Below are 285,242 nucleotides of genomic sequence, written 5' to 3'. Positions count from 1 at the left end.
CTCTCAGTTCACCTTTCCCAGCTTCTTCTGGCGCCGTTCAGACTCAGAGATTTCTGGACTCAGTCTGGGTCTTCTGCCAAGCCAGAGTTCACGGGCCCCTGAATTTCTCTTCCTCCCAACGTGTTGTGGACCAGGAAGCTACAGACGGAGTTGTGATTAGGAAGAGAGTTGAAAGTTTTCACCCAAAAGGTGCCCTCCCCAGCCTCAGGCTTCCTCCCCTTCCCTCCCTTGTTTTGCTCCAGGGCAGCCTGCTGTCCTGCTTGGCATGGCCTCTAGCATCCCTGGCCCCTGCGCCCCAGCATCACCAGTGCCTCCATGCAGCACCATGTGACCCCATGCACAGAGCCTCTGGGGGTCACCGCACGTGCTCACTCCCTCTCTCTGGCCACGGTTTCCATTGGTCGTCCTCCTGTCTGCAGGTCGGTCCTCACCAGGGGCCTGTGTTTGCATGGCTTTGCACTAGAGGGTAAGCTGCCTGAGTGCTGGATCTTGGTCACTTTTGTTCCCTGATGCATCTCTGGGGCTTGAGCAGTGCCTGGCATCTAGTAGGTGCTTAATAGGTAGTTGGCTGATTGAATCGGATTGAACTAAGACCTGTACCTCCACAGAGCTGCTGTGTCTGGATTTCTGGCCCCTCCAGGGAGGAACACTTTCTCCCCCAAAAGTTGGAAGGGCTCTGAAGGGTCAGCCCTCCACCAGCCTGTGGCCTTCCCCAGATGCCTCCCGGGACATGGAGAGCTTTTGCATTCCTTATAGTCGGTCAGCTGGCCAGATTCTGAACTTCACCCGCAGCTCAGCCGAGGCTCTGGCTGCCTCCAAGCCTTATAGAAGGGCAGCGTGCGTAGATAATCAAAGGGCTGAGTGCCTGCCAGCTGCAGGTGTCTGTGCTAGTACCTTCCATGCATTAGCTTATTTAATCTCAGCAACTCTGAAAATGATGTCATTATTCTTCCCATTTCACAGATTTTAAAAAAAAATTGAGGTTCAAGACTATTAAATAATTTGCTTAAAGCTGTTAGCGCCGTGTGGAATTCTGAAACCTGGGTCCATCTGACTCCAAATCCGGCTCGTTGGACCCTTTCCTTTCTAAAGGGTCTGCTCCGTGTTTTAGTCAGGCAGTCTGAAACAGTAGTCCTCAAACTTCTTCATCTCACAATCCCTTTAGCCCCTTACAAGTCACTGAAGGGCCAGGTAAGTTCTTATGTAGGTTACGCATTTGAAATTAAAAGTGAGAAATTTTAACAATATTTATTAATTCATTTTGAAGTAACAATAATATACCCATTGCATGTTGACATAAATATTTTTATGAAAAATAATTTTACTTCCAAAACGAAATATCTAGTGAGAAGAAAGGCATTGTTTTACATTTTTGCAAATCTCTTTAATGTCCTTAACAGAAGACCGCTGAGCATTCCATCTGCTGCAATATGTTGTTTTGGTTGAAGGACTGGCAAAAATCTGGCTTCATATGGCTAAGTAGTTGGAGCGGTGTGCAGTATCTTAACATCCTTTTCAAATAACTGTGGGTCTTCCTCTTTGATAGTATGCCCAAACTCAACAAATGGTGGTTTCTTAAAGATTAATTGCAGCGTAGAATCTGAAACTGAATTTTTCGTCCTCTGTTACTTTAAAATGTGTTGGTCTGCCTGGCACTTGAAGTGGATCCTTTTGCCCTGGCATGATGTTGTTTCCTTATACAGCCGTCATTTGAAAAATGCTTCTTCACTGAGTCCTGCAGAGCTGCTCAGGAGACAGTGGGAAACTCCCAAGAGGATGAGAGTAGAAAAGGCAACTAATGTCGCGTTATTAAGCTGTGACCTTGCAAACTCCTTGCAGGGTCTCATGGACCCACCAGGGGTCCCCAGACCACGCTTTGAGAACTGATGGTCTGTAGTATGAATTGAATGGTCATTGACTGCAAAGCCCTGTGAGAAGATACCAAAAAAAAAAAAAAAATTAAGTCCAATGAACATAACATTTAAAAAGATAAGTACGATTATGTGTAATTTGATGTGGATACATTCTGAAAAATGAGATTCTGTCGTTGTGTGAACATCACAGAGTGCACTTACACAAACCTAGATGGTAGAGCCTCCTACACACCTAGGCTACATGGTGCTGATCTTATGGGACCACCATCGTATACTCAGGCCGTTGAGTGAAACGTCGTTATATGGCACATGACTGTATGTTCAATTCAGTGTGTGAAGCTGAGGAAGGGCCAGTGAAGAAGATACGAGGGGCCAGCCCGGTGGCGCAGCGGTTAAGCTCCCACGTTCCGCTTCAGCGGCCTGGGGTTCGCTGGTTTGGATCCCAGGTGCGGACATGGCACCGCTTGGCAAGCCATGCTGTGGTAGGCATCCCACATGTAAGGTAGAGGAAGATGGGCACGGATGTTAGCTCAGGGCCAGTCTTCCTCAGCAAAAAGAGGAGGACTGGCAGAAGATGTTAGCTCAGGGCTAATCTTCCTCAAAAAAAAAAAAAAAGAAGAAGAAGATACGAGTGCACATGACTTACAAAACAGACTGGGTCTTGTGTGTGTGTATGTGTGTGTGTGTGACTGACCTGGGCAGCTATTCATGATCCCAAGTCACATTCATGCCATGGCTCTGTAGACCAGCCGCCCATGAACTGACAGGTTGCTGGAGGATTTGAGATGATTAGAGGCTGTGGGGGCCAGTGGAAGGTGTGGCAGAGAAGAGGAGAGGCTTGGGGGAGGCTTGAAGGAAGGGCAGGACACAGTGTAGTGGGGATGTTTGTCCCGGTCCAGGTGGGACCACAAATCGTTCCCTCCAGTCCTGCTGAAGAACAGTGAGGACAGCTCATGGTGTGTGCAGGCAGTCAGAGCCAAGAGCAGGCTTCGGAGGAGGCCACGCCAGGCCTGAAATGACGCTTGACCAGGACAGCTTGTGTGTGCTCTGTCGGCCAGACTGAACTGTAAATGTGCTTCCACGGCCCCATGAGTTGCAAAGGTTCACACACTGTTCGGCTCTATCATTTCTATCCATTCATCTTTTCTCTTTTTGATAACAGACTTTATTGAAATTTTTCTTTTGGAAGATTGGCCCTAAGCTAACATCCGTCGCCAATCTTCCCTTTTCTTTTCTCCCCAAAGCCCTAGTATATAGTTGTATCTCCTAGTTGTAGGTTGTTCGCAAGTTCTTCTATATGGGATGCCACCACAGCATGGCTTGATGAGTGGTGTGTATGTTCGTGCCCAGGATCCGAACTGGCGAACCCTGGGCTACGGAAGCGGAGCGCGTGAACATAACTGCTACACCACCAGGCCAGCCTCCCGTTGAAATATTGATAACGTACTTTATGTGCAGTAAAACACACAGACTCTAAGTGTATATAGCTCTATAACTTTTTACGTAGGATTCTTGTGTACTCACCACCCAGATAAAGATAAGAACTTTTCCGTCACGCCAGTAAGTTTTCCCCTGCTGCTTCCCACTGAATACCTTTCCACCCTGTGCTCAGAGGAAACGACTATTCTATCTTCTGTCACCATCGATTAGTTGTATCTGCTCTTAAACGTCATCTAAGTGTAATCAGACATCCAGTATGTAGGAAAATAGTTTTTGAGAGTTATCCATATTGTTGCATTTATCAGTAATGCATTCTTTGTTTTTGTTGCTTTTGTTGAGTAGATTCCATCCTACGAATATGCCACAATTTGTTTATCCATTCTCCTGTTGATGGATTTTTTGGCTGTATCTGGTTTTGAGCTATGATCCTACGTGGATACTGTGTACATACGTCATGCAGTCTGTTCTCTGCAGTGTAGTCTTAGGGGAGGAATTGTTGAGTTGTATAGTAAGTGTGTGTTTTACTTTATTAGAAACTGTGAAATGATTTTCCAAGTGGGTGTATCATTTCACACTCTCACAAATAGTGCATGAAGAGTTCCAGGTGCTCCGTATCCTGGTGACACTTGGTGTCAGTCTTTTTAATTTTAGTTCTTCTTTCAGGTGTGTGTTATCTCACTGTGGTTTTTTTCTTTTTCTTTCTTTGGTCATAGATTGTGGCCTAATTCATTTCCCTATAGTTTATCATGTAAGATATTTTTTGACAGCCTATAATATTTTATCTATAGAAATAACGTTTTATTGATAAGTTCTCTTCCTGACTAGTCAAATGGGGAGCTTCCTTCTTTAAAGCAGCAGCTAAAGAAAACATGTAATGTGATGTGTAAAAATTTTAGAGAATTAAAAAGACACCTAGGAATCTGCAGCTTCCAGTTCCACATGTAAGAAACTTGAAAGTCACTGTTCCATCCTAACAACAAGGGGAAAGCTGAACAGACTGAAAAGTCAACAGCTCTTCTCAGGTCCATAAGAGAGGAGAGCACACAGGGTAAGCCACTGCCCCCAAGATTGGAGAGACAGGTGAATGCAGGGAATTGCAGTTTATGGGAGCAGAGACTCAGGAGTGAAAACTGCCATGGGAACCAGAGGCCAGGTAGGAAAACCTGAACCTTAATTGACAAATTGCTGGAGGCCCAAGGTGGACAACCCTGAGGGTTAAAGCTCCAGGGGGACCCGGTCAGAGCTGGGCCCTCACGGTATTGTGAGATTTACCTCTGGGAACTTGACCATGTTCTCACAGTAAATATACAGAAAAATCTCCTCCTGTTTCCAGCAGAGGGAGAGGAAAAGGAACCATTTTGGAATACACCAGAGTACTCTGTTCTTCTTAACAAGATCTGCCCTCAGGGGAGGGGACAAGTTAACCAGAACCTAACCTACTGGGGTATTATCAGAGCCTAACCATCCTGGGGGAAGGCAAATACCCAACTCCAGCCCACTCCAGCCGTCCTATCCCACCTAAGTGGGGGTGGGGGCAGGGGAGAAAAAGAAGAGTAAGTCAAATCTAAAGTAAGCAGAAGAAAAGAAATAGTAAGAATTAGAGCAGATATCAATGAAATTGAAAACAGGAAATCAGTAGAGAAAAATCAATGAAACCAAAAGCTGGTTCTTTGAAAAGATCAATAAAATTGATAAGTGTCTAGCCAGGCTAAGAAAAAAAGAAAGAGGGTACAAATTACCAATATCAGAAATGAAACAATGGACATCACTACAGATCCTATGGACATTAAAAGGATAACAGAGGAATACTGTGAACAACTCTGTGCCTGCAGATTTTATAACCTAGACGAAATGGACCAATTCCTTGAAAGACATAATTTGACAAAAGTCACTCAAGAAGAAATAGACGATTTGAATAGGCCTATATCTATTAAAGAAATTGAATCAATAATTAATAAACTTCCAAAACAGAAAGCACCAGACCCAGATGAGTTTACTGGTGAGTTCTACCATTTATGGAAGAATTATACCAATTTTCTACAATCTCTTTCAGAAGATAGAAGCAGAGGGAATACTTTGTAACTCATTCTGTGAGGCCACCGTTACCCTAATACTGAAACCAGACAAAGACATTACAAGAAAAGAAAACTACAGTCCAACATCTTTCTTGTAAATAGATGCAAAAGTCCTCAACAAAATATTGGCAAATTGAATCCAGCAATGTATAAAAAGAATTATTACACCATGACCAAGAGGGATTTATCTCAGGTACACAAGGCTGGTTCAACATATGAAAATAAATTAATGTAATTCATCACATAAACAGGCTAAAAAGAAAAATCACATGATCATATCAATAGATGCAGAAAAAACTATTTGACAAAATCCCACATCCATTCATAATAAAAATTCTCAGTAAACTAGGAATAGAGGGGAACTTCTTCAACTTGATAAAGAGTATCTACCAAAAAACTATAGCTAACATCATACTTAATGGGGAGAAACTCAGAGTTTCCCCACTAAGATCAGGTACAAGACAAGATGTTCCCTCTCACCACTCCTTTTTGGCATTGTACTAGACATTGTAGCTAATGCAATAAGTCAAGAAAAAGAAATAAAATCTATACAGATTGTAAAAGAGGTAAAACTGGTTTTGCTTGCAAACGACATGATCATCTATGTAGAAAATCTGAAAGAATCAACAAAAAATTCCTAGAACTAATAAGCAATTACAGCAAAATTGCAGGAAAAAAGTTAATATACAAAAATCAGTTGCTGTCCTATATACCAGCAGTGAACAAGTGGAATTTGAAATAAAAAACAATACCATTTAGTTAGTACCCCCAAAATATAGTTAGGTATAAATCCAACAAAACATGAACAATATCTGGATGAGGAAAACTACGAAACTCTCGTGAACAAAGAAAAACCAAATAAATGGAGAGAGAGTCTATGTTTATGAATAGAAAGACTCAACGATTGTCAAGATATCATTTCTTCCCAACTTGATCTATAGATTCGATGCAATCCTAATCAAAATCCCAGGCAGTTATTTTGTTGGATCTTGGCAAACCGACTCTAAAGTTTACATGGAGAGGCAAAAGACCCAGAATAGCCAAGACAATATTGAAGGAGAAGAACAAAGTCAGAGGAAGGACACTACCTGGCATCAAGACTTACTATAAATCTACAACAATCAAGACAGTGTGATATTGGCGAAAGAAAAGACAAGTAGGTCAAAGGAATAGAATAGATAGTTCAGTAATAGACCCACGTAAATATAGTTAACTGACCTTTGACAGTGGAGCAAAGGCATATAGTAGAGCAAAGATAGTCTTCTCAACAAATGATGCGTGAACGACTGGACATCCACAGGCGAAAAAGTGAATCTAGACCCAGACCTTACACCTTTGACAAAAATTAACTCAAAATCGACCACAGACATAAATGTAAAAGGCAAAACTATAAAACTCCTAGAAGATAACATAGGAGAAACCCTACATGACCTTGGGTATGGTGATGACATTTTAGATACAACACCAAAGGCACGATCAATGAAAGAAATAATTGTAAGCTGGATTTTATTAAAATTAAAAACTTCTGCTCTCCAAAAGACAATGTCAAGAGAGTGAAAAGACAAGCCACAGACTGGGAGAAAATATTTACAAAAGACACATCTGATAAAGGACTGTTACCTAAAACATACAAAGAATTCTTAAAACTCAACAATAAGAAAACAACCAATTGGCTCAATTAAAACATGAGCCAAGGGGCCAGCCCTGTGGTCTGCGTGCTCCACTTCGGCAGCCCAGGGTTTCACCAGTTCGAATCCTGGGCAGGGACATGGCACCGCTCCTCAAACCATGCTGGGGCAGTGTCCCACATGCCACAACTAGAAGGACCCACAACTGAGAATACACAACTATGTACCGGAGGGCTTTGGGGAGAAAAATGAAAAATTAAAAGAAAAAAGTGAGCCAGAGACCTTAACAAACACCTCACCAAAGAAGATATAAAGATGTCAAATGAGCATATGAAAAGATGCTCCACATCCTATGTCATCAGGGAAATGCAAATTAAAATAACAATAAGAGGGGCCAGCCTGGTGGCACAGCCATTAAGTTCACACGTTCTGCTTCAGCCGCCCAGGGTTCACCAGTTCGGATCCCAGGTGCACACATGGCACCACTTGGCAAGCCATGCTGTGGTAGCCATCCCACATATAAAGTAGAGGAAGATGGGCATGGATGTTAGCTCAGGGCCAGTCTTCCTCAGCAAAAAGAGGAGAATTGGCAGCAAATGTTAGCTCAGGGCTAATCTTCCTCAAAAAGAAATTTAAAATAACAATAAGATGCTAGTACACACCTTTTAGAATGGTTAAATTCAAGAACACTGATGACACCAAATGCTCGTGAGGATTTGGAGCAAGAAGAATTCTCATTGTTGGTGAGAATGCAAAATGGTACAGCCACTTTGGAAGAGGTTTGGTGGTTTCTTACAGAACTAAACATATTCTTACCATATGATCCAGTAATCACACCCTTTGGTAGTTACCCAAAGGAGCTGAAAACTTATGTGCACACTAAAACCTGCACACAGATGCTCATAGCAATTTTATTGATAATTGCCAAATCTGGGAAGCAACCAAGATGTCGTTCAGTGGATGAATAGATAAGGAAACTGGTACATCCAGACAATGGAATATTATTCAGCATGTAGAGAAGTGAGCTATCAAGTCACAAAAAGACACGGAGGAAAGTTAAATGCATATTGCTAAGTGAAAGAAGCCAGTCTGAAAAGGTCATATACTATGATTCCAGCTGTATGACATTCTAGGAAAGGCAAAACTATGGAGACAGTAAAAAGATCAGCAGTTGCCAGGGCCTGGGGGACGGGGAGATGACTTGGCAGAGCACAGAGGATTTTTAGGGCAGTGAAACTACTCTGTATGACACTATATGATGGAAACATGTCATTACACGTTTGTCCCAACCCACAGAATGTACAACACCGAGCGTGAACCCCACTGTAAACCATGGGCTTTGGGTGGTTATGATGAGTCAATGCAGGTTCATCAGTGGTAACAAATGTGCCACTCTGGTGGGGATGTGGATAGTGGGGGAGGCCGTGCATGTGTGGGGGCAGGGGATGTATGGGAAATCTCTGTACCTTCTGCTTAGCTTTGCTGTACACCTGAAATTGCTCTAAAAAAAATGTTAATTAAAAACAAAAGATGCGTAGCATGTATTTTGGTGCTAAGACATGAAGGTGTGGTTGCAATCATCGCTGTTCTGAATGTCCTCTGCTACTCTCGTTGTAAGAAGGAAATCAAGGCTAGCGAGGTTGCTCTTTCTTACCTTTGCTTAGCTGATTCCTTCCCTCTTTCCAGAGTCCTGTAAACCCTCCTGTTCGCCGGGCCCTGCATCTTGGGCAGCCTTCCACCCCTCACTCAGATGGCTAAACCAGACTCATAACTCACTTCCCCTTGCGGTCTGCTGCCCCTCCTGACTTGCTGTCTCTTTCAATGGAATCATTAGTTCACTCATTCCTTCATGTATTCGTGTGCTCGCCAGAGATCTGCTGAGCAGCCCGTCCATGTCAGGCTGTGTTCTAGGCAATGGGTCCCAGCAGTGCACACGATGAGGCCCTGCCTTGGTGGAGCCTCTGCTCTGCTGAAGGAGACGGACAGTCAACAGCATCCAGACCAAGGAAAAGAATTTGGATGCTGCTAAGTGCAGTGAAGAGGAGTAAGAAGGAGTGAGGGGTGGGCTCTGGGGGTGTCCAGGGAAGGCCTCTCTGAGGCGCCCCCTTTGTATGCAGACGTGAGCATCACGAAGGAGACGTCATAATCCTCAGCCACCGGTCACAAGGGTGGACCGAGTTCACCTTTCAGTCTGGGGGCCTTCTGATGTCTTCTTCCCCTTCTCTCTTTTATTTCCTGCTTGTTTTCCGTTACGGTTGACACCTCCCCGTTGAAAATGCATCATTCTTCATTTATTGTAATGTTCTTCTAACATCCCACCCCTTTCTGCTCCCCACTGCAGACTGAACTCCCCATCTCCCTGTGCTCCTGGGAATGGCCCCCTGCCTCTGGGGGCTGCACACCAGGAAACCACGTTTTACCCAAAGGCACTTGTCAATCCTCCTAATTAGAGCCGAGGGGTCTGACAGGAAACCCTCCACACAAAAAAACTGGGAGCCCAGCTCCGTCAGGGCAGGAACCAACCTCAAATGAACAGCTCCTGTTGGCCTATAGACTGCTGTGAATTGACTGTGTCATCCAGGGATTTTCAGGCCTCGAATTTATATTTTTTTAAAGATGGCCCCAGAGTGGTAATGACTCAGGCCCCTAGCAGAAGCAAACGCAAATCTTTTCTGGAGAAAATTACTTTCACTGGCTCCAAGACATTCTTTCATCTATTTTTTTCCAATACAATACCCCATGCACAGCCACTGGGCGAAAACCTCCCTGGGCTCGAACCACGAAAACAGCTTGCAAAGACCTTGGACAAATGAATCATCAGAGACACTCTTAACTCGCTTAGGCTGGTTACGATGAATGAAATCAAGGCGGCTTCCAGATACCTTGAGGAAAGTATAAAAAGTAATATGGCAGTTTTGAAAAAACCAAGTAGAATTTCTAAAAGTAAAAAAATATACAGTAACAACAACAACAAACCCAGTGAACAGGTTTAACGGCAGATTATATTGAGCTGAATATGTAATTAGTGAACTGGAGTGCGCAGTCGGAGAAAGCTCAACACAGTGCAGCAGCGAGAAACAAGTGGATGGAAAATGAAGAAGACCGGGTAAGTGACGTTGAAGAGACGCCGTGATAAGGTCTAACATCTGCAGAAGGAGAAGAAGGGAAGTTTGTTTCCAGAAATTTCTAAGCATCTCAACCCATGTAGTCTCCAGCTGTAGGATAAATAAGAAAAACAGAATTAGCTTAATTGTTAAGAAGCTAAGTCTAATTCTTTAAAAAAAAATTTAAAGTGGACTTAGCATTTTATGTACTATGGGTTTTTGAGATGGAGCATTACAAAGGAAGGCAGGTCATTCCGTGGATGCAAGTAGAACTGAGCGATTGTGACTATTCAAATACTGCCCTTAGGGGGCCCTGGAGTTGTCCTATTCTTGTGATTTAAGCAAGCAAAGAAACTCTGGAGAGAGTAAGTTTGGAGTCGTTTGGAACCCCTTAGAATCCTTGCTCTCTGATGGACTTTGTGACATTCGATGTTTCACTTTACCATCCTGAGAGTTAAGCCATTTGTAAAAAGCTTAAGATACTTCCCTTCAGGCTGCTGTGAGGGTTGGAGGTTTCTGACTACTGCCTCCCCACCAGAGCGTGTCCCCTGGTGGGAGCTCTGTGGCTGGAGGGGGCAGCGATCCTGAACAGTGACCGCTGAATCCAAAGTTCATGCAAAAAGTAAACGTGCAGGAATCTCTGGGAAGTCCCTGAGCCGGGGGAAATGAGGCCGAGGGAACAGAAGTCCAGACGCCGACACCAGCGCTTATGCAAACTTCCAATGACGAAGGGACGTTTCCACCAGTGGAGGAAAATGGTCATCCAACAAATCGTGAGCAACTGGCCAGCCAGCTGGAAGAAAATAAGGTCTGGCTCTCCACCCAAATTTAGCATAGAGGCATCAAATATTTTAGTTAAAAAATAAAAATAGGGGCCGGCTCCGTGGCCGAGTGGTTGGGTTCGCGCGCTCCGCTGCAGCGGCCCAGGGTTCGGATCCTGGGCGCGGACATGGCACCGCTCGTCAGGCCACGTTGAGGTGGCGTCCCACATCCCACAACTGGAAGGACCTGCAAGTAAGATATACAGCTGTGTACAGGGGGGGTTTGGGGAGACAAAGCAGAAAAAAAAAAAAAAAAAATATGTGAGGAAAGGGAGAAAGGCCTTTCTATGCAAGACAAAACTCAAAAGCTGTAAAAAAAAAAAAATCAGATATTTTTTTAAACTGCTCAGGGGAAAAATAAAAAAGCCACACTCAAAGTAAAAACAAATGAGGAAAATTTTTTTTATTAACCTGTGAGGAGGGACTAATTAATGTAGAATTGTAAAAACAATAATACACAATTTAGAATTATATCTTGATGTGTATAATAGGCGTCCATTACTGTAAAAGGGGGGCTTTAGACTCTATTTCCATATGGAACAGGGTCCCCTCCCTCCTCAGCTCCCGGGTATTGGGGTTGCTCTGCATTTGTGTGCATTTTAAGGGAGCCCCATTTAAATGGCAGTGCTTTCCTAAAGTCAGCAAGTAAAGTGGAGATCCGCAATAGTAAAAACTGTCCTTGAAAAGCCCTTAAAATGAAACAAGCATGCACGAACGTTGGCAGTGGGCGTGCCAATGAGTACAACATCCCCCGAGGTCCATTTGGCACATTCTACCAAAATCACAAATAATACAAGCCCAGCAGTGCCTCTTCTAGGAATTAATTATATTTATTCCTATATTTCACATAAGTGGAAGGGTCTAGGTGAGAGGTTTTCATTATAGAGTTAGTCCCGACAAAAGGGGGGAAAAGGATCAAATGTGGGTAGTAGGGAACCTGGTAGATAAACTATGGGCCATCCATGCGGTAGGATACTGTGCAGCTGTGGAAGGAACGAGAAAGAGCTCTGAATACACAAGGGACAGACTCTCCAAGATGTCTTCATAAGCAAGATGTGAGTCATGGGGAGGGTATGTGACAGTGTGTTAAAGTGTGTGCGTGTGCTGGAGATATATTCCTATTTGGTTGGATATGTTTAAAGACGTTCTGGAAGGACACCCCAAGAATTAGTAACTCTGGTTTCCTATTGGGTAAAGAGGATGCAGTGGTAAGGAGGTGGTTTGTCACTATACACCTTTTAATATGCTTTACAAAAATTAAGCTATGTAATGTATTATCTAGTCAACAAGTTATTTCTCAAAACTATTACAAATCAAAAAGAAAAAGACTAACAACTTAATAGAAAAATGGGCAATTATGTGACTGCATAGTTCCTGGACAAAGAAATACACACAAATCACAAATGGCTTTTACACCAATGAAAATATACCAAAGCAATCACTTTAATGAAAGAAGCAATTAGAACAATACCAAGATTTTTTTCCACCAACAGATTAGCATAGACCAAAGTTGGAGCATACAGTGTGTTGGGAAGGGTATGGACAAATAGGCATTCTCCTCTGCCGCTGGCAGTGTGTAAACCAGTGTGACTTCTCTGGAGGGAGGGCCGTGGGAAATAGCTGTTAAATTCAGAATTCGCATGCCCTTCCATTTAGTAATTCACTTCTAGGAATTTATTTTAAATTCACTCCAATATATGTGCCACTGTGGATGCATAAAGGTATTCATTGCAGCACTGTTAATAGGAGAAAAGACTAAAAAGAAACAAAAACGTCCTTCTATAACCTATTTAAAGAATGGGTCCATCAACAGTAAAAGATGTGGTTTAAAGATGTGGTTCACCCAACGGTGGACTAGGATACAGAAGTTGAGAAGATCAAGCTGGAGCTGGCCCCGTGGCCGAGAGCTTAAGTTCACGCACTCCGCTTCGGTGGCTCAGGGTTTCACTGGTTCAGATTCCGGGCGCGGACATGGCACCGCTCATTCAGGCCATGCTGGGTGGCGTCCCACATAGCACAACCAGAAGGACCTGCAACTGGAAGATACAGCTATGTACTGGAGGACTTTGGGGAGGAGGATGAGAAGAAGAAGAAGAAAAAGATTGGCAACAGATGTTAGCTCAGGTGCCAATCTTTAAAAAAGAAGAAAAGAGCAAGCAGTCTGTGTGTGCTTGCATACAATGCTCTCTAAGATATTATAATACCCAAGGGAAGCTGTGAAACACCGTGTGTAATATGACAGCTTTTGTGTAAAAAGGATGAGGGAAATATATGTGGGCTTGCATATGCAGAGACTGCTCTGAAGACCAGAGGAAATGCTAGTGACGGGGGCTGTCTCTGGGGCGGGGACTCTGGGCCTCGGGTGGGGCAAGGTGCCAGTTGAGAGGAATCCTAGGAAATAGACTTGATGAGGTGGAGGGGCTGCCAGAGAGAGAGAGGAGCTGTGAAGAGGAGCCAGTGGCCCAGCGACGCATGAAGGAATTGAGGGGGAACTTGGAAAAAGGTATATAATTTTTTAGTGCCCATTTATTTTTAAAATTTTAGAAGTAATGTGGTTTTATAGTATGCTCAGGGAAATGCAACAGCATTTGCATTTTTATGTGTTTCCTTCCAGCCTCTTTATAGGCATAAATATCCACTTTTGTTCCTGCTTTTTCACTTAACATGCATTTCATGTACACTTTCCATGTACATTACAGGTAATATATAATCTTGATACCAATCATTTTAAATTCCCGAGTAGACTTCCAAGCAATTAAACAGTAATTTACTTGAATAGTCATTCCATCTTCTATTGACTTCATAGGTTTATTTACATTTTTCACTGTTGAGTGTACATAGCATTTCCTCTTTAAAAAGAAAAAGGTTTCTTTAGCATAGATCCCCAGAAATGGAACTTATGTCATGTTTTTTAAAAATAATGGGAGATGGGGCTGGCCCCGTGGCTGAGTGGTTAAGTTTGCGCGCTCCCCTGCATGCGGCCCAGTGTTTTGTTGGTTCGAATCCTGGGCGTGGACATGGCACTGCTGATCAAACCACGCTGAGGCGGCGTCCCACATGCCACAACTAGAAGGACCCACAATGAAGAATATACAACTATGTAGGGGGCTTTGGGGAGAAAAAGGAAAAAATAAAATCTTTAAAAAAAATAAATAATGGGAGTTGCTAAGGAAAACTTGAGTAGAAGTATTTGTTATAGGCCTTGTGAGAATGGGGAATGGGGTCTGGACCCCGGGGATTAAAGCAAAATGAAAACAAACCCAACTTAAGCAAGGAAGTGAAAGGCTTGTACACCGAAAACTACAAAACACTGCTGAAAGATATTAAAGAAGACACAAGTAAACGAAGAGATAGCTGGTGTTCATAGACTGGAAAATTGAATATTGTTAAGCTGTCAGTACTACCCAAAACAACCCACAGATTTGGTGCAATCCCTATCAAAATAGCAATGATTTTTTTTTTTTTGCAGAAATAGAAAAAGCCATCCTAAAATTAATATGGAATCTGAAGGGACTCTGAACAGCCAAACAATCTTGAGAAAGGAGGACAAAGTTGGGGGCTCACACTTCCTGATTTTGAAAATTATAAGGCTGCAGGAATGAAAAAAGTGTGGTACTGGCTTAAAGACAGACAGATAGATAATTTAAGTGGAATAGACTAGAGAACCCGAAAAGAAACGCTTGCATAGATGGTCAAATGATCTCTGACAAGGGTGCCAAGAGCATTCAGTGGGGAAGGGACAGTCTCTTCAGGAAACGGAGCTGGGAAAACTGGATCTCCACATGCAAAAGAATCAAGTTGGACCCTAACGCCGTGGACCACAATTAACTCAAAATTGATTAAAGACCTACACTTAAGCCCTAAAACTATAGAGTCCAGAAGAAAACAGAGGAGAAAAGCTTCATGACGTTGGGTTTGGTAATGATTTCTTGGATATGACACCAAAAAACATAGGCAACAAAAGCAAAAATAGATAAATGGGACTATATCCAAGTTAAAAACTTCTGTGGATCAAAGGACACAATCGACGCAGTGAAAAGGCGACCTGCGGAAGTGGACAAAATATTTACAAACCATACATGTGATAAGGAGTTAATATCCAGAATATATAAAGAACTCCTACAACTCAGCAACAATAACAACAAAAAATTACCAAAGTGAAAAGGACTTGAATAGATATTTCTTCAAAGGTTGTATATGTATGGCAACAAGCGTATGAAAAGATACTCAACATCACTGATCGTTAGAGAAGTGCAAATCAAACCTCAGTGAGATGTCACCTCACATCTATTAAGATGGCTACTATTAAAAAACAAAACAAAACAAAATAACGTGTTGGTGAGGATGTGGGGAAATTGAAATACCTGTGCACTGTTATTAGGAATGTAAAATGATTCAGCCACTGTGGAAAATAGCATGGCCGTTCCTCAAAAAATTAAAAATAGAATTACCATATGATCCAGCAATCCCACTTCTGGGTATAGACCCCAAAGAATTGAAAACAGGGCCTCATAGCGATATACACCCATGTTCATAGCAGCATTATTCATACTAGTCAAGATGTGGAAGCAACCCCAGTGTCCATCGATAGATGAGTGCATAGACAAGATGTGGATATTCATATAATGGAATATTACTCAGCCTTGAAAAGGATGAAATCCTGTCACATGCTACAACATGGATGAACCTCGAGGACATCCAACCTTGGATGGCGCCACACAGGAGCTTCTCAGGAAGCAAAGCCCATGGAGGAGGGGGTGGTGGAGGCAGAGGCATGGCCAAACCCCCTGTGACACCCCAGAGGCGGATGGATGTCCTGAGCTAGGGGAGGGCACTTGGTGTTGTGTTGTTCAACCCTTTCAGCTTCCTGGGAGAGGAGAGATGGGAACAGAGCAGAACTGCCGGAGCCAGCCGGACTCTGGGGTGGAGCCTGGGTCTCTGCAGAGCCTCCTTCCTGGAACTCTCTTTTCCAGCAAAAGTGGCCAACTGTCCTTGTAGCCTTAACTTGGTCTTGGTATCCTGAGGCCATTGTGACTAACGTGGGTTCCAAAGGGTGCTAGAAACCTGGTCTAGTGAGGTGGGGAGAGAGCAGCTGGTCCTGCGTGGAGCCCTGTCTGGGATGTCTTCTGAGAAGCTTTCTTCAAACACCTGCCTGACGCCCCTCCGGCACCCCCGGCCTCCGTGTGGACAAGAGGACCTCAGACCTGTGACCCTGACCGTGGGGCCTGGGGCATCGTCCTGGCCCCGATTTTCTAATCTACCCCCAGAGTAAAGGAGGAAGCAACAGAGCGGTGCACGGTGCTGGGCTGTGCAAAAAGCAGTGGGCAGCCAGACCGTTCCGGAGAAAGCAAGGAGCCTCATAACCCGGCCCAGGGACGTGGACTGGGAACTCGGACCCTGCCGGGACTCAGCTTTGACCGTTAAAAGGCTCAGGCGTGCTGATCTTTGCAGCCGTTTTCCCTTGTGAGACATTAAATTGGGGCCTGGGGCGACCAGCCTTTATGAGACACAGTGTCCTCCCTTCAGAACAAGCCCTGCTCCTTCTCTCTGCTCCCCAGGCAGCTTGGCCTACAGTGCATCCCGCCTGGGCGCCGCCCCACCCTCAACCCTGCCCTGTGCCCCCACCTGCCGCCCGGCCCCCAACCTGCCCCGTGCCCGCACCTGCCCCGGCGCACCCCCGTCAACGTGCCCTGTGCCCGCACCTGCCCCGTGCCGGCACCTGCCCCGGCGCACCCCGGTCAACCTGCCCCGTGCCCGCACCTGCCCCGGCGCACCCCCGTCAACCTGCCCCGTGCCCGCAACTGCCTTGTGACCGCACCTGCCCCGGCGCACCCCCGTCAACCTGCCCTGTGCCCGCACCCGCCCTGCGCACCGGCCGGCCCCGCCCTGTGCCTGCCCCTGACCTGGCCTGAGGGCGTGTCTCGCGGACCATCCAGTCTGTGCGAGGCTCCCTCCAGTCACCACCCGGAGCTGCCACCAAGGGCCAGTAGGGCGGGGAGCAGCGCCTGGAAAATGCGCCCCGGGGCTGCTGGTGAGTGCGACCCCCAGCGCGGGAGGAGGGAAAGGCGGGCCCGGGCAGTGGAGAGTCGCCCCTCGCCCCTCCCAGGACCGCCGTGCTGAGAGGAGGGTGGGGCTGGCGCTGGGGCTGCGTCTTCCTTTAGACCCGGGATCGGGAAAGTGGGAAGCGAGTCCAGCAGAGGCGAATCACCTGAGGTGTCCCGAGCAGGTAGCCCTGCACCGTTTCCTCCGCCCCCCTCCTACCTGTCCCCACCGCCCTCGCTGGGGTACATGGCAAGGAGGGGGTCAGCTAGTGTGACGTTTTACCTGGAGAGTGGGTATTGGTGAGTGCGGGCGGAGCAGGACCCAAGGAGCTGCAAGAAGAGGTGTCTCCCTCCATCGGGGCGCGCGTGTGCCTGCAGGGGTGTCCCTGGACAGCGCCAGGAAGGGCTGTCAGCTGCTGGTTGGAAGCACCTGTGGGTTCTACCTGGGATCGTCCGGCTGGAGTCAGGAGTCATTAGCCACAGGTCCAGCTGACCAATCCAACAAATTAGGAAAAGGAAGGACACAGTGAGGCCGTTTTTAAGTGACTGGGGAATTTGAGTGGGTGAGAAGGGGAACTAATGAACACAGAATGCCCCATTGTCACTTATGATACCAGTTCCGGTGGCATCTTTTTATGCGAGTTTTTATTTTTTCCATTTATCAAACTACTTGAGACTGCAGAAGATTTGGAAAAAATAGGAAAGAGGAAAGAAAAACAAACCCCACTGTTTCACCAATCATTTTATCTCAAAGCCTGTCTTCCCGACCTCGGCCTCTGGCCTCTGTCGCTTGCCTGCCTCACTTTACAAGGGTCCCCAGTTAACTGCCCTGCTTCTGTCACACACCCTCTCTAATGGATTGTGATGTTTTTCTCCTATAATCCGAGGAATCTGGATTCCTCCTGGAATGGAAAGTTCTCTTTGCTTCTTTGAAGAGCCACTTCCCCATCTCTGGATGGTGGGTCGGCTGCAGTGAAGTGTTTCTTAGACTAAATGATCCTTTTTCCTTCCTGCCCTAGCATTCCGGTCATGTGGTCACACTCCAGAAAGTTCTAACACCGCATCTTCTGCTCCATCCCCAAAGTGTAGGAAAGCCGGGTTTTAAGATTTTTGCTTTATTATGTAACATATTCATGTTTTCTACAAAACCATTTATTTATGAAAAGCACTGTTTTTGGTAACTTGTGTGGACTGTAGATAAATGACTGGACATAAATAGCTCTTTTGGGGGGAGGAAAAAACCTCCCTTGGGGCACTGACTTTCATTATAACTATTTTGGAAGAATTGTTTTTTCATTATTTCTGTATTACGTGCTTATCGTTTTGCTGGTTACGTAGTGGACACTGCTGAGTATTGTCAGATTGCTTTCCCCTCCCTGCAGTTTTTTTCACACACAACCCTCATGATTCGTTCTTGAGCTTTCACTTAAAGCTTCAACATGACGGCAGGTGTGTACTGATCTCGGGGTGCGTGGTTATAAGAGAAGTCGCCCGCAGAAATGAGAAGCATTATCCCTTTTGAGTTTGTGAACGTTCTTGCAAGCAATACTTCCTTGGTTACTTCAGCCAAGCACTGGGGCCTCGCCAGGCAGACCGCTCTCAGGAAGGACGTTCAGAGTGGAAGAAATAAGCCACCACCGCCCTTCTCCTGGGGGGAGGGGGCAGCTGCCTGGCAGTGGTAATCCTGACGCTTCACATTAGGGCATTGGCATATGAACCTTTCCAGGTGGGTCACCTTGCACACCTGCTGTGGTGTTCAGGTGTGGCACCTCCAAGTCCTTCTGCCAAAAAGCCTCGGTCAACAAAACAGTGACAACGGAAGACACTGGAGCCACAAAGCAGCAGAGTCCTAAATGTGGCTCGTCCGCTGCTCAGCCCTCCCAGCCCTTCAAAGGCAAAGGGGACAGGGGTAGCGACCTCCAGGGCATGGGGTTTGGGTCCATGGGGCAAGACTGCCAGTGACAAACAGCTTCATTGTCCTGCCTCACGTTGAAGGCAATCCCACCAGTGGAAGCGTGTTCCTATGAGCTCAGACTTCCCTCTCCGGGGCCCCCGGATTGCAGGGTGAGGGGCATCCTGGGAGCCACTCCCTGTAGCCGGGTTTAGTGTAAATTGGCTTTAGGACTGCTTTCTTCTCCAGTGTAAGTGAAGTGTCCCAGGCCAGCCTGAGACCCCCAAGGATCTGAGGGTGGGGATGAGGGTAGGACACGCACACACAGGCACACACACACCCACGCGAAATGAGAGTCTCTGGGAGGGAGTTCACCGACTCCCTCCCTGGGCTCAGTATTGGCCTCTGCTCTGTTCCTCACTTGTCCCTGCTGGGCGGAGGCACAGAGGCGGACACGCCCGTGAGCCAGTGATGTCTTACGAGAAGAGGCTAGGTCACAGGTACAGAATCCCAGCAGTGTCCTGGACTCTGCTTACTTCCTCCTCCTCCGCCCCCGCCTCTGAAGCTGCTGGACCCCCTCCCACCAGGGTAGGCCCACCCTGGTCCCGGGGCCTGTCTCAGCTGAGTCCCTGAGCTTCCACCTTTCCTAAGATGAAGCTGCACCCCACCCACCCACCCCCAGCGCTGTTCTTCTCTGCTGCCCAGTGTCTGAGTCTGTCCTCACAAGCTGCCTCATGTCCCGCCCGCTCTGCGACCACCCCAGGCACCGAGCTCCGGATGCAGGTGTCCAGCCCCGCGTCTGGCTGTGCCACAGCTCGCCTGGTGCTGCCTGCCTGGACATTGTCCGTCACCTCCTGGCTTGTAAGCCTGCCCTCCCTCGGGCTGCTGGACTGCTTCTGTGACTGCGGGTTAGACCCATGCACTGGCTGCCAGTCCAGCTCACCACCAGCCTGGGCCTCCATCTTGGCTGTTGGATCTGCCCTCCCACCCTGAGGGAGTTCAGGCTCTAGGTCTTGGCTTCTCTCAACCACCACAGGAAACCGACTGGAGGTCGTCAGCTGCACCCCTCACCAGAAGCACAGATCCCTCAGAGCCTCCCTAGGAGCCCTGGGAAAGGTCCGGGGATGGAGCCTGTTGCCTCACCAGGCAGGCCAGCCCGGGGTTTGCCGTTCTGTTTGTGATGGCACTTGGGCTTTTTACTCATTGTTCATTTTCTTCCTTGTCCCTTCCATCCATTTGTCCTTGTTCAGCTGGGGACGAGTCCGGCCTCTCTTCCTCATAGCTGTTCTTTACACATTTGAAAGGTGGCATCTTGTCATTTCACTCTTCTCCAAGCTAAACAGCAGCTCTGTGCTCAAAGCTCCTACATGTGACGTGCTGACTAGAAGATCCTCTGAATAATCTTGGGTTTGCCAGTTTTCCATTCTAATATGACACTTGGGCAAAACAGTTCAGCTGTGACCCAACACAGAGGGCTGCTGTTGCCTTTGAACCTGACACTCGCTCAGTGCTGGCTCCATGTTTCCAGCAATCACATCACACCGCTCACTCCGTGTGCATCCAGCAGCATTTTCTGGGACGTCACGTGGCCCATGCACTGTTCCAGGTGTGCAGGCACGGTCGTGGAGGGAAGGGAGCCTTGGTGTGCAATGCCAACAAGGCGTGTGAAGGACTGATGTGAGGGTGCCCGTGCAGGCCACAGGTACATGGCAGGCTGCACCCCAGTGGGGCCAGGTAGTCGCTGTAGGGGAGCCGGGAAGCAGGAGAGGGAGATGGCCGTGGGTCTGTGCAGGAGAGCGCCCTGCAGGCAGAGGGACCGACTCATACCAAGGGGTACAGCGGGGGTGCAGCAGCTGCAGCAGGTCAGTGTGGCTGGAGCGCAGAGCAGACTCAGGAGTGGTAGAAAGGGAGCCTGCCGCACCCTTTGCTCTCATTTTGTTTTCTGTGGCTGGTTTTTCCAGCTTGGAGATATCCCTTCAGCCCTAGAAACTGCACTGGCCACACTGTCCCAGGTATTTCGCAACAGGAAGCCATCTCTGCGTAACGTTCTAACGATCTTAGGGACGGCACAGTTTGGAAGATAGAAAAAACATAATTGATGTTGAAACATGCACTTGAAAAAAACCCAACTTGTCAAGATGAAACAGAAGCGTCCCGTTCCATCAGCGTGGCTGCCTAAGCTAACGGGGCCCTCTGAGCACAAGCACATACAGCCTGGATGAAACACAGCAGTGGAGGGGTCCACAGGCAGCTGCTGTCACCAGAAAGAGAGGGAAAGCTCCAGCTGCTACCAATAAAGAGGGAGCTGAGATCCAGAGCTGAGTACGGCCGGACTGACAGACAGAGGTTTGCAGGAGGGCGAGGAAGCCTTGGGCTGTGTGCGGGTGAGTTGGGGTCCTGCCTCTGTGTCCAGGGCTGCAGACCTGGAGAGGGCTGGCCCAACGGCTCACTGACCCCTGCCCAGGGCTCTGGGGGCAGAGCCAGCCCTCTGACAGACCTGGGTGTCCCGCCAGCGAGTTCAGTTCTGATGCTGACCACCCGCAGGGAGCGTCAGACCCCACAGGCTAAGGGCAGAGTCCTGGAGAGCTGCCCTCTCTTCAGACACTAGTCACACGTCTCGGGAACCACGTGCACTTCCGACCGACCAGCTGTTAAGTTGAGAGTTCCCACGCTCCTGTGGGTTTGATAGTTGGCAAGAACGACTCTCAGAACTCACTGAAAGCACTGCTGTCGTTGTAATCACAGTTTTATTATCAAGAATACATGCCAGGAGGACCAGCTGGATGAAGAAACATATGGATCGAAGGCTTGGAGGGTCCCGGACTCCAAGTTCTGTGCCCTCAGCCCCCGGAGTCCTGGAACATCACTCTCCTATCATGGCAGTGTGTTCACCACCAAGGAGCTCCCCAAGCTTTGGGAGTCCAGAGTTTTATTGGTGTCTTAGTATGTCATGGTCACATGACTGAGCTCAGTCTCCATCCCTCTCCCCTCCTGGAGGCTAGGGGGTGGGCTGAAAGTGCCAGCCCTCGAATCACACATCTGACAAGGCCAGCCCCTCCCTTGAATCTATCTGAGGACCCAGCCCAGTCGCCTCATTAGCATAAACTCAGTGTGGTTGAAAGGAGCTCCCTACGGGTAACAGCAGACCCTCACATCACTCAGGAGATTCTAAGGGTTTTAGGAGCTGTGTGCCAGGAACTGGGACAAAGACCAGATACATTCTTTATTATACCACCCTGTGATAAATCAGCACGACACATGGCACGCACACATGGGCATGGGGTTTCATGACCAGTGGGAGAGGACAAGTGTTAGGGGAGGTGAGGACAAAAGGACATGGCCTGGTCAGGTGGAGGCAGTAAGATGAAGAGAAGTCTAGGGACGTGAGATTTATTTTGGAGGTAGAACCAATGAGACTGGCCAATGGATTCTCTCAGGGCTGGGATGGGAAGCGTGGAATCAAAGAAGAGTCCCAGGTGTCCGGCACTTGACCCTGTGCATCGGCTGAGGCGGGCTAGACGTGGGGCCGGAGCAGATTTGGGGAGCCAGGAGCATCAAGGGTTTCCTCTGGGACATGCTAAGTGGGAGGCCAGGCATGCCAGGGTGCTGACATCAGCTGGGCAATACGACATCCTTGGTGGGACCTCAGGATGGTCTGGCTGAGCTAATCTGGGACCCTGAAGAGGGGCCCAGGCTGCACCCGGAGAGGGAAAGCTGGCAGAGAGGCTGGGACCTGCCCACGAAATGGGAGTTCCCTCAAGAGTGTCGTCCAGGGAGGACATGCACAAGGCTGCCATCATCTGGGGGCCTGGGGCAGGTGGCACAGCTGCCCTGAGCCATGGGGTGGAAGGTGAGCCTGGAGGCTGCACAGAGGATGGTTATTTCCAGGTGCTTGGCCTGAAAGGGGCCAGAAATGAGGCGGCCGCAGAAGGGTGTAGGGTCAGGCGGGAGGTCCTCTCCCTTCCCTCCCCTGTTTTTCCTCCTTTTCTTTCTTCTTTCGCCTTCTCTCTTTCGCTCTCTTATTTCTTAGGACTGGGCCTATTAGCACATATTTGGATGCTGGTGGAGAAATTCCTGCTGTGCTTTTATGCTGCCATTCCTACATTGTGGCAGTCTTGGTGATCTTGAACACTCCTGATCTGTGAGATATTTAGGGGGTAAAATCAGAGGGACCTGGTAGTGGATTGCCTGGGAAGGGATAGGGAGCTGTCCCCTGGGTCCCCGGGAACCTAGGACTGGGTAATGCCTTTTCCTTAGGAATTGAGGGGAAGATTCCAGAGCCAGTCAACCAGAAAGATTATCTCTGGGAACTTTCTGCTGTCGGGAACCTCGGGCGTCCCCACAGGCTCGTCTGTGATGATAATGGCAGGTTTGGGGACTTTTTCCAGCATTACAGGGTCCCACTGAATGCTCACAGGCACCAGGTACTATTCTCAGCCCTGGTAATGCAGCAACTAACCAAACAACAGAAGCCCTGGCCCTCTGGAGCCTCTAGGCTGCTTCCAGGAGCACGCTCAGATCTGATTGTCTCGCAAAGGCAATGAGCTCCTTGGTCTTTTAGGCCCTTGTCAGGTGCGTTGGTTCCCAAGGCCACTTGATGAATAGTCACCATTAGCATTTGAGGAAGCTCTGAGACCCAAACCAACAGCAAACATAGAAAGCTGGCCTTGAAAATATTCCAATCTCGGTTGTATTATCTGCCACTGTCTAGCTTAAATGCCAGTCTTAGCAAAGCCAACCAAGTCCTCGTGGTTCGGTTAAAGCAGACCTGGCCCTCAGCTGCCCACAGCCTCCAGGGAGTAATTTCTCTCCAGAGCATCCTGCTGATGCTGGTGCACGAATGCCTGATGCAGTCGGCCGGGGCAGGCCCAGGAGTGGGTCCGGGGAGGCTGGGGGGGGGGGGGGCTGCCTGATAGCGCCTGACCTTGGGCGCCCATCGTCTGTCTTGTCTGTCCCCAGGCACTTTGAAGGCAGTCTTCCTCTTTTTCGCCTCCATGTGCGCCTGGTACTCCGGGTACCTGCTGGCAGAGCTCATTCCAGACGTATCCCTGTCCAGTGCTGTTTACAGCATCCGGAGCATTGGTGAGAGGCCTGTCCTCAGAGGTGAGCACGGGTTGTGTCAAACCAGCAATTCTGCAGCTCGGCTGCAGCGGGAGAAGTGAGCGCTGGCCTTGGCTCTGCCTGGACTGGCCGTTTTACGTTGAGGAGGAGGAGGAGGAGGAAGGGGGGAGGAGGGGGAGGAGGTTTATCAGTCCTTTAGTTCCCACACCATTCCAAGATAGGTACCCTTGCTCACCCTGGTGCGAGACCCCAAGGCAAATCATGATGTGAGGAAAACGAACAAAGAAACTTGACACAAGAGGTTGTGTTAAATAAAAATATGCTTTTGGAATACAACTCAAATTGGGAATGAAGTGAAATTACAAAATATCTGGTGTAAAAATTACATTGGAAAACATGTGGAATGCTAAAGTAATGATCTGTATCCCTTTTCAAAATCTCATGGTAAATAGATATGCTGGTATCTTTTTAATAAATTATACAAAGTTAATTTGCACAAATATAAAGAACTGGATATCCTTCCTTTTCAAATTTAATTACCTTTTATGGCCAAAAAAAAAAAGAGCTTTCTAGGAATTGACTATGACTGAGGTGTTTTTACTTTTCATAAGGTTTTCACAGTGGATCTTGCAATCAGATAGGCTTATTGCATACAGGCCGTGGATGGGACCCAGTGCTGCAGGGGTGTCCCCACATGTGGAGGGCGTGGGAGATGCCCTCAAAGGGCTTCCTCTCTCGTTTTCTGGATTTTTACACAAAATGTGAAGTCTGTCCCGGACACCAGCTTGCCTCTCCGAGCTGCGTCTGATGCCAGTCTTTTTACAAGGGCTCATAAATGTAATTTCCAGTTCCCACCAGCGCGGCCAGGGCTGAAGCTGTCAAGTTAATGGAGTCCTAACGTTGGTGGGAGAGGTGTGGCAAGGGTGGCTAGGCAGCCGCTGCATCCTGGCTCTTGCTGGCTTGGAACCTCCACTTTGGAGGGATGCATGGCTGCCTGGGGGTCTGGCAGGCTCTGAGTTGGGGGTTGAGCCCAGTGACTGGCAGGTTAGTGTTCCTGTGGCTGATAGGTTATAAAAGGGACTACATCATCCGTAGGGCCACACTGGCTTTGCGGCAAGACTTATTTCGCACTGTTATCAGCGGTGTGACTGGGGGGGCTCCCCAGGGAACGGCCTCCGTGTGGACACAGGTGGCCCTTGTCCAGGCACATGCACAGTCCCTTGGCGCCCCTCCTGGGCTCCTCCAGACCCCTGCAGCCCTCTTGGGCCTGCTGAACAGGCAGGAGGGGTTGGGATTGCCCCTGCTGGACGAGGTTCCAGGGCTGGATTCAGTCCTGCAGTCAGCAGGGGCCGTGGAATGTTCCAGTCCTCGGGGCTCTGCAGGGGCCCTCTGACGCTCCCCTAGAGTATGTTTGTTCTCAGTGTCCCCAGCCCCTGGTCCACATGAGGGCAGTGACTGGCACATCTTGGGGGGAAGCTGGAGCAAAGGAAGGAGCACGTTGAGATGTGAGGTCAGTGTCGGGCTGGCACTGAGAGAAGAGGAAACCGAGGCACAGAGTGCTCCACCCCGTGGCCGAGGCGGCCCACTGAGACCCCCAAGCTGGGACACCTACTGCAGTGCTGCATCCTGCCCCCTGGGGCTTTCACTCTTCTAATCCATGATTTGCTTTTCCCACTGCATTGTCTCTTCTTTCACAATGACCTATCTCCCAGCACAGCTGGAGGGCTTCCATCCAGCTCTGGATTTCCCGAGGCGGGTTCATGTCCCGCAAGTTCGGGCTCTCCTGGGTTCACGCCATCTATACCCTGGACGTTGCCTCCTGCCCCTCCTCCGAGGTTTTGAATCTGAGCTGGTCAGCAAGTGCCCTGGGTCACGCTGGTTTCTCGACAGGGCCTCTCCCTTCCTCCTCAGGATCTTCAGAGCAGCTCCCCGGGCTCTGTCCCCTCTCTGCCTTCCCTCTGCCTCGTATTTCGTGGGTGGCTCAAGTCCCATGCTCAGCCCATCTACTTTATGAAGACTGCTCTCCTGGAAAGGCCTGAAGCACAGCCTGGCTCCTCCTGCCCTCCAGGGCTCAGCCTCCTGGTGTGTCCGCTCCCCAGAGCCTTTCCTCCCCTCCCCGCCTCCTCCCCGCCTCTCCGCCCCTGTCTGTCTGTCCGTCTCCTGGTCCCTGCCCCATTCGAACCTCTGGTCGCATGATGGAGTTAACATGCCCTGTTATCCCTGCACTGGCCCAGGCCTCCCTTATTTTATTTATCTCTTCTGTTTCATTCCCACTTCCCACCCCAATTTCCCCCACCCCTCTGAGGTGTTCAGTGAGACCTCTCTGTTTGAATACCTCATTGCAGAATGGGCTGCTCCATTCCGGGTATGGCGTGTGTATTCTGGCTTAGGTGACAGACCGCATTCTGTTTCCTTGTTGTCACTTAGTGCCACGCCGAGGACCTGTCTGCTGTGGGCACCTCTCCTCCCAGGCTGCTCGCTGCTGTGTCGGGCCTAGGGTGTGACTCCTCCTAGTGTCCCTTCTGGATTGCCTCCAGCTGGTCACCGCACAGATGCTGTGGCAGGGAACGTCCCACACAGTCACCCTGGACCTGGGTGAAACTGTCTTTTGCATTTATAACCCAGGAGTGGAACTGTTAGACCATGGGGTCCACATCAGCATGATCTAAGTCATGCCCGACGCATTTCCAGAAGGGCCTGTCTACACTCCCACCAGCAGCACGTGGGGCTCCTGTCCCCGACACCCTCACCAACACTTGCATGATCCAGCTTTGTGATTTTGCCAGTCTGACGGGTATAAACTGCTGTGACGAGCATTTCTCAGGTTACTGATGAATTTGAGAACACCAAGTCACACTTGAGGCTCTTATTTCTCTGTGATGGGCAGGACAAGGAACAAGGAACAGCTTAGGGAAGGAACCCAGACTCATCGGAACTTCTATACGGCTTGATCCCCAGCAGCCCCCTCGGGCGGCCGGGGCGCCCTTGTGAAAAGGCTCTGAACTGGTGGGCGAGTGGCCTGTACCAGGCAGGCGGCGACCGAGAACACAGTGCTGTGTCACTGTTTTTAGGCCTTTGTCTCAGGCCCCCTCTTCTGTAAGCGGCTTGTTCGTACCTTGCCCATTTTCTGTCTGTGTTTCTCGCTTTCGTGTTGATTTCCAGCGAGTTTCTCATACATATTGAGCTATTAGTGCCTGTTTCCTTCATAGCACATATCATAGTCTGTAATGATCTTCTTTGACTTACTTCTGTCTCTCCTATTCGTATGCAAGCTGTTCGATTCACTGCTGTCCCTGTCGAGTGGAGGATAGTATCTGGCGTTTAATGCATATTTGTGTAGTAAGAATTTGTGAATGAGTAAAGAAAGGAATCTAGTTTGGAAGCAATATATACGGACCGCAGACACAGCTTACCACACTGGGCTATAAAGGAGAATAACTCGAAAGAGAGCCCTGTTGAATTCAGCTTCCATATACTTCCGATATAAAGTTGTTCAATCATTGTCTTAGAAAGTCTTGTCAGACGAAACTAAACCAAACCAATCAGCTGCATTAACCCACCTGCCTGGGCTCTCAGCCAAGATGAAATGAACTGACAGCCGTCCAGTGACTGCTGTTGAGGGAATACTGATGGGAGAGCCAGGAAAACGAATTTTTAATTCTAATCCTGCCATTACCTAACTGTTAAGGCCTGTGAGTTGTTCCTCATCTAAAAATGAAGGAACGGGGCTAGCCCGGTGGCGCAGCGGTTTAGTGCGCAAGTTCTGCTTCGGCGGCCCGGGGTTCACTGGTTCGGATCCCGGGTGCAGACATGGCACTGCTTGGCAAAAGCCATGCTGTGGCAGGCGTCCCACATATAAAGTAGAGGAAGATGGGCACGGGTGTTAGCTCAGGGCCAGGCTTCCTCAGCAAAAAGAGGAGGATTGGCAGCAGTTAGCTCAGGGCTAATCTTCCTCAAAAGAAAAATTAATTAATTTAAAAAATTTTAAAAAATAAAAATGAAGGAGCGTTGTAGATGACATCTCTATCTAAGGCTCTTTCCAATTCTGAAATAAATCCTACCTGCTACGTTGCCGTGTCCTCTGAAATTCAGCTCTACTCAGTAAAAATGCCGTATCACAGGTTTAAACACTTCACATGGTCCACATCTCAGTGTCCCCACGTGGAGGGCGTAGGAGCAACATGCTACTTGCATCTGGGGGGGCACAGGAACAAAGCCCCAGTGAAGGTGACCCAGCGCTGCATCCACATAGTCTGTCCCAAATGGCCACCCGCCCACTCCACGCTGTGCCAGGAGTTCAGCATCTTTTCACGTTGGCCTCGCTGGGCCCAGTGAACCAGCGCACTGACCATCTGTTGCCCTGGCCTCACCACACTCAGGCGCCCGGTAAATCACTGTCGCTGATTAGCAGAGAGACGAGCTTGCTGTCTGCCTTCCGCTCTTTATTTTTGTGGGCTAGACTTTAAGTGCATGCACAGCCGTAAAGTGACTTAACATAGATGAAAGGCCGTCAGCAAACAGGTAGCCATCCTTCTTGTTTGCCTGGTATACACTCCAAGATCATATTTCTGAAGTCATTGTCTTCATTTAAAGGGATGAATGAGATTATCATTCCCAAGTCAGGAGGTATTTAAGAAAGACAGATTCCTGGACCCAGCTCGGGGAAATTACAAAAATCTCTGGGTCCAGAGTGGAGTCTAAGAACCTGTATTTGTTTTAACTGATGTAAGGACCAGACAGGCCAACTTTGCTCAGTAGGGGAATAACATCTAAGACAGAAATTCCCAGCAGAGGCCCACTGTGTCGGGAGTGATGTTGCCAAGGAGGGCATTCCGTCTCTTAAGCTAACGGATTCTGCAGGAGACACACGAGCGGGACACTGACTGGCAGGGCCTCAGCGTCAGCGTATCCATGTGAACGTTACCTTTCGATTTTTTGGGAAGGAATTTCAGAAAAGAGCACTGAGGACCTAGATGTGGCCCTCTGTGACCGTGATGGGAGAAGAGGCAGGACTGGAAAAAACTCCCTCTTCTCAGGAGTCACATCTGCCTCTCCGTGTCCCCCCCGAATAAGGAAGACGATCTTCTGCCTTCGTTCACAGAGCGACATTTTGTGCTTCTAGGAAATGGATGGAAGGTTAAGAAAGCCTTAAAAAAAGGGCCATACAAGTTGCCCAACCTTTGCCGGGCACTGCAAGAAAGCATAAATATCCATTTCCATGCCACCCTTGGGCCCTAGAGTCACATTCTCCGTGGAGAATCTGATGAAAATCAAACGCCTCCCTTGTAGAAAACGTGCCTGCTCGTATCCACGTGAACAGTGCCCGCGCTTTGCAGGGACCTTGGGTTCAAAGCTCTGCCCTCGGCGGGCAGGGAGCCTCGCTCCAGGCAAAGCACAGGGTCCTGCGTCCAGCGCACCCCGGCACCCAGGGGAGCTGGCCGCCACGTGGGCAGCAAGGCCCTTGCCTGGCGACCTGCCCATTGTTCTGTTGACCCCACGGCAGGAGGAGGGCGGTGGGGAGGCATCCGTATGAGACCCCCAGAAATGGGACAGCCGTTCTGAGAGGCTCCGGTGTCAGGCCTTTGGGGTCAGAGGGCAGGAGAGAGAGGCAGGTGGAGTCTTTTCCTGGACGGTGCTTGCTCGGCTGGACTGGCCACCCTGTCCCTGTGCCAGAGTCCCAGCCCACTTTGTCCCATGTCGTCCCTCTATCTCTTCCAGCTCTGCTCTCATAGAGAACGCCCGGCCCCCTCTCCTGCCCGGAGTCCCAGCTCCCGCTTTCCCTTGTCTGCTCTCAGTTTGGGGTCTGCTGCCCCTGCCTCGGGCACTGTCATGGGAGGCGTGGTGGCGCCTGGGTGCTCTTTGGGGTCGTTACTTGGGCTCACAATGCCTATTGGAGCCGGTGCCAAAGAAAGAAGGGGAGGGAATGAGAATGGGGGGGCGGGGTGGAAGCCGGGGTTCCCACTCCCACAGGTGCAGCCTCACAGGGGCCTTTTTAAAAAAAAATTTTAGTAAATCTGGAAGTTCACCTAGAAACCATTCACTGCTATTTTTACAGTGAAAAACATATTTTAAGTCAGAACTGTGATTTGGTATGTTTGCAGGCACACCCTTAGCTGAATCGTGCAAACACTGATGACTTTATGAATCTTTCCAACATTTTTGCAAAGAAGTGCTCTAGCCTCAGGCCTGGTACCCTCTCCTCCATCACTCAGAGGTGTAATTTCTGACTTAGGGCGAGCTTTGCTCTGCTTTCTGAGCCGTCTGGGAGCTCACTGAGCAGACCCTGAGGTTGCACAGCAGGTGGTCGGCTTGCCAGTTGGTGGCAGGAAATGGGAGGGCGGGGTGTTTATACCGGGTCGGTCGGTCGTCGCTCCTCAGGGTTCAGCTTCAAGAGCAGCGTGGTGGATGCTCTGCGGTGGCTGGGAATCTTTCTCCGGCTCGTTTGCAGTGTCAACAGACCATGTTTGCCTGCTTCTGATTTTCCAGCTGGCTTTAAAACAGAGCAAAATACCTGTCCCGGTTTCCCTCCCTAGTCCTCTGTTGTTCTGTCTCCAAACTTCCGTGTCCCGTGGGGCTCGGAGATCCCTGGGGTCCTCGGGGTCCTCGTGGCCCTGTCTCTGAAGATCCGCTGGCGCCGGGGCTGTGTTAGACCGTCTAGCTCTGCAAACGTCGCGGCACGGCTGTCGGGCGCGGCACCCTCAGCGAGGGCCTAGGTCCTTCGCATCGTCTAGCTGAGAAGATCCCGGAGCCGGCACACTGCTGCCGGGGCGTGACGATGGCAAAGGGACCTGGAAACAGCATCCTCCTCGGAGAGCAGAGGGCCGGCTCAGTGAGTCTCAGGCCAGTTGTGCTGAGAACAGCAGGGTCCACAGGAAGTGAGCAACGCAACGCCGTGTGCTGGTTCAGGGAAAGGGGTCGCCCGCGTTAAGGGAAAGGCGGGCAAGAGGAAGGATGAGTGTGGACCCCACTCTAGAGCGTTCTCTCTAGATTGAGTATAGTCCGTTCAGGACGTCTGCAAAGCCGGGAAGCGGGGCACGCCTACTTTAAACAGGATGTAAGTTACATTTGCAAATACTATGCTCACTGTGGTTTTGGGTAAATGACCTCTAAATTTAAAGTAATGAGCACTATTGTTAAATTTTTTTAAATTAAAATTAATACACCGTAGTGTCCAAAAGTCTAGAAACACTGGAAAGATACTGTATTTATAACACTTTTCATGTCATTGGTTGGATCTCTTGCTTTAAATTTAGGTTTCTGGAAATGGAGAAAAAGCATATTGAGTATGTTATTTGAAAATGTAAGTAACGTAGCATACCATGTAAATGTGTTTAGTCTGTATTTTCCAGCTTTGCAGATGCTCTCTGTGTGCATAGAAAAGTCTAGAGGGAAATATGCTGAAAGCTGAAACAGTGAAGATTCTTCAGAGTGAAAACATGTGGGATTTTTTTTCCTTCTTTTTGCTTTTCTATTACTTTTGATTTTTTTCTGCAGAAATTAAATCAGGCAAGATAAAATCTCATGGTCCTTTCTTATTTAAAAGACGAGGGCTCAGTCTGCTGGAGTAGGTGCAGATTTCTGCCCGACCAGCCGGGGGGCCAGATGTCCGCGTGTTTGTTCCGCAAACATTGGTAGGGCAGCCGTGTGCGGGCACCTGGTGTGGTGCTGGAGGTGCAGTGAAAAGCAAACAGCCAGCAGCCTGGCCCTTGGGGAGAATTTTTTAAAGAAGGAAACATTAGGATATTAGAAAGTGATGAGAGCTAAGAAAAAGAGGATAAACCAGGGCAGGTGGGCAGCTCGGGTGGGCAGCGATGGGGATGGGGCCGGTGGGGAGGAGGAAGATGTGGAGGGGATGAGTAAGCGCGATGTCGGGGTGCACCCTCCCTGAGGAACTCTGCTTTCTCCTCCCGGGCACCGAGGGCAGGGCTCACGCCCACATCCCTGTGGTCACCAGGAAGTCTGCCCGTCCAGCTCATCTGCCTGTCCAGCTCAGCTCGCAGTGACCGTGCTTGTCTGCAACCTGACTCTCCCCAGCAGGGCCTTCCAGAGCGGGGCTGTTTGCCTTCCTCGTGGTATCTCATCTCACGCATGTTTTGCCACTTGACTGGCTATCCTCCGTAGCCCTGTGTCCCAAATCGGAGAAGCACGGTAATCCATAAATCGGAGCCACATCCCCAGTCAAACTGGAGGAGTGAGAGCACTTTCTAAATGTTTTTCTGGGGATCAGGATTTAAATGCGAACCGAGCACAGCATGATAGGTTCTGTGGGCTAGGACAGGCAGCCACACCTGTGATGTGAGCCGGGAGACGCACCCGGTAGTGAGGGCAGCACAGCATCCCTCAGTGGGAGTGCATGGTGGGCATCCAGGGCCGGCGGGCTCCTCAGGCAGGTCCCCAGTTCTCCCTGGTTGCTGACCCTTGTGAAATGGGGGTGCTGGGCAGACATCTCCAGGGCTGGCCAGTACTGACATCATAGCACCCCAGGCAGGAGATCTCAGTGCCTCAGGCTCAAGGGGAAGGAGAGGCGTCAGCCAAGGCCAGAGTGGGTGTCAGATGAATTTGTGTGTCAGGGTATGTAAATGCAGAAGCTGGGTAGATGCCCCGTAGATGGCTATTTCTTCATTCACCAGCACTCTCTCACCTAAGTAATCTTTCTTTGATTGTAATACAAAATACACATTGCCTGCCAAGAGTGGCAGGTAGACGGCCAGCCAAGGAGCAGGTTCCCAACCCTTTTGAAATTGTTATGCCTACTCAACATGTCCCCATCCCCCACCTCTGCCTTTTGCATATTTGTGATTTTAAGACAAAAGCAGATTACATTGACTTTGTGGCTTTAGAGGAATTTCCGATGCTCCTAATGAAAGTTGGCCACCCCTTCCCCACTCCAGTTTTTCCCCTGCTCCCCTGGGACTTGCCTGTGTGAAGTCCTGGGATAGAATGGCTGCCATTCATGGTCAAGGAGTGAATTTCTCTGATAAATACTTGCATAATGCTAACTCTCACATTCTTGTTCCTTACAGCCCCAGCCCCTAAAAGGCAAAAATGTGACATCTGGACCTCGTGCCCCCCGAACACCTATGCCTACCGGTTACTCAGTGGGGGTGGCAGGGACAAGTATGCCAAGATCTGCTTTGAGGATGAGCTGTAAGTACCAGTGTGGAAAAAGAAAACATAGCTGTCCCACCTGATTCTCCCCCTTCTCTGAGGCTGACCACGCAGCAAGGCTGCCCCCCACCCCCTGGGAGAGAAGGGTATGGCCTTGACCTCAGGCAAAAGCTGAGAGCATCCTTGTGGAACTGAGAATGCCATGCCGTGTTCGTTGAGGGGACGTGGGTTGTCTTCTATGGCTTTATGTGTCCCCGTGTTGAACTTTCATTGACAGCACGTGGAGCAAACTTTAGTTTATATTTGGTACTCTTTGGAATATGTGGCCTAGCCCTTCAAAGTCATGGAAACACCAAAATTCAGCAGACGGTTTTTCTTCCACTTTGCTTTATGGTCCTCACCCTCGTGGGTTAAAGCAGGTGTGGCTTCTCTTTGCAGCCCCGCCTCCATTTAGCTTGTCTCAGGTTCCCCTTTACTCCTTACCCCCGGTAGCCTACGTAAATCCTGGCGCTCGGAGCGGGTCCGAGTGTAGGGTGGTCCTTTGCTAGGGTGACCATACCAAACTAGTGTAGCCTTGGTGTCTTAGACGACAGAAATTTACTGTCTCGCAGTCTGGAGGCTGGAAGTCCAAGATCCAGGTGTGGGCAGGTGAGCGCTGGTTCCGTCTGAGGCTGTGGGGACAGTCTGTCCCATCCTCTCGTTGGCTTGTAGATGGCCGCCTTCTCCCTGTGTCTTCACATCGCCTTCCCTCCGTGTGGGTGTCTGTGTCCAGATTCCCCCTTTTAAAAAGGACACCAGGTATATTGGGTTAGGGGTCACTCCAAAGACCTCATTTGACTTATCACCTCTTTGGAGGTTCTATCGCCAAATGAGGTCGCATTTGGAGGTACTAGGGGTTAGGATTGCAACGTTTGAGTTTTGAGGGAACACAGTGCCATCCATGACACCCAGCTTAAGGAAGCTTAGGCGATTAAATAATGACTACAGATGAGGGAGAATGGGGCTCTTCCTACGCTGAGGAGGACGTCATTCCGGATTATCCCAGCCCTTTCTCCAAAGCTGGCACACCCTCCTTTTTGCTGTTGGTCCATCTGTTGCCCACAGCACTTGGCACTTGCTGCATTTCCCTCCCTCCGTCTTTCAGTTCATTTGTCTCTGTATGTACCATGTTCTCCCAAGGAGCGTGCAGCACACCTGGGGCGTGAGCTGTGTCGCGTTCAGCTTCACACACCTTACACGATCTCAGCGTATCCCCTGTTCAGTATTTGAGACTTGAGTAGGAATAAGGCCCTCTTCTCTCAGCCAGGAGGTTATTGATAAACGTCATTCACCGACGAACTCCCCAGTGTAGGACGCTCAATGGGGGACAATGACAGTGTACATGTGGCTCTTGCCCTTAAGGAGCTATGTCACCGCTCAGGGTTCTCTACCTCCACTCCATGGACATTTTGGACCAATGATTCTGTGCTGTGGGCACCGCCCTGTCCGTTGTAGGTTGAGCAGCATCTCTGGCCTCCACTCACTAGATGCCGTAGACATCCCCTCCTGTTGTGACAACACACATGTTCTCCCCAGACATTGCCACATGTCTCCTTGAAAACGGGGCAGGATCCCGTGGTAAAGTAGAGGAGGGAAGCCCTGGGAGGGAGTGGGGACAGTGGGATGGGGTCTCTCATCCAGAATCATATCGCTAGACGGAAGTGGTTCCAAGTCAGATCCCAGAGCCCAGGCTTTCCCCTCTGCACCGGGCCCGGAGCCTTCTGCCGACCACGGTGTAAGAGCAACAGCAGCATCCCTGCCTACTACAACCGACTCCCTCCTGTCTTCACTTCATGTGACTCCCTGTGAGGTAGGCACTGCTATTATCCCCACGATACAGACGAGGAAACTGAGGCACAGAGAGGTTCAATAACGTTCCCCTCATCACACAGCTGGTTAATGGCAGAGCCAGGAGTCCACCCTGGCGGACACAGAACATGCTGGGTTGACCGACTTGAATCCCGTGGTCTAGAGGAACTAACTGTATGGAGACGTTGTACCCAAATGTAGCTGGCCGGCTTTCACTCCGTCCTCTAGATGTTTTTGAGAATACAGGGCAGCATGAAGCAGGGTAATCTCAAATAAAACAAGTTAAAAGGAACAGCGGAATAAACACAGCCGGATGCCTGAGAAGAGACTCTGGTTTAGCATCCTGTTTTCTTGTCACCAACTCATGCAGCAAAACCAGCTGGGTTGCAGAGATCTCATTGTCTGATAAAATAGCCAGGTTTGTGTAGAAAGACAAGTGGTTTTCTTGTCTCATTCGTGGGTTTCCTGGGTGCCTGCGGACGTCACCACCCGGGACAGCCTCCTCCAGCTCTCGGGGGCTCCTTGCTTCCACGTCTCCAAATAGCAGGCTTCTGTCACCACGTCTTGGTTTCCCATTTAGGCATGAACTGCTGACTCGCCACTCAGTAGGTGAGGGGTCTTGCATCACCACCCAATTCCTGTCCTCTTTCCTTACTGTTGTCCTGATTGAGTCATTATACTGTCATTTTGGTTGGATCGAAATCTAGCATTTACATTACTGTGACTGTCAAAAGAAATTTCAGAGGGTTTTCCTGGATATGAATATTTTATTGAGTGAGAAACAAACAGCCTGACAACAAGGAGACTTTCAAACCAAAGGCAGTTAGGGAGCGGGGCTCCCAGTAGTTACAGCTCAGTTTACGAAGCAGGAATCAGTAAGGGATTTCTATCGTGATTTGTGACTAGAAACTTACGTTTCTTCCCATTTCATAAGCTTACTTGCCTTATGCTTCCTTGCATAAGCTTAGCTGCAAGGTCGCACTGACGTGAAGGGTGCTTCCTTTTTGTTTTTCCAGTTATTTTATTGAGGTCACAATGATTTATAACATTGTGTAATTTCAGGTGTACATTATTATTTATCAATTTCTGTACAGACTGCATCGTAGTCTAATTTTTACCTGTCACCAAACAAATGTGCCCCTTTACCCCTTCCCCACTATTAACCACCAATCTGTTCTCTTTATCCCTGTGTTTATCTTCCACATGTGAGTGAAATCATGTGGTGTTTGTCTTTCTCTGTCTGGCTTATTTCGCTTAGCACAATACCCTCAAGGTCCATCCATGTTGTTGCAAATGGGACGATTTTGTCTTTTTATGGCTGAGTAGTATTCCATTGTATATAGCTATATACCACATCTCCTTTATCCAGTCATCAGTCTATGAGCACTTGGGTTGCTTCCATGTCTTGGCTATTGTGAATAGTGCTGCAGTGAACATAGGGGTGCATGGGTCTCTTTGGACTGTTGATTTCAAGTTCTTTGGATAAATACCCAGTAGTGGGATGGCTGGGTTATATGGTACTCCTATTTTTAATTTTTTGAGAAATCTCCATACTGTTTTCTATAGTGCCTGCACCAGTTTGCATTCCCACCAGCAGTGCGTGAAGGTTCCCTTTTCTCCACATCCTCTCCAACGTTTGTTATTTTTTGTCTTGGTAACTATAGCCATTCTGACAGGTGTAAGGTGCTATCTCATTGTAGTTTTGATTTGCATTTCCCTAATAATTAGTAATTTTGAACATCTTTTCATGTGTCTATTGCCCACCAGCAGTGTTTAAGCGTGGTAACCATGAGAATGTGCTTCTCAGGTCTCCAGTTGCAGGGAGTTCATTGACCAAGGGTTCCAGATAGTAAGACCCTCGTCTCAGTTGGGCTGAGTCGGAAGGATGCTTATAGCAGTATCGGCCCCCGCTCAGGATCTCACTCCTCCAGGGAGGGCTGTGTACCTTAGGGTGGCTCCCGCCTGGCGGGCTGAGAAACTCTGCTGCTCCTGAAGTTGGCTTTTTTCCTCTCCAGAAGGACTTTCTGCCTCTTCCGCCTTAGTCAGGACTGTCCCTTGTTGTGGGGTTTTTTTTTTATCCAGTTTTCAGTTTTCTATCTAGGGTAGTTTTTCCAAAAATAGTTGTAACCTGGTTGTGTTCATGGGAGGAGATGAGTTCAGTCTGCCTACACTGCCATCTTGAAAAGATCCTCGGACCAAGAGTTCCAGCTGCTGCATTCTGAAGTCCATAGCCTGTTTGCCTGAGGCCATGCTTCCCATGGGCTGCTCCTAGCCAGGGACTGAGCACCGTTAAAGAAAAAAATATTCATGCCACTTGTTGAATATGCTAAGGCAGGCTTTATTCAAGGGGGGCCATGGCAATAGCTGTAGGCCCATTGTCGTGGGGTCTTGCAGTTGGGGAGAGAGATGGGGTTCAATACAGCATGAGCAAGTGGGAGTTTGTAGACGAGGAGCGGGGTGGGGCTCAGTGGATAGAAAATTACTAAGTGGAAACATCAGGGGTGAGGTGGAGGGATTCTGGCTAAACCAACCTAACAGGATTCTTGCTAACAGCAGAACAGAGTATCAGATGTCACCTGGAGGATGGTGGAGGATGAGGAACCTGATCAGATATGGAGGGTGATCAAATATCAAAGGGGAGGGCTCCTAGTTAAACTGACTTAGCAGAATTCTTGCCAAAATTAGACAATGCAGAGATAAACACAGAAGTCAAAAAGTCAGGCCTAGTTGAAAAAGAGGCTGAGTAGAGTTTAGTGAAGGAGACAATCCTCCTCAGCACAGAGGGACACCAGGCAGGGCCATTCTTGGGAGACACAGGCTCTGCTGATGGCTGCCTTGGGTTCCAGGTTGCCCCAGTGGCCTTGCTGTACCCTCCTGAGACTGAACGGCAGCCCAGGCACGTCCACCCAAGCTTCTCCCTCTCCTTCTCAGAGAGTCAGACTCGCATCATGGTCTGACAGCTCTCCTGGCTTAACCCAGCTCCCTCCCATCTTGTGTTGTAGGCGTTTCCCCTAATAAAATGTCTCATGCACTTAATCCTGTTCTGGTGGCTGCTTCTCAGAGGACTCAGGTTAACACGACAAGAATGACTGTTTCCCCACAGTCTGTCCAAAACAGCAGTTGACCTTTGCCATTCTGTTGATCTTTGCCATTTTGAGTGATGACAATTGGAGTCTCAGACCAGATTTTCACTTTTATTGCTCTTGCTATAAGTGAATTGAGGATCTTTTCATGGTAAGAGCCTTTGTATTTACTGTCTGTGAACTATCTGTTCTATCTCTTGCCCATTTTTATTTCTGTCATTGGCCTTTTTATTGATTTATAAGATTCCTTATATATTAAGGTAGTTAGCCCTTTTGCATTATAAAAATTTTCTCTGTATTTGGTCTTTTCATTTATTAAAATGGTATTTTTAAATATGCTTATGCCTTAGTTAATATATGACTTTTAACAAAGCAAAGAAAATGCACACCATAGAGCAAAAGGAAAAAATTTAAAAAGCAACAAAAACAGCCCAAGGATGACAGTGTCACAAAGAGCAAATATACGTCATGTAGTAGTCAGTGGCCTGAAAACTGCCAATTAAAGGAAAACAACTCTCAGATTGGATCACAGCACATAAATCCTAAATTATGCTGTATATAGAAAGCACATCCATACGAGAAGACTGAGGGCACACGGCAAACCATCCCTGAAAACTGGGGAGACGGGCAGATTGACAGAATCACAGCTTACCTGGAGCAGAAACGCCAGGCGGAGCCAGGACAGGTCGGAATCCTTCAAGGAGAATTGGCTCATTGCTGGAGACCGGGCTTGGGCTAGCTCGAGAGGTCTGAACTCCTGGAGCCTGAGCCTTGACAGAGCCCCTACACTTTCCTGATTTTTTTCCTTCAGGAGCCCCACCAGGCTCTCAGAGTGAAGATCAGAGAGAAATGCCTTGTGCTTCTGGCAGGGGGAAGGGAGAAGTAACCGTTCTGAAATATGACCACAGCGTTCTGTTCTTAACCAGGCCCTGCCTTCAAGGGAAAGTGTTCTGCCAGAGTCTAACCAATGTGGGTTTTACCAGAGACTTAACTGGGAGGGGAGAGACTCCCCAACTGCAGCCCCTTCTAGCCTTCCTGTCTTACGTAAGGGGTAAAAGAGAAAGCATGACCACTTGTGAAGGCCACAGGCCAGGGGCTCAGGCTCTCCACAGCCTGAGACCTAATCATAGGACTCAGTAGTAGTTGGAATAGGAATATATATATAGTATAATAGGAAGTAGCAGACTACTTCCCCTTCCCCCGTCCTACCACCACATAATTAAGGCTCCTGTGAAATAACGGGGTTACAGCTGACAAGAACTGCAAGGCTAAACCCAATTTTAAAGGGTCTCTCGGGATATCCAGGACCTAGGGGAGAAATTTTAGCCTTTAACACCTACAGCTACAGCAGATAGCAAATACAGCCTGACTCCCAGCCAGATGACCATGGAGCCTCACACTAAGATCTGTGTACCTCAGTTCCTTTTACCTGATGTCCCATGGCTGGCTTTCAACAAAACAACAAGGCACACCAGAGGTAAAAAACACAGTTTGAAGGCACGGGGCAAGCTTCAGAACTTGACTCAAATATGGCAGAGAGTTTGCAATTAGCAGACCAGGAATTTGAAACAGCTCTGATTCATATGCTAAGAGCTCTAGTCAAAAAAGTGGACCAAATACAAGAACAGATGAGTAACGTGAGCAGAGAGGTGGAAACTCTAAGAAAGAATCGAAAGGAAATGGTGGAGATTGAGAACACTGTAAGAGAAGTGGGAACACCTTCAATGGGCTCATCGATAGACTAGACATAAGCAGGGAAAGAACCAGCGGGCTTGGCTTAATTCTTTTCTCTTACACTGAAAATCTTGGTTCCTAGTACCATCATGTTCGCTTTCAAATTACAGCATCAACATAGCTACTGAGTGAACCTACAAATTTCCTTCCAGTTCTTTCTGTCTTTAAAAATATTCCATTATTAAACAATCCAAATACTGCGACCGAAGCCATGTGAAATCATTTCTTCTATAGTTGTGTTACATATTTGATGCGCAGTTGGATTTATTTCAGTTTGTTTTAAATTCTAGGGTTTGTTTTGTTTTTCTTTGGATTTTATTTAATTTTTTAATACATTTACATGGTTCAAAAATCAACATTATGTGTACAAAATAAAATCATACTCAAAGAAATCTCCCTGATACCCTCCGCTTTGTTCTCCTCACCCCCTTTTCCCATCTTCATTAATTTTTTATTAATTTCTGATTTATGCTTCCAGTGTTTATTTTTTGGTCAAAAATAAGCAAATTGGATGTGTGTGTATATATATTATATGTGTAATATATATATAATTAATACATCCTTGTCTAGGTGTTTTATATATACGTATATATATGTGAGTATATTTATGCATATGTGTGAGAGAGAAATATATATATATCTCCTTTCTTGTATAAAAGGCTGCAACCTTTATACACAGTTCTGCACTTTGCTATTTTCCCTTACCAGTATAATAGAGGTCACCACATATCAATACATAGAGATTGTCCTCATTCCTTTTTATGGGTGCATAGTATTCTATGGCTTGGATGTATCATAGTTTATTCCATCAGGTCTACACTGATAGATGTTTTTACTGTTTGAAATATTTTGGTCTTACAAATACTACTGCAATGAATAACCTTGTGAAGATGTTGTTTGTAATGAATTATAATAAGGCAAATACTTGTGAACCACCATCCAGGCTAAGAAATAGACTATCACTAACGCTCCACAGGCCTTCTGCGTCCCCCTTCCCAAATGCAGCCCCCCTTCCTTATTGTCCAAAGGTAACCTTTATTCTGTTTTTTATAGTGATCATTTCCATGCATTGCAAAACACTATTGTTTAACTTTGTCTATTTTGAAATTTATATAAATGGAATCTCAAACCATATGCTCTTTTGTGTCTGACTTCTTTTGCTCAAAATTATATTTGTGAGAATCATCTTTGGTCGTGGATGTAGCTGTCGTTCACTGACTTGCATTGCTGTGTAATACTGCATTGCATAAATATATACAACTTATTTATTCCTTCTGCTATTGAGTGACATTGAATCGTATCTAGTTTGGAGCCGATATGAATAACGGTGCTGTGAATAGTCCTGTTCATGTCTCTTGGAGCACAAGTGCATATATTTCAGGTGGGTAATGTGTTTGGAGGGGCCACCACCACAACCCTCAACTTCAATGATACTCTAGACAGACTCATAAGACTCAGTAACAACTAATACTTATGGATAAGCTTCATGACACCAAAAGATACGGAACAAAAGCTTCTCTACGGTGTGCTGGTGGTTAACTCCCTTAGTTTATCTTTCTCTGAAATATCTTTATGTCATCTTCATTGCTGAAAGATATTTTTCCAGGCTGTGCTGGCTCTTAATTTTCTTTCAACCCATTCAAGAGACCACTGCACTGTCTTCCGGCTTCCATTTCTCAGCTAACAATCTAAAAGCTGATTCTGTGAAAGTAACTGCCCTTTTTGTCCTTCTCTGATTCCTTTAAGCTTTCTTCCTTGTCTTTGGCTTTCAACACTTGTACCCTGCTGTGTCTGTTGTTGTAGCTCTATCTTATTTGGAGTCTGTTGGGCTTCTTAAATATGTGTGTATTGAAGTGCTTCATCACATTGAACAAATTCTCTGCTATTGTATCTTCTGCCCCATTTACTTGCTCCCGTTCTTCTGAGACTCCTAATGAAGCATATGTTAGACCTTATCACTATATTCTCTGTAGCCTACAGTCTGTTTTGTATTTTCCATCTTTGTATCTCACTGTCCTTCATTGTGGACAGAGCTGTTTTCCTCTGAATGTTTTCCTGTTCACTAATTCTCTCTTCTACTGTGCATATTCCACTGTTAAAACCGTCCATTAACTGCTGGTTTCAGATATTATATTATTTTAGTTTTAGAACTCTATTGTGGTTTTCTAATTTCCATATCATTTCTTGTGGTTTCCAGTTTTGAGACTTTCGGTTTTATTTCTCATCTTCTTGGACATATTAAATATAGTTACTCTAAACTCTGTTAGCTAGTTCTACTATTGGGAAGCCCTGTGAATCTCTCACTGTTACCAATGTTTTCTGCTGGTTCCAGGGGTTCTCATTTCTCTTGGCGTCTGTCCTCATGTACCAGGGTTCATTTGATAGCATACCAGACAGTGCATTTAAGAAATTATTATTTTAAAAATTGAGATGTTAGATGATATTATCTTCTTCTTCTGAGAATATTTGCTTTCTTCTGCCAGGGACCTGGAGCCATTAGCCATACAGAATGATCTGAATAAATGTTAAGGATTGAGTTTTTCTGGCCCACCCAGTTGTCTTAAAGCTGGGCTACAGTTATACAAGCTCTGATTTCTTTCTGCTTTGCTCTCACTTTTAGGATTCAACCCAAATAAAATTGGGGGATTTAACGTGACCCTCCCTTTAGTGGGCCCTGGCTTCCAACTTGTGTCCCACTCACCTCACATGGTTGTCAGAAGTGCTACTCACCTTATATGGTACTTTTCTAGAATTAACAAATGCTTCTAGGGTAAAGTAGCTTTATATGCTAGGCTTGCCACCTTGAAATTTAGTCTTCTCCCAAATCTTGGCCCGGGAATTCTTTACTGCCTTATTAGGTCTCTAATAGATTCAAGCAGATCTTTTTTTTAAAAAAAAAAGTTCATTTTTGTTTTGTTTTGTTTTTCTCTATGGGAGAGTAGGTTCAGATTACTCAATTTTCCATTATCATAAGTGGAAGTTTCTTTTTGCTTCTTTTCAAGTTTTTATGGAGTATTCTTTAAAATTCTTGAAAAGCTGCTCCTCCATAAAGGACTTAGCCTAGAAGGCTCACAGGGGAGTTAGGTAAACATGTCAAGAGCCGAATATGACAGCTCTGTATTCACTATTCCAAAGCATGGGAAACGGGGAAAGCTTCCAGATTCTTTTCATGAAGCTACCAGATCATTGATTCTAAAACTGGACAGAGGGTGCACGCACACAGACACGAGGGTCCCAAGACCTTCAGCAATAATTAACACCTCCAGGAAAGTCCGTCTTCTTCCTGCTTATAGAGCACAGGCCCCTTGAGGTTGATATGTCATATTTTCCTATTTAAAAGTAAAAATTAGGGGCCGACTCCGTGGCCGAGTGGTTAAGTTCGTGCGCTCCGCTGTGGCGGCCCGGGGTTCGGATCCTGGGCGCGGACATGGCACTGCTCTTCAGGCCACGCTGAGACGGTGTCCCACATCCCACAACTAGAAGGACCTGCAACTAAGATATACAGCTATGTACTGGGGGAGTTGGGGAGATAAAGCAGAAAAAAAAAAAAAAAGATTGGCAACAGTTGTTAGCTCAGGTGCCAATCTTTAAAAAAAAAAAGTAAAACTTAAACGAAGTAATATAAGAGATCCACTTAAGGAGATAAACTGGGTTGCATTTTGTGGCTGGACAAAAGGCTGGCCGGGAGTCAAGCAAAGCCGCCGTCAGTGCGCTGAGGGGGAGGACCTATGGACGTGGATCGCAGAGTTGGGTTACATCCTTCTCTTATTGATCCACCTCTTACTACTTCATATTTATAAAATGGAAAAATGAAGGCTTATGCTGGGACTGAGGTTTCAGTGGAAAGATGGAAAAAGACTGTGCTGAACAAATATTAGTTTTTCCTCTCCCTGGCTGTTTATCTATAGTATAAGATTAAATGCAGTTTCCAGGTTCCCCGCGGGACTGAGTCTATGGAAACTTGGGGATGGATGTGTGTGGAGCGAGTAGGGGTGACTTTGAAGGAAGCTGGGTCTGGGCCAGCGCGTACCTGCGAGGGAATGGTCAGCAGCGAGGGCCGGGCAGTGACTCTGCCAAGAAAAGATCTTACAGAGCGGGGAGGGCTCCTCACTGCCCACTAAGAAAGGAGTTCTTTGTCTAATGCATATTTGCATTTCAGGCTCATAGGAGAGAAGACTAGAAATGTTGCAAGAGGAATAAATATTGCCATCGTGAACTGTAAGTTGTTCAGTGTTTTCTTTAAAACTTCTCTAAAAGCTCTGCGATTGGATTTTCAAAGATACCTTGGGTTTTCGAGGATTTTTGCATGCAATCTAGTGTAGGTTTATATTTTAATGCATTTTGAAATTATATATTTAATTATTTTTACAGTGCCTCACTTTACAGGTTATTTGTGGTACGTACAAAAAAAAAAAAAAACCCTGGAACCAATTATAAGTAGACTTTTAAAAAAACAAAAAAGGCGCAGCAGGAGGCAGGGTTAAAACCAGATACGCAGAGGGGGACCTCAGGCCTTCCTGGAGTACAACCTCACATCCGCTCCTGGTGGCCCAGCAGAGGGTGACACCGCCAGCCAGTTGTCACCGCTGTGTGATAAAAGGCGACTCAGGCCTCAGGGGAAGCTCAGCTGGCCTCCTCTTAGGCCTGGGGCAACATTCTTTTGGGATTGCTGCTGGACCCCAGGCAATAGGAACAGTAGCAGGTTTGGGGAAACGGTGTCCCGTGGAGTACCTGAGCTGAGCGCATAGTCCAGTGACAGCAGGGCTGTAGAAACCTGAGACAAAACGTGCCCAGCCTCATAATCCTGCAGGAAAGCCTAATGGGGACCAGAAAGGGCTGAGTGGGGGCCCTGGTGGTTCTGCGGGCAGAGGCAGGTGTGACAGGAAAAAGCATAGGATCACATCTAACTGGAGGCAGACGGGAAGAAAGTTCTAGAAGAGCTGACAAGCCCTGTCTGTCCCCACATTGGTAACACCCCTCCAAGGAAGGCAGCCTTTTTTCCTCAAGCTGGGCCATCGCAGCAGTCATGCCTCCTGGAAAGAGACAGAAGGAACGTGCCATCTTGAGAACCGCGGTGCCACAAGGGTGCCCTGAGTCCCAACAAACTTTCTTTCAAAAGCCATTTCTTTTGTTTTCAGATGCGACTGGGAAAGTGATAGCAACACAGTATTTTGATATGTATGAAGGTGGTAAGAAAAATTTTTTCCTCTTAAAATGAATTGTAAACATAAGTTAAGATGAAAACACAAAAATGTCAAACATTCTTATTTTGTTTATTAAAAATATTGCCAGAAGCTCATGTGAGTATTCTAGAATGGTCTGACAGAAATCCTCTTAGTCCCTAATTGAGTTCGTATAACAGAGGTTGAAGGCATTAACTAGAAAATATCTTTCCTCTGATCACAGTTGTCCTGGCTCTTTTCCTTCTATTCCTTCATTGGATAATGGGAAAGAAAATACCTCTTTTTTCAAAATCAAATATATATAAAATAATGTGATCAGCATCCAGCCTTGAATATTGTCACAATCACTGTCAAGTTCATGCCTGCTGGGCTCGGAGCACGCATTCCTGGAACCAGTGGTGCCCCTTCACCTCCAATGGTCTCTCCATTCTGGGCACTAGATCTTGAATGCAGTTGTTGGTTGGGATATACCAGCCCTTTTTATTTTTGTTTAACACCAAGAATTGTTGAAAACAAGTCTTTATAAAGATACTGAAGAAGGGGGCCGGCCCCGTGGCCAAGTGGTTAAGTTTGCATGCTCCGCTTCAGCGGCCCAGGGTTTCGCAGGCTCAGATCCTGGGCGCGGACATGGCACCGCTCATCAGTCCATGCTGAGGCGGCGTCCCATAAAACAGAACTAGAAGGATCCACAAATAAAATATACAACTATGTACTGGGGGGATTTGGGGAGAAAAAGCAGAAAAAGAAGAAGATTGGCAACAGTTGTTAGCTCAGGTGCCAATCTTTAAAAAAAAGATCCTGAAGAAGAGCAATGACAAATGCCTGGATACACTCGATAGGAGCTATCCATTTTTACTTTGCAGTTAACTTAAGCATAAGTATAAAGAGCCAGCCCCAGCGGGAAACAATGAGGTTTGAGATTAAGCTTTATTTTCTTCCTGTAAGGCATAGATAGGTCTCTTAGCAAAGACTTACCCCCCTGTCCCATCTGGTCTGCGTGTCTCTGTGTTTCTCTTCTCCGTTCTGCACATCAGTGTCCTGGGGCCGCTCTGCTCTAGGGTGCTCACACTTGGGTCTGGGGTTTCGTGAGTAACTGCAGAGAAAACTCCACCTGTGCTGCCAAGGTTGTGGCTGGTTTTGAGCTTGATTAGTGGAATCTTCATGATCTGATCGTGCTGCTCACCTCCCGCGGTCCCACCATGGAGCCCCAGTGGCTGTCGACTGTAAGAGCCGGAGCACTGTTACGTGGTGGAGAGTCGGAGCGGACACAGAGGCTGCGAGCAGAGGACACACAGCATCGAGGGCAAGAGTCTGAGGTAACAGAGAAGAGCCTAAAACTGATTTGCATCGACCCGACAGATAACTCTGGACCGATGACCAATTTTATTCAGAGTGCTCCCCGGAATTCCCTGCTCCTTATGGTCACCCACGATGATGGCAGCAGCAGGTGAGTGGGGACAGGTTTGTCACAGTGGGGGTGGGGAAGAGAAGCCAGCTGGGTGGAGAACACCAGGCCCCAGCTGGCCCCTCAGTGCGTCCTCTAGGAAAGGACAAAACTCCAAGGAGCAAGATGCTTCTTCAAGGAAAAGGAATAGGGGACCAGAGCAAAACAGACTGTGCTTCTAAAGAGATGACTAGCCAGTGGAGGACGTAAGTACTAGAAGGTAAGGAATATTTCCAGGTAGCAAGACAGAGCCACTGCTGACTGTAATTAGGATGGAAAAGCAGTTAGCTTTTTACGGTTGTTGGCCAGAAAAGCTAAAACCCAGTGTGGCACTGACACACGTGCAACGCTTTCGCGAGGGAGCAGGTGATCTGGCTCAGTGTTTCTCCCCGTCTGCTCTTCCAAGTAAACATGTGTGCCTTCACTGCCAATCTTCCCAGAGCCTCGAAGTGCCTCTCTGCACTGTGAACCTCCAGGAAGCGGCTCCTGAACACAGCATTGCCCACATGTGTTTGACCTCAGATCCTGTTTTCACTAGAGCATCTTACCAGACTGAAGTGCCTTGATACAACTCTGAAACACTCAGATTTAACTCGTTTAGGAAAACCTGAACTTGTTATTTTTTCCTTTCCCTTTCTGCCCTCCATCCTTTGCTTCCTCTCAATTGTACCCCTTTTACAATGCAGTATTGTTTTAGGTTTTTCGTTTTTTCTTTTTTTGGTACTGACTTGTCTGAATATGAAAGGGACAGTTTTAACATTCGCTGTCATCTTTCGGTAACTTCTCCACCTCATTTCCTGGTTGGTAAACAGGGGGTGCAGCAAGGAGCAAAAATTATGTTGGCTGAGTATGAGGATGTGATTGAACCCCAAGAAGCAGGGGCTTTTCAGAATTGAGAATTAAAACTCTGTACCCAGAATCGAGTCTAAGGGAGTCCTGGATGTTGTCGCAGGTTTTACTAGAAATTTGACATCCTCAATCAGCACGTGCCCTCTTCCTCCTGCCGTTCGCCCGAGGAGGAGATGAGTCGCTTTAGAAACCTCTATTCTGGGACAGACACAGTGCAACACACTGGGGTCTCCACATGAGACGTTCAGACACTGTCCCCTCTGTCCCCAGACTGAAGGAGGACGCCAAGAAGGCCATAGAAGCTCTTGGAAGTAAAGAAGTCAGGAACATGCGATTCAGGTCGAGCTGGGTATTTCTCACAGCAAAAGGCTTTGAACTTCCTGCAGGAATTGAGAGAGAAAAGGTGAGTGGCTTTTAAAGGTCCCTTCCCACAAAGGGTTGGTCCTCCGCACGCTGTGATGTGAAGTGTTGCCGGTGGGTCAGAGCCGCTGTCTCCAGTACGGTGCCTGCCGCACAGGGCGAGGCGGGGCCCGCTCGCTTCTCCACTCAGGGTCTGTGCCTGAGACGCCGAGTTCCTAAATCTGGGGAAAATCACCTCCCATGCAGCCAGCGCTCGGTCCGTCATTACAAGTCAAAGAGTCCATCATAAGATGCTCATAAGCCTTTCCCACTATGTCAGGTGCTTAACCAAAGTTTCAAACTTCTCAAATCTGTTTATAAGTAGAAAATCCTGAGTGGGCTATTGGTATTGCTCTTCTGTCCTGCTGCAGCCAGCCCTTGTCCCAAGCCTCTCTTTCCTTTGCCTCTGTCCTGGGGATGGTAATAGTGCTTACTAGTTAAGGTGGTTAAGGAGATTAACCAAGCCTGTGACGGGAAGCACTTAAAACGGGGCAGACGCCAAACAAACTGGAGAAATGGAGCTCTCGTTGTTGCTGTTGCTGTAACTTGTTGCATGATTGATTATAAGTCCCTCCCACTATGTCCTTTATTTATCCAAGAAAAATAAAATCAAAAGAATGAAGTTCTAACGTATTAACTTAGTCTCCTGGGAAAGTTCCAACTAGGGTTGGCAAAGTGTTGTAGGAGTTGCAGGCTGAGGCCTCTGGGGATGAGCACGCAGCCTCTGTCACGGAGTACCGCTTTCCAGGAACCGGTGCTGAAACCCGACAGGCTCTGAAAGGGGGGGCGGTGGCTGCCTGCCAAGGAGTGAGACCTCCGACTGTTCCTTAGGAGAAGGGCCTCCTTTCTATGAGCTGGAAATTCAGAGGAGGCAGAGATTTCAATGTCTCCAAGGTGTGCAAGAGGTTGCCTCTGACTCCAGACCAGGACATTTGGTCCCGGTCCCCTCCTTGCACTGTCCACTGTGGCTTTGGGTCTGGGAAGGAAGGCAAACAGAAGCAGGTGGGCAGCTGGCGTCCCCTGGTTGGCAGGACCACCTGGGTGCAGGAGAAGGGGAGGCTGAGGTGTGACTTCATTGTGGCCACCACTCAGATGACTCGTGACCGGCTCGCAAGGGAGCCCTAGAGCTTCTCTGACACCCTCGTTGTAGCCCTCGGAGGCTCAGAAATCGCGGTTATTTTAGCATGCATCTGAAAAAGCAGGTTTTCTCCTTGCACCTCTCATTTCTTTCACAGCCAGGAAGCCAGCTCTGCAGAACTTGTCAGGAACATTTACCCGGGGCCGCAGTGTAGACCACTCGTTACTAATGATTGGGTCTGGACACCCAGGATACAGTTGAGACCTCACAGACTTGTCCTGACGTGTGAGGTGTTGCCTGGCTCTGCGTGGGGGGCTCCCTGGGCCACCACTACCTGGGCCCACATGGGGGTGAGGTGAGCCAGGTGCACCGTTGGGAGAGGGGCCTGATGTCCAGTGTCAGGTTTGCAGGGGGTCAGGTGTGATCTTGAACAGCCACCTCACCTCTCTGGGCCTCAGCTTGCTGCTCTGCGCAGTGAGATGAAAGCTAGGGAATTCTTCAGGGCCCAGCAGCTGCGAGGTGGGTATGCACCCACTGACCTGTGGCTTTCCTCGGGCTGACTCTTTAGTAATACAGGGTCACCTTCTCCTCTGCTCCTTGTATGATGAGCACTAGTCTAGTGTCTTACAGATCTCCAGATTTTATGCGCTTAGCTGTGTGGTTTTTGGGAAAATTAGTTAACCTCTCTGTGCCACAGAATCATCTCCTGTCAGAAAGGGATAATGACGGTGCCCATCCTACAGAGTCAGTGAGGACTAAGAGAGAGCAACACGTGGGGCTCAGCCAGGATGCAAGCATGGAGCCCTGTAATCCCCAGCATCTGGGCCTTTCCAGAGCTCCCCTTCTCCCTCCCCCCAGCCCAGCCCTGACCTTCATTCCCACGTGCACATCCAAACTTCCCCTTAACATCATCTTCCAACTTCGCTGCCCTTTCCCCCATGCCTTACCCCGTCCCCCCTGCCCTTCCCAGTCTCCCCAGGTCACTAACTCAGCAGGAGTGGTGGCGAGCAGCAGGACCACTGTGGGCACTCGTCGGGGGACAGAGAGGGTCAGGCCACATAGGGAAGTGCTCCGACGTGTCAGCGCCTGTCCTTATTATTGTAATTGGCACTGTTACCCCAGATGCACCAGAAAAGCCAGGAGCGAGGCTCGAGTCCCTTTAACTCAACTGTTCACATCTCAACGAAGCTTCCCTGTTAATGTTTAGCTAAGGTGCGTGAAACAAATTCACATTGGAATTGCCCTGTAGCAGTGGCCCTGCCTCTCCCATTTTCTTTATAAGTGTCCACGCAAAATTACCAATAACCATTCTGTAGACGAGAGACAGAGGTGAGTTTGACCTGAGCCAGAGTGAGGATTATAACCTGGGAAGGCCTTTTCCAGAAAGGAAGAAAACGTTCTGGAGAAGCATGGCTCTCAGTAGGGTCTTATATCTTTTTAGAACAAAGGACATGCGTTAAACACGCCCGGGATACATATACCTCAACGTCTCAAAGACGTAATCAGGGGCCAATTAGCAGGTCAACATGACCCCGATGTCATGTCAATGTCGGGAAAGGGACTAGCCGGGCAGTGTTATCAATAGGGCGTAGGAGGGGAAGTCTGCATGCTTATCTGAAGAGAGCTCATTCTTTAATGGTTAAGCAGATGCACAATGAATGTTTGATAGGCCATAGGCCAGTCTTGCTAGTTCAAGTCGAATTAGTTTTCAACCGGGAATAGTCACGCCATGTATCTCAATATGTGAGAATGTCTGGTGATAAGAAAGAGAGTTTCTGGAATGGGCGGAATCGAGGAAGAGTCTGGGTCTCCAAGCGCTGCACTGAGTTTAGAGAGCCGATGTGTCTTGAAACAGTGGCTTTAAGGGAACTGCAGGAAATGTCTGTCTTGCCTGCATGTGTTGGTTGAAAGTTATTGTCCCAGTTGCAGCGAGAGTTCAAGGACTGGACCTGAACACGGCGAGCAGTTTGTGTAGGACTCACAAGAGCTATTGTGGTTTAGGGCACTAAAGTATGTTTACTCAACCCTTGATGAGGCCTGAGCTGGTAGCCAGGGCCTCAACACAGTCCTTCTGAGAGCTTGAGTTAAGTCCTGTCAGAGGAAGCATTTGTCTTCACATTTGAGATATTCAGACTCACACCCCGTCGATTTCCCTAAGGGCGGTGTATGGCTGTGTTGGGAGGGCCCCCAAGTCCTCGGTGGTCTCTCCAGCCACCGTGCACATCCACGCGCCCTGCTATTCTCAGAGTCAGCTTCCCAGGCACAGCTCTGGGGTCATTTCCATGCTCAGAAGCCTCTCCTGGCCTCACTACTGAATTGAATTTTGAAATGTTCTAGTTTCATAAGGGAGGAGCGACCTGAGACCCACAAACTGAGAAATAAACAAGGTGGCAGTCTAAAGGGAGGGTAACCTGGATTTGGGCCTGGACTCAGTAATCGCCAGCACTCAGCACAGGTCATCATTGTCATCACCTCCAGTGTGGTCTTTGTCTTGGTCCCTGGCGAACCAGAGCTCAGACCCTTGCTGCCAGCCCAGCCAATCCCTTCCCACTCTTCTCTCCATGCTTGTATATGCTCAACACACCAGCAAAACCACCACAATCTTTGCCCTCTTCCACCCATCACAGAGCTTTCCCACGCTCGGACCTTTGCTTTTCCCTAAGTCTCCTTCAAGATCCGCCGTGTCAGGGAGGAAAAATTTCCCTTCCACCCTTCTAGGTTCTTTGTCTGGCCTAATAATTAAATTGACATAACACAGATCAACAGGAGAAAAACAAACAAAAGTTTACCATGTATACCTTCTGTCTACATGGGAGAGACTCAGAAAACTGAGTAACTCGCTGAAATGGCCGATGCCATCACCTTAAATACCTCCTTTAGCTAAAGATGAAAGAAGATGTTGGCGGGTGAGGAGTCAGTTATGGGAGGTGGCCAGGAAAAGCACAGTAAACAAGGGTAAGGTTGTTTTGCATATTTAAGTCCACGCCTTCTCCACTGATAGGAGTTTCAAGAGATTTACATGTTTTCCTCTTCCTGGTACAGCGAGGGAGACACCCTTACAAATAGGGATTTCCCTTACAAATGTAAATGTCTCTTACAAAGGGTAACTTCTCCTTGGTTTTCAGAGCTCCCCCCATATCTGCTGTTTCTAAAACAGTAACCAGCCTAAAATAATCCTTATGCCAAAGAGACATATTTTGGGGTGGCAAATCTGCTCACCTACAATAGATATATAGACCAATGGAGTAGAACTGAGAGTCCAGAAATAAAACCTCACATTTTGGGTCAATTGATTTTCGACAAGGGTGCCAAAAGCATTTAACGGGGAATCAATAGTGCTGAGACAACCACATATTCACTTGCAAAAGGATGAATTTGGATCCCTACCTCACACCATATACAGAAATTAAGTCAATATGGGCCAAATAATTAAATGTAAGAGCTAGAACTATTAAACTCTTAGAAGAAAACATAGGCATAAATCTTTGTCACCTTGGATTAGGCAGTGATTTCTTAGCTATGACACCAAAAGCATAAACAACAAAAGATGAAATTTGCATTTCATCAAAATTTAAAATGTTTGTGCTTCAAAGGACACCATCAAGAAAACACAAAGACAACCTACAGAATGGGAGAAAATATTTGCAAATAAAGGACTTGTATCCAGAATATATAAAGAGCTCTTACCACTCAATAATAAAAGGAGAACCCGATTTTAAAGTCAGCAAACGATCTGAATAGACATTTCTTCAAAGAAGTTGTACAGATGGCCAAAAACACGTGAAAATATTCTCATCATTAGCCATCAGGAAAATGCAAATAAAAGCCACAATGAGATACCACCTCACACTCACTAAGATGGCTATAATGAAAAAGACATAATGAGAAGTTGGACAAGGATGTGGAGGGTTGAGAACCCCCCTCCACTGCTCCAGGAAATGTAATAGTACAGCTGTTTTGGGAAACATCCTGGCAGTTCCTGAAAAGGTTAGGCACACAGTTACCATATGATCAAACAATTCCACTCATAAATGTATATCCAAGAGAATGAAAACATATGTTCACAGGAAAACTTGTACATGAATGTGCATAGCAGCATTATTCATAATAGGCAAAAAGTGGAAACAACTCAAATGTCTGATTAATGGATAAAAAATGTATATACAAAATATGGTATAGCCATACACTGGAATATTATTCAGCCATATAAATAAATAAACTACTGGGCCAACCCTGGTAGCCTAGTGGTTAAGTTCAGCCTTCTCTGCTTCAGCGGCCCAGGTTTGGTTCCCAGGCATGGACCCACACCGCTTGACTGTCAGTGGCCATGCTGTGGCGGTGGCTCACATAGAAGAAGAAGATAGGCAACAGATGTTAGCTCGGGGCGAATCTTCCTCAGCAAAAAGAAAAAGGAAAGAAAGTACTGATACATGTACAACATGGGTGAACCTTGAAAACAGACTCAGGGAAGAAAACCATACACAAAAGGCCACATATTGTATATTTCCATTTATATGAAATTTCTAGAATAGACAAAATCCATAGAGACAGAAAGTAGATTTGTGACTGCCCAGGACTGTGGGGGAAGGAGAATGACTGCTTGTGGGGCTGTGGTTTCTTGTTCCAGTGATGAAAATGTTCTAAAATTGATTGTGGTGAGGGTTGCATAGCTCTCTGAATATACTAAAAGCCATGGAATTGTACACTTTAAATGGGTGAGTTTTATAGTATGTGAATTATATCTCAAAGCTGTTATATAAAAAAAGAGAATTCCAAAGTTTAGGATGCATATTATCCTTTTTAAGCATTAGGTTAAGGGACTCCATTATCTGTAAAAAAAAAAAAAAAAAAAGTAGGAAAGCCTAAATCCCACATCAGTATGAACACACATCCTGAGCAAGGAATTTACAATTACCCTGAGAAACAGTACACTCCTCCTCTCTGAGAATTGAAAACTAAACAGTAGACCTGTGCTGTCCAGGACGGCAGCTACTAGCTAAATTTGCATTTCCATTTAAATTTATTAAAATTAAATAGAATTTAAGATTCAGTTCATCGGTCACACTTGCACATTTCAAGTACTCAACTGCTAAACGTGGCTAGTGGCGGCTCTATTGGACAGTGTCGATTCCAGAACATTTACATTATTGCAGAAAGTTCTAGAACTGCATTAACACCTGGGTCAAATATTAGTACGAAACACGTCGAGAGAAAGTAGGTTGGAGCAAATTCCATTCTAGGAAGTGATTCTCTTTATATGACTTTGCTCATAGCCGACGAATATTTGTTGATTAGATTAGTGAATAAATAAAATTGTTTTCTTTCCTTTATGCAGATCAACCACTCTGACGATTCGAGGAACAGATATTCTGGCTGGCCTGCAGAGATACAGATAGAAGGCTGCATCCCGAAAGAGCCAAGCTAACGTTGCACAGGTTTAATAAATGTGGTTTTTGCTAGACAAATGCATCATGGAATGGCGCAAGGATCTTATCCAAGAGTCTATATATGATGAGTGTTTTGGGTTTGTCATCAGCCAACCAATTTCTCCTCGTTGTATAAAATCTGGGCACACAGTATTGTTATGCCAGTATTTATATAGTGAAGAGAGAATGAGCAGGGAGACAGAGATGAGTGGGAATGACTAAAGGGAATAAAGGGATTTACCTGGAAAGGAGAGGGTTGGGGGAAGTAAGCGCTGCTTGCCCAGGGGCGGAGCTATTATTTGATCAGATCTAAGTGTGACCCCTGTGGTCCAGACGCTCTGCAGAGGGAAAACCTTCATTCCATTGTCACCAAGCACAGCCTTGTTTCAGACAGCCAGCTCCTAGGAGGGCTTGGCAGACTGCCTCGGTCAACTCCAGTTGACCCTTGAGCTCTTCCTGTGGGGCCATGAACTTATTCATCCCACAAATCTGGGCGCCTCCTACCTTCTGCCACTAGCAATGGGGTAATGAATGGGACCCAGTCTCTGCCCTCATGCAGGAGTGTCACTCCAATGACTGGCCTTTGTTTAATGGGGTGGGGACAAAGGAGGCTTGACAGACCCAGCAGAGTCTTCCCTCAGGAGGGCAACTGTATCCCTCCGACTCTCAGGAGACGCCTCATGGATCCAGGAATACCAGATCCCCACGCCCAGTGACGCGAGTCCAGGCATGCGTCTGATGGGGGTTAAGAAATGAAGTCATTGCCAAGCATCCGTTCTAACCTCCTTCTGGAGCCTGGCTAAGAGAAGAGCTAGGAGACTCCGATGCCAGGTTACCATTGCTTCTCGGGGCCTCCGGTTTCTCATCTGTAAGATGGAGGATTTGGGAAAGATGAAATGATTTCAAGCCCTTTGATCAGCAGGACCCCTTTTACAAACACGCTAGCACATGGCATCCTGAATTTCAACGTCCTCAAAGTAACAACTGCCCCAACTCTCAGTGGCTTACAACAGTGTTGATTTCTCCTTCGTGTTACATGTGGGCCACGGGGCCGCCTCAGCTCAGCCCAGGGCGCTGGGAGCCAGATCAGAGCGGGGTCCCTATCAGGCACGGAAGCCAAGAAGAGCAGAAATCCAGCTGCCCCCACAGCTGCTGCCAGGACACCATGTGAGCACCTGATCCTCGCATACCCGTGCCCTGCCCTGTGGATGTCAACCACGTGGCAGTGGGTGGGGGACTGTCCTCCCACAGGAAAGGGGTGAATCTTTGTGAGCAGGAAGACAACGACTGCTGAAAGCCAAGCAGTGCTCTGGCCCAGAGAGGACCATGGGGCCTGCTGGCCTCCTGCCTGGCCCTCGCCCGTCAGGGAGCAGGGCCTCTCTCTGCAGAGGAGTCTGCAAACCCAGGATGGGATCTTGGCTCGGGCCCTGATATGGGCTAAATTCTGTCCCCCCAAAATTCGTAAGTTGAGTCCTAACACCCAGTCCCTCAAAACATGACCTTATTTAGAAATACGGTCATTGCAGATGGAATAAGTTAGAGTAGGGAGGACCCTAAGCCAACATGACCGGTGTCCTTATAAAAAGGGGAAATTTGGAGACAGACACAGACACAGGGAGAGCACCATGTGAATGAAGACAGAGATCAAGGTGATGCTTCAAAAGCCACGGATCACCAAGGATTGCCAGCAGCCAGCAGGAGCTGGGAGAGAGGATGGAACAGATGCTCCCCCAGAGCCCTTGGAGGAAGCACGGCCCTGCTGACACCTTGATTTTGAACTTCTGGCCTCCAGAACCGTGAGAGAATAAATTTCTGTTGTTTTAAGCCCCTCAGGATTGTGGTGTTTTGTCACAGCAGCCCCAGGACACTAACGTAGGCCCTTTTAGGTTCTAAACTCTTTGATACACATAGGCATTTCTGTATTAAGAAGAGGTGGGAGCGTAGTTTTACTCTGGCCGAAATTACCACATTTTCACGGCATCATTGATCTTAACTCGCTGTAATAGGGCAGGCCTTGGGCACTCCTGAGCAGGCTCTCCAGGAATCCTGCCTGGGCGCTGAACACCACCAGCACCACCACCCCCGCCAGCATCCTGTGACAGCCCTGGGGCCCCTTCCCTCAGCTGGCCCTGCCGCTCTTACTGCTGCCCTCCCTAGGGCCCAGGACTCTGAGTTGTTTGTGTCCTATTCCCGCCTACAGGGCACTGGGGGTGGAGACCGGCATCCCTTCTACCTCGTGCCCCAGACTGGGGATGCCCTCCAACATCTGTTCTCAGGATGGCACCGGCTGCTGCTCCCCTGGAAAGCTTGGAACGCCTGTCCCAAAATATAGAACTGACTAAAAACATCTTAGTTGTGACCCAGCTGTATTTCTTTCTCCAGGTTTATGTTGTCTACCTAAATTTTCATTTTATTCCATTAAATGAAATGGCGATCGGTAGAACGGCTTCCACGATATTACTACTTGTGAGATTTCTCGCCTGGGTTATAGGGTCTGGTTTAGGCTCTGTCACAAGGTTTTCTTTTAGCGGGTCTTGTGAAACGCGTTCTAGCCCCTTTCTCAGTCTTCACAGGGGAGTTCACAGCCCGAGAAGGATCCCAGCAGTAGGATCTGTGGGAGCTGGCCATCCTGACATTGTCATCACTGCCTGCCTGCCCTCAGCCCCAAGGTGGCGACTGCTTCCTCTCTCCCAGTGCTCTGTGCCTCTGCCTTCCAGCCTGGAGGTGGCTCCTGGGGCAGGAAGGGGAGGTGTCCCCCACCAGCTCAGCTCCCTGGGTCCTCCACTTACTGGGAAACCCCTCTGGCTCTCTCTGCAGGAGTCTGGGGTGGTAACCAGTCCCCTTTCTGGGTTCTGACTGGGAGGAGTCTGGGAAAAGGCAGCAGGATGGAGACGGGTACAAAGAGCAGGGGCTGCCAGGCAGGTGGGGAGGGAGGGGTTACCAGGTGGAGCACCGGGACGTGCAGGGCAGTGACACTGCTCTGTCTGATACTGTAATGGCGGCTACGCGTCGTTATACATCTGTCCAAACCCGCAGAATGTGCAGCACCAAGAGGGAGCCCCACTGTTACCTGTGGACTCTGGGCGATGTGATGTGTCAGTGCAGCTCCATGAACTGTAACACACGTGACAGACAGCTGGGGGTTTTTGAAGTGGGGGAAGCTGTGTGTGCATGTGTAGGGACAGGGGTATGTGGGAAGGCTCTGTACCTTCACCTCAATTTTGCTGTGAACCTAAAACTGCTCTAAAAAGTAAAGTCTATTACAAACAAAAAAAAGCTGCTCAGGAGACTGCGACTTAGGTGGGCAACCACCCCGGGGCGTCCTAATTGCCCAGACCAGTCCTGAAAATGAGCGTAAGCCCCCCCACACCGCAGGCAGCCCAGGAGCCTTCCCCACTGAGTGCAGACCCCGCCCTCCCTGTGGCCGTCCGAGGTCACGGGCCGCGCGGTGGGGGGGGGAGGGGGTGGCCCGGAGCATCCTCCCCCGCCCAGCAGAGCGACCAGGGCCTTTAGGCTCCGCCCCCCGGGAGGCGGGGCATTTCCTGATCTCAGCATTTGTTACCGAGACGCCTGTGCTTTCGACACCACAAGATCCATAACAGAGCTTGTCTCTGACTGAGGAGAGGGGTGTCGCCAGCTGAGACGCTCCACCCCCTGCGTGCGCCTTTCTCTCGTTCTAACCCAAAGGTGTGGCCACTACCAGCCCCCAGGCCAGTCCCCGATCGGGCACCTGAGATGACGTTCTATGTGCCAGCCAGCCTGGGGTGTACCCTCCCCTACTCCTCGGGCCCGCCCCATGATGGGGTCACCATTGTCACCCCCCTTGGAGCAGGAGGGGCCCAGAGAGTGAGGGGTCAGCGGGCTTGGGACCCCATCGTGCTCTCTGCCACCGCGCCCTGCTGGAGCGAACGCCCCCGGCTAAGAACTCTTGCCCGTCCCCAGGAGTCCGCGGTCCCCACCTCTCTTCGATCCGGGAAAGGCCTGCGTGCTCTCATTTGTACCTCTGAGAGGTCGGCCCGAGGGTGGGTGCGCTGGCCCAGAGGGCTGGGGGCTTCGCGAGCTCGCAGCGGCGCCGGCCCTTTTGCTGGGTCGGCAGGATGGCCGAGACGCGGTGGGCGCGTGCAGGAGCCGAGCAGAGAGCAGCTGAGGACCCGCCCTGCCCTCTGAGGCTGCTCAGGGTGTTCCCTCCCCGGGCTTGTCACACCCACGGGCGGCAAGGACCCCGTCCTTAGAGTTCGAATCTGCAGGCGACCCGGGTCCCTCCTGGAGAGGCGGTTGGGATGAGGGGCGTGGAAGAGGGGATGCTGTTTTGACCCGGAGCGGTGGGGCTCCCAGCTGCCCTTGCTGCCTCCGCATAAGCTAGCATCACCCAGTCTGGCTTCCCAGGTGTCTCAGCTTGTGCCTTTCCTGGAGCAGTAGACGCACGGGGGCCTGTTATAAAGGACAGCAGTGCGGAAGCACAAAACCATCCCACTGCCAGGTCCGCTGCCCAGCCCCTCCCCTCCGTTCTCAGCCTCCGCCCGGGGACACTGGAGTGACACGGCTCAGTATTAGATGCTGCGGTGCGGACCTGGACCACTGCCTCCCTGTGACCTCTTCATTGTAAAAACATTTTTTAAGCCTCTAAATTCCTTCTTTAAAGAAAAGCTTGCCCACCAGAGCAGTAACTAATATGAAGGAGCAAAGAGGTGCTCAGGATTTTTTTTCTTAGTTTATAATGTTGATTTCTGTTTCGGTGATGATCGAGAGAGTGAAACCGAGACTGAGGGCTGCTTCCTAGCTCCTGAGTCACTCCCCCCGCCCCATCGTGAGGGCTTCTGGAGTTCCAGACAGTTGCCCTCTGATGATGGGAATGCTTAGCTCACCGCCTCCCTCCCCCCAACTTTTGTCACAGAGCAGAGGGTCTTTCGGAGCGCTCAGGTGCATGCCTGCATTTTTGCAGATGAAGTAATGGTGGGCTGGAAGATCCTGCTGGCCCAGGACTGAGTTCCTGGCTTGAAGCCAGCGTCTAGTGTGGACCCCACCCTCCTCCTGTCCCACCAGGGAGCGAGAACTTGCCAAGGGGGTGGGAACCACTGAGTGTGAGGGTATGCATTGCACAAATGGGTCATTTCGGCAAGCTGTGGACTTCCCTTCCTTGGATATTCAGGGTTGAACGTGGGGAGAGGGTGACATTTGCTGGAGTTCCTCAGGCTCAATGCCCACGGGACATCTCAGAACTTTCAGATCACACACCGGAGTGTGCCCTGCAGGGCCCAGAATGGGAGCCACATACACAGTGGCTACTAAGTTAGTTAGAACTGAAAAGAATGAAACATTCAGTTCCTCAGTCTCACTAACCACATCTCAAATGCTCAGTGGCCACCTGTGGCTCCCACACTGGGCAGAGAACAGAACGTTTCCATCGTTGCAGAAAGTCCTATGGGAAAGCACTGCCCTGTCACTGGATCTCCAAGTGTGGCTGGTCATCAGCCTCCCCTGCAAACTTGTTCGCAATACAGACTCTCTGCCTGCCCATGATGGGCTCCTTCAGATCCCCGGGATGGGCCCAGCCCCCAGCCCCCAGCCCCCAGCCCCCTTGTGTGTTCACATGCCCCAGGGAGCCTCGGCCGCAGGTCTAGCCTGAGGACCACTGCGTGAGTCACTGGGGCTCATGTTGCCTCTTCAGTTTCATTTCTGTGGTCTGGCCATTAGTTTCATTTCTCTGGCAGTTGGCAAGGGAGAACAGTGCATGAGGGGGTGGTTCATACACCACATAAAAGGAGGGCAGAGGAAGGGAGAGAGTGAGTTGCCTGGTCTCTGCTCTGGAGGTGCGCAGGTAAGAGCTGGGCTGGTGCGGGGATGTGTTCATGCAGTAGAAGTCCCTTTTAACAGGAGCCATAAAGACAAGGTTCTGCACCTGCCCCTCTGAGACTCAGAAATGCCTGTTGCTGCTGGCCCCCAGCCAGCCCTGCATGCAGAGGGTAGATTCTAGAAGATAAGTGGCTAGTCTGGGAGCACAGGGTGGCCCCCTCTTCCCAAATCTGGCCAAAAGCCTTGTAGCCACAAAGGGGGGTGGCTTTTGGGACACCTTTGCTCAGTGTCCATGGAATGCACACAGCTGGGGGTGGGGTGGGAGCTTTGTGCCCCTATGATATTGTGATAAGAAATATATTGGCTGCAGTCACCACACTGGACATTGCATCCCCAGAGTTAATGACTCTATTGCATATTTGAAAGTTGCTAAGAGAGTAGATCTTAAAAGTCCTCATCATAAGAAAAAAAATGTTGCAACTGTGTGTGGGGCCAGATGTTAACTAGACATATTGTGGTGATCATTTAGCCATATACACAATATTGAAAAAAAAAAAGAAAGATATTATTTGGTTTTCATCCTCTTTCCTGGCACAGAGCTCCTAAAACCCTTGGAAATTCCTAAGTGAAGAGAGCACTGTCTTTTGTTATGTTAATGAGGTGACTTTTGGAAAGCAGATAAACATAGGGTCTGATTGCCAGGAGAAACAACCCTGTGATTGGAGGGTTGGAACCTTCAGTCCCACCCCTGACTCTGGGGAGGGGAGAGGGGCTGGAGGTTGAATAAATCTCCAGTGGCCAATGATTTAATCAATCATGCCTATGTAATGAGCCGCCATAAAAACCCACAAGGACGGGCTTAGGAGAGATCCCAGGGTGGTGACCATGGGGAGGTGTGGGGAGAGCGGTGTGCCTGGAGAGGACGTGGAAGCCCCACGCTTTTCCCCACCCCTCGCCCTATGCATCTCTTCCATCTGGCTGTTCCTGAGCTATATTCTTTTATAATAAGCCCGAAATTTAGTAAGTAAAATGTTCTCTGAGTTCTGTGAGCTGCTTTAGCAAATTATTCAAACTCAAGGAGGGGGTTGTGGGGGCCTCCAATCTATAACCAGTTGGTCAAAAGCACAGGTGACAACCTGAACTTGCAATTGGCGTCCGAAGTGGGCAGGATAGGGAGTGGGGGGGGTGGAGCCGTCTTGTGGGACTGAGTCCTTCCCCTGTGGAATCTGATGCTATCTCTGGTAGATAGTGTCAGAATTGAGTTAATTGATTGGTGGTGTGGAACACACATACACACACACACACATACACACTGGAATTGGTGTCAGAATTGGAGCCCCAAAGCCTGGGCTCAGGGCTTCAGAAGCCCCCTTGCTTGTGCTATTGGTGGCACAGGCCACCCTCAGTGGTGCTAGAAAAGTGGCTCTGCTGAGCGAGAGGGCACCTGATTGCTAGCATTTGTTTCTTCCCTGGTGTAACATATAGAGTTAAATTATTATGCCTTCAGTTTTTTACTTAGAGAGAGTCATTGATGCCACGTCTTCCCAGCAAAGAGAGGCATTTAGGGGAACCAATTGGGTACAAACCACAGGGCATTAACTTGCTGGGGCTGCTGTAAGAACGCACAGCAAACTTGGTGCCTTAAACAGCAGAATTGGATTCTCTTGCGGCTCTGGAGGCTGGGAGTCGATCAAGCTGTCAGCAGGTTTCGGTTCCTCCTGAGACTCTGTAGAACCCTTCCTTGCCTCTTCCAGATTCTGGTTGTTGCCAGCAATCCTTGGCGTTATTGGGGGAAACTATCTCAGGATGCTGGGGTGGCCTCTCCAGGTCACACCGCCAGCAGGAAGAAGAAATCCAGGCCACACAGTCACCCATGACATGTGACCAATTCTGGCAGATTTTGCAAGATAATCAGACTTGTAGCTCTTCCGCTGTGGTTCACATAGAACCACACAGTCAAGCCGAGGCAAGAGTGAGGCTTTAGACGTGCATCCTTGAATAGTAACACCTTCTTCCTCTTTCCTGGATGAAATCTCAGTAAGCCAGATTTTTGTTGTTGTATTCTGCTTTTAGGAGAAAGTAGTTTCCTAATTAGTATGAAGGAAGACAAAATATGCCCACAGGGCTGTCTGAGAGGTCATCCAGATTCAGCACAAGGTGCCAGGTCAAAGGGAGAGAAGTTTCCTAGTTAACTGCAGTGTTCTCGGTTCTGCGGGCATGAGCCTGTGTGGCTGTGGAACTTGGCAGAAGCCTGGGCCACAGCAGGTCCAGGATGCCAGGCCCCGGGCCAGGCGATGGACCCAGGACACTGAAGTTCAGGCCACTCAGACCTACTGCGACTCCTCTGGGGCTTAATGAAGCATGTGGGAAGCGCAAAACACAAAAGAAGCAAAAACAGTCCAAAGGAAGAGACCCAGCATGGAGGGGCTGGTCTTCAAGACTGCCTGTCTGAAGTCTAGCCATCATTGATGGTGGCACTCCAAGGTGCAGTTTCCAGATCTGAATAGCTTTACTGTGTCCTCCTTATCAAGGTAATATCTTGTTCACTGGAATCCCCTGTCTGTTGCCTCCTAGCTATGGGATGGTATCCTAGTTACTTAACAGGTCTGAACTCCACTTCCCATGTTGTGTAACAATAGGGATAATGTAAATGAGATTCTAGAGCACATATCACTGTAGGGGGCACATGAAGAGCGTAAAGAGAGACGGGCGTGGCCACCAAGCCCCTGGGAGTTCCTCCTGACCCTCCTCCTGGCCTCTCTCCCCTGCCCAGTCCCTCTGTCCATCTGTCCATCTGTCTGTCCCATCACCCTACTCCCCTGCTCCTTCCTGGCCTCTTGGCACACACATGCCCTCACACCACTTCCCTCTGCGTTCACTCTCACAGCAGAGATTCCCAAACTTCCCCTGTTCAGGTGCCTTGAGCATCTCAGTAATTCGTTCATGGTGTCCCTGACCAAAAAGAATACCTAATAGCTCTATTGATTAATTAGTTAGTTCCAAACAACTTAATAATAGTAGATTGTGTGGTGTCCAACAGATGTCTCTGCATAACCCTGGGAAATCTGAAATACCCCATAGTACTCCCATGTGTCTGCTAAGGTTCCCCAGGGCACCTTGGCACCCAGTTTGGGAAACATAGCATTACCGTCTTGGTTAATTCCCTTTTTTCAACTGCACACCACTCAAGGGCTTATCTGGGACGTAGGTAATCTCATCACAATTTGGGGGTGCCTTCAACAGAGGGGGTGTTGTCCCTGTGGACCCGGCTGTAAGGCTGTCCATGTTGAGATGCAGTCGCTTTCTCATCTCCCACTCTCCCAGCTGCTCTAGAACTGGGCAGACCATGGACAGAAACATGGGGAGAGTCAAGTTTTAGGGGAGGCAGGGAGACTGAGCTCAGGCTGCACTCCCGAGCTTGTGGAGTCTGTGGCCAGGCAGGCAGAGAGCTCTAGGTTTCACGACTTATACTCGGTCCAACCACACCCCCAACTCTGTCCTCCTGCTGGACGGAGATCAGCACAGCGTCCAGGCAAAGACGTTTCCTTGTAGGTGATCAAAGACCCACGTGGGGATGCCCAGGGATGGTGCAAAACAGTTCTCTCCTGTTCCCTTCAGCTTTCCCTCGGTCCAGACTCGACTCCGCCTCATTCAGCATCAGGGAGCCCTCCTCCCTTATCTCTCTCCTCCTGTCCTCTGCCATGGTCCTTTCTGCTCTTCCATCCCTTTGCCCACCTTTGAGGCCACTTCTTCCTCTGGGTTGCTGGCTCGGGCTCCTGTAAGTGGATTCCAGCCCATTGCCCCTGCATGGATCTAGATTGGAAGTGGGGGCAGGCAGGGTCCCTCTCGGATGCTGTGGGTCCTGCCCAGTGAGAGGGAAGGTAGGAAAGAAACCCCCTCTCTGGGGCGGCCTCAGTGATCCTTGTGTCAGACCAGCCATCTCTCTCCTCCCTGCTATGCTGTGCTGCTGCGCTCTGAGTCTCTTCTCTTTCTCCATCTTGTCAAAGACAATTCCATGCTCCCAACTTGATAGGATCCTGCCGCCGCATCCTGCCACACAAGAAACCCAGATGTCAGTATTTCTCACACTGCCTCTCCCGGGCCTCTCTGTCTCTTCCTTCAGCTGCAACCTCTCCCCTGCCTTGGACCCCCCAGCTCCCCCCACCACCGCCAGCAAAGGCAGAGAATGTAGCGATTCCCAAAGACTGTCTTTTGCATGCCCTGCTCCATGTTGTTTTAAAAGTACCGCAATAAAACCATAAAACCAGGTAAGGCTTTGGGGACCGGAGCCGAGGATCACGACAGCAGCCTGCAAGAGCTGAGGGCAGTTTTGACAGCCGGAAATTTGTCTCTGAGCCTCCTCCCCATGAAGGCCAAGGTACGGGGGAGGGATTGTCTCCTCAGCTCTTTAACAAAAGAGATTAATTCCCCAGGAGAGCAAAGTCCTCATGCTGGGCCCTCTGTAAAGTAATTTGGTGTATGTTTGTATAAAGGAGGTTAATATAATCTTAATCTAATTTCCTTGTATTAAGGCAATAAGTCGACATGTTCTGGAGGCCAATTTTACTTAAATAAGCAGAGATCTTTTACGTGGGGTCACAGTCACTCTTGACAACTTGCTGAAGGGTGGGCGTGACGTGAAGCGGCTGTTTCGTCAAACGGATGATTCTGTGGGGGGCAGCATGCGGTGGTGACGTGGTGATGTACAAAACCATCCAGTGCTGGACATGGCAAAGGCTGAACTTCAGAGACTCCAGAGAAATGAAGAAAATCTGGGAAATGCAAACCGGCCCTGAATGACCATGATTTCTTTTGGGCCCCCATCAGAGGGAGGGGCTTTCTGAGAGCTTTCCATCCACCCCCACCCCCACCCCGCCCCCCAACCCAGGGATGAAAATGCTTAGGGCCCCGGGGCACTTCTGATGTGGGCCTGACAGTGCTTCCTGTGCGGGGAATGCCTGCTCCACCCGGGGAAGAAGAGCCGTTCCTGTACAACGTCAAACACCAGGACGGACGAGCAGGCTGCCTGTGAGATTGGACTTTGGTGTAATTCACTCTCGAGCTGCTGCTAAATAATCTTGAGGTTGCCTTTCATCTATAAATGGGAACTCAGGTGCTGGCTTAGGATCTGAGCAATGTGGAATCCAAAACAAACAGAAAAAGATCAGGTTAAAGGAGGAGATAGAGGAAGAATGGCCTAGAAGTAACTAGGATGGTGTAACGTGCAAGGAAACCAAGTCGTGGGAAAGCAGCTACTCTTGGGCGGGTAAACGATAGTTAAGTTAGCTGCTTCTGCCACGGCCTGTAAGCGGAAGGGGAGGGCCTAGCCCTGGATTAGGGGATAGCCTGAGAGGGGGACAGATTGCCCCGTGGACAGCTCTGGGAGTTGGCACGCCTAAGTCAGTGTGTTGCGTACACGCCCGGAGAAGGCTGGGCAGAGTGAAGGATGCCAGAGCAGAGCCTGGCTGGGAGGCCTGGAGGAGAAGGCGTCTCCACTTCGGCTCCCCACGAGCAGTGCCCTTTTGAAGAATGTGGGGTCAGTCATTGTTTCTGGTCCAAGTCGCCAGGCCGGGTGGCCAGGTCAGCATTCAGTTGAGAGACCACAGTGGTTTGGATCGAGGTGGCAGCAGTGGGAAACAGCTGGATTCTGAGTATTCGGACGGTCGAGTCGACAAATTGCTAAAGGCAGGCGGTGGGCTGAGCACAGAGAGGAGGCTGCGGGGGGGATGAGGAGGATGGGAAGACATTTTGGTGGAACCGCTAGAAGGCTGGAGCCGGCCTTCACTGAGATGGAAGGACTGGGCGGGGGTAGGGGAGCGCCATACTAATTCTGTTTCCAAGGAGGGACCCAGGGATACCTAAATCCTGCCCTAGAACAGCAGCCTCCCCGGTCACCACGGGAAATGAACCCATCCTTTGGTTCGGTTGCTCCTGCATCCGCTATGGAGTGAGTGCCTGCTGCGTGTCCCTGTCTGGGGCCATCAGGGAAGCTGGGACTCCACTGTGCAGAAGACACAGAGTGCCTGCTCTCGTCAGGTGACAGGTGATCGTCCACAGAGAGAGAGTGACTTTGCAGATGCACAGGCAGAGGTGAGGGGGCTCCTTCCCCACCGATGGCCTTTCGCAGGCCTTCCACCGGGGCTCCCCCTCCAAGTAAGGTCCCAGGTCGCAGGGCTGGCCGCTCGGAAGAGCGAAAGTAGAAGGCCTTCCCTGCCTCCGTATAGCCCGAACCCAAGTGTCGGGTCTGGCCCCAGCACTGCGGGAAGAGGCCAGGGCACACCCCCAGCAGGACGAGGCGGAGAGGGTCAGAGAGAGGTCAGGAGCTCCACCCCCAGAAGGGGGCTGCCTTTGGGCTTGGCTTTCTGAGCCCCCCAGGAGGAAGGGGACCTCAAGACAGACAAAAATCCTGGCACCAATTCTCCAGTCCTACCTGGCTTCTCTGGACTCTAAAATGAAAAAAGAAAAGAAAGCGAGAGGAACAGCCTCCTCCAGGCAGCCCTCGGGGAGTGCCTTGCAGAACCTCGCAAGAGAGAGCCGGGAGAGCCCCCTGTCCACCAGCCCCGAGCCCCCGGGCCTCCCCTCAGCTCTCCCTTCCCTGGGCTCTGGTGGTGGGAAAGGAGGTGGCATGGCGAGAAGCAGAGCGTGATGGTGCTGGCACCAGCTTCCACTCTTGCAGCCACGTGGTGCCTGGCACAGGGCTAAACCTTCAATAAACAAACGCCTTTAACCCACAACGTCCTCATGGGGTGTCAGGATCCCCATTCTCTAGATGTAGGAAATTACACCCAGGGAGATTCCAGCACATACCCGAGGTCACACACAGCTGGCCTGGCCTCAGACGCCCCCTTGCTGAAGATATCAGAACTAACCCTGGTTTCTATTTGCTTATCCTGAAATCAGATCACAGAGTTTATCTTAAAGAGATAGTGCAACCACTCATCTCTGATTCTCTTGGCCTTAGCTTAGTGGTACCCCCCATCAAAAATAGAGCCTGAGGGGCCGGCCCAGTGGTGTAGCTGTTAAGTTTGCGTGGGTTCGCATCCCCGGCAGCCCTTTTCACAGCTTATCAAGCCACGCTGTGGCAGCATCCCCACATAGAAAATAGAGGAAGGTGGGCACAGATGTTAGCTCAGCCAGTCTTCCTCAAAAAAAAAAAAAAAAAAATAGAGCCTAAGACAGGAGTATGTGCATAGACTTTTCGGGAAGGGATGCCAGGGGGGTGGAGTGGGGTCTGGACAGGTGACCCAGACAGAGATGGAAGGTGTGAGCCGCTGACCCCATGAGGGCAACTAGGTTCCATCCCGTGTGGGCCTTCTAAGGAGACGTGTAGGATCTTGCACATCTGAGAGGTGGGCGAAGAGAGCAGTGTCACGGCCTCCATGGGTCAGAGGTTGCCCCAGGGGGTTAACCTGCCTCTTTCCAGTTCAGGCACGCTTGGGAGCCAGGTGGGTGCAGGCAGGCCCCACCGCAGCTTCAGAGAAGCCCCAAGGTGAGCCCGAGGGGTGTGGGGCGGCCACGGGGGGCAGGTTGTGGGACACCCCCTCTCCTGTCTTCCCTGTCTGCTCCTTTCTCGCCTGGGGCTGGGCGCCATCCTCCAGCTCCCAGCCCTGCATGGCTTTGAACTCCACCACCCACACCAGGGACCCAGGCGAGCTCCTGACTTTCCTGAACTTCCACCTCTTTGGCTGGGGATACAAGGACCTAAGGAGCAGAGGGTGGTGGTGACAAATTCAGTGTGTTAGTGTGTCAAGTGTTCAGAACAGTGCTGGGCACAGAGGAGAACTCTGGTCTCGAGGGAGTGCTGAGTCCTGGGGCGTGGCTGTTGGTCCCAAACCTGCACGACTCTGGCTGTGTGTGACCTGGCCTCCCGCCCTCGCCCCTTATCCACAGCCGGCCAGGTCCTTTATTGCACCTGGTCTCCTTACCTGCATGGATGTCCATCGCGTCACTCCCCAGCTCACAGCCTTCCCACCAAAGAACCCACAACTCCGATCATTTCCCCTCACTCCCTGCCCACAGTCACACGGTCCTTCTTCCTGTTCCCTGAGCTCATTCTGACCTCAGGACCTTTGCACTTGCAGTTCCTCTGCCAGGAAGGCTCCTTCCTGGGTCCTCAGAGATTAGACCGTCTGCTCATTCCACTTCCTGTTCACAGATGTGCCCGCAAGCAGACTTTCCCTGACAGTCCTTCAGGGAAAATAACACCCAAACCGTGACCTCTAACCCACTGCCCGACTTTCTTCCAGATGCTCCAGCCTCACCTGGAGTTATGTTATTGTAGAGTTCTTTGTGGGTTGGCTTATTTGTTTGGGGGTCTCCCTGCTAAAATCTATGTGCCAGGAGCAGGGACTTTATCTGACTTGGTCACCATCTTACCCCCACAGCAGAAAGTGCCTGGCACATAGTAGGTCCTTGTACTAGTTTGCTAGGGCCGCCATAACAAAGTGCCCCAGGCTGGGTGGCTTAGGCCACGGAAGTTTATTTTCTCACCGTCCTGGAGGACAGAAGTCCAAGATCAAGGTCAGCAGGGTTGGTGCCTTCTGAGGCCTCTCTCCTTGGCTCACAGAAGGCTGTCTTCTTGCTGTCGCCCCTCTGTGTGTCTGTGTTCTAATCTCTTCTCATAAGGACCCCAGGCGTGTAGGATGAGGGCCCACGCATATGACCTCGTTTACCTTAATCCCCTCTAGAAAGGTCATATCTCCAAGCAAGGTCACATTCTGAGGTCCTGTGGTTAGGACGTCAACATATGAATTTGGAGTGGACACAATTCAGCCCGTAACATCCTCAACACATATTTGTTGAATGACTGAATGATGGAATGAATGAAACCTCATTTCTTTTTGAGTAGGCCATGGCACACACAAAGTTGTGAATGTGCGTGTCCAGTGTAAAGAAAGGCAAGATGTGTAGAGAGATGCTATAAACACTGAAAGGTAGGTTGGGACTACATTTTTTAGAGATTTTGTCCTGAAAAAAGTTCACAGTGGTTTTTAGAAAAGATAGTGACTCATGAGATCGGGGATAGGGGGGTGGTTAGAAAGAAAGCAGGCCCAGTAGAGAAGGGCACCCATGCACGACGTTGTGAGCAAAGCAGGAAGGGCTGGGCTGAGGGGTTTCGGCTGGACAATGAGCGAAAGTGGACTTCCCAAAGGCCAGCTGATGGGGAAGAGGCAGCCTTGAGACTGCGGTCCTTTCCCACGCTGTCTCCTGGGGCTGCCGTGACAAATTCCCCAAACTGCGGAGCTTAAAACAACAGACTCTTACACCCTCACCACTCCGGAGGCCAGAAGTTCCAGATCAAGGCACCAGCAGAACTGGTTCCTCCTGGAGCCTCTGAGGGAGAACGGGTTCCCGGCCTCTCTCCTCACTCCAGACGCTCCCAGCAGCCTTTGGTGCTCTTCAGCTCGGGGCAGCAGCCTTCCAGTCCTGGCCTCTGTTCCCACATGGCCCTCTCTCCTGTGAGTCTGAGCACCTCAAATCTCCCTCTGCTGTCTCTCATGCATTCAGGGCCCACTCTCATCTCCAGATCCTCACCTTAATGACATCTGCAAATGCCCTTTTTCCAAAGAAGGTCTCATTCACAATTCCAGGTGGACATGAATTTGAGGGGCGGGGTGGGGGGGAGGGGAAACCGTTCAACCTCCTGCATCCACTGTGTTCCTGGAGGGGAGGGGTCGTGTAAGTCAGAGTAGGCAGAGGTTCCTGCCCAGTGTCGCCTGGCTTGGGTCTCTGAGTGCTGACTGAGGCCGGTAACTGGACTTCCGGCACTTCAGCTTCCTGACCTGGAAGATGCAGATAAGGAGCTGACACGCAGGGCTGCTGTGAAGATACAGTGAGCCTCTGAGAGCAGTGCTGGGCGAGGCCAGTACTCCCCATGCCAGAGATTTCTGACAGTGCTGGCTTGATCCATAGAGCCATAGACACCCAAACACCCACTCCTCCTAGACTCCCAGCAGCCCAACCGGGTCTGGGTGAGGAACGGTGACAGCACGGGGTGGGGGCACCGGCTTCCAGAGGGCCTGAGAGATGCCGCTTCTCCTCTCTCCACGCCTAAGGGTCTCCTGTCCCGTCCTGAGCCACAGGTGACATGGAGCCCATCATAAGTGACAGAGGAACATTCACTCTCCTGTGGAAAGGTGGAATCCACTGCCCCTTGTCCCGAAGCCCTGGGGACCCATAGAGACCCCACTTGTTCTCTGCACCCCTTTGCGCCAACATCCCCTCCTCACACAGGGGGCCTGTGTCTGTGGGGGAGGCAGGGGTGGTACTGCGGTTGGGTGAGCCGAGGCTGGCAGATGTGCGGCCTAGGGGAGGACCATCTGGTGACGTTTGGGCCACTCTCCCACCTTGTGTCTTTGCAGGGCTTGTGAAGAAGATTGGAGGTCCTGAAGCACAGGAACTCGCCCACCAGCTCTGGCTGGGCGACAGCTAATACCCAAGGCCCACCGGTTTGGGCGGCACAAGAAGAAGAATTCATTGTCTTCCCAGCACCATCCAAAAAAAGAAATGAGTTTCTCCCAGCAACGGCCACCGCCCCCTGGTGGAGCAGCAGGAAAAATGACGATTCCCCCAAACGGGCAGGTGGGAGAGAAGTTCTCGATGCAGATCCCCAAGGATTTCAACTTTCTGGCATTGAACACTCCGCTGCCAGAAGAAGAAACGGGCCAACAGAGGACAAAGGAAAGTCAGGAGGGCCAACGTTCAGGACAGGCGCATTCCAGCCGCCAGCCAAATGAAGGACAGGTGAGTGGCTGTGGATGAGCCCACCCGCTCCAACAGCACAGCTGGTGGCCCCCAGCTCTCCTGGGCATGCCAACAAGCACCAGGGACATAGTCTCTGGGATAGCAATGCCCTTCCTCAGCATGAGTCTGGGGGCTTCTGTTCCATGTACCGGAGTCTCCTTCCCCGGAGATTTTCCTTGGGCTACTCCTACTGCTGTCACCACTGCCAACCCCCCCACCTCCCTCCTACCTCAGCTCAGCAGCCCCAGTGCCCAGCTCCTCCCTCCTTCCAGCTGGGAGCTCCCACCTCTTGGTACCTTCTCTCTGCTCAGCCAGGAATCTCCCCCAACCCAGCCCCAGATATCTGCCACGTCAGCAGAAGTTAAGCCTCAATAGGAACAGGTCACAGGGACCTCCCCGAGGCACAACTGAGTCCTCCTGCAACCCAGATCCTCCTCCCAGCCCTCCCATATGCAACCAACATCAGTAGATGCACAGATTCTGCCTCCCCACGGCCGTGGGAGCCCTATCAGTTGCCAAGGCTGTGAATTCTCTTCTGCCTCCTCCAGGGGCTCGAGAACAACCTGTACAACCAGTACGAGGAGAAGGTGCGCCCGTGCATCGACCTCATCGACTCCCTGCGGGCCCTGGGTGTGGAGCAGGACATAGCCCTGCCCGCTATCGCCGTCATCGGGGACCAGAGCTCGGGCAAGAGCTCTGTGCTGGAGGCTCTTTCCGGGGTCGCCCTTCCCAGAGGCAGCGGTAAGCACGGATGGACCAGCATTACCTGCAGGGAGTAGCCAGCCACCTGTGAGCCACAGAGCATCCCTGAGGTACCAGTGGTTTCAGAGACAGACTGCTGGAAGGTCCGCAGGAGGACAGCTCCTCCAGGCCCTGACGGCTAAGGTCTAGAGGGCACTTCCTGGGCTGGCCACCCTGGATGTGCTGTGCAGTCCCCTCTCACACGGCCGTAGCCACCGCTTGGCCTGTATCAGTCAAGATCTGGGGACCTTGTGGGTTCTTCTAGTGGTCTCTGTGAGAGTGCAGAAGCATTTCTTCTTTGATCGTGTTAAATTTATAAGTTTCAGGTGACATATGTAGTCTTTTCGAATAATTTTCTCAATGCTTTGAAAAGCTGTTAGCCAGGATCACGGCATGATAAGACACTTTTTCCTGTAATTGTGTGTGCAGAGTCAAGATGCTGTGGTACATGTATGACTTAATAAGATAATTATAGAGGAAGAAAAGAAGGAAAGAGGTGGTATCCCCAAAGTGGGTAGAGGGAGGCCCCGTCCTGATTCCCTCTCTTGCTCCCACCTCCTGCCAGCGCTGCCCACCAGCCAAACCCAACCAGAGCCTAAGGGCCAGGAGGCACAGACACTGTCCTGCCAGGGCTGCCTCTGGGGCAGAGAGGAGGGTGTGGGAAGCTGGAGCTCTGCCCAGATCCTCCAAGGCCCCCAACAAGAGCCGCCACACTAGGCGCCCAGCCCGTGTTCCCTCCCGGCCACAGGTAGCCCCATCCTCTGCTCCGGGCTGTCCTCTAAGATCCCATCAGCCTGGGCGCCTGATGCCTGAGAGGGTAAGAGTCTGGGGCAGGCGCTCCTCCTCACTGCTCTGGGTTCGGGATTTTGGGGAGAGGCACAACAGAGCGGAGAGTCTGGATGTGGGATGGCCAGGGGCAAGCATGGGACCCTGGGCAAGTCCTCAGGCTGGACCAGGAGATAACTGCTGGCTCATAGGCAGCGCTCCTTCACAGCCCTGCACAGCAGGAGCCCCAGCCCCAACAGCTCGGGGCTATTCTAGCCTTCTTAGCTCCAGCTGCACCGGGAGCTTCCTACCTTCCTGCTGGGCAGCAGACACCTTTAGGATTTCTGTGGACCCCCACCTTTGGAACGTCCAGCATCTCCCCCAGGCTCCTGCCACCTCCTCCCTGCACCCTCCACCCTCGAGTTCGGGGGGAGCCTTGGGAGGGGCTCATGGCCCTTGGGCAGACCTCACTGCTCCACATCTCTGTCTGCTCCCGTCCCCCGGCTGCCACCTGGACAAAGACAAGTCCCGCCCATGCCCAGGGTGCTGGCCCAGCTCTGAGGTGTGCGGGAGCCTCGACTTCTGCTTGCATGCCTTACCGGGCAGCGAGGCAGCGACTGTGGCCACAGTCAGCCTGGAGGTGCTCGATGACCCCCGAGCGGGGCGCTGGCACCAGCTGCAACTGCTTGCAGTCCCCGAGCCCACGCTACTTTGCACCTGCCCAGTCCAGGCCCCCTTCAGGTACCAGCGGGCCCTTGAGGGTCAGAAATTTCAGACGAGGCCTCTGGGGACCCTAGGGCAGCTCCTTGGCGGGTAAGAGTGAAGGACACCTGTGAATCTTCTTTTTAAAGCAAACTTAGGGTGTTTGGGAATCTCTCTCAGGAATCGTAACCAGGTGTCCGCTGGTGCTGAAACTGAAGAAGCAGCTGCAGGAGTGCACGTGGAGGGGCAGGATCAGTTACAGGAACATGGAGGTCCAGCTGCAGGAGCCCTCCCAGGTGGAGAAGGAGATCTGCAAAGGTAGGACCCACGCGGGCTCCACAGGTGCCTCTCCCTGGCTGCTCCCTCACCGTCCCGGCTCCGGCTGCTCCTCCTCCTGATCAGTGGGGATTCTTCAGCTCCCCCAGGGAGCACACTCTCTTCCTGCCAGGCTTTGCCACATGCTGGCCCCCCTGCCGCCCACACTGCCCCCTCCTTTCACCTGCCTAATTCCTACTCCGACTTCGGGTCTCAGTTTACCTGTCCCTCCTCAGGAAGTGTCCCCCGCAGGACCCCCCAGCCCTAGCCCCCAGCCCAGATCTCCTGGTCACCACTGTCCTGAGACACAATGATGGCTGGCCGCCTTGTGGCCCCGTTCCCATGCAGCATCCCCCAAACACCGACCCCACCCACCCATCATTCCTGGAAGCACAGCCAACACTCAGCCTTTGAAGAAAGTTTACCAATGCGTGAGATTAGCATCAGGTAAGGATAGAAGGATAAAGAGGCCGAATTCCTCCTGGAGTCCACTTCCGTAGCCCCTCAGAGGAGCTCCTGGAGGTCACCCCCTCTACAGCCCTGCACGCCCACATCCCTGAGCCTGCCCAGCCCTCCCTGTGCAGGTTCTCCCCTTTCCTGCTCCCCTGCTGGTCTCAGCCAGGCAGGCAAAAGATAGCCCTGACCCTAAGAGGAGTCTCTGCAGCGACAACCTCAGTTCCAGGGAGCCAGGCTTTGCACATCATTAAATAGCAAACTCCGCATCTGAAGGGGAGGCCTTTTCGGGACTTCCCGGGCTCAGCGCCCCAAGAACCCAGTGTCTCCAGGCCTCAGATAGCTCACTGAGGGGATCCCTTCCAGAATGGAGGAGTCCTGCCCCCAGTCTGGCATTTACCCCTGAATACAGAAGCTGCTCGAGGCCCCCAGTTGGCAAGTTTTAGCTTCAACGTACAAAAACTCTGCACCCCAGCTGTGCCCACCACGGCTGTCCCGGGGCTGCCATGGTGCCGAGCACACCCTGCAGCATTCATTGATGTCTGTCCTGACTCTCTGTGGGCAGGACCAGGAGGGCTGTGTGCTCTCGGAGCCTCTAGCAGAGCTCCAGCACACCGTGGGTGCATGCGTTGCAAATGTTCTGTGTAAGGATGGATGATGAGCAGGCCGTGGCTAAGGCGTCTTTAGAACAGCATCTCAGAACTTCCGTCCCCTGCTGGTAGGAGTGTAAATTGGTGCAACCACTTTGGAAAACTGGCGATATCCACTAAAGCTGGAGGTGGGCACACCCTATGATGCTCCAATGCTCCACTCCTGAGTATGCACCCAGCCACAATGTGCACCAAAAGACAGGTTCTAGAATGTTCCTTGCAACACTCTTGTGCTAGCAACACCCTGGGAACTACCCCAATGTCCGTCCACAGTAGACTGGATCAGGCAATGCCGCATGGCCACAGGGTAGAATAAGACACAGATATGAGGACGAACAGCCCTCAGCTACAAGCACCAACAAGGGTGACTCTTACAAACGTAAGGTTGAGTGAAAGGGGCTAGACATAAGGGAGTCCATGTTTTACAATTCCACTTGTAATTAGGTGGGACGACATGAAATTGCTGTTCTTATGGGTCAAAAGTGGTCACGCAGCAGCAAATTCATTTGTCTCGACCAAGTCTAAAGTATAAAGATGACAAAAGGAATGAATGCTATTGGCGGTCAGGATTGTGGTCACTCTTGATGAGGGCTAGTGACCGCAGGGAGTATCTGGGCCTCTAGGGGCCGGCTGTGTTCTGTTTCTTGATCCCCGTGTTGGTTACACCTGTGTGTGCAGCCTGTGAAACTCACCAAGCCACACACTTAGGACAGTGGGTACTTTTCTGTACATATGTTACGCTTCAACAAAAAACTACAAAAATCATGTCTTAAATAGTGATTATGAAACGATAATTAAAACAGGAAAAGCTCAGAAGGAGTAACCCTGGTTTTCAACATGCCCCTGTTCTAGCGCTAAAGGATTAGGCAATTAACTGGAAGTGTTGCTTAAGCTGCCTCCCTGTTTTCCGTTTCAGAGTTGTCCCCAAATGTAGGTGGAATGCGTAACTGCCCACAGATTTCATTGCTGGCGTCCCAGAATGACACCAGCATTTCTCTTCTCATCTGACCCAGGTCCAGCCATCCACTTGTGGGGAGCCCACTCAGTGCCCCTGGGGCAGGCACTTCGTAACTTACAATGTCGGTGTGTTACCAGCTACAGACATAGGTTCTCTACCCACCGCACAAGAGGGGCCAAATAAAAATTGGAATGCCAGGCTTATGGCAAGGAAAAGGTTTTTATTTTGGGAGACATCAGCCAGGAGACGAGAATGAGCCGTCAAATTTGTCTCATCTCTTCTCATCTCCCCAAAAGATCGGAGGCAAGGGGTTTTTTAAAGGTTGCAAGGAACGTGGCTGCATGTAGGGTGGTAGGGGGGCATCAGTGGCCTTGCTGGTTGGAGCTTTCCCACCAGCCTGCATTTGGCCTTGTAAGGCTGCTTACAGAGGAGGATGATAAGGGAATTTGCAGGTGGGTGACCTTTGCTGTCTGTCTCCATGGAGGATAGTGGATGCTGGAGCCAGGAAGCCAGGAAGTAAGCAGGGAATGAGTACTTTGGTTTTAACCCCATATATGCTGGGTTTAATGTAGGAGAACTGACATGACGGCCAATATCAAGTGCACTCCTGTAGGTCACAACCATGCGACCTTCCCAGGGGCCCTTTACCTAAGGCCTTGGAGTCTATCAGAATGGATCCTCTCCCCATCCCAAAGCCATTGTGCCACAGAATTGGTCACAAATAAGTTGTTCGGTCCAGTGAGTTTATTGTGTCCAAGTGTAGGCTTGATGACCCCCAGGCAAGGCTGCTGGAGAAAGAAGGGTCTTCTGGCCCTGATGTTCCAGGATTCACTTTCTGTTCCATGCAACATCCAAAGGCAAATTCTGAGAAGGGAAGGAAGGGGGGAGGTATTGACACAAAGCAAGTAACTGGGGTGGGCTTAGGGAGCGTCATCCTCATGTCTCCAGGCTTCCCTGGAGACATGTCCCCGTCCTCATCTTGTCCTTGGCATGGGTGTCCTACATATCTGATTTTTGCCGTTGGCACCTTCCCCTCACCTAGACACTCCTGGGCTTCAACTCATTTCAAGATGTTAACAGGGGCCCTAGGTCCTGGCTTCCCAGCGTGGTGGTTCCTGGTCTGCAGGAGCGACATCACCTGGGGGTTTGTTGGAATTGCAGAATCTCAGGCCACTCCTCAGAGCTGCTGTTAAGAACAAGTCCCTGCATCCAGCCCACTCCCAAGCTTCCACCTTTTGAAGGGAGGAATATTGAAGAATTGGTGGATATATTTTAAAACTACCACAATTCCCACGGAAAATATTGAAAAGCGTAGAGAAAGAGAACAGGGTGCATCCGCCATCCCACTGAGAACACGTCAGTATATTTTCCTACAGACTTTCCGAGGGTTTACGTACATGCTACCACCGTAGTGGCCTCAGAGATCACTCTGCAGACTTCTGTGAAATGTTTCTTAAGCACCAGGGACTCTCCGAAGCGCCTATACTCTGAAAACAAGCGGTCACCTTTAAGAACAAGTGCTTTTTCTCACATGGGCTGTAATTTGGATTCTGAGTTTCTCCTCTCTTGGTGGTTGTAGCCCAGAACTTTGTAGCTGGGAATGGAGTTGGCATCAGCCACGAGCTCATTAGTCTGGAGATCACTTCCCCGGAGGTTCCGGATCTGACCCTCATCGACCTTCCCGGCATCGCCAGGGTGGCCGTGGGAAATCAGCCCCAGGACATCGGACGTCAGGTGAGCCTGTCTGGAACTTGGGAATGGGCCGACGTTGGGGAGGTCTCTGCCAGCAGCCCAAGGGCTCAGGTGCCTCTCCCCAGCCCTCACTTTGAGTGGTTGGGGAGGAGACCGGCAGGACTGTCCAGGGCAGGGGTCTCCTACTCAGGTTCTGAGAGGGGCCTGGCAGGTCATGGAAACAAGAGAAACTGATTCTGTGGGACAGGAGGTACATGGAACAACTCACGCCCTGCCTGACATTGTCACACGAGAATGTGGGTCCACTGTCACTAGCTGTTGTGATATTCAAAAGAAGCCAGGAATTTGGATTTTTACATCAAATCTGCCAATTTCAGCAATAATTTTTTTTAAAAAAAATTCACACTGTGTAAGTCAATCAGAGCACAGACTGTGATCTCTGGTCCGGGGCAAGAAGGCCAGCACCATGAAGAGGGATGACAGCTGCAGGACAGCAACAACCCAACACTCACCAACAGCCACTGAGCCTGTTGCTCCTTTGACCTTCCCACTTCAGGTTACCTGAGAACACGCTCCTCACTGAGATGCCTGAATGGCACATGATCTCTGGGCTGGGCCATCCCAAGACCAGCCTTGTCAAGCTTTGCCAAGCCAGCTCACATGGAAGCCAAGGAGACAAGGATGGGCTCAGGAGCAGGGGCGCGGTCCAAGGAGCGGAGGGCTAGGATGGAGGAGGAGAAGACAAGACCCTCCTGTCCTACGACTGGGGTCACTTGCCTGCCCCCTTCCCTTTTATAGGGGACACTGCCAGTGTGGGGAGCTCAACCGTAGCCAAACTTGGGGTATGGCAGTGCCAGGAGCCCCCTGGGTGGGGTGTCTGCTGGCTCCACTGTCTTGGGCAGTTAAATTACGCTTTCTTCCTCAACATCCAGAGCGCCATTCTCGGTCTCTCTAGGGGTGGTGTAATTAGCTCATTTCCCTTACTGAGTTCAGCCACTACATCCATACTTCTTACCCTCCTAGGAGGGTCCTGATCCATCCATCGAATTGGCAGGGATGTGAGAAAGATGCACAGATGGGGTCAGAGCAAGCAGCTGCCTCCTGCCACTCCATCCGTCCTCTAATGGTGTCCAGATGATTCCAACAAAACACTTTGATCTCAAACAATTTCATCCAAAACAAATTGGTTGAGATGGCAAAATATCACAGGTGCCTAAAGTACTTGAAAAATGTGCGCACCATGATTCTAAGGCTTTCCTTTGTGTTCCGGGATGCTTAAGCGCTTTGCTTTTCCTCAGTCTTTACTTCTCATTCGCTTTCAGCGCATTAAATATTTTTATTTCCAAATGCAAGTTATCACCCCCTCCTCGAAAAACATCTTCACTGGCTTCAGGGCAAATTCACTCTGGTTCTCCCCCTCCCTTCCTCCCTTGACCACTTTTTCTCTGTCAATTCTTTCCCATTTTCCTGACCTGCAAATGGTATAGTACCTCAAAGATCTCTTCTTTATATCAAAACCCTCCCTTGGTAGCTCATCTAGTCTCGGCGCTTTAAATACCACTCGTAAATCTCTATTTCCAGCCCAAACCTCTCCCCTGAACTCCAGGCTCCCATCTCCAGCTGCTCACTGGCCATTTCCCTCTGGATGTCTAATAGGCATGGTAAACTCAACAGGTCCTAAACCAGCAGCTGATCTTCCCACCCACACCCACCCTCCCACAGTCTCCTCCATCACAGGAAATGGCACCTCCATCCTTGCAGTGGCTCAGGTCACCGTCGCCCCGGTCAGCCTTGCCGCCTCTCTTTCTCTCACACAACACATCCAGTCCGGCTGCAGACCCGACTGACTCTACGTTCAAAGACATCCGGAGTCCAACCACATTTCCCCCGTCCATCACCAACATGTTAGCCCAAACCACCACCATCTCTTACTGAGTTATCATGTCTGCACTGGCCTCCTACTTGCTTTTCCTGCTTCTGCCCTTCATGCAGCACCCCCATCCCAAGTGCGTTCCCAATACAACTCTCGCGTTTCAAAGAACAGGTTGGTTGCTGTCCTTCCTTGAAGTTCTCCAATGGCTCCCATGTCAATCAGCATAAAACCTCCCAAGGTCCAATGGGACCTGGCCCCACTAGTTCATTGGCCATTTCTCCTATCACTGTGCCCCCATCTCTGGCCCCTCTCCAGCCACAGCTGAGTCCTTGGTGGTCTTGGAACTCTCCAGCGCACCCTGGTCCCTCCATCTTTGCATCTATTCTTCCTTCTTCCTGAAATGTTCTCCCCACCCAGATTTCCACATGGCACATTCTCTTATTTCCTTCAGGGTTCTGCTCAAGTGCCACCCTCTCAGTGGTGCCTTCCCTGATGTCCAATACCCCGTGCCTGGCCCTTCCGATTCCATCTGTCCTCCGTAATGAGTGTTTACTGCTTATATTCCCTCCTGGGGTGTAAACTCCTGCGGGACATTGCCTGTATCTTCATTGCTGACTCTCTAGACCCTAGAATGAGCCTAGTGCCTGGTGGGCTCCCAGTAGCAACTGTTTGCTGCATGATGAGAATGTGTTCTTTGTGAGACTTTGCTCTCCAGGCAGACATTCTGGGGAGCAGCTATCAGTCCCCAAGATCCACAGCAGTTCCCAGTCTGAGTCTATTTTACCCCCAGGGGACATTGGCAACGTCTGAGACAGTTTTAGTTGTCACAGCTTGGGAACGGGGGATTGCTACCCGTGTCCAGTGGGTAGAGACCAGAGATGCAGCTAAATATTCTACAGTGCACAGGATGGCCCCCACAACAAAGAGTTATCCACCCAAATTTGTCAATAGTGCTGAGGTGGAGAACCCTGGGTTATATGGTCTGCCACTTGCAGACATCAGCAGGATGGTCACGTGGGTGTAGCAGAGGGAAGGAGCACCAAGAAGATAACTTTTAGTTTGAGGACAATTAACATTAATACTCGCTTATAGAGGTTCATTATAACTTTACTCAGTTAAATTTTCCCTTGGCTGAGACCTAATTTGTCCTGCTTATATATGTCATTTTTATTTCACGCCAGTGTCTAATTGTTTATATGGTGCTAGTTTGTACTTACATGATACAAATTTTCTATCTTGCGGTAATGCAGTATTATCTTCTGTGTGCAACTTAAAATAATTAGATGGGATATCAGATGAGCAAAGGTATGTGTGAATTGTGCCAAAATATAAGGAAATATGTCCCAAGGTGTCTGCCTTTCCATGTTTGTTTGTACTGTCCATGAGAAAACATAATACTGAAACTTGGTATTTTAAGGCTCATGTTGCCCACATCTCTCTTTCGCCTACAAATTCTCAGAAATTTTATTGGATTTCTCTAATTTGAATGAGCTAGACCCCTTCCAAGACTAAATTGCAGATAAAGTCATTAATATGAGGAATAAACATGCGTAGAGATAGTATTGGTATCAGATAATTCTGTCGTGAGCAGGCACTGAGCACCTGCCACTTGGGGTGTTGCGCTGGACTCCTCATGGGGATATTGGGACCAGTGTCACGGATCACCACAAAGGCACTTCTGGGCTTCTCGGGCTGATACAACACAAATGCAAATCACTCTCATAGAAGGCGTCAGTTAGAAGCATAGCAGGAGAGATCTAGAGAGGGAGGAGAGGTCCCATCGGGCTACAGGAATCAGAGAGTCTTCAGGAAAGAAGAAATACCGGTGATGGGATTTGTATGATAGGTGGGAAATCCACAGAGAACTCAGTAAGGGCAGCTGGGTGGTCATTCCAGAGGAAGGGACAGGCCAAGCAAAGCCCGGAGGTGTGGAAACAGGCTCACGCTCTGGGAACACATTGGTTTTTCACAGTCACACCTGTGGGGTCGCATTGTTGGATGAGCAGAGATGTATGATTCTCCTGTGTGGTTCTTTGGCATCAGATCAAGACGCTCATCAGGAAGTACATCCAGAGGCAAGAGACGATCAACCTGGTGGTGGTCCCCTGTAACGTGGACATCGCCACCACAGAGGCGCTGAGCATGGCTCAGGAGGTGGACCCCGAGGGAGACAGGACCATAGGTAAGAGGACAGAACCAAGCTTCCAGAAGATGGGAAGGATGGGGGAGACTCCTCTTACATTTAGAAGATCCTGGAACGTAGCATTGTTAGAGACGCCCACATCCTGCATTGGATCCAAGTGCTGTTCACAGCAGAAGCCCCGTGGGCCCAGGGCTCATTCACGCACCGCAAATAAGTCGTCTTCACTCACAGTCAGGGTTAGATACGTGGCCAGAATTTGGGGGTTCTGCAGCCTCCTTCCTCTCATCCCTCATTTGCACTCCCGAGCCATTCTGGATGGGGGACGAGAACTGCCTTGTTTGCTTTCCCACAATGGTCTAGAGAGGACAAAGGGGCCCATCAGCTCTGCCATCCACAGTTGAAGCTCTTGGGACCCCGTGGTGCATGGAGAAGACCTTCATCAGGCCTCATGAACACACCGCCAGGCTTGCATCGGAGCGTGAATGTCCGCAGAATTCATACACAGGCAGAACCCTTCATGGGGAACCAGGTTCTCCTAACCGTCTTTAAAAAATGTCACCTTGGAAGGCACTGTAGGGGACTTGGTTTAACAGCACAGTCTCTGGATTTGAAGCCATAGTCTACTGCTTACTGGCTACATGTCCTTGGGCAGTGTATTTAACCTCTCCTAGCCTCGATTCCCTCATCTGCAAAGTGGTACCGACAGTCACACCTATTCGCTAGGGCTGCTGGGAGGATTACATGAAGGACGATTGTATGTGATGGTAGTTCCGTGTGTGCACACAGTATCTTCTCGGAAAATGATAGCTGCCATTTTTAAATTTTTAATATTTTTCTTTAATATCACTTCTTCATCAATTAGTCCACCTGCCCATAGAGTTTACCTTCCTGAAAATTTGCAGGTCATTTCCCCTGACAAAATGGATGCTCAGGATATAATTACCTTTTTTTGTTTCTTCCCAAACAAATGCCTGGTTTTCCAGTAAAGATAGAAATAAATATTAAGGGACTGCACCTCAAACATAAGGTTTTACTGTATGCCAACTACCCTTGTGCCCTCTTAGCTGTTGAGTTCCACAGGCATCTCCGACACACTGAACCAGAGAGAAAACTCAGGCTTTGGGTCACCAGTCATTCATTGTAAGTCCAAATTCTTTCTCTTCTTGTGATCATAAGTCATTAGAGATGCCTTATTGGTGGCCAAAGTAGATAATATCATCTGTCCAGCAGATAGATCTATTGGGATATTAATGTCTTTGCATAAATTTAGTAACTCTTCTTATTAATAGTCAGTTTTCTAGTCCTCTAATTATCCACAAACTCAGATAATCAACAATTCTCACTAAATATTAGCGCTTTTCCAGTTTGGCTCAGTCATCTCAGCTCCCTCTCACCCAAGGGTCTGGAATGCTCTTTGTCCATCTTCACTGGGCTGGTTCCTTCCTCTCATTCAGATCTCAGACCACCTGTTGCCTTCCCAGAGGCCCTCTTTGTCCACCCAACCTAAAACTGTACCATCCGCTCCTGCCTGCAGTCATTTGGCAGCATCTCACTTTATTTTAATTCTCTTCATAGCACTTTGATATCAGATACTTTCCTTTATTTCTTGTATATTACTAGATTAATTTATCTGACTTTTTCCCACTAGAAGATGGGGCGACATTCATGAGACCAGGGATTCTGCCATCTCATTTACTACCACCTCCTTAACACCTAAAGTGGTGTGATTAATAAGCATTTGTTAATTCAATACGTAAGTGTAATATAATCAGAAATGAATTAATTTAAAAAGAGAAAAAAATGAAAGCATCTAAAAATTGCTGACACTGCCTTTCTCTGTGGCCCAATAGTTGGGGCATTCAATGATGCTTATGAGTGGATGCCGTAGATGGAAGCATGTGGATTTTCTGACTTGAGTCCTGTTTCAAACTGAGGCACAGTAAGAAAAGGTCCTCTCTCCCCAGCTAGGGTGAATTCTAATTGCAAGCTTCAATTTGTATTATCTGACTGCCTCTTCTCCGAATAAAGTACAATGAATGACGGCTGGATCCAGGGAATGGCCTTCCTGGCTGCGGTCTCCCCTCCCATTGGAAGGTCCTCTCCTTTACCAATGGAAGGTGCAAGAGTAGATTCAGAGACTTCTTGGCTCTGTTAGTAACATGACGGTCTGTGCTCACACAAACCTTTTAGTGAGTGTAAAGATCTCTCTTAAATGACAGCTTCTGGTAACAGGGAGTTTAAAACAGAGAGAGAGAAATTCAACTGCTGAGGTGCCCGGAAGATTTCAGGAAGTGGTAGACCAGATGGTCAGACATAACAGCAAGTTAAAAATAAGGACAAAAATAGTAAAAGGTGACATTCAGGTTTCTAACATAATCAAGCAAAGAATGCAGTGGCTATTTGACACTCAAAGAACACGAGCAAAAGTAAATGCTCGGGATTCGAAGCTTTCAATCCAATGTGAGTGGGAAAGTGAGGGACAGAAGAGTGAGGGGGAAGGCAGGGAGGGGAATACCAAAGGAGGCGCCCAAGGAAAGCGGCAGGGTGGGTCTGTGATGGGAGAAGCTAGAGAGATGGCACTGGCCCTCCTGACAGTGGGGAATGAGGTGGTCTTGGGAACACGGTGATGGAGCTGCTGGAGCTGGTCAGTTCACCTGCCCTAGGTGAACGAGGGCATAACCCAGCAGGTGCCCAAGAAACATTGATCAAGTAAATTATACAAGGGAATTAATGAGCTGAGCCAGTGGGTGAGCAAATAAAAATGCAGATAAGACGGGTGACGATGGAATGAATGAATGAATGAATGGGCTGTCAGGCGCTGGGCAATTAAGGCTGAAGAAGACTTTGTTGGTCCCAGCCAAAGAGGGATCCCATAGCCCGGCAGCATTCAAATATACGTGAGGAGAGAACTGAGCTTTCCCTTGTGGTTCTTTAACCATCTCACAGGGATCCTGACCAAACCAGACCTCGTGGACAAGGGCACGGAAAAAGTTGTGGTGAATGTGGTGCAGAACCTCACCTACCATCTGAAAAAGGGTTATATGATCGTGAAGTGCAGGGGCCAGCAGGACATCACCAACAAGCTGAGCTTGGCGGAGGCCACCAAGAGAGAAATGGCATTCTTTCAAACACACCCGTATTTCAGGTGAGATTCTTTAGGACAGCCCTGAAATTGGACTCCACGGAAGCCAGCCTCGCCTGCCAGAGTCAGCCGAGATGGTTGCCAAATTATATATAAAAATTACACAAGGTAGCACAACCTAGCCTTGTCTTTATTTGAGTGTTAAATTTATTGGTTTCCTTAGACAAATCATTTTTTCTTGGACTCTGATGGTGCTGATTAACAATGGTAATATGGCATTTCTTAGAGGATAGGGCACTGTGGTTCCCAAAAGGCTTTCACTTGCTTTCTCATTTGAGTCCCACAAAATTTTTTTTAATGCTTTTTGATGAGGAAGATTGGCCCTGAACTAACATCTGTTGCCAATCTTCCTCTTTTTTTTAAAAAAAACTTTTCTCCCAAAAGCCCCCGTGCATGGTTGTATATTCTAGTTGCAGGTCCTTCTGGTTGTGCTATGTGGGACGCTGCCTCAGCATGGCTTGATGAGCAGTATGTAGGTCCACACCCAGGATCCGAACCAGTAAACCCCAGGCTGCCGAAACAGAGCACGCAAACTTAACCACTCAGCCATGGCGCTGGCCCTTTAGTCCCACAAAATCTTAAGAGATACGTATGGCAAGTGAGGTCCTTCCCATTTTTATAGATAAGAGTAATGAGATCAAAGAAATAGTGAGTGGAAACAGGCCGAGAAACACCAGTCCAGAAACCTATGTCAACCTATGTTAAGCTACGGTTAACCTCCAGAAACCTGTATGAACCATCATAAATGGTACACATTAAACCTGCTTAATGGAACTCTCCACCTCTTGAGAGCCTGCAAACGAACTGGTTTTATTTCCTATAAACCATCCTGTAGAGACCACAGCTTGCAGGACATTGGGATGTCTCTCATTGAATTGGGCACTTTTCACTTTCATTTTATTCAGGAGCTTGCTATCCTTGAACCACGTGGGAGCAGGGTGATAAGATGCAGAGGGCACCCCTGCTTTAAGGAGAGATACAGAGGGAAAGTCATGAATTGCTACTTGCTGCGTGCCCCTGGGAAATGGCTCAGCCTCTCTGAGCTTTTGCTTTCTCATCTGCTACTACTACTTCCCGGAACTGTGTTTAGGGTTTGATAATCTGACACACACAAGGGTTCTGGTGCACCAATAGCCAGCGCTCCATAAATACCACCCCAATTCCTTCGTTCTTCCTCTCTGCTCCCGCCCTGAATGAAAGAAGCGCATGTTTTCAATAGCATTGGGGGTCACAGGAGAGGGAAACTCTGCCTGCTGAGCAGAGAAAAGAGTCTATAATAGTCAAACCCATGGTTCTCAAGCCCGAATGAGCAGCAGAATCTCCTGGAGAATTTGTTGAAATCTAGCCAGCTGTGCGCTGTCTCAGAGTTTCTGCGGTCAGGTCGGGCGAGGAGGTGGCAAGGATTTGTGTTTCTAACAAGTTCCCAGTTGAGGCTGCTGTTGCTGGTCCAGGGACCACACATTGAAAACCACTGCCCAAGGTCTGTGGGAAAGTTAAGTCTTGGAGGAGAAAGCATGTTGAACTGCCTGTCCTTGAAGGTAGGCATTTAAATCCTCGAGTGCCCACACACTGGGACCCAGCCCTTGCGGGAGAGCCACTCAGAGCAGCATTGGAAAAACGATCCTACGGGGTCCTCCCTGAATTAGCATCAACAGCAAACACTCTGCAGTCATACTGTCCGGTGTGTAGCCCTGGGCAAGCTACTTAACCACTCCCGGCCTTTGCCTTTCTCGAAGATCGGCTGTTCAGTGATTAAATACGTTAATATTTGGAGAGCCCTTAGAATGGCGCCTGGCACTCAGTAGACACCATGGAAACATTTGTTAAATTTAATTTTATTGCAGTAAGAACACTTAACATGAGGTCTACCCTCTTAACAGAATTTTAAGTGCACAATACAGTCTTGTCAACCATGGGCATAATGTTGTTCAGTAGATTTCTAGAACTTACTCATCTTGCTTAACTGAAGCTTTATGCTCATTGGTTACCGACTCTCCATCTTCTCCTCCCCCAACACCTGGCAACCACTAGTCCATTCTCTGACTGCACGAGTTTGACTATTTTAGACAGCTCATGTCAGTGGAACCGTGCAGTATTTGTCTCTCCGTGACTGGCTTATTTCACTCAGTATAATGTCCTCAGGGTTCATCTACATTGTCACACATTGCAGAATTTCCTTCTGTTTTAGCTGAATCATATTCCATTGCACGTATCTTCCACATTTTCTTTATCCATTCTTCTGTCCCTGGACATTTAGGCTGTCCTACATCTCGGCTATTGTGAATAATGCTGCAACGAACATAGGAGCGCTAATATCTCTTTGAGATCTTGATTTCAGTTCTTTTGAATCAATATCCGGAAGTGGGATGGCTGGGTCATGTGGTAGTTCCATCTCTAATTTTTTGAGGAACCTGCATGCTGCTTTCCATCGTGGCTGCACCATCTTGCATTCCCACCAAGAGTATACGAGGGTTCCATTTTTTCCACATCCTTGCCAATGCTTGTCTTCTGTGTTTTTTTTTTGATAATGTCTACCCTAACAGATGTGAAGTGATATCTCATTGTGGTTTTGATTTGCATTTCCCTGATGGTTAGTGACAGTGAGCATCTTTTCATGTACCTGTTGGCCATTTGTAAGTCTTCTTTGAAGAAATCTCTTGAAGTCTTTAGCCCATTTTTTAATTGGGTTGTTAGGATTTTTTGCTATTGAATTTGTGGGAGTTCCTTATGTATTTTGGAAATCAGCCCCTTATCAGATATATGGTTTGCAATTATTTTCTCCCATTGCGTAGGTTTCCTTTCCCTCTGTTGATTGTTTCCTTTCCTGGGCAGAAGCTTTTTAGTTCGATGTGGTCCCACTTGTCTATTTTTGCCTTTGTTGCCTGTGCTTCTGGTGTCATATCCATGAAATCATTTCCAAGACCAATATCATGAAGAGTTTCCCCTATGTTTTCTTCTAGGTGTTTTACAGTTTCAGATCTTACAATTAAGCCTTTAGTCAATTTTCAGTTGACTTTTGTGTATAGTGTAAATAAGGATCAGTTTCATTCTTTTGCACGTGGATATCCAGTTTTCCCAACACCACTTGTAGAAAAGATTATCCTTTTCCCATTGTGCATTATTGGCACCCTTGTCAAAGGCCAGTTACCTGTATATGACTGGATTTATTTCTGGGCTCGGTATTCTGTTCCATAGATCTATATATCTAGCTTTATGCTAGCACTGTACTGTTTTAATTACTGTAGCTTTGTAATGTACTTTGAAATCAGGAAGTGTGATACCTCCAGCTTCGTTCTTCTTTCTCAAAATTGATTTGGCTATTCAGGGGGAAATATTTGTTACAAGAAATAAAATATTGGTTTAGACAAGTCGCTAAAGTTCTATGAAGTTAGGTTTATTTTGTTTACCTGTAAATAAAAAGATGACTTACTTCATGAGTTTGTTGGAATGATAAAAAGAGACAATGAATGTATAGCTTAGGGATGGGCTCACTCCGTCAACAGCAACTGTCTTTCCCAGGCACTACCTGGCTTTTCTGATGGCACATGTCACCCCAGGGAACTGAGCATAAAACCCAGTCCTGGAAAAATAGTCATATGCGTCCTTCCTGAATTCCTGTGGGCTGTGTCTTATTTCAGAGCTCTCCTGGAGCAGGGGAAGGCCACGGTGCCCTGTCTGGCAGAAAGACTTACCACCGAGCTCATCTCGCACATCAACGTGAGTCAAGGGGTTGGGTGGCCAGTTATCAACATCGCAGGTGCCCAAGTCTCTCTCTGGGTCATGAGTTGGCTACGACATCCACTGAACTGCCCTAAGCAGCACATTCTGGAAACCAAACCGCTCTTGGTCAGACGCTCCCAGGAGAGTTTTGGAAAAAGGGAAACAAAATCAGGCAGTGGAAAAAGCCACACACCAAGTTAGCAAAGTTTTCTATTTTTAATAGATTGTCAATGCTTCACAGTATAAAAAAAAATCTTCCCAACCTCAAACTTGTGAGAAATAAATGTTCAGTTTTCACTAATTCTCAAAAAGGGAAACCAAAGTTCTCGTGATGTTGTTAAAGATAGGAGAACTGGTTTCGGGCTTCTTGAGAAATAGAATATTCGTAGTGTTTGCCTGAACTTCATGCGTGAGGATGAACAACACGGGAAGATGGAAGATTGGCCCTTAGAGCAGCGCTGCTCCCAGGGCCTGGATTCCAGTCCATGCTGAATTGGGTCAGACAAAAGCAATGAATTCTTTTGAGCCGTGAAACACATATTCAAAAAATATTTGGTTGGAAGGGGCCAGTGGTTCTTAAACTGTAGTGTGCACCAGACTCACCTGGAAAGTTTGTTTAAACTCAGACTGCTCAGAATTTCTGAGCATAGTAGGTCTAGGGTGGGGCCCATGACTATGCGCTTCTGACTTCCCAGGTGCCCCAGGGAACACACTTAGAGGAGTACTAATTCCAGAGGAATCCCCATGGACTGCAGGAGAGGGCTTTGACAGATACATCCCTGTCTCACTGAGAAGAACATCTTTTTTGCAAAATGAAGTTGCATTTTGATAACTTTTTCTGATAACATATTTCTCAAACATTTAATATTGTACATTAAAAGTTGAATTAAAATTTGCAATAAAGTAATTTCAAAAATTTATGTCAAGATTCAATTATGATAGGGATAATTTGAAACATCAGGGAAAAATTTAATACCTTTCTACCTATAGATTAAAAAAGAAAAAGAGTCTGTGCGACCTTAGCAACTTCTTGGTATGGTATGCTAATCCATGAACTGCCTCTGAATCCCGGGGCACTCATCCTGCCTGGCTGGCTGCAAGGAACTCATTCGCCAAAGCAGCAGTTGAGGCTGCTGCTCACTCAGGTGTCTTCACGAGTTGGGGGATGCTGAGCCAGGTGCGAATTAGAACTCTGCCATTTACTTGCTCAGCGATGATATGCAAGCAATTTGCCTCTCTGAGCCTTGGGGTCCTTTCTCATGAAAAGGAGGCAGTAAAGCCAGGTGCTTTGTACTGTAGTATGGGGCTTTGCTGAGATGTGGAGATGCTTGGAATGATGCTTGGCTCAGAGACAGCCCTCCGTGGTGCCCTCTGCCTCCTTCCTTCTCCTCATCTTCATTATTATCATCGGCATCGTTGAGTGGGTGGGATCATACTCAGCCTGACATCAACACCCAAGACTTCTCCTTGACCGAAGTACCATTTATCAGTTTATAATACTCAAAAAATTATCACCAACAGAACGTTTTACTCAAGAAATCTTACATTATATTCAAGTGTACTTGTTCTCTAAATACAAAGCATTGAGCCAAACCAGACAAAAACCAAAAACTGGCCATCACCCGATTCCTCCCCACTCCGGTCACATAACGGTTCTGCACCAGATCCTTCAAGCTGGTGTGCACACCCACCGCAGGCAGAGCCCTCCTCGGACTCCTTAACAGGCCTCCATCTTATCAAGCTTCACACAATAATAGAAATTCCACCTCCTGTTGGATGCTTTCAAATGGGATTCTGCCCAGATACCTAAGAAATCCGTCAGTTAATATCATCGGGCTGCACAGTTTCATTGTTTGCTATTGTTTTGTTCAGAAATCACTTCCGTTGTTGGATAATCAAATAAGGGAGAGCCACCAGAGGGCGACAGAGGAGCTGCGCCAGTGTGGCGCCAGCATCCCCAGCAACGAAGCTGATAAAATGTTCTTTCTGATTGAGGTGAGCATTACCAGGGACTCCATGTGATACTCAGGCACAGAAGCTGGGCTGTCTGTCACCAGATCCCTGTAGATGGCTACTTCCTTCCTGGTGGCCCAGCACATCTTAAGGTGGCCCTCGAGATGGCCAGCAGAGCTGCCTTGTCCCACCTGAGAGATGATGTGGTTGGGTGGGGATCTGAGCTCCTGGCAGCCCCCAGCCCCAAACACCACACCCTGCTGCCCCAGCTCCCCGCTCCTTTTATGTGATTGTAGCACAGACTTATGACTTTATCTCATTTTCAGAAAATTAAACTGTTTAATCAAGACATTGAGAAGTTAAAAGAAGGAGAAGAAATCGTAAAGGAGAAAGAGACCCGCCTGTGTAACAAAATCAGAGAGGAGTTTAAAATCTGGATACTCGTACTTGCAGAAAATATTGAAAAAGGTAAGTCCTGGGACAGGGCTCCACCTAAAAGTGTGTCATATTTACCAAGACCAGAAGCGACTTCTGGCAATAAAAAGTGTGCAAAGAGCTGAACATGCTCACACAGAAGACTGTGGGCCCCTTGGTAATCTACAACTGCTTCCCAGCCATCAAGACCCTTCGCCCTGCAGCGTTGCCCTCCCCAACTCAACAGAAGACAATTCCACTGCCTCTCACTTGCTTCTTGCTTCTCTGTTTTGAGGCTAGACAATTCCACTTACTCCATTCCCCCTTCTCTTCATCTCTCATCCAAGACCAGAGAGGTCAATGGTTTGACAAGAACCTTCTTGCTCCGCCTGGCAGAATTCCAACTTCCATTCTGCTCCAGCCCAGAGGCCAGGCGGGTGCGTGTGCATGCGCACGCGTGTGAGTGCATGTTGTATCTTTGTTTGTTTTGGCACTTGATAAAAACAGCATTATTCACTCCCGTGGTAGGGGGCCTCCAGTGTAGTCTGGAAGTATTCCTGGGAGATCTGTAAGTGCTATAGGAATTTTTGTTTCTATTTTCATTTAACTAATCAGATTTTTTTCCTACCAATTAAAAAGACTAAACTTTTCTCTCAAGGTGATGACTCTCAATTGAAACGCATTTTCACAGAATAAGATTTTTGTTTCTTGAAACTCAGCATTTCTCAAACTGGCATTATCAGACCATGAATATTTTTTTTCATTACGATGAAACTCTGTTTAGAAACACTGCCATAGGGTGCAGCGGGTAAGCAAGACTTTAAAAGAAAATATTCCTGCCTTTAAAATATCTTTGGAATTATTAGAATTTACCGTGGTGGTTTGTTTTCTGTGGCAGTTAAAAATGTTATGTGTCAAGAAGTCTCAAAATATGAAAAGCAGTATCGTGGCAAAGAACTCTCTGGATTTGTCAGCTATAAGACGTTCGAGACCATCGTACAGCAGTACATCGAACAGCTGGTCGACCCCGCGCTCGTCATGCTCCAGAAGGTCGAGGGTGAGGAGCCCTCCCGAGTGCCTTTCTAGTCACTGTCCCTACCACCTTCCAGAGGGCTCAGTGCCTCAGAGGCAAAGATTGGAAGGGAATTAGCAAATAGCCTGCAGATCTTCTTTGCGCATTTTGAGGGGAGAATGAGAATGCCCATGAGTTTTGTCCAATTTTACGTAACCCTCCATGCAGCTATGGGAGGCATGTCAGATGCTAACCCTGGAGAAAACACCCACTTCATGAAAGGACAGGAGCTTGATAGGACCCGCTCAGGATGGGTGGTGACAGTAGGTTTCCTGTCTCCCTGGCATTACGTACCATCCCTTCCTTATCTCTTGGTCTGCAGTTCTGGGGAGCTCAGCTCTAGAATGGAGTCAGTGTATCATGATTTAATTTCTCCTCCTTGTGTCTTTAACCCATTTTATTCCTGCTTGCAATTTACTGATGTCTTGTTCTTTCTCTGGTCAGAAATTGTCCGGCAAACTTTCATCAACACAGCCAGAACACATTTTGGCGAATTTTCCAACCTTAATCAGATAGCCCAGGTAAGCACCCACAGGTTACTTGCTGGTCACCTCTACTACTGGCTGATTTATCTGGGTCTAACCTTTCAAAGAAGTTGGATAGTCACTGTCCTTTGGAAATACGTGGCCAGGGCTATAATTTCAGGTTGGCTGGGCTGGCGACTCCAGAAGCATCTGCCATTTTGCTTTGCTCGGGAGTCGGTCTGCACGCAATGGGAGAAATGGAACAATGTACAGGGGCTGGTTATCTTTTCTGCCTAGTTAGTCTTCTGCAGCATAGCGGGCCCTAGGCTTGGTGATGGTATCCTGAACATATGACCCTATCTAGTGATTGGTTGGTATTTTGAATCTTTTTCTAGCACAAAGAATGGCATTGTCTAGTATTCCTAGTCCAAAATTTCTATAAGTTTGACTTAAAAATAGTGCCATAGCTATGTGAGTTTCCACTTAGCAACTTAGAAACTCTTTCCTGGATCCCTCTCTCAGTAAAGGGAAGAGGGGCTATTCCGGCTCCCACCTTGGCTCTAGGTAAAAATCCTCTTCTGCCCAGGCTTAGGCTGACGGGTCAGACTCTCATTCCACAATGCAGGTGAGCAAGAAAAAGAATTCCTGTCATTTCACCATAATATAACTATTTCTCCTTTCTCTTTTGCCGGTTGTTGACAGCTTAATCTCACTCTGACCCCTCCAACTTTCCCAAGGGCTGTGTCTGAGTCCTGGGGTGACTCATCATGGGATGGGTGACATGCCTGGTCCTCGATCGCCAATTCTCCAGGCTGGTGGCTTCCAAGATGTACACCATCCTTCCCAAGGCTCAGCAGTTGGCCCCCTGGGTCCCCAGTGTTCCTGACAGCAGGGCTGGATCTCCTGAGCTCTTCCCCAGCCCTGACAGGGCACCGGAGCACGCTGCTGCAAGCACACACCGAAATGGGGCCAAAGAAACTCCAGGACCCACCAAGGGCCTCCATCCCTTTGCGCTGTCCTTGGATAGCTAAGAAGTCTTGGCACAGCTCCCTATATCACGCTGGGGCTCAGAGCTCTCCGGGGCCTCCAGCCCCCACCCTCCCCTCCACCATGTCACTCCTCTTGGGAAGTGCCACACAGACCATTTCTGCTCTAAGGCCCTAAACCTACGAGGGGATTTGCCATACACATTGTCATTTACCACATACCCTCCGAAAAAGAAGAAAAAGCAGCCCCCTGTGAAACTCACAGGCCCTGTCTCTCTCTCAAACCACTGTCTCTGCCTTTAGTGTGCCAAAGTCTGTTTGAAACTCAAAAGCCAGGAAGTGACTCCCTCCACCATGTCATCCCTTCCTTTCCCAGACTGCCTTTGACTGTGTGGGTGACACAGGAGTCACAGGATTTCTGGGAAACGAAAATATCAAGCTGTCATCGCGCTGTGTTCCTTGGTGCCGGAGTCGTTCTGGAATGGTTGGATTCTAGCCAACTAGAGAGACCAGAGCAATGGATGTAAAAATGCCGACTAAACCACAGCTGAGGAAGCAGAAAGATGGTGGTGTGGGAGGAAGGGGAGGTCAAGGCAGAGAGAAAGAACGGGAGAAGAGAAGGCGGGATGGGCAAGTGATGGGGTAGTGTCACAAAATAAGGTTGATGAGGACAAGAAGGAGGGGTGAAGTAGGCACCTTCTGGAAATCACCATTAAAGTCTCAGGCCTTCTTTGACCTCAAATTATCTTTAATTCTGTGTTCAACATAGTAGTATTTCCTAAGTTGACTAAACAACAGGGGGGAAAAAAGGAATGTGTTTCTCTTTCTTATCCAAACAGAGCAAGATTGAGGAGATAAGAATGAGACAAGTGGAAACAGCAGAAAATCTGATCCGACTTCAGTTCAAGATGGAGCAGCTGGTTTTCTGTCAAGACCAGATTTACGGCGTGGTTCTCAGCAAAATCCGAGCAGAGACTTTTAGCGCCAAGGGAACACCTCCACAGAATCTAAAGTTGCAATCGCCTCTTTTAAATGATCTGTCCCAGATTTCCTCCATCACTGAAATCGGGCTCCACCTGAATGCATATTTCTCGGTGAGTGTGTGGGCGCACAGGTCAGTGAGCTGGCTGAGAGGTGCTTAGCTGAGCACAGAAGGGAGGGACCACCATGATGCACTAAGCTGTTACTGCTCGTGTATTAGCTCATTTATAATTCTACAGTAACCCTATCAAGCACTTCTAATGAACTTGCCCCAAATCAGATTTTCAATGTGGCAGAGCGTGTACTCAGAATTAATTCCTACCCCATAGCTCTTTATATTGTATGCTCTGCATGAATTGCAAAATTACTATTATCAGAACACAGCAAAACGCAAGACGCACTAACTTTACTGTTTATTAATTTAGCTTTCCTGGATGTTCAGAAGGCAGTCAGCTCTTGAAGTGCCTCAAACTCACCAGCTCCACCAAACAGGAGTGAAAATTCCTTTCCCTTGATTTTGTGACATGGTTTCCAACCCTCCGTCCATGGGCTGAAGAATTAGGGTGCATAGAAAGGAAGATAGCTTTTAAACTGCAAAGAAGCCTGACTCCTGAAGCCTTTTCTTAGTGAGAATAGAAAGTAGAGTACCCAGGGGTGGGGTCCCCTGTCAGGCAAACTGGACGTGCTGATGAAGAGAGGGAAGCATTGAAACAGGTCCCGATCTGCTCCAGAAGGGAGCGGGGCCATCATGGGGCCAGGAAGTCTCAACGGGAGGTGAAGTCGTTGGAGGGGGGACTTCCTGGAAAGGCGAGGATGCCCAGAAGGGGTTATGGGTTTGCTACCCCACCACGTGGGTTCTTAGTGCCAGAGGAAATACCTGTGTAGTAAAAATCAGGCAACCCAAATGGAACGTTCCTGTGGTTTGATCCTGATCCCCGGGGTAGGGGTGGATGGGACCACCAGGATGGGACCACATGGACGTGGCCAACCCACTCTTCTTACCCTCCTCTTCCAGGAAACCAGCCAGCGTCTTGCCAACCAGATCCCATTCATAATCCAGTATTTTATGCTGCAAGACAATAGCGACTGTTTGCAGAAAGCCATGATGCAGTTACTGTACGACAAAGAGCACTATTCTTGGATGCTTCAAGAACAGAGCGAGACCTCCACCAAGAGAAGATTCCTGAAGCAGAAAATTTACCGGCTCGCTCAGGCACGGCAAGCTCTCTTTAAATTCTCCAGTTAAAAGGGGGTAGATACATGGAAGGGCAGCAGCACTTTTGGGATTTTTCTTATGTGTGTTCGTTCTAAGGGAAGGCGGTACAAGAAGTGGCTTCTCCTTTGGGGCCAGACTTTCCTGTTGCTATTGGGGCCCATCTTCTCCGTACTGCACTCAGCACCAGAGTTCATATCTAAAGTCCACATGCACTCAGAGCTGTCACCTCTGCTGGGAGGTCTTCCCCAACCTCCACGTAGAGGTGGCTGAGTCCTTTTTTTTTTTTTTTTTGCTGAGGAAGATTAGCCCTGAGCTAACATCTGTGCCAATCATCCTCCACTTTATATGTGGGTCACCACCACAGAATGGCTGATGAGTGGTGTAGGTCTGCGCCCAGGATCCAAACCCACAAACCCAGGCCATGAAATTGGAGCACACCAAACTTAACCACTACGCCATGGGGCTGTGTTAATTTGTCTCCCTCCACACACCCTCCATTAGATTTTGAGACCCTGGAGGGATAAGGTCAGTATCGTATTCTTCTTTCGTATTCCCAGAATCTTGCATGGCACCTAGTGCTTGGTAACTACTTAATAAATGATATCTCATTGAACAAATGAATGATGGAGGTCGCCTGAGGCTCTGCCTTAACTCTCACTCTGGCTGTTTGGGATGGTGCCCTTCAGCTCGTCACTTTCAGATGAATTCAGTCATGCTACCTGCTTCTTGTGGTTTGTTGTGATCATGTTCCCCAACCCTCCAGGAGAAATGAGCCTCAGTGAAATCAATTTTCATTTGTTTCCCTGGTTGCCATGAGCTCCCATTGCTATGTTAAGTCTTGAAGAGAAATTTAATAAGGAAAAGCCTTCTAAAAAAATATATACAGCTTCACACCCGTGGTCATCTCTACACTGGAGGATTATGGCTAATTTTATTTTCTTCTTCATGCTAAGCTATGCCTACCTCACAGGAATTTTAGGAGGGTTAAGTGAAACCATTTCTACAATCTACCTGTCCCGAAGCAGGCATTCGAAAAGGCCAGCAATTCTTCCCCTCCATCAAAGACCTCTTTTCTCCTTTACCCTCGAGGTCCCTAGAGCAGCCCTCACTTCTAAGGTTCTTCCAGCCAGCTCTTACGTTCAGCTCTTTAATACTTCTTGAGTCAATTTTTTATAGGGTGGTGGATAACACTCCAGCTTCATTCTTTTGCATGTGGATATCCACTTTTGCCAACACCATTGGTTGAAAAGAGATTCTCTTTTCCCCGTTGGTCTTGGCCCTCTTGTCAAAAATCATTTGACCATATATGCAAGAGTTTATTTCTGGGTTCTCCTTTCCGTTCCATTGATCTATGTATCTATCTTTCTGCCAGTACCACACTATTTTGATAGCTGTAGCTTTGTAGTAAGTTTTAAAATCAGGATATGTGAGTCCTCCAGCTTCATTCTTTTTTGTTGTTGTTTTTGTTTTTGTGAGGAAGTTTTACCCTGAGCTAACATCTGTTGCCAATCTCTCTCTTTTTGTTTGAGGAAGATTGTCCCTGAGCGAACATCCGTGCCAATCTTCCTCTACTTTTTGTATGTGGGATGCTGCCACAATGTGGCTCAACCAGCAGTGTGTAGGTCCACACCCAGGATCCAAACCCTCACACCCTTGGCTGCTGAAGCAGAGTACATGAACTCAACCACTATGCCACTAGGTCAGCCCCAACTTTGTTCTGTTTCAGGATTGTTTTGATTACTTGGTGCCCTTGAGATTCCATATGAATTTTAGGGTGGGTTTTTCTAACTCTGCAAAAACTGCCACTGGAATTTTGGTAGGGATTGCATCGAATCTGTAGGTCACGTTGGGAAGTATTCGCATTTAAACAAAGTTGTCTTCCAATCCATGAATATAGGATGTATTTTCTATTTGTTTATGTCTTCTTTAATTGCTTTAAGCCATGTTTTGTAGTTTTCAGTGTAATAGTCTTTCACTTCCTTGGTTAAGTTAATTTCTAAGTACTTAATTCTTGTTGATGCTATTGTAAACGGAACTGTTTTCTTAATTTCCTTTTCAGATTGTTCATTGTTAGTTTACGGAAATGCAACTGGTTTTTATGTGTTGATTTTTTATCTTGCTACTTTGTTGAATTCCTTCATTAGTCCTAACATTTTTTTGTGTGTGGAATCTTTATGGTTTTCTACATATAAAGTCTTATCATCTGTAAAAAGAGATAATTGTACATCTTCCCTTCCAATTTGGATGCCTTTTATTTCTTTATCTTGCTTAATTGCTCAAGCTAGAACTTCTAATACTATGTTACATAAAAGTGGCAAAAGTGAGGATCCTTGTTATATAAAGTTCCCCTGGTTTTAAAGAACTTTTGCAATATTGAAGCTAAAGATTATGAGAAGAACATTTTAAAAACAAAACATTGATCTAAGTTTAGTGCCCCTTACTTTTTTTTTTTTTTAAATTTGGTTCTTCCTCCTCATTTTATGAGTCAGGTCACATAGACAAACAGTCAGTGGTGGAGCTGAAGAGAAGGTCCCCTAGAAGACAGGATCCACTGCTCTTGTTTCATTGTTCTTTATTTAACCTCCAAATTATAAATGCTGTTGTGTAAATAAAGTCTGAGAAAAAGTCTTATGTTGAATATTTATTCCATTAATTGTATATTTAGAGCATCCCCTAAAAGGTCAATGCATTTCACACATAGGTACACATGCACACAGCCTCAACCAAAGCTTCCCATTTGCCACCCGAGGACGGCCCCCAGAACGGCCCCCAGAACCCAGGTGCCAGGCCTCTAAGGAAGATGCTTGGGGCCTGGTGTATGAGTTTCCTGGAGCTGCTGTAACAAAGTGCCAGAAAGTAGGTGGCTGAAAAGAACAGAAGTTTGTTCTCTCAGTCCTGGAGGCCAGAAGACTGAAGTCAGTTGTTGGCAGGGCTGGTTCCTTCTGGAGCTCTGAGGGAGAATCTGTCCCAGGCCTCTCTCCCAGCTCCTGGTGGCTCCAGCTGTCCTGGGCATTCCCTGGCTTGTAGATGCTTCACTCCCGTCTCTGTCCCATCTGCACATAGTCTTCTTTGCTGTGTCTCCTTATATCAAACCTCAGTCTCCTTTCTCTTTTAAAGACACCAGTCGTGGGATTTAGAGCTCATCTTAAATCCAGGATGATCTCATCTCAAGATCCTTAACTCAATGACATCTGCAAAGACTCCACTTCCAAATAAGGGCACATTTACACGCTCTGGGCATTAGGACTTGGACATGTCATTTCGGGAGACACAGTTCCACCCAGCAGGTCAGAGAGTGGAGGTGGGTGGATGGCCTATATTTTCATCAGAATAAGCAAACTGCTGCAATAAACACCCTAAGATCTCTGGGGCTCAACACAATCCAAGTGTCTTCCTCACTCACATCCTGGGGGCCCACAGCAGACTGGCAGGTTCCAAGCCACACAGTCCCTTAGGGCACCAGCCTCCTTCCACCTAGTGGCCCCACCATCACGGGGCCTTTGATCTCCACCAGACCCACAGTAGGTGGCCAGCAGGTGAGGGCAGAGAGAGTGTAGATGATTTTGAGGTGAGTTTCCAGGAGCCAGGCCTGGGGAGCGGTGTCCATCACTTCCTCCCACATTCTGTGGGCAGAACTCAAGCCTACGGCAGCGCCTAACTGCTAGGCAGGCTGAGAAATGTGGCCCAGCTAAGCAGACACGAGGAAGAGGAAACAGGATTTGGACACTGCCACACCCTCCCTACATCCATGGAGATTGCTCCTTGAACAAAACAAAGGAGCAAAGAAACAGATGTGTTCCTTGCACTTCCTTCTTATCCCAGGCTCCCTCACTCCCTCACACGTCCACCCTACACATGCACACATGTGTATGCACATATACGCACAATACACATATGCACATACCGTTTCCTCCCTCATTGTTACTGTGGATCTGGGGTTGTGTTTTTAATAAGCGTAGAAATAAAGGAAGATCGCCCAAATGAGAACAAGCAAAGTTCTTTATTCAGAGCTGGCTATCACAAAGGGGCCAGCCACTGTCACTTACCTTTTGGCAGAGACTCAAAGGCAGGCAGAGGAGTGGAAAAGCTTTATAGTGGGGCAAAGGGGAGGCTCAGGTGGGCCCTGGTCAGAGGCTGGGGGCCTGGGGAAGCTGTGGGCAGCTCACTAGAAGCAGGCATCCTACGTGATTGGTTAGGGGGGCACCTTTGGCTTTCTCTGGGTGGTCCTAAATTGCAAGTAGGGACAAAAAAACTAGGAAAGGTGGCAGTTGTCAATCAAGTCCTGGGCATTGGGTCTGATTGTTACCGGGGTTCTTGTTGGGCTTCCTGGGTTGTTGGTAGAGGGAGCGGTCTGGCTTCTCGCAGCTGACTTACAGCAGCCTGGCTTCTGGGCTAGTCACAGTAGAGAAGGGGTTGGTTTCCTGGGCAGGCTGCCACAGGCGCTGGGGCAGAGTTCTGTTCTCATTCATGGTCTGGCCATTGTCCGTGTGTCTATTCAGTCTCTCACAGCCTACTGTGCGCTGTGGGACCTTCCTGTGTCCTCTGCCCTGGTCACTGCAGACCTGCTCCTGCAGGTGAGCTCCGCTTGGATGGAAGTGTCTGGTGATCTGCCTGTGCATACACTCCAAACCCCCCTTCGCTGTGTTTAGAGATTCCTCACAGGGTGGAAGTTGCCCTTTTGGGGTGGGGATGGAAGGGGGGTGTGTTCCCTTCAATCAGTGCTGCAGTGATAAGACCAAGAAGTACCTGTGAAAAGATATTTACTAGGTAGCATAAACAAATTTGGATTTCCCATCTCGTTTTGACCCCTTGAGGCCCTAAAATGCCCCTTCTGTCATGCATAGTGACTTGGTGTATCTGTTATCTACTGTTCCATAACAAATTGCCTCAAATATTACCCCTGGAATTTCTTATCTCAGTTTCTTTGGATCAGGAATTCACACGCTTCCCAGCTGGATGCCTCTGGCTCGGGGTCTCTCATGAAGCCGCAGTGCAGCTGTGGGCCAGGCAGCCGCACTCTCAGGGCTCGAGAAGGGAGGGCTGGCTTCTGAGGTCCGCTTGTTGCTGAGCAATGAGCTCATTCTGTTTGCCGCAAGACTAGCCAAAAAGTCAGGAGGCAAGTCGGTGGAATAGAAAGGGTTTATTCATGTTTGCCAGCAAAGATGGAAGATGGCAGACTAGCCTCCTTAAAGCTCATCTCACAGAACAAAGACTCCAGGCCAGTTATATAGGAGCTGGTCTCCGAGTGGGATGGACGTCTGCTCCAGGCTCCTGATAATCTTTTATTTTTCCTCCCTTGTGACGGAAGTTTCTGTTTTCAAGAGACTGGAAATGCGTCAGAGACCAGAGCAACGCCTTATACCCCAATTTAGTTTAAAGATAATTAGAACAAAATCTTCAATATGTAAAGATTACTGTTTACATGAGTGGTGCCAACAGGCTGAACAATGGCACCCCAGAACAGCCAGGTCTTACTCCCTGGAACCAGCGAATGTGACTTTATGTGGAGAAAGGGTCTTTGCAGATCTGATTAAGTTAAAGATCCCGAGACGGGCAGATTATGCTGGGTTGTCCAGGTGGGCCCTAAAGGGAATGACAAGTGTCCTCAGAAGAGGGAGACAGAGGGAGATCTGACTGCAGAGGAGAAGTCAGTGTAAAGACGGAGCAGAGAGTGAGATCTGAAGACATTACCCTGCTGGCCTTGAGGAAGAGGTCATGAGCCAAAGAAAGCATGAAAGGCAGGTCTAGAAGCTGGAAAAGGCAAGGCAAGGATTCTGCCCAGAGTCTCCGGAGGGGGAGCGCTGCCCTGTCAACACTGAGACTTGAGCCCCGTGAAGCTGACCTTGGACTTCCAGCCTCCAGAGCTGTAAGAGAAAAGACTCCTGTTGTTTAAGCCACTGAGGTTGTGGTACCTTGTTACAGCAGCCCCAGGACACTGACACAGCCTCCAAGCTCACTCACCCGCCGTGGGCAGGCCTCAGGCCCTCGGTGGCTGTTGGCCAAAGACATCAGCTCTCTGCCACATCCCACGTTGGGACTTTGCCACAACATGGCAGTCCAAATGAAAGGTCTATAGACTTATCAGGATGACATTTCGTAAATGAAATTAATTTTTCTTAAAGCTGCCCCAGTGATTGTGATGACGGACAGGTGTGGGAGCGACTCTTCGACGTAAAAGAAGTCTGCTCCTATCATGTGCCCGGCACACAGGAGACACTTTAGAAATATTTCTGTAACCACGAGACCAGGAACAGAATTTGCCATCCCAAAATACGCCTCTTTGGCAGAAGGGCTATTTTGAGCTGATGACTATTTAAAACACAGCAGACATAGGAGAAGCTCTGAAAACTTAGTAGAAGTTACCCATTTGTAAGGGAAATTTGCATTTATAAGAGAACTCCCCGTTTGTAAGGGCACCTCCCTCTCTGTGCCAGGAAGGGAAGGAGGACTGAAAGTCTTTGGAAACTCTAATCAATGGAGAAGGCAATGGCTTGACTCTCCATAACAACTTTGCCCCTGTTTACTGTGCTTTTCCTGGTCACCTCCCATAACTGAGCTCATCTTAACAACACGGTTTTAAAAGCCATATTTCAGGAGCAGCAAGCCAGCCAGGAACATGTGCAGAAGAGAAAATTTTGATCTGCCAATCAAAACATCCTGCCAGCGCTTCTGCATACCACCTGCCTCCCTGACCCCTTAAGCCTTACCCCATACCCTGGATGGGGAGACAGAGTTGAGAGCCTGTCCTTCCGTCTCCTTACCGTTGATTGTGAAATAAACTGCTGCTTCTTTCAAAACCCCGTGTGCTATGGTATTGCCTTTTGTGCACATCGGGTGGCGAGCCATTGCTCAGTAACATTTTTTGGAGCAATGAGTGATGGCTGGCAGGTAATCGCAATGGCAACAGAGAGAACAGGATGGCTCCTGAAAGTGTGCAAAGGACTCAGTTTCCATTTCTCACTAGCTGTGTGAAGGGGGCAGAAGAGTCCACCCTGATGAATAAATGACAAGCAATAGGATACACTGGAGCATATGAGGAAGCCACGTGGTTTAAAACTAATTTGACCTGACCTTGTTTTTCCAAAAGGCCTGACATGGCCTGTTGAAGATGCATCATACACATGCTTTAAACATTTACTATATCCCAAAGACAAGAATGATGTCCTTAAAGAGAGGGATGACACTTCCCCCTGTATCAGCACTTCCTAAGGATCAGCATCTCTTCCTGGGAACTAAGGATTAATTACTGACCTGCTGTGCTCACCCTGCGACCACTGATCTGCTGAGCCAGCAAAGCAGTCTCCTGACTATTGTAAAAGGGACATTCCTGGGGCCGGCCCCGTGACGCAGTGGTTAAGTTTGCACATTCTGCTTCAGCGGCCCGGGGTCCACCAGTTCCAATCCCAGGTGCGGACATGGCACTGCTCATCAAGCCATGCTGTGGCAGGCATCCCACATATAAAAAGTAGAGGAAGATGGGCAAGGATGTTAGCTCAGGGCCAGTCTTCCTCAGCAAAAAGAGGAGGGTTGGCAGCAGATGTTAGCTCAGGGCTGATCTTCCTCAAAAAAAAAAGGGACATTCCTATCATAGGTGATGTATGCTCTTTGTTCCAAGATGGTATTAACCACTCTGTGCACCCCACTTCTTTGGAGCACTCTCGGGGGCTGTATGGTCCTTTGGGTTGGTTTATAATAAACTTGCCCCAATTTTGATTTATAGATTGATTATGATTTATTTGAGTCAACAACCCTAAGTTTCCATTTCTCATTTGATTGATTTTTGCAATATTGGAGATCATGTGTGTAAACAAATTGACCCAGTGCCTGACAGGGTCAATATTCCATGGATGCTCCATAACCAAAGACAGCATTTTTAACAGAGAGACACTGTGTTGGAGTCTCTCCACTTCCTCTCCTACACATGGGCTGCCAAAGCAAGCCTGCCACTTCCTATACTATAAAACACTGAGCCCAGTTGCAGGCACAGAAAAAACGAAGCAACCCGGGTTGGAATTTGAAGAACTGCCGGAAAAGAACAGTCTGGGACAATTCCCATGACCGCCTGGGAGAGGTCCCGGAAGGCAAGTGACACGTGCTACCGTCTTTCCTATTGGAAAAACAAACTTTCACAAAGTGCTGATCATCAAGCGAATGCCAGAAGGACAGCTGGCCCTATGCCGGAAAAATGATTTTGTAATGGCCACGGACCTTCCCCAGGGACTGCGGGTTGGGCCACGTGTACACCAAACCAGGGCCCATGGCCAACAGCTTGGCTCCACCAGACTTTCAGCATCTGTCCCCTGGGGCAGGGCTCTCAGCCGGGCCCGGGCCTTGCCAAGAGGACCAGATAAATAGCAACCTGCAGGCGCCAGGCGTCTGACGCCTGAATCGCAAACGAACCACCTGGCGAATGCCCTTAAGATGCAGATTGATTCAGCTTCTTGGGACGGCCCCAGACCCTGCATTTCTAACGAGCTTCCAGCTGAAGCCAATGCTGCTCCCAGGACTACCCTCTGAGAAGCCTGGGTCTGTGTCACAAGCACAGAGGAGAAAACGAAACGGGGCAAATGATTCCGGACCCTGGACTTGCGCTGCGGGAGGGACAGACGCGGCGCCGCTCAGCCCCTTGGCCCTGACGCCGTCAGACGTGCACACGGTACCCGGAGGGTTCCGGGGCTGCCGTCCGTCCCTGCCCGCCCCCGCCCCAAAAATGGCATAACCGTGTCCAGGGAGCCACCCCATGTCGCAGCGGCAGCGCGGGCCCAGAGCCTCCTCCCGGGTATATAGGCTCCTCCGGGCACCGCCCCCTCCTCTTCTGGGAGCCCCCTCCTCCTCTCGGCACCGCCCCCTCCTCCACCCGGCACCGCCCCGTCGCCCCCCGCCCCGCCCCCCGGATTCAAGAATCGCAGGTTGCGCCGCCTGACTTTCGTTTCTGCGAACCGAAAAGGAGAAAAGAAACCAAAACAAAACCTGCTTTGACTGGGAAACGCGACATCCGGAGGAGAGGCGGGGAGGAGACAAAAAGGAAACCCAGTGGCTCAAGGTAACTCTCCAGAGGTCATCTGAAGACCACGTCTGCAGGACCAGAGACAGTCCTCCGACTCATCATTCATTCATTCATTCATTCATTTATTCTAGAAATATTGAAACACTATGCCAGGACTTGTGCTGGATCCTGAGTACAATAGCAAACACCACAGACCTGATCCCGCCCGGTTGACAGCTGGTGGCAGAAAGGGCGTTCACAGAGGCCAAGACAGCGTGATGAGGCCCTGCTCCATGGGTGGGGCGGGAAGCATGGGGCTCCCAGGAAGCAAGTCCGCTAGCCCTGGAGAAGCACGGAGGGAGGCCGCATTCTGGGAAGAAGTCCAGGCGCAGGTGTAGGAGGAGGAGTGCCCTTGAGCTGGGCGAGGTTCTGTGAGGAGCCTTCCATCCGAGCCTTACAACCGAGCGGGGCCAGGTGAGGCTGGGCACAGGCAGGTCCTGCACACCAAGCTGAGCAGTTTGGAACACTCCACCCCCTCCCACCCCTGCAGTGGGGTGCCCTGCAGCATTGAACAGGGGTGCTTTCTGCTTCCCAGATGTTTAAGCAAATGCACTGTTTGAAGGTAGGCACCAATGTCTGGAAGCTTGCCAAGTATGGCTTTCCATTAATACCAGCTCAGCTCTCCTGGCAAGTCTGGGTCAGGCCAGGCAGGTGGGAGGGGGCTGGAGAAAGACTGAAGAGACCTGGAGAGCCCTGGGCATCCATGACTGCGCAGGCAGCTGGGGTTGGGTCAGTGTGATTGTTTGGCCACTAATATGCTGCCATGGGGATGCTGTGTTTTTGTCAGATAGGTTGTAATGGAGGTAGGAAACACTAGTAAGTGCCCTGGCAGGAGCCCCAGGGGCTGAAGTGGCTGTGCACATCAGGCCACTTAAATTCAGCCCACGCTTACTAAGCACCTGCTGTTGGTAGGTGGTAGGCACTGGGGGGATACAAGCTTCATAAGGCCCTGGCCTGCCTTTGTGGAGCTGACAGCTTCATGGAGCAGGTGGCCACATCCCCGACCATCCAGAACATCCATCTGAGATGAAGAGCATCTAAGCTTGAGCTAAGGTGGTGGGGGGCCAGAAGAGGCGACACCCAGGTCTGGAAGGGGCTCCCAGGGGCAGCTGTGTAGACAGGGAACATCACAGTTGGGACCTGGCAGAGGAGGAGAATGTGTCCGGGAACCGGGGGGAAGGACAGGCCAGCAGAAGCGTGCGTCGTGCTCAGGGATGGTGAGCTGGGTGCTGAGCCTGGAGGACAATTCCCAAGAGCTAAGAGTCCCAAACTTGTTTCATAGACTAAAGAGTAGTCAATGTTTCCTGAGTAGAGAAGGAACCTGTCAGCAATTCAGGTGGAAGGCTGGGAGCTTCCTGAGGACAGGAGCTGCATCTCGTCGATTTTAGCATGGCGAGAAGATGCTACAGAGCGCAAAGCTGGGAATCAAAACCTAGATGCCATCTTCGCTCTCCCACTGGCTCGTTAGGGACCCAGCAGTGAGCTGACTCCTCATATGTAAAGTGCAAGTGATGATCTCACTCTCCTCACAGGGTGGATGTGAAGGAGACCACACATACTATTACTCAGAACCTATGTGCTGTTACTGTGTTATTACTGAATTACACCCCAGCCAAGCCCCTGGGCTCTTCAGGGAACTGCCAGGTAATGTGCAAAGTAGAAACGATGAGCTACCAGAATCTCAGGCCGGGAGGCGCCACGGGGAGGCTTGTGAAGTGTCTGGGTGCCAAATTTAAGGGGGCACTTGCATCTCCTGAGATGCCCTCACCTTGCCCTCGTCCTGGCGCTGGAGCAGGCTGCGGCCCCGCCTGGCTTTCACTTTTGCCTATGGCTCTTTCTGAATTCATTCCTGAACAGCAGTCGCTGGGGAGAGCCTCCTGCGGTCTGAAGGGGCTGGGATCGTTGCGCAGAGTTGAGTCTTATGTCCATGCATGCCTTTCCCCTCCATTTCAGGGGCACTTCTGCTCCTTGGGAAAGCTCCACCCCAGGCTGCTCACAGCCCACTGGGAAATGGGGTGGCTCTTCTTCCTAACTGTGCAGTAGCTGAGGCCGAGAGGGATGAGTGGCCGCAAAACTTCCTCTCTAATTACAGGGAGAGTGTGTGTTCCCCTACCAGGCCCCCTGGATGGGGTTGCCCAGACCCCAGCAAGGAACCGTGCAGAGCCAGGCAACTTCAGCCCGGCGAGTTGGCTGTGGGGCCTCTTCCCCTTCTCTTGGGGGCAGCCATATTGAATTCGGTTCCCTGCAGGCTTTCCCTGACCCCAGAACTTAGAGCTCGGGCAGGTTCCAGGCCTTTGACTGGGGGCAAACCTTCACAGTCAGAGGAGTATTTGGGGGGAAGTGTTGTCAGGGACTCTGAGTGGAGCTCAGGAGAAGGAGGTGGGGTGCCAGGCCCTTCCAAAGGCAAGTGTTACTCCTCACGCACAGAGGCCCCACAGGGAGGGCCACTCCCATTGGGTCTGCTTGACCTCAGCCCCCCACCTTCCACCCATTTCCATCCTGGAGAGATCAGATGAGCCCACCTCCAGGGAAGGCTTGAAGTGGAGCAGGAGAATTGGGGAGGAGGAGGATGCGGGTCTGCATGTGGAGGGGGAGGGAGGGACCGCCGTTAACAGAATGCTTGAGAATCCCTAAGGGTACCCGAATGACCCCAGTGAACCCTGGGCAGGAATTTAAGACCCGCAATTATCAATGCATCTGTTCAGAAGGCCAGGGGTTAAGGGACTGGCTAGGGTCAAGGCTGCGTTCCGCTTTGCATGACTCGAGGCTATTAGAGCAGCAGGTCTCAAACTGCCGCAGAATCGTCACAAGGACCTGATCAAACTCAGGTTACTGGGCCCTGCGGCCCAGTTTCTGATTCAGCGGGGGCGGGGGCGGACGGTGGCGAGAATCTGCATTTCCCTCCAGCTCCCAGGGATGCGGCTGCTGCTGACGCCGGGCGCGCACACGCAGCGCCTCTGGGAGGCTGCCGCTCCGGGGGCCGAGCAGCGGTTTGGTTTCGTTTCCTAGCCAGCGGCCCTTCCGCTGGGGCCCCCGCGTCCCCGGAGTTTCGTTTCTCCGCGACCGGGGGCGGGCGGGGTATAAAGCGGAGGAGCAGCCGGCGCCCGGCAGTCGTCGCTGCGTGACGACGGGTGAGTGCCTTGCTTCTGGGTCCGCGCACCCTCCAGCCGGCCAGGGGGGCTCGGAGAGGAGCATTTGGGCCGCTGGCTGCGAAGACCAGTGCTCCGGGATGTGGGCATTGCAGGGGCTAGTATTAGTAGTAATAATAATAATAATTAATAATAATAATAATAAATAATAATAATAATGGCGTTGTTGGCCGGGGCTCAGAGCGCGCTTGATTCTACTTCCAGGGCGCCTGGGTGACATCAAAAACAGCCTCCCTAATCTGCAGGTTTTTGCTTGAGGAGGTGGGAAGGTGGAGGGGATGGAGGCCCAGGGGTCTCTGAGGAAGCCGGTTACCGGGGGGAGGGACGCACTGAGAAAGTTTCACATCCACTGCTGCGTGGCCTAGGAGCCCACCCCAGACGCCGATCATTGCTTGATATCATTTTATATTTCCTGCTAGCGAGGCAAACTGAACAAGTCAACAGTCGGGGGAAGGGGGGGGGGGGTCTTGGAAGCGCAGAGACAAGGGGTCTTCACCGATCCTGCTGAATACAGGCAAGTCCGAACGGAGGGTCGCGGCTGGCGAGGACGTTTTGGGTACCAGAGCCGCTCGGTGGGAAGGAAGGGCTGGTGGGAGAGACGAGGCATGCGCAGAAGTGCCCTGTGCGGTGTACGCTCTCTCTCCCAGGGGATGGGGAGATGACTAGGGTCTTTCCTGTAGCTTGTGCAGCTGGGTGCGACTGAGTGGGGTGGACGCACGTAGTTTGGGGGGATGGAGAGACGTAAAACAGTCGTGGGGGCTGGCAGAAGGAAGCCGGGCGATGCTGAGACCTGCACTCTCCACCGCGGGTGACCGCTGAGCTGTGCATGTGGGATTCTCGCAATTATTTGGGCAAATTTTAAATCAAGTTGCTGGAAGCAAGGTCAGGTGATGCTAACCTCCAGTTATCAGTCCCAAACGACTCCTAAAATGTCTAACCGCGTCCTCCTCTTTCTATTTTAGAACAGACCTGCTGGCAGGGAGTTCCCCACCCTTTTCCGTGGACGTACGTCCCATTTCCTTCCCGGCTTCCCTTCTCCCTGCCTCCTGACAGTCAGTGTGGTTCGATGGAGAGCATTAGGTCTAAAGTACAAGATGTTTTCCCTTTTAATCATAAAAAATTCATATGTCGGTGAGCTTTTAGAAGGCAAAACACTTTCAGGAGAAAAAGCAAATCTAAGTCCTTCAAAGATTATTTTTAAAACTAGACTGAATTATGTTGGGCAAGTTACAGACTCTATGAACCAGGCATTCTCTAGGATGCGCTTGCAGGTGGTCCCAGGGGTAGAGATTGTGCTTGTAGGAGTTGAGGGGTGCTGAATGCTCCCTCCCAACCCTCTATTTGGTTTGGGCTGAGGAAGCTTTCCCACAAGGATAGAAATCCACTGGACAACCTTTTGATGCCACTCACACTCCCCAGGGCAGGTATTCTCCAGTGACACCGTGGTAGGTGGCATCCACTTCTGGAAGCTGTAGGCAGCCAGCACTCCCTAAAATCTGGAGTGGAGGGGCAGCCAGCCAGCCACCTCCATGGACAATGGGAACTTGAGGGGACACACACTTGGCCTGGGCAGGAATGGAAGGAGCGTGCTGCACCTGGGCAGTTGCTCCCCTCCCTACCCAAACCTGAGGCGTGAGAGAAGAGCCTGGTATAGTAACCCCACCCCTGAGCCCTGGGGGTGTGCAGTAGGGAGGAGGATGAGGGCTGGAAAGGAGAGAGGTTGGAGGTGGTGTGCCTGCCAGAAGGCTCAGGGTGGCCACTGCCTGACTCTACCACGGCCACCATTGGCGAATACATTCAGTTCAGTCTGACAACTGCAGCTGGATGCTGAGTGTAATGAATGAGCAAGAAACTGGCTTTAATGACTAGATTGCCCTGCTCCTGAAATCCAAACTGGTTTTCAAAGATGATCCAAGAAAGGTACAGACATTTGAGATGTACAGACAAAATCCACAAGATTTTGCTTTCAAGGATTGTCGTTTTATGAAACAAACAGAGGCAGGGAATACATTCACAAAGTCCTATTTTGACTCAATTTGGACCTCTGGTCATGGGGGATGCTAGCCCTGCAGACCAAGGATGCCACCTGGCTGGGCGCAGTAAGGCCAACTGAGGCAGCGGTGGTCTTCAACTTGGGGCCCCAGCCTGGGACCCCCTGGGCACTGAGTCTTCAGGAAGGCGTGAGGGGGGTTTGGGCATAAATTTCCAGATTGCCAAATTGCATAAGTGCTCTTTAAGACTGATCGCCTTTCAAAATCACCTTTCTCCCACTTTATGAAGGACCAAATGTATCCTTCTCTCCCTTTCGTGTTTTGTTTTGGTTTGGTTTGTTTGTTTTTAGCCACCTTGCCCGTTCAATTGCACCAATATTGACAAAGATTGCACAACTCTTGGGGGAGGGTCCTGTGAAAAGAAGCATAGAGAGCATCATAAAAAAATGTTGATTCAGGCAGTAAATTTACAGCAAGGCTCTGTGCCTCATCCATCTGTCTTAGAATTAAAATAGTCAAGATTTACAAAAAGGATTCTGGGAACTACATTTCTGCCTCAAAGCGCGTGCCCTCTGCATTTGCACCATTCTCAGCTGTGGGAACATATCCGGATGAATACGCTCATTTACTCGGTCGGGTTTGGGCCTAATTTGTATGTTTTGCATGATTTCAAGGAGGTGGAGAACAGCTCTGCGTTTCTGTCCAAGCAGTCAGCGGTCCATCGTCAAGTAAAGGAAGCTATATTGGAGATAAGTAAGTGCTTTATGTTTTTTTATAACATTTATTTCAAGTCATAGGAGAAATATTTTCATTTACTTTCATCCAAGATTATTAGTGTATAAAACTTAATATTTAGAGACTTGTGGTCCTGGAAAAACTTTTAAATGAAGTTCAAATTTATGCATATGTAGCTTTTGAATGCAGACAAGTATGATAAAGTGGTCAATTAAATGCTTTCAAGAATAAAATGAGTGACATTAAGATATACTTACATGGGGGAAATGGAATGAAAATAAGAAGTTGACGATCAAAAGGACAGAGTACAAGGCTTGGAGTTCATACTTTTTTTTTAACTATAGGTTTGGGTTTCAAATTGCCATAATATTTAGATTCCCTCAGCTACATTGGAAAGAGTTCTATAACAATTTTATTTTTAAATGTAAATTTAAAAATTGCATCAGAATTGCATCGTTTGCAACTCTTTAAATTTATAGTAAAAACATTTTTTGATGTTCAACCTAAAATTGTAACAGGAAATACTTAAAGAAAATCGTTGGGGGTATGGAAGCGTATTCTTGAAGATCACTGATCTGGGACACAGCATTTGTCTTCATCTAATGTATGGTTCGCTGGAGTCCTCCTGTCATTTCTTTTTCAGTCAATAAAGAGTTAGTGAGCTCACAGTGTGTCCTGGTGTGTCTAGTTGTGGGTTTGGTTCCCGGGACTGCATGTACCTGGCTTCTGAATCGTGTTAATCCTGATCTGCTTGATTTTAAGCTGAACTGATAAAGGAAGAAGATGGTTCATTCTGAAGCGAAAATGACGAGACCTGATTCAGCTTCCGTATCCAAGCAACAATTACTAAATGGAAATGCTGACATACAGGAGACAAATCAGAAAAGAGTAAGTTGCTGCCTGACAATCTCTATCCGTGCGGCCATGAGCTGTGTCCATCTCAGGCTGCCCTTTTGCACAGCAGTGTCTGCTTCCCCATCTCTCCCGTGCCAGCGTGCGCATCCTCTACTCATTCTGCTTCGACCCTCCTTGCGGCTGTATGCAGATGTTTTGCCTTAGCTGATGCTGGTTGGGGTGCAATTTTGGTCTGGGGAACCAGGCGAGATGCTGGTTGGCTCAGGTGGGCATTGGCCAGGCCCCGGGTCCAAGGAGCGCTGTGTTATCATGTGCCTATGTCATGGTTCAGTCTCCAGCTGCAAACCTCTGAGATGTCGTTGTGACATTCCATCACAAGGAAGCCATGTGGTGTCTTTTTTTCCCAGAATCCAGACATAGTTTTGGTGGGAACCAAACTGGGCTTCTGGAATCAGTCCAACCTGACTTTGATCCCAAGGCTGACACTTCCAGCTGTATGATCCTGGGTGGTTATTCCTCTCTGGTGTGTAAGCCTGGCTTTCCATCTCCAAAATGGGAATAATAGCGTTTACTCAGTGTGGCTGTTGAGAGGAATACATGCAGGTAGAGTCTGGGTACTTATTGCCCAATTTATTGCTATTACATGTTTGAAAACCATGGATCGTCAGCGTCTTCAAGCTGACTCCATTTTCATGAGCAATGTTCAACAATATTTTAAACAATATTAAAAACAATGTTGAAGGACATGGAAAAGTAAGAAGGTCCACCCGTCTTTCCAGCACCCTGTGTAACTTTCCCTTTCCCCGCGTTTCTCTCCCATGTCCGTCTCTTGCCTGCTGGAACCAGCAGAGCCTGGGGCACTAAGAACTCACACCCCTCACACCCACCTGCTTGGAAGTGGCTTGGCCTTTTCCAGTCAAGTTGAAGAGGGTGTGTCTTGTGATCTGCCAACTGCACCTCTAGGAGTAGACCTTTCTTCTCAAAGTGTGGTCCCCAGACCCCCAGCATCAGTATCGCCTAGGATGCTGAAATATAAATGATGTTTGAAATGCAAATGATAACCTCCCCCAACACACAGACCTCCCCAGACCTAGTGAACTAGAAACTCCAGGGGCAGGGCCCACCCTCAGTGTTTTAACAGGCCCTCCAGGTGATTCTACTTCATGCAAAAGTTTAAGAAGCACTATGCAAACTCTTGCATGTATCCACTGGAGAGTATGTTCATAACAGCATTGTTTATAGTAGCAAAACCTGGAATCAGCACAAGTGCCCATGGGTGGATGGGTGGTGGGATGCCTACACAGATTGTGGCATGCTCATGCAGCAGAATTCTTTACAGTGGTGAAAATGAATGGACCGGAGTTCCAGGCATCAAGATGGTTGAGCCTGTCAACTTAAAAAGCTAATTTACCTGTTATGTTATCTCAGAATGAGTTTATTTGGGAATAGCCAAAAAAATTGCAATTTGCTACAGCAAACCATAGGCAAATCCAGAAAAGAAAGGAGGGGAGCTGCTTTTATAGAGAAAAAGGGGGAGAGGGCGGGCCTGTTCTAAAGGAAAGTCCATTGGGAGAAAGTAACATTTCAGGGTGGCAGAAGCTTCTCATTGGCTGAGCTGTGGCATTTCTCATTGGCTGAGCTGTGGCATTTCTCATTGGCTGAGCTGTGGCGTTTCTCATTGGCTGAGCTGTGGCATTTCTCATTGGCCGAGCTGTGGCATTTCTCCTTGGCTGAGCTGTGGCATTTCTCATTGGCTGAGCTGTGGCATTTCTCATTGGCCAAGCTGTGGCATTTCTCCTTGGCTGAGCTGTGGTGTTTCTCCTTGGCTGGGCTGTTGCAGGGTGGGAAGAGAAATCTTCCTTCAGAAGTAAAGTAGTTGTACTTCCTGTCCAAGATGCAAACGTTCCTCTTGCTCTGTTTGGTGTAGTTGACATCTGTGATACATGGGACATGAGACCTCCTCCTCCAGGCCTTCCCCACTCCAATTTAGTTAAGGTTTCTTTTCTTAATTTCTGCAAGTCTAAAAAACAAGGATGAACCAAAGAATCAAGTCACAGAAGAAATATACAGTGTGATCCCATTTATGTAAAGTTCCAAAACAGGCAACAATGAGCAATGTGTTATCGCGGGAAAGATGAATAGGTGGCAAAACTGTAGAGAACAAGAACATGGTTATCACAAGCCGCAGGACAGAGGGACCCTGGGGGGGGCAAGGGGTAGTAGGAAGAAGGGGACTGGGGAGGGGTATTTGGAGTGTCTTCAGTACTGGGAATATGTGTTTTCTTAGCCCAGGTGGTTGGTACAGGTATATCTGCTGATTATTATTCATGTTTCATAAACTCTTGTGAATGGATGACATAAAGAAATGAAAACAAGAAGAAGCCATAAGGAGGGTTGAGACTGGGGCTGCCGATGGGTACAAAGGCACAGCCAGGCTTCAGGCACGGTCACCATGGGGCTTTCCCTGTGGAGGTGTGTGCTCCAGACTTTTCTTAAATGTTGTGATATGGAAAAACTACTCTGGGCACTTGTTAAAAACTGGCCAGGAGGCTTTTATTCAGGGCTGTTGCAACAGGGGAGGGAGCTTAAGCTCAACATGGAATACAAGGACAGGCGGGGGGGGGGGGGGGGGGGGGGTCTACAGCCAGGGGGGGGGGGGGGGAGAATTGCTAAGAGGATGCGGTTAGGATGGGGGATGGGGCAAAGAACTTGAGGAGCTATCAAATGCGAAGGGATGCTGGATGAACTGGCTTAGCAGGGTTCTCTGCTAAGTCTGGGCTCAGCAGGCAGAGGAGAGGCCTGGTAGAGAAGAGGGTTCAAGGAGCCCCACTCAGTTTGGTCAAGGGTATCCTTCAGTGAGTACCCCCTTCTCTGCTGAAATTCGTCCACATTCCCCGTATGTGAAATTTTGTGCTCGTGCATTCTGTAAGGCAGTGGTTCTCAACTGGAGGCACTTTTGCCCCTTGGAACGTATGGCAGTGTCTGGAGACATTTGGTTGTCACAACTCAGGTTGAGTCATGAATAGTGAACAAGGCCAGGATTCTACTAAACCTCCTGCAATGTGCAGGACAGCCCCTCAAAGCAAAGACGCACCTGCCCCCAAATATAAAGAGCTTCTCACCACAATATAAAGGAACTCTTCTAGTAAAATTTATGTATATTGTAAAGCATTCCCAAAATAGCAGTTAGAAAGAAAAAGATAAAAGATAAACAAAATGGTTTTCTTGTATTTTCTTCTTAATCAGATTGTTTGTTGTCTTGTTGTTGAGTTTTGGGAATTCTCTATGTACTCTAGGTACAAGTCCTTTGTCAGATATATATTTTTTTGTTTTTTTGGTGAGGAAGATTGTCCCTGAGCTAACATCTGTGCCAGGCTTCCTCTGTTTTTTGTATATGGGATGCCACCACAGCTTGGCTTGTTGAGCGCTATATAGGTCCATGCCCGGGATCCAACCCCCCAAACCCCAGGCCGCTGAAGCAGAGTGCAAACTTAACTCCTACACCAGCAGGCCGGCCCCAGATATATGTTTTGCAAACTTGTTGTCCCAGATTGTGGCTTGTCTTCTCATTCTCTTGACAGTCTCTTTTAAAGATCAGGTGTTTTCAATTTTTATAAAGTTCAGTTTATCAATTGATTATTTTACGGAATGTGCTTTTGGGGTTATATCTAAGAAATCACTGCCTAACCCACAGTCACAAATATTTTCTCCTATGTTTTCTTCTAGAATTTTCATAGTTTGAGGTTTTTCATTGAAGTCTGTGGTCCACTTTGGGTTATTTTTTGTATATAGTGTGAAATCTAGATACAAATTCTTTTTTTTTTGCGTATAGATATTCAATTGTCCCAGTACCACTGTTGAATCAGTTGTTGATGTATATGTTGGTTCATTTCTGGAATATGCATGTGTTCTGTTCCATCGGTCTGTCTCCATTTTTATATGAACACCATGTTGTTTTGGTTACTGCCGATTTATAGTAATTGTCGAAGTCAGGTGATGTTAACCCTTCAACTTTATTCTTTTTCAAAGTCGTTTTGACTATTCTAGGAGTATTTAGACCATTTCTATTTACAGTCATGCACTGCATAATGACGTTTTGGTCAATGACAGACAGCATATGTGGCGGTGGTCCCATAGAGCCTGGGTGTGGAGTAGGTTACACCGTCTAGCTTTCTGTAAGTTCACTCCTTGATGTTCACACAGCAAAGTTGCCTAACGGTGTGTTTCTCAGAATGCATCCTCGCTGTTCCGTGACGCACACCTGTGCTGTGATGGTTAATATAATCAGGTCTGCGAGGATCATTCTGCTATTCGTTTGTTATTTGTCCTATCTGTTTTCATTTCCCCTTTCCCCTTTTCTGCCTTCCTCTGAATTAATCAAGTTTTTCTCATGATTCCGATTTATCGCCTTTGCTGGCTTATTAAATATAACTATTTTAGAGTTTATTTTATGCGTCTTTAGCATATGAAGTCTACCTTCAAGTGACATTATACTACCTCATGTTTGATACAAGAACTTTACCATAGTAAGCTTTCGTTTCTCCCCCTCAGCCTTCGTGCCGTTTTTGTCATGAATTTTAATTTTGCCTATATCATAAACCCCACAATACATTGTTATTATCTTTGTTCAAAAAGTCAAATATCTTTTAAAGGCATGTAAGTAATTTTAAGAGTGTAGTAGTTACCATTTCTGGTGTAGATTCCTTTGTGTACATTAAGATTTCCATTCAGCATCCTTTTCCTTTCGCCAGAAACACTTCTTTAACCTTTCCTGTAGTGCAGGTCTGCTGGTGATGAATTCGTTCACTTTTATATGTCTGAGAAGGTCTTTATTCTCCTCATTCTTTTAAAAGATGTTTTTGCTGGGTATAGAATTCTAGGTGGATGGTTTTTTCAGTACTTTAAAAAGATTGTTCCACCGTCTTCTCGCCTGTGTTGTTTCTGATGAGAAATCTGCTATAAAGCTCGTCTTTGTTCCTCTGTGTGTAACATGTTCTCTGGCTGCTTTAAACATTTTCTCTTTATCACTGGCTTTGAGCTATTTGAGTATAATGTACCTTGATGTCATTTACTTTATGTTTCTCATGCTTGGGATTCATTGAGCTTCTAGGATCTTTGAGTTAATAGTTTTCTAGTTTGGGAAAATTTTATCCATTATTTCTTCAAATATTTTTTTTCTGTCCCTCTCCCACCACCTTTTGAGAGCTCCAGTAACCTGCATATTAGGCTGTTTGAAGTTGTCCATCTTTGATGGAACGTGACCTGCAGGCCGTGACAGAATTCTCCCCTTCTGCTTTCTCCAGAGCATTGAGAAAAACCTGTGTAGCCAGTACGAGGAGAAGGTACGCCCATGCATTGATCTCATCGACTCCCTGCGGGCTCTGGGTGTGGAGCAGGACCTGGCCCTGCCTGCCATCGCCGTCATCGGGGACCAGAGCTCGGGCAAGAGCTCCGTGCTGGAAGCTCTTTCAGGGGTCGCCCTTCCCAGAGGCAGTGGTAAGTACTCGCCGTGTGAATTAGTCAGCTTGGACTGCCTTAACGGAGTATAGCCACGCACCGCATAATGACGTTTCAGTCAATGATGGACTGCGTATACCGTGGTGGTCCCATAAGATTAGTGCCATAGAGCTTAGGCATGTGGTAGGCTACACCATCTAGATTTGTGTACGAATACTCAATGATGTTCACACAATGACAAATGTGGAGCGTATGTAACCAGCACTTTGTGGAAGGACTAAGTAAATGCATTTGGGCCCCCAGCCCAGAACTGTGTGCACGTGGATGTCTTTCCTGAGCCCCTTCCCCTGAGGTGACCCTCCATCTGGGAGGTGAAGATTAGTGCGCTGGTTAGTGGTGCTGTTTGAGCTACAAGGTCAAGGGTCAGTGAAGGCTCAAGGGGAGACGGCAGACCTGGGACGGGTCTTGGAATACAGGTCAGACGTGGAAGGTGGGTGGGTTTTAGAAGGAGTTTCCAGGAGGGGTTTGTGGTAAGGTGGCCTGGTGGGAGCAGCACACCTTCCTGTCCAGGGTGGAGTGTGTGTACTGGGAAGTGGTGGAGGATGTTTGCCTCAGTTTGGGGGTTTCCCACTGCGATTTGCCACCTGAGCTGAAGGCAGAACAGTGGGATGAAGCAAGAAGTGGCCTCTTTCGAGCATTGGAGAGCAGAAAATCACCTGGGATGCATATGCAAAATGCATCTTCCTGATGCCACCCCAGACGTAATGCATCAGTATCAGAGGGTGAGACCAGCAAGTTTTCAGTTTTAGCAGTCTCCCCAGGTGATTATGTAAAAGTCTGAGAACTGCTAGTCTAAGGCCACCATATAGGACTTCTAAGAGCAGAGTATAGAGTTGATGTGGACGTGGCCTCATAGGTATTGTGACAAGATGTCCTCTGGTGCTGAAACTGAAAAGACTGGTGAAAGAAGATGAGTGGAAAGGCAAAGTCAGCTACCGGGATATCGAGGTTGAGATTTCAAATGCTTTGGATGTGGAAGAGCAAGTCAGAAAAGGTAAGTACCCATGTTCCTACGTCAGCACCTATTTGAGTGTCTGGTCAAACCGTGTGAAGTGGGTGGGTTCTGCCTCTCATTCTTTCCACTCTTCCATTTCTAGGCCTGTCCTGTTGCCTTGGGAACTCTCCCTTCCTCCTGCCCTCCCTCCCTCCCTCTTTCTCTCTCCTTCCCTCCCTCCATCTTTCCCTCCCTCCCTCCATCCTTCTCTCCCTCCCTCTCACCTTCTCTCCCTCCCTCCCTCCTTCCCCTTTTCCCTCCTTCCCTGCCTCCTCTGCATCAGGCCCTCAGCTCCCTTGTATTTTCTCTTCTTTTACCCTCATTAAGACCAGTGCTTTAGACAGAATATGACACCAGTAGTTTATTGCTTGGTCTGTAAGTAAGTATCTGAGAATAATGTGAATTTTAAATTTTAAAGCTTGCCTCCAAATATGGCGTATCTGTCCCTTATTCAAGGGCTTCCCCACTCCCCGGATCTGATGGAAGAGGAATTGGGGTGGGGGGCTAGGGAACCCCCTCCCTTGTTCTAGTTAAAAGTCCTTCCAAATGCTGACTGGATCACCACTGAAGCCTATTCAGAACAAGTGGGCCTTTTCCTCCAAGAACAGAATCCATGTGTTTGCATAATCCTAATTTAGGCTAATTTATGGCAGGTCTCAATAGATGCAGACCACGGAGATCATTTTATCAATTTGAAACATCCAGAAGGAGAAATAGCACTTGAAGTAGATCAGGACAAAGTAGTGGCACAGTTAGTTACCGCTAAGCGTTAATGAGGTAAATAAGTAACTCTTTCCTTATTGACTTTAATTTCTTTCTAGCGTGTCATGCAGTTAAGTTTCAGCCATCTGGGAATGGTACAAAAGTGGCCTGAAGTGATACTCAGCAGTAGGAAAGGATGGGTTTGACTTCTATAAAGGTGGATACACTAATGAACATTTATTGACCATTTTACAAAAGTTAAATAATGTTATAGTCAAAATGTTATTGTGTGTTTGTTGGGATTAGGTTGGCTGCCTGGGTCAGAAAACTCAAAATCACTGTGTGTATCAGTCAGCCCTTGCTGTGTAACAAACTAATCTCAAAACCTAATGGATTGGAACTGTTCATTTCTCATGATTCAGTGTATCAGCTGGGTGCTACTTTTCCTCCGGGCTGGCTGGGCTGGGGCCAACAGTCTGGGGTGGCCTTAGTCATGTATCCAAACCCTCGGCTGAAAGGACCAAGCCTTCTCTCCATGTGGTCTGTCATCTTCCAGGAAGCTAGGCTGGGCTTTCTGACATGGTGGTGGAAGGGTCCCCAGCATCAAGAGAGGGCAAGCCCCCAAGCATAAGTGCTTTTGATTTCTACTGGAATACAATTTGTGATGTCTTGTTAGCCAAATAAAGTCATATGGTCAAGCCCAGCTTCAAGGGGCAGACTCTCACTCCATGGGAGAAGTGGCAAAGTCACCATGTAAGGCAGCATGCATGCAGAGATGGAAGGGAATGTCAAAGCCATTTGTGCAAGCAAGTTGCTCACACAGTGCTTTCAACAACGTGTCAGTTTACTTCTCTGTCCTGTGAAAGTCTGGAGGTGGGCAGACCAGAGCTGGGTTGGGGGTTCCAGTGTCAGGAACCAAGACTCCTCTCTTGTTTCTCCAAACTGTGTGGCCTCCACTCCAAGGCCCCGTCATGAATTAGTCAGCAAGTCCACGTTGCAGCCAGCTGAACATTGGCAAAGGGCATATCCTTGCCTCTTAAGCACATTTTCTGGAAGTTGTAGGTAACATTTTCACATGTATCCCATGGGCCGGCCTGAATCTCATGACAGTGTCTCTGATCGATCGATATTGGAGGAACAATCAGTAGATTATGCCACACGTACCATTGTTACTATTGTTTCCATTCTAGGTTCTTGACCGGTATAGAACATATCAAAAATGCATTCTGGATGTAGAAAGAAGTAAAGTGGGATTAGCCAACAATTTGATGAAATAAATTCTTATCTTGAAATTTTCATTATTTAGGAGGAAGGAGCAAAATGAAATCCCTTGCCGATGCTCATCTTGCCTGAAATAAGCATGTTCCCCCCTGTAATTTTCCAGGTCATGTTTTAGGAATCCTCATGTAGTTTTATTTGTTTTAATTTTACTTCCTTGTTAATTTCCTAATACATCAAAGGAAGAGATTTAGATGTGACACCAGGAGCAACTTCTGGGCTCTGCTGAGCTTTGGACCGGTACAGGTCAGTGTCATCTTTAGAGATGTTTGCACTAGGTCTCTGCAGACAGTTCTGGCCACCAGCAGGGAGAACACTGAGTCATCCTTTGAAGCTCCAGAAAAGTGGATCTGCTCCAAATATGCCTTTATCCGTGGATCACAGCAGCCAGAAAGTGCTTTCAGAGGATTTGCTGTCATGAGAGACTTCTATCCTAAGCTCTCTTCAGTTTTTCCTTTTTCCCTCTTCTCTAGCCCAGAATGTCCTTGCTGGGGAAGGAGTGGGAATCAGTCAGGAGCTAGTCACTCTGGAAGTCAGCTCTCCTCATGTCCCGGATCTGACCCTGATCGACCTTCCTGGCATCACCAGGGTGGCCGTGGGCAATCAGCCAGCCGACATCGGACGTCAGGTAAAACTTCAGGCTCCGTCCTCATCTTAGCCTTGGGAGTCAAGGGGGCTGTGTTAGAGCAGCAGTAAGTTCAGGGATGAGTTTGAAGAGCGACAGTTAGGAGGTGTCGAGTGGGGAATCTGAAGAGCACAATGGTCTCAGTCTCCTCCACATTGGATGGAAGCTTCTCTGGGGAGAGTGAGACAAACAGGCAAAGTTGGAAATGCACTTTGCCTGTGGTTAGTGTTTTAGCCTGTGACTTGTTTTTGGTTATAGTTACGTTTTGTGGCATATCTCCACTGCCATGTATCAGGAGGGAGTTTTATGCGGGAAGAGAGGATTAGAAGCAAGCACAATGATATTTCCATGTCAATGAATCTTACCCTATGGATTAAAGTTTTAAGGAATAGTCAAGTCATTCTTTTGGCATCCTGTTTTTTCATGGTGACCGTCAGACTTGAGGTCTTAGGGGATAGTTAATGAGCTAAAACCTCGTGGTTTAGTTTCTCATAACTCTGGCTTAGGGAGTGCTGCCAGGCTAGTGCTGTTGGCTCATTTCTCTGCAGTTACTTCTTTTGAGGAAACACTCCCAGGACTCTGAGGGCCTGAAGCAAATACAGGGTCAGGACCTGTCTCAACTCTCATTTGGAATATTTACAAGGCAGCGCATTCATTTTCTTACAGATCAAGACACTCATCAGGAAGTACATCCAGAGGCAAGAGACGATCAACCTGGTGGTTGTCCCCAGTAACGTGGACATTGCCACCACGGAGGCGCTGAGCATGGCTCAGGAGGTGGACCCCGAGGGAGACAGGACCATAGGTAAGCAGAGGGAGGAACCTGAAAATGGTCGGTGGTCCGATAGTAGGAAAGCATTCTTTGAATCCAAGTGAGTGTTTCTTAGCACACACGCAGGGTGGGGGCTCTGCACCAAGCTTGAGGCCAGATGAAATGGGCCACATTCAACTCTTGGTTGGCTACAAGTTGTCTCGTAAACCTTGTCTACCTGCTTATAATAGGCATGCTGGGTTCAGGGGGCAGGGCAAAATCAGAAAGCAGTTCTACCAGTTAAGACAACGCATTTGAGGTGGAGGCGACCCCAGCGTCCACAACAGATGAATGGATAAACAAGATATGGTGTATCCATACAATGGAATATTACTCAGCCTCAAAGAGGAAGGACATTCCAATGCATGCTACAACATGGAGGAACCTTGAGGACATTAAGCTGAGTGAAGTAAGCCAGTGCAGAGGGCCAGGTGCTGTATGATTCCACGTATATGAGGTCCCTAGAGGAGTTGGATTCAGAGACAGGAAGTAGAAGGTTGGGTGCCAGGAGCTGGGAGGAGTGGGGAATGAGGGGCTAGTGTTTAATGGGGGCAGAGTCTCAGTTTGGGAAAATGGAATGTTCTAGAGCTGGATGGTGGTGATGGCTGCACAACAGTGTGAATGTGCTTACTGCCACTGAACTATACCCCTATAAATGGTGAAAATGGTAAATTTTATGTTAAAAAGGAATATATTTGGCTGTAAGTAGCGGAGAACCTGGGTACAGTGGCTGAAATAAATGGCTGTTTATTTTCCCACATAACAAGAGGTTTGAGCAGAAGCAGCCCACCTTTGTAGCAGTGTTCAGTGATGCTGCAGGACGTGCTCCGCTCCCACCTTCCTGCTCCACCATCCTCAGCAGTCGGCTTTCATCCTTTCCTTGTCCTGCTGCCTGCCACGCCCAGGGTGGGAGTCTCTTGGCCAGGGCAGCAGGCACTAACGGACACTGTAAACCTTAGGGTTAGGCCTGGGCTGGCTGCATGGTGTGCAAGCTGGTCAGTCACCCAGGGTCCCGCCCACAGAAGGGCCTGTCCTTGGTTTAATGCTCTGCTGCTGCCGTCTGCTGTCCTCAATATTTGAACGAGCGGGTCTGCATCTTCATTTTGCAGTGGGCCCCGCAAAGGGTGTCGCTAGTCCTGGCGGGACCTTGGTTTCTCAAAGTGTGGGCCAGGCCCCTGCTGCACCAGAACTAACCAGAGAATTTTTAGGAAGGAAAGTCCCGTGAGCCCCCCCAAACCTGAATGAGAATCTCTGGGGCGGGGCCTAAGACTGTATTTTAAGACTCATTTGGGGTGGTTCTGCTGCACAGGGAAGTTTGGGAGCCCCTGTAATAAAGAATGAACTTTTCCATCGGGCAGAAGGAAAATAGAAAGATGAGTCCATGCTGCTGTCTCCTTGGCATGAGGGCTGAGACCGGGGTGAAGTGAGCCCAGGAAGTGCCCCCCTGCTGCTGGAGGGTGAAGGGCACACTGTCTCCTGCACTGGACAGAAGCGAGAGGGGCTGCCCCTTGCACCTTGGTTCTGCAGGGACTATTGTCTGCCCTCAAGCAAGGGTGGGAGGAAGCCGCGGGCCGGGGAACTCTCCTCCCCCAAGGTGGGCAAACTGACCTTTGCTTGACACTCCCGCGAAGCCGTGGGCCGTCTCTAACCCCAAGCCTCTGGCTTCAGGAATCTTGACAAAGCCTGACCTGGTGGACAAAGGCACCGAGGAGCAGGTGGTAGACGTGGTGCGAAACCTCATCTGCCACCTGAAGAAGGGTTATATGATCGTCAAGTGCCGGGGCCAGCAGGACATCCAGGACCGACTGAGCCTGGCTGAGGCTCTGCGGAAAGAGAAGGCCTTCTTTGAGGAAAACCCATATTTCAGGTACGCCCGGCTGTGTGGTCCTGAGGGTAAACCAAAACCAGGGACCTCCGTCCTCACTGAGGAAGGTGTCCAGGAGCAGGTATTCCCGCTAAAGGCGTGAATGTGTTTGCTCCTTGACAGTGACCGTGGGATTTGCCTGGAAGAACAAAAGAAGAATTCACAAAGTATTGCAAAAACTCAATTAAAAAAAATCAAAATGAGGAGGGGATTTGCTACGATGATTTAAATAGTATGGTGCTGGAACCAGCATAAAAACAAAAATAAAACAATAGAAAAAAGTAGAAAGCCCAGAAACAGACCCAGATACAGATCTTTGATCTGTGATACCTGTGGCATTTCAAATCCATGGGCTCCGTCAGTTTGATTATCAATTGGTGGCATTGAGATAATTGTTTAATATTTGGGAAAAAATTAAATTGTGCCCTTAGTTAACATGTTATTACCAAAATAAATATCAGTTGAAGTTTAAAATTAAATACAAGAAAGAAGCCATAAGCATCCCAGAAGAAAATATAGACAGAGAGTTTATAATCCCAGGATAATGACCTTTTTTTAACCTTAATGCCAAAGTGAAATTTTTTGAGAAGGAAAATACTGCTAAGTTGGTTAGACTTACACTAATGAGAAGATGGCGAGTTTGTGGGAAAGGAGGAGCGCGGGCCTTCAGCCCCTGCGGCTGGGGGCATGTGCCAGCGCCGCCTCTGCTTGGTGCTTTAGCAACGTGCAAATCCCCATGGTTCAGGTTCCACTTCTGGCAATTCCACTCAGGAGAGTAATCAGAGATGTGTGCAGTGATGTCTGCTAAAGGAGGTACAGCACAGATTTTGTTTATAATCGTGAAAATTTGGAACAATCCAGCATTGAAAACCAGGGGATTTATGTAAACAAACCCAAGGAAGTGATCACGGTGTGAACAAACTTTAGAGTGCTTTGCCAGGAAGATGCCGATAACAACATGAATAGGAGATGTTAAGAGGAAGGCGACACGTTCACTGAGAACTTGAGTGCACACGTGTGTATGCAGGTGGAGATGCCTGTGCTCTGTACGCATTGTTCCACTCAGTTCTCCCAGAAGCCTGCAGATGTGTATAATTCAGAACCCATACTTGTACACCCATGGTCATAGCGGCATTATTCACAATAGCTGAAACATGGAAGCACCCTAAGTGCCCATTGACAGATGAATGGATAAACAAAATGTGGTGTATCCATATGGTGCAATATTATTCAGCCTTAAAAAGGAAGGACATTCTGACATACGCTACAACATGGATGAACCTTGAGGACATTATGCTGAGTGAAATAAACCAGTCACAAAAAGATAAGCACTGTGTGATTCCACTTATTTGAGGTCCCTAGAGGAGTCACATTCATAGAGACAGAAAGTACAAGGGGAGGTGCCAGGGGCTGGGAGGGTGGAGGGTGGGAAGTTAGTGTTTAATGGGGACAGAGTTCCAGTTTGGGAAGATGGGAAAGTTCTGGAGATGGATGGTGGTGATGGTTGCACAACAATGTGAATGTACTTAATACCACTAAATTGTACACTTAAAGATGGTTAAAATGGTACGCTGTATATTACGTCTATTTTACCACAATTTTTAAAAATTGACAAGTGTGGAAACTGAAACGTAGGTGTGAGCGTGCCCTCGCACATAGGCATCTCTGCTCCCTTTTCCCTAAAGACTCCTTTAAAATGTAGAAAACCCTGTAGTGACTCATTTTGAGAACACAAATTTAGAAAAAGTGAGAAGGAGCTTGGCTTTCCTCCAGGCAGCCCATGGGTCAAATTCTTGTCTTGGGGGGTGTCCCCCAGCTCAGTGTTCAGACACACCCCTCGTCAATACGAGTCAATGTATTTTTATGAAGCCCACGTACCAGTATGCATTATGCGTACTTATACGTATATTACACACAGAAGGGGGTGTGTGTGTGTTATGAAAGCATATCTATAGATGACTATGTGTGTTTTTACAAAGACCCATTCTCTAGTCAGATGTCCTGAGACCCATTTAATATATCAGCTGGAAGGGATCATTCTATACCATTTTTGAAATACCCAAAATTACTAAAATTCAGTCACAATTCTATGCAGTCCAATTCTGAACGTTTCTTGGGTACCAGTTGCAGGACATTCCATCCAGTTGGGAATAACTGGATTTGCCTTGACTTTCCCCAGCCGCAGAAGGCCGACTTGTCTTTTCCGGCTTCATGAAGATGGACGTGTACGTTGTCTTCTCTTGCAGGGGCCTTCTGGAGGAAGGAAGAGCCTCGGTCCCCTGCCTGGCGGAGAGGCTGACCACTGAACTCATCACGCACATCAGTGTAAGCGCGGGTAGAGCTGTCCATTCTCTGGATAGAATCCTGCAAACACAAAGCTAAACCGTGTCAGCTGCTTAAACATCAGGGTGCACACAGATGTCCTGGGGATCTTGTTAAGATGCAGGCTCAGATTCAGTGGGTCTGGAGGGCGGGCTGGAATTTCCCATTTCCAGCAAGCTCCCAGGTGGTGTGGATGTTGCTCGTCAGAGGACCAACCACACATTGAGTGGGATGCTGATAGACTGTATCCCCTTGGCCTAATTAAAAATTAAAATCTTATGAACACTGTCCTAACTTTCTTTCTTCTTGTCAACCACTGTCATAATACCTTGGTCATTGTAATGATCATATATTTCATTTCTTAAATTTCTCTGTGGTTCTTTTTCAAATCTGCCCAGACAGAGTATCTTGCTTTTTCACCTTTTCAATCCTTTTAAAAGATTTCTTTGCACATATTCCTGTTACATTTTGTGCTCGATGATTCTACTGTCAGAGGCCTTGGTGCGTTGGGTTCTGCTGGCCGTCACCCAGAGTGACTTGGGTTGGAGTTTTGACTCTGAGCCTGTCTTTCTCGGAACTTGATCTGTAGGTATTTAGGGAAACCCGGGTTCAAGATGGGCTTCTCCAGGGAGACGCAGCGTTTGCTGCTGCCAGACCCCTGGAAGGGCCTCCAGCCTGAACCACTTTAGCTTCTCAGCTTGAGATTTGGGGGACCCTTCAGGGAGCATGAATTTGGGCAGCAACAGCAAACCTGTTTGAGGGCTGGCTTTTGATTACTGATTCTTAGCAGGTTTTATTTTCCCCTCCACTCGGCACCAGAGTTCAGGCGTTTCTCTCAGTCCCCAGGGATCGGGGTGGAGGGCGGGGGTGTTCCTGGCTTAGCATTACAAGGAGAGCATAGCTTTTCGGGGTCCGAGCTTTATGCAGAAAGAGGGCGCTCGCTCATTAGATGCCCGCTTTGAGCAAACCCCACAGGGATTTATCCTTTGCCCCGGTGCCAAGTCAGGCTCTGAAATGTAAGTTCAAGTTTTCTTTCCTACAAATCCCCTTGAGGCCAAAATGGCTTTGCTGCTGGTTTCATCGCACACCCCTGGGTGCCCACTGGCACCTGGCTTTGGCTTCTAAGTGTCTATTATGTACCTGCCAGCTCACTGACACATTTAAAGGGATGCTTTTGACATGATAGCCAGCATTTCTAGGTGTCTGCAGTGGAAAGGTGAGCCAGCATGTGCTGTCCACCATATTATTATCAGAGACAGAAGTCCCCGATAACTTTGACCGTTAACAACAACGTGAAAGTTGTTGAATCTCAGATTGTTCCCACTGCCACTTTTCCAGAACCCACTAGACAAGCGGCTCTTTCTAAGCTCCCTGCAGAGAGCTTAGATAACCTGATCACAGAAGGAAATGTTCTTTGCGTTGCTCTGACGGGGCCCAGGAAGCAGGCGAAGTGGGAGCCTCAGCATGGCTTTGAGGCTGCTTCCACAGGAGCGGGAAGGCGGGAAGGCCTGGATGGACAACGGTGCCTGTTAATGCGCCCTCCCTCCCTCTGGAGGGTCTTCCTCCCAAGGGAAGTCAGGAGGTCGGAAGGACTGTGCAGCTGCCCTGTGCCTTGCAGAAGGAGGCCTGGGATTGCCTTCTCATTCCCTGTCCATTTTTGTGGATTTTCATTATTTTCTCTCTTTTCCTCAGAAATCTCTGCCCCTGTTAGAAAATCAAATAAAGGAAAGTTACCAGAATCTATCAGACGAGTTACAAAAATATGGCACCGACATCCCAGAAGATGAAACTGAAAAAACGTTCTTCCTGATAGAGGTGAGTATTGCCAGCTGCCTCGACTGGAGAATCCAACATCGTGGTCCGGGGAGGGACCGTGTGCCTCGTGCACTTGTTTCTTCACTCTCCTGAAGCTGATCCCGACTCATTCTGCCCACTTAGTATCAGAAAGGGGCCAGAGTTGAGGGACAGAGCGCATGGAATGAGGGGTGTGCACAGTCAGCGTGATGGATGGTCACATCCACTTCATTGACCCTTCATCAGGTGCACTCGCCCAAGAGCTAGAAGGCAATAAGGGGAGAGTTGGATGGTCTGGTGCCAAAGGCTCTCCTTTCCCTTCATCCCACAGTGGCCCGTAAGGCAGCAAAGAATGACTGGCCCACCCTCAGCACACGCACGACCTCCAGACCACCTCAATGTCTGTGTTTGAAATATCTCCACTTGTACTTTCGTTTTTCTTCTTGACAGAAAATTACTACATTTAATCAGAACATCACCTCTTTCGTACAAGGGGAGGAACTTGTAGGACCCAATGACACTCGGCTGTTTAACAAAATCCGACAGGAGTTCCAGAAATGGAGTGTGGTGATTGAAATCAATTTCCGAAAAGGTGAGTCCAGGGCACCGTCGTAAACCTGGCATGCTGGGCTGAGCGGGAGGCCAGGGAGGCGGGGGATGTGGCTGGTGAGGATGGCCGGAGTAAGGAGGTGGTGATGCAAAGGCGACATTTGCTCTGTTCCACGTCACTGTACTTGGGCCAGCAGGCATCTGTTACTGATTTCAGAGGACACCCGGAGAGAAAATGCACATTAATTGGCCCACATCAATCATGGCCTCTCAAAGAATCAGCCCTCCCATCATCATGAGCAGGTGGACGTGGCATGTGTATCATCCCCTTTGTGTTACAAATGGTGCCACCACTGAAGTCACCTAGAGTCGGTCTTGGTCTTGGTCTCAAAGCTTGGCCTTGAAGCCAGATGTGTATCTTAATGGGTTTGACAGTCTCAATAATGAACCAGAAAATAAAACAGTGTACAAGGTGCCACGCTGGCGTTGTCAAATCATCAAGAGTCTGAAAAAGGTAGAAAATGTGATCTGAAATCTATTTTTTAATATGTCAAGTAGCCTAAAGGAAATCGTATACTGACCAATGATACAGCTATAGCAGCTGAGAGAAATTTCAGACGACTTTGCTTTTATCCCAGCAACGTGGCAGGCATGCATAATTTATTCCAGCTGAGTATAGCTTCAGGTGGGCACTTCTCCTTGGCTTTGAGTATGAATGCGGGAAAATAAATCTTACAACTTTTTACATAATTCAAAGGCCACAACTTTGAGTGTGCTCGTTCCTCAGCAGAGAGCGTGTAGGGCAGGATTGGGTAAAGAACAGCTCTCCTGGAGGGAAAAATATTCTTGAAGCTCATGCTGGGGCAGTAACTTGCCACGTCTCCGCAGTGCCCATTGCTGCTTACCACTGCTACATTCCAGAGCAGAGCTGGGTGAAGGCCGGCGGTGTGGTGTGTTCTCGCATCGGAAAGGGCTGCTCTCCCCCTTCCCAGGGAGGCAGCAGCCCTCAACTTCCAGCAGTTCCTATGTGTTGCTCAGGCTGCATTTTATGGCACGCAGCCCGTGAGAAAATAACTCATTTTTTTTAAATGCTAAATTCCTCCCAACAAATTGTCAGTTGCAAATCACTGGATACCCAGATGCAAAAGAATGGATCTGGACCCCTAAGTCTATGCAAAATTCTATACACCCCCTATACAAAAATTAACTCAAAATTGATCAAAAACCAAAATGTAAGAACTAAACTATGAAACTCTTAGAAGAAAACACAAGTTCAAATCTTCGTGACCTTGGATTAGGCCATGGTTTTTCGGGTAGGACACCTAAAGCACAAGCAACAAAGAAAGAAATAGACAAATTGGACTTCATCAAAATCAAAAACGTTTGTGTGTCAAAGGGCACTATCAAGAGAGTGAAAAGACACCCCACAGAATGGGAGAAAATATTTGCAAATTACATGTCTGAAAGGATCTAGTATCCAGAATATATAAAGAGCTCTTACAACTCAACAACAAAAAGACAAATAATTCAAACATGGAGAAGGAATTGGAAGAGACATTTCTCCAAAAAGAAGATATACAAATGGCCTATAAGCGCATGAAAAGAAGCCCAGCATGGTTAGCCATCAGAGAAATGCAAACAAAATCCACAATGAGATCGCATCTCACACTGACTAAGATGGCTGTCATCAAAAAGACAGATAATAAGGAATATTGATAAGAGTATGGAGACGTCAGAGCCCCATATCCTGCCGGACAGGATGTAACATGGCGTAGCTGCTTTGGGAACATTCTGGCAGTTCCTGAGAAACCTAAACATACAGTTACCCTATGACCCAGCATTTCCATTCGTAGGTGTATACCCGAGTGAATGGAAGCAAACATTCATGTAGAAACTTGTATGTGAGTGTTCTTAGCAGCATTGTTCATAATAGCCAAAAAGTGGAAATAACTTGAAGCTGCATCCACTGATGAACGGATAAACAAAATGCAGTGTATCCATGGGTATTAGTTTGTTAGGGCTGCCAGAAAGCGTCACCTACTGTCTTATTAAACAAGAGAGATTTATTTTCTTACAATTCTGGAGGCTGGAAGTCCAACATCAAGGTGTCAGCAGGGTTGGTTCCTCCCGAGCCTCTCTCCTTGGCTTGTAGACAGCTGTCTTCTCCCTGTGTCCTCAGATGGCTGTCCCTCGGGGCGTGTCTGTGACCTAGTCGCCTCTTCTCATAAGGACACGGTCAGATTGGAGCAGGACCCACCCTCATTTCAACTCACTCACCTCTCTAAAGGCCCTTTCTCCAAGCAGTCCCGTTCTGAGGCGTTGGGGGCTAGGATTGCAGCATAGGAATTTTGAGGAGACACAGTTCAGCCTGTAACACCAGGCAATGGGATATTATTCAGCCATGGAAAGGCGTGAAGGACTGATACATGCGACAACATGGAGGAACCTTGAAGACATTATGCCCAGTGGAAGAAACAGACACCAAAGGCCACATGTTGTCTGATTCCACTCATGCGAAGTGTCCAGAAGAGGCAAGTCCATTCAACTAGAGAGTAGATTAGTGGTTTCCAGGGGCTGGAGAGAGAGGGAAATGGGGGGTGATGGCTGATGGCCATGCGGTTCCTTGGGGTGATGGAAATGTTTGAGGATAAGATAGAAGTGAGGGTTGCACATCTTTGTGAATATACTAAAAATAGCTGAATTGTAGACTTTCATAAGGTTAATTTTATTGTATGTGAATTATATCTTAATTTTAAAAATTCCTATGAGAAAATATCCCCTGACCAGACTACCACGCCTGGTTGTTTTTTCAAAAAAGAAGAACCAGAGGCCTTCTGAGTTTCCACCCCCAATGGCGGTGTTTCTCCATAGTCTAGTTTGTTAAGAGTAAAAAGAATTCCAAAAGTAAAAAGAAAAAAGAAAGTGGGGTAAACAGTGTTGCATGTCACACTAATAAGATCTGTGTGCCCAGCTACTCCATCATCCCCTTTGATTTAGAAATACTTTCTACTCATGTGACAGCACGTGGATATGTGATGTTAGCTGATTCTCGATGTGTCCCTGGTCATGTCTAGTTTTTAAAGGGCCTGCAGGTCATGATATCCTATGATGCAATTTTTTTGGTAAAAATCAAATTTGATTTACATAATCTCATGCTCAAGTACCTTTTCAAGAACACCTCTTACTCTGAGTTGCTGCGTCCACTGCTTTCTGGCATCACACCGTGGTTTGTTGCTTGCCGTCTTGAGATGACTAAGGAAAATTATCTTGAGATCTGTTTCTTTGTTGCAATCCCTGAATGGTTTTCAATTTGCTTGCCACTCTGTACTTTCAGAAAATCCAGAATGGTATTGTGTTTGGAAAAACTTGCAAGGTTATTATTATTATTTTTTTTTGCTGAGGAAGATTCGTCCCTGAACTAATATGTTGTTGCCAATCCTCCTTTTTTTTTTTTTTTTTTGCTTGAGGAAGATTAGCCCTGAGCTAACATCTGTGGCCAGTCTTCCTCTATTTTGTATGTGCAATGCCGCCACAGAATGGCTGATGAGTGGTGTAGGTCCATGCCCAGGATCTGAACCCAGAATCGGAGTTCACCAAACTTAACTACTAGGCCACTGGGCCGGCCCCAAAGGTTATTTTTATAAAATAATTCAGAGTCCTTCTTTCCTACCGTAGGTGGCGAAGCTATCCGTAGACAGATCCGGACATTTGAAAATCAGTATCGTGGCAGAGAGCTACCAGGATTTGTGAATTACAGGACATTTGAGACGATCATCAAACAGCAAATCCAGTTGCTGGAAGAGCCAGCCATTGATATGCTGCACAGGATAAGTGGTGAGTTCTTGGGTTTGCTTTTAAGCATTTTGTTTCTAGGGCAGGGAAGATGTTGAACTGAAGCCAGAGCCAGACTTCAGAGCTCTCCTCCAGGGGTGTTTTCCATCACCAACGACCCAGCCAATTCCCTGATTCTCCAGACGCCTCCCCGAGGTCTGGTGGTGGGTGTTCAACAGTTCAGTCCAGTTCAGACACTAACTGCCCCGAGCGAGCACAGACCCCACAGCTTAAGGGCTCCGTCCCACGAGACTGCCCCCACTTCAGATGGCGGTCACGGGTTCATGTCCCCTGTACTTCTGACCGACCAGCCGTACATCAGAGTTCCCACAATTCCCCCCTCGGGTTCAATAAGTTGCTAAAACAGCACATGGAACTCAGAAACACACTGTACTTACCTTCACCACTTTATTATAAAGGATAATACAAAGGAAGCAAATGAAAGAGACACACGGGGCAAGGTCCGCGGGCAGGAGGTCCCAAGGGCAGGAGCTGCTGTCCCTGTGCATTTGGGGGCACCACCCTCTTGGCACGTGGATGTGTTCACCAACCTGGAAGTTCTCCAAACCCTGTCGTTCAGGGGTTTTTATGGAGGTGTAATCAATTATCACGTAGGCCTGATCACTTAGGAACCGAATCTCCAGTCCCTTTCCCCTCCCCCCACCACCAGACCTCGGGGAGGCGGGGAAGGTGGTGCTGAGAGCTCGGGCTTCTCATCATGGCTTGGTCTTCCTGGCGACTGGCCCCCATTCTGAAGCTGTCTAGGGCCACCAAGAGTTAGCTCGTTAGAACAGGAGACGCGCCCATCCCCCAGACATTCTGAGGGATTCAGGAGCCCCGTGTCAGGAACCGGGGACGCAGGCCAAGGATGTATTTCTTGTTGTACCACACCTCCACTCTGCCCCACTGCTGGGACTCCTTCCCAGTCTCAGAATCCTCTGTTGATTTGCAATCTCTGAGGAGTGAGGTGAACGACTGGATAACTGTGTGCCGTGGGAGTGTCTCGGGCGCTCTCGAGTGTTGTGTGACTCTGGGCTGCTGGAATGACTGTGTGGATAGGAAATGCTATCAGCAGCCCGTCGAGGAGAAATGCAGCATTTTGTAGGCTGGAACCACTCCCTTCTCCCTGAAGTGTTCTGCTCCTTGGTCTCCAAGATGCTGTTGAATCTCGTCTCTTCATCTGCTCCTTGGCTCACACCATTCTCATCAGGCTTCAAGTGTCTCGTGTTAGCAACATGTAATAATCATTCACGGACCCATGAGCCTAGTAGAGGTGAGGGGACAGTGTCATAACAGCTCATTAAGAGATGTGTTTCTAGTAAAATTTACCTTTAGGCTTAAAATATACCAAATGGGCTTATATATGTATATATAAGCTTATATATATATATTTATATTATATTATATTATATTATATTATCTGTATATGTAATATATACCAATAGGCTTAATTATATACCAAACTCTGTAATTGTGTTGTGTTGATCAATTGTGCACTCTTAATTCTGTCCTGAAGAAAATCTGTAGTACTTAGAGATGTATAGAAAAAATTTAAAAACCAAACTATGTATACTGACTTCTGTTTCAGAAAGATAGGATATGGAGCAAATAAAAGATTTTCAAGCATAAAGATACAGTATGTCATATTAGGATAAAATTCTGTGAGGAAGTCAAATGGATTTCAAAAATAAATGAAATAGCTTTCAAAATTAAAAAGAAATACTGTAAATTTTTTTATTTAAATAGGAGCTTGTCCATGTATTTCTTTTCAAATGGATGATGTGGACATTTAGACTCCGTTGGTATATTTAACAATGAGTGTTTGCCTGTAAAATAGTGATACCTTGATAACTTAGCAGAAATTACATTCTCTGCAACTATTTATACTTAGGATGAAAATTTTAGATGTCACATAAATATGTCAGGGGACATTTAGGTTTTAAAATTCTTCCGGAGAGTTCTGGAGCAAAAAATCACACCTTCCTCCTTTAGTGAAAAGAGGAGAAGAATGAAGGCAGAGAAGGAGAGAGAGAATTTGTTTCTTGCCATTTTATCCTCTTATTTTTTGTGGTCTATAAAGATTATGAATGATTCTACCAATACTGGACCATTTTTTTTTTCTTTCACCAGATCTGGTCCGGGATACCTTCACAAAAGTTTCAGAAAAAAATTTCAGTGAATTTTTCAACCTCCACAGAACCACCAAGGTAAAACCAACCATATGTTATTTAAAAAAAAAAAAAAAATGTAAGCCTGACACTGGCCAATAGATTTCTTGAATTAAGACCATTGCGACTTTATTGTATATTTGGAGAAGCTAATAATCAGGCTCATTGGTGAATCTTTCTAATGATATTACCAGTGATGTCTAGTTAAAAGACTAAAAGAGGGAGAGCAGAGTGAGAGAAGTCAGAAATAAAATATTTAAAGTCACAGGAACAAACGAGAGCCATGGTTAGGGTAGCACGTTGTCCCATGTGGAGAAAATGGCCCTAAATCCAGAAACTCATTCAGGAAGCCAAATACAAAAATAGTATCTTTCAAGAGTGGAGAGAGAGAGCAAAGAGGACAGGAGATGCCCCCACCTCCAGTAGCCCAGAGACCAGACTCAGCCCACTCAGAAACAGGGGCCTTTGTCAGCCCAGGCTGCTGCAGCAGGTGCCACGGCTGGGGCGCTCACACAGCAGGTGTTTATGTCTCCCAGTTCTGGGGGCTGGGAAGCCCCTGATGAAGGTGCTGGCAGATGTGGTGTCTGATGAGAGCCCACCACCTGGCTTGTGGGTGGCTGCCTTCTCATCGTATCCTCACGTGGCAGAGAGAGGGGTGGCTGGAGAGAGAGTTCTCCGGAGTCTCTTTTATAAGGCACTAATCCCATTCATGAGGGCTCCACCCTAATGACCTACTCACCTCCCAAAGGCGCCCCCCCCCCCCCAGATGCCATCACATTGGGAATTCACTTTTCAACCTGTGAATTTGGGGGGGGCACACAAACCCTCAGTCCCTAGCCCCCAGCCTAGACGGGAAGACCGGCTCTGCCATTCACTGGCCGGGGGTCTGGGGGTATGCTCCTTAACCCGCCTGGGCCTCTACCAACTCACCCACAAAAGGCGACTAAGAGAACCTTCCTCGCAAGTTTGTAACGAACAGGGAAGCAAATGCTTAGGATGTCCCTAGCACTGTGCATTGCATTCGATGAGGTCTTGGGGGTCCAGTTGTTTTCTGCATGAGAGATCTCCTCCCTGGTTTTCTGGCAGCCGGTTTCTCTAAACCCCAGGAACATGAAACACTGAGAATTTGATTGATTTCAGTTTGGCCCTCGTCTTACCCCTGTGAGCTCCGATGGGGAATTTACTCCTCCTCGTCAGAGGGAAAAGCCCATAAGAGGAAAGACAGCAGCTGAGCCTCGGGCCTGAGAACAGAGCCCGCCAGGTCCCTGGGCTCTGGGGTTGAGGGGTCTGCTCACCTGTGTGGCTCAGGTCCCCCCGGGAGCTTCTGCCCCTCTGCCGCCTTGCTCTTTGCGGACTTTGCAGAAGACCTGTTTTCCTCCGACCCAGTGATTCATTGCTTGAGGGAAATTTTGTGGCATTTCTCTTCTGCTCTAGTCCAAACTTGAAGACATTAAATTAGAACAAGAAAATGAAGCTGAGAAGTCGATCCGACTCCACTTCCAAATGGAGAAGATCGTCTACTGCCAAGACCACGTTTACCGGGGCACGTTACAGAAGGTCAGAGAGAATGAAATGGAGGAGGAGAAGAAGAAAAAAACAATCAACGTCTGCGGTCAAAACACTTCCACAGAGTCCTCAATGGCAGAAATCTTGGAGCATCTCAACGCCTACCAGCACGTGAGTCCACCAGTGTCTCAGAAAGGCGGCTTTCCTTTCTCTTCCTTTTCTTCCACATGCCTCCCTCTGTAGTCTTATTGTCTCTGTAAGTGACCGTCAGCCAGCTCCATCGTTCCACCTTGTGTGAGCCTCTGTAGAAGCAACTTGACCTCAGATAGATGAGAAGATGTTGTGGCTTGGAGCCACTTACCTCTGGTTTTCACTGGCTCTATTGCTCTAGACAAGTTACTTAACCTCTTAGCCTCAGTTGTCTTCTCTATAAAATGGCATCTCCTCATAGGGTTCGTGTGAATTTTCAGTGAGACGAGAGTGGGTGAGTCCCTTGCATTGGAATGCAGTGGCAGCTTGCCACTTAGAAGCTACTCATAAAGACGCATGCTTTGATTGTACAGTACATTTCAAATAATGTGAAGGGCGATCTAATTTATCCTGGGGAAGGATGCACAGCTCAGTCAGGACTTTGGGATGTGTAAGCGTCTAGACAGTGAGAGCAAATGGTAGTCTCTTGGTTTAGCAGAAACCTCCATCACTTCACTATTTGGATGCTTAAGGCAGTGCTTCTCAAACTCAGCCATGCACGCAGACCTCCCAGAACCACGTTTTGTGTCTCTATTTCTCCATCCACCCATTCATCTGAAGAATACTGCTGTGAGCATGGCCGAGCAACTCTACGCTCCCACTTCTGTTTATGCAGAAATTTTCTGCCTCTCCTCATTTGTTCCAGTTTCAGTATGAATTTTAGAATTAGCTTATCCAGTTCCTTATGAAAAAAGAGAACTGTCGGTCTCCTTATTGGGATCATGTTCAGTTAATAGGTCCTCATAGGGAGAGTTGCCATCTTTATCACGTCGAGTCTTCCTGTCCCAGAGCATCATGGGTCTTTCCATTTTTAGGATCCCCTTTTGGGGGAGTCTCAGAAGCATTTTAAAGTTCTCTTTAGGTAGATGGTGCATATTTCTGGAGTTTATTCCCGTGTATTTTCTCATTTTTGTCCCTATGATAGATGAGTCTTTTCTTCCATTATATCTTCTGTCTGTTGTTAGTAGATATGATTTCTGTGTATTATGCTATACCCCTTCCCCATGCGGATTCTCTTATTGTTTGTAGTGGTTTTACAGCTGAGTCTCGTGTGTTCTCCCAATGAACATCATCCCTTTGCAAATAGCGATTGCTCTACGCTCCCCTTCTCTCTCCAATTTTAGGCCTCAAACTTCCTTTTCTTGCCTCGTCTGGTCTGTTTAGTGCACCTAGAAGCAGTAGTGGCCCTAATAGGCAGCCTGGTCTTGTCCTTGACTCCAGTGAGAATGCCGCTGGTCCCCATTAAGCCTGATCCTCGTTGGCTAACATCAGGGTGTCAGCAGGACTGAGCTCCTCCTCCAGGCTCTAGGGTGAATCCGTCTCTCTGCCTCATGCAGCTTCTAGAAGCCTCCCACATTCACTGGCTCGGGGCCCCTCCCTCTGTCTTCACATGTTCCCTCTCTCCCACCTTCTTGCACAATCTATCTTCCTCTGCCTCCCTCCTTTGCATCGGGCCCACCCATAACCCAGGATAATCTCCCTATCTTAACGTCAGCTGGTTAGCACGCTGAATTCCACCTGCAGCCTCAGTTCCCCTTTGCCGTGTAAGGCGACACATTTGCAGATTCCCTGAGGAGGATGTGCACATCTTTGGAGCTATTGCTCTCCCGAGCACCCTCATCATTAGATGAGATGCATTTCCCAGCGTCAGTGATTTGCACAATGTCCCCATGGGCACTGGGGAAAGGGCCCAGAGGAGCTGATTTTCACCACTCAGAAATTTCTTCTCAGTGACCAAAGAGATGATTTCCTGCAAACTTGGCTCATCTGTGTGAGTCCTTTTGGGACCCACCTCCTCATCTCCCCAAACCCAACACTTGCTTACCATGAGGATCCCCCTCAGGAAAGGATTTCCCTCTGCATCTGACACTCGCTGCTCCTCCCCACGTTTCCTCTGCCCCCTCCTCCACGTGGCTTGGCCTGACCACCACTGCTTTTGTTACACGTGGGTCAGAGGCTGTGCATTACCTGTCTCCCACTTCCGCCAAAACCCTCGAAGTTTTGGATGATCTCCAGGAGAATGAGAAAATGACTTGCCGCCATGTTCATACCGGAAGTCTCAAGAGATATTTTGGGTACCTGGCGTCCCTCTAGATCTTAGCCATTCCTTTCAGCTTGTGTCCGTTCTCCAGCATCGAACCTCAATGCCTGTGGCCCCCGACATCCCTCTTGAATGCTTTCCATCTGCTTGCTCCTTCTCTCCTTTCCTCCATTTGCGTTTGGTGACAGACCGTGTCCCTTACTCATGCTCGTCCTGGAACACATAGCATATGGGCCATCTCCATCTCACAGACGCTCTCAGTTAACATCCACTGGGTGCTTGCTCCAGGCCCGGCATCTTTCCAAACTTTTATCTTTTAGTTCTTTGAATCTTCTTAACCATTACATGAGGCCAGGTGCTAATGTTTTATAGAGAAAGACACTGAAGCACAGAGGGGTCTCGGAACTTGCTAAGGTCCCAGTGTGTGTCGGCTTCCTGCGAGATCAACCTGTCTTTGGAACGAGAAACTTTTCTCTAATCGATGGGAGTGGGGAGGGAGAAGGAAGGGTTGAAACTAACTGTCCACATGCACAGAACTCCGAGGGCTCCGTTCTCTGGCTTTTGATAGCCTAGCCTCTTTTCTGCTAAATAATTTTCTTGTTGATAAAAAAAAAAAAGTCATAAAATCTCTTCAGCAGAGTTGTAAATAATTTGAAGACGTAGTTTTTTTTATTCAGTCTGTCCATTTGTCTGTTTAGAGCACATTTTACCCTCTTCCGTCAGAAGTAACCATTTCATCATTGGGGAAAGCTAGTGGGAAGGCAGAGTCGGGGTTGGCCCTGACTCCTAGCCGGGGTGCTCTCTGCACCCAGCATGGTTCCTCGCTGCCTCTAGCACAGAGGATGCTGATGGGTTTGAGACGCAGGCGGGGACCTTGCTCTCCCCGGGTCCAGGTCCCTCCTGGTGCTCACATGGTGAGGGCAGAGTCTCTTTGCAATGTCCGCTCAACCCTCTGTGCACTGTTCCTTCTTCCAGGAGGCCGGCAACCGCCTCTCGACCCACATCCCCTTGATCATCCAGTTCTTCGTCCTCCAGACATTCGGCCAGCAGCTGCAGAAGTCGATGCTGCAGCTCCTGCAGGACAAGGACACCTACGACTGGCTCCTGAAGGAGCGCAACGACACCTGCGACAAGAGGAAGTTCCTGAAGGAGCGGCTTGCTCGGCTGGCCCAGGCTCGGCGCCGGTTAGCCAAGTTCCCGGGTTAAATCGGGCTCTCTGTCTCAGCCTCGTGTCTCCATGCACATCTCCACGGAGCGGAGGCCCAGCTTCTCTCCCCAACAGCCACACCATCATTAGTTACCCATTCACAGATACCCGAGCGGTTAGGGGTCAGGCTTGGTGGTCACTGTCTGTGCTTGTCCTTTAGTGGATAAGGATGTGCTAAGAAGCTGTGATGAGCGATTTGGTTTCAAGCATTGAGACTAGAGCCCCGCCTTCATGTAGCATATGCTTTAGACTGAATGAGCAGTGCCATTTTCTGGTTAGGAGAAATGGTTTTCTACCCCCAGGATTGGTCCTCGTCTCCAGACTCTCTCCATCTCTTTATCAGAGACCGATGTGCATGCAGCATCATGGAACGGTTATTTTCGGGTTTTTTGTGTTGTCCTTTCGCATACCCAGTGCTTTAGGGGTGTGAGTGCTGCTTGTGTGAATGCTTGTAGATGCCATGTTTCATCTATTTGTAATAAACTTTTTTCTACTAGACATTTCTCTGACGCTTCTTCTTTGGGGAGAAGCCTGGAAATGACAGCACGTAGGAAGCAGGTGGAGCAGATGATCAGGCCCTGATGCTGCCCTCGGTGGCTGGGACGGGCAGGAACAAATGAGCTGAGCCGAAGAACATGGTCTGGTTATTTACAAGGGAAGGGTAGGGAAATGGGGAATAAAGTTACAAAAGTGAAACAGAATGGGAAGCGAACGGCATGACGTCTCTCTAACACGCACTGATCAAGTGTCTGACTTGTCACGTCGCTGGGTGGCTGGCGTGGAGTGAAGAAGATAGAAGTCCGAATCAAGAGAGGCCGCCCAGCGGGATTTTGAGGAGATGCTCTGGCGAGGGCGGGGGTCTGAGAAGCAGAGAAGGTGGCGTATTAACCAGGAACCGCCCCAGAGCAGCACGGCCGGGTCCCGACTGTTCTCCTTGGGGTGAGGACCTTCTCAGACACCCCCTCCACGGCCAGCTTAGGGGCAGGAAACCGAACCACGGGCTGTGGCCGGGCGGGGTGTGAAGGGACCTGCCACCAGGTCCTTTAAAGTGGGAGTTGAAGCATCACGATGCCCGAGCCCAGAGGAGAGGAGGCCAGGGGACAAGAAGAGAGATGCGGCGTGTGGCTGGCCGCGCCAAACGGGAGGCTCCGTAAGTGAACATTCCCCAGCAAGACACACTCTACACAGCCAACATGGGCGCAGGAGCACTTTCCACAGAGATATCCAGAAGTGGAGGGGCTGCCTCGAGAGCTGTGCGCCCCCGGGAAGCAGGGGGCTTCGGGCCAAGCTGGACAGCCGCTCATCAGGGCGGAGGTGGACTAGCCACATGGTCCCCTCCCATCAAGCCCCTCCCCCCAGATCCCTCCTGACACACAGGACTCTTTGATCCTCAGTGTTTTGGGCCAATATGAGAATTTATTCATAAGAGGGAGTGTCAGGGGAACAATGGGCGTTCAACAAGTTCCGATCAACGCCAGCTGTGGGGCAGCGCCTCGAGGCCTCTGCCAGGTGCCAACTGCACACCTGCCGGTCGCCTCGCTCTCTCAGGAGCCAGTTGGCCCATGCTTACAGGAAACGCACGGGCGTCTGTAAGAGCTGGTACAAGCAAGCAGTGCACGCGTCCCTAATCCAGCACAAGGCATGCGTCCCTTTAATTGTAGCCAGCTCTTGCTTCTGTGCCTGGGAGCCATCGGAGGCAGGCCCCCGTCCCGGAGCCGGCGCCCTCTCGTGGCTGGCCTGAGGAACTTCTCCAGTACCAGCGTCCCTGCCATGAACCGGAAGATTCTGCAGGGACCAGAGACAGTCAGAGGTGTCAGAGTTGCCAAGTGTTCTTTGCTGTTGTCACAGTTTTCCTGGAGATTCCTAGAGAGGGTGGAGGAAGAAAGCTGATAGGATGTGCTCCCGGGAATGGCGATTTACCCTGGGAGTAAATCTGCTGGGGACCTACGAGGTGCGATCACTTACCTTTTGGCCAGCAAGAGCAGGTGTCTAGGGACATCCCAGGCCTGTCCAGGAGAAGTGTGCTCTCCCTCGTCCCAGGTGTCCAGGACTCCAGGAAAGACAGCCCTGGAGACCAGTTTTTGTGATTCCTTCACTCAGAGGGTGGCCAGGCTCAGGCAAAAGGTTGACCACCCCCCCTGCCCTGTCTCCCCACCACCACCTTAGCCCCGCTCCCCACCCATGAGGGGCAGCACCAGGATCAGAACCTGCATCTATAGATTCTGCTGCCTGATCTACAGCACAGCTCGAAGGTCCATCTATCTGTGCAGAACGAGCTAGAATAGCAATGATGTCCACTTAGGGACTCTCCTTCCAGGCAAGTCTGGGGCTCGGCTGACCCCATGGGATGGGGCTCCGTTTGGAACAGAGTGAGGAGAGGGGCCGCATAGAATGAACTGATTAAAATAGAAAGACTTGGTTTTCTAGAACACAGAGTCTGGCATGCAGCAGGTGCTTAATAAATGCTGTGGGAGACACCGGGCACCTGTTCGAATGACTTTCTGGATGTGTGACTATCCTCTAAGATCCCGTGAAGCACCTGCACCTGTTACTGTCCTTCTCAAACAAAAGCAAAGACTAGTGAGACCAGCCAGCCAGAAAAGTGCCCCAAACGCCAGCTTTTGTTTGGGAAGGCAGGGATCCCATGCAGATCCTCCACCAGGGGGCACGAAAAGCAGCAAAAGAGACAAGCGTTCGATTTCTCAGGTCCCTCTTTTATTTTCCTCCAAAGGAAGAGCGATTCAAGTAGTGGGGTAGGTTTTCAGTCAGATATAAGATTAGTCACAGCAAAGGGAGGGCTCAAACACTGATGCTCTGGGGGCTAATTCATTTAAAATGAGGCAGCCATTACATTAGTGAATTTTTTTAAGTGTTACTTTCGAGGTGGCACAGCTGCCAGCCCCGTGGCCGAGTGGTTAAGTTCGTGTGCTCTGCTTCGGCGGCCCAGGGTTTTCCAGTTCAGATCCTGGGTGTGGACCTACACACCACTTATCAAGCCATGCTGTGGTGGCACCCTACATAGAAGAACTAGAATGACCTACAACTAACATGCACTGGGGCTTTGGGGAGAAAAAAAAAAGGAAGATTAGGGGCCGGCCCCATGGCTGAGTGGTTAAGTTCGCGAGCTCTGCTTTGGCACCCCTGGGTTTCACCCGTTCAGATCCTGGGCGCGGATATGGCATCGCTCATCAGGCCATGCTGAGGTGGCATCCCACATGCCACAACTAGAAGGACCCACAACTGAAAACACACAACTATGTACCGAGGGGATTTGGGGAGAAAAAGCAGAAAGGAAAAAAAAAAAAAAAAAGAAGATTGGCAACAGTTGTCAGCTCAGGCGCCAATCTTTAAAAAAAAAAAAGTGGAAGATTGACAACAGATGTTAGCTCAGGGCCAATCTCCCTCAGCAAAAAAAAAAAAAAAGCGTGCGTGTGCACACACATACTCTTCCAACACCTTCTGAACACTGATATCCAAAAAAAAAAAAGTCACATAAATTCCAGCACTTTTCTTAAAACATTGGGTGCCCTGGGAGAATGTGCTCTGGCGTGCACCATATCGTCTCCCTATGTCACCCTCCCTTGGTGTCCAAAGCAGCACAGGGCTGTGGCCAGGCGATTCGATTCCAACCAGGGGTGTGGGGGCTCTTTATAAGTCAGGTTCCGGGTGAAGCCTTGGTTGGAATGGACAAAGGCTCTGAAACGGGAGCAGGATGAGGAAAGCCACAGCAGAACAGAGAAAGAGGCAGGAACAGCCCCCGGGACCTGAGTTGAAGGCAGGATTGTCCGCTAACCACTCAGCAAGAGGCTTTCAAGGTGGCCACGCGTGTCAATGCCGGGAACTCTCCCGCTGACCCAGCTGCAAGAGGCAATGAAAGGATCAGCACAGATGACGAGCTTTTAGTAAGGCTCGTGTTTTCGCTTTACTGCAATTACCGTTTTGTTTATACATACGTATTCACACTGAAGTCTTTTATAAAGGTTTAAATACAAAAATAGCAATATTTCCCTAGTCTCCGCATTCTGGCTACATCTTTTAAGTGAAATCAACCTCATCCAAAAGTAAAAGTATTCACCAGGTGACTCCAAAATGAAAAATATGACTGAAAAGATTGTCAACCACCCTGCCCACGTGGACGTGTTAGGCAGACAGTCAATCGTCATTATTCGCGGATCCCTCATTTGTGAATTCGCCCCCTAAAATTTATTTGTAACCCCCAAATCAATACTAGCAACACTTCTGGGGATATCTACAGAGCAGCAAAAGATTTGTGTCTCCCTACACTTAACGTTCCCAGCTGAGGGGAGCAAGGCGACGCCCGGCCCGCCTGTTTCATCTCGCAGGCTGCAAACAGGGGGTCCTTTTCAGGGTCTATTTAGTGCCCTGTTTTCGGTATTTTTGTACTTTTTGCTGGTGATCCCCATGTTTAAAATGGCCACGAGTACAGTGGGGAAGTTCGGCCCAGTGTCCCAAGCACAAGAAGGCTGGGAAGTGCCTTACAGAGAATATACATACATACTTAGAATATACATCCCTAAGGTGTCTTTAAACCGAAACGCACCCAAAACCAGGTGACCTATTAATCAGCTGACACAGACCAGGGCTCAGGGGGACCTGATCCTGTTTGTCCCCAGGAATGATTAACTATTCATTTATTCAGTGTCCACGACTTTATAGAACGTAATTACCACAAATAACATGAATCAACTGTACTTATGGATATTGTCTAACAAAAATGTGTACTTCCTTTACTTTTTTTTATTTCAACTTTTTCCATAACTTTCACATGTCTTGACACAATGAAGACAACCACAGTCATCTTCTCCAGCCACCTGACACGTACGTAGAACCTCTCGGATTGGGGGAGTGTAAAGAATGAGAATGGATTTCCGTTCTCAGGGGAAAAAACCCACCCGATCTTTCCTCCCACCGCCGGTCACAACCGCAGGGCACTGGGGTACATGCCAGTTGAGGGAGATGCTCTGCCACCAGGAGCCACACGGACTCCAGGAAGACGGCTTCAGGGGACGAGATGCTGGACTCATTTTTGCACAGGCAGGATCTGAGGTCACTGGGCAGAGAGGTCTGGAAGAGAGTTGGGTCACAGGGTCTGGATCCGGGAGAAGCCGCAGGTGATGCCCATTCAGGTGCCATCCACAGGTCATCTTTGACAGGAGAGGCTGTGGCAGCAGATGGGACCGACCAGACGGTGGCATCCTCCCAGCCCCCATGCCTCACCTGCGGCCTCTGACCAGCGCCCTTAGCCCCGCCTCAGCCCCACGGCAGCTGGCCCAGCATCACCACCCTGCAAGGAAATGCAGACTGGCTCTGCTCCCCACGCAGCTCTCCAAAGGCTCAATAAATATTTGGAAAAAAAATGCATAATTTATTTGTACAATATTTCACAATTGAATTTTACAGTTTATAAAAGATACAAAACAGAAGACGAACAGTGGTCACATAAATAAAAAGAAGCACGAAAGAAGGAACACATTCTCGCTGTGATAATGCTTTTTAAAATCCGGCTTGGGGAGCAGCCACCTGGCAGTGCCATGCGGAACGGAATGCCCCTGGGGACACCGCTGCCACTGAGGCAGGTGGAGTGGGAGCATCCTATGAAGGGGCTGGACCGCCTTCCATTTCAAGGTGAGGTCCCAGCAGGAGAATCATTCATTCCATTCTTGCAAACCCGTGTGCTGGAGAGGAGGGGGCCCTCGGGGAAAGCAGATCATGCAGCAGAAGCATTTACGCTTCACTCTTGGCAGTTTGAGCGCGGCCCTTCCCTCCCGGGGAAACCTAAGGGGCTGGAAGGGGCCACAGGGAGTCCAAAACAGGCCTTCTCTCCTCTGTCGCAAGCACAGGCGCTGTTCTTCAGCACCTCCATTACAGTACCTTCACTTAGGAGCCAGTCACTTTGTAAAGGCAGCGCTAGTCGGCCACCGCTCACACTTGGCAAGGACAGCAAGAGTGTCAAAGAGGCAAATGCAGGAACGCCTTGGGCATCGCAGCCGAGATCCCAGGAGCACTGAGGTAGTAACTTGTAGAAACATTACAGGAAATGACGCGTCGTCAATCCCGCATCCCTGATTTCCCCAGGCGATCTCAATTCCCAAGTGATTCAGAGGCCCCCAGAGGGTCAGCATGGACCCCACCTAGGTGGCCCCCTGGGAGGACCACAGGGGTGTGCGCAATCTCAAAGGAGGCAGGAAGAGGGACAGGGAGGAGGGTGGAGATTAAGGTTGGTCTCCCTGGGCGAGCCCCCTCAACACGTAGTGGCCACCTGTCCCGGCCGTGTGCAGGGGTGAGCGTGTCTGCAGCGGCTCCCATGCTCCCAGGGCTCCATGGACACTCTCACCCCGCAAGAAGAAAAGGAGGTTTGAGACGTCCTGACAACTGACTATCAAGTCATGGCCCGTAAAGGGCTGGTCCCTTTATTTCCAGCCACCATCCGGGGCTGCTAAGAAGGCAGTAAAAGGGATCAGTGAAAACCCTGGAGGGGAGGCAGGCCCTGGGGCTGCCGGGGGACCCCTGCAGGTCCCACCTGGCTTCTCCCATTCCATCTCAAGCCGTCCAGCAGCCGAGAAGTCACCACCCTATGAGCATCTAAAGGTGGCCCCCGGAATGGGCTCACAAGGAAGATCCCCTGGGGCAGACTCCATCCCTCTGCTCAGCATCGGCCCTGGAGGCCACACCAGCCAGGCCATCACTCCGTCTGGACAAGGGGTCAGGGAGCGTGGGCCCGGGGAGGAGCCCCTGTGGCCTGCACAGAACTGTGGAGAGTGCCAAGGACAGAGAAGTTCATTATTTAATAAAAATGAGAGGATCTTTGAATCATTGCTAAAAATACATTATGCACAGGGAATTAAAAACCAGCCCCTTCATTTTCTTGTGGAATGGCGTCGAGGACAAAGGCCACACGGGTTAGCTGTTCGCCTGTTCAAAAAGGAAAAAAAAATGACATTATTTTCTCAAGACAAAGGCAGACAATTATTTTTCTCTCCTAGATTGGCATGAGGCCCTTACACCCAAATCAGCAAGCCCAGCAGGACAGAGGAATGTGTTTTCCTACGGCATGAAGGGCCTGGAGTGGGGCTGACAATGGAGGGGAAGGGGCTCAGGGCGACAGAATAGCGTGGGCGAAGGCCTAGAGAGAACAGGGAGAACGGGGCGTGTGGGATCCAGCCATTTAGCGCAGCTTTGTGCGGGAAAATCAAGCTTGTGTTAGCCACTGAAACACATTGTGTTTAATTGGTCCTTGCTTTCTACTCCACCATCTCTCCTGCACCCGGTCCTTTCGCTCCACGCTCCGGCCATGCTGGGCCACTGGCTCATCACACTGTGCCCGTCTGCTCTCTCATGTCCTGGAGAGACAGTCCACCCCTTGGCCTATCTCGCCTCCCTCGAGGTGTCTGGAGCATCTTCCCCTCCCGGGCACGCCCAACCCCACAGGCTTTCCTCCACCATGCAGGCCCCCACAGCGCAGCTGGGGTCGTCTATTTCCAGTGCCCGGCCCTTGGCCAGGTGCAGACTGGCCTGCCCCTGTGGTCACTTGAAGGTAATAGTTGCCGTGGTTCCATCTGGGGGTGACACGGGCCAGCCTCGTTGGGCGATGCCCTGTGGTTCTGACCCTCCCTCTACAGACTGGGTGCCTCTGCAGACTTGAAAGAAGACAGAAGAGAACTTTGTCTTTCATCAGGAGCCCAGTCCCAGAAGGGGCAGAAATCTGTGAAAGCTGCCAGCCCTGATGCCCCTGAGGGGCAGAGAGCTGGTCCTCACCACGGTCCGGGCAGCACCCAAGGAAAGGGCTCTGCTAAGCAGTACCGGTCAGGTTGGGAGTCCGGGAGGGCAGGGCCGCAGGGCACCCTTGGACCGTTCCCATCGTCCCAGGCTTTCCTTGGACCAGAGAAGCACGGCTGCTCCTCCGCCCCAGGGCACACTCAATGGCCCAGAAAAGGAGGGGGCACCGTCACGACTCAACTGGCTGACCTGCGTCGCTCTGCTCTCAGCCCACACTCATCGATGAGGTCTTGGTGGGTGAACAGAGCCAGCTGAGCCAGAATTAAGTGTGGTCAGCAGGGCACAAGGAAGCCCACACAGTTAGCCCTGGACCCCAGATCTTTTCATCCAAGCACCACGGGGCAGCGGGCAAGTGATGCTGGTCAGCAGTGATGGGTGGGCCTTGGAGGGACGGGGAAGAGGATGCTGACGCAAACCCACGGCCACGGGAGGCAGAGTTTGCATCCCGCCGAGGGGGGGTCAGCAGTCAGCTCAGGACCACACCCCGCAGATATCTGGGCTTTGACGCCGCAAGTTGAAGAACTCAGTCAGAAGGAGGACGGGAGAGTTACCCTCATCTCTTGGTAGATCCAGTCTGTGAATACTGTCACATTCCCGTACACTCCCGGTCTGTTAATCTGGGCACATCCGGATCCCCAGCTCGTGTCCCCAATCAGCCACCAGATGCTACTCTTCAGAGTGACCAGAGGACCTCCACTGTCACCCTGGGGAACACAGCAAGTTACAGAGCAGAAGTTCAAGCAACCAGTGCACCCTATGGACCCTGACCAGAGGGTGGGGGTCGGGGTGGGGGCTTGGGGGGAGGTTAGGAGCCGGTGTGTGGATTTCAAGTCTCCTCCAACGAGGTAATAGAAACATGATCCCCAAAAGAGACTACGCTGGTGACACATTTTAGTCTATATCAGCTGAGAGTTACCAAATAAGTTTTTGTCCGTATTTTAAAATGTCAAAATACTTATTTCTGTTCCACCGACACTTTGATAAAATAGAAGCCTTCCAGAGGAAGCAGCGATGTGCAGGCAGCGCGGGTTAGCACCAGATGCTTTCACACCGTCAGTAGCCATCACTTCCCGCAGCTGTCCCAGAGCTGGCCCGGCGTCCCAGGGACATGGAACCCTGTCCCTCGTTGGGGGAGGGGGAGGGCTCTCCTCATGGACTCAGAGAAACTAGTCAAGGCCCAAGGGTTGAATAAAAACTTGCCATTACCTGGCAGGAATCGACGTTCCCCTCCAGATACCCGGCACAGATCATGGCGGGCGTGATGAGATTGTTGTAGATGAACTTGTTGTTGCATTGCTCGGGCTCGATCAGGGGGACCATGGCGGCGTTCAGCAGGTCTGAGGTTTTCCCTAAGACAGAGGACACCGGCCAGCTGTCAGTGCCGCGGCAGCTCTCACGGGAAGAGGGGACTCCCTCCCGGAGATGTGCCACCGAGAGGCACTAGACAGGGGGCCACGTGCCCCACGCCCTCCTCCCAGGCAGCTCTAGAGCTCAGTGTCAAGGAAAAGACTCCCTGCCTCTGGAGCCATGGAACCCCGTCTGCTCCAGAATCATCCGCTCTCACCACCCGACCATTGGTTCCGTAGGATCGACTTTCCTCGTTCTCGCTCCCTCTTCACTGGATGGTTCCCCAAGCATCCAAGGGGCTCCGGTGTCTCCTGCCTTATACAGACCGACCTTTCTCGATCCCACACCATCCTCCACATACTGTCTCACTTCTCAGCAACCCTGCGCATTAAAACGCCTCTAACAAATTACCCGCACCTGCTGTCTCTACTGCCTCCCTCCCATCCTGCATCCTCCACCTGGACACCTTCTAGGCACCACAGGTTTAACCTCCTAACACAGAGCCTGTCATCGGGCCCTCCTCCATGCCGGTCCTCCCCACCCCGTATTCCCTGGCTCAGATCACAAAGCCAGAAGCCCTCCTTCCTTCATTCTCACTCTCCCCCCAGCTGGCATTCACTCCATCGGCAGATCTGGCTGCTCCATCCAAAATGTGCCTGCTCTCTCCACCTGCACGCCCGCCACCCTGGGCCGCCACCTTGTCTTGAAGGACCACGGCAATGTGCCCTCTCTGTCGTGTTCGGAATACTCTCGCCCCCGCCCTCTCCGTGTCCCCCACGCAGCCATCAGATCATGTCACTCTCCTGTTTAAAAACTTCTGACAGCTCCTTTTCTCACACGAAACAGAAGCCAGTATTCTCACTACAGACTACGAGGCCGCTGGCTCACCATCCTCCAGTCACACTGGCCCTTTATTCCTTAAACAGACTTGTCATTCAGATCTCAGCTCAAACGTCACCTCCTCCAAGAAGCCTTCCCTGACAACACTGGCTCTCATAACGCCCCGCTGTTTGAAAGCACCTAGTTCAGTCATTCGTTTCTTGTTTGCCTGACCCCTCCATGCCCTCAGCCATCGGCAGGGCAAGGAGAATTCCTGAGGGCAGAACTCTGTCCTATTCTGTTCGTGGCTGCAATCTCAGCTCGGGGCAGATGCTCCACAAATATTCGCTGATTTTCCCTTTTGCCTTGGCTGCCGGGAAGCCCTGCTCACAACCATAAGCTTCAACCACAGTAACCTACTTTCGACCAGATGCCAGGATCCCCAGCACCACCAGCGCTCTCTGCCCAGATCATGCGGTCCTTGGACTTTTCACCTTGTTTTACAGGATCTGTGTGTGTGCCCCAAGCACTTTTTGGGAGACGGATGTAAACGGTATATAAAATGCATCTTTGTACCACTCAGCACTTCCACATTTCATACAAGTGGAACAGCCAGCATCCCTTCCTTTGAAAAATATTCTCTAGGATGAAAGCAAATCAGAAGTGAAGGAAGCTGTGGGGGCGTGCGCCCGGGGAATCTAATTCCTCGCCCATAGCTGTGGCGTCAGGGCCAATGGGTAAGAGCTCAGACAGCCTGCAGATGGCCATCTGGGGGCACACAAGGCGATCTTCCTGAGTCCATCACCCCTCAGCCATCAAGGGGCAGGTGGACTTCTAGGGTGGCCCATTAGCAACGACAGGATGCAGAGCAATATCATACCTCTCACATCTATAAGGCCTGTGTGGTTCAAAAAGCAGTTGCCACATGTTGTTCTATTTCATTTTTTTTTTTTTTGAGGAAGATTAGCCCTGAGCTAGGGTCTACTGCCAATCCTTCTCTTTTTACTGAGGAAGACTGGCCCTGAGCTAACATCCGTGCCCATCTTCCTCTACTTTATATGTGGGACGCCTACCACAGCATGGCTTGCCAAGCGGCGCCATGTCCGCACCCAGGATCCAAACTGGCTAACCCCGGGCCACCAAAGCGTAATGTGTGCACTTAACCACTGCGCCACCGGGCCGGCCCTGTTCTATTTGATCTTAATACGAACCTTGTGTGTTACGTACGGTAGGTACAATTTTCCCCATTTAACAGATGGGGAAACAGAGGCACAAAGACTGGGCAACTTGCCCACAGTCAGCCAATAATTCAGTGGTAGAACCAGGACTGAAACCCGACCTCCCACTTCTGAATCTAATGCTCTGTCCCGTGGGACCTGCAGACCCCAGTGCCCAGGAGCCCCACCTTTCTCGTAGGTGGCGCCCCACCCGGAGATCCAGCAGGACTGTTTTGGCTCCAGCCTCATGCCCGGGTTCGGCAGACACACTGGTTTCACTCTGTCTGTTTCAAGAAGAGAACACACCGTGAGCTGGTCTGGTCTAACGGAAGGCCTCTGAAGACAGTCTCCCCTGCACCTTCCCCATGTGGCATCGCCGGGCCTGATACCACCACCACCCCCGCCCAAGGAAAGTTCCGGATGCCAACGTGCCCTGGCACTCCCACTGTCTGTCCCTGCCCGGCCCCTCCTCCTAACAGCAAGACATCCCCCTCTGGAAATTATGCTACTTATCACTGGAATTATTGGCTAACTCTGCTTCTGAAAATACATAATTAACATTTTTTTTAAACTCAAATCTTCAAAAAATAGAAATTAAAAATACACAAGGTCTCCAGGTGGCAGAGGGCGGAAAAGACACACATGTGGGCGCTTCCGGCTCGCCCCTCGGAGGCCCGTGTTGGAGACGACCTCCAAGAATTGTTTCTCCCATGTCTATATTGTTTCCCTGACTTCACTGCAAACACCTTGAGGGGGGAGGTGAGATTTTGCTTCTTCTGTCCCCTTGTGGGGCTGGAACATTCCAGACCCTCTGATGGACCAGATCGAGGCTCAAATAAGAGGCTATGGGAAGTCACGTTTATTTTAAATTGTTATTACTTTAAAGAATCTCATTTTCAGAATTTACGTGAAAAAATAAAGTATCTTTACAAATCATAGATCAGTAGTTCTCAAGTGGAGGTGATTTTGCCCCCAGGGGACGTCTAGCAATGTCTGGAGACATCTTGCTTGTCACAGTTGGGAGGTGCTCCTGGTATCTAGCGGGTGGAAGCCAAGGACGCTGTTCAATATGCTACAATACATAGGACAAAACCCCCACAACAAAGAATGACTTGACCCCAAATGTCAGTAGTGCTGTGGGTGAGAAACCTTTTCTCGACTTTCCCAAGTTTTCACCAAATCGTCCCTCTCTACAGTGGAGGAAAAGCACAGCGGTCACTGCTTCCCTCAACACGCCACAGGCACATTTTTGGGTGACGTCCTCTGCCGAGCCCTGTTCTATCAGCCACCCCTCCTGCCCGCACCCTAACCCAACGTGAATTGCTTCCTTCCGTTCATCACGGCACAAGTTTTAATCCCAGTTGACCCCTCCTCCTTAAGATTTAGTCAAAGTCGTTCACACACCCGGAGCCACACGAAGAAAGATAGGTACCGTTAAAAGTCAGAGGGGCCTCAAGCTTCATCAGAGCGATGTCATTGTTCTTGGTCTTGGAATCGTAATTCGGATGAGCAATCACTTTTCCCACTCGGTGTCCATTTCCGTAGAACATTAAAGATTGGCTCAAAATGCCTGCGAAGGCTGTCCAGTACTGGGGGCTGTTAAGCGGCCTGGAAGACAAAGGTGAGCCCCACTCAGCGTCTCTGAGCCACAAACACAAAACACTCATTCCGATCTTCTTCAAAGGAACTAAGACGGAGCCACAGGTCCCGGAGGTGACACGACTCACCAGGAGCCACACGGCAAGACTGGTGAGGACGTGGCTCAGGCTCTTCTCTCTCCCTCTCTCACCGTGGCCTCATCCCCCCCAGCCCTCTGCCCAGCTCATGCTTTGAATCCCGCCCCTCCTATGCTTCTGCGCCAGCCCACAAGCCCTCACAGTTCCAGGAACACGTTTTCTTGGGCCTCAATGCCTCCCTGAGGTTTCAAACCCTTTTCTGGCAGGACTGGGTCTGTCTTACTTACCACTATATGCTGGAGCATTTCCTGGCACACAGTAGGTGCTTAATAAATGTGCAGTGATGAACAGACCAGGTCTAACAGCCATCAAGGCGTCGCCTTATCTGGGTGTTTCCCTTTAAGAGGATCCCCAATCCTCAAGCTGTCAGAGGGGGTGGATGGAGGGAAGGGAGCCCCCTTGGGGAACAAACACCGCTTCCTTCTGCCTTCACAGGCCCCCTCGGGAGGGGCAGGCACACCTGGCCGACAGGTGCAAACACCACCGTCAGACACCTTGAATGCACTGTCGGAAGCCACACAGCCGGGGAAGGGCGGGGCCAGGAGCCGAGCCAGGCCCGGCCGCACTCTAACCCAGAAAAAATAGCTCTGATCAGTGAGGTTTCCTCCAAAGCAGGTATGTGACCCAAACACTCTACGTTTAAGAAAAAAGGAGGGGAGACGGTATCTTCCACAAAAGCCAAGGCTGTAAATAATGGCTTCCCCCATCCCTCCCTCCTCGTCTGTGTGGGCAACCCTGTGGCCGAGGACACTTAGCTAGGGCCACAGAGAACCTTCTGCTAGGACAGGGTGAGGTCCCTGAGCGTGTATGTGTGTGCTATCTCCAAGGACAAGCATCCAGGAGGGACCAGAACTCCCAAGATGGCAGGGGCTCCAAGAGGGGTAGGACTGAGCTGAGAAGACAGCGAGCCAGAAGGAATTCTGCTCACAGCAACCCCCCAGTCCACACTGCATCCCTGTGCCCAGAACCCTGCATGCAGTGGATGCCAAATGCATGCCGGCTGGAGAAGGGTCTTGGCTGCACTTCACCAGTGTTAGCTCACCTGAAGTGGGTGCCATTAGAATCCCTACTTACACCCAAGGCAACCGGAGCTTGAAGAGCTCAAAGACTTGGCTCCACGTCACCTCGGCCACACAGCCCCCTCCAAGCCCAGGAGCCCTCGCCCCCCAGCACCCTCACCCACCCCGTGGACTTACGGCTCCACGCAGTGGGCGGCGGTCACGATCCACTCGGGGGTGATGATGGAGCCTCCGCAGACGTGGACATCCTGGACGTGCAGACTGACCTGCCAGGGCCACTCCCCCAGGGCCGCGTTCGCCCCGCCCACAATCCGGCTCTGTTGTTTCGAGGAGACCCCACACTCTGAAGGCGACAGGCGCAACCGTGAGCAGAAGCAGAGCGGCCCGCCCCGCGCCTGCCCGCAGCATCTGCCCAGGCTGGCTTTTGCCCAGAGGTCCCACCAGGCTGGTGGGCGACTGTAGCTACCTGTTGTTCCTGTCTGTTTGGGGTCTGGTCTCTCTTCGGCTGAGGGGAGGAGAGGATGCTCCTCTGCCCTGCCCACCCCACCCTGCCTCAGGCCCCCAGGAAGCACCACTCCTGCTGGCACGGTGTGATTCCAGATGCCCAGGTGCGGGTCCTGGATAACAAGGCCCCGGGGTGTCCGTGAGTCCTGGAGGGACTGAATGCTCAGGGGCCCTAAGATTCCTGAACGAAGGAAAGGAGGGCTTTCCTCCTGTGTGCTGGTCTCACCCCCCACGAGGTGGGAGGTGTGGGTCAGAAGGCGGGGCGGGCATCACCCTGTCTTGGTGCCTAAAGAAGCTGGAATGGAGCCTGGTTGGGAAGCTACTGCGGGACCCCACCCGGGAGCGTCTGCTAGTTTCCCCTCTTCAAACTGAAAAGCTGAGCTTCAGGACCAAGATCTTTATGGGAACAAGACGGGGCCGTCCGTCCAGAGAAGGGAGCACAGGGACGATGCTTTCCATATTGATAAAAGGTTTGCAAACTGAGCTACCCAAACACAGGGATGGGGACACCCACAGGGCCTCCAGCTCCACCTGAGGGGGGAGCCCAAGAGTGGAGCCCCGTCAGTTTCTTGAGCCTGCCTGTCCTCAATGGGACGGCTGCTTCTTGGACCCAAGGGTGAAGGTGTCTCAAGTACATCAAATTGAGGAAAGGAGCTCCTTGGGCAGGGCTGGGGTACCGAGAGGGCACGAGGCCTTTGGGCACAACCCATCCCACCTCCTTCTCTCTCCACATCCCCCAGAGACACAGGGGGATGCGCTGCTGAAGGTACAGAATGCTTCCTATTTAGAAACACAAAAAGGAGAACCGAGAATCACTTACCTATACAGCGTAAAGAAACCACTTTTTTTGAAGAACAGACATCACTATAAAAAAAGAGGGAAAATTCCGGTCACAAGACATGAAGGAGGCTCAACTCTCAAAATACTTAGAAATGAGTATTTCATTCTAGTGTTCTCATTCCCCTGCCTCCCCAGATGTTGAAGGGTCCATGACTGAAGACTCGAATAAGTAGAGTAAATCTATATGGGGACGGTGGTAAAGAGAAGACACTGAGTCAGAGTACAGGGTTCAAATCCCAGCTGGGTGACCTTCGGCAAGTTACTTAACCTCTCTGTGCTTCAGTTTCCCCATCTGTAGAATGGGCTAATAAAAGCACTACCTCATAGGGTGGTTGTGAGAGTAAGGACACAATAATGTCAGCTACTGTTTTTATTCTTGGCATTTAAAATCATCCTCTAATTTTGTAAGGAAGCCCTTTGTACACTTTCGGTTTCCTGTGACTGCTTTCCATTTATTGCACAGAAAATGATACAATCATTCATTTGCTGCAGAGCAGAAGAAAAGAAAATTTACTCATTTGGGACATAAACATTCGAAATTATGGATGAAAAAGAAAATAACCAATGCGAGCTGTTGTAGAGCAGATTTTCCCCTAATATACTGAGGAGGAGGGAAGCAACCCCTGACATCCTGGCATTCACAGTTGGCCATGCGCTCTGTGGAGCACAAACAATGTCACAGAGCATCCACACTGGGCCAGACCCCTGTTACATGATGGAGCAGGACACCAACAAGCCCACTGCAGGAGTCTGTCCGAACCACACGGTGCCCAACAGCCCCCTCTGCTGGCCAACATGAGGGACCACGGCTTCTTTGCTCGTCACCACTGTAGCCTGGCTTCACCCAGCCCGCCTTCTAGAAAAAAAGCATTAAGACCCCAGTCATGGCTCACCCTCGCTTCCTGACAGCATCCAGTCTGGAGCAACGCCCTGCTTCCCTGAATCTTCCCCCAAATGATGCTACATGAGCCCAAGTCCTATAAGAAGTCCCTTCCGACACCCTCGTACTGAGATGCCCCACGGTTCCAAGGACATGGTGTGTCCTGGTGGTCTTTGGCTGAGGGGCATGGGCAATGCCAAGAGAAGACATGTCCCACTAAGAAAAGATGTTTTCTAAGAAAGTCAGTTCTCTACATGGAGGCGCCAGTGTGCAGTCACCAGCTCCCGGGCACCCAGAGGTCACTCAGAGGAGCCCAAGAGGAGCCGAGAGATTTAGGTATCAAAGGGCAACTTCTGGAAGCAAAAAGGAAAGAAGTCTTCCCGCCCCCTCTACCCCCACCATGTACACAGGACCCCAAGTGCGAGGCAATGGCCTCCAAACCCTGCAGCCACCTTGTGAGTTCCTAAGGCCCTTGCCAGAGACGGCAGCCTCCCCTCCCCGTGTAACCCAGAAAGACGGAGAAATACTCAGCGTTGACCGAGAGCCTGGGCGGCTGTGTTTAGCTTCCCAGCGGGCCAACCACAGCCCGGCTGTTTTGATGGGCACACCTGGCTGTGCACGCCCCTCCTCCTGGGCTCACCCCATCACATTCCTGGGGACAGCCAGGCTCCGTGGCGGCTGGGCAGAAGTCAGCCCCCCAGAGACCTCAGCTGGCGGCCACCAGGAATGCAATCCTGCTTCCGGCCTCCCACTCACAGGAAAGGAGGGGCGGCATGGTGAGCTCATCCTCCCCTAAAAAGCAGCACCTGGCACCTGGCCCACGGCAGCGAGGTGATGGCCGGGCCGGCCACCTGCAGATGAGTGACAGGGACCTGGGAGCTGAGGAAGCCTTTTCGAGAAGGACACTGTGTGTCTTTCACATTAAAGAACATTCAGATGATAATAATGATCCAAGGGAGACTGCAAACATTTTAAACGCATGCAAAGCAAACGAGGAGTGTCAGCCCACCGCTCTCCCCAGCCTCCGAACCAGTTAAGCCCTCAACCCTGGGACCTGTTGTTCTGGTTCATTTCCACACACTGGACACACAGTGACCCGCCCAGGGCTGCAACTTGGCTTCAAAGTACAAGAAATGTCAGCTGAACTGAACTAGCCGGTCGCTGCCAGGCCGCCGGAACGCTGCCCACCCCTCGCACGGCATCATCTGATACTACGTCCTGGGGCAGAGGGACCAAGCATCCTGGCTGCCTGGGACTGAGGGGGCTCCTGGGAAGCAGAATTTCCAGTGCTGAAACTAAGTCCCGGGCAACCAGGATGGTTGGTCACCCCGGTTGGGACCACAAAGCTCTCTTGGATTCCTAGAGACACACTCTGACACACAGTAGGTACATCTCTATGTCTGAAGAGTAAAGAAAAACCCATAAAGTGGATCTCAATGTTGCAGCGTCATCCAGTGCCATCGAGGGCACGGGCAGAGGGCACAACCGAAATGGCAGATAATCCTCAGCTGCTTTCCGAGAATGAACCCCGAGCTGCTCAGAGCAATGAGTCCTGCTCAGCACCCAGGCTCCTCCCACTTGGGATGGTGATTCCCCACTCTGTCTCCTACTCATTCTCATCATAAAACTTTTCAAAGGAAAAAAGAAAATCAGTAAATACCTATGGTACAGTTTTTTATAGAGATCGATATTGTCGGCACTTGTGTTCAGCTTCATAAAGCTTGTGGCCCCGCTGTCATCCTTTATTCCTTGGCTGGAATAAAAACTATTCCTAAAAAGACAGAAAATCTTATTTAAAACAATGGTTAAGCCATAAGCAATCACAAATCGTCTGCCATCTCATAACGCTTCTCATCAATGACGTTCAGGTTAAGAGGGACACCTTAGCATTTTGGAAAACAAAATCCCAAATTCTAATCAAGCGACGCTGTGTTATAATCATTTCTCAATCCGATAACCCGAAAGTGTCAGGTAAAAGTCCTCTGTCAGTGGGGTTTCTAATCTAGTTTGGGTTAGGATAAAGAAACGATGAGGATAGGGATGTGCCAGCACGTAGCATCTAACAAAATTTACAGATGTTAAGATGCCCCAGTTGTAAAATACAGCTAAGATGCCAACTGTCTTATCAAGTGGTAATTCATTTTGAAAACTGGCCTATAGAGAGAGCATTCTAGAAGTGCACAGAAGTCACATGGGGGCACTCCAAGGAAGAGAAGGTGGCGGTAAAGTCACACGGCCTTTCCCCATGAGGCCAGAGGGCTGCCAAGCTCTCCCCAGAGGTGCTCTGGTGAGCCCCGGGGTGGGACTCACTGAAGGGACGGTCCTACCTGCCTCTCGCACTGATGCTGTGGCCGCAGGCAGGAATGAATTCCCTTACATATAAATCTGACGATAAAGTGTCTCCTTCAAAAGCCCTCAGCGCCTCCCGCACGCGGGCAGAGGAGGCTGTGCAGGATCTGATCCCTCTGACCTTCCCCGGTCCTCCCCACTCCCCGCCAGCCCCAGCCCCACCCAGGGAGGGCAGTGGCGTGAAGGCTTCAACCCTGCCTGGAGGCCCCGCAGGAGAAGAGCCACTCAAGGCCCTCAGCCAGCACCCTGGATGCTGGTGATCAAGGCACTGGACAGTCCCGAGTAACCAGGAGTGGATGGAGGCCCAGGAGGAGGCAGGGCTGGGCGGCGGCTGGCCACACACACTAGACACCCGGGAGCGAGCCGGTGGGGGGAATATGGTGGGCACGAGCTGCACCTGCTGGTTTCCTCATCTCCATAGGGAAGGAGAGCTGTCCGAGGTGTTCGCGTGCAGCCCCACCCCCGGGGTCACAGGGCTCCAAACTCACCCATAGCCCATGTCACGGCATGCGGCCCTCCCGTAGCTCTCGCTCCAGTCGTCTTCACACACGGGGTGCCAGGACTTCCTCTGAGACGAGTACACCTGGAGGATGAAGTTCGGTCCATACAGGCGAACTGCAGGAGGGAGAGGTTCCGTGAGTCTCCGGGGTCGTTCCACTTGCTCTGGAACCCCCCTGCCCCGGGACACCAGGGCTCGGGAGGTGGCGGCCCCAGGTTCCCTCTTCCCCACGAGCACCGACCCCACACGAGGGATGCTGCGAATCTATTCTTTCTCCTATAAAAAGTGCTCTTTACCCCAAAGAATTGAAAACAGGTGTTCAGACAAACACCTGTACACAGACGTTCCTTAGCAGCGTTACTCACAATAGCCGAAAGGTGGGAACAACCCAGAAGCCCAGCAACAGACAAATGAACAAGGTATGGTCTATCCACACAACGGGATGTTATTCTGCCGTAAGAGGGGATGAAGTCCTGACACACTATGACACACGTGAGCCTCGAAGACGCCACACTGAGTGAAAGACGCCAGACACGAGGCCCACATCCTGCATAGTCCCATTTCCATGAAACGTCTGGAGTAGGAATCCCACAGAGACAGAAAATAGAACAGTGGTTACTTAGGGCCTGGGGTGAGGGGGTGCGGAAGGAGGGGTGAGGGGGCCATGGCTCAGGATTTCCTTATGATGCGATGCAAATATTCTGAAAGTGACTGTGGTGATGGCTGCACGTATCTGTGAACATACAAAAACCATCGAAGTGTACACTTTAAAAAGATGAATTTTACCGTATGTGAATTTTATCTCAATACAAGTATTTTAGAAAAAATAGATGAATAAGATAAACGATTTTTGGAAAAATGCTCCTGAACCAATCACTTTGTAGGGCCAGCCTAGTGGCATAGTGGTTGAGTTCGTGCACTCTGCTTCGGCAGCCCAGGGTTCGCGGGTTCAGATCCCAGGCATGGACCTAGCACTGCTCATCAAGCCACACTGTGCCGGCGTCCCACATAAAATAGAGGAAGATGGGCACAGATGTTAGCTCAGCGACAGTCTTCCTCAAGCAAAAGGAGGAAGATTGGCAACAGATGTTAGCTCAGGGCCGCTCTTCCTCACACACACACAAAACAACAAAAAATCAATTATTTTGTGACCCTCTCTTGCCCAAAGCCTGGGTCCTGGCAGAGCGCCCAGAGACAGGGCAGGTCCCCTGGTGTAGACTCTGCCACTGAAAGTATCAACATTTTGCCCAAACAACCCCAGCCGTTGTGTTTAAAGAGATAGAACTTTATGAATATAGTTTAAGCCCCCTGCCTAGCCTGTCTGTTTCTCTCTCTCCCTTGAGGTAACCACAGTCCAGAATTCTGAGAACTTCACCCTATGGGAGAACGCATCGAGCGGCGTACTCACAGAGCGGAATCCTATCCAACTGGAGGATTAACCAGAGGGTCATGTGTTAACATGAACCATCTTGAAAACAGCGTTGCATAAAAGAGGGCAAATTGCTAAGTGTTGTGTTCCATGTGACATCACTTCCGTAAAGTCTAAAAGTATGCAAAACCGTGCTCTGTGGTTTTTGGGGGAATACACGTGGCTTAAATTTTAAAATGAGGACCTGGTTATCTCAGACCTCAGTGTCACCTCCCATCTGTGGCCCCTGAGTCACTGGACGGTTTGCCAAACATCTCGGGGCTCGTTCCTCCATGAAATGACCAGCCTTGGTCTGGTTACTTCCTGATGCTTCTGCGATGAGTGACTCCACGTGAGCTGGCCATGTGTTCGGTGCGGGGATAAACAAACTGCGGTCCATCCAAATAATGGGCTATTAGCGCTAGAAAGAAGTGAGCTATCAAGCCAGGCAGAGGCATGCAGGAACCTTAAATGCATGTGACGAAGTGAAAGAAGTCAGTCTGAAAAGGCTACATACTGTATGATTCCATCTCTATGACATTCTGGAAAAAGCAAGATTCTGGAGACAGTAAAAGCCCAGGGCTTGCCAGGGCTGGGGCTGGAGGGCTGAATAGGCAGAGGACAGAGGACTTTTAGGGCAATGAAATTCCTCTCCACGATCTTAGAATGATGGCTACATTATACATTTGTCCAAACCTACCGTCCACATGCAAACATCTTATACATTTTTCCACAACACCAAGCGTGAACCCTAATGTCACTTAAGGACTTTAGTTAATAATAATGTATCAATATCAGCTCATCAATTGTAATGAATGTGCCACACCTAATTTAAGATGATAAAAATAGGGACCACTGGGGGGGGGGGGTGGGAACTCCGTACTGTCTGCTCGATTTTCTGTGCGTCTAAAAAATAAAGCTTATTACATCTTTTAAAGTAACTGTAATCAAAGTATTCCCAAAGATAAAACTGACACTGTGACGTGGTAGAGAGGGAGGGAAACATTTCCTTCTTGATTTGTGGATAATTTTAGGGATTTCTTTTCCTTCCAACTACGTGCAGTCAAGTGCTAATGAGGAAAAGGTGAGGGTGGATGGCCCAGAGAGCTGGAAACGGTCTCACGCAGTTCTTTTTTTGTGTGTGTGTTAGGAAATTTTTTCAGCTTTATTGAGGTATAAGTGACAAGTAAAAATTGTATATATTTAAGGTGGACAACTTGGTGCTTTGAGGTATGTTTACATTGTGAAATGATCACCACAATCAAGCTGATTAACATATCCATCACCTCACATAGTTAGCATTTTCTTTTCTTTCCATTTTTTTGTGTGTGGTGAGAACACTCAAGCTCTGCCCTCTTAGCAAATTTCAAGTGTACAAGACAGTACGTTAACTGCGTCTCCTCAAGCGGCCACAGAAAGCATAACAATGGATGTAGGAAGTGAACTAAGGTTAAGAATGGACATGTACCCTTGGGAAGAAAGCTCTACACACATTCTTGAACGCTTTCCATAGGACAGGCAACGATCACTAGCGTCAGAAGCTATGCATTTCAATGGAAAATAATTTCCACTCGACAAGGTGGACAAATTAAAAGCACATCCCACGTGTGCTCTGATCCGATACAGAATACACACACAATGTCATGTTCATCTGCTTTGTTTCGTGTGAACCACCAGTGTTGAAATTAGATGATATGAAATTGCGGACGGACTAGCAAACCACAAAGTCACAAAGCCTCTGACCCAGCGGTTTTCCTTCTGGAACGTTTCCTACTGATTTGCTCACGTGCTTGGAGCATGTGTGTTACAGCCAACGGTGGGCAGAGCCTGAATGTGCCCCAAGAAGGGGCTGGTTCAACAACGGCACGTCCACACAGAGGGGCACCGAGTGTGAAGCAGAGGGAAAGGGGGAGAAGATGGTGTCCCCACAGGAGATGACTTCCAGGATATGTCATCGAGCCTGTGGAGTCACCCGGATGATGACCATTGGGTAATGGAGGATTAAGAACGCAAACACATATTTGTTTTTTATGCAAAAACTCTCTGGAAGGAGAAGCAAGAAACTCATATTATTTGCCCCTAAAAAAAAAACGTGATTGGCTGGTGAAGAGGCGTGTGTGTGTATGAGTGTGTGTGGTGTGTGTGTGTGTATGAGTGTGCATGGATGTGTATGTGGTATGACAGTGTGTGGGAGGGATGTGTATATGAGAGTCTGTGTGGTGTGTATGAGTGTGCATGTGTGTGAGTGTATATATGAGTGTGTGCATGTGCATGCGTGTGAGTTAGAAAAACAACCCAGTTCTTTCCTCCTCTCCGTCTTTGTTTCTTGTGTGTCTCCGTTACTCTCACACAGAACACTTCACTTCTGACACTTCTGGTCACCAAATGTGTGGGGGTTTTCCTCACACCAAGCAATTCTCCACAACACCAGCTCGGTGTCCTACAATTTAATTCTGACGCTCTTTACCTGGAGCTAGCGTCAGATCCCACAGGTTAAGGGCTCAGCCCCACAGGGCTGCTCCCATCCCACGTCAGACGCCAGTCACACGTCCAGGTTGTCACCTGTGCTTCTGACGGACCAGCTATAGATCAGAGTTCCCACAACTCCCTCCCCAGGTCCACTGAATTCGCATGAGCGATTTGCAGAGCTCGGTAAAACCGTTTACTGTTCACCAGTTTTTAATGAAAGGAGGGGATAGAGGATACAGGTGAGCACCCAGAGGGAAGAGGTGTGTGGGGCGAGGCATGTGGGCAGGGGGCGGAGCTTCCACGTCCTCTCCGGCTGCTCTCCCAGCACCTCCACCTGTTCACTAGCCCAGAAGCTCTCTGAACCCTATCCTACTTGGATTTATGGAGGCCCCATCATGTGGGCAGGATGGATCATTAACTCCATTTTCAGCCCTTCTTTTTCAACATCATGGGGGGCGGGGCCAAAAATTCCAAGCTTCTAATCGTGGCTTGTTCTTTCTGGTGACAAGCCCCCAACCAGGAGCCACCCAGGAGCCCACCCAGAGTCGCCTCATTAGAACAAAAGACGGTCCTGTCACCCAGGAAATTCCATGGGTTTCAGGAGCTCTGCGCCAGGAACGGGGGTGGAGACCAAGATGTATTTTCTATCTCACAGTACGTGAGTGTGTGTGGTGTGAGTGTGTACATGAGAGTGTGTGTGTGTGTCAGTGCAGTGGAGGAGGTGAGATTTTTCACTGCATACCCTTCAGTACTTCCTGAATGTTCTTCTATTTGAGTATATTAACTCTTAAGGTATTTGAATAAACACAACTTAAATGTTAAGAAGAAAGAGAGAGAGAGAGACTCTCCAGGTACCATAACGAGTTTGTCTTGCTGGAGTTTATTCTTTGCATTAAAAGCCATTCCATCTGATATCTTAAGCACACCTGCTCAGCTTCAAAAACTGCCTACTTTATTTAAGAAAATAGTGACAAATATATCATGACCAAAATAAAGGCAAGGCATGATGTGGAAAGTTTAAAGAGTGAGTGAGTCACTTCCAAGTGCAAACACTCCAGGGACACACGAGAGGCTGGGCCCTGGGAGCCCATGGGACAGACAGCAAGCATCGACCACAGAGGCGCAGGTGGAGACCGGGGCCCCGGCTTCCTCCCCCAGGATCCCACGAGCCGGGACCCACAACAGACACAGGTGCCACGACCTGGAAATGAGGACGAGCCGGCAAAGAAACCTCCCCAAGATGACCCGCAGAGAAGGGTCACCAGGAAGCAGCACACTGTCTTTCTCCAGCATCAACTGTATCAAAAGTTATCAGCTCACAGAGGATACGACAGGGGTGCGGGGGTGAGAGATGCCAGCATCGCTCTCATAGTCAAGCATCATTTTTGTTGTTACTGCCCCTTTACTACCCTTGAAATCACCTTCAAAATTTAATAGAACATACAAAAAGCAAGTCCGGTGCCCGCTCTGTGACCATAGATACATTTAACTTTAAAGGCGGTTTGTTTTGAAAGTAACATAACGCCTTCCAACTCCACATGTTAAACAGTTTGCTCATGTGAATTGCCGTGCGGTGATGTCTTGTGGCAGTTGGAAGCACACACGTCCAACTGACCCCTGACCCTGTTGTCTCCTTCCCACCTGCTGTGTGACGCCGGGTCAGGAGCGCATCCCCTCTGAGCCTCATTATCTGAAAATTGGGGTTAGACCCGAGGCTCACCCTCTAGGTAGGGATTCAATGACGTAATGGATCGACCTGCCAGACAAAGGCCTGGCACTGTCAGGCCCCACATACGCGTAGAGCGGGCACCTTCCAAGGCCGGGTGCACAGCCCCGCGTGCGCAGTCCTGCCACTCACCACACCGGTTCTCGTCCTCCCCGTTGGGGCAGTGCAGGATCCCGTCACACCACTGGGAGGCGCTGATGCAGATTCCTGAGTTGCCACACTCTATCCGGGACCCCAAGCACTTGTTCTCCACTTGCAGAGACAGGAGGGAGATACCAGTCAGGCTGAGAGACCAAGAAAACCTCCCGGTGCCCAGCAGGAGGTCATGGTCCACCCTCCGAGCGCCATGGAACAAGAAGAAAGAACCCTTTTCCCCCTTCATTTTAACAAGGAGGGGATGCGTCCTTGCCACCAACATATATCAAAGGAAACAGGGCTGGCAGTCAGCGACAGAGAACCCCCGGGGTACATTACTTCGGGGGGCCAGTGGGAAGGACTCCCAGCGTGGCGTGGGGCAGCACTCCTATTTCCTCCTCACCACACAAGCGACTTCTGTGATCCATAAACATCGTGAGCCAGCACTGCCTCCGGCTGATGGAAAAGCCTGGGCTGTGATCACAGGAGGTGGCACGGGACGGCACGCACACCCTGGCCCGCAGCAGCCACTGCGGTAACCCAGATACAGGGGACCAGGTGTGGCCCCAAGTTGGGGAACTCATGCTCACGAGTGCCAGGTGGCACCTAGTGCCCCAAAGCACTTGGTAAACTGCAAATGCTTCTCCCGCCGTGTGTGGGTACTACCCAAATGGCACGGATTCTGACAACCCACAGATTGAGGAAGCGCGCAGGCGAGATTTAACCCACTGCTTCCAAGAATGGTTATCCACGCTTCACCACGACCCAACGGAAGGCAGGAGAAGCCAGCTCGTTCAGAAAGAGAGACTTCAGGAAGGACGGTGGGTGGTCCCCCAGCCCAGGGAGCAGGACCACGGCATGCCCAGCACGCTGCGACTTCGCCCTTGTGCTTCGGGCGGCTGCTCTGAACTTACCGAACTTCCAGAGCAGGATGGCGGCCACCACGAGCGCCACGAGCAGGAGCCCCAGGTTGAGGAGGATGCACAGCACTTTCTTAGTCTCTGCGGGAGAAGAGGTGAGCATACGGCTTAGCTGCAGAGTCTTTTAGAAGTTACGCTCTCCAATTTTATCCACTGCTTTTAAAGTATGGCACATGGGGAAATAATTCCTTAAACACTTAAAAATGGGACTTTTGAGAACGTATCCTGGGAGGTCTGTCTTATTCTGTAACAGTAAACTTTATGCTTTTTGGAGAACAAAATCAAGGACAAAATGATAGGAAGCAACAAACACTAAAGTGAACTCTTAAAAAAAAATAGTCAAATAAATGATTAACGTAACAAATTGGCTAAAAAAGGAAAAGTACCCTGTTTCAGTAATTACAAGTGTGAGCAAAACTTAAGGTCCTCAAAAAGATCACCTCCATGTCGGTGGTACTCAAGATAGAAGAATCAATGGTCTTACTCAAGGCGGTTTAGCGACGGATGCTGTACGCCCACACTGTCTTGTGTGACAGCCACTGGCCACAGGTGGCTATGTGCACTTCAATTAATTATCATTAAATGCAATTAGACAAAGTTATGTAAATTCAAGTGCTCAACAGTCGCACGGGGCCAGTGGCTACTGTACTGGACAGCGCAGATGTACAACACTGTCATCACTGCGGAAAGCTCTATTGGGCAACATTGACATTGGCCCTTTGGTCTGAGGACAGGAACACTGGGCTCACATTTCAGCTGAGAATAAAGGCATTCGGAAAAGGTCACCAGTGTTCTCCAGTCAAAACAAACCAATAGGCTGTCGGTCAGAGCGTGAGCCAAAAGTTGTATCAAGTTTCAGAGGACAGCACCAGATGCCACCATTGCAGCAGTCCTATGCAGAGCACAGCCCGAGGCACAGGCGCTCCTGGGAGCTTTCCTCGGAAGAAAGGTGGAGAGGGGAGGAGAAGGCATTTAAACAGACCCTCCAACCCCCTCAGCCTAGACAGAAGGCCGCCCAGGCTGGAGAGGTAGAGTGTGTAGGGAGGGACACCTGTACACACAGGTGCACTTGGGCTTCTGGAAGTCAAGCAGGGCAAGAAGTTCAGCTTCTGGAGTCAGACAGACCAGAGCTGCCCCAGCTCATCGGGGCTCAAAGCCACGCCTTCATTTGGTTATCGCATTCTACAAGTTCCACAGTCTGTTCTCAAACTGTAACAGGCTTGGGAATCACCCGGGGCGCCTGATGACCCGTTTCCCGGCCCCAGCACCTGAGATGCTGATTCTGTTGGGCAAGAGGGAGGGATCTGCCATTCTCACAGGCTCACAGGTGAGGCCAAGGCCACTTGTCTGAGCAGAGCCACATGCCGCCCGAACCACCTTATCAGAACTTGGCCTCAGATGATTATGTCTTCCCATGGGCAAGGTGGAGTTGCAGAGGCAGCTCCCACAGGGGAAATTTCGAACAACCAATTGGACCCATTAGCTAAGGACAGTTTCTTCCTTTGAGCGACTTCCCTGTATGTCATTAAACCTAAGATAAAATAATTTTCCTGGTGAGCTAAGGGATATTGAATTCGGTATCTTAACCCCTCGCTCAGTGTGTGGCAGTCTGCCCAGCTCTCACTGTCCACTAGCACGTGGGCAGTGGGAAGCCCCGACCTGACCTTCGGTGGACGGGCATTTGTCAGCAGCCTCGGGTCAGTCCAGACCTTGGTCCTGGTTTTCAATCGCTGCTGTCGTTGAGTTTAATTATAACTTGCTATTCATTTACCTTCCTCATTATCAACGTAGTCTGTTGTTGATTCGGCCCTGCAGTTTCGAGTGTCAACTATTTGCATCACAGGTTGTTGACCTTCAGTTCTTAAACCCAAACTTTAAGATGCATATGTATTACATGAGCAGAGGCAGCTGATGGAGAGAAGGAAGGATGGACGAGCCACTTTTGAAGGGTGAGGGAGGCAGAGGCAAGCATTGGGGCAGAATTATGAGAGTCATAGCTCTCGTTCAGAGCGGGCAAGGTCTGGGGAGGGGCAGACGTAGTGCCGGTGTCATTCATCTCGATTATTTATGATGTGGTGGTGGGCACAGGGAAATTCACTTCAATATTAATCTTTAACTGCACAAGTTGTATTTACATGTACGCATATCTCACAAAATCAAATAAAAACATTATCAATGAAAATGTTCATCGGTACAGCCACTGTCCTGGTTCCAGCACTGGTTGTACAAGTCCACTGGTGTCCCAATTGTACCAGGTAGCTCTTAACACTTAAACTAGCCTGCATGAAAAGCCGAGAGGGGGTCTGGAGAGGAAGGAGACCAAATGCAAAGAAGAGATGAATGAGAGGGTAAGAAAGATGCGGGATCGAAGGACACACAAGCTCCACAAGATTGTTAGAGCCAAGAGCTTCTGGGCAATAAGCACACCGGCCACTTCATCCACGAGCCACAAAACACTCACTGAGCGTCTGCAACATGGCTTGCTGTATCTGGGCAACTGTATGGCAAAGAAAGCTTCGATCATTTACCCTGCATCGGGAGCTTACCGTTTATTCAAGTTGCTACATCAATACACCACACAGGCAAGAAATAGTACAGAGAAGCCTGGCTTGAAAGACCACCGTGGGCGGTTCAGGCAAAGCTGGTAACTGGAGAGTTAACGGAAGAGGGAAGGTCTCTGCAGCCCGGAGGTCCTGGCGAGGCCCTGGACAGGAGGTGAGACCCAGCACCCAATAGCCTTGACCCGGATGCAGAAGAGAAAGACAAGCTAAGACAGACCAGCCCCAGCAGATGAGGATAACCAGTGACAGAGTTGGTGTGAACAGAGAGCCCACTAGAGAAGGCAGACCCCAAACTCAAGTTCCATTATAGGAAATAATGCAAAAAGGGTCCTACTCGAGGTGCACACTGTCTCCGATAAGAGTTTGGGCTGGGTGTGGCTGACGGGTGTCGAAGCCTGCGTCAGAACCCTCGGGGAGTACTGGGGTACCGTGGGTGGGTAGTACTCGGCCTCATACGCTCCGTAGGCACCAGGGGCCACAGGGGGCTGCCGGGAATAGAAGCTTTCTGGTTGGTATCCATGGTTTTCGTAGTAAGGTCCAACACCTGGTGGTGATCCCTAGACAATTCAAAAGAAGATGAATAATGTAAAATCCTAATTACCCTAAAGGTTCAACATCCATCCCATCACACTCAGACAAGACAGTGAAATGGTGCTCCTGCTTCTTCAGGGCGCCTATAATCATGCCAAACACTGAACTTAACCTGGAATAAAAACCAGCCAGAATTTTCAATTAGTTGTCAATAGATTTTGTTTTTGTTTGTTTACTATTCACTGCTTAAAATAAAGAAAAAGGAAATGAGTGACTTGGAGATCTAATTAAAAAATTAAAGGAAAAATGTGTACAAGTCTGGGAATGAGTCATTACTGTCTACCTTGAGAATGGGGGTGCAAAGTTATGAACCAGCGATATCACAATTATAACGAGAATAGCAACAGCTAACATTTGAGAACTCACGTGCTGCCGGGCGTCTGCATTCAGGCCCTCTTTGAAACCTGATGGAACCCCCTAAGACGGTAGAGGGATGACTTATAAGCCCGTCTTGCAGAGAGGAACGTGAGGCATAGAGGCTAAGAAATTTAGCTACAGGATCATCCATACACGTTATTCTGAAAATTCCATTTCTATCTCCTCTTCCCTTAGGGAGATGTATCATCATTTACTCACCGTCTCTTATTAACAGACAACTAAATGGTCTACCCTCGGGGGCTGCTAGCATTCTGTGGCAATGAGTATCCTTATACGGCACGTGCATTTTTGTGAAAAGTGTGTAGATTTCTGTATTTACATCCCCGTGAGAGGAAGTTCTAGATCCATTGGTGGGTACTGCTCCAGCCATAGCATTTTATTCCCAGCTCCAAACTTCAGCTGGTTTCTGTCTTCTTAGAATGCCCTTCTCCTCATCCTCTTTCTGCTTAAAAATTGCCGTCTCAAGGCCTACTTCTGCAAGACCCACCCCCACCAGGCCACTGTAGGCCCCACCAGCCTGTGACCTTCTTCTCAATTGCCACTGGCTGGGCCACTCTGGGGAGCCGCATTTGTCCTCTTGCCAGCGTCTGAGGTCCCCATGCAAAACTTCTTCCCACTCTTTAGTTTCTGCCACCTGTTTCTTGTTGATTGCAACCTCAGAGGGGAGCAGCGTTCTGAGCAGAGGCAACTTAATGCTGAGAATTGTAAATGGGGCCTCCAGGGAAGGTGATTAGCAGGCAGTGAGCAAACGCGGGCTCCCAGAGTTAACCTCTGCTTAATAAATCACCAGTGTCCTCCTCCAAAAGTCCAAAGATTCTAACTCTAAGCCAGAGCAATAGCCGGAAAAGGAAAACCGAACGTAATCTTTAATCTAAACGGGGTACCAGAGGCAAAAAAAGGAGCACACATGGCTGACCTCTATCTGAGACACCTCAGAACATGCCACCCCACCTAGGAAAGGCTGCAGCAAGTTGCTTGTCCCGGTGAACTCCTGCGCAGCAGATTTGAAATTGAAAACGGATCCAGTGAAAATAAGCACCAGTAACAAATAAAGGGTGGAGAAAGCAAAAGGTGTATTTTTCAGATAGAGAACATTTTTGTTATTAACCACAACTCTTTACTGAAGGCACTTATTCCCAGGAATAAACTGAATCTGTGGGGCCGGCCACGTGGCCGAGTGGTTAAGTTTGCCTGCTCCCCTTTGGCGGCCCAGGGTTTCGCCAGTTCGGATCCTGGGTGCAGACATGGCACGGCTCATCAGGCCATGCTGAGGTGGCATCCCGTATGCCACAACTAGAAGGACCCATGACTAAAATATACAACTATGTACTGGGGGGATTTGGGGAGAAAAAGAAAAAAGAATGCTGAATCCGTGAGATACGAAGGGAACAAAGATACTGCACCTTTCCCCAAAGTGCGGTGGGGGTGTTTCCAGGCAGAGGGATGGTCAGCCCAGTGCCTCATTCAATCACGACCCACCCCAGTTCATTAGGAAGCTAGGCTGCACAATGGTCTGCTGGCCGATGGTAACCCGCACACTCTTTCTTCCCAAGGATTTACTCCCCTTAACAACATCCTGCCTCTATCTGTCCCCACGCCTCGCCCTCATCCCCTGCCCACCCCCACTGTCAGAGCAGGAGGAGACCAGGCCGAGGTGAGAATGCACCTCTCCCCACCTGCAACCAACGGCTCTGAGACTCAGCTGTGCAAACGCTGGGTGGCCGCGCTCTGCCCCCTTCTTCCCACCTGTAACCTGGAGATGCCTTGACCAACATCCACAGGGCGCACACATTCCCTGCAGGCAGCTCTGAAAATGCTGACCCGCGTGCACCTCGGGCAATAGAAGGAACAAGGGAAGAAAAGGCCAGGACAGTGATAATTAACCACTTACTGAGTTTAAGGCCATGCCGACTGGATCAGCAGCATCAGGTAATGGCAGGTATTTGGAAGGTTGGAGATGACCTAGAAGAAAGAATGGCCAGGCTGTAAAATTTCCATACCAGTTAGTTATTAGAAGATAAATCGAGAAAGAACTAGAAGGCATTCTAGGCGAGAGGTGCCTCTCTCCAGAACAAAGCACTGCTTGGCCTGTTGACCTTGGCCTTCACCTTCTCCACGTTTCCCCACAGCTGTTCACAGGAGATGACGAGAGCCCCGCTACAGGGTGACACTGAGGAACTAATCAGTGCCTGGCATCGGTAAGCGCTACGTCCATCTCTGTTAAATACAAGTGATCCTAAAACCGATGAAAGTTGAACAGCCCGCCCGGGAGCGAGGGGGCTGATGCGTGGCGTCTACAGATTTGCAGATTTGCATCTGGGCAGTGCTCCCGAGCTACCACCCGCTCTGAAAAACCAGCGGAGCAGCAGCGGAGCCAGCTCCGGCACCCCGCTGCCTTTCTATCTCCTAAGCATAATGATGATTTGACCCATTGAACTTAAAAAAAAAACTCAAAACATTAAATTGCTATAAATCAAAATGTTGAGTCCAGCTTTTTAATCTTGGGAAACCTCATTGAACAGGTCACAATAAAACCGCACAGGATCATTTATTTACTCTTTGTGTAAAGATAAAATGTAAGAACCACTCCTATTGATAGCTTTGAGATCTCTCAAGTTACAATGAAAAAATCAACACCTTTCCGGGTATGAGGAAAGAAAACTGACCAGTATACAGGTGGGAGGGGTCACCCTATAGAACATGTTTAACATTTCAACCTTTAAGTGATATGATTATCACACATTAATATAGCTTTTCTACGTCCGCTCTGTAAAGAGGGAGGGTCCTGAGATCAACATCCTCCACCGCCCTCCAGTCTAAGCGGGGGGAAAACTCAGCACCTTCCTCGGATTACTTTCAAAAGCGTCCTTCCCCAGCAGACATTCTCGCCTCTCTGGTTTCTCTGCTCTCAATGGCAGCGACTCCCTGTGCCTCTGAGCTATCTCACCAGTTATAAGTTTGGTTGAAGTTTCAGGAAACGAAAATTCGATCCTACTGGCGGCTTTCCCAGCTTAAGAGCCCTCTGAAGGGAGTGACGGATCGGAGCTCGAAATCCATGCTTCCTGTTCATTCAAGATCCCTAACAGTGAGAGACAAGGAAGCTGGGAAAAGAAGGGCTGCAGGTGGCCACGGCCATGAATTGGCCATAAAAGCCACAGGACCCAGATGTAATCACAGCATAATCCGTTCTCATCCAGCGATCCCACGACCCACAAAACCTGAGAACCAGAAACGCCAACTGCGTGAAGATCTGCTACGATGGGCTATGGAATAAAAGACAAGAGTGGACCGCCTATAATCCTCCCTGGCTGCAAAGGAAGGAAGGAGGAGAGGTTCCACTCTAGAAATGGATCTGAAAGGAGACGCACTGCTCTCCAGGAGGATGAAGATGCCACGCTCGGTCCGGTCCACCTTCGGGACAGGCATTTCCAAGCCCACACAAGATAGTCCATCTTTTTGGTTTCTGAAAGGAGCAATACAGAACTTAGATGGCGAGAGACAACATTGTTTCTCGAATGTCCTTTCCTGTCATTTAAAGGCACGGATGATTGTTCTCCATTCTGGAAAGCCAGATATAATAAAGCACTTTTCCTTTAAGTGACAAAAGAGTAAACATTCAAGGAAGTTCCTAAACCCCCATTTGTTCTCGGCCAGCTCCCGGTCCAACCTCGTCCCCTTGAGTCACCCCACAGAACGAGGCTGTTTTGGTCCACTCTGGGCTTTCCTTTCAGAGAGCTGAGTCATGCCTCGAGTCACCTGCAGAACAGGATGACCCCGTGGTGTCCTATCTGCATCCCATGACATAATGAACTATTTCCAAACAGAAACAGTCTCTTCTTGGAGTGTCTTTCCGCTGGAGATCTCAGAACACAATTGCTGGAGATTTATTTTGAAAACCACCAAACCAGTGCAAATGAGGTCTGTCTCAAAGACACTGACTCCCATCTCGGGGGTCAGGGGTGTTCCCTAGAATGAAGGCTCCACAGACTTCTCCATGCACCCCCATTCATGCATGTGCTCCTTCAGCGAGCCCCACTGGGTGCCTTCGAGATGCTAGAGGTGTGACAGGCCGACGAGGCCCCATCTTCCTTGACCGAAAGATTCTGCACCCCTTCTTCAAACTCCAAAGCAAGCAACACCAATAGACACTTCGTACCCAGTGAATAAATGATCAGTGAGAACCTCTGGTGCCTCACCCTCTGCATAAACTCCCATTATATGAAAAACTGCTCTCGTCTCCTGCTGAGGATAGAACACACCATCAGAGGAAGGTTAACAGGCCGTGGTGGATGTAAGGAACAGTTCACCATCAACAAGCATAAGACAGTCAGACAAGTGGCATGCACAGTAACTGACACATGAATGAAAGAGAGAGAGGGAGAGAGATCACCTCAGGAGAGGAATTGCCCACAGCATCCAAGTCTCTTTTTCTATGAATGCCTCATTGTCCCAACGAGATCACAAACTTTGTAGGGCAGGAATTGGGTCTGGTCTCTTTTTATTTTTTTAAATCTAGCTTTGTATCTCACAAAGAAAGTGTTCCAATATTTTTTGAATTCCAAAGGCCAAATGAGTAAGACGAAATTTAAGAGGGAGCGAGAGAGAGAGAGAGCTGGAAAGTCTGCACCTGGACAAAACCAGCCACCAAGTTGAGGATGTGGGTGACCTCACAGGTCCAGATGCACAAAACTGACAGCACATCTAACCTGGCAGGCGGGCCAGAGAGGCCCCTGGGTCCCTCCAGAAGGGAGGAGTCCTTGATACCAAGCAAAGGCCACTGGTGAAAGTTTAAAGACCTCGGCCAAGTCGATCTGTGAAATAAGGGTAATAAATGAATAGGGTAGTTGCAGGAATTAAGGGTGAGTTTCCTGCAGTGTGCCCAACACGTGAGCACTCAGTAATAACACAGTGATCGCAGCTAAGATTTACCCGCCAGAGCCTAAGGGACTGCTACGTGGAAAAGGGCCTCAGCTTCGTCTCTGCAAATCCAAAGGACGAAACCAGGATCAAAACGGACAGAAAGAGCAGAAAGGCAGCTTTAACTCAACCCAAGGAAACCAAGTTTCCAGCAAAGAAAAAGTTTAACACGGACCGGGTTGCCTTGGGAAGAACAGAATTACTCAAACCGAAAAATGTTTGATTCAATACGTGAAGATCGTTTTCTCAAGCACATTCCAGAACAAAATTGGGCTTTAGCCATTAGGCCAGACATGATGGTGTTTTATTTTCCGCGGTCAGAACCTCGAAGAATGAACTCTGAACCGGTCATCCCTAGAAAACACAGGCTCGGGCTCGCCCTGAGTTCAGATTTGGGGCTCAGATGAGGTCAGGTGCCAGGAAGCGTCCCTGGAAAGCAACGACCTTGGAGGGACTCTGACACTAGGTCTGTTGCCACAAGCAAACAAGCAACCACAAAGCCTGGATTAGTTTCATCTTCCCAGGCAGCTCTCACTTGTCAATATTTTTCTCATCCCCTGCTCGACGACCACGGCCTCTCTTCTCGGTCCTGCCGCCCTCCAGCTCCCAGTTCTTCCGTCTGTTCCACCCTCGCACGGACTTCCAGACTTCAGGCGCCACAGCCGCGGACACATGGTGCCCGTCACACGTGCCCTGGTTGCTTCTCACATTTCTGCGCCCTCACCCACTCTCCCACACCGCCCCCCCAGGGATGCCTCTGTACCCACAAACAAAAACCTGGAGTCTTCACCCAGAGCAAGGCCTTCCTCCTTCTCCCTGACTCACTTCTAACAAGAGTGAAAAGCACATCTTTGAGTCACTTCCTTCCCAGAGTCCACACTGTTTACAATCCAAGGGACTGTCCCCCGCCCCGAGAAGATGGGTGTCTTGCCTTTCTCCCTCGACACCTCTACAGCTGACTCGGATGTCTTCCACTTGTCTCAGTTCCTCTTCTTCTGACCACTGTCCAGAGGCCAGGACAAACCAAGTCCCGGGTCAGCTCTTCTTCCTTCCTGACCTCAAGTTCCACTTCCAGATTGTCCCCCAGAACCTGGGATGTGCTCAGCGGAGCCCTCTGCTACTCCCTGAGATTCCACGTGCGGTTGGGGCCAGGATAGTCAACGGCACGGGGGCAGTGACGGCCCCCTTCCCCACACCCAGGCCCATGCCCCTGGGGGCTTGCAAGCCAGGGCTCCCCCAGATGGCCTTCAGGGCTCTCCAACACCAAACCAGGAAGGGACTCACCAACTCAGATCTCAGCGCTCAGGTATAGCATGCCCGTGCACCCCATCCCCAGAGGCCACCTAGGGGGTCCCTGGCAGGCGCCCTGGAAAGCAAGGAGGGGCCAGGAAGAGAGACAAGGGCTCAGCAATTGTGGGCAGTGGGACCACCCAGGGGGATCCAGAGCAGTGGGAGCAGCAGAGGGTGGGAAGGTGCATGGGGCCTTGATGCCCCTTCTCTTGGCTAGGACTCTTTCCCGTGCTTCCAGGCTCCTCCTCCACCCTCCTCAGCAGCAGGGTCAACTTCGGTGGCTAAATTGACTCAGTCATCTTTCCTTTCTGCTTGCAAGCCCAAGGCTTAGATTTGATCCCTGGTTCCCAAATCCGGAGTTTTCTGGAGGGCTTACAAAAATAGACTTCCCCAGCCCCACCCCCAGAATCGGATGCAGCAACTGGAACCAGGGCAACGACCCCTTATCAAGACAAGGGTCCCTGGGGGCTCCTGCGACAGGTTTAGGAGGAAAAGAGTGAGAGCCACCAGCCTGGATTTCTGGCTCACACTTCCTGGTAGACCCACACCATAGGCTGGGCCCAGAGTAGGGGCCAGCACACATATGATGACGACGATTATTACTGGCATAATGCACTTCATCGTCCACAGGCTACAGGACATTTCTCCAGTGTCTTGTCCCTCAATGCCCCCATCTCTCAGGGAGGTCAGTCCTCCACACCGCCCCACTGAGACCTCCCTGGCACTCTCGTCCAGGTCACACCGGGTGGGGGTAGCACAGAGCCCAGGTGGGGCTGCTGGCAGGGGCTCCACTGTCAGGTTAGGGAGGAACTAGCCTGGCCCAGAAGCAAGCCCCCTTCCCAGGAGGATCCCCGGCTGTTCTCAGCTTCCCTCTCTCCCTCTCCCCACTGGTAACAGTCTATGCCCCTGACATTCAAACCTCCCGGAGGAGCCACGGAGGAAGGAGAGGGGGCAGACACCACGTCCCAAAGCCCCACGGAGCCCAGCGGTCTGCTTTCATCCCCAGTTCTCCCCACAGGTTACAGGACCGTGGGCAAGCTGCCACGCTTCTCTGCCTCAGTTTCCTTACAATTGAGTTAAATACATTATTAAGAACTTGACACAACACCTGGCTGGAAGAAAGTGCCACATCCACATTTGCTGTTATGATAATACCAGTGTGGACAAATTTGCTGCTACAGTTAAGGTGAGGGAGCCCAGGGCCGAGCCACCAAGGGTTGGAGGCGGCAGAGCTCTAAGGTGGCTCCAGCCACCACATAACCTTGACAGGCGGCGGCTGACCTTGGGGGTATTAATAAGACAGAAGTTGCTGGGAACCAAACAGATGTCCAAGCTAAGAACAGAGGCCCATGCTGCTCACCAGTTGATATTTTCTAAAAAACAGACTGAGGTGTTGAATGACCTTTCTGTAAGCAGAGGGCCCTGTCCATGGGGATGCCCCCAACTCTTGTGTCTAGGGTGTGCTTGCTCCAGCTGCCCTCATCGATCCAGTAAGTTCTGCTGGTCGGCAGAGGCAGGGCGCACGTCTGGTAAAGCTGGGACACTGGTGGGCAGCACCCCCATGCCTTCCTGGGGGCTCGCCATCACCTAGCGCACCAGCCTCCCTTCACTTCACTCACAGTTGCAGCGCGCAGGAGCTTGGGCACCACCGGGTTCCTCCGCCTCGGGGGAAACTCTGCGCCACACTGCCAGCCCCCACGTTTTGTCCAGGGGAGGTTGGCTCCATCCTCACTATCTGGAGGACCTTCTCCGACCTCCCAGGCTAAGTCAACAATCCTCCCCTCACTTTAGGTTTTCTAAACACCTTGGAACTCCACTTCGCAGCCTTTGTAATTTTCCATTCTTTGGTTGGCTCTCGAAGGCTGTGAGCGCGCCAGGACGGCGAGGATCAGCGCGTGCCCGTGTGCCCCTTATCTTAGCCCAGGTCTACCGCACGAGTTTGAATGAGGGGTGCTCAACCTCGAGGCCGAGCCCTGGGTGACCCCGGCCCACCAGGCAAACCTTGGGTCTCCGAGGTATCCTTTCCCCCCCAAACGAGCCACTAGGATTCCTCTTGACCAGGCCCGCTGCCTGTGCGTTCCAAACGGGATTCGGATCACCGCGCAGCGCTCTCGGGCGGCGTGGGCCCTCAGCCGCACGGGCTCCGGGCTCTGGGCGCGCAAACGCCCGGGCACGAGCCAGAGCCAGCGGCCACCCGCAACCAGGCCCTCCGGAGCATAGACGCCTGAACTTTCGGGCGGTAAGGCACGTCTTCCTCAGGGCCTGTGGGCCCGCGGGCAGGGCGCCCACTGCCAGGCTGGTGCGCCCAGCCACCGTCCCGAGTCCAGCCAGACGGCATGCGGTGGACGGAAGTGCCCGGGAGCCCAACCTTGCTGCCGACAGGGAGCGCGTGCCCAGGACAAGGACCGCTCCTCCTGGCCGGTTCCTGCAGGTGCCCGGTGCCCAGGCGGCCCGGCGCTGATCGCCACTGCCGGGGCTAGGGCTGCGGGCAGTCCCTCCCCGGGGCCGCCGAGCCATTCGCGCCTCTCCCGGGGGCCCTCCAGGAGCCTGTCCCCGCCGTCCCCGCCGCGCCAGCCCTATCTCTCCCGGCATCTCAGCGAGTTTCCAGTTTCTCCCCACTTAGGGAGGGAACCAAGAAGCAGAAGGAGTTCAGGTAACACTCCGAGGCTGCAGAGATTTTCCCGAAACAAAGAAGGGATCGACAACCCTCCTTCTTCCTCATCCCCAAAGGGAAAAGGTGCACCCTTAGTCCCCAGCTCTGGGCCATAGAGGACAGGTGGACCAGGAGCCGGCTCCGGCCGAGAAGACCCACCCCGAGGGTCGCCAAGGCACCCTCTTCTCCGACCAATTGGCCAGGGACTCGCAGGGCAACCTTCCCCATCCAGGGGGCCAGCGGGGCGGCCAGTGCCTCGGAACGGCGCACCAACGGGCCCCTGGCGCGCGACACCCTCCCAGCCCCCACGGAGGCCACTTTGCCTGGCTCAGCCCCGCGCGTCCGGAGGACCCACCTGCCGCGCTTGCGCTGCTCACACCTGGCTTCTCCTCCCAGGGGCGCTTAGGTCGTTCCCGGCGCCCAGGCCCTCCCTCTCGCGCCCGGGACCCTCACCCCGGACCCCGCACAGAGAACCGGCCGCGCGCCGCTTACCTGCAGCACTCCGGGGCCTGGCGCTCCCCGCTCCTCGCCCTTCCTCTTCCTTCTCTTTCTCCTCTTCGGCCTCTTACCGAGCTCGCGCCTTCCTCTTCCCCCCCCGCAGGAGTTCCCGACCCTCCCCTGCTCTCGCTTTAATCCCGGGAGGCGGTGTCCGAGTGCTCAGGGCGACACCCCCAAGCGTTAGTCCCGGGTCACCTCGAGGAGGGGGAGGGGCGGGGCGAGGCGGAGGCAGGGGCCGCGGGAGGAGGAGTTTCCCCAGGGAAAGCCCGGCACGCGCACCTGACCCCCGCCCACGGTGGGACCCGGAGGGAACTCGGGGCATTCCCCGGGCCTCGTCCCCTGGTGGGCAGTTTAGGGCTGGGGAGGAGGGCGTCTCCCTCCCCACATCTCCTGCTCCGCGCCCGTCGAGGTTACTTCGCGGTCAGAGGACTGAGTTTGGATTAAGGAGGGGGATTTTGAGAAGCGCTGATGGAGTCCGCGTGTGAGCCCCATGAGGTGCTGCTTTCCGAGCCCCTGTCGGCGGCCAACCCGGCTCTGGCCCCCCGGGACCTCCATAACTTCTATGCCCAAGGCGAGGACCCAGGAGTCGGCTCCCGGGACCGCTGGCCCAGGCACTAGAGCCAGAGGACGCCCCGCCGCGCGCTGAGGACCCTCCCCAGTCCTCCTGTGCGCCCTTTCTCTGCCCTCGGGTCCAGTCCCTACCCTCCTGCCTCGGAACGTCCCCAGGAGCGGCGTGAGGACTTCTTACCCACTAAAAGCAAGGGACAGGGGTGAGGAAAAGGGATGAGAGAAACTTTAGTCCAGAAGCCTGGCTTTCCCCCTGTCCTTAAGAAGCTCTTTCCAATGCCATCTGCACTACACAAATTGCTAACGTGGATGGCTTTACACCCAGGTGGAGGCAGAAGAAAGTCTAATTCGTTCTGAGTCCCGTGCTGCTTTGGCTCAGCGCTCCTTCCTGGGCGGGTCTCCCTGGGAGCTGGACCATCCTAGGAAGTTCTTCCGTCCTCTCTTCTGGCTCCCACCCTTAGATCCACGACAGGGGAACCCTCGGGAATATGTGTTGGTCCTACCCATCTCTCAAATGTGAGTGCTGTCCAGGTTGTCTCTAGTAGACATCTCCAGCAAATGGGTCGGGTCGGGATGTCTTCTGCTAGCGACTCACTTATTTCTGTTTTGAAGAACGTCTTGGGAGCCCTCTAGGAATGACATCATCGTTCCACCAAACCCCTAATGTTCACCTCCCCACCAGGTAGGATGTGTGGCTTGACATTCAGCCCTCTTGTAGATGGCTATTCTCAACATTCATTTCCCCTTCCCTTGGCAACTTTCTGGAATTTTTGTTGATGTATACACACCTCCCAGGAGCGGACCACCAGCTTCGGGAGCCAGCGCCATCCAAGTGCTAGAGGGGGGCATGTGGTCAGTCTCTGGCTCGGCGGCTTAATTCCACTCTCTGCCCAAATTCTGGCTTCAGGGATGAACACCCAACCCACTTCTGCCCAGTGAGTGGAAGAGAGGTTCCTACCTCCATGGTGGGTGATATTTTCTTACCCTTCTAAAGGAGTTTCCAGAGACCCTCTTCCTTGTGCTTAGAGGAGGAAGAAGCAAGCCGTACCAGGAATTGCAGATAGCCGTTTTCCATCACCAGGGAGCTAGTGCCAGGATAAAGATAGCCCCTCCATCCAAAACCACAGCATAGAGATGACGAGAAGCCCAATTTCTGATGGCATCATTGAGCCCCTGAATCAAGCCATCTTTGAAGTTAAGCCTCCGTTATGACTGTTTTCACAAATACAAGTGGAAAATCAGAATTGTGTACCAAGGGGAGTAGCTGTGATCCAAAGAAAACAAAACAATATTATTATATATTAAAAATATGCGGTAAAGTTCTGTTCATAGCAGTATGACTGGCTAAGTATCCTGAAATAATGTTCACACTGCAAAACAGCCAAAAAGGCTTGTAAAGTATATATCGTCGATATCTTTCCAAATTACAGCTGAATTTGCAGGAAAACTTGGGAAATTCTCAGACACAAAAGTGAAGTGGGTGCATCTATCCAGGGAAGTAAGGAAGGAGTCAAACTGACAGGCACCAGCTGCTGTCGTCCAGCTGCTTCTAGTAGTGCGGAGTTTTGTGGGAGGGAGTAGGGATGGAGAACCAAGCCGAGGGCTTCAGAAGGGGGCAATTGGCTAGGCTACCGCCACATTGAGTCAGCATCCAAAAAGCTCTATTTTCAGGAAAAGAATGAATTTTTTTTTTTTTTTTTTAGTTTATATCCACCCCACTGAAGGGTGATGACCAGTAAGCTTGTCTGTATCTTAGTCTTGGCTCTCAATGGAGAAGGAACACTCTCCTGAGAATTGATAGCTACAAGCAATCCCTCATGTGAGAATTTAGGTTTTGAACCCAAATTCCCACTTCCTTTGTGATGAGAAAAATGTCAAGCCAAGAATGTAATCTAAAAGTGGTCCCAGATGGGTAACGCCCCAAGCCCAAGGCAGAAGCAAGCTCAAATCCTCTCTAGGGGAATGTGGCTTATGACGGTTAATTGTACGTGCCAACTCGACTGGGCCCCGATAGCTGGTAAAACATTAATTCTGGGTGTGTTTGTGAAGGTGGCTCAGGAAGACTTAGCGTTTAAGTCAATAGTCTGGTAAGAAAGATCTGCCCTCATCAGAGTGGATGGGCATCATCCAATCCTTTGAGGGCCTGAGTAGAACAAAAAGACAGAGGAAGGTGAATTGCTCTCTGCTTGACCTGGGACATCCATCTTCTCCTGCCCCCCAACACCCATGCTCCTGATTCCCAGACCTTTGAACTCACACTAAATTACACCGCTGGCTTTCCTGGGTCTCCAGCTTGCAGATGGCATATTGTGGGGCTTCTTGGCCTCCACAATCATGTGAGCCAATTCCTATAATAAACAAATACACACACACATTTATATATATATATATATATCCTACTGGTTCTGTTTCCTCTGGAGAATCCTGACTAATACTCCCTTCAGTTCAGGAAAAACTCCCACACAGTCACAATTAAAATGAGCTTTAGGGGGCCGGCCTGGTGGCACAGCGATTAAGTCCACACATTCCACTTCTTGGCAGCCCAGGGTTCACCAGTTCCAATCCCGGGTACAGACATGGCATCGCTTGGCGAGCCATGCTGTGGTAGGCATCTCACATATAAAGTAGAGGAAGATGGTCACGGATGTTAGCTCAGGGCCACTCTTCCTCAGCAAAAAGAGGAGGATTGGCAGTAGTTAGCTCATGGCTAATCTTCCTCAAAAAAAAAAAGTAAGCTTTAACTTAATTAAAAACAGTTAAAATAAGAAATTATTTAAAAAGTAAACAGGAACAACAAACTATAGAATCAGACCATAGATACTGGCATTATTAGATGCAGATGACAGAATAAGTATGTTTGCTATGTTAAAAAAATAAAAGCGAGAATCTAAAAATGAATAAGAAGGGAAGATTGTTTAAAATTACCTAGCAGAATTAGGGGGAAATACTAAAAAGAACTTCTAGAAACAAACAAACAAACAATGTAAATTTTCAATAGCTGAAAAGGGAATCAGTGATGTGGAATATAGATCTGAAGAAATTATGCACAATTCACATAGAGGAACAAAGTCCTTTTTTTAAACATGAAAAAGAAGCTAAGTGATATGGACAGTAGAGTAAAAAGATTTAAAAATATGTCTAATTAGACCTCCAAAATGTGATAATAGAGAGAACAAGGTGGAAGCAAGGTATGAAGCAATAATGATTGCAAATTTTCCAAAAGTGATAAAAGTCACAAATCCTTAGATTATTAAAACACAACAAATTCCAAGCAGAAACAAGAGGAATCCATAGTTAAGCATAATATAGCAAAATTGTAGAACTCCTAAAATAAAGATCTAAAAAACATCCTGAAACAAAAAACTTAGCCCCCAAATAAAAGCAGAATATGGTGAAATAAAATATTCATGGTTGAGAAAAAGTGACTTTCAACCTAGAATTTTATATCCTGTAAAAATATCCTTCACAGCAGAGGGAAAAACGTTTCCAGGCAAATCAAGACAGTGTTGACCACAACAAAGAAACTCGAAAAGGCTGTCGTTTCAAGAAGAAAAATAACCCCAGAAAGAAAGTCTGACATGTGAGAGGAAGTGGTGAGTCGAAGAAATGATAAAAATATGGGTAAATATAAACAAGTATGGACAGCATAAAATAACGCCACCAATAATGTTTAGCTTGTAAAGGTAAAGAACCCACAACATCAACAAAAAGTAGAACTGAAATATTGGAAAATAATAGCACATAAGTGGGCAGAACAGAATTAAAGGACTATAATGACTGTGCTCTTCTGGAGGAGAATAAACACATTGAGCAACTATAGACTTTGTTGAGTATGCTTGTTAAAAGGATAATTAAAGAAAGAATGAGGGGCTGGCCCCGTGGCTGTGTAGCTGAGTTGGAGTGCTGCACTTTGGCGGCCCAGGGTTTCACTGGTTCGGATCCTGGGCGCAGACATGGAATCACTCGTCAGGCCACGTTGAGGTAGCGTCCCACATGCCACAATCAGAAGGACCCACAACTAAGATATACAACTATGTATTGGGGGGATTTGGGGAGAAAAAGCAAAAAAAGAAGATTGACAACAATTGTTAGCTCAGGTGCCAATCTATAAAAAAAAAAAAAGAATTAAAATAGAGTATAAATTGATAGTGTCCAAACCAAAGAAGAAAAAATCAGATAAAGGAGAAAAACTCCATGAAACCAAACAAAATAAGGAAAAAAAGGATGAAGGGAGGAACAGGAGTAAAACTGAACCCAGAAAAAAATAAGACAAATAAAAATCTCAAAATATCAAGGTAGAAATATATACAAATACATCAGTAATCATAATACATGTAAATGCTCCAAACTGTCTGGTTAATATGAATGGATTCTTTTTAAAAGCATAGATCATCCAATTGTCTAATTTTTTAAGGCAGCCATATGCTATATGTGTGATAGACATATGTAAAAGTAAGCTGGTTTGGTTATATTAATATGGACAAAATAAACTTTAGAATAAAAGGCTTTACTGAGAATAAGGAGAGTCATTTATAATGACGTAATAAACAAATCACTTGGAAAATATAACAGCTGTGAATTTGAATATTCCTAACAGCATAGTCTCCAAAATGTATAAAGGAAACATTTATAGAATTACGAGTAGATGTCTACAAATCTACCATCATCTCTCTTAGTCATGAGAGGTCAAGCAAGCAAACAAACAAACAAAATCAGTAAAAATATAGAAGATTTGAAAAACACAATGAGCAAACATTATTAATGGGCATATGTAAACGCCTCCACCAAATGATTGGCCAGATGGCTTTCCAGGTTAATTCTTAGAAACGGTTAAGCAACACATTATTCCGGTCTTTCAAAAATTCTCCAACTCACCCATGCCTAAACCAGCAAAGATAGTTCAAGGAAAAATTACAAGCCAATCTAATTCGTGAATATAAATGTGAAATCCTAAGCAAATATTAGGAAATGAATCCAACAATATTTTAAAAATATTATGACCAATTTGGGTTTATCACAAGACTAATATTGCTTTAACATTAGAAAAGCTATCAGCATAGTTCAACACAGTAACATATTAAAACAAAAAAATCATGAAACCATCTTAATATATTTAAAAAGAGCATTCAATAAAATTCAACACAAGTCCACGATAAAAGTCCTTTGCAAAGATGAAGTAAAAGGAAACTTTCTTACCAGATAAAAGATATCTAAAAATCTTGAAAAATATCATCCTTAATGGTGAAATGGACAGGATTACTGGTAGCATCACTTCTACTCAACACTGTACTGAATGTTTCAGCCAGGGTTGCAGATGAGAAAAAGAAATTAAACTAAGGAGAATTACAAAGCAAGAGATAAGTCAGTCATTATTTGAAGATGATATGACTGTGTACCTTCAAAACCTCAAAGAATCAAGAGAAAAGCATTAGAATTATTAAGAAAGTTTATCTATATTTGATAGATACAGAGGCAGTATACAAAAATAATTTGCATGCTCCTACCACCAACTGACCAGTGGAAATGCAATTTTGGGGGGTTTTCTTCAGTTTTATTGGGAAATGCAATTTTTAAATGTATCGTTTACTGTGTTGTTGGTGGTGTAGTTCTGTAGGAGAATGTCATTCGTAGAAAAGGCCTGTGGAAATAGCCAGGGGTGAAGTGTCCTGACGTCTGCAACTTAATTTCAAATGGCTCATCAAGATAAAACCGTATATGGGAAAACGTTCATACCTGTCGGGTCTGGGAGAAGGTTGTACATCCATTCATTGTACTAATCTTTGATATTTTCTGCATCTTTGAAATACATTAGCTGGTTAAGCCCCCAGTCTGTCGTGCTTTGTTACAGCATCGCGAGACAGCATCCTTCTCTGGTCTGTGGCCTTCAAACTTCAGCATCAGCTGTGAAGACGAGAGCCTCACAAAGGCTGGTCAGGTAGCTCCCTCAGCTGCACGGGGTCAAATCTCCTAACCAACCCCTTTAAAAATACACAGACGCACACCATTACAGTACGCAGAACACAGAACAAGTGAGTGCATGCTCCAACATGGATGCACCTCGAGGACATTATGCAGAGTGAAATAAGCCAGTCACAAAAGGACAAATCCTCTATGATTCCACTCATGTGAGACGCTTAGAGCCATCAAATTCACAGAGACAGGAGGAGATGGGGGGCGCCCGGGGGCTGGGGGAGGAGGAATGGAGACAGTGTTCAATGGGGACAGAGTTTCACTTGGGGAGGATGGAGAGTTCTGGAAATGGATGGTGGGGATGGTTGCACAACAATGCGATCGTGCTTAATGCCACTGAACTGTGCACTTAAAAAATGGTTAAAATGGTAAATTCTATATAATATATATTTTACCACCCAAAAACCTGGAACCAAAAATGAGACATACACCAGACTGGAAAAATTAGTTACTCAGTACCATGTATGGCCAAAATTGGACGGTGCAAATTGGTACCACCACTCTGAAAACCTTTTTGGTATTGTGCAGTAATGTTAAAGATGGGCAAAACTTTCCCTCAGAAATTCCACTCCTAAATACGTGCCCTAAAGAAACTCTTGCGATGTGCCCAGAAACTTCCGCAAGAATGTTCACAGAAACACTATTTCTATTGCAAAAAACCTGGGAAAAAAAACAATCGTGGCAGAAAAGTCCTGTTTGTTCCTTCTAATAGGAAAAGAGATAAATATGTTGTGGTATATTCATATGATGGAATACAATACAGCAATGAAAATGGGTCGACCACAGCTATCCCCATTACCATGGATGAATCTTCCACACTGCTGAGCAAAAACGTAAGTTGCAGAGGGACACGTACAGATGATTCCATTTATTCAGAATTCTAAACTTTCGACATCAATTACTATGCTGTCTAGAGGTCTACACATATATAGTAAAGCTGTGAAAAAGAGACAGAAATGGATAAGCACAAAATTTAGTGTTGTGGTTTCCCCTGATGGGAATGGATGGGGGTGCAATGGGAGGAGGATGCAAACTGGGGGGACTGGACGTAATGGTGTCCATGACAATCTATTTCTTAACCTGGACAGTGACTACATAGGAGTTCGCTTTACTTTTTCTTTATACCTTCTTTTTGCATTATATATTCTGTTGTATGTATGGGATATTTCATCACTTAAAAAATGACGTATGTATAACCAGTAAACTAACTGGTTTTAAAATGCATGTACCTGAAAACTAGTCCCTTGATGGGAGTAATTCATATTCTGCCAGTAATTAGACAACCTTTGGCCCCACACTGCTTAAGATGCGGAAGGTAATTCGATACTTTAGTTTTGAGGTTAACCAGCTCCAGGAGCCCCACAGGTGCCCACAGTCAGAAGGAGCAAAAGAGAATTAACAAGTCCCTTGAAGGCAGGATTCAGAGAATTTATTCCTAGCCAAGATGACGTAGGAGTGTTCCGCGCTTTCATTTTAAGAAGCCATTTGAAACCATCTCTGAGTGGGCTCAGGGCCTCGGGGGTGCCCTTACGAGACGGACGAGGCCCCGTAGCCAAATGTCCCTGCTGGGACCGAGGGTCCTCCGTGAGCCTCTTCATGCAATCGCCACGCTTCAGCAAGCCCTCCGGGTGGATTCAGATCTCGGCTGTTTAAACAAGGAAAACATTTTCAATATTTATTTTTTTTCATGGTTGAAGCAAGTTATAAGGCTTGGTTCCAAGGCTCAGCATGTCCCGGGCCTCTGGCTCTGTAAAAATAACAATTACCTTTTATTAAACATTTACTGTGCCAGTCACCACGCTTGAGTTTAAACAACCTCATTGAGAGATGGGTACATTGATTTCCCCATTTTATGGCTGAGGACTGGGGCTCCGGGCGGGCTGCCTGGGTCACACAGGTGGGGCCGAGACCAGGGCTGGGTCTCTGGGCTCGGCCGTCTCATGGACAGCTGGGCTGGAACTGGGCACCAGGGCTCTCGGTACCAGGACTTGGGAAAGGTCCCCTGCAGGGAGGCTGTTCTGCTCCTGGTCTGTCCCCAGGGACCAGTCTGATAGGCCCCTTGGCTCCAGACAGAGGGCAGCATTTGCAGGGGGACAGGCATGCCGGGGGGTGTGGGGAGGGCCAACAGGAGCTGGCAGTGAGGGAGGACCACTCTGGCCTCCTGCTCCCCTCTCGCGACTTCCTCCAACACCCTGAGTCCCGTGCATCCGACCTCGTCCTCCTCCACGGGAGATGCCCCATGGAGAGGGACCTGGGACAGGTGCTGGCTGTTGTGCCCTCACCAAGATCAGCCGTCTCCTTAAGCCTGGCTCTGGAGGCCAAGTTATAGCTTTGTCCCCAACCCACTCGATTCATAATGATGGAGGGAGAGCAGGGTAACTGCCAGAAAACTTCCGCTCGCAAAGGAGGAGGAGCGGAAGCAGCACACGGTGGTCACCTGGCCTTCCCTCACACCCCGTCCAGCAGGCAGCACCAGGACTCCCTGCCCCACTGTCCTGAGGGGTCCTGGTGGCCCCAGCTCTGCCCTCGGCCGACTTGGTCCGGTCAGGGGTGGAGGGAGTACAGCCTTGTCTGTGCCAGCCAGGGCTTCTCTGGCCGTGCAGTCTCCAGGTCCATGGCAGGCTGCCCGGGAGCTGGTTTCTGTCCCCAGAGCTCTGGTCAGACAAGATCCCAGCCGCCCGACTCAGGCCTGGCCCAGTGGGCTCTTACCAGCCAATGCCCTGTCACAGAGAGCGAACGGTACTCAGAAGAGGTCCCCCGCCTCCCTGGAGACCCCCACACCCTGTCCCAGCCAGGGCAGGGGGACACACTATGCGCTAGCCTTTTACGATTTTCTGCCTTTTTTCTTGCTTAGTGTTCTTTCTCCTCTAGAGATGATGAATTCCTGAGCCAAAAGGCTCATTCGTCAGCCACGCTGTTTCCCTCTAACAGGGGTGAAGGGACCATGATGGAACCTGTGCCTCCAAGAACGCGGGTTCTTCCATTACACCGCAGTCAGCTGCTAGCTGCCCACCACACGAACACCAGCCTTCGGCACTAATGCACCACCGCACCCACCACCTGAGTCCTAACCCCAGCCCCTGGTTACCCCCCATGCGGACCTACAAAACTCCCTAGTTGCCCTGGAGGGAGCCGTCCCTCCATCCCCCCGGGCTCCCCCTCTTCCAATTTGGGACAACTGAGAAGGGCCCCCTCTCAGAGCCGGAGCTCCCCAGGCGGTGGCTGAGGCCTCTGTGGTGACTGCACCACAGCTCAGAGCTTCCTCTGCCCAGCTCTGCCTCCTCACTCCCCAAAGGACTGACCCCGCTTCACACTCCAGAGACCTCCTGCCTCCCAGGGACCCTGACACAGGACGGAAGTTACTGCCCGTCTCATGCCCTCCTCCTTTGTAGAGGCTCACAGAGATGGAGTTGGGATTAAATGAGTTACTACATATAAAAGGTTTAGAAAAGGGTTACTAGTACCCAGTTATTACCATTCCTACTGGTGGTACTAGTACTCAGCACAACCCCCCTCCTAAAACATGACCCGTCGCAGCTCCAGCAGAGCGCCCAGCCTGACTCCGACCCACATCCTTCAGGTGACGTATTCTAGACCTTCAGGAGGGCACCCAGGCTCCAGGAACCATAAATTAAAGCTAATTTAATATAAATTAGTTATATTAAATGGTTCGCTTCCTGCACATGCGACTTAATCCATTCTAGAATTCCCCTCTTCATGGATGAATCATCAACCTCGCCCTGGTGACTTCAAACCCTGTCTCTTGTCAAACCATGTTCGTATTTCAGAGCATCCATGACGGTTGTCACCAGATCCCCCAGTACCTGCCCTCCCCCAGGAACCAAATGGGTTGTGTTCCCTCTGCCTTATTGAATGGAACACTTTTTTTCACCATGTCAAGACTAATTTTCTTGACGTTGCTGGATGCCAACATTTTTAGACAATAAAGGCAGTGTCATTGGGCCAGTGCTAGGCATATATGGGCACCTGCCACACCCTTTAAACTGTGTAAGAGATGCAGCGCCGGCTCCGACAGTAACAAATTCTTGTTAACAAACTGTGCTAAAGGTCAGCCTCCAGAGTTATATTTCGAGCCCACATCCTGGACTTTCTGAAAAGCACCCCTTTGAATGAAAGGTTACATAAGTCAGGACCGGTGAGGCACAAAGGGGCTACTTTGCAAGGTGGGATGGCTGTCCCGAATCCATTCAAGCTTCATGCTTTCTAGGAGAGCAAGGCCCAGCAGCCCTGCAGCTCTTCCTGTCCCATGAGGACTCTGCTCCCAGGGGCTGGGAGTTCCCTGGACCAGGGGTATGTCTGAGGTCAAGCCGGCAGCCTCGGCAAGGTGAGGGAGGAGGCAGGCAGCACGTGGCTCTGGTGTGGGACAGAGAGAACATAAAGGAGCAGCTTTTCCTGGCTCCCCCCAACACACACACACAGGGAGACCTGTAACCTAACTTTGCACGGGCTCAGAGGAGCTGGAGGAGCAGCACGGGGTAGGGCAGGTCCCATGGGGCATGGAGGAGATGCCTGGGGTGGGGGCCAAGTGGGGCAGGCACAGGCAGGTCTCAGTGCTCTCCCTTGTCCACCTCTGCTTGGGGCCATTTTGCAGAGGGCATGCAAGATTTCACTGGTAGAGCATATGTTGCTGCTTGAAAACATTTGCAGGTGGGCTGGGTCAGACCTTGGAGACCTCCAAGACCCATTCGAAGAGTTTGGTCAGGCCTCAGTGCAGGCGCATCCTTGCGGGTTTAAGAGGGGAGATGAGATGAATTTGCTCCTCGGGTTTCTGCCTCCTTCCTTCTGCCTGCACAGCAGGTAGGGCGACGGGCGTACAGGGCAAGGTGCTCAGCGTGGCTGTGGTCGGACGCCCAGGGCACTAATTTTAAGCTTCATTTGGGTAGCAAATAATCTTCCACTTCTATTTTTAGCACTTTATTAAAATGTATTTCTAAATGAGTAGCACAGTTTTTATCATTTGTTTCAGAATGAATGTTACCTACGCTCTATCAAGTGCAGATGAAATACTGTATTAAGAAATGCAGTTGTATTTCTTGGAAACTTCCTCTGAGGCAATGCGCCCCCCTGAACCCCTCAGGGGAGCCCTGGGTCTTTGCCCTCCTGCCACCCCCACCCAACCAAGACAAGTCTTTTCAGTGGTGTCGATGATCTGGATAACTTTTTTTCCTTGAAAAAAGAACAATTAGAAATATTATTCCATTCATCATAAGTTCTGAAAAATGTAAAATTCAAAGTTGTTTCACAACTATTTCTCATCATAAAATGTATTTTTTTTTCTTGCTTATACATGATTGGTTTTTTCTGGCTAAAATTCCACGCAAGCAACTTTTTTTCAAACAAGGTTAAGCCAGCTTGCTGGTCTTACGGATGCCCCCAAGCCTCAACAGCCAGACCTTGGTAGTGCTGCTGAATTTACCACCACACCCCCAGCCCCTCCCGCCCCCCAAACCCCGAGGCTCTGGGTCAGGAAGTCAACTTAGGGAGCTGCACCTGTCTTCTGTTTTTTTAATGGCAAGGTTCCTAAAATCCTTGAGTCTCTTTCTTCCCAGAGAAACACAACGTCCATCCGGTGAGAGCCTGCGCAGAATGTAAGCGAGGGGGCAGCTTTGCTGGGATGGGGGCGACGCACTGCAGAGCTTAACAAGAATGACTCGGGGGTGGCCGGCAGCTCGCAGTGACCTCGCTGGTCCTCCTTCCGTTTCTTCAGGCACGAGGATGCTCCCCATTGCGACTGTCCTTGACTGTCACCGCCAGTGTCCACTCAAGAAATGACTGTAACAGATCAATAAGCAGCATAGTTCATCTTGACCTGAATGTCTCTAGTTCAATTCATTTGGGATGTATGACGTACTAAGTACAATTTAAATATACACACACATGTGCCTATATGTACACACATGTGCCCGTGCACATCTATGTGTGTGCATATATACTCTATGTATATGTATGTGTCTATAGATATATTTTTAAGATTCAAATACCCAGAATTCCTTTTTTTCCCTGATTTTTAGGAACCATACCTGCTTTAGTGACTATCCTTCAAAAAATAAGAACTGAAACCACCCATGCGCCGATACCGAAAACAGCTCACTGTTTTCCACTATCTTCATTGGCATGACTTTATTATTTCAGAGGCCAGGCAATGACTCACCATTTATTACAGAAACCTCAAAAAAAGCCCACTCCTGCTTCAGGGGAAAGCGTCAATAGTTTACACCCTAAGACTCTTTGAATCTTTTGCCTCAAACTCCTTGCCTGGCTGCTTCCAAAATGCCGGCTGGCTGTCGTGGAACGATCCACAGACGATCCTAACCAACCCCTCCCCACGCCCAGCCCTCTGCCCCCTAAAAGCCCCTCCTTAACCCCAAATTCCAGGCCCCAGCATATCCCACCTGGCCCCCTCTCCCAGATACTGCCAACCCAGCCTTATCGCCATGACTAATAAACTGGCTTTGTCGTGGTGTGTCATCGGTTATCTGGGGAGCCTGCACCTGAAAACAAGGGATCAATTTTAATGTCAACAAGACAGTGATAAATTACTCAGCAAAGCTAACAAAGGAAATAAGGCAGTGGTCATGTCCCCAGTTGTAAATCCTGGATACAAAATGGCTACTGTAAAACAGGAAATTATTCTGCTCTAGAGAAGGAAGAGGACAAAAATCAACCTTCTCCCTTACCAACGATGTCCTTCAAACAGGACTGCTCACGGGCAACAGTGGTTCCCAGGAGCCCCAGGCAGTGCTCTGGGATGGACTGGAGGTCACCCCCAGGGCAGGCTCTGGGTGCTGGGGTGGAAGTGGGAGCACTAACCTGCCCAAAGGCTAAGGGAGAAGATGTTCAGAGCCGCGCTCTGACGGCGGAGCCTGGGGTCCTCCAGAGACCCCTCAGCTCAGAGTACTCAGATTCTCCTTCCACTCCACCTCTAATTACCTCTGCAGTCTCATAGGCAAATGGCTCAACTTTTCTGAGAACTAATCTCTTTATCCCTAAAATAGGCATAATAACCTATATCTGGATCAGGCAGGATTAAATTTGCCAATGAATGGGGAGAGACTTTGAAAACTAGAAAGCGCTGGGCAAATAGCAAGGTATCATCTTTCCCAAGGAGTGGAGAATTCAGACAGCTCTCAAACCAATCTTGGCCTGGCATGGGCTGGACAGAGACATCCATACCTGGGGATGTCACGTGTGGCTGTGCAGGTTGTGTACTGCACAACTCTAGGGGGAGCTTTTCACATTTGCGGATGTGAGGGATGTGTATAATAATTAACATGACAGTTTTCCAGCAGATGCCAGAAAATGTCTTGAGGAAAGGGTGATTTATTCTAGTTTATATGAAAGTGCTGAACAAGCTCTGGGAGAGGCTGCCTGTTCCTGCTCTATCTTGTAAGATACGAGATCTAACCCTGGGGCACTGCTCTCCTATACTTGGTTGTAAAATTGAATCACAGTTTTGTGTCTTAATTGTTCTTTGACTTCAACATATGGCTAGAGGCCAGAGGCAAAAGCATCAATCACTTTTAAAAATGTGTCAAGCCACATTAGATTGATCTAGAACGAAGTTCTTAATTGGTTGCAGTGGCCAAACCAGGGGCAACATGTCTTACTAGAAACACACAGAATTTGAAAAACATTTGAACCAACATTTCAGAATCGGTAGACTTCACATAAAATCCAGCTTTCCAGCTTCTCTTTAAAACTTGGGAGATCTGGCTGACTGGGCATCGCAAGATGGAGCAAGGACGGCCTCAGCAGCCCTGTAGGCATCCCAGGGGCCGGCCCTGGCATGTTTGGGACTGAATACCACTGTACGAGCTGTTCCAGAAGGGTCCAGTCAATGCCGGATCCCAGCAGCGTGTTCAGCTGGAAGGCTGCGGTCAGAAGCTTCGGCCAAGCAGATGCAGCCTCTCTGCTCCTTCCTCTCTGCTCCCCCCCCTCCTAATTTCCATGGCTTACAGGCGGTGAGGCAAACAACAGAGGAGACCCCACTCCCACAGCCCTGCCTCTGCTCTGTGGGGAGGCCCCACATGTTGACGGAACACCTGTAGCCCGCTAGGCCATGTGCCGGGGTCTCAGGGAGCACAGACTGCGAGTCCTCCTGTAGCTTCTGTCCCACTAGAGAAGGGAGAAGCAAATAAACCAGAAATACGGAGCGTCAGATGATGCTAAGTGCTAAAAGGAAAAAGAAAACTGGGATGAGGGGACAGGGCGATGATAGGAGGGGTCTCCTTCTCATACAGGAGTCCGGGAAGCCCCCAAGTGAGGCAAGAGAGGCAACAGGTGCACCCGGTGGAGGGAGAGCTCTCCAGGCAGAGGCCCTTGCAGGAGCAGGCGGGGCCCCGAGGAGCAGCCTAGGGCCCTGTGTGGGAGAAGGAAGAAGAAGATACGAGAGGAGAAAGGAAGGCAGGGGGAGCGGGGCGGGTTATGGAAGGCCTCAGGGCAATGAAAAGAATTCTGGATTTTATTCTGTGTTGAAAGGGAGCAGAGAAATCAGCTGGACTGGTTTACGTTTGGGAAGGAGCGCTCTGCTCTCTGCTGTGTTACAACTGAATCGCTGGGGAGCCATGCAGACCAGGGAGGTCCCCGGAGAAGGCGCGTTATAGGTGCCAAGAGCGTCACGGCAGCTGGGGACAGGTGGCGGAGCTGCAAGGATTTGCACCAGCAAATTGGATGGGGAGGAGAGAAAGTGGGAAGTCAGAGTGGACCCCAGGGTTTTAGTCTGAACAACTAGAGGACTGGAGGTGCCATTTACTGACGTGAGGAAGGCAGTTTTAGGGGGTAAAGTCAAGAACTGGGTCTTAGGCAAATTTGGTTTAGGATGCTGTTATGGGCTGAATTGTATCTCCTCCAAATTCATGTCAAAGTCCTAACCCCAGGACGTCAGATTGTGACAGTATTTGGAGACAGGTCCCTTAAACAGGTGACTCAGGCAAAATGGGACCATTAGGGTGGGCCCTAATCCCACATGACTGATGTCCTTATAAGCAGCAGCATTGGACACTCAGAGAGACACGGGTGTGCGCACGCAGAGGAAAGACCAGGTGAGGATACAGGAGAAGACAGCCCACTGCCAGCCAAGCAGTGAGGCCTCAAGAGAAACCAACCCCGCCGAGACCTTGGTCTTGGACTTCCGGCCTCCAGAACTGTGAGAAGAAGAATTTGCCATCTAAGCCCCCGTCTGTGGTTTTGAGTTAGGGCAGCCCTAGGAAACTAACACAGATGCCAGTTAAACCTCTGAAGTGGAGAAGGTGAGTTCGCAGTGGGAGGTGAGGGAATGGAGACACAAACCTGGGGGTCACCAGCAGAGAGATGCTGTTGATAGCCAGGAAGAGAGCACACCACGGATAGAGCTCCAGGGGCGCGACCCCGAGATGAGGAAGGAGAAGAACCTGGGGAGGGAGAATGGGTGGGCTCAGCCCGAGATGGGGGAACCAAGGGAGGAAGCAGCCGGCCTGTGATGCGAGGTTGGATTAGACTGGACCCTGACCTGATCCAGAGACCAGGTGAGGACAATTCCAGAGGCACACTGGGGACAAAAGCCTTGTTGCTGGGGAGTCAAGAGAGTGAAAGAGAAGAAGGTGACACTGCGTGCTCTTTTAAGGCGCAATATTAAGGCCAGTCAGGAACGAGGATGCCCCCTATATTATTGATAGAAGGAAAATCCAGCCTGGAAAATTGCCTCTGCTGTTGGCTTTCACTACATGCTCATGCCCTTCTCACATGCAGTCCTGGCCATGCCCGGGCGGGGGATTGCAGTGCAGAATCTGGTCCTTCTGGAAAGGAGCATCATTTCCCACGGCAAACGTCTGTGCTTCCCTCTCTCAATGACCTGGAGTGCTTGCTTCCCCCATCCACGCCCCTGGTTCCCAGGAAGCTCAGAAACAAATTTATCACTGTCACAGCCCGGGGCTCAGCTCCAGCGTCCGCGTGCTTCATTTTGCTTCCTCTTTATCCTTCTCTCCTGTTTGTTTGCATTTTTGTCACCTTATTGTTTAGGTCTTTCATTTTTCTTTCGTAAGCTTGCATCGAGCGTTTGAGACGGGCTGCGTATACATCCATCCCAGCAAACAAAACACCTGTTCCTTTCTCCCGGGTCTTCCAGCACGGATACCATTGTCAGTTTGAATTGTCCTAACCCTGGATTTCTTTTTTCAAGCCACGTTTAGTTATCAGGACGACTACATTCAGTTCTTAGATTTTCAAAACAAATGAATCTACTCAGGTCAATTGAAAAATGGATACCAGGCAGCAGCTTAGACAGAGGCACAAATGCAAAGAAAAGTGGGAGATGATGTTAGCGGCCTCCCTTGGCCTTGCAGGGCCGAGATGAGGTCCCAGCTGGTCAAGGGCAGAAGCAGGAGCATCTGCAGGTAAATTTAAATTCCCCCGGGGGAAGGAGATCAGCAGTCTGTAAAAGGAAGAGGAAGTTGAAACAATTAATCCCCGGTTAGAAAGGGGCACTGCAGACCCAAAGGCCCCCTGCTTCGTTTCTCTCTTTTCTTCATTTTACAGCCTCCCTAAAAAACATACTCCTTGAAAAATCCTCCCAAGGCTGTAGGCTTTGGGATTCAAAAAGCCAGAAAGACTCACTTCTGATCACTTCCCTCCACCGGCCACTTCCATCTCCTAAGAAAGTCCGGAGCCGGCTCCCTTCTGAACAAGGGAGGTGGGGGGAAAGTGCAAGCAGAAGATAGGAATTCGTATCTGCCACTGCCCAGCCACATACGAAGCCATTAATAACCCCGCTGTGCGGGACTAGGTGACCACCCCAGCTTGTGTCTAACAGTGAGGTTAAGTGAAAACAGGACTGAAAAAATAAAAGCATTTGTTGTCTTCCATGGAACGACAAGGAGGCAACCCAAGAACTTGAAAATAGTGAAATAAAGCTGTAGAAGCCAATTCACCACGGAACAGAGTGTAGGCATTGAATGCTACATTTAAGAGAATAAATAGCTCGATACCAGCGTCAATTTATCTTAATTTGATTGATAGCATAAAAACAGCTGAAACAAATAAACGAACCAGAAAAAGGGGCTGCCAGAAGAGGGGTTGGTCATGGAAGATTAGGAAAATGCCATCTCGGAGGTCATATGTATGCATGAGTGTGTGATATCTCCAGGAACTCTCAAACTTCATTCTATATAAGAATCACCCAAAAAGGCTTCTTAATCAACGCAGATTTGTGAGCCTGGCCTCGGAGAGCCGGAGTCAGTGGTTCAGGGGTGAAGCTGATGCTGGTGGTCCAGAACCCACTCTGTACCCCTCACGCGGTAGTCTCTGGGCTTGAGGATTGTGAGGCTGCCCCTGACGGGGGGTTACCTCTAGTGGGGTCTCACCTGGAAAGGTAAGGGCCAGCTCTGCATTGTGACTTCACTAGGGGGCATCTTCCATCCTCTGGGGGGACCACCTGGATAATACACGCCCCAGAGCCCATTTGTCCTGCTGGTTTTCTTTTATTAATTTAAATTTTTAAATAACTGGGGAAAAAATGACGTGTTCAAGTCAACTCCTTTGCAGCCTGGCTTTTACACTAATACTGTGATGGTAAGTTTAAATTTCTAGTCATGGAGCAGTATCTTGTCGAAGCTCCCCACTTCATCCCCAGCCTGCTGTCCCTGATATGCCCTTAGGATGGAGACAAAAAGAGGAGTGGATTTAGATTGAGTCCCTTGGGCAAACAGTCAAAGGGTCCACATCCACAGCTGACAACCCGGCTTCTATTTTACAAGTCATAGTGAAAACCAACTGGATTCTCCTTTGAAATGCCGCAGATGAGGAAGCATGGAGCGGGGAATCCCAGAGGTCTCGCCGGGGCCACGTGGCTGGATGGCATGTGGGGGGAGAGTGGTGGAAAGTTTAAGGGGACTGGGAGGCATGGCGGGGTGACGGGCAGCAGAGAGCATTTGGAGGGTGCTTGGGGAGGAGATGGGAGGAGAATGCATCGCGGCACCTCCCAGTGCAGGAGGTGGTGTCGGCTAGAGAAGTAGAAGGCTGGAAGAGAGGCAGGGGGAAAAGCGAATGACCAGGACGATTTCTCAGTTCCTTACCCTGGAGACAGTTTTGCTGGAGCTGGAAGCTCCATAAGGCCAGATACCGTGGCCCCTTGACACCTCCTGATCCCAGTAATGAACTTAGTACTTGAGACAAGTGGGTGCTCCATAAAGAGGGGCTGGTTGAACCGTGCCTTCAGTTCCAGCTGGTTAAATACTGATTTTTCAAGTCAGCTGGTTTTATACCCTGGCACCATCATCTGTGAGATGCGTAATCTCAAAAAGTTACTTAAACTCTCGCAGCCTTAGTTACCTCATTCACGATATGGGGCAACCAGTACCTACCCCATAGGGTTATCGGAAGGATTGAAGGACACCGGGTACGTGAAAGCAACAGCACCGTGCTTGCTAGATTCTGAATGAGCCCCCTCTGTCATCCAACTTGGACAGCACCGGACAGTTGTCAAAATTCTTCTGCATGTGCCCTCCAGGCCCCAGGTCACCCAAGAAGATGGAGAGACGGGGAAAGGGTCTTTCCGCCTTCAGAGAATAACAGCGAAGACAACTTGACAGAACCAAAGAGAGGGAGTGAGTCGAAACACCAAAGGCCAGGTCTTGGGAAAGAAGTCTGTGTCCAAGTGTCAGAACCTGGGCATTTTTGCCCGGTCCTTTATAAACGTTAAACTCATCATTTCAGCGGGACGTTGGTGTTGTAGACATACAGCTTGACGCCTGCACACTAGCTCGACTTCTAGGTGCAAAATGTCTTCCCTCCTCCTGAAACGTGATGAAGAGGTGGCGAGAGGAAAACCACGTGCGTTATTGCTCTTTGCATATCCTCGGCTGGGGTAATTTCCTATGGGAAGATGTTAACTAGGCACCATTTTATCAGGGAGGAGTTGAGGGGGATAAATGAATTTCCTGGTGCTATGTTGGTTCTTGTTCAGTGGCAGCAAAAAAAATGGCACCCAAAGCAACAGGAAAAATACTTTATAAAGGAGAGTTTGTGGGTCAATAATTTTGGAAAATGTAATCTGTGATACTGATCCTATTAAAATTGCCATAAATATTCAAATTAAAACTTTCATTACAGTCATGCATCACTTACCTACAGGGAGAGGTTTTGAGAAATGCATCACGAGTTCCCTTTTGTGCAAACGTCACAGAGCGTACTTACATAAACCTGGATGGCACAGCCTGCTACACACCTAGGGTCTAAGGACTAGTGTTATCCATCATCCCATATTCAGTGCATCGTTGACGGAAACATCGTTACGTGGTGCATGACTGTATTTATAATGGAATTATAACACAGGTGCTGGAGACTGCATGTCTGTGTTGCCGCTAAATTCGTATGTTGAAATCCTAATCCCAGTGTGATGGTTTGAGGAGGTGGGACCTTTGGGAGGTGATTAGGTCATGAGGGTGGAGCCCTCATAAATAACATTAGTACCCTTATAAAAGAGACGCCAGAGAGCTCCCTCCTCCAAGTGAGGATACAGCAGGAAGACAGCATCTATGAACCAGGAAGCAGGTTCTCACCAGACACCAAATATGAAGGCAACTTGAGCTTGGTCTTCCCAGCTTCCAGAACTGGGAGAAATGTTTGTTGATTGAGCCATCCAGTCTATGACATTTTTGCTATAGCAGCCTAAAGGGACCAAGACAATAGGTTTAATTTTTTTTCAGTTTAAAGAGGGTCTACCCTGCACTCGCTGCTTTGAGAGCACTTCCTGAATGTGATCTCCTCAGGTTCTGGGAATAACCCCGGGAGCCAGGTGTTATTAGCCCTCCCTGATAGACGAGGCACAGAGTTTGAGCTTGTTGTTCAGAGCTGCACGGTGATCAGGAGCTGGGCCAGGATTCGGAAGAGGGGCGGGAGTGGATCCATGTCCACTGTATGTCCCTCAGTGTCATCTTGTAGTCGAGCTGGGCAGCCATGTGCCCAGGGGACTGCTGTCGCCATGGGGGAGGTGCCAGTCTGGGCCAACACCCTCTTCCCCAGAGATGGTGGCGGCAAAGTTGTGCCTGGTCGTGAGCCCTAGAGGCGGTCCAGTGGCACCCAGACAGCCCAGCACGGGCGGGGGGCAGTCAGGTTCTCACATCTCTAGGTTTATTTCTAGGCCTCGGGGGGGAGGGCTGGTCCTGCTGTTAGAAGAAGCGCTTTCGTCTGCCCTATTTGGGGGTTGGGTTGGTAGCTGGGAGACACGATGATGAGCTTGGGGGAACTGGCAGATGTTGGAGCCTCCGTGAGAAGGAGAGAAGACAGGGACTGGCGTGAGTCCTGACCCTCCTTTGTCTGGGACCCACACGGCCACGGCCACAGCTGGGGTGCTCTGTGTGAGGGGCTCACACCACCCCCCAGGACCCATTCCTGTCCTTTCACCAGCCAGGATCTGGGAGGTTTGTGTTTACTGCTGAATGAGTCAGCTTATTTTCTTCCTTTTTCCCTCACTACTTGCATGGGGAAACATTTCTCCTCTTCCCACTGGCCGGCCTTCAGTCACCCAGAGCTGGGCCTGCCTGGTTTTTCCAGTTGGACCAGAAACACCTACAGAGGTGCATTAACCCCTGGGGCTCATGAGCATCTTTTTTCTGGGCCCAGAGGAGAGAACATTTCCTTGCACACATCTTGACTCACTGGAAATTTCAGACGACCTCTCTCACTAGACACGTATGCATCCAGGAAGGGACTGGAGCTACCAGGAAATCTGGGTTTGGGTTCCAGGCCCCCAGTTTCCAGCAGGGTGGCCACCCGAGAACGCCTGAGCCCCCGGCCTCAGCAGGTGGCCCCCTCTGTACGGCAGGGACTTTGTAATGGAGATCTGCCTGTCCCACCTCACTGCATCAGTGTCCCAGGGAATGATGCATCTGAAGGTGGTTTGAAAAGAGAAGAAGCACTAAACGAATTCACAGAACCAAACATAAAACCACAACCCAAACGGGCCGCAAGAGGTGGGACCAGGTTTTCTTCGGTATCGGCTCATTCAAGCTCTTCTCCTGCGTCAACAGTGGCCAAACCGACCGGCTATTTAATCCAGACCTGGCCAGTGCGTGCTGCTGGCAGAGGGTGACGCAGATCTGCAAGAGGTCCCACGAGGGACAGACCCATATTTTGTGGATGCTGCAGCTCATATGATTTGGAGGGCCCTCTTTAAGAAATAAGATAGACCACTACTGGGTATCTATCCTAAGAACCTGAAATCAGCAATCCCAAGAGTCCCTTGCACCCCTATGTTCATCGCAGCGTTATTTACAATAGCCAAGACATGGAACCAACCTACATGCCCAGAAACTGGTGATTGGATAAAGAAGATATGGTATATATACACAATGGAATACTACTCAGCCATAAAAAAGGACAAAATTGTTCCATTCACATCAACATGGATGGACCTCGAGGGTATTATGTTAAGTGAAATAAGCCAGACAGAGAAAGACGAACTCTATATGACTCCAATCATAGGTGGAAGTTAACATATAAACAAGGAGAACTGAGCGGTGGTTACCAGGGAAAAAGGTGGGGGTGGCAGGAGGGCACAAAGGGGGAAGTGGTGTACCCACAACATGACTAACAATAATGTACAACTGAAATCTCACAAGGTTGTAATCTATCATAATCTTAATTAAAAAAAAAGAAATAAGATAGAAAATTCTAAATACAAGAGCAGATCCAAAGCAGACATTGTTTTTTAAATGAGAAAAGAAACCATAATAAATTATAAATTAAACAGCTAACAGTACCACAATATCACGAATCCAGAAAAAATGACACAAAAGTTGGATTAATTCTATATCTTTTTAACTACATTTAGGGTGCACACTCTTTGTTTACTTCTTATAACAACAATTTAAACACAGAATGTCTATTGAGAGGATGCAAGGACACTTCAGCCTTTCCATACACTGGTACATTTTGGCTCCACACACCTAGAACCTTCTCTCTACTTCACTCCCTGAAAACATAGGGTGCCGGGCACCATAGGACACTCTTGTATTGTGGGGAGATGCCCAGCCCTGCATCCTTGCACCCCAGCAGGCACTGTGGGTGGTAGGAACGTTCCCGGCAGCCCTTCCCACACCTCACACTTAACAACAAATTACCTCCACATGATGGCAGACAGCACAGAAATTCCTCATCCCCACGGAGATGCATCCCCAAGGCAGCTTCCCCACGGCACCCACCCAAATACGCCCATGGCTGCCGCAGCATCACCAACAGGATGGAAGTGGAGAAGTGTGAGCAGAGAGACAGCCGTCCATAGGACTGCAGTTAAAATACCTTATTATGCAACATTTGCAAAATGTGATGACCTCGTGAGCACCCTCCCAGGGCTGCAAGGCTTCTACTTCATTAGCTTCCAGTTAGATCCTGCTCTGCGCTCCACGGAGAAGCTCCGGGACCATGCCTGTCCTCCCTGCAGGGCTGGGACGTGCTGAACTTGTTGCCAGAGGACAGACACCGAGCCAGCATGGACCAGCCAGGAAGGCCTCCCCCTGGACCCCTGCAAGCCCTCTGGCCTCAGCTCCTGCAGGTGATGGGAGAGACAGGACCAAGCTCAGACCCACGTGTGCCACCTGCGATTACAGGCCCCTGTGCCTTGATTTATTGGCAGCCTCATCTGGTCGCTAGGAAGAAAGGCACTCGTTTCTCATTGTCTTTCTCTAATTATTAGTGAGAAGGAACAGGAGTCAGGTGTTTACAACTCCAGGGGTTTGGGCCTGACCAGTTGGAAGGATGGGGTTGTCATCAGCCTAGAGGAGAAGGGGCGAGTCTGTGGGGAGATGATCAGATCAGGTTTAGACAAGTTAAATCTGCGATGCGTACTTGATACCCAAATGGGCGAGACATCAGAGAGGGATGGGAGTACCTGAGTGTGGGGCTGGGGAGAGAAGTCTGCACAGGGGGTGGAAATGGGGGAGTTCCTCGTACATAGAAGTGGAGAGGGACGCATCTAAAGCCTGTGGTTGGATGGGATCACCAAGGGGTGAGGCCTGAGAAGGGAGCTCCCAATGGAGCCCTGGGGGACAGCAGAGAACGCTGGGATGGGCGGGAGGAAAACCAGGGTGGTGTCATGGGCTGGATCATGTCCCCCCAAATCCATTTGTTGAAGTCCTAACCAACCCCCCCCCACCCCCCCACCCCCCCACCCCCGTAGCACAGAATGTGACTGCATTTGGAGCCAGGGCCTTTAAAGAGATGACTCAGGTAAAGGAGGCCGTCAGGGTGAGCCCTAATCCTATCTGACGGCCTCTTTATAAGGAGAAGCTGACACCCAGAGAGACACAAGGGGAGCACGTGCACAGAGGGACGACCATGAATGGACATGGGGAGAAGGCAGCCGTCTGCAAGCCAAGGAGCGAGGCTGCAGGAGAAAGGTCTGATTGCAGCCTCCACAGCTGTGAGCAAATGAACCGCTGTTGTTCAAGCTGCCCGGGCTGCAATTCCTTGTTACAGCAGCCTGAGCAGACTACACAGGTGGGGCCGTGAAAACCGGGGAGAAACTGCGTCACAGAGGGCGTGACCAGTTATGGTCATTGTGTCCAGTGCTGCTAAGGGTCAAGTCAGATGACAGCTGCCCGTGTCCCTCCTCCCCAGTTTGTGTTTTGGATATTTTTTCTGATAATAAATGAGCAGTTACATGTTTGCAAATAGTTTAAATGTTGTAGAAATATCGGAAGAAAACAGATGCTGCTACAGTGTCTGGTACCTTGAAACTTTTTCATTGTTTCAAAACACACAGGGATAACCCACAGCATATGGAAAGAGAAAACAAAACGACCCGGGCTGAAAAAACGATCAACACCTTCAGTGGGGCAGACAGTGGACAAAGTGCTCAGCGACTGGCCATCGTGGCCACAGCCTGAATGAGAAGAACTCCTGCCCTGAGGCCACTGGGGGCCTGGGGTGGGCTCCTGGGGTCACAGAGACCCGGGGGCATTGGAGAGATGAGGAGCTGGAATCAGACTCCGGGCCTGAAGCACAGACTGGAATAAGTCTGTACAGACCTGCCTCCTGGGATGCTCTCCGGAAACTGGCCCCTGGAGGCAAGGCACAAGGGAGCTTCCGCAGAAATCGGAGAAACCAAGCACCTGGGCTGAGGATTTCCCAAGGAGGGCAGGACAGGGGCCTCGAATGTCAAAGTTAGACCTGGCTCTGGATGGGGAGCAGGGGTCAGGGAGGAGGCAGCCACGGAAATCCACAGCTCCAGGACAGGTGAGCTCACCTCAGAGAGCCTGGGCACCAAAACTCCGTTTTTAAACTCAATGCTAGGAGACACACAAGGAAATTGATCTTTAGAATGTGCAGTCTCTCTGGGCAAGTTAATTTTACAGAAAATCTGACATGGACTTTCTTTTTTCTTTTTTTTTTGAGGAAGCTTAGCCCTGAGCTAACATCTGCTGCCAACCCTCCTCTTTTTGCTGAGGAAGACTGGCCCTGAGCTAACATCTGTGCCCATCTTCCTCTACTTTATATGTGGGACACCTGCCACAGCATGGCTGGCCAAGCAGTGCCATGTCCGCACCAGGGATCCGAACAGGCGAACCCCGGGCCACCAAAGCGGAATGTGCGAACTTAACCGCTGCGCCACTGGGCCAGCCCCTAACATGGACTTTAAAATAGGTGTGTAAGTCCACTCAACACGATAACTTCTATTTTTCTCTTTGGATCTCGTGGGGTCCTGGAGGACTTCTTTTGTGTGTGGAAAAGACTATTTGCAGCTACCATTTTTTTTTAATTTAATATTTGATTTATCACAGTTACATGTTAAACCCTGCTTTTTCCTTAGACTTTTATGTTCATTTTATCTTATTCTACTTATAAATCTGGGGAATTCTGATAATCATTTGGGGGTGGGAGCTTCAAAAACTCTGCTTATTAAAAGTCCTTAAACATTTTGAAATGCATTTCTTATTTAAAAATATTTCTGTTTCAAGTCCTTTAGTTGTCTCACAAACAAAACTTCTCGGAGAACCTCCAATTTTAACAACCTAAACATAACAATCCGGTGATTTGTAAGCCAGCTGAAATATTTTAATACTCTTTTAAAAACCGTAGTCAAATTCTGTCTTTCAACTTCATATCAAAGATCTAAACCAATTTCTCAAAAACATTAAATTGGAATCATAAGTCCAATTTGTTGTATTCTCAAATAATCCAAAGTCTCTTAAATATTATAAATATTTTAACCACCAAGCCTGCACAGGTTATCCCTCAACCTGATACCAGTGTCTCCATACTCTGGCTTTTCCATTCTCCGTATTGGGGATGTGGGAAGATCCACGTTCTGTGGGGCCTGAAGCTCAGACAATGTGGGGGTCCTCCTTGAGAAAAAGACAAACGTATGCATCCGAAATGACCTCCACGGCCTTGAAAGGGGCTCAGGCAGAAAGAATGAAGCTGAAGCTTTTCCATTTCCTGGTAAGTTCAACTCTGGTCTCCGTTTCTCCTCGAAGCCTCTCCTAGGGTTTTGCCTGGGATCTTATTCCACTGTGAAAAGGAGTGAAGCACTGATGCCGGCTACAACGTGGGTGAACCTTGAGAAGTCATGCCATGTGAAAGAAGCCAGTCACAAGGCTGCATATTGCATGATTCTGTTTGTATCAAATGTCCACAATAGGCAAATCACAGATTCCTGGTTGCCTTGAGTTGTGTGGCTGGGGGGAGCCGGCGGGATATCTGAGCGACAGCTGAACGGGACAGGGTTTCTTTCTGAGGTGACGAAAATCTTCCAACATTGATTGTGGTGATGGTTGCACATATCTGTGAATATAGCGAACACCGTGGAATGGTACACTTTAAATGGACGATCTGTATGGTATGTGAGTTATATTTCAATAAAGCTGACAAAAAAGTCACTTACCTTCTAACTAGAAATTTGATATTCTAGGCAAGCTGGGATGACCTGTCCAGAATGGAGGTCACTGACTGACCAGAGCCCACCGGTGGGGACTCCTGCCCTGCCTGTGACACCCAAGTGGCCTCTGAGTGCTGAGCACGCGGATAAAAATAAAGTCTGAAGCGAGGTGCTACGATGACGCTTCAGAACTTTAGGGGTGGTGGGAAATCCTAAAGACTATCAGAGAGAACAGGCAGATTACTGGCAAACGGACAAAAATGAGCAGATAGTGAACATTTCATCACCAATAACAGACTCCATATGGAGGACGCTCTTCAAAGCATCAAACAAACAACCATCACACTAGCGTCTTATCCTCAACAATAGTATGATTGAGAATAAGAGTGAAAATAAAGATATTTTCAGACAAGGAAAGATTGATGGAGCTTTCCACTCACCATCTCTCATGAAAAGAATGTGAACAGACGACCTTGAGTATGCAGCAAATTGAAATGCAGGGACGGCAGGTGATTCAAGAAATAACAGAGAGCACAGAAATTGACAAAATGACAGGAAATTAAATTTTCTATTGACAGAAAGTGTGGCAGGCAGAATAACGTCCCCTCCAAAGATGCCCATGTCCTGATCCCCAGCACCTACGACTATGTGACCTTACTTGACAAAAGGGGCTTTGCTGGTGCGATTAACATAAGGACCTCAAGATGGGAGATGATCCTGGATTGTCCAGGTGGGCCCAACTTAATTTGAAATAACCTTTCCAGGGTCAGGGTAAGAGACAAGTGTGACTATTGAGCAAAGACCAGAGAGGCAACGTGGCTGCCTTTGAAGATGTAGGATGAGGCTGCAAGCCAAGGAATGTGGGCAGCCTCTAGAAACTGGAAACGGCAAGAAAACAGATTCGTCCCTGAAATCTGCAGAGAGGAACACAGCCCTGCTGATACCTTGGTTTTAGCTCAGTGAGATCCGTGTCAGGCTTCGGATCCCCAGAACTGAAAGATAATATATTTGCATTATTTATCCCACCAAGTTTGCAGTAATTTGTTACAGTAGCAACAGAAAAAAAAAAAAAGAAAGAAGCACACACATCTTTTTTTGTGTGTTTAAAAGTAGTGAAACCAGAACTGTGGGTGATGATAGCGATCCTTAGAGGTGTGGTATAAGAGTGTCCATGTCTCCTGGAGGAGGAGAATAGAAATGTTGGTTTTCTTTATGTTTTAAAGGAAATCTGTAGCAAAGTGAGCATGTTCAAGAAAGACCATCGCTCAAAGAACAGTAATTACGCTAACATGCAACAGCTCAGGGAACCACAGAGAGACTGATGGAATCGATCAGAAAGAGAGGAACAGCCAGCCCCACACCTGGGTGGGAGACTGATCCAGGCTGGAAGTGTTGTGACAACAGTGAGGGAAAGAGGGATTATTCAGTCTTCATTCCTGGGACCTGGCCTGGGAGGCCAGCGGCTTTGAGAGTTGGGACCACTGGATGGACCTGCGCCGGGCCCCCACCCTCCAGACTTAAGGCCACTTCCGTTCTCCAGACACGGCTCTATGAGAAAAGCCCCAGGGAGGCTGCTGTCCAGGAGTCTGTAGGGGGCATGGGGCTGGGGCGAGGCTCTTAGGGAGTGGGGTGGGGGACACGGACACCTGTGTCCATATCTAGGGTACCAGAAGGCCCGGCGAGCGATGGGCAGGAAGAGGCCCAGGCCCCGAGAGTGCCAGTGTACTTATCAGGGCACCTGTGCACACTTATTCAGTGGTCCGGGCCCCGATCTGAGACCCATTTGGGTGTCTGTTCCACCCTAGGGTCTGCTCTTAGCTAAGGAATCCTTATAGCCTGTGTGGTAGGCCGAATCTCTATTTTACAGAGGAGAGAAAAGATGCTCTGAGATGCGGGGTCAGTTGTGCTGCCTTGCGCTTTCATAAGTGGCTGGGCCAGGATTTGAACCGAGGTCTCTGAAGGTCTCCCTGATTCAAACACTTGAGCTTTGGACAACACCGGTCAAGAAACACCCTCCCAGACCTTTGCCAAGACAGACGAAGTGAAGCGAGCTGGCAACCGTCTATCCCAGTTCGGAAGTCTGGGGCTGTGTAAGGGAGGGGAAAGCTCAGGGGAAAGAACTGTGTTTCAATGCAGATGCTCTATTTCTGCATTCAGAGAAGAAAGACGGCTCCGAACAGGCTCTCCCTGCAGGGTTGGAAGAATTCCTGAGAAAGGTTTGGGGAGATAGGCTCCTGAATGGGGCTTCGAGCTGCCTTTGGTGAGCCCCCGGGGGCCGTGGAGGCTGGCCAGGGCTACGCAGCAAAGATAGTGTTAAGGTAGCCAATATTTAGATCTTCATCTTCCAAATTTGCCTGAGGTGTGCACTTCCTAGGTCTTGGCTCCAAACAGGACTGAGGAAGGACCCGAATGAGCTGTCAGTTGACCCAGTGTGTGCCAAACCCTGCTGGAGACAGTTAGGGACATTAACTCAGGCATCCTCCCCACCCTGTGAGATGAATACTACTGTGCCCGCTTGACAGATGGGAAAACTGAGACCGAGGGGTTTCATAGCTGCCCTAGGTCAGACAACTGAGAACTGTGGCGCAGGAGTGTGGACCTACGTGCCTGGCTCATATGATGAGATTCTGGCAAATCACTTGGAAGGACTTCAAAGACGGGGGACGCGGCTTGACAAAGCCCCTTTATTCCCACTTACTTATTTAGGCAAGCGAGTTGTCTCAGCACTTATACATTTATAGATCAAAGAAGAGGAATCAAATTGATGCCCAACTGTCTCACTCATCCGTAGAAACCTACACAAAGTGGGGAAATTGGAGCAGCCGCTTGCCTGGATTCCCGTGACAATCTGAGTCCACGCTCACCACGGTCGGGCAGCACCCAGCTCCACCGAGCTTCTGACTGTCTTGGAGTGGGAAGGCCAGGTTGGGATATGATGTAAATTTGCATTGTGTGTGTGTGGTTTCCATTCTCGTCTCAGTCCATCTCATTAACAGATGCATTTCCAATAAAGAGTTGTTAAATACGGACGTTGCAATCGCATCAAAATTTACTCTGTGTACTTACCCTGTGCCATCCACTGTGCGCTAATGCTTGTGAGGGTGACTCCACTTCAGGGGCTGTTTTCCACACTTGGGGCCGTATGTCTCAGGGAATTTTGAAATCACATTTTCTTCTAGGGGAGTATGATTGGTTAACCCCCAAAACCATAAATACACACTGTCAAATCAAAAACAAATCCAGACTAAAAAAGCAAACAAACAAAAAACAAATCCAGACTTAGTAAGCAGAGACTTTATTCGAAAGGATGTTGCAAGGGAGGGAAAGGGACCTGTCGCCATAGGAAGAGGCTCTGGCCACACGTTTCAAGGATCTCAAGAGCCAGGCAAAAGGGCTTCTCTTTCCTAGAGAGGAGTAAACAAAACTAGCAAGAGCCGGGTGTGGGGCAGGGAGATGGAGGAGAGACGACAGGATCCAAGGTTGGTCCGAGAGGCCAGTTTCTTCCCATGAGGGGCTGTCTGCTGGCTCAGGCCAAAGGTCAGGGACCCACTGGAAGGAGAGAACCTTTATTCTCTGGTTAACAAGGATTTTGTTCCGATGGCTCAGTGGGGATCAGCAGTTCAGCAAATCATTTATGAGGCAAAGAAGGGGACTTTGCAGGGTCTCCTAGGTAAACAAGGGGACATCTGTGAGTCTTACTAAGTCTGATGGGACGGCCGTTCCTTGCAGTAAACTATTTATAGGAACACAAAAGGCTAAGGGTGTTTCTTAACCTTCAGGCAAGATTCAACCTTGTCAATATTTAATATATTACATTCGGATGAAATGGTAGGGGCGGTGGGATGGAAATGCAAGTTCGGGGAGAAGAGAATCCACGTAAAATTCCCAACCGAAAGAAGAGTTGGTTCTTGTGCTTTTTAAACGGCCAGCGGCTGGTGTCAAATCGCTAGATTATTTGGACTCAACTGGATACATTTTAAAGAAGATAAAATTTTTATATAAAGTGTCAATATTCAAAATAGGCTGGATTCCATACTGCACCAGTTAGGTCAGCGGGTCCCATCAAGGGCGGGGGCAGCCTGTCAATCAAGGAGAGGGGCTTGGAGGATGGAAGAGGTCAGGTGCTCTGGGCTGCAGCCCTTGGCCTGGAGGCTGGGGCGACTCCTCTGGACCAATCAACTTAGCACGCACACTGGCCTCCCCATCTCTGAACTGAAGCGCCTCCCGAACCCTAACAGGGCACGCTCAGCCCTGGCCACAGAGGCTCCAGAAAACCGGGATGCTCAGGCCACATCTGGGCCACCTGGGTACTCACAGTGGAATCCCTGGGGGAGGGACCCAGGCTCCGGGTGGATTTTAAGCTCCCAGCTGATTCCCAGGGAACTTGGGGTTGAGGGACTCTGCTTAAGGAACTGCCGCCTCAGGAGCAAAGGGTTTGGGTTTACTTTTTGGTCGCCATATAGATTGGCGGCCAGAGAAAAAGGGGATGTGGGTTTTTGTTATTAAGTGGACTCCAGCCCCCAGTCTGCAAGTCTTCTCTGTCAGCTTCTCAGACCCCGTTCCTCTGCTTTGGCTCCATCTGTCCCCACAGACGCTTCTGTCCCCTCTCTGCTCCCCACGTGTTGGCCCATCTCTAGGAAAAATTCTCAAAGTTTGTCCCTTGTCGGGAGCTGAGGTGGGCAGAAAGACTTAGCTGGGTTTTTTTTTTTTTGGCTCTTACCTGGAAAAGAAGCATAACTGTGTTGACATTTGTGTGTGTGTAAAACAGCGGGCTATTTACTTGTAGCCTATGAAATTAGTTATTAAATGTTGCTAATGGTTTGCACTCACTAGGTAAAATTAGTGTGTTGCTCATTTACTAAAATTGCAAAAACAGCCCCGGATGATGCGGGCTTGGGGAGCCGAGAAGTCAAAAGAAAGATTTCCTGGACTCTTAAGTTCTGGCAGTAGTGCTCCTTTATTCAGAGAATACCATGGGGACGGGACCCACGGGCAGTGAAGAGCTGCAATGGGTTGAGGGTAGGGCTAAATTTATAAGGCACAGGTGTGTGAGTTATTTCTTTAAAAGACAAAGGAAAGATTATGTTAAAAAGCTGTTAAAGGGGCCAGCCAGGTGGTGTAGCGGTCAAGTTCACATGTTCTGCTTCGGCAGCCTGGGGTTCACTGGTTTGGATCCGAGGTGCAGACCCACACACTGCTCATCAAGCCATGCTGGTAGAGGAAGATGGGCACGGATGTTAGCTCGGGATCAGTCTTCCTCAGCAAAAATGAGGAGGATTAGTGGCAGATGTTAGCTCAGGGCTAATCTTCCTCAAAAAAAAGAAAGTCATTAAAATGGTATCAGTGCAGGTGGGAGCTGGTTATCGGGTGGTGCTATAACTTTGGATACGAATCAGGTCGGATCAGGTCAGGATGCCCTATGCTTCCCGGAGGATGATATAGGTCGGTATGTAGGCCAGGACACTTTGGGCTTCTCTCCCTGGGGCAGGCTTGATCCTCATCACTGGATGCTGGAGCCCAGTGTCTTCTACTTTGCCTAAATCGATGAGGCTGCCTCACGGCCCTGAAGATAGGGGACGCTGGCCATTTTCAGATAAGAAAAGGCATAAAAGATTTAACGACTCAGATTAAATAGCCAAACATTTACTTAAAATATAAAATTTCTCAATTTCATTACACACATTAAAGAATCAGATGTCATACATATAAATTCCAAATTGCCATATTGCTGATTTTCCACGCTCCCATTCCATGAAGTCATTTTATTCAAACTCTTTACATGTGTATTTATCATCAAGTTTTCTTCTCGTACCAGCTGCCACCTTCGAGCTAAGAGTTTTCCAGAGTACATTATGTGGTCTCCGGTTTTGTCTAATTTCTTTGAGCTACTGCAAGCTGATTCCAGCAAGTTGCTGTCACTAGAAAGTTTATCCCAAACTGTAAGTATCTATTTACTTAACATTAGAGAACAACATTGTTTCTTTTTCATTCCTTTTGTAGGTGAATTTACATAAGATAGACACCCTATTGCTTTTAAGCAGTTTTTTAAACAGTTATTTTTAACACCCCAGTCCTCTGAAGGTGAGGTCATATCTCTTGGAATAGTTCTATCCAAGTGAAATATCCTTTCTTCTTTATCTTCTGTTGGTGATTCAACCGGGTGCCTCTAAGCATCCCAAGCAAGCACTGGTCGAGGTCATTTCAGGTTATTGTGCTTCCAGAAGAAAGAAGCTTGCTTTTCCTTTAAAAAGCAGCCAGTGTTATATTTCACAATAAAAACACTAATTTAAAAAGCAAGTACCAGTGCCTTATGATATGAGAAACTTTGTAAGAACTTAAACAGAAGGCAACCTAAGCTTTTCTGGGGGATGGTTTTTCGGAGGGAAAATGTTTGTAATTACTGAAGATTTTGATCTCGTGGCATCATTTGTGTAGTTTTGAGTCAGGCATGGTTTTCAGTTGCCAAGAGCATGCTTCCTGCTTGTAAGTGACCGTTTTGTTAGTTTTCTTATGACCAGTTTAGTTTGTTTTGGGTTGTTTGTGTGGGGGATCAGAACTGGCCACCTCAAAATATGTCTCTTTGGTTAAGGACAAAAGAAAGACTCCGAAAGAAATGTTGACCTTCCCCATAAGCGCCTAAAAGAATTTAAGATAGGAGACCTGTCCCCAGGAGAGATAACTCTGGGGATGCTAACTGGGAGTGTCCTTGCTAAGCCCATTCTTATCAAAGCTCTGTCAACCAAACATTTGCTTCCATCTCCACGTGAATTGCCGTCCTCCTCTTTCAAGTCCCAGACCACCACCCCCAACAACCTCCTTTGTCTTTAGCTGAAAATTGTACTTAAGGTGGCAGGATTTGACCATTCTGGCGAGTTACTCAGCTTTCCCAGGTTTCTCCCATGTATACATGTTATTAAACTTCGTTTGACTTTCTCCTGTTATTCTGTCTCGTGTCAATTTAATTCTGAGACCAGCCAGAAGGACCTAGAAGGGAAAGGCATTGTCCTCCTCCTCTACTTTAGGTTATTTAAACAGCAATGCATCAATAGGAGTTTTGGTCTAGAATTTTCTCATTACTACACACGGTCCTGTTGGAGTTCATATGTGTTATCCAAACACTTCCTGCTGAACAGGCCTGAGTGGGGGCCTCACACCCAGGGGTGCTTGCTGGGGCAATGACTGTGTGCTGCCTACGAATCCACGCAGATGAAAGTATTCACAAAATTCTCTCGGACAGTATATGAAAATGATTGGAGTATTTGAAACTTTACAGAGCACTGTTTCTAATGCTAAGTCATGTATATAAGTTGATATTCTTTTCCAATGGAGGAATAAATAAATGATTCATAGACATTTCTAGGGAAAGTTGAATGTTTATTTCTCTCCTTTTTTGTTGTTATCACCAAGTTCTTTTTTTCCTGCAGAAGAAAAATGGGCAGACATTGGTAGACTCTGAATCTTTTGCTCTAATTAAATTCACTGGGGTCTAAACGGATTGTGAGTTAGCTGACCCCTAAATTCTATTCTCCTTTTGACTTCTAGGAGCCCAGGAGACAAAAGCCAGTGGAGAGCATAGTTATACACACACACACATGCACATATGCTCTTCCACATGCATGTGCACGCTCATCTCTCACACTTGCACAACCACATGTATACACATATGCACGTATATAACCTCACACGTGTGTATGTGCTCAAACATGTAGCACATACACATGAACACATGTATACGCACTCACCCACATACTTTCATACAAACACCATTGTCATCCTCTGTTTTCTTTTCAACAATTCTATTCTCTAGGTCAAGATTCACCCAGGAGAGTGAGTAAGCTTTACATTTTCCTCATGACAGGAGAAGGGAAGGAAGAGACAACGAAAAGTGGTGAGAAACTTATAAGTTTCATACGCTCCATATGTAATCACCCTTTTATAGTTATACGGAATGAGCTGAAATGGTTTATGTAACTTCTTATGGGAGACCACAAAGTTTTCCTCTACTCTTCTAGGTTCTTTGGCTGGCCTAAGAGTTAAATTGACATAAGACAGAGTAACAGGAGAAAAACAAATTTAATTATGCATGTACGGGAGCCCCATAAGAATATGAGACCCAAAGGCATTTTGGGCAGTTGGGGTTTGCATGCTGTCCTGAGCTAAGAAATGGGATAGGGGCCCGGGGCTTCAAAGGGGAAGAGGGTGCTCCACAGGACGGTAGGAAGAGATACTTGGCAATTAGATGTTTGTCCTGTCATACAGATAAGTCTTTGAGATTAAAATTTATCTCTGGTCGTAGCTCTTTCTAATCCAGGCTCCCATATCTAAATTTTTTTAGGTAGTTACGGAAGAGGTAAAAGTTTTTCTTGAATCTGCTGGGTCTTGGTTGCCTTCAGCCCAAAATAATCCACATGTGAAAGTGGCACCTTTTGGGGTCACATATTCTCCTCCCCCTCATTCTCATTTCTCTTCTCATGAAGAAAATTACCTGAATGATGCATCTTGAAACTAAAAACTGTCTCAAGGTCTAGTTCCACAGAAAGGGAGAGAGGGTGTGGTACCTGACACTCGACACAGTTTCCATTCGATCCACCCTGAGCAATCCCCCAGTCGTCTGACAATGGTCCTCGGGACACTGCCAAGGTCAGACTGAGTCACAGACCGGGCAGGATGAGAGGAGCCAGTCCCAGAGCTCTGCCTCGATTTGGCCACCTGCCTCCCCACCTGGCGTGAATGTCCTCATGGGACACCAGATCTCATTCAGTCTTCAAGGCAACACTCTGTGATAGTCATTCTGTTTCAGCAGAGGAAACTGGGGGCTTTTTGCATCTTGGATTTTGGGGTTTTAGGAGCCATTGGTTTCAAATAACATGCATCTTCGGAACTGCAAAGTTCTCTAGACTGCCAGACAGCGTGGTATAGACAGTTGTCATGGACATACACCCTCAGATTCACCACGTCATCCTCTGTCCTCTCCAAACTTAGCAGAAACGGTGGCTATCTCCTTGTCGCCTATTCCATCTGTGCTCCATCACGTACCAGCAGCCTTGCCATTGGAGGATGCATCTCAGAGCTGGAAAATCTATGTCCATAACAGGAATCCCAGCTTCCTTGATAGTGATTGGTCAGAACGCCGAGGTCTCAGCCAATCAACACATGGCATTTTCCTGGCGGACAGGAACTGGCTCAGGAATGGACGCGGGACTGATTATGGCCAAGGAAACATCAAGGGAGGTTGGCTGGTGGCTTCTAGAAAAGATTCCTTGATCTCTATAAGGAAGATCTCTTTCTCTCTCACTGACTGTTCACATGTATCCACAGTTACTGCTGGCAGCCATCTGACAAGCAACAACCATTAGGAAGAAGCTCATACTGTTGTTAAAAAAAAAAAAAAAAAAAGGCCCAAAATGGGCCCCAGGATAGCAAAAAAACCCGCTTAATTATAATTTCAGCCCCTCCCAGGAATATGATCTTTAAACAGTCCATCTGAAATTTCCTGAATTGCACTAGCGAGGTCATCTGCCTGATAAAACCCACGCCAGTTCCCTTCCCCCCAAAAAAGAAGATGTCCTGACCCCAAATCCTTTCTTTTCTTTTGCTAATGACTTCCTTGCCCCATGCTCTTTCCTGTAAGAACCTTCTGTTTCATACAGCTCCTCAGAGTGCCCTTCTGGCTCCTAGATGGGATGCTCCCCAATTCATGAATCACTTGACAAAGCCAATTAGATCTCCAAATTTACTTGGTTGAATTTTGTTAACAGATTTGCTGCCAGTAGTGGGACTGAAGCAAACTTCAGATGGCATTCAGGGACAAGAAACACAGACATGGCGTCCACGAACCCCATTTTGAGTTCACTGTCTCTCTTGCCATTTCCGAGGGCTACTGGTAAGTTTCTCTCATTCGAGCTCCATCCACTGTGCCTCAGAGCTCCCGATCTAATTGGCGTTCCTTTGTAGGACGGGCCAGCTTGAGTGTGGATAGGATCCCACCCAGAGCCCAGCTGAGCTGGTAGATGATTCTTTCTACATGGAGCCTAACTGGGCTGGCAGAGGATTCTGCCCAAAGCCAATTGAGCTGGCAGATGGCTCTGCCCAGAGCCAAGCCCTTCTTGGCCTTTCAGATCACAATTTCCCAGGTGGGAAACCCAGCCCTTAGCTCTATCCCTGGATTCTACATTGGGAACTGCTGACAATTTAGTCTGCAATTCCCCATTTCTTTGGAATCAGCCCCAGATTCCACACCAAGAACGGTTGGTGGCAGCTGCAGTTGTCCATTTTGCTTGGAACCAATCCAAAGTCCCCATTCCTTGGAGTTTGCTGGTTCAACCCTTTCCCCACCCCAAAGTTCCATGGGAATTGTTGGTGGGTACCAGCTGGAGTTGGACTGGGTTCAACTGGAAAACTGGACCGAGCCCAGGATCACACTGGGTTTGATTTAAGACACTGACTGGGTCTGGCATTGGACTGGCTCCAATTTAAGCTGGACTGAGTCCACTGGGAGGTCTCAGGTGAATATTAAATAAAGGCTAATTGGTAATGGGAATCTTGGAAGAAAAAAATAAGCTGCCAAATTGGCGGGCACAGGTGGAACATTTAAATCCTGTAAAGCACGTGCCACCTCCCCACCTCATAGCAAGTCCCTCTTAGGTGTCAGTTTGGCTCTGAAAACCCCAAAGGCCTCAGGTCAAAGAAATTGATCCTCAAGTTTCAAAGAATTGAGCATGCCACCTTTAGGTACAACTGTTTATTTTATATCTAAAAACTGTGGTCCTGGGAGTTGTAGATATCTGCAAAAATGCCAAATTTGACTAAAGACAGCCTAGACTTAGAATGGCCATTGCGAGGAATGTTCCAAATAGGTCAGATCGTTTAAAAAGTGCACTTAGGGGCCGGCCTTGTGGCATGGTGGTGAAGTTCGCACACTCTGCTTCAGTGGCCTGGGTTTGTGGGTTCAGATCCTGCGTACAGACCTACACACCACTCATCAGGCCATGCTGAGGTGGCACCCCACACAGAAGAACTAGAATGACCTACAACTAGGATATACAGCTATGTTCTGGGGCTTTGGGGAGGAAAAAAGAGGAAAATTGGCAACAGATGCTAACTCAGGGCCAATCTTCCTCATACAAAAAAAATAATAATAAAAAAATAAATAAAAAGTATGCTTAAAAGCAAGGGCTATGCAGAAGCCTCTAACAGATTTTGGAATTCCAAAATAGCTTCATTGAAAGATTCAGTGCAAAAGGCTAACGAAAAGTTAAAGATATGAAAGGTACCTAAAACATAAGACTATAAGATCTATGTACACTGACATTACTCCTACTGTCTCCTCTATCCTCCTTTATTTGAGTACTCATTCTAGTAATTCTTTGTCTGAATTGCCAGAAATATTTATTGTTTGTCCCAGCTGAAACCTGACAAGGTATTTGAAAGTATTTAATAACTTTATGATCAGAAATTTGGCCAAGGTGGAAGCTGATGCTATTCAGAGCCTGATAGGAATTTTTTTCAGGATTTCTCCCCTAAGCTAAAATAAAACTGTGCACCCAGAGGCAAAGAAGCAAATTGGAGAAGATGCAGTAGGATGGGCATGTCACCCTCATTCTTTAAGAAATTAAAAACAGCTGTCTTTCTTTTACAAATACAGTCTTTACAGGGCCAAAGGTGTGTCTCTAGGTGTGGTCACAGTTTAAAGTTCACCCGCCCTTTTTGCCAATTCCCCAAGCCTGGACCATTCATCTCAAAATGCTTGTAAACATTGTAAACAATCATGACAGTAGGAACAGAGCTGTCCTACAAGTATGGGCCCCAAACTCCATCTTGGAGAAATCTTGGAGACCTTCTCTGTGCCTTTGTGATGTAGATTTTCTTCCCCCACCTTCTCTAGACCTAAGAGCCGTTCTTTGAAATGCAAACGTTTCTCATCAGAAGGGTTAAAAAAAGAGAGAGAAAGGAGGAATTTGGAAATTGGGCTAATGAGAAATCTTACAAATCTTTTGCACAAATATTAGTAACTATAAGGTCTCTGTGTCTGTCTGTATCTTCATACATATGTTGTTCAAGTGTAGTGTCTACCCCTCAGGTGATATTGCCAAAATTAGTTTGTAGAAGAGCTCTATTTAATTGGGTGAAAGGTCAAATGCTTGCAAGGATTGAGCATTCTAAATTCTCTGAATATAGATTTTTTTCCTTTTTTTTTTTTTTAAAGATTGGCACCTGAGCTAACAACTGTTGCTAATCTTCTTTTTTCTTTTTTTTTTTCTTTCTGCTTTTTCTCCCCAAATTCCCCCAGTACACAGTTGTATATTTTAGTTGTGGGTCCTTCTAGTTGGGGCATGTGGGATGCTGCCTCAGCATGGCCTGATGAGCAGTGCCACGTCCTCACCCAGGATCTGAACCAGCGAAACCCTGGGCCACCACAGCAGAGCACGCGAACTTAACCACTCGGCCACAGGGCCAGCCCCCTCTGAATATAGATATTAACCCAAACATTTTTCAAGTTCACACGATCTTGGATAATCTTTGGTAAATAAAAACTAGTTCAATTTCCTTGACTGAATTAAACTAGGTGTGTCTTTAAAGTTATCAACATTGAATACAATGCAAATAAACAACTTTCGTGTGTGTATGTGAGGAAGACTGGCCCTGAGCTAACATCAGTTGCCAATCTTCCTCGTCTTGCTTGAGGAAAATTGTCGCTGAGCTAACATCCATGCCAATCTTCCTATATTTTATGTGGGATGCTGCCGCAATGTGGCTTGACAAGTGGGGTTAGGTCCGCACCTGGGATCTGAACCTACAAACCTCAGTCCGCCGAAGCAGAGAGCACAAACTTAACCACTCAGCCACTGGGCCAGCCCCGCAAATAAACAACTTTTATTTTACCTGGGTTTCCTTGTTAAATTCATGTTATCTCTGTTGCAGAATTTGCCAGCAAGAAATATAACTTGGTATAAAATTTGCCTAAGTAGGGGCTGGCCGGGTGGTGCAGCGGTTGTGTGTAGATGTTCCACTTCTCAGCGGCCCAGCGTTCACCGGTTCAGATCCTGGGTGCTGACATGGCACTGCTTGGCAAAAGCCATGCTGTGGTAGGCGTCCCACATATAAAGTAGAGGAAGATGGGCATGGATGTTAGCTCAGGGCCAGTCTTCCTCAGCAAAAAGAGGAGGACTGGCAGTAGTTAGCTCAGGGCTAAACTTCCTCAAAAAAAAATTTTTTTTCCTAAGTAATCTAAACATAATTTTTAAGAGCAACTAAATTAAATAAATGAAATAGGATACAAAAATTTTTTAGGTGAACTTTTCAGATAGTTTTTCAAATCTTTTGAGTAACCTGAAACCTTAAAGTTTTGCTAAGATTAAGTTAAATAATGGAAACTTATTGAATATCTAGATTATTCTCTCCCTGCAATCAACCCTAAAACTTAATTTTCCTCTGTAAGAAGAAAGGGCAAAGTTTTCCTGCACTATTAGGTCTGTTACTGATAAGAGATTATGAAAGGAAAGCAAAGAGTTTCTGTTTTATCACAATAATTTTCTGTGCTGTATCAGGTCTTTGATTACTCAGGAAAAAATGAGTCTTCTTAATATTAAAAGAACTAAGTTTTGGGCCAGCCCCAGTGGCTTAGTGGTTAAGTTTGGCACGCTCTGCTTCGGCAGCCTGGGTTCGATTCCTGGGCGCAGATCTATACCACTTGCCTGTCAGTGGCCATGCTGTGGTGGTGGCTCACCTACAAAAAAAAGAGGAAGATTGACAGTGGATGTTAGCTCAAGGCAAATCTTCCTCAGGAAAAAACAAGAACCTAAGTTTTACTAATAGATAATTGAGTATTAAGTTGCCTAATGATCTATGTTCTTATTCAGGCAAGTGTTTAAAACCTTTTTTTGATATCTTTGACAAACTTTTCAAAATCAGATTCTAAATGAAATCTTTTTGATCTGAAAGAAACTTTGGGATTTTTTAAGAGGGCCCCTGAAACTTTCCAAAAGATTTATTAAACTAGTTAGGCTATTTGATACGTCAAATTACATGGGAAGCATTGTCAGATAAGGAGTAATACTAAGCCTTCTTTATGTTTCTTTTGCATAGGTATATAAATGCTCTAGAAATTGTGTGAAATTCCTAAAACTCTCATATGTCCTGGTCTAACATTATCATTAATTCTAATTATCTTAAAATGTTGTATGTCACAGAAATAACCAAATTTCTTCGTCGACTGCATTATAAGGAACCATTTTTTAAGTCTATTGTCATTTATAGTTACTCTGATGCTTTTGCAAAAATGCTTCATGGAAAGGAAGCTCATAAAACTGAAGTGGGTCCCTGTCATCGAAAGTAAAGTTCCCACTAAAAGGACTGAATCAGAATATCAGGAAAATGCCCTGGCTGACTTTCATACAAAAGCAGCAGCAAAGAACCTATAAAGATTGTGGCACTTGTGGCTGAAGTCCATTCTGCTTCTGCAAAAAATGACCTGTCATTGCCAGACTTTGCCATCCTGATGTCCTTATAACATGGCAACAGTCTTCTCCTGAAGCAGGGAAATTAAGATGGGTAAACAATGGCTGTAAGTTAAATGAATAGTCAGGGTTATTGCAAATCCACGACGGTTGCTTGGGTCTTCCCAGCTCCCTGGCGAACCCCATTTCTTAGTTTTTGCATTTCTTCTCCTACCATAGAGCATTTAAGAAAAACTATCTTTATCCCCAGAGTCCTCAGATCTCCTCCCTCAGGACTCTGAACACTCACAGCTGGACTTCACTCAACTGCCACTTCATGTGGGTTATCAATATCATCTTGCTATTGAATGTATGTTTTCTGGATGGATGAAAGTCTTCCCCTGCCTCAAGGCCGCAGACCAATGGCTATGGGTACACAACCTCCTGCTGGTCCCTTGTTGTCTCACGCTGATATGACCAGCTACTGGAAGTCTTTAATGTCTTATGCTCGAGCCTGGCATCAACAGGTTAAAGAAGCTTTCTCGAATCTTAATTCAAAGGATCCTGTTGATCCCAGTCTAAAGCCTGGTGACTGGGTATTCTGGAAGCATCATCAGAAGAACACAGCCCTTGAGCCCCATAGGAAGGGACCTTACCAAGTGCTCCTGACCACTGACATCCTGCAATACTAGAAGGCACTGAGCCTTGGAGAACGTCTCACAGCTAAAGAGGGTTCCATCTGACACCTGGTCCTGTACAAACGCTGGAAACTTATGAATCAAACCGACGAGGAAGAGAAGTAGGTGACATCGATACAGACTGCTTCTGCCCAAGACGCCACATCACAATTTCCTACTTTAGTGAACATGAGACCCTTTTCTTCTTTGTTTTCCTTACTCTGGCCTTGACCTGGAAACATAGTGCCCTCATTTGTATCTCCCAGGCCGTTGCTATGGGGGATGACCTTTCAGATTGCTGGAATTGTCATCAAAGATTCCTATCTATCCATAATTATCCAGACCAGATTTGCCCCCACTCACTAAGAGCTATCGCCAGCAGCACCCACCTTTGCAAAGCATTTACGATGATTTTGGACTAGAAGAAATGCCCCAGCTTGAAGGGACAAATGTAACCATCGCTATGAATGAATCCATTGACAGTCTTACCTTAGTGGAAGTGGTTTGTGCCCAGAGAGGATTTATCTTGGTCAGTGATGGCTATCATTCTCCTTGGGCCTATGAATACCTACATGGCTGGGGCAAAGCTGGGCAACACCTCTTAGGTTATCTAAGTGTGCCTTTAACTCTTCTAGAAAAGACCTCCCAGGAGGCTCATCATGATTGAGGGTTCGCTTCCTTGCAGGTCCCTACTTCCCTGGTCAGGAATAAGTACAAATGAGGCTATAATCAGAGACTCTCCTTAGCCCCTGAGGATATTGAGAATCTGCTGTTGAAGCAACGGCTCCCCAACAAACATCCTTAGACTCTCTGGCCAAGGTTGTTCTCGGCAATAGCAGAGCCCTTGATTATCTTTTATCTGAGCAAGGAGGTGTCTGTGTTGTGGCCAACACCACCTGCTGCACCTGGAATAACACTTCTGGGGAAGTTGAAACTCAATAACTTAAGTTCACCGAGCAAGACATTTGGCTTAAAAAGATGATTCCTTCAATGGGGTCTTTCTTTGACTTATTTGATTTTGGTCACTTTGGGTCTTGGGGACCATGACTGCGAAGTGCACTCCAAACATTGGAAAATATCCCACTTATTATAATCATAATAATCCCTCTGGTGCATTGCATTCTCTCAAAAGCTTTAAATCCGTGTTTGTAGCCACTAACCACAAAGCAAATGATCTCCCTGAGACTGGAACATCAGAAAAGAAGCAAAGACAATGACCGACTCAAAGACCGTGAACCTGAAACCGTGACCTTTTGAGTATCACCGGGATGAAGCAAAAACCTCATGGCTGGTGAATATCACACAGGATCAGAAGAAGCCATGAGAACGGGAGAGGTGGCTAAGAGTGGCATTAGTGCCTTAATTTTTTTTATCACATCTCTCCGTTGGGCTGAGAGTTTTGATCCAAAGTGGAAGTTGTTAGAAAAAAGAAATAACAGGCCCCAAATGGCCCCCAGACAGCAAACCAAGATTTAATCACAGTTTCAGTCCCTCCCAGGAATGTGACCTTTAAACACCTGAAATTTCCTGAATTGTACCAGTGAGGTAATCTGTGTGATAAAACCTGTGTCAGTTCCAAAATAACCCTTTCTTTTCTTTTGCTAGTGACTTCCTTGCCCCACCTTCCTTCCTACAAAAACCTTCCATTTGTACAAGCCCTTGGAGCCACCTTCCAGTTGGCAGATCAGATGCTGCCCAACTCATGAATCACTTAACAAAGCCAATCAGATCTTCAAATTTTGTTTTTCAGCACTGCGGGTGACAGATTGGAGGCACAAAAATACTGTGATCTTTGGTGACCTTTTTTTTTAATCAGGCAAGGTCCTAGTAGATGGCACTTTGAAATTGGGATGATTTGGGAGAGTTTTATAAAGCGACTATTTTAAAAGGTACAGAAGAGATAAGTGCATTGCCCACTTGGTCAGTGGCAGCTCCATCCTGCCCTCCACCACTTGAGTTCTGAAAGAGGGGAGGAGACTTCTGGAACCCGATGGTGGAGAGAGTTGTGTGGGAATGGCATTCTGAGAAGAGTTGGGCCTAACCATGGAGGCTGCAGCCAAATTGAAGGTCCCTAAGAAAAGAGAACTGAGAGAATAAACACTCAACCGCACTCTGCTTTCCTGCTAGGATCTCCTGTTCATGCTCCCTACTGGCCAAATTCAACTGGGAGTCCATCCAGGCAGCCTACTAGGGTAGCACAGAGAGGGCTGGGAGGCAACTGGAAGGATGAATGGAAACTTTCCAGCACATCATAGAGCAATTGACGAAGTGCTGGACTTGTAGTTGCATAACACAGTAATTTTCCTTATATTAAAGTCACTCTGAATTGGCTTTTCTGCTTCTTGTACCCCAAAGCAGCCTAATGTACATACACAAAATATTTTATGTACATAGCCATTCTAAAGCAAAATCAATGTTATGGACCAGAAATAGAATGAGGAAACTCATAGAAGGCACAAAAGCTGCCAGCCTATTGATGTCCAGGCTTAGACACAGGCAGTGCCACCAGGAGGTCAACTGCTGAATAAGAAAAGACACTGATGGCACCCATGTGTGGCAGAGCTTAGAGCCAGCGTGCTCTCAGAAAAAAGAGCAGGGGTGTGGCTTCCCTCTCGTGAACAAAAAGCTGAATTGCTTTTGATAAAGATTGTTTGCCTGACCTTGGAAGGCAGTGGGGTTATGGGTGGAGTTAACCATAAACCTGCCAGCCATAATAGCATAAGATGAGGAAGAGGAGTTCACAAAACAATGTTTCAAAGCATAGGAGAAAAATAAATGCCTTGAAAACATTTCCAATTGGTGTAACAAATCGGCAGACTGCTCCTGAGGAAATCTAAACAATAGAACAATCAACAAAGGACTTTAAAGTACAGTACTTGATCTAAAAAGAGACAGAGGAAAGGGTAACGATCGAAACAAAGAAACAACAGGACGCCACGGAACAACTCAAGCAGCTGTGAATCAAGAGGATGGGGATCAGAAAAAGGACTGATTGAAGATGGTGGAAGTTAAAAAAAACTATAAATATTGAGATAAACAACTTAATAAAAGGACAAACCCTAAAGTGGACACAGTTAAAGAGAAAATTAGTGAAATAGAAGAAAACATAGAAGAAATAAAAGAAAAAAAAATTCCTTGTACCAAGGAATTAATGGTAATGGGACAGAGAAACAAAGAAATGAAAAATCTGAAAGAGACTTAAATGATATGGAGAATAAAATGAGATGCTCCAGCACAGATCTAAGAGGAGTTCCAGCATCAGAGAATACAGGAAGTGATGGGGGAAACAGCCAAATTATAATAGCTGGCAATTATCCAAAATTGAAGAAAGACGTGATTTTCCAAATAGAAAGATAACACTGAGGAGCAAACAGGATACATAAGCATAGGTCCATAGTCGGATGCATTGCAGTAAAAATGCAGACCATGAATGACAAAGAAGGTGGCAGAGAGAAAAAAGATAGGTAACCTACACAAGGGAATGATAGACTCAGAGATGACATCCCAACACTGAGAATGGAAACTTTCAAAAGGCAGAGAAAACGACTTTCACCCTGGAATTCTGTAACCAACTAAACGATTACGAAGATTGAATGCAAAAGAAAGACTTCAGACTTAAAAAGACTGAAGAGTTTAACAGTCTTTTTCAAGAAAGAAGGACAAAATCAGTGGCTCTCAACCTTGGATGGCCATTAAACCATCAGGGGAAAATGTTTCAATTCCAGTGCCCAGGCTGCACCCCAGAGACAGGCGTCAGTTCCTCTTAGTCTCCCAGGTCATTCCAGTGTTCAGCCAAGGTTGAAATCACTGTGCTACCTAATAACTTCAGGAAGAAGAAAAACAAATCCAGGAGACGTTACTGAAAGCATACGAATCAATAAACTACATCAGGTGATAGAATTAACTACTGTTTGGGGAAAAAAGCCTCTATAACAATTTCATTGGTTCCGGAGAGGTAGTTATTCAACGGTCTGAATTTTATTTGATTTGTTCTATCCCAAGTGAATTTTTCTCCTTCATTTTTCAAATAATTTACATTTGTTTTGAGGAGAAAGGTCAGTTCAATGGCGTGATTCTCTCCAGGCAGTGAAACGCATTCCTGCTGCACACTGGAAACGCTTGGGCGGTGTTCTAAACCTATTAATGCTTGGGGCTCTCTCCCTGTGGTTCTGCCTTAATCCCCAAGGGGTAAGACTCAATGATAAGAGCTTTCAAATCTCCCCAGTGGCAGCCAAGTGTGAGAACCACTGAATTAGGGACTCTCTGGTCCTAGGACCCTAGAAGCAGAGAGAGGGCAGAAGCATTGAATCTGATGAACTGTTCTAGAAACCTCTTTGAAATAATGGAATGCAGAGACCTTTAAGGCATAAATATGGCTCATTTTTACAGTCATCTTAGACAAAAATTCATGTATTTAACCAAATTATTTTCCTGAACACGGACATATCTAGAGAATTTGTGAATATTTTTTTTTATGGTTATGAGTTTATGTCCTAAAAGTAAACTCAATCAGGGGTTAAACCATTTACTGAACATTTAGAAGAAATCTTAGAGCGAATGATGTTGAGATCCCCGTAAATAGAGTGCTTGCTCTCTGGATGATGCGTGAGAGTCTTTTTTGTTTCCATATGTGTTTCCATATGTGCCACATAGATATGTGGCAAAACATATCTAACACAATTTACCATTTCAACCACTTTTAAGTGTACGGTCAGTCACAAGAAGTACACTCTCATCATTGCCCAACAATGTGGATACTGTAAAGAATCATTTACTTATACTTCTCCCGGGCCCACCCCTGTTTTTCATTGTCTGGAAGCCCTGCCAGCTCACTGGAGGGGCATGGTGGTCCACAGCTCTTATCTCAACTGCATTTTTACTCAGGAGACTTTAGACAAATCAGTTCCTTGTTCGGTGGGGTTACTTCCTTGACAGTAAGGTGGGGGAGCCTGACCAATCCCATGTGTGTGTGCAGTTATAAAATAATTTAATAGAAAGCCATAAAAGCCCTCGGGGAGGCTCCGAGTGGTTACAGAAGACCAGGTGACTACCTGGGGCTCTGGGGAAGTGACCTTTGTCCAAGTATTTCGTTTTAATTCATTTCAACGAGCATTTACACAGAGCGCCTACTATGTATGGCCTCCTGCCCCGAGGTGAACGGGTCCGGGAGTGAGACAGCACCCCCGCCCTGAAACCTGAAATCCATCTCGGGTAACCGTTCTCGGAACAGGAGGTGCAAACTTCAAGGAACCAGGTGACAACGCCATGTGAGTCCAGCAGGCAAGGCCATGGGAGAGCGTTGTGCATGTGGGCGCTCCAATGAAGTTATGCATTAACCAGCTGTCCACACCAAGGGTATTTCTGGACTGAATTTGGGGAGACCTTTTCACTAAAATAAAATAAAAGCTGGCCCACTTTTGAGGGATTCAAGTATTCCCTTTTATAAAGCCAGCTTTGCTGCCCAGCCTCCCAGTGTTTTGCGCTCTTTAACGTGCATGAAAACCTACTTGACTGCGTGGTGTAGAATGCAGATTCCCTGGGCCTACCCTCAGAGGTGCAAGTCCGTGCCTCGGGGGCAGTGCCCGGGAATCTGCATTTTAAACCAGCCCCCGAGGAAGCTGTTGCAGGTGGAGCTTCACACTTTGAGAAACACCTCGCAGCCCCCTGCCCGTTTAGGCCCTGCCTCCTGCGGGCTCCCTCCTCCAATGGCCAGGGGCGTCTCTGCTGTCTCTCCTGACGCTGACATCCGGGGGGCAGGGGTCACCTCGAACCACCCTAAAATCCACCACACAGCTGAGTAACTGCCGTGAGACTAGGGAGCTATCATTTATTGTTCTTTCCTGGAACACTTTATGAGTGTCATGCTGTGTTACTCAGTTGCCAAAGGTGACATCTGTCACCATGAAAGGCCATCCAGCCCCAGGGCGGGGAGCCCAAGGCTGTCGGCATTTCCAGGGACCCAGCTAGCAGTGTGCTGCTGCAAGAGCTGGATTATTAGTGTGTCTCCAAGAATACTGGCCTGGTTTGAGCGCCTCAGTTTACACATGGGGAAACTGAGGCTTAAAAAGGCGACTGTCTTCCCCAGGTCCCAACACTGCTCAGATTTCCTGCTCCGTCCAGCTCCACTCTTCTTCCTCCTTGCCTCACCAGATTCTCCCAAGATTCTTCTTGGCCCCAGTTCTTCCACGTTGGGTGTGCCTGGAGACCCGGCTTCCCACATTTGAGGGCTTCTCCATCAGCACAGATGGCACCTTCACTGTCTGGGCCAAGAAACCCACACCATAGAAGAGTTTGCCTCCAGCCTCGGTCTGTGGCCACAGCAGGTGGGGAGAGGCCCCAGATCCCTCCCTCCTGGGACACGGGCTCGGCTGGGGGCAGTCAGCCACCTTGCTCCTGGGAATTTCTTAAGTAGAATTTGGCGGGGCTGCAAACACACCTCTTCTCTCTCAGGAGGAAGGAAAGGAACGTGACTCAGGACAGCATCAGCTTGCCCCCCGGACAATGCAGACAAAGGAGGGTCCTCACTGCGGTGGCCAGACTGAGGCTTTGTCCCCCAGATTCCCAGGGCCCATGGCCGAGGGGCATGGACAAGCAAACCCCCAGCAGGACCGACAATCACTGTGGGTGGGGGACTCGAGCTGCCCGGCCACAGCTACACACGGCTCATTGCAGTTTGCATTTTAACCAAAATCGAATGTTGGCAGAGTTTTATCTTACAAGTAAGAAAATAAACCTTAAAAACAATGACCACTCAACAGAACAAGAGAATTACAAACAGTGTTACCCTCACTGCAGCCCCTCCACCACCCCAGGACTCCTGACGGGTTGGGCTCGTTTATCCAAACAAATACTGCCTTTGTGCACCACTGGGACGGGGCACCTGCAGGCCACAAGTGCCATCCATTGTGACGATCGTGTCCACTCTGACCCTGCTATGGGCTGGATGTTTGTGTCCCCAAATTCACACATTGAATCCTAACCCCGAGGTGATGGTATTAGGACGTGGGGCCTTAGGTTATGAGGGTGGAGCCTTCAAGAATGGGATTAGGGATCCCAGAGAGCTGCCTCCCCCCTTCCTCTGTGTGAGGACACAGCGAGGAGACCATCGTCTATGACCCAGGAAGTAGGTCCTCACCAGACACCGAGTCTGCCGGCGCCTTCATCTCAGACTCCCAGCCTCCAGAACTGAGAGATAAATGTCCGCCGTTTACAAGCCAGCCTGTCTCTGGTGTTCTGACTGAGCAGCCTGAACTAAGACAGACCCTGTCTCACACCATCTCTTGCCTCTCTTTCCTGGTCAAACCTCTCGGAATAGCATCTGCCACCTGCAGCATCTCACCGTCTTCCTACTGGGTAATGTCTTGCAGTCTGGTGTCCACCTAGAACTCTGGGAATTGCTCTAGGATCGCCCTGGGACCTCCCATTTCAATCCACCGGCCGTTGTGAGGTCCTCGTCCTCCCCAGACCCACAACAGCCTTGACTTCATCAGCACACGCGCCTCCTTGAAATGTTTGCCTCTCTTCCACTGGACTCTTGTGGCTCCTCCAGCCTCCAAAGATGTGCCTTCACGAAGTTTCCAGTTCTGTGCTCCTCATTTCTTCCCCCTCAACACTCTGCACGGTGGCATCTTGCCCGTTCTGGCTCTGGATGGCCAACTCTCCACTCACCCTCCCCCCAGCTCTGTCTCTCTGGCAGCCTTGGGACCAGAAGCTCATCCTGCTCCATCACATGTGGGAGCCACTCAGAGAAACGAGACAGCCCGGGGGAGACACAGCAGCATCTGCAACTCTAATGTGACATTGCCCAGCGAGGGTCTCAAGGAAAGGGGGTAGAAAAGACAGCTCTTTGGGCCCCTCAGCGCGGCTTTAGCCCTGATGATACCACAGAGCTGCCGTCTCTCCTCTCTGCCTCTCCACTCTCTCTTCTTCTCTGTCTTCCCTTTGGCTCCATGGGCCCTGAGGTCCAAACAGCCAGGCCTCCTTGCTTCCCCAACAGGGGGTAGCTTGTGGCCAGGGGTCCCAGGAGCCCAAGTTGGTAGATATTTAGCCCCCAGGTTTCAAGGACCCTGAGTGGGTCATGGGCACCCCAATTGGTGGAGAGGAAAGTGTCCTTCCTAGCTTTTACTCTCCAGCAATATTAACTGAGTTCTGGTGGAGGCCAAATGGCAAGCCATAAAGAGTAGGGGACGGGGGGAAGGTGCAGGTGGCCGGTGCTGTTTTGGGAAGTTAGAGAGGAAGGTGAGAAAGACACTCTGTGAAACTGGAGGGAACTACAGAGCTGTAGGAGGGGAGACGGGAGATGGAGTGGCCAGGTCAGAGGAGAGCCTCGAAGATGGAGAATCTCAGAGGTAAAGGGCACTTTTCGCCCAAGTGGAAAGAGGAAGAGAACAGGAGTGACCATCACTGAGAGAGTCTGAGGCAGCGAGGAAGGCTGGGCGGGACAGGGGATGGGAGGCAGATGAGGGGCGTTTTCCCAGGGAAACACCTGGAGTATACACCTCTCCCTCCCTCTCTCCCTCCTCCTCTCTCTCCTGAAAGGAAAGGTTAGAAAAAGTGACGATGCCAAATGTTTTTCCAGTATGCTTCACCTTTATGAAGCTTCCAGAAAGCAGTAGAGACTAACTTTCTGTTTGATTTTAGACTTGATACATCCTTACAGCCTGGGGATCAGGATTTTCTGTTAGGGAAAACATTTAAGAATTCGCATTTAGATCCGCTGTCCTGGGAATGGCTCGTGATCTGCTTTCTGAAAGGGGTGAGGCGGGAGACGGCGAACAGGGTTTGTAGTCAGCCCTGAACTGGGTTTGAACTCTGGTTTCTGGCCTTGACCGACCGGGGACCCTGGTCACCTTCCCCTGTCCCAGTCTCCTTTCTTGCTGAAAACGCCGGAATATCACAGGAAGTTCCCCGAATGCACTTCCCCATCAAGGGGACCTTGTATTTCTCCACCGAGCTGAGCAAAATGCTGGGTTTCCAGTGGTGACTCGTGTGATTTATGAGTCACTCGTTCCTGGAAACTAGACCAAAGTATAGCTCCCAACTGCCTGATTGTTTCCTTGTTGCTAAATCTGGTTTTTGGTGGGGTTTTTTTTTAAAGTTTTCTCTTAAAACACCTTTTGACAGATATTTAATACAGCGTGAACTTCCTCTGGCCATGTGTCCTCTCTTTTCTCCACCTCGTCTTCTTCCTCTCACATCATTTATCACCCCAACAGCTCAAAGATAATTTACCTGAATTTCCTGGTGCCAAAAAATTCCCCTTCATCTAGGTGGAATCGTCACCTGTTATTCATTTCCCCATCATCCTCTTCCTCTCCCCCAAACTCTGCCATAGATCCCCGATGATATTATTCAAATGCAGTATTGAGACCTATGGCGTATCAATATGGAAAATAATCAAACCGATGTTTATTACACCATAGCTCTTGTAATCTTTCGAGCAATTATCAATGCATCTCTCCCATTATTATTATCCCAAAGATCGTGTCTAAGATTCCCCGGGAGAATTCGGTGCTTGTCATTGGGATCTTCCCCCAAATGACAAAAAATTCAGTGTTGTTTAAAGGGTGTGTGCTCTGGGACCCACTTACTCCATTTGAACTTTAGAAAAGATGGTATTTATTAATGTTGCAGTGTAATAAAAGGGATCACCACAATCCGATGAAGAATAATCGAGAAAATATCGATTTTAGATTGACTTTTAGATTAAATGCACGGAGACATACGGTGAGAAGGGAAAGATGAATGAACTCTGACTCGTGAGCGTGTCCCCTTCCCGATCCAGCCCCGTCAGTGGTTTAGATAAGGACGAAGCCCCTAACGGAAGCTCACTCCAGGTCCCACCCACCCTCCAGCCTGAAGCTCAGTCTCCCCCTCCAGCCTCGCACGCTGCTCGCTCCCTCTGGCCTCAGGAATCTTGCACATGCTGTTCCTTCTGCCCCAACACTCTTCCCTCCCCTTTGTCTAGTTAATACCATGGAATGACCCTCAAAGCCCTGCTTCCTCCGGGAAGCTCTCCCTGCCCGCCTGCCAGGCTCGGATCCCCAGAGTTCCTGCTTTTACAGCACCCACACCCCTGCAGTGGGTTTGTGGGTCTAGAGGAGGTCTGTCTGCGGTGCCGTCTCGAGGCACCTGGGTCTGCACAGGTGAGCAGGCACCGGGCGTGCGGAGGCCGAGCGTGACGAACGAAGGACTCGCCTCCTGCATGCTTTGTGAATTCATCACAGTGAGTTAACACAGTAAACCTGGAAGGGAGGCACCACCACCATCCCATCTTGTAGATGAGGAAATTGAGGCTCAGGGATAGTAAATATGTTGTCCAAAGGTCAAAGGCTGGTAAATGGTGGAGTTTGAATTCCAAAGCTAGACTTGTAACCATTGAGCTAAAGATCCCCCAACTTTTTCTTTCTTTCTTTTTTTTTTTTTGAGGAAGATTGGCCCTGAGCTAACATCTGTGCCCATCTTCCTCTACTTTATATGTGGGTCGCCCTCACAGCATGACTCGATAAGGGGTGCGTACGTCCCTGCCTGGGATCCAAACTGGCGAACCTGGGCCGCCAAAGTGGAGCACAAGAATTTAACCACTGAACCACCGGGCCAACCCTCAACTTTTTCTTAAATTAGATCTGGCTTTGAATCATCCAGACGATTGTCTTGTAATAGACTCAGGGCTCCTTAAACCCCAATTTGTAATCCAAAGAGGGGCAATGGAACCCTTCCAGGTTGTTCCTGGGAGGAAAGAGCCTTCAGTCCCGGAGCTGAATTCCCCTATTGATTCCCCTAGTTGTCTAAGTGGGGCTGTCTGGGAGGGAGGGGCCAGGGCACAGCCCCCAGGACCCCACCTTGGAAACCTTGTGGAGGGCGGGGGCAATGGACACCGCTGTCCCACACAGAGGAGGAGCAGGTCCTGTGTCCTGCCACATGTAGGGGGCTTCATCTGCTTCTCCAGCAAGATGAAATGAATGAATGGATGAGTGAGCGAATGAATGAATTCATCAGCCTTCCAATAATGGCCTGGATGCCGCTTTTAGAGATTGGTTTCTCTCTGAGGTATAACTTAATCCAATCCTTATCAGTCTTTTCTACTTGAGTGAGAATTAGTACCAGCTTGCCCTCTTCCTGCCTGCTGACAGCTGGTTGTATAGAAAGAAGGGTGGGGGATGCCTGGGTGCCAAAAGGCTGAGGGATCTAAAGAGCAGGAGGGAAAGGAAGGGCCCTGAGACAGCCTTTGTCCAATTGGCAATCTTGTGGGATAGGCCCGCCTCCACTGTAAGCCTTAGAGACGTGACTTGGTACCTAAGAGCCATCAACATTGGGGACTCATAAAGGGACCAAGTCTGGCTTTAGGATCAACTCCCTTCTGCCTACTCCTTCCTCTGGAGAAGACGACAGCAAGCAGCCGTGATCCCAGCCCAAGGGACATGACATTTGTGCAACGCACCCTCTGGGGACCCCAGAGTCTCTCAGATGCCTGAGATCCGCCCTTGCTGAGGTCCTCCCGGTAGAGGGAGCAGCAGCCCTCCTCCCCTGCCCAAGGCCGCCCTGGTCCCTTGGCCTCGCCCCCAATCTCATCTCCTCTTGACGGAGGGGCTGAGACGTCCTTCAGCAGGTGTTTACGTGCCAGGCCCTGCTCAGGACCAGAATGTCACAGTGAGCCAACAAGTGGGGACCCCCGAGGGGGCTTCTGGGGCCTGAGTCCCCTCTCCTGGGGAGGGTGCGTCCATTTCGGAAGCAGCACAACGCCATCAAAGAACACGCATGGGGGCTGGCCCCATTTGCCAAGTGGTTAAGTTCGAGTGTTCCACTTCTGCGGCCCAGGGTTTCACCGGTTCGAATCCTGGGCATGGACACGGCACCACTCATCAGGCCATGCTGTGGCGGCGTGCCACATGGCACAACTAGAAGGACCCACAACTAAAAATACAAGACTGTGTACCCGGGGACTTTGGGGGGGAAAAGGAAAAAATAAATAAAATTAAAAAAAAAAAAAGAGCACACATGGAGTGACAAGCCCCTGCCCCAGTCGCCTGTGTGGCTGAGGGTGGACGGCACCCTGGAATTCTCCGTGGTGGCTCCAGAGGGTGGTTCCAGTCCCTCCAGGACCAAGGGCCCCCTTGCTGCCATGCCCTCCTGGCACGGGATCCCGTCCGTCTGGCGGTGGGGCTGTGCGCAGACCCTGGCGCCAGCCCTCGTCTCCTAATTTTACTGAGTTGTTTCCACCTGAACTTCGAGGGCAAAGAGCCCGCTAGCATAGTGGCCTGGTGTTTGTGGGACAGTTGGCCCAGATTTAGGATATAAACTGTGGTTCTGAACGCTCTGGGGCCACAAGCCAGTTGTGATGCTGATGACAGCCGGAAAGGCCTGGGAGACAGGAGCATATGAGAGGGAGAAAGAGACGAGTGGGAGGGCAGTATGGAGGGGAGGGCAGGACCTGGGCAGGTGCACGGGGCGGCCCCCCTCCAGGTGTGTGTTGGGGGACACAGGGCAGCAGCATGGCTTCTCCAGGGAGGGCGCAGAACAGCTTTCCCAGGCTCGGGACAGAGCCACGTGGAGGGACCGGAGCCACTGGGCAGGAGGCACTCTGTCTGCCTCACTAGCGTTGACTGTGTATCAAGCTGGCTCCTGCAGGTTGGCATCACATTTAACGGCGTTTCAATTGGAACTGGGAGTTTCAGGCTAGTTTACAAAGCTGTAAAACGCTACATTTGTTTCATACTGTTCCCATAAAGCACATGGGAGCTCTATTTTCATTTTACAGAAGGAGCTGAGCAAACAGACACCTGGCTCCCCGAGCAAACAGACACCTGGCTGCCCATCGCATAGCCTGTCAGCGACGAAGCAGAGATGTAAATTCCAGAACTGTTGGCTCCTGGCGTGTTGGCAAAGTCCACAGGGTAGGTTCTTCCAGGCTGGGACCTTGGGCTTGCCGCCTCGCCCTCCCAGTGCAGACCCCACTCCTGAGGCCGGTCTAGGATGAGAGAGAATGAGCAGAGCGGCCGGAGGGGATGGGGAGACCCCAAAATGAGAGGGTGGGTGGAGTCGGTGAGGCAGGGGGGAATGTCCTGGCTCACGCCTCACCCAGGAGGTCTGGGAAGGCACCTGGACGTCCACCTGCCTCTCACGTTCACCCCCTGAACACAGGTGGGCTTCTCAAACACTGCATTCATGGCCTCCTTATGAAGCACCCAGGATGTCATCCGATCCCTTCTCCTAAATCAAGCCTAATGGTCACCGGACCCGTGTCCTCCTAGGACCCATTCAATCATAGACACACTCCCTGGGGACATTCAAGCCACTGAACCTCCAGCTTAGTGGGAGACAGCACGTCTCTCTCCCCAGAGGGGGCTGGGAGCTCCAGGGAAGCCCTCTCCATGGGGACAGAACTCTGTTCAAGTGCAGATGGAGCTGCATGGAGCTAAAAGGCAGGAGAGACAGAATCGGGTCCTCCAAGGAGGGGAGACGCATGGGAGGGCCGGGTGGAAGGCTGGTGTCTCGAAAGGTGACAGCCTCAGTGTACAGGTGAACGAGAAACAGATCCACTGAACAGGAGACACTTAACCACTATTTTAATTCTAAAAATTTTAGTTCTATTTTTAATGCTAAAAATTCACATGGAAATGCAATGGACCCAGAATGGCCAAAAAAAGTTTTTTTGAAAAAGAATAAAATTAGGGGACTCATACTGCTTGGCTTCAAGACTTACTTTAAAGCTACAGTAATCAAAACAGAAAGGTAATGGGCTAAAGACAGACAAAGAGATCAGTGGAACAGACTAGAATTGAGGAATAGACCCGTATCTATCTAGTCAATTGATTTTTGACAAAGGAGCCAATGTACTTCAATGAGAGAGGAAAGCCATGAAGCTGGAACAAAAGGATTTCCATCTCAGAAAAATGAGCCTCAGCCCCTCCCTGATGCTGTACACCAAAATTAATTCATAATGGATCCTTAAGTCCGTAACGAAAACTACAAACTTCCACCTTTGCGTAGGCAAAGATTTTTTAATCAGGACACAGAAAGCACTAGACACAAGAGAAAATAATTGATCATTAGATTCATCGAAATTAAAAATCATTAAGAAAATCAACAGACAACACACAGATTGAGAGAAAATATTTGTAGTACATGCATCTGAAAAGGACTTGCATCCAGAATATATAAGAAGCTGCTACAACTTGATAATAAAGTGAAATAAAGTAAAGTTAAAAAAGACAAATGACCCAATAAAAATACGGGCCAAAAGCTTGAAAAATAATTCATGTAAGAAGATGTACAAATGACCGATAAACACGTGAAGAAGCGTTCAAAGTCCTTAGTCATCAGGGAAATTCAAATTAACACACAATAAGATGACTATGCCAATATTAGTAATATATTAATTAAGGTTATCATATTAATTTAATAATAGTAATATTCTATTAGCCAATAGAATGGCTAAAATTAGTAAAACTGACAACGCCAAATGTTGTCAAGGATGCAGAACAAATTGGAGTCCTCATACCCTGCTGGTGGGAGCGTAAAATTGTACAAACACTCTTGAAAACTGCTTGGCAGTTTCTTATATGGAAACAGTGTCAATTCTTTGCCCACCTGTGATCACAGGTTTTGCCCTGTGATTTTGTAGTTCTTGCCATTAAGTAGTGGAGTCTATTTCTCCAGCCCTGGAGTCTGGCTGGGCACTGTGACTGGCTCTGGCCAGTGACCATGGCTGAGGCCTCCAGAGGCCCTGCCTCCTTCCACTTGCTCTCTTGGAAGCCAGCCCAACTGCTGTGAGAGCCCAGGCTAGGATGCTGGGTGGTGAGTGGCACGTGGCTCAGTGATCCAGCCGATAGCCAGCCAACCTCCAGACTCCGAGTCACCTGGCTGGCCTGTAGCTTACCCCAGACATGCCAGGGGGCCCCAGGGAACAGCAGAACCATACCCACAAGCCCAGCCTAAGTCTTGACCTGCAGAATCTTAAGCTGAATAAATTAGCATTGTTTTAAGGCACTCAGAATAAGGGAGATTTGTTACACAGAAATAACTAACTGACACAACTGTGTTAAACAGGCATGTTGTCTGTTTCTGGGGACTAGCATGACAATAGTCCTCATTAGGAACAATGATAAATGACATTTCCTTTACGTTTAGTTTGTTTCAGGTGTATAACCTGCCGCACCATTTTTCCACAGCCATGGCGTAGCATATGTAATTAGAAAAAGCTCCAGGGCTGGCCCTGTGGCCAAGTGGTTAAGTTCACATGCTCCACTTTGGCAGCCTGGAGTTCACAAGTTTGGATCCTGGGCACAGATCTACACACCACTCATCAAGCCATGCTGTGGCAGCTTCCTGCATAGAAGAACTAGAATGACTTTCAACTAGAATACACAACTATGCACTGGGGCTTTGGGGAGGAAAAAAAAGAGGAAGATTGGCAACACATGTTATCTCAGGGCCAATCTTCCTCACCAAAAAAAAAGCATACCTAAACAACACAAAAAGAAAAAGCTCTGTGCATGTGGTCAGAACTAGATTCAAATCCTAGCTTCACCATGAGTTAGCCAAGCAGGACACCCCTAAAATGTGGGGGTGGGGATCAAAGTGAAGCACAACTGGAGTCACAGGCCACGGGCTGGCCCCTCGCTTTCCACCCCAGCTCCATCCTCCCCAGAAGTGCCTGTGCACAAGCGTGTGGGCACTGACCTCTGTAAACCCCGTGGCCTTGGCCAGTCCTAACATGTACACACCAGTTGTGCAGTCCCTGCTGGGAAGCACGACCCAGGGATGAGGCCCTGCAAGAGGGGTCGCGGCGCTCGGGGCAGGGAGCTCCAGGTCCTGGAGTGTGGTCGAGCTCAGGCTCCAGGTGGGCAGATACCTCGGGCCGTGGCCCCCTCCCTGTCAGGGGAGAGACTCAGAGGAGGTCAGAGGGGCAGGAACAGCGGCTGGGGTCTGAGGGCAGCGCTGTAGGCAGGTGACTTTGGAAGAACAACTTAGTCTCTGGAAGTCTCAGTTTTCATGTCTGCAAAATGCAATCAAAATAACCACGCTCTTCATCTCACTGGTGTTTTTTTTTAAACTGCGGTAAAAAAACACACGACATAAAATTTACCGTGTCAACTGTTTCTGAGTGTCCCACTCAGTAGTGTTGACTATATTCTCGTTGTTGTGCAGCAGATCTGTAGAACGTCTTCATCCTGCAAAGCTGAAGCTCTGTCCCCATTAAGCACGAATTCCCCCTGCCCCACCCTCCCCAGCTCCCAGCAACCACTGCTCGACTTTCCGTCTCTACGAATTTGACTCCGGTGGGCGCCTCCTAGAAGCGGAATCGTGCAGTATTTGTCTTCTGTGTCTGGCTTGTTTCACTCAGCAGAATGTCCTCAAGCTTCATCCATGTTGTAGCAGGGGTCAGAATTTCCTTTCTTTTAAAGTGTGAATAATATTCCGTGTGTGTAGACCACATTTGGCTTATCCATCCATCCATCATCCAAGGTCACTTGGGTTGCTCCCACCCCTTGGCTATTGTGAATAATGCTACTATGAATATGGGTGTACACATACCTCTCTGAGATCCCGTTATCAATTCTTTTGGGTATAGACCCAGAGATGGGATTGCTGGATCATACTGTAGTTTTATTTGTAATTTTTTGAGGAACCTTCATACTATTTTCGATCGTGGCTGCACCATTTTGCATTCCCACGAACAGTGCCCCAGGGTCCTGATTTCTCCACATCTTCACCCGCATTCGTTATTTTCTGTTTTTTTATTTTTTTTGTCAGTAGCCATCCTAACAGGTGTGAGATGGTATCTTACTGTGGTTTTGATTTGCATTTGTCTAAGGATTAACGATGCAGAGCATCTTTTCATGTGTTTGTTGGTCATTTATATGTCTCCTTTGGAGAGAGGTCTATTCAAGTTCTTTGTCCATTTTTTAGCCAAGTTATTTGTTTTTTGTTCTTGTTGAGTTGTAGGAGTTCTCTATATATTCTGCAAATTAACCCCTTATAGATATTTGATTTCCAAATATGTCCTCCGCTCTGCAGGCTGTGTTTTCATTCTGTGGATTTCACGTCACAGGCTTACCTTTAATGGCTTTAGTGAGGTTTATTGGCAAACAATAAATGAAGCACATACAAAGTGCACACTCTGGTAAGTCCTGACCTACGACGTTTGGATGTAAAGATTATTTTGGTGGTGGGACACATCACCCCGACCCTCGAGAGACCAAAGGCAGAACTCTTTATTACTCATGGCTGCCGCATGGGGGGCTGCACCCAGGGACAGGGTAACAGCCAGCTGGAGCTGTAGGGGCAGCTTCTGTGGGCAAGTGGGATGGGGTTAGCTGGGTCCCGAGGGTTCGCTGTGAATTGGCTAATTGAATCATTGTGTCGGCTCAAGGGCGTAGGGGCTGTCCCTAGCCTGGTTTCCAGCTCCCGGGTGACAAGGGCAGGTGCACTGTGGCCCCGGAGTGTGAGAGCCCAGGAAGGGAAGTGGTGTGGACTTAATCAGCTGCTCAAAGAGGGGAACTGACCGGCCTCTAGTCAGGGCCTGAAAACTGGGTCACACAGCAGTATTTCCATACATAAGTATATGTGCAAAATTACACATTAGATATATATTTTTAAATGTATGCATATATAAAACCCTCCCATAGTCAGATAAAGAGCATCTCCACCCCTTCCAGGCTTCCTTGTGCCCTCGTTCCCTCCCCGCCCACGCCTGCCCACCCCCGGGCGAGGTCCCCGTGGAGGGCCTTGCACTCTATAATCTGACACCACTGGCATCGTCGTTATTCTGAGACTGTCCACGTGGTCTCCTGTGTTGACAGCTGGTTTCTCTTTATCACTGAGAAGCGCTCCGCTGCATGGATGCACCCAGTTTTTTTACCTTCAGCTGCTGAAGGAGGTTGGGGCTCTTCCACTTTGAGGCTACTCCAAACGCAGCCTCTGTGAGGACTTGTCCACACGGCTCTGCGTGGACGCAGACTCTCACTTCCCTTGGTAAACACCTAGGAATGGAGTAGCTGGGTCCTAGGGTACCTGTATGTGTAACTTTTGGGGTTTCTTTTTTTACAGTGCAATCTAGGCATGAAATGTGTTTTTATTTTCAAATTATACAGTAGCATTGAACTTGGGGGAGGTGGGCCCTTCTACGAATTTAAACATGCGTCCAGGTTCCTGTGACCCCTCACCCCCACCCCAAGCAGGATGCAGGATGCTCTCATTCCAGAAGCCCCCTCCTGCCGCCCCTTCAGGGTCACACCTTTCCATCGCCAGTCCCCGGCAGCCCCCGACATGCTCCCCATCGTATAATTTTGTCTATTTGAGAACATCATATAAAGCAAATCATACAGCCAGAAGCTTTTCCAACCTGGCTTCTTTCCCTAAGCTTTTTCTGCCCATCCAGGCTGCGGCACACCCCAGCAGCTGCTCCTGTTTATTGCTGGGAGGTGTTCCTTGGTGCGGACAGACCCCAGTGTGTCTACTCACCCGCTGAGGGGCATCTGGGTTGTGGGACAGACATGCAGACTTTTCATCCTGGCTTCTGTCACTTAGTGATATGCATTTAAGATTCCGCTGCGTTTTTTCCTAGCTTGATAGCGCATTTCTTTTTAGCATTGAATAATATTCCACTGTTTCGATGTACCAGAGTTTATTTATTCATTCACCTACTGGAGGATGCGTTGGTTGCTCCCAAGTTTGAGCAATTATGAATAAAGCTGCTCTAAACATTTGTGTGCAGGTTTTTGTGTGGACACGTTTTCAGCTCATTTGGGTAAATACCAAGGTAAATACCGTGGGTGCCGGATCCTATGTTAAGATTATGTTAAGTTTGTAAAAAACACCAAAAACTGTCTTCCAAAGTAGCTGCACATTTTTCATTCCCACCACCAGCGAACGAGAGTTCCTGTTGCTCCACACCCTCGCCAGCTGTGATGCTGGCATTGTCTCAGATTTGGGCCATTTTAATAAGAGTAGAGGGGTATCTCATTGTTGCTTTAATGTTTAACCTTTAAGAAACGGTAGCCCTGTTTCCCAGAGGGGCTGTACCCTTTTGCGTCTCCCCAAGCGGTGTGTGAGCGTTGCCCTTGTTCCACAGTACTTGGTATGGTTATTCTGTTCCAATTTTAGAAACACAGTCTCCCATGAGCTTTTTCATGTGTCAATAAGAAATAGAGTCCAGGGACAGCTTAGACGGATCCTCTGTTTAGAGTCTCAGCCAGGCAGGAATCTGGGTGTCGGACGGGCTGTGTTCTCATCTGAGGTTTGCCTGCAGGAGGATCATTTCCAAGCCTACCCCGGTTGTGGGAAGAATTCAGTTTCTTGCAAGCATTTGACTGAAGACTTCAGTTTCTCACTGGCTGTTAGCCGGGCCCCCCTTCTGCCCCAGAGGCACCCTCCAGTTCCTGCCACAGAGGCACCCTCCAGTTCCTGCCACATGGGGTTATCCAAGAGGATCACTTGCGTCCTCAAAGCCAGCAAGGCAGAGAGAGCCAGACTCCAGCCAAACTGATGCTAAAGTCTTATGTGGTTGTAACCTTGCACATCTGGCCGTCTGTGTGGTGGTCGGTTGGTTAGAAGAAGTCCCAGGTCTTCCCACACTCGAGGGTGTGAACTCCAGGACTGGGGAAGGAAGTCATGGGGGCCACTTCTCGAGTGTGTCTACCACAAACGTGAGCGTAGATCAAAGCTCCTATTGAATTTTGGGAAAAGCTGTAATATCAGCATATAACACAAAATATCCGTAAAGCTAAAATAAAGAAATAGAATTGAAAAATGTGAGGGACACAGAAATTATTCTGGGAATAGAAGAAATCTTTTAAAAAATTGATCATGAATACCTCCAGAGAGATTAACCTTATTACATTCACAAAACAAAAACAGAATGATATGAAAGAGAAGCTATCAGAAAATAAGAAAGCACGTATAGAAAGTAGAAATCAAATAGTTGAAATAAAATTTGAATAATTAAATTATAAATAAAGGCAAGAAAACCTCCCAGAAAGTAGAGGCTCACTGTGTTTCTAATTTTTTTCTTCCACATATCTAAAACCCATAAAATAATAAATAGAATATATGTAGTACTTAAAAGTTATGATGGTGAGTTCCAGAAGAAATGAGGCGAGATTAATTTGGGGATTGGCACTGGGTAGGGTAAGGGAGGATTAGCTGCTTCATATTAGATAAAGCTTTTAAATGTGTGATTATATGGCTTTAACTTTTAAAAGATACCTTTGAAAAGAAATAAGGCTATTTTTAGTCAATGATGGTGCCAGGGCTATAAACAAGGAATGAATAACAAATCCAAAGGGATTCACAATATTGCACTATTTTAGCAAATATAATATGATCTAGATTTTGCCCCTCAGCCCTGTGAATTCAGACCCTTGGCCTTTGAGTTGATGCATCTTCAGTAGTAGACTCACATTAATCAACATAACAGAGACTGATGTATAAACCATAACACTAACTTATAATTTATAATGAAGTATGTAATTGCCCTAGGGATAATTTTTTCACTGTGCACAGTCAGCCTTGGAAGCCAAACTATAACCCAAGAATTGTGATGGTAGAGCTGGACTCAGAACAAAGGAGTTAGTTGGGTGAATGGGATGTATGCAATCTTTTAACAGGAGTGTCTTGTGAGGAGTATGGGAATATTCACAGTCCCTGCCCTAAACTGTGCTTTTATGGACCCGGTCAATGCTTGTCCTGCCCCCTCACTCACACACCTAATCAGATTAAGACATTACATCGTGCAGGTCATTGTCAAGTCAAACTTTCCTGGGGGCTATCATGGGATTTTTGCACATTTTTGCCCTGCTTAGTTATTTCTGTATTTCATAGCTTCAATTTCAAGGATAATCTTAGTTTCTTTAGTTTCAAGTGCTTGAGAAACTGCTCAACTATATTCCAAAAGAACCAAAATAGTTATCAATAGTGTATCAGCTAAAATAATCTTATTTTGACTATTCATTTATTAGTCAAATTAAAAAGTGACAGTTGAACATAAATTTGTTTAGGCCTGTTTTAATTTGCATACTTCTGTGCCCGTGTCTCTGAAATAAGATTCTTGTTCCCCCTAGTTACCTGATAGTGATGATTGAGTATTTTTTAAAGCACCTCAGCTTCCCAGGAAAAAATCCTGTAAAGGACTGGGAGCTCCATTTCCTATAAAATAAAGAAAAGAAAGAAATTACCTTCTTGGCTGCTGTCTCTTCAAATATTGCTTCTGTCCGTTCCTTCTGTCCTCTCCCTCTGAAATGCTAGTCCTTTCACTGTCTCCTCCATATCTTATACCCTCTCTTTTGTCTCTGCTTGCTTCCATCTGGATATTTTCCTCTGGCCTATCTATCTTCCAGTTTATTAATCCTCTCTTCAGCTGTTTCTACCTTGCCATAAACAAATTCATGGTACTCTCAATTTGTCCTTGTATTTTTCAGTTCTAGAATTTTCTATTTTGTTCCAATTTTTAAGACGTTTTCAGTTTTCTGATAAAATTTTAAATCTTGTTTTTATATCCTTGTGCATCACAAACACAATTACTTTAGAGACTGCATCTGATAATTCTTTTATCTAGAGCCCTTTTGTGCCTCTTTCTATTGTCTGCTCTTTTTGCTAGCTCTAATTTATGTCGTCTTGTCTCCTTGTGTTTCTGGTTATCTTTGGTAGAGTGCCAGACATTGTATTTGGGAGAAGATTGCTTAGAAATTATTTGAGGCCTTGGAGGATGTTACCTTTCTCCAGGGATGATTTTGTCTTTATTTCATCCGGGTACCTGGATGGACCCTATACCTGGGATCACCTGAGTACAGCTTCAGTGATTGACATATTTAGGGCCATTTGGGAGACTCGAAGCTGAGCTGTCATCCATGTGAGGGCAGATTTGCTTTCTCTTCCTCCTTGCTCCTGGGGTGTGACCCATTGGGCTTCCAACTCAAAACTTGAGGGAGTTATGAAGACCCTAACCTTGGCAGGCCTGGATTCCTGCTCTCAACCTCCTGGCTCATGAGGTGGCAAAAGTGCTGTGCAGCTTCTCACCTCCTCTTCCTGAAGCAGCAGACAGGGCAGCACTCAATGCTGACCAGACCTCTCCAGACTTCCATCGTCTTCTGGATCTTCATCCATACCATTTCACCACCTTGTTAGGGCTCCCATTCCTTTTAACATTATTAAAAGACATTTGATCCAGTTTATAGTTGTTTTCATTGGGATTATTGGTTCAAACTACCTATTCAATCCAAAAAGCCAGAAGTGCAACTCACTTAAAACCCTGAAGAATAAGCACAAGTTATCGTATGCTCTCTTTTCATTAATGTATTTCTCCAAGTCTTGGCCAAATAATGCTCCATGCTTCAAATATTTATATCTCAGTTTAAGACCCTATAGCCATTCACTGTAATAAACTCAAAGATGAGAGCATTAATTCTAACTCACGTGGCAACAGTGGTTCATTTGTCTTCTTTGCCATCCATCCACTCAAGATGCTTCTCCACAACCCGCATGTCTCCAGACAACAGGAAGTGGGGTTAATAATTCCAACCAAGAAAAACACACAGCCAGACGGGCTGGCTCTGAATGAATAGTTGTGCCTGTAAAGATGAAACATGGCCCAAAGTTTTGAGGGAGGGTTCATAACACAAACATACCCACATACACCTCTGTTGTTGGGATCACACTGGGGGCCTTTGGCTTTCAGTCTGGCACAGTCTTTACGGGGGGTGGAGGTGGGGGTTGAAATGGACGCATCTGCTGATGAGAGATAATCCCCTGTCCACAGCAAGCTTCTCCAGCCAGCCCCCACCTCCCCACCCTCTCTTCTCTCCATCTGCACAAAATTCATGGCTGCCCCATTCATTTGCTTTCAGCTTTGCTTCCTCGAGTCCTTGGAAGAAGAAATTTGTGACGTACAAAGTTAAAGTGAGTCAAAGTTGAGAACTGAGATTGTGGGGGTGGGGTGAAAAGGCTCGGCTGTCAGAATAAATGCTCCTCTGGGGCAATGAGTTGACACTTTAGGATGCGGTTGTTTCTGCGACGTCAGGAGAATCATGTTAGCAGTTGACGGTGTGGTCAGACAAAGCTATGAGAGATGCCACCATTCAACCTGATTTCATTTGAAAGGCTAGAAGGTTTGTGGCCCGAAGAGATGGGGAAAAATGTAAAAAGAATTCAGGATTCCCGTTAAGTTCAAGGATCGTTAGCGTTAGAACCCAAGCAAAATCTAATCAAGTCAGAAGGCGGCATGGGTAGGGGTCACAGAGGTCCGAGAGAAGAGGCAGGATGCATGAGTAAGGCTCTTTCCCAGGGACTCTGGCTAATGACCTGCCCTTTGCTTAAGTTCTAGAATCCATGACCTGGTGACTGCATGGCAGGGCTTAGAGGAAGAGCAGAGCTGCCAGCCGCTGGTGAGCTGGGCAAAGGTTAGGGGGCTCGTGGTGGGGGGCAGGCATCTTTGCGCCAGCTACTAGGGGGGATTTGAGCTGTTTTCCCATGTGCTATGGAATAACTCATTCTTTTTAGAGAGAATTCAGTAAGAATTAAACAGCTTTTTCTTTCCCCTTTTAGTCATCTGCCGGTGTTTTCTGGATACTATGCCTTACACGGCTGAGCTTTACAGAAGGAGCAGGCAGGTTTCCATTTGGAATTTTAACATCACCCTAAAAGCACCAGGATCCCATGGCAGGATAAAGCTGAAGTGCATTTTGCAAGACTTCAGTCCCTGCAGGGGAGAAACTGGACGGGAAGTCGAGGTTGGATGGAGGGAAGGATGAAAAAAAAAGTGGTGATAGTCTGGGACAGAGGAGATGGTGACTAGGATGAGGGCGGGGGCAGGAGGAATGGAGAGAGGGGAAGGATCTGAGTCTGGAGGAAGAAGGCTTAGGCTCTGAACGTTGATTTGCTGTGGGCGTAACACAGGAGTCGAGGCCGGTGCGAAGCTGCTCCCCTTGAGGCAAGAGGAAGAGGTTTGGGAGGTGAGGAGCCCCCTTCTGGATATGCGGGATCTCCTGGGCGACACCCGGGACCGGACTTGGGCCTCACGGGAGACGGTGGCCCAGGGCTGTGGATTCAGGCTTTCCAGCAGACACAGAAACCCCCATAATCAGGCACAACTCTGTTGTACTTTCGGTTTCCTGGTGACCGCCTATGACAGTGGGGCCCATCGCCTCTGCACTCATCTCGCAGAAAGCTAAGTTTGCCTGCAAAAGAGAGAGAGAAAATGAGAACAGAACCATCTCATGCGTTCAAGCGAGCGTGCCACACCTGATTTCCCTCGCAAGAGCGGAGACGCAACCCAGAGTCCTGCATTCCCCCAAGACATCTTTAAATTTACCCAGGAAACTGTTAAAAGTGCTCTTTGCAATTTCCTTTCCTTATAGAAAAAAGTGTCTGCAGCATATGTGTTTTAATAGCTTATGTTACTACAGTGCTCAAAACTTTAAACCTCTGTTCACTCCTTACCATAAAGAGTCACTTATTCATAAAATAAAAAGTGCTGAGACCCATCGCCCTAGCACTCCCTCCAGAATGCGGGCTTCACGCCGGCAAGGACGTCGTGCATCCAGTTCACTGTCATCCTCCCAGGGCAGGAATGAGGTCTGGTACATAATTTGCAGAATCGGTGAACAGGTGTCGGTTCACAGGTGGTTCCTGCCCTGGCGGCTGCGGTGGAAGCCAGAGGCAATTAGGGGCCGAGCTTTGCGGAGATGAGGTCAGGGAGCGAAGGGTTGCGGGCTGTGATTTTTCCTGAGGAAATGATTCAGGATAATATGCTGGTTCGTGGCTCCCACGGTGACCATCGGCTCAGCAAACCCAGCCACCCTGTGATGAAATCTGGCTGGGGGCCAGGCCAGTGGCATTTCAGGCTGTCCTCCTCCCCTCTGAGGAGGCGCTGCCCTCGCTTCAACCATCTGCTGATCCATCCCAACCACAGGTCAAGGCCCCACCTGTGCTGGGGTCTTGGGATTTCCCCGAGAGCAGACCAGCAGGCTTTCTGGGCTGCAGGAAGTCAGAGGATCAACTCCCTTTGACATGGGGCAGCCAGGCCAGGGGTCAGACCGTCTGGGAGGGCTACAGAAGGAGAAGGGGAGCAGGGGCATCCTCCTGGAGCCAGGCAGAGGACAGGAGAGATGGAGAAGAGGGGCCCTCTGGACAGGCGGGTGGAAAAGCAGGGCAGGAGTGCACAGCTGGAGCTGGCCTCAGTTTCTTTAACTGTGAAATGGGAGGCGGCACTCAAGATCACAAAAAAACTCAGGTTCTTAAAGTTTCTTCTGCCTCCCTGCTGTGCTGACGATGACCCAATGCCCCCCCCCCCCCCCCTCCCTGAATGGTCCTCTGCACAGCCACTCGCCAGGTGCACACACCTGGGGAGGACAGAACGATGGAGCTGCGTGCAAAGGCGCTCCACCTCCTGGATGAGTCAGGGGGCGCTCAGGCCAGATGACGTCTGCTGGGACCGGGAAAGCGCAACACGGCGGGCGGGCCTTTCCAGAAGGTTCCCTCCACACCCCATTAGCAGGCACCAGACCCCGGCCCCTTCCTTCCGAAAAGTGATCACTGCATTACTCTTCATGCCGATTTTAGATCAGAGCCGAACATCACGGGGTGCTCTCAGAGTAGCCACCCGGGCTTTCTGAGCTCGAATGGGTGGCGCTTTCCCCACACCCTGTGCGGCCGTGCTCCCGCATGGACCCGGCCTCAGATAACGAATCACAGGGGTCGGAAGCACCCTTACGACCCCACACTACAGAGCCGCACGGGGTGGACTCGGCACCGCTCCTGTCCTTGAGCAGCTGGAATCCCACGGAGACAGTTGACGTCATCAGGGAACAACGCCCCAGAGTCCATGATGGGAGCTGGGGCAGGACCGACAGAGGAGGAGGAGCAGACACATGGTGGCCGGGCAACGAAGCTGGAGTAGCGCCTGGTCCGGCTCTCTCCTGTCTCTCTGTCTCTCTGTGTCTCTCCTTCTGTCTCTGTCTCTCTGTCTCTCCCTCTCTTTCTGTCTCTCCCTCTCCCTCCATCTCTGTTTCTCTCTGTCTCTGCCTCACTCTCTGTGTCTCTCTCTTTCTCTCACTTTCTCTCTGTCGATGTCTCTGTTTCTCTCTCTCTCCCTCTCTCTCTGTCTCTGCCTCTCTGTCTCTTTCTCTCTCTCTCTCTGTCTCTGTTTCTCTCCCTCTCTTTCTCTCCCTCTCTCTCTATCTCTCCCTCTCTCTGTCTCTCTGTGTGTCTCTCTGCATTTACGATGATGACCAGACGACGCTCAGATGGCAAACCAAAACAAGCAACCAAACCACCCAGATGAAGAGCCGTGCTGGACATGTTGCCTGAGGGCCAGGGCCCCGTGTGTACCTTCCCTGGCCGGCAAGAGGGCTGCATGGCACCCACCTGTGACCTACTCGGCCTGGCCCTGTGAGGACATGCCTGGCTTCCCCTGGGCGGGCCGCAAGGCTCTGCCCCTGCTTGTTGCTTATTCACTCGTTCCCAGGGTTTGCAGTCGTCTGCAGCACGTAAAGCTCAAAAGCAGAGCCAGGAAAGGGAGCGGAGACAGCAGCAGAGGGAGGGAGTCAGGACTGCAGGGGACCCGGGGGCCCACACTCCCAGAGGGCCTGCCACCCGCCTGTGAGGAGATGCGGGGACCCAGTGTTCACTCTGTAACAACGAGTTCTTCGGTCAGACACAGCATTTCTGCATGCCCTCGATTGCCTTGTATCAGAGGGGTTTTCCTGGCCTCTCCATGGCCTCAAATCTTGGGGGTCCCTTACCCCTAGGGAGCAGGCCAGCCCTTGGCTTTTGAACCCAGACCCTCATAGAGGGTGGAGGGGCCCGGAGCTGGAGGCTGGGATGATGGAGGCAGGGCCGTGAGGGTCTGCTGGCATCCCTGATGGGGGAACACCGGGCAGGTGGGGCCGTGGAGAGGTGGGCAGGGCTGGGGCCTGGGCCGGGGAGCTGCTCCCTGCCCGGGAAGGCGCCAGGCTGACCTGGGCAGGAGTCGACATGCAGCCTCTTTCAGAGGGAGGGGTCCTGGCCTGCCACCAGGAGATGCTGCAAAGTCACCAGCAAGCCCCTCCCAGGTCCCACGCCCCGAGCCCACAGGGGACCAAGAGGGGGTTAATCTGATTTAGAGAGCGAAGAACTGATATTCTTGCTCTGCAGTGGGGTCCTCTGCTCCAATCACACAGGGTCTGTGTTCTGTTTGATGGACTTAGTGACATCCCAAGTCTTCCACTGACCCCAGAGCCTGAACTTGGCCTCCTTCTCATCAATGACAGGGGACAAAAGACCCCAAAGAGAGCAAATTCCTTACAGATGTGCCAAGCAGAGAAAAAGCCCCTCCTCACAGTCACGCTGGGCTGAAGCACAGGCCGCGCTCCCCGCTGCATGATCAGCTGGCTGGGAGGGCCTTGTTCCACTGAAGGGCATCTGGCAGGAGAGCCCACAGAAGCACCATAGGCAGGGACGGCCACCAGGAGACGCAGTGACAGTGGTCCTGGGTGGACTTCCACTCACAGGTCCTGTTGCGGGAACGTGCACAGGTGTGGACTGGGGTCTTGGGGGGCTGCCTACACCCCTCTTCCCCGATATCACTGACAGCCCCATTTTCCTCCCATGAGCTTGGGGATCATAACAGAGCTCCTGCGTGGCCTGCGTGAGTCCCTGGGGCACGTCACCAGGGCTGTGTCAATATTTGCCATTTTCTGTTGCTTGCGTGTCTTTTACAAACAGCGGACACCTCTGGGGTTCAGGTTTATATGTCAGGGATAAAGGGAAGAGAAGTTAAATCTAGAATGATGTTGCTGCCAGGGGCGTCAGTTTTCTTCCCACTGATGGTGGTTAGAAAGCCAGCGCGCCTGAACCAGAAACGCCTGGCAAAGCACGGTTAGGCGAGTGGGGGGGGGCACCCGGGCTTGCGGGGTGTGGGCTCTGGGAGGGCCACGACCAGCCCCTCTGACCCTCTTCCCCATCGAGGGAATCTCCCCCATCTGCAGTCAGTCCCTTTCTCCCTTTCCCCTCATGGAGCCTCATGCTCAGGTCCCAGCACACGGAGTTCTCCCGCCACCTGAACGGAATTTCATTTTGGCAAAATGCACCAGCTCCAACATTCTCAATTCTTTAAGGTTAAAGTTCTATTAAACTTAAATTAACATTCCCCAAAGAGTGGAAGAGCTTAGCAGTAAGGTTCCATCATTTGTGCAAAAGGCAAAGAAAACATGATCTGATAGTGGGTGCTGGCCCCTCCCTACACTGAACTCATTGCTTTTTAATGCCCCTACCCCACCACTGGGCAGAGTTCCCTCACTTGCCCACTGGGGCAGACACCATTAGTTGCCAACCCCATATCCATTCCCACACATTCTACCTAACGGGGCCTCAATGATGTCCAGACAGATCACATGCCCAGCTAAGAGCACTCGACTTTTCAGGTTCTCTTGGAGCTACAGGTGCCCACATGGCACTTCTGGCAAATGAGACATAAGCAAAAGTCTGCTGAGGCTTCTGGGAAAATTTTACTTCCCTGAAGCAGGTACCACCCTTCCTTCCTCCGTGAACCACAGAAGCAATGCCTGGAGCTGCAGCAGCCATCTTGTGACCACAAAGCACTGCCTGCAGAATGAATGCCAACATTAAGGGTGGTAAAGCAGAGAGATGGAAAGAACAAGGGGCCCTGATGTCATCGTTGGGTCGCTGTCCCAATGTGGGGCCTAGGTTAGTCATTAAAAAGCCCTGGTTAGTAGGAATGCATGTTATTTGCAAGTGAATGCTAGGATGTATCTGACTTTATCTGGGAAACTTTGTAATGTGATCAGAATAGGCATGGGTTAAAGTCAGGGGGCATTTTGGCAGGTCACTGGTGTATTGTTGCCGATAAAGATACAGGAGGCACGTGATGAGGATATTGACGGGACCCCCTGGACCAGAGTCAACTGCTGAGGTCGTGTCGTGAGGTTTCACCTGTCTCCAGAGCCCTGAATAGTGGCTGTCTGCAGTAGGATGTTGCAGAGCTGTGTGGGGTCCCCAATGAGTCGGGCAACATAGAGACAGGATCTCTGCGTCCCTGGACCTTCGCTTCTGTTAGTTTGATTTTCTTGTGTTTACCATAAATTAGGGCTTCTTTTTGATCTAAGCGTCTCCACGCCTGGCCTAGAAGAGCAGGATGGCCAGTGGATGGAGGTGGAGATGGGAGAGAGAGACTCCACTGGAAAACCTTTTCTGACCCTGATGAGATGACCATGTACCAGTGGGGGTGGGAGTAGGGGTGGGGGTGGGGAGGTGTTTCCACATAAAACAGAACTATTTTTATCAAAGAAGCCTTTTGTTTTTCTTCCTGTTTTGCAAGAATGCACACCAAGTGTAGCCGGTGTTGGTATGAACTCAGTCACCCTGAACCCAAATATTGACATTCCAGATGAATGAGTCGTACCCTCAAGTCTGCTGGACCAGTTCAGGTGCCAGCATGTTTACAGGGAAGCATGCCCTGCCCAGGATCGTCCTGGGGCTCCTGGGGGTGGGGGGGTCCCATAAAGCCTTTGGCCCCACTTGCTCGGGGAGCCTCCTGAGAAATCACAGAGCGATTTGGTGCCCATGGCCCTCCCTCTGCAAACACTCGGGCTCCAGCCAGACCCAGCCGGCTGCCTGCCATGAACAGACCAGGTCACCGGTCACACGGTGAAGGGCCTGTCTGCCTCCTTCAGGAAGATCTGCTTCCTGGAGGGCCACCGGGAGAAATCTAGGCCTTGCCACTACTGTGAGGCGGGGCTCTAGGCCTTTAGGGGCACAGGAGGCACCTGTGCTAGATTCCTGCCCTAACCTTCCCACCCTGCACCGCCCCCCAGCATCCCAAACTCAGCAGTGAGGGCATTCTCATCTGCTTATCATCAACAGAATTCTTATTTCTGTTATTCTTGTAGGCGACCTTGATGGCTCATAGCACATTTTTGGGGTGGGAGATGGAGGAGAGAGGCTGGGCCTCACATACACCTTGCTAACAACAGAGAACCAGGCTGACTTATCGCCCCCTGTGGTCCAGGTCAGCCCCACCAGGCTGGACTCCCCGGGAGGTCAGGGCCGTGCTGTGAATTTTATATCTGTGGCTCGAAGCATGGTGCTTACATACAGCTGGTGCTCAACATTTGTTTCATCAAGATGTTCTTTTCCTAGCTGAAATAAGAACATGCTTCTGACTTTGAAGAAAAGGGCTCTTTTTTGCTTTTGAAACCCAAAAGGAGACCTGGGGTGCTACAGTAATTTAGGCATCTTGGTTTGGCCTGAGGCTTTCAGATAATTCATATCACAAAGTGCTTGATATTCACACTGGGCCCATTTGGGGCAAAGCACTAAAGAATACACACACACACACACACACACACACACACACACACACACGCACATGTCCTAGATAGATTGTATTTTATCAAGACTAAGATCTCATCCACGGTAAGATGGTTCATTATTTTAGGTACCCCTAAGCAAAAACAGCAGCTGCCAAGTAAACTATGATAGCCGTCATTTGGTAGATGTCTCCCCATTTCAGAGATGTTAAAATGTGACCTTGAGTCAATGAAATATAGTAGCAATTTATCTTGACTTGTGATATCGTGTTGCCAAGACCAGATTTATACACATGAAATAAACTTTAAGACCCAGACCATCCATAATGATGGAGCTCTTCACACACTGTCGCGTTTCATCCCTGTCATGGACCCAGGTGTGAGGCTGGTTGCCCAGAAGCCAACTATGAGATGAGGATTCACGCACATGGCAAGCAAGGGGCGGCTTCAGGCCAGGTCCCAGCCTCGGCCTGAGCCCACAGGGGCAGTGGGGTGTACATGCCTCAGAGCAAGGAAACCAAGCCTCTTATATACCATATATCACATTATGTGGGGAGGTTGGGGCTGCTTGGGGGTGTCTTGGGAAGAGGCATGTGAAAGGATAAACGGGAGTGGGCACAAAGAGTGAAGATCTTTGTATCACCTACTGTGTCCACTCTGATTTCGTGCCCACTGCATCTGTCCACTTCTGAGAGAGGGATGTTGGTCTCCAACCATGATAGTGGATTCATCTATTTTTCCTTGCAGTCCTTTGAATTTTTGTCTCACATATTTTGATGCTCTGTTGTTAGGTGCATATACATTAAGGATTGTCATTTATTCTTGGAGAATTGACCCCTTTATCATTATGTAATGCCCATCTTTTTTTTTTTTTTAAAGATTTTATTTGTCCTTTTTCTCCCCAAAGCCCCCCAGTACATAGTTGTATATTTTTAGTTGGGGGTCCTACTAGTTGTGGCATGTGAGATGCCACCTCAGCAAGGCCTGATGAGTGGTGCCGTGTCCATGCCCAGGATCTGAACTGGTGAAACCATGGGCCACTGAAGCGGGACACGCGAACTTCACCATTCGGCCATGGGGCCAGCCCTGTAATGCCCTTCTTTACCCCTGATAACTTTCCTTGCTTTGCAGTAAGCTGTCTGAAATTAATGTAGTTAATCCTGCTTTCTTTTTTCTCTTCTTCTTCTTCTTTTTTTTTTTTTTTTGAAAGATCAGCCCTGAGCTAACATCTGCCACCAATCCTCCTCTTTTTGCTGAGGAAGACTGGCCCTGAGCTAACATCCGTGCCCGTCTTCCTCTACTTTATATGTGGGATGCCTACCACAGCATCACTTGCCAAGCCATATGAGGGTCCACACACAGGATCTGAACAAGCGAACCCTGGGCCACTGAAGCAGAACATGTGAACTTAACCACTGCACCACCCGGCCGGCCCTACTCCTGCTTTCTTTCGATGAGTGTTAGCATGGTATATTTTTCTCCATCCATTTACTTTTAATCTATCTGTGTCTTTACGTTTAAAGTGGATTTCTGATAGACAACATATAGCTGGGTCTTGTTTTGTGATCCGCTCTGACAATTGGTCTTTTAAATGCTGCATTTAAGCCACTGACGTGCAAAGTGATCATTGATATAGTTGGATTAATATCTACCATATGTGTTACTATTTTCTATTTGCTGTCCTCGTTCCTTCTTACTACTTTTGTCTTCCACTGTTTTTCTGCCTTTTGTGGTTTTAATTGAGCGTTTTATATATTTCCATTTTCTCTCCTTTCTTAGCATATTGGTTATACTTCTTTTTTCCTTTTTTTAGTGGTTGCCCTAGAGATTGCAATATACATTCACAGCCAATCCAAGTCCACTTTCGAATAACACTATATCATTTCATAGGTAGTGTGAGTGCCTTATAATAAAAAAATAATAATCCTAATTCCTCCTTTCTGTCAATGCTCTTAAAACGACTTTTCAAAATCGTGCCTGCTAAGAGTGATGTCAGAAAAAATAGGAAATAGGGAATAAGGTCCCACCCCCCTGACAGAAACACTGGAGAATCTGGGAAAACTGTTGGAAACAACTTTGTCTGAACTCTGGAAAATAGTCAAAGATTTACAAAATCAAGGGAATTCTTCATCAAGAAAAAGCAACTGCAGCCACATATAAAAACTTAATAATTTAGGAGAATCACTAAACCAAAAAACAACAACAAGCCACAGCGATTAGCAACAAAAAACTGAGGGAGTGAGGAGAATCTGATATCCAGAGTTATCACAATTGTAATATTCAACATGCCCAGTTTTCAACAAAAATTATGAGGCATGCAAAGAAGGAAGAAATTATGGCCCATCTATAGGGGAAAAAAAAAAAAGCAATTAGGAGAAATGTCCCTGAACAAGTCTGGGCATTAAATGTACTAGACAAAGCCTTTAAATCAACTCTCTTAATATACTCTTAAGAGTTCAAGGAAGCTGGGAACAAAAAAACTAAGAGAAACTAAGGGACTAGTGTCTCACCAAATAGAGAATATCAATGAAGAGAAACATAAAAGGGAACCAAATAGAAATTCTGGAATTGAAATATACAATAACTGAAACAAAAACTTCATTAGAGGGACTCAATAGCACATTTGAGCAGGCAGGAGAAAGAATTAGTGAACATGAACTTAGGTCACATGAAATACTCCAGTCTGAAAAGTGGTTGGAAAAAAAAAGGATGAAGAGAAAAGAAGATAAATGAAGATAAAAACAAGAATGAAGAGAAAAAAAGATAAATGAAGATTAAAAAAAAAAAAAGAATGAAGAGAAAAAAGGAACAGAACTTAAGAGGGCTGTGGGACACCATCATGCATACCAACATACACTTCACAGGCATCCCAGAAAGAGAAGAGAGAAAGGAGTAAAAATATTTGAAGAAATAATGGCTGAAAACTTCCCAAATTTGAGGAAACATGTGAATCTACACATCCAAGAAGCTTAATGAACTCCAAGTAGAATAAATTCAAAGAGATCCACACTGAAACTTGTTATACTCAAACGATCGAAAGACAAAGAATCTTAAAAGCAGCAAGAGGTCAATTGCCAATGTGTCATCAGAAATTGTGAGGCCAGAAAGCAGTGGGATGGCATGTTTAAAGTGCTGAAAGAAAATAATGTCAACCAAGAAGTCGATATCCAACAAATGTATCCTTCAAAAAAGAAGAAGAAATGAAGACATTTCCAGATAAATAAGAGTTAAAGGAATTCATCTCTAGTAGACGTGCCCTACAAGAAATGACCATTCAGGCTGAAATAAAAGGGCACTAAACAGTAACTTGTAGCCATATGAAGAAATAAAGAACATCAGCAAACGTGTCCATTTCAGCAGTTTGAGTGTTTGTAAGGATTTTCCCGTTACATGTAGGTTATCTAATTTTTTGGTGCACAGTTGTTCATAATACACTTGCATAATCCGTTCTATTTATGTCAGGTCAGTAGGGATGTCCCCATTTTTGTTTCTGATTTTAGTAATTTGAGTCTCCTCTCTTTTTTCTTAGTCAGTCTAGCTAAAGGTTCGTCAAATTTGCTGCTCTTTTCAAAAAACCAACTTTTGTTTTCTTTGATTTTTCTCTATTGTTTTTATAGACTCTATTTCATTAACCTGTGTTCTAATCTTTATTTCCTCCCTTCTATCAGCTCTAGGTTTAGTCCGCTCTTTTTCCAGTTCCTTAAGGTATAAAGTTACATTATTGATTTGAAACCTTTCTTCTTTTTTAATGTAACTGTTGACAGCTATAAATTTCCCTCTGAGCCCTGTTTTGGCTGTGTCCCATAAGTATTGCTTTGTTATGTTTTCATTTTCATTCATCTGAAAGTATTTTCTAACTTTCCTTGTGATTTCTTCTTTGCCCCATTGATTGTTTGTTCAATTTCTACGTATTTGTCAATTTTCCAGTTTTCCTTCTGTTATTGATTTCTAGTTTTTGTCCATCATGGTCAGAGAAGATACCTCGCATGGTTTCAATCTTTTTAAACTTGTTGAGATTTGTTTTGTGACCTAACGTGGTCTAATCTGGAGAATGTTTCCCGTGCACTTGAGAAGAATGTGTATTCTGCTGTCGTTGAGTTGAGTGTCGTGTACATGTCTATCAGGTCTAGTTGGTTTATAGTGTTCTTCAACTCCTCCATCACCTTATTGATCTTTGATCTAGTTGTTCTATTATTTCATTTTTTATTAGTGAAAATGACTTTTTTGAAGTCTTCAACTATTATTGTGGAACTGGAACTGTCTCTTTCTTCAATTTTGTCATTTTTGCTTCATTTATTTTGGGGCGCTGTTGCTAGGTGCATACGTGATTATAATTGTCATATTTTCTTGGTATATTGACAGTATTATCAATATTTAATGTCCTTATTTGTCTCTTACAATAATTTTTGACTCAAAGTCTGTTTTATCTGATTTTATTATAGTCATCCAGCTCTCTTTCGGTTAGTATTTGCATGAATATCTTTTTCCATCCTTTCACTTTCAATCTATTTGTATCTTGGTATCTAAAGTGAGTGAACTGACTCAAGAAGAACTAGGCAAGCTGAGCTGACATAAAACAATAAGGAGATGGCATCAGTAAGGAAAAACTTCCCAGACCGGTGGTTACCAGAGGGCAAGAGGGTAGGGTAGGGCAAAAGAGGTAAAGGGGCACATATGTATGGTGACAGATAAAAACTAGACTATTGGTGGTGAACACAATGCAGTCTATACAGAGAGTGATATATAACAATGTATATCTGAAACTTACACAATGTTATAAGCCAATATGGCCTCAATAAAATAATTTTTTTAAAAGAACCTCTTTGAGAAGAAAAGCCCAGGACCAGATGATTTCAATACTGAATTGTACTAAACATTTATAAGTCAATTAACACCAATCTTTCTCAAACTCTTCCAAAAAAACAGAAGATGAGGAACATTTCCTGACTCACTCTATGAGGTCAGCATTATCCTGATATCGAAGACAGAAAAACAACAAAAGAAAACTTCAGACCAATATTCCTTATAGATAAAGATAAAAAATCCTCAACAAAATACAGTGAAGCCAAATGGAGCAGCACATTAAAAGAATAGTACACCACGACCAAGTGGGATTTGTCCCAAGAATGCAAGAGTGACTCAATATGTGAAAACCAATCAGTGTAATGCATCACATTAATAGAATGAAGGGGGGACATCACATGATCATCTGAATTGGTGCAGAAAAAGCATTTGACAAAAGCCAAACCAAGACTTTTTCATGATAAAGTCACTCAACAAACTAGGAATGGAAAGGAACTTCTTCAACATACTACGGGGCATTATCCAAACCCACAGCTAACATCATGCTCAATGGTGAGAGACAGAAAGCTATCTCCCTAAGATCAGGAACAAGACAAGGGTGACCACTTTCATCACTTATGTTCAACATCGTACTGGAAGTTCTAGACAGAGAAGTTGGGCAAGAAAGAGAAATAGAAGACATCCAAATTAGAAAGGAAGAAAGAAAACTTACTACAAAGCTACAGTAATCCAAACAGTGGTGTTGGCATAAGGATGGACACGTAGATCAATGTAATAAAATTGAGAGTTTAGAAATAAATCCATATATCGGTGATCAATTGAATTTTAACAAGAGTGTCAAGACCGTTCAATGGAGAAAGAATAGTCTCTTCAACAAATGGTGCTGGGGCCACTGGATCTCCACATGCAAAAGAAAGAAGTTGAACTCTATCTCACACCATATGCAAAAAGTAACTCAAAATGGATCAAAGCCCTAAATACAAGAGCTAAAGCTATAAATCTCTTAGAAGAAACCGTAGGGGTAAACCTGCATGCCCTTAGATTTGGCAATGGCTTCTTCGATATGACACCAAAAGCACAAGCAACGAAAGAGAATATAGATAAATTGGACTTAGTCAAAATTGACAAATTTTGTGTATCAAAGGACACTATCAAGACAGTGAAAACACAGCTCACGGAATAGGAGAAAATACTTGCAAATTGTAATTCTGTAAGGGTTTAGTATCCAGAATACATAAAGGACTCCTACAATCAACACAAAAAGACAAACAACCCAATTAAAAACAGACAAAGCACTTTGATAGACATTTCTCCAAAGAAGATAAACAAATAGCCAACAAGCACATGAAAGGAAGCCCACTATCCTCGGTCACTGGGGAAAAGCAAATCGAAGCCACAGTGAGACATCATTTCACACCCACTAGGCTATAATTTAAAAAAAAAAAAGAAAAACAGAAAATAACCAGTGCTGGTGAGCATGTGGAGAAATTGGAACCCTCACACACTGCTGGTGGGATTGTCAAATGGTGCAGCTGCCGTGGGAAATAGTCTGGCACTTCCTCACAATCTAAACCTAGAGTTATCATATGAGCCAGCAATTGTACTCCTGGGTATACTGAAAAGAGGTGTTCAAGCAAAAACTGGAACAAAAATGTTCATGGCAGCATTATTCACAGTGGCCAAAGGTGGAAACAACCCGATTGTCCGCCAACTGATGAATGGATAAATAAAAGGTGGTACATCCACGTGATGGAATAGTATTCAGCCATAAAAAGGAATGGAGCACTGACACACGCTACGGTGTGGATGAATCTGGAAAACGCTAGGTTAAGTGAAAGAGGTCAGATACAAAAGGCCACATGTTGTATGATTCTTTTTATATGAAATGTGGCGAATAGGTAACTCCATAGAGACAGACAGCAGAGCAGTGATTGACAGGAGCTGGGGAGGGCCTACTTAATGTATAGGATTTCCTTTTGGGGTGATGAGAATGTCCTGGAACTAGATAGTGGTCATGTTGGCACAACATTGTGACTGTACGAAATGCCACTGAAGGGCACACGTTAAAATGGGTAAAACGGTAAATCTTATATTATGTGTTATCACAACAGAAAAAAAAAACCAAAACATCTACAAAGTGTTCCTAAGAGTGTGGACCCCAGACGCCACAGCACCCAGAATCGTTAGCCTCGTAAATCTCGGTTGATCTTACAGGTGGGACATTTAGGTTGTAATTTGAGCAACTTTAATGATTAATGAGATCAAGCAGGTTTTCACATGCTTCTTGGAAATTTGAACATTTTGAATCTTGTATTCCATTCTTTTGGATCTTATCCTGTTTTAGTTGTACGGACTTTAAGGTTTTCATATGAACCTCTCAGCTATCACGCAGATTACAAATATTTTCTGTCTTCAATTTGTACATGGAAAAGACTCCCTTTGGGTTTTGGTTGAGATGACGTTGGTGATGGATTGACCCCGCGAGAGTGGAGGTCCACACAGCCCGGCGTTCCCTGCCCATGAACTATCTCTGGTCCCCAGTGGACAGACACTGTGTGTGTCCTTTGGTCAAGTTTTACTGTTTTGTTCGCTATTTTGAACGCTACGCTCTCAACCTTCCTCTCGGGCACTGTAAAGCTGGGGCTGCAGTGGCGCTGGCATCTGGCCCCTAGCATCCTCACGCTGGTGCAGGGGTGAGGGAGGCTGCGGGGGCTGAGAGTTTATCTCACAGCAGCCCCTCCGTGAATGAGACTTCGAGCCTGTGGCGGGCACTCAGCAAGAACCCTCCTCAGTTTCCACAAGTTTTCTGGAGCCAAACAAAGAAGAGATGGGCGAACACCCCCTGCAACATACTCACGAGCTTAGTGAGCAAGGACTGAGTGTAGAAAATCAGCCAGCAGTAATGAGGGCTCTCCTGCAGCCTGCTCGCAGCATCAACACGGAAGGGAGGGCGTCCTGGGACAACACAAGCCCGGGAGGGGCACAAAAGCCCACGGCCCCGGGCACCGTGCACGCTCGCACACACACATTCACACCTTCCTCCAGCCCCACCGCCCCACCATGGCTGCCTCCACCCTGTCCGTCTGCTCCAGCGACCTCAGCTATGGCAGCCGGGTCTGCCAGCCCGGTGTCTGGGACTCCTGCCCCGACTCCTCCTGGCAGGTGGACGACGGCCCAGAGAGCTGCTGCGAGCCCCCGTGCTGCGCCCCCAGCTGCTGTGCCCCTGCCCCCTGCCTGACCCTCGTCTGTACCCCTGCCAGCTGTGTGTGCAGCCCCTGCCAGGCAGCCTGCACCAGCTTCTGCACGCCCTTGTGCTGCCAGCAGTCTAGCTGCCAGCCCTCATGCTGCACCTCCTCCCCCTGCCAGCAGGCCTGCTGCATGCCCGTCTCCTGCACCCCTGTCTGCTGCACCCCCGTCTGCTGTGTGCCCGTCTGCTCTGGGGCCTCCCCCTGCTCAGACGTCTCCTGCTGCCAGCAGTCTAGCTGCCAGCCCTCCTGCTGCACCTCCTCCCCCTGCCAACAGGACTGCTGCGTGCCCGTCTCCTGCACACCCGTCTGCTCCAAGGCAACCCCCTGCCCAGCCCCCTCGTGCTGCCAGCCCAGCCCCTGCCTCCCCTCCTGCTGCAGACCCTCCTCCTGCGTGTCCCTCATCTGCCACCCCCTGTGCAGGCCCGCCTGCTGCGTGCCCGTCCCCTCCTGCTGCGGCCCTGCCTCCTGCCAGCCCAGCTGCTGCCACCCGGCCTCCTGCGTGTCCCTGCTCTGCCGGCCTGTGTGCAAACCCTCCTCCTGCGTGTCCCTGCTCTGCCGCCCCACGTGCTCCCGCGCGGCCCGCTGTGGCCCCGCCCCGGCCCAGAAGTCCCGCTGCTGAACGGTCCGGCTCCTGCCTCGCCAGCTGCTGTCTCTGCTCCTGAGCGCAGGTCCCTCCCAGGAGCCCAATCCTTGGATGCCAAGACCTCTCTGTCTCCGTCGGGGATTTGCATACCCCGCCTCTGTCCCTTTCTGAGAGGAGGTGACCCACAGATCCCTCAAGCGGGAGGGGCCTGGGGGACCTGTGAACCTCCTGTGCGGATGGATTGCTGGCATTCGGAGTGACAAACGTCCATGGCTATAATCAATACAACGTCTGTGTCAGGAAATCTGGCCCTCTGTGTCTTCTTTCCTCCTCCTGAGCCCCCACCCCCGAGGCCCCATCCCACGTGGGCATCGGGTCGCCGTCTGGTAGAACCAGACAGTGAAGACGTGGTCTCAAACCCGGGTTCAAACAGCTGAGGGACGCTGAGAGCTGAGAGAGGATGCATCCGCCTGCTCCGTCCCCTGCCCCGCCCCACGGCCCCCACCCTCTGTCGGGAGCCCTCCAAGGCTGGCCCCCAAGGCCGGCGTGGGTGCAGGAGGCTTGGACCCCGAGGGACCTTGGGCCTCCTGTGTACACCGTCCCCTTGCCCGTGCAGTGTGCATCTGAGTGCGGAGCAGCAGAAACCCCGTGTGGTTGGGGATCCTGCTGACGCCCCTTGGAGAGAGGGGCTCACAGAGAGGAGAAGCGCCTGTGTGCTGGTCCTGCACAGGGCCTGAGGCCGACCCCTGCATGCTCTGAAGCATCTGGAAGTTCCCATGGGCCCCAAGAGGGTCATGGGTGTCAGTTCCCACATCACTCCTTCTACTCAAGGTTTCAAGGCCTCATTGAGGAGGCCCAGAGCAATAAGTCACCTTGTGAACAAATCCATGGGACAGTGGGGGAGGATGAGCCTGCAGTCTCAGTGGACCACTAGCACTAGAGAGTCAAGGGGGTACCAGTCAGAGGGACCAGGTGCGCATTGGTACCGTACTCATCCCTTGGGCCAGGAACAGACAGAGGAGGCCCACAGGAGCAGGAAAACAGCAGAGGCGGGCGGCAGATGGGCCCGGAACAGAAGCCACCTCCCCAGGGCTGTAGGTCCCTCTCCCACCCAGGATGAGCTGCACCCCAGGAAGAGGGTAGGGAGCGAAAACCCTAAGAGGGACTTAAAGAGAAAGTGGCTGCATTGTAACCCTGTCGGACTCTTAAATCCCTCAGTTTGCCCGAGTCTATGCAAACCTGTACTGGTACTTGTTCACTGAATTTAAGAAAAGTGGGGCCCTCTCTATAGATAGATGGACAAGGCCTTGATGGACTCTTCATGGCACAAAGAGTTAGGAAAGACACAGAAGAAGGTCCCACCTCACCCCCAACCCAAAAAAGTGAAGTGCAGGAATGTTGACACACGTGGAGACCAGCAACTTACCACCCACGGTGACACCAGAACAGTCCAACAGAAGGACGGACGGACGGGTCATCTGCACGGACGTGCTCCTGCCTTGACCCCCACGGCACCAGAACATCCAGAACCCTCTTGGGAAAGTCAGTTACAGCCACAGATGGGCACAGCCAGGTACCACGTGGTCGCATGTGGCCCATGTGACACCAGTGGAAAAACAAGCTGGGCTGCCGGCGGCCGTGGGTGTCTATGTGGATCAAGTTGGCAGTGCTGACACGGAAGGAGAGGATCAGAGGTGATGGTTTACTTAATACACGTTTGTGATGCAACAATGACTCTAAATGCCCTGAGACCGTCCAGATCTCAGGGCCGCTCTGTCAGCAGTGAACGCGACTCCTGCTCCCCAACCCCATGACACCCCATCATCCTGACTCATCCTGACTGAGACCAGGACAGTCTCCGCCCTCAAAGGTGTCACAGGAGGAACCTGCACCGTGCTGGTGGCCAGCAAAGGCAGCCACCGGGGTTGTCAGGGAGGGTGTCTGGGAGGTGACGACATGACGTGAGATGACACAGCTTGGACCCAAGTGATATAAAACCGCCTGGAGGGGCTTGGTTTGAATGAAACGACGGATGAGACAGTGTCGCGGATAGTGGACACTCTAAGAACTCCTTCTGCTTTTCACGTCCTCGTTGTCCTGTGACATCACCATGATGGAAGTTTCTAGATGTGTATTTTCCTGCAAGAAGGGCCCCCAGACGGTGTTCTTCTTAGACTATTTCTTGGTTCCCAAACAGCTCCCCTCAGGCACCCTGGTGTGCCACCGTCTTCCTTCTGCTGAGGACGGTGACCCCTCGGGCATCTCCCACCTGTCCCGGGACGGCCTCAGCACCTGGCTCTGGAGTGGCCCATGTTCACACCACGGGCTAAGCCAGCGCTTTCGGGGGCAGCCACTGGTTTCTGGGCCAGGTTTCCTCTGCCTGGAAGGATGCAGGCATCTTCCATGTGGGGGGGCTCCGCCTTCCTCCACAGCTGCTGTCATTCCTGGATGGGAGCAAGGCCACCACAGGCCTGGCGTCGGCCTTCCTCTGTGAACTCGGGCCCTGCCTGTGTCGCAGAGTCAGTGGGACGGGATTCTCAGATTGGACTCTGCTGTCCCCTTGTTCCCGAGGAACCACAGATCCACAGGGACCCACAGCACGGCCAGGCAGGTGGGCGAAGGAGGGGCCAGTGTGGTCTTGCAGCTTTGAGCTGACTCCCGTCAGGGGTTGAATTGTGTCCTCCTTAAAAAAGAGATGTTGGCGTCCTAACCCCCAGCACTATGCCTTGACCTGATTTGGAAATAGCGTCTTTGCAGAGTAATCAAGTTAAAATGAGGCTGGGGGGTGGGTCCTAATCCATAGGACAGATGACTGTGTTCAAGAGACAAAATGGGTCAAAAGAGGGCCCTGGGGGTCCCATCGGGCTGAGTGCTAGGAGCATGCCCACTTGCCCAAGAGGCCACCTTTGAGTGGTCAGCCACCTGGTCTCGGCCATCTGATAAACTGGGCCTTCTCTGCAGAGAAGGAACTTTCCGGAATCCTTAGGAAACCACCCCTGGGGAAGCAGTTAGGGAAGGACACAACGGAGAGACGTCACACACACTGGGATGAGCATCCACTATGGTGTTTATTAGACCTTTGATGCTGGAGGCTGCAGTCTGGACGCTGCACCAGCCAGTGTGGGCTCCAGGTGGATGACCCAGGCTGCAGTCAGGGGACACTGAGGGGTGAACCCCTCAGCCTGGCTGGCTGGGATGGCGCGGCCTTGCTGCAAGGTGGTCTAGCTGGGTCTGGAAGGTCTGAAGTGGACAACATACAGGCTGCCTCAGAGGACTTCAGAGGCAGCTGCTTCTGACCCCACATGGAGGAGGGGTCCTGGGAGGCCACAGGCTCAGCAGCAAGAAGGGCTGCAAGAGAGGACAGGTCTGCAGACCAGGGTGGGGCAGGAGGGCTGGCAGCACCCAGAGGACTGGCAGGAGGGGGCCAGGTACACAATGGGCCTGCAGCTCACGGGCACACACACCTCGGGCCTACAGCTCAAGGGCACGCACACAGAGGGCCTGCAGCTCACGGGTGCACAGCAAGTTGGCTGGCAGGAGCTGGGCACGCAGCAGGCTGTCTGGCAGCCTGTGGAGCAGCTGGTGTGGCACATGGTGGCCTGGGGCTGGGCTGGGTTGAGGGTGGAGGATGGGACTGGTCTGCACACTCCTGCCCCGGGGCGGCCTTTATACCCAGGCTGCGGGCATCCTGGCCGCGAGCCACACCTTCCTGTCAACGAAGGTGCCTTCCTCGTGGTTTCCTGTTTATTTTCCTCCTCTTCCTCTCCATGGGTTTCCTCCCGGGGTTTCTAGTTGAAGTGACGCAGTCCAGGAGGTTCCTCCTCAGCTGGAGACTCCCTGTGACTCAGTGGCCACGTGACGCTGGAGTCGAATCCAGGATGGATGGTGAGGGGCCGTCAGCTGGGGACAAGAGGCCACACACCATGATTTTCAAGATCCTTCCCAATTTTGAATACCCTGCCCTCTGTCTGCATAAGCACAGTCACACTCGCCACACCAGGGTCCCCATTTTGCTTTGGAAACTGAGTGATACAGAAGGTCTTCCCAGCGGGCGGGAGCCACGGGGCTGGGTCCTCACTGTGCAGGGTCCACGTTGTTGCAATAACAGTAGTAACAACCGAGTTCCAGCTTTGTACCGGGTGCAGAGCTAAGCGTTTACGTGGACAGTCTCATAACTGATTAATGATCCGTCCTGCCACCGTGCAAGGGGTGGTGATACCCCACTGGTACAGATGTGCGATTAGGAGGATCTAGAAGGAGCCCATGACGGGGGCACGTTCTCGCCACTGCACACGGAGAAGCGGCGTTTGAAGCTGCCTGGTTTCCCTCTGGAATCTGTGGTCTTTACCATGGTGTCAAATTATGTTGGGGCTTTAGGGGTTTTCTGAGGCTCTTGAATCTATGTTAGCCTTTTTTTAAAAAAAAAAAATCAAATTTGGGATTTTGTCCTTTATTCTTCAAAACATTCTTGTGCATCAGTGTCATTCTCCTTTCCTCCTTCCGTTGAAATTACTTGTAAGTTAGACATTCTGATACTGTCTCATAGGCCCTCTTCCTTTTTCTTACTCTTTTTCCCTCTTCCTCAGATTGGATGACTTCTACTGATGTGTCCTCAAGTTCACTGACTCCTTCTCCTTCTCTCAGCCCAGGGTTGCAATGCCTGGTCCACCGGCCCCTGCACCCTCGCACCCCACATGGTGGGATTGCCCACGGCTCCTGGACCACACCTGCTTCTGCAGCAGTGTCCTCACCTCACCCCCACGGCTGCTTCTGCTGGAACACTGTCCCCTCCCCTCTTCACATCCCCTGTGCCAGCTCCGCATGGTCTCCTCACAGAGGCCCCCAGACCACGCCCCAGCACCCCCATCACTCTCTATCTGCTGAACCTGTTTCCTTCCTGGGACTCAGCCCTCTCTGGAATTCTTTCATGCATGAATTTCTTCATTCACTCATTTCTTCATGGCCCTGGAAGGCTCGTGGGGCCAGGACGTCTCCATGACCAGCACACAGGATATAATTGTTGCATGAACAAATCAATTCTTGTATAGACGACCATGAGGCAGGAGTTGGCAAACGCTCCGTGAAGAGCAGGTGTAAGCATTTCAGGCCTTGCGGTCGCATGGTCTCTTCCATCACTGCTCAGCGTTGCCGTGCAAAAGCCGCCCTGGACGACACGTACACGCATGTGTCCAATAAGACTCTATTACAAACGGGCAGCGGGCCAGCTGCGTCCCTCAGACTTCAGTTTGCGAGCCCTGCTTTAACATGTTCCTGTGCAGAATAAGAGCTGAAATACATGATTGCCTCCAGGTCTCCACTGATGGCACGAGACAAACAGGATTGAAAGCACACAGTCGTCCGAGTGGAGCCAGGGGGCTGCGTACACAGTGATGGCCTGGAGAAGCCCCACGTGGGGTCAAACCCAGATGTCCTTTCACAGAGGGCAGAATCGGCCTGAAGCCAAACTGATTTATGGTGGAGCATAACACAGAGGAGTGCGTCCCTGGACAGGAAGCTGCAGGGACTGTGGTGGAAACAGCCAGGAGGAAGTCAACAGTGTGCTTCCGTGTTGCTGGGACGCCCACTGTCGGGTATAAAGGCCGCCCCAGGAAGGAGCCTGCAGACACCACCGCCTCCACTCCAACACCAGCCCAGCCCCACACCGCCATGTGCCACACAAGCTGCTCCTCAGGCTGCCAGGCTGCCTGCTGCTCGCCCAGGCCCTGCCAGGCGTCCTGCTGTGTGCCTGTGGGCTGCAGACCTGCTGTGTGCACACCCGTGAGCTGCCAGTCAGCTCTGTGCACACCTGTGAGCTGCCAGCCAGCTGTTTGCACACCCGTGAGCTGCCGGCCAGCTGTGTGCACACCTGTGAGCTGCCGGCCAGCTGTGTGCACACCTGTGAGCTACAAACCAGCTGTGTATGTGGCCCCCTCCTGCCAGTCCTTCGTGCGTGTGCCTGTGAGCTGCAAGCCCACCGTGCTTGTGTCTGCCCCCTGCCAGTCCTCCGGGTGCTGCCAGCCGTCCTGCCCCACCCTGGTCTGCAGACCCATCTCCTGCAGCTCCCCTTGCTGCTATTGACCGCGAGTCCCTTCTCAGCTGCATCAGTGCAGATGGGTCCACACCTGTAGCCCTCCCACAACGAGTCCTCTGTGGGCCTCCAGCTTCTGCACGTGGCAGATGGAAAGCGTGCTCACCGACCCCTCTGAACTCCAGGGTGAGAATGTGGCCGGATGATCTGGATCCCTCCGCGACCTGCCCATCCCCTTAGGGAAGCCCTGGCTCCCACGGTCCTTCTCTGTCTCCAGCAGGAAACCAGCCCCCATGTGAGCCAAATAAATCGTGCTTCTCAATGCAGCTTGTCCCTCCACTTTATCTTCGTTTATTTGTGAAGTTCCTTCCTGGAAGGTGTTTACGAATCAAAGCACAGCAGCCCCTCCTCACAGAGCCCTCTTCCTCATGGCTCAGCTGAAGGTGGGGGCGCCTTGGTGGGTGCACGGCGGGGAGGTGCTGCCCCCACACTGGCCCCTGGAGACTCGCATTGTGGATGGGGAAGGGCCGAGGAGGAAATCCCCTCCCCCTGGGTGGAGGACAGGGAACAGGCCTGGGTCCCCGGTCCCACATGGTACCTTAAAGGATTTTTACCACTGGGAGGCCAGGAAACCTCCCCCCCTGCCACAGTCCCGCCACAGACGGCCAGCAGAGTCTGGCCATCTCAGCTAGGAGCGGCAAGCAGTGAGAATACCTCCTGCTCCAGGTCCCAGGCACAAGGGCCTGCTCAAGACGGACACTGGGCCAGGACGCCAGAGAGCACCCCTGCCTCCCGACTCGCCTGGCCAGCATAGCTGCATGAGCAGCATGAGTCCCCACCCAGGAAAGGGTGTCGAGGTCCCCTCCATGTACCCAGCACGCAGGGGCAGCTGAAAACTTAGGGTGGAGCTAAAACACTGCACCCCCAGCCCTGGCCCTAAGCACAAGGCACCGGCAGCCCACCAGAGGAGGAATCTGACGCCCTTGGTACCCTGAAGGTCATCACAATAACAGCAAAACCCAAACCAATGTCAACCTCCTAGCGGGTTGATTCAAACCTCCCCCGACAGACACAGATGACCTGACAGAAGAAGAGACACACCCACTTCCAGGAGGAAAGTGTTCACGTCCATTTCAACTAATACACAATATCTGATATTCAACAAAACTTATGACATTCAAAAAAGCAGGCAAATAGCAATCCATTGCTAAGAGACAAAGCAATCAATAAAACTGGACTCAGATATTGATGTGGGCTCGGTGAGTCAAGGCCTGGCATTTGCGCTCTTTTATTTAGAGAATAGTATGGAATAGCATGGGGATAGGACCCACGGGCAGTAAGAGCTGCAGGTATGGGGACAGGACCCATGGGCAGTGAAGAGCTGCAGGCATGGGGACAGGCCCCACGGGCAGGAAGAGCTGCAGGCATGAGGACAGGACCCATGGGCAGTGAAGAGCTGCAATGTGTTGAGGGTTGGAGCTAAATGTATAAGGCATGGGTGCGTGACTTATTTTTACTAGACAAAGGAAAGAGGATGTAAAAAGTCGCTAAATGGTCTCGGTGCAGGTGGGGTCTGGTTATTGTGTGGTCATATAACTTTAGATATGTATTGGGCCATATAGATCAGCATGTAGGCCAGGACACCTTGGGCTTCTCTCCCTGGGGCAGCCTTGATCCACATCAATATGACCCAGATGTTGGAGCCAACAGACAGAAACTTTAAAATAACTATGACTAGTGAAACAAGCCAGACAGAGAAAGACAAATAATATACGATCTCCCTTATGTGTAGAATCGAAAAAAAACCAACCGAACTCATAGATACAGAGAACAGATTGGTGGTTGTCAGAGGTGGGGGTGGAGGGTGGGCAAAATGGGCGAAGGGGGTCAGAGTGTACAAACTTCCAGTTATAGAGTAAATAAGCCCTGGGGATGGAACGTGCAGCCTGGTTACTACAAGAGAAAACAAGTTAAGATACTTAAATAAAGGAGGGAATTGTAAGTACGAGAACAGAGTGAGAATCTACTAAAATAGAAGAAAGTCGTAGACTTGAGAAATAAATAGAACTTCTAGAAATAAAAAAATCAAGTAATGGAAATTTAAAATTCAGTGGGCAAGTTACACAGAATATTAGACACGGTTGAGGAGCGAATTAGAAAAATCAGAAGGCAATTCTGGGGACGTCTCCTGTCGTTCCCTTGCTGGGGGATTGCCTCAGCTGAAGAGAACTGTCTTGACCAAGGTCAGGGCCCCTTCCCAAGGCAACTCACATGTAGTAACTGGTTGATTCAGGGCTATAAAGGCCTGTCCGGGGGCCCCAACTCAGGACAGATCTAACGGACCCTCTTAGCTTGGGAGCTCCCTCTGGGGTCATTAAGATTGCATCATGGCCTAAGTCTTCCTGAGTCCGATCCTGCTCCCTTGCCCTCCACAGGTGCCGATCCCAAAAGAGCTCCCTAATTGGCTTTCTGCACGTTAATGTCGGGGGGGCTCCATCCGCAGCGGGAAGCAGTGTCAACCCATTAGCCATGAGTGCCCCAGGAGCCCAGATTGTGGTCGCCAAATCAGATGTCCCGCTAAAAAGAACCAGGGACTCCTGGAGGAATGGGAGGTCGCTGGGGCAGGAAAGAAGCAAGATGAGTCTGGGACATCTTGAGCCCCAGAGCAAGGAAGCTATCAAAGTCTCCTGAGACCATATCAAAAGGACACGGGAGCCAACCTGAAGGGTCTCCCACAGATGCCCGCTCAGGAAGAAGCCCAGCTTCATCCTCCGAAAGAATAAATCCTGCTGTAGACCAAAACACACGGAATATATAAAAATCCATATGTGCACAAAGATGCACAAAGTTTTATGTAATAAATATATATGTATATATCCATTTATTTGTCCAATTGGAAAGCTATAGAGCGTACTAGGACACCGAAAATTATTCTGAAAATTTATTTTAGAAAGACAGAATAAATCCTGTATCTGGCATTTCCTATAAAAGCAGTATTTCAGAGTAAGCAGATAGGCGTTGAAGCCAAGTTCTCCACAATAGAGGAATTTCAGCTAATAAATGTAGAAGAAATGGTACACTTAGCAATTGCCCTTTTGCAATGCGCAGTGACACATGGCGCTAAGCAGTAATTCTCAATGGCCGCTAAAACCCAGGCTGGAGGACTGATGGGAAGAGGCTGACAACACCCGACCCGGGTGTCAACCTCAACATCCCCCAGCAGAGCGGAGGCCCGCAGACGTCGCCGGCCTCTCGATGTGATGCCTTGGGAGCAGCCAATCCCTCCTGTGAAGTGTTCTTGCCAAAAGGGTTGAACCTGCATTTCAGCCAGTCTGCAGGTCTCCCATTTTACAGGAAAGAAAGGAGATGGAGGAATATTTTAAGCAACCCTTTGATGCGGGGTCGGTGAGCCGAGGAGTCGAAAGAAAGATTTCTTAGACTCTCAAGATCTGGCAGTAGTGCTCTTTTATTTAGAGAATAGTATAGAATAGCATGGGGACAGGACCCATGGGCAGTCAGAGCTCCTGCTGCTGCCCCGAGTTGAGGGTTAGGGCTAAATTTAAGGCATGGGTATGTGAGTCATCTCTTTACAAGACAAAGGGAAAAAAGTTAAAATGGTACCAGTGCCGGTAGGGTCCGGCCATTGGGCGGTCCCACAACTTTTAGATAAGAATCAAACCGGATTGAGTAAATGGCAGAAGTCACTGCTCAAATATTATCTTCAACTAAAGACAAAGGAGGATTTTGGGGTGGGGGGTCAGTTACATGAGGTTGCCAGACAGTAAACAACTTAAGTTCTTGCCTTCCCCATTAAGAGTTTCCAGAGATAAGGCCATCCCCCCTTCCTCCTGGCGCAGAGAAGGAGGCATGGAGATTTCCTTCACAAATGCAACTGTCTCTGATCAAAGGGCAAGCAAATTCCACTCCTTGGAGCCTGCTTCTTATCTGTAGTTTTAAAAGTAACCAGCCTAAAAATCCTCATCACCCTTTACCGACAAGGACAACCCAATCCAGAATGCAGCAAACTCCCCGGGACAAATAATTGGGTTTTTCAACAAGTAAACGCTGTAGGAATTACTGTAAATCAGAAGAGACAGAAGCATCACCCACATGCGGTGTGGGAGTCTTGTTTGGATCCTGATTTGAACAAATCAGAAATTTAAATGTCTTATTTTAGACAATGAGAATTAGTGGAACAGACCAGGTTTTGGTTAACCATTGTTTACAGCTTAATGTTTCAAACTGTCATAAATGCTCATAGTGTGTGCGCTACATGACTGCAATAGCCACAGGTCTGGCCGCGCTTAGATTTTTGTAGTGTGCTTACAGTTAATCAATTTGTTCCTCTTGGTAAAATATCGAGGACTTCTCACATCCACTCACATAGATCTATCTTTTTCTTTTTGATGCCCGCATAGTATTTCATTATACAGATATGCCAAAATAACATCGGTCCTCTATTAATGGTCTTCATCGTGTCTCTTTTTTGTTGTCGTTGCTAGTACAAACAATGTACACACACCTTTGTGCAAGCAATTCTGTTGGGCCAATTGCTGGGAGAAAAATATCCACTTTTTAAAGGAAGAGGAAACGTGCCCCAGAAGATGGCCTGCCCAAGGCTGCAGTCAGCACACAGCAGCGCTGGCGTTCACAACCAGGTCTGTGTGGCCCCAAAAGCTGATCAGATCTTCCATCTCTCACACCTCCTCCTCTCCTGCGCACACGTCTAAGCGGTGCAATGAATTGACTGTAAAACCTTGAGGGGGGTTGTAGCAGCATCCTGCAAACGCTTGAAATCTGCAGCCACTGAATCTGGGGACAAAAGCGTCCCCATGGTTGAGCGACATTTCTCAGTTGGTATCCAGTAAACTGGATGGGGCCCAGAAGCCACCCACACTTGACTCTTGGACAGTCCCATGCAGTAACCAAGTGATCGCAAATGATGAGACCTCGGGCACACCAGAATTCCTCTAGGGACCACACGTGGTAACACACACCAGCCGCACCCAGGGGCTTCAAGGTCCATTCCATTGTATCGAGGACCCAGGAGAAGAGAGCACAACGATGCCTCTTGAGTGGGTGGCCCCGAGAGAGGCTCCCCTGTCTTGTCCCCGTCCAGCGGGGCAGTAGGGCTGACCTGGAATAAGAAGGCTTCTTTTCTGGTATCTCCCCAAACCTGTTTAGTCCATCTCCGGGAAGGAGGTGTTGCCTAGCAACCAGAAAAGGGCCATGACGTCTTTGGGCTATTCCGTTCCACTTCTGTGACACTTAACTCTGCTTGATTATTAGCACACAGACTGGGGAGCTGACAACCTACCTTGATGAAAAACAAGTTCTATAAGGTCACCAAGGGGCAGAAAGGGGACTTCTGGTGTGGCTTCAGGAAGAGGTCTGACTGGTACTAGATTTTTCAGTTCTCAGGAAAAACTGTTCTTCCTGAACCCGCAAGAAGCCTCTGGCAAGTAGAGAGCAGGTGCCGGGAAAACTCTTTGAAACATGAGCCGTCCCATTTACCTTCTAATCTGGGAAGCCACAATGCTAATGCGATGTTGGCCGACCTGCCTCCCCTGATATTCACAGCCTCTATGCTTTGTAAGGATATTAAGCAGCTGCTAAATAATATGGTGTAGGTAACGACCATATAGCACTAATGGGCTTTCTGTGTCTTTTTCTATCAGAATGTGTTAATAATTTACCCTTTAACTAAGAGTCACTGTTGACACAGTGGTGGAAAGACTTTTCAAAAAGCCATTTCTATCAGCAGGTAAACAATCCTAGATAAGTTTTGGCTTAGCCTGAGACTCAAGTATCTTAGAAACTTTGAGGTATGCCCTTGGGAAAATTAGTTTGGCCGCTATCCTACCCGCAGTAAACTAGCACCAAACAAACAAACAAAAAAGCCCACTTGTTCAGACACGGAAGACCCAGGGTGCATTCCCAGAGCGCGTGGTTCTCGCTCAGGAGAGGGTGAGAGCTGCCTTTGCTCAGTGCTGCAGGACGAGCTGCGAGGATTTCTTCCACGCTATAGAGAGAAGGGACAGAAGTCACCCCACACTCCCACTCTCTAGAGAACCACTGTTGAGATTTGGGGGCTTTTTTTTTTTTTTTTGAGGAAGATTAGCCCTGAGCTAACATCTGCTGCCAATCCTCCTCTTTTTGCTGAGGAAGACTGGCCCTGAGCTAACATCCATGCCCATCTTCCTCTACTTTATATGTGGGATGCCTGCCACAACATGGCTTGCCAAGCAGTGCTATGACCGCACCCGGGATCTGAACCCGTGAGCCCCGGGCTGCCAAGAAGTGGAACGTGTGAACTTAACCACTGCACCACCAGGCCGGCCCCTGGGGGCGTTTTTTAAAAATCCTTCTTCTGTATTGTGTGCGTGTGTTGAGGATGGGGAAGAGTCTGCTTGTTCCTTTTGTAAAGCTGTGGTCGTATGGTCGATGTAACTTTGCTTCCTGCTTTTCTCCCATATAAGCCTGGCTCGTGACACAGATCTATTAGCGACATGAATTGCTACAGTGGCGATCATCCTCCTATTGTGGGTCCTTGATACCGTTTGCACAAGGCTTTGCTGTTTAAAATAACCTGCTGTGTTGGAGTGAGGAGGAATCCTAAAAAAGAACGAATCCCCATCTAGATTCTGACGACGGGGGTGGGACGTCTCTCCAACACCGTAAAACTCCCGTTGAAAGAGGTTTGAGCTTGGAATTACACGGCAGCACAGGTCTGCTCCCAATTTCAGGCTGGTGTTTCCGATCATGTCTGTGAAGGTGTGAGCTTTGACCTTTTCGGACGGAAACCCCGAGGACAGACCGGGACTGCTGCAGCAGCTCATTTTCCTGTTTTGCTCCACTGGGACCTTGACTCCCTTAGGGGCGAAATCCTGGCATTTCCATCATGCTACCTCTTCAGAGCTGATGACAAGCAGCTCGTGACTAACCGCCACGGCCACAGTAACCTATTCCCCAAACTGACAAAGGACGAACTGGAGGCTCCCTTACAAAACGCCGTCAGCCCTGGGGGCCCTTGGTGGTTCTTCTCAGGTCTCACGCATGGGGGTTGTCAGAGGTTGAATTGTGTCCCCCTGAAAGACACGTGGAAGTCTTAACTCCTGGTACCTTGAATGTGACCTTATTGGGAAATAGGGTCTTGGCAGATGTAATCAAGTGTAGACGAAGTCATATTGGATTAGGGCAGGCCTGTAAGAAGTGTCCTATAAGAAGAAAGAAATTTGGACAGAGACACAGGAAATAGGCCATGTGAATATGGAGGCAGAGATTAGAGTGACGCAGCTACAAGCCAAGGATTGGTAGGCACCACCAGAAGCTGGAAGAGGCAAGAAAGATCCTCTCTTACAGGTTTCGGTGGGAGCACTGCCCTGCTGACACCTTAATTTTGGACTCTGGCTTCCAAAAGTGTGAGATAATAAATGTCTTGGGGCTTTTTTTTGGTTGTTTTGGGGCTTTTTTGTTTTTTAGGGTTTTTTTGGTGAGGAAGATTGGCCCTGAGCTAACATCTGCTGACAATCCTCCTCTTTTTGCTTGAGGAAGATTGTCACTGAGCTGACATCTGTACCAATCTTCCTCTATTTTGTGTGTGGTTCACCGCCACAACTTGGCTTGATGAGAGGTATGTAGGTCCACACCTGGCATCCGAACCCATGAACCCTGGGCCACTGAAGTGGAGCGTGCAAACTTAACCACTACACCGCCAGGCTGACCCCAAATGTCTGTTATTTCAGGCCCCCTTGTTTGTGGTATCTTGTTACAGCAGCCCCAGGAAACTAATACAGGAGGGAATCCAGGGGACGGCATTGTGTAATTGTGGCCCCTAGTCTGGGTTGTGGGAACCCAGACCCTTGCCCTCTGGGCTTCTGGGTCTTGGTGGAGATAAAAGAGAGCACAGTTCACTGGTCAAGAGTGAACTCCTCAGGGCACTGCCTCCTGGAGCATCCCTGTTGGGGGGCGTGGTCTTACAGCATCCTTCCTCCCAAAGCACAGTGTATGTGTAGGGGGCATCCCTGAGCCCCGTGTGGCCATCCCATCACCAACAATGAGCGTTGCCAGCAGCCGGTGACTTATCTGCTTTCACTGTCTTTTCTTCAGGGCAGGCTGTGGAGCAAGCAGGGGTCAGGGTAGCTGGATCTTGGGGTTCTGACCCCCATGGGCCCCTGGGAGAATCCCCTGGGGTCGACACCAGCAGAGCAGTTCAGAGAAGGAGCAGCTTTGCTGGGGGAGCAAGCAGTGGCCTGGGAGGGAGTGGACTGGACCAGGGCCACCAACCGGACGGGCACCATGAGTATTGCCGAGCAGGCTGCCTGGCCATCTCCACGTGAGACCCTGCTGACCTGCATTCATGGCCCACTGTGAGTACCACAGCCATGGAGAACGGGATCCTGGCGCGTGATGCAAAGGCCCCAACGTTGCACTCCCGATAGGATCCAAACTCAAAGAAAGACTTGGGGTCAGGGCGACAGCCTGTCGTCTGCATGCACGGGCTGCTGGGACGTGAGACACACCACTGCACAGCAGCCCTGGACTCTCTCTGAGTTTGCGTGTCCCGGGTTGAGGGTGGGCATGATGGCTGTCTCTATGCCTCCTGGAGCCCACTGGGGTATGACAGAAGGAGGGGAGAAGATGACGAGAAGACCCTCACCACCAGGTGCCCTCTGGGGTACCACGGTCATCTATGGATCCCAGTACCTTTCCTCGCCTTTGCCATCCATATGGGTGTCAGTGGACCCAAGATGCCCAGTGGGAGTGGGGAGACAGAGGTCAAAGGTGCCCCATCGCCTAACAGCATGACCAAGGGCACCTCTCCACCCTGCTGAACAATGGTCCCCGAAGATACCCACGTCCTAACTTGTGGAACCTGTGAATGTGACCTTATATGGCAAACTCTGCAGAAGTGATTAAGACAAAGATCTGGAGACGGGGAGATTCTCCTGGGTTATCAGGGTGGGCCCTAAACGCCATCACACATGCCCTGACAGAAGGAAGGCAGAGGGAGATTTCACACCAGACAGAAGAGAAGGTGACCATATGACCAGGAGGGCAGAGACTGCAGTGATGCGGCCACAAGCCAAGGATTGCTGGCAGCCACCTCTCTGGAAGAGGCAAGGAGGGATCCTCCCCTACAGCCTCCAGAGGGAGCACAGCCCTGCCGGCTCTTGGCTACACGTTGCTGGCCCGGTGATGCTGATTTGGACTCCTGGCCTCCGGAACTGTGAGGAAAGAGATGTCTGCTGTGTTACGCACCCCAGTTTGGGGTGCTTTCTTACGGCATCTCCAGGAAGTTCATCCACCCATTCACATCCTGCAGACTCCGAGCCGGGACATGCCAGCTTGATGCACACGGAGTCCCACAAAATGCATAGCCCAGCACCCTGGGTGGGTGGTGACAGGGCGTGGTCGGGATGCCAAGGGCAGAAGCACATCTCTGCACAGTAGCAGCTTTCCAGAATGTGCAAATGGAATGAGTAGCCCCAGGACCCGCCCCTGCCTCCCCACTCCAGCACCAAAAACCGGCAACTGAGGTCGGGGGAACCTAAACTCGGCACGTGGCGTTTCCTCGATGAGAACGTCCTTCATCCAAGTCATCAGGCCACAGCCCTTTGCCTCCTTCATAATTGCGCCCTATGCCATCTCCTCCAGGAAGCCTGCCCAGAGTAAACCACTCAACTTTGAGAAAGGCGAAGATCATGGCCAGCGGTAAGATGGAGGCTGTGTGGCCAAGATGATCTGGGTCAGCCCCAGGCTTTGCCCCTCGTTAATCAATGTGGGAAATTTGCCTACCTCCTCTACGTGTCTGCGTTGTCAGGTGTTCAGTGGGGATACCAAGAGGACGGACATCCTGAAGTGGGAGGTATTTCATGCAAAGCACTGAGCACAGGCTGGCACACGATTAGCACTTGGCGAGTGTCAGTTATTGCTGCTGCCTCCAGCCAACTCCCCGCTAATGTGCAGCGTCGGGGCGCAGGGGCTCCAACGCGGCCCTCAATGATCCTGCCTCCTGGTGTTCAAGTCCTGTGTGATCCCCTCCCATTGACAGGGGCTGGACTTGCTTCTAATGAATCGAATACAGCATGAGTGATGGATGTCGCTTCCGTGATTAGGTTTCAGACTCTGACTTCCTTCTTTCTCTCCTGCCTTCTCTCCTTGTATGCTCTGATGAAACAAGCAGCCTTGGTAGAGAGCCCACAGGTGCATGGCAAGGATCCAACAGCCAGTGAGGAACAGAAGCCCACAGGCTGACAGCCAGCCCACGAGGAACTGAATCCTGCTGACAGCTGTCGAGTGGGCCTGCAGGCAGATCCGCCCCACTGGAACCTTCAGATGACTGTGGCCCCAGCCAAACCCCACCTGCAACCTCAGGAGAGGCTCTGAAGAGGGCTCAGCCAAATTGTGCCTGGATTCCCAACCCACAGAAACTTGAGATGGTAAAAGTTCTGAGGTTAATTTGTTGCATAGCCACACAGAGCCATGCCCTCTCCCGGCCTGCAGAGCTGTACACTTAGCCAACAGAAATGCATTTCTTCAACTCGGCCCATGTTTGGGAACACCTGCCAGGTGCAAAGCATGTGCTGGGGTCCACAGTTGAAAGCAAGAGCTGGTCCTTCTCTTCAGGACAGCTGTCTCCAAAGTGTCTGCAGGAGGGGTGAGGGGCCCACAAAGTGCCCGCTTCGGGGGGCAGCCGACCTCACAGACAGACAGCTGAGGAGGGAGACGATGCTCGGCTGGACACGCCGGCAGCACTGTGCCCCTGGTCCCTGAAATACTACGGGACCAGCCCTTAAATAGCCGCTTCACCAAGAGCCTCCCCATGCTCCTGCAGGGACCTCCCTGAAGAGGTAAGTCCTGGCTCACAGGGGTCCCCGGGGCGCTGCTCCCAAACCACGGTCGGTGTCCATCTGCTTGATGGGTGCCCGGTGCCGTGCAGGTGTCCAGGGGCAGACTTTACCTCTCCCTCTCAGGGTCTCCGGCTGGCCCTGAGAATTAAATGGACCTAAGACAGATCAACAGGAGAAAAGCATACACATTGATTTAATGTAAGTTTGACCAGACACGGGGGCCTTCCTACGGAAATGCAGATTCCAAGAAGTGGCAAAACCTGCGTGTGTTTATACTCGGTTGGGAGACGAGGTGAATATGGAAGAACAGCCGCACTGTACGGGGCGGCAGAAAGGAAGGTCAGGGTTGTTTAAGCAGGTCTGTGTGGACGGAACTTCCCGGCTCTGGTGATGAGAATGTTCCTTTCCTCCTGGTACCGGGTGGCGGCTTTCACGTGGGACTTTTATCTCCTGCTTTGAGGAAGCAAAGAGGATTCAGAACACCCTTTTGCATCCGCTGTTTTTCAAGTGCCTTCGACTCAAACCAACCCTTACACCAGGGTGGCAGTTTTAGGTTATGTTCTGGCCCCCTTCACAGTGGCGGGTTATTATGAACCTCATCCTGGTAAAGTAGGATGCACAGCCACACAGAGGTCACCCCCCCCCCCCCCCCCCCTGCCGGACACACCCGATTTGAGGTTACCAGGTGCGCCAGAGGCCTGGGCTACCTTCTCCAGGTTCCACCCATCGTCCCACTGATCCTCTCATCAAACAGGAGAAGACTGCCTTCTCTGGTGCCTGTTCAAGCTGGAGGCGGGCAGAACGAACGTGGGTAGGCCCGGGAGCCCAGCGAGAGGCGGTGCGGTCTCCCCGGCCGTTCTGCCCACTCGGGGCGGGCACACAGTCACAGGCCTGGCATCTCGTGGTTCGTCGGCCGGACCTGCCAAGCCCTCGGGAGACTGCACAGAATACCTGACTATTTGAAGAAGAAAAAAATAAGCCTGGTTTCATTCCCAGCTCTGCCACTGGTCATGCAGGTAGGTGTTTGGGGAAAGCCCCTTAACCTCCCAGAGTCGGGGGTGGAGCTGTCAAACGAAGATGACGAACGAGGGCGAGCACCTCTCGAACTTTTCCCCTGGACGACCTCCAGCTGACGCAGAGGAAAATCGAAGTTCATCCCAGGCATCTTGAGTCCCACGTCACCTCCTCGAGGTTCAGAATGTCTTCAAAGACTCCTGTCTTATCTTTAGAGGCCGTGAAATATTGTCTTTCTGTTATACAGACTGTCCACATTTAAAATCAAAATAAAATTGTTTGATAAAGCTTTTCAGTGCTGAAATGTTAGGGGACCACTGTTTTAATCAAAATAAAATCTCAGCCCCAGAGGGGCTACCCACGGGGTCATGTGGGTTGGTAAATAATCAGAAGCCACCAAATGTGCCACCATAAGGGACCACTAAGTAATTTTTGCTGCATTCGCAGTGCAGAATGCCGTGGAGAGGTACATTAAAACAGTGGTCCCCTAACATTTCAGCACTGAAAAGCTTTATCAATTTTAAATCTTGCACAATGGCCCCCAAACCAAAAGCTAAAAGCTGTTCTGTCCGCAGCGGGGTGGGGAGCTGGAGCGTCAGCCATTGCCGCTTCCTCCCACCCCAGCAGCGGCCCACCTTGACCCCCCAGCCCCTTGGGGGGAGACAAAGAGATGGCGCAGGGGTGTTCACCCTGTGCTACCAAGTGACCCAAGGAGGACACAGGGCCTCACTCTTCCATCTTATGCTTCAAAACAGCCCACTCTTGCCGTCTCAGTCCATTCGGGCTGTGAACAGAATAGAACAGGCTGGCTGGCTTATAGCAACAGAATTTTATTTCTGACTGTTCTGGAGTGTGCCGGCACCGTCTGGTGGGGCCTTCTTTGTGGTCACAGACTTCTCACTATGTCGCTGCATGTGGAAGGGACCGGGGAGTCCTCTGGTCTCCTTTATAAAGGCACTAAAGCCATCATGAGGCTCCACTTGCATGACCTAAGCACCTCCCAAAGGCCTCCCCCCAGTGTCACATCCGGCATTCGAATTTCAAGATGTGAATTTTCGGGGCACACGAACATTCAGACCACAGCACTTACCTAAGCTGAGAAGACGCCAACTTGTTACAAGTGATTTTCTCTGGATGGTAAGATTATAGGTGGTTTCCATTTTTCTCTTTTCTTGGAATTTAAAAAAAAAATTTAGCATGAACCTATATTAATTTTATATTAAGAACAAGAGTCGATAAAAGCTGGTATCTACAGTGATACTGCAGCAATGGCGGCTGACATGGACGGCCTTCCTTGAGGGGAGCGGGGTGAGCGTGGGCTCAGCAGGGGCCATGGGCAGACCCCAGGACCCAAGGCCAGGAATGGTGAGCCCCACCGCAGGGGCCTGGGAGCCAGTGGGGCTCATCCAGGGAGGGGTGGACCATCCCTTTGGGTGCAACGTGGAGGACACATGGGGGGTACTTAAGAGTCAGGGCAGGAAGACCACTTAGAGGGACTGAACGGAATGGGGGGTGGGACCCCCAGGGGACATGGCCAGCCTGTGTGGGGTGAAGCCAGACGTTCTGCCCTGAGGAGCTCCACGCAGCCCACCCCACAGTGACGATCTTTGTGCACAGTCCTCTCTGCATAGCCCATTAAGGAGCTGGCAAAGCGTGTGTGGCCTCAGTACTCCATGTCAAAGTGCCACCACAGCCACCATCCTTGGAATTAGCTGTAGTCGCCCCTCCTTCCAGGCTCCTGTAGGGATGGGGGAAGGGGTGGGCGAGCCAAGGTCAGGGTTGTGGAGGTGAGGCCGGCTGAGCTGTGGGAGACAGAGGGTGTGACCTCCCGGCTGAGTGGCAGGAGAGGGTGGGAGGTTTAGGAAGAGCTGGGGTCTGAGTGGGGAGCAGAGTCGCTGAGAACAGTCCTGGGTGGGGCGTGGAGAGGGAGGGGAGGCGTCAGTGGCTGGGGTGATGTGGGGAGGGGCGGAATGTCACCGCACAAAGGGCATGATCTGCTCGCCACGAGACAAGATGGTGGCAGAGAAAGGGCGTTGGATTACAGTTTGCTAGCAAGAGGGAAGATGGCCGACTAATGTCCAAAAGAGCCATCTTAAGGGGGGCACAGAATCTTGAAGCAGTTATACAGGACAGTGGGTTACAGGGGAGGGGTTAGGAATGTCGGCCTGGGAGTTGCCACACCAGCTCTTTCCGTTGTCATTGATGACGGCTGTCAGTGTAGACTCTCTGTTGGGGGGTCATCACATTCCTAAGGAACTCAGAAGAACAAAGTTATCGTCTTATGGCAGCTGGGAGGTACATGCACAAGTAGGGGTCATAAAATCTACACAGCAGGTGGGTCTCCTGGAGGGTGCAAATCCAGCTGGGTTAGTTAGGCAAAGGTCACTCAAAGTTACAATATGGTTTCTTTTCTGCAATATGGCTTCCCTTGTGTCAGCCTCGTGTTGAGCCCATATCAGATAGATGGGAGCATGTGCTGTACTGAAAGAGGAGCAGAACCCTTCCATCAAAGGCTCTGTTGTGGGGTGAACTGTGTCCCCCAAAAGGACATGCTGGAGTTCTAACCCCCAGTACCCATGGACGTGACCTTGTTTGGAGATGTGGTCTTTGCAGACGTTCAGATGAGGTCTGACTGGATTGGGGTGGGCCTTAATCCAATGGCTGTGTCCTTAGAAGGAGAGAGCAACTTGAGACACACAGATGCCTGGGGAAGAAGGCCATTTGACGATGGAGGCAGAGATTGGAGTGATGCAGCCACAAGCCAAGGGGTGCCGGCCCCCACCAGGAGCCAGGAGGGGCAAGAAGGATCATCCCCTGGAGCCTCAGAGGCAGCGTGGCCCTGCCCACACCTTGATGCCAGATTTGCCATGCTAGGCTGTGAGAGAACAGATTCCTGCTGGCTAAACCCCCAGTCTGTGGCACTTTATACAGCAGCCTCAGGAAACCAATGCTGGTCCTCGCAGACACTGCCCATCGCATGGGGCCAGCCTGTCCCTGTGGACACAGGAGCCCGTGAGCCAGGACAAGCCCGATCCAGCCCTGCAGAGCGCCTGCACCCGGCCCGGGCCCCGGAGACCTGCACTCCCGCTGTGAGGTCACAGGACCCAAAGGCCAGACTGAGGGACCCAGGCTGAGGTTGGGAGAAGGAGCCTTCGCGAAGAGCCATCTGCACCCCAGGCACGTGTGGGATGGGGCTGAGGCGGCAAGAGGCCAGCTCCTCCACTGGGCCTGCCTTCGGGGCAGCATCAGAAGACATCCTCTCCTGTGGGGACCTGTGCTCTGCGGGGCAAGGCCGCCAGGCCAGCCCCTCGCAGACGCGGCCCGGAGCTCGAAAGGCCACCCTCCTGCACAGCCATTCGCTGCCTCCCAGAACAGCACTCCTGGACCTTTCTGGGGCCCATGTGCCCCTTCTGTGGAAGGTAATGAAAAGCAGGGTGAGCGCAGAGGTCACTACTGCGGATGAGGACTCATGGAGCACAGGGCGCAGTGGGACTGCCCAGGGCACAGCCAGGATGCCGGCCTGGGCCAGGGGCTTGCTCTAGAGGACCCGGGTGGTCCTCATCGGGCAGAAGGGGCAGGCCCGCCTTGGGGACTTGGGTGTCCCCCAGAGCAGGTGTTACATTCCTTAAACCAGAAGGCCATTGGACCGAGGTGACCCGCCACGTGCACAAACCCAGACCGGAGCCTGAGCAGGCCTCAGCGGTGCAGAATCAAAATGCAGCCCCAGCCATCACGAACCGCCAAGCGGGCTTTAAGCTGTAGCTGGTCAATGAGTTCCTTTCTTGGCTCCTGCACTGTGAGTCTTTCCCCCGGCCTCGGCCTGCAGAGCACTCCCAGCTGCCTCTGCCTGATGCTGCCCCATTCAGTCGATTTTTGCTCAAACTCTGAACATTTTTAATATGCCTCGGTCTACCTTTCACACAGGAGAGAAGCTGTGCCTGTTGGCCGGAGCAGGCTCTGTGGGGTCTCCCTGGGAGTGGAAGTGGGCAGGACCTGGAAGGGAGCCTGGATGTTCTCCCCTCGACATGCAAATGAGAAAGTGAGGCCAAGGGCCGGCCTGGTGGTGCAGCGGTTGGGTGTGCACACTCTGCTTAGGTGGCCTGGCGTTCACCAGTTCCGATCCCGGGTGCAGACATGGCACTGCTTGGCAAGCCACGCTGTGGCAGGCGTCCCACATATAAAGTAGAGGAAGATGGGCAGGGATGTTAGCTCAGGGCCAGTCTTCCTCAGCAAAAAGAGGAGGATTGGCAGCAGATGTTGGCTCAGGGCTAACCTTTCTCAAAAAAAAAGAAACAGTGAGGCCAAGAGTGACAAAGCAATAGTGTCACCCTGGAGAGCCAGGCCCCAGGCTGGCACATTGCAGGCACCACGTCACTGAACCCACCACAGCCTCATGGAGGGGTGTTCCTATCAACCCACATAGGCAACTGGGCCACCCCAGGGCCCAGGACTTTTCCCAAATTCGCAAGGCTGCAGAGGCAGAGCTGGGCTAGAACCTGGGACACGGTTGACCCCGAGGCTGGTGGTGTGGCCTCCCAGTGCCCTGACTTACCAGTCCTCCCACAAGCCAGGACTCCAACCCATGAGCTCCTGACACCCAGCTCAGCCCCTTCCCCAGTTCCCTGGCGTGGAGCCGCCCTCCAGGCTGAGGTGGGGCCCCAGCGTGCTGGGAAGGAGCTGTACAGAGCTGCTGTCCGGGGTGAGCCCAGGCCCAGACGAGCTGCCCCCGGCTGTGGCTGGCCTGGGCAAGCTGCTCTCACACAGAGAGCCCTGGAGCTCCGGCCTGGTGACTTCAGGGAGGAGCCCAAGGACGCAGGCGGCCCCGGGCGCCCGTGGAGCTGGCAGGGGTTAAAAGCAGCCGCGGCGATGCTGAACATGTTAGAGCCTGACATGAGATCCACCCAGAGAGGGAGAAGACACAGCTAGCTCGGGGCTTTGTTCTCAGATGCTTTTGATTCAGATTTCTCACTGTCTCGAGTTAAGGAAGTTTGGGGCTCTGCATTCTTGAGGTTTCACAACTATTCCCCCCGGGGCACAGACCGGCTGGGTTCTCACCACTCGCAGTTCCCTGGGGAACCTGTCTTGTTTTTGCAAACAGCTCCAGGCGTGCTGAGGGGGCAAGCAGGAGTCTGCGCTCGCCTGACTATGGGCCGGGTTCCTCCCCATTCTTGGGGGTTGAACAGTGTCCCCCAACGAGATATGTCCAAGGCCTGACCCCCCGTTCTGTGAATGTGACCTTATTTGGAAACAGGGTCTTTGCAGATGTCATCGAGGTAAGATGAGGTCAGACTGGAGGAGGGGGGCCCTAAATCTAGCGACTGGTGTCCTAGAAGAAAAGGGACACAGACGAAGAGACACACGGGGAGAGGCCCTGTGAAGAGATCGGACTGACGCATCTACCAGCCAAAGGAAACCTCCAGTGGCCAGTACACCAGCAGCTAGGACAGAGGCCAGGAGGCACCCTCCCCTAGAGCCGTGGGAGACAGCATGGCCCTGCCCACACCTTGATGTTGGACTTCCGGCCTCCAGAACCGTGAGGCAATAGCTGGGGGTCATGCGGCCCCGCTGCGGAGCTCCAGTGTGGCAGCTCCAGGGCATTAGCAACCCGATCCGCCCCACCTCCTCCAGGCTCTGGGCAGCTGCTGCTCCCCATCCTCATGAACTCGTCTGGGACCCTGTGACAGGGCTGGAGCTTCACAGGCCACAGTGGTACTATGGCCCCGGGGGGGGGGGTGTCAGCCCCCAGAGCAAGTGAGGTGTCCTGTGGCCGTCTTGGTTTAAGGTGGCGTGCATGGGCACTGGCATCTTTAAATTCACAGAAGTTTCATGAATTCCTGAACGGGGACAGCATAACAGGGAATATGGTGACAGCCTGGGGACCTTGAGCTTGAGGAAAGGCAGAGGTTTAAAGAGCAAATAAAAACGAGAGGAGGAACAACGATAGATAGGGAGCAGCAGACGCTCTCCCACTGCAGGGCCTGGGACGCCCCTGGGTGGGACCCAGGGTGGGGACGGGGGAAGCTAACTCGGGACTGTCTGGTGGGCCGTGCAGGACCCCCGGCAGGGGATCGTGTCCAAGGAGAAAGGTTGAGCCTGGGAGCAGAGGTCAAGAGGGGCCTCGTGCGCTCCCTGCTCCCCTCCCACCAGCCCCTGTCCTGCCAGTTGGGGGTCCCCAGGGCGGGGGCTCTGTGCGCCACTCGGCCCTCCTGGCTCCACCTTCCAGACACTCTCCCTTGTCCTGGAACCTGTGTCCTCTTCCATCACCTGCTGGACATTTCCACGGGGGCGTCCAGGAGTCGCCTCAGACTCCACAACCTAAAACCAAGCTCCCGTCCCCCTCAGGTAGGCTCTCCTCATGGCCGTCCTCGTGATGCAGGTGGCTGCAGGGTTCTCGGGCTGGACCCCGGCCCAGCTCTGCCACGGTCAGAAGGGGCAGGGGCTTCTCCTCCAGCCTCTGGAGCTGCCTTCCCCCCATTCCTGTAGCCCCCTCCTGACCGAGCCAGGCCTTCCTCCACGGACCCCAAGCTGCTGCCGCCTCCCCACTCATCCACACCCAGCCCTGGCCATGGCCACGTTGCACACGCCGACCACACTCAGCAGCCTGGCCCTGCCTCCCTCTTCACTCTGCCTCCGTCGCTCTCCCAGGAGAAGCTTTGTCCAGCCAGAAGGACGCCATCCTGCCAATCCATTCCTATCCACTGCCTTTAGCCTACTCTCTAAGCCGCGAACCTCCATCTACATGTTGCCTCCCCCAGGAAGTCTTCCGAGAAGCCCCCAAGTTAAGGAAGGGGCCCTCCTGCTGGCACTTCCCACGCTGTTGGATGAATCATTTTTCATGCGTTTGCATCCTCCACACGTAGACACATACAAAATACATGCCCATGGAATTGAATAAACATGGAAACTACAAAAATCATAAATAAAAAGTGACAATCCTACCTCTCAGCGAGAGCACACTTTTTGGCGTGTGTCCTTCTGTTTTTTGCCCCAGGCGTGTAGGTACCGAGCTGAGTCCATACTGTATACTTTTCTGTTAAACTATGAACACTACTTTCCTATGGAATTAAAGGTTCCTTGAAATGGTTCTACAACATGTTGTCAAGTAGATATCCGATTTTATTTCGTTTGTTTCCACTTGTTTGCAATCAAAAAGAAATCCAAAAGGACCATCCTCATGCATAAACTATTTCCTGCATTTCTGAGCTCTTTCTGAGGATGACTTCTAGAAGCCACGCTCAACCCAGCCAGCAGACACGGTGTCCGCAGAGACACACTCCCAGCATCCTGAACTTCAGGTGAAGGTCACAGGTTTGAGGGGGACCCACCCAGGCTGCAGGCATGGCCGTAGTTGTTTTAGCCCAGCTGGCTGAGTCTGTCCTCTTAGTCCAGGGGTCAGTCAGTGACTGTGGCCTAAGGTAATCCTTGTACAGAATTCCCCCGACCAGAGAGACGAGCCAGAAATGAGCCTGTGGTCTGCTTCTCACCACTGAGACATGGGGGACATTTGCCCTCACAGGGACAGGGCACAAAAAGTTCCTTGCTCTTCTGAGAGACATTCTGGAAGCCAGCCTTGTTTTCTCCTGCATGGTGCAGTATGAAGATGTGATGCTTGGAATTGCCGCAGCCTTTTTCTCACCATGAGGGAAGCCCCCTTTGGGCAGAGCAGAGACAGAGAAGGTAAGTGGGTCCTCGATGACACTGCTGATCAAACCCAAGCCATTCCCAGACTTTCCAGGAGTGACAGCTAAGGAACTCCATTTTAACACCAGGTTGAGCTAATACTTGTATCAAGCAGAGTCCCAATGGATGCAACCTCTGACAGCTGCCACAAGCGAGGAGAAAAGATAACAAAAGCACACCAGCCCTTTTCGTTCCTATCAAGCCCTTCACACCCTGCTTTGTGAATGCTTGTCCACCCTCCTATAGAAGCTGGTGGTATTAGCAAAAGAAACGAGCTCTGGGCAGACTCTGAACGAGCATCGGTTCACAGGACCAGGCAGCAGACCCAGGTCATCGTGAGCATTCCGGGGCTCCTCCCGACCACAGATGGGCTGTGGGGGGACTGTGAGTCAGGCGGGGCTGGAGAGGCCTCGGCAAGTGCCTCTGTTCTTCCAGGACCTGAGGACACAGGGTGGAATAAGGCCATGTGAGGACCGTTTGTGTGAACAGCAAAATGTACAAATGTGGGGCGCTCCCGCCGGTCTCTGTCTTTCCCTAATGTAAGTATTGACTGGTGTTGTGGGTTGAATGGTGTCCCCTCAAATTCACGTCCACCTGGAACCTCAGCATGTGACGTCATTCGGAAATAGGGGCTTTGCAGATGTAATTGGCTAAGGACCTGCAGATGAGGTCATCCTGGAATATCCAGGTGGGCCCTAAATCCAACGAGTGGTGTCCTTATTAAAGAGGAGAGGAGCAGAGGGACAGACAGGACAGAGAGACAACAGCGAAGACGGGGCGGGGAGTGGAGTGATGTGTCCACATTCCAAGGAGCACCAAGGTGTCCTTGTTAGAGAAAGGAGAGGGAGGTGTGAGACACAGAGACGCAGAGGGAAAGCCCCTGGAAGACAGAGGTAGAGAGCGGAGCGACGCGTCCACAATCCAAGGAGTGCCAAGCACGGCCGGCAGCATCAGAGTCCAGGACAGAGGCCTGGAACAGACTCTTCCTCAGAGCTCCAGCAGGAGCCGACTCTGCCCGTACCTTGGTCTTGGAATCCGGGGCTCCTGACTGGGGCAAGAATACATTTCTGCTTTTGAAGAAATGTATTCTTTTTGGTGGTCGTCTGTGATGGAATTCCTAGGAACCAAATGCACCTGGGCATTGTCCAGGATGCTCTGTCTAAACCACTACCCACCCCCATAATAAACCCCCTGTACTCATAGCACATCGGGAGCCAGCGTGTCCAGAGGCCCTTGAATCCAGCATGCCTCATCCCATCCCATGGCATCTAACGCTGCCTAAGACTGGAAGAGGGGCTCGAGGGAAAAATGGCCAGGCCTGGTGAGGCTTGGGGTCACCTCATATTACTCTACAGCATCCTGTCGTAGGGACATTCATATCAGCAAGTCCCCAGATCTGAGATGCCCCAGAGGAAGAGAAAACTTAAAGCCAGATTTTTACGGGCAGAGTACCTATCGGTAGACTCCTTTCTTTAATCTAGAAGTTATTAATATCCCAAAGGAAAAGAGGCGCAGAACACGCTGGGGAAGCTGTGCTCAGTTTCTAGATGCTGAAGACAGCAGCGACTTACCCAAAGTCGCAAGCTTGATTCTGGAACGTGGGTCTCAACGCTGGTCCATGCCAGGACTATCGTCTTCCTGGTGAAAGAAGGGGACGCCAGAATCTCTAGCAGATCTGAGTTAAACTCGTGGACAAAGGAAAATCACTTATTTCTTTTTTTCAGCACAGAGTGGAGCGTAATGCGTAATGTAACGGCATAGAAAGCGGACTTGGGGAGAGGGATTTGATGATCAGCTCTGCAGCTTTTCTGCGTGGCTGCGTTCCCAGGTTGGGAAGGGAGGACGTGGCCCCGCCCGGCACAGAACCCAGGGTGCAGCCAGACCCAGGGCGACCTGAGATGGGGCCCGTCTGACGGAGATGCTGCGTCCATATAAAATGCACACTGGCCTGCAAGACAGTGCAAAGCAAAGAACATAAATGTCTCATACCATTACATGTGGAAATGATAATATTTTGGAGATATGGGGTTAAATAAAATATAGTATTAAAATTAATTTTACCTGCTTCTTTTGATGCGGCTACAGGAAAGCTCAGCATTACACCTGTGGGTCCCCTTTGTGGCTGGCGTTATTTTCCTGCCAGATAGAGCTGTGCTGGGGCTCAGGCTGAGGAGGAAGAGGGTCCTCACTAGGCTCCCTCCCAGGCTTCCACCGAAGAACGGGGGGACTTTGTGATCTCCGGCCAGCAGGGGGCAGTGTGGCCCGCATCTGCTCCCCCGTGGGCTTTGCTCCTTAAGAAAGGATCGGATCGCTTGGCTTATTAAGTACAGTCGTGCATCGCGTAAGGACGGGAATACATTCTGAGAAATGCATTGTTCGGCAATTTTGTTGTCATGTGAGGATCACAGAGCGTGCTTACACAAATCTAGGTGTCACAGCCTCTTATACACCTAGGCTCTATGGTACCAATCTTATGGCATCACCATCATGTATGCAATCCATCACTGACCGGCACATCGTGCTGCGGCACATGACTATATAAGGTCCAGACCTGTGGCCATA

The 285,242-nt window shown here is 49.2% G+C and overlaps 5 protein-coding genes and 1 long non-coding RNA gene across 12 annotated transcripts; 4 read left to right on the top strand and 2 right to left on the bottom strand.

The window, feature by feature from the left end:
• Window positions 1-16,870: 16,870 nt before the first annotated feature.
• Window positions 16,871-55,255, top strand: LOC124234310 (protein FAM3B-like). 2 transcript variants are annotated; one of them, XM_046651623.1, is made up of 9 exons: window positions 16,871-16,973; window positions 23,834-23,977; window positions 32,959-33,082; window positions 43,868-43,926; window positions 44,847-44,897; window positions 46,251-46,338; window positions 47,455-47,587; window positions 53,997-54,096; window positions 54,758-55,255. In XM_046651623.1, exons 1-8 carry the CDS (start codon window positions 16,955-16,957, stop codon window positions 54,084-54,086), a joined length of 708 nt encoding a protein of 235 aa, XP_046507579.1. In that variant the 5' UTR covers window positions 16,871-16,954; the 3' UTR covers window positions 54,087-54,096; window positions 54,758-55,255. The 2 variants fall into 2 exon arrangements, with proteins under 2 accessions (XP_046507579.1, XP_046507578.1); XM_046651622.1 differs by having other exon boundaries at window positions 53,997-55,255.
• Window positions 55,256-59,879: 4,624 nt separating this feature from the next.
• On the top strand, window positions 59,880-94,949 carry LOC124234306 (interferon-induced GTP-binding protein Mx2-like). Its single transcript, XM_046651615.1, has 14 exons — window positions 59,880-59,905; window positions 70,242-70,623; window positions 71,172-71,364; window positions 73,012-73,149; window positions 76,787-76,941; window positions 80,816-80,954; window positions 83,862-84,060; window positions 87,696-87,774; window positions 89,650-89,772; window positions 90,057-90,198; window positions 91,043-91,201; window positions 91,661-91,737; window positions 93,506-93,760; window positions 94,663-94,949. The coding sequence occupies exons 2-14, from the start codon at window positions 70,387-70,389 to the stop codon at window positions 94,891-94,893; spliced, it is 2,127 nt and encodes a 708-aa protein (XP_046507571.1). The 5' UTR covers window positions 59,880-59,905; window positions 70,242-70,386; the 3' UTR covers window positions 94,894-94,949.
• An 8,860-nt stretch (window positions 94,950-103,809) lies between these two features.
• LOC124234373 (interferon-induced GTP-binding protein Mx1) lies at window positions 103,810-138,595 on the top strand. Of its 2 annotated transcripts, none has more exons than XM_046651735.1 (15): window positions 103,810-103,906; window positions 109,724-109,802; window positions 110,547-110,672; window positions 115,943-116,135; window positions 117,013-117,150; window positions 119,604-119,758; window positions 120,422-120,560; window positions 122,235-122,433; window positions 124,677-124,755; window positions 126,445-126,567; window positions 126,997-127,138; window positions 130,771-130,929; window positions 133,057-133,133; window positions 134,529-134,771; window positions 137,866-138,595. In XM_046651735.1, exons 3-15 carry the CDS (start codon window positions 110,568-110,570, stop codon window positions 138,094-138,096), a joined length of 1,983 nt encoding a protein of 660 aa, XP_046507691.1. In that variant the 5' UTR covers window positions 103,810-103,906; window positions 109,724-109,802; window positions 110,547-110,567; the 3' UTR covers window positions 138,097-138,595. The 2 variants fall into 2 exon arrangements, with proteins under 2 accessions (XP_046507691.1, XP_046507690.1); XM_046651734.1 differs by lacking the exon at window positions 103,810-103,906 and adding an exon at window positions 106,864-107,040.
• Window positions 138,596-144,291: 5,696 nt separating this feature from the next.
• On the bottom strand, window positions 144,292-176,748 carry LOC124234348 (transmembrane protease serine 2-like). 5 transcript variants are annotated; one of them, XM_046651682.1, is made up of 14 exons: window positions 176,645-176,748; window positions 169,184-169,254; window positions 166,658-166,880; window positions 163,757-163,843; window positions 162,840-162,959; window positions 157,094-157,220; window positions 155,917-156,027; window positions 153,357-153,400; window positions 152,210-152,375; window positions 150,710-150,885; window positions 149,466-149,561; window positions 147,101-147,243; window positions 146,446-146,598; window positions 144,292-145,030 (listed from the first exon to the last, which is right to left on the bottom strand). In XM_046651682.1, exons 2-14 carry the CDS (start codon window positions 169,196-169,198, stop codon window positions 145,019-145,021), a joined length of 1,473 nt encoding a protein of 490 aa, XP_046507638.1. In that variant the 5' UTR covers window positions 169,199-169,254; window positions 176,645-176,748; the 3' UTR covers window positions 144,292-145,018. The 5 variants fall into 5 exon arrangements, with proteins under 5 accessions (XP_046507638.1, XP_046507637.1, XP_046507639.1 ...); XM_046651681.1 differs by lacking the exon at window positions 144,292-145,030 and having other exon boundaries at window positions 145,037-146,598; XM_046651683.1 differs by lacking the exons at window positions 144,292-145,030; window positions 166,658-166,880 and having other exon boundaries at window positions 145,037-146,598; window positions 162,840-163,843; window positions 176,645-176,714.
• A 60,823-nt stretch (window positions 176,749-237,571) lies between these two features.
• Window positions 237,572-241,442, bottom strand: LOC124234375 (uncharacterized). The gene is made up of 4 exons (XR_006887291.1): window positions 240,583-241,442; window positions 240,187-240,305; window positions 239,236-239,316; window positions 237,572-237,895 (listed from the first exon to the last, which is right to left on the bottom strand). It is a non-coding gene; the product is annotated as an uncharacterized LOC124234375 (long non-coding RNA).
• A 14,892-nt stretch (window positions 241,443-256,334) lies between these two features.
• On the top strand, window positions 256,335-257,141 carry LOC124234381 (keratin-associated protein 10-3-like). The gene is made up of 2 exons (XM_046651743.1): window positions 256,335-256,703; window positions 256,797-257,141. The coding sequence occupies exons 1-2, from the start codon at window positions 256,335-256,337 to the stop codon at window positions 257,139-257,141; spliced, it is 714 nt and encodes a 237-aa protein (XP_046507699.1).
• The last annotated feature ends 28,101 nt before the right edge of the window (window positions 257,142-285,242 follow it).

The sequence above is a fragment of the Equus quagga genome, unplaced genomic scaffold (assembly GCF_021613505.1).
Source record: "Equus quagga isolate Etosha38 unplaced genomic scaffold, UCLA_HA_Equagga_1.0 73442_RagTag, whole genome shotgun sequence".
Taxonomy (NCBI): domain Eukaryota; kingdom Metazoa; phylum Chordata; class Mammalia; order Perissodactyla; family Equidae; genus Equus; species Equus quagga.
Note: the sequence above shows the minus strand (reverse complement) of the source record. Positions and strands in the feature narration are given on the sequence as shown.

Coding starts and splice junctions, on each gene's coding strand:
- LOC124234310 (XM_046651623.1), top strand. Junction 43,927..44,846: donor AAATATTGCCATCGTGAACT/GTAAGTTGTTCA, acceptor TTTTGTTTTCAG/ATGCGACTGGGAAAGTGATA. Junction 47,588..53,996: donor CAGGAATTGAGAGAGAAAAG/GTGAGTGGCTTT, acceptor TCCTTTATGCAG/ATCAACCACTCTGACGATTC.
- LOC124234306 (XM_046651615.1), top strand. CDS start 70,387: ATGAGTTTCTCCCAGCAACGGCCACCGCCCCCTGGTGGAGCAGCAGGA. Junction 73,150..76,786: donor GGAGAAGGAGATCTGCAAAG/GTAGGACCCACG, acceptor TGGTGGTTGTAG/CCCAGAACTTTGTAGCTGGG. Junction 76,942..80,815: donor CCCAGGACATCGGACGTCAG/GTGAGCCTGTCT, acceptor CTTTGGCATCAG/ATCAAGACGCTCATCAGGAA.
- LOC124234373 (XM_046651735.1), top strand. CDS start 110,568: ATGGTTCATTCTGAAGCGAAAATGACGAGACCTGATTCAGCTTCCGTA. Junction 117,151..119,603: donor GGAAGAGCAAGTCAGAAAAG/GTAAGTACCCAT, acceptor CCTCTTCTCTAG/CCCAGAATGTCCTTGCTGGG. Junction 126,568..126,996: donor AAACGTTCTTCCTGATAGAG/GTGAGTATTGCC, acceptor TCTTCTTGACAG/AAAATTACTACATTTAATCA.
- LOC124234348 (XM_046651681.1), bottom strand. Junction 156,028..157,093: donor TGCCGTGACATGGGCTATGG/GTGAGTTTGGAG, acceptor CTGTCTTTTTAG/GAATAGTTTTTATTCCAGCC. Junction 146,599..147,100: donor GGAACGTCGATTCCTGCCAG/GTAATGGCAAGT, acceptor TGTGTTCCCCAG/GGTGACAGTGGAGGTCCTCT.
- LOC124234381 (XM_046651743.1), top strand. CDS start 256,335: ATGGCTGCCTCCACCCTGTCCGTCTGCTCCAGCGACCTCAGCTATGGC. Junction 256,704..256,796: donor CCCCCGTCTGCTGTGTGCCC/GTCTGCTCTGGG, acceptor CCCTGCCAACAG/GACTGCTGCGTGCCCGTCTC.